This window comes from Sceloporus occidentalis, unplaced genomic scaffold, assembly GCF_023333645.1.
Source record: "Sceloporus occidentalis isolate IW3139 unplaced genomic scaffold, rSceOcc1.0.p SCAF_2, whole genome shotgun sequence".
Taxonomy (NCBI): domain Eukaryota; kingdom Metazoa; phylum Chordata; class Lepidosauria; order Squamata; family Phrynosomatidae; genus Sceloporus; species Sceloporus occidentalis.
Window position 1 is genome coordinate 44,857,068 of NW_028316982.1, and position 288,358 is coordinate 45,145,425.

The 288,358-nt window shown below is 39.9% G+C and overlaps 2 protein-coding genes across 6 annotated transcripts in view; both read left to right on the top strand.

Annotated features, from left to right (window-relative positions):
• The first annotated feature begins 7,489 nt into the window (after positions 1-7,489).
• Positions 7,490-236,266, top strand: SPSB4 (splA/ryanodine receptor domain and SOCS box containing 4). 4 transcript variants are annotated; one of them, XM_089509252.1, is made up of 4 exons: positions 153,293-153,541; positions 174,685-174,764; positions 178,187-179,046; positions 234,230-236,266. In XM_089509252.1, the coding sequence occupies exons 3-4, from the start codon at positions 178,353-178,355 to the stop codon at positions 234,355-234,357; spliced, it is 822 nt and encodes a 273-aa protein (XP_089365378.1). In that variant the 5' UTR covers positions 153,293-153,541; positions 174,685-174,764; positions 178,187-178,352; the 3' UTR covers positions 234,358-236,266. The 4 variants fall into 4 exon arrangements, with proteins under 4 accessions (XP_089365379.1, XP_089365378.1, XP_089365377.1 ...); XM_089509253.1 differs by lacking the exons at positions 153,293-153,541; positions 174,685-174,764 and adding an exon at positions 7,490-7,526; XM_089509251.1 differs by lacking the exon at positions 174,685-174,764.
• Positions 236,267-282,081: 45,815 nt separating this feature from the next.
• Positions 282,082-288,358, top strand: part of LOC149318218 (uncharacterized) — a 6,612-nt gene continuing 335 nt past the window's right edge. The window contains exons 1-4 of one of the 2 annotated variants that reach the window (XM_089507752.1): positions 282,082-282,265; positions 283,302-283,468; positions 283,589-283,777; positions 288,082-288,358. The exon at positions 288,082-288,358 is cut by the window's right edge and continues 335 nt beyond it. In XM_089507752.1, the coding sequence (XP_089363878.1) occupies positions 283,402-283,468; positions 283,589-283,777; positions 288,082-288,358 (533 nt within the window). In that variant the 5' untranslated portion in view covers positions 282,082-282,265; positions 283,302-283,401. Of the gene's footprint in view, positions 282,266-282,745; positions 283,469-283,588; positions 283,778-288,081 lie in introns of those variants that run through there. The other variant, XM_089507751.1, reaches the window with a different exon arrangement.

Here is a 288,358-nt window from a genome sequence, read left to right on the forward strand (position 1 = left end):
TTGCAGCCACTATAAGCATTATAGCTGGAGCCACTACTATAACCTTAACTACAACCCAGTCACACAACCCAGAGGATACCACATGAAATAGTACCGAATGGTGCCTAATGGCCCAGGAAAAGTAAAGGGATTTCATTTCCCCTGTCCAGTTGGCACATGTCATCCACCATGATAACCAAAGCTAGTCCAGACCATTTGTGAACCTGAACTGGAATGGATTCAAATACTGAAATCATTCTACTTCAAAACAAAACAAAACAGATTGTCAGAAAAATACACCTGAAGCATACAAGACAATAGCTTACGATATGTAGAAGAATGATGCCTTAATGACATCTTTTCCTTAAAATGGACATGTTACAAATCAAGTATGGATCACGATATCTGTAACACCCTGAAGTTGCAGTCTGACTCTCTAACCATGGTGCCACATTTTTGTCATATTCTCTAGTCCTTTATTAACTAGATGGGAAATATAGAGTGAGACTTAGCATTTTAAAATAATGCGAGAGGAACCTGCCTTATTTCAAAAGCAATTCATACAGTGGTGTTCATTGTTATAAAAGGCAGAGGGTGCTTTCCATTATTCTATATCTTGATCTTGCATTTTCCAACTGTGCTTTTGTCACTGCTGTTCTCTTTTCATATACTGCAAAATATGCTGTTCACATTTGACTTACACATTTGCCATCTCAGACATGCCATTTGCTGTATAGCCCATCAGAAGCATAGAAACTTTCAAACAGAAGCCATTAAATTATAATTGCAAAAAGGAACAATATACCCTAGTTTTTTCCTTCACAGATGGAGGTTTTCCTCCTCAGGGGTGAGGTTTTGGGCAGGAAATACTTTGATCAATAACATAAAGTCTGATCCATGATGATTCACTAGGACTAGAAATAGCAGGTTGGTGCCTTCGGAAAGGCATGTGTTCTCCTGGTTTCCAAATATGAAGACCTTTTTCTTTTCAGGTGTGACATTGTTGATCGCAGGGTCTCATACTGTAAAAGAATATTACCATTGCCTGAGAACTTTGCCTTAGTAAGTAGTTAACTTGTGCTCTTGGTTGTAAAATTATCCCTGTTCACCACATTATAATGAATTACTATTGCATATGGTCAGTTTGCTTATTTTGTATAAATTTGTACTTTTGTGTGTAAAGACTGGTTTTGGGGTTATTTGAGGTGACTTTTTCTTTTCTTTTCTTTTCCTTTCTTTTTCCTTCCTTTCTTTCTTCCTTCCTTTCTTTTCTTTTCTTTCTTTTTCTTCTTTTTTTTGGCATTTCATTGTTTGATTTCATGTTTATATTTTCCTTCCCTTTACAGGGTGTGTGTGTGTGTCCCTATAAGAAAATACTTCATGAATTTAATGCATTCTTGTTCATAAAAGTTTATGACACAATAAATATGTTGGTGTCAGAAGACGATTGACTGACTGATTGATTGTTGTAGCAAACTAATACAGATATCTGGCTGGAAATACTGTGAACTGTTAAGCCTATAAGCTGATATAGTGCTGATAGTCCTGCAGATGAAAACACATTGGATGTTTGAAGCCCATTTATTAAAAGTGCTATCTCAAGGCTACCAGGATGGGGAGGAGCAAGATTTGTGGCATACTGGACGGGTTTAATGGCCTGCTTTGCATGTGTTCAGCATTACATTTGTTTTTTTTTTAAAAAGCAGTGTATTTTTGATTATGCTGAGAATCTACTGGTGTCTTAGATATGTGTAAAATACCCTCACAGAGGCAATTGGACATTGTTTTGTATGACGTGGAAGTAAATGTGCACGCATAGTGTCACTGGGATTATACTGATGGCCTCTTGTTAGCAAACTGCAACAACCTAAATTCATTGCTCATTCTTTCAGTTATTACAGACTTCAAAAGTCTCTACCATCCACAAAGTGACCAGTCCTGCCCCCCAAATCACCTTTTTCTCTCCTACAGCCCCTGCTCCCTAGCAGTAAATTCCTTCCTGGTGGAGAGCAGGGGGAATGGCAGAGAAGTATACAGTAATTTTCCTATGGCTGGAAGCACAGCAGTGATATCGTCTGCATGTAAATGTCTCAGCACTTATTTGCATCCTTCTCCACCAGCCAAGAAATGGCTATGTTGGAGTGGCTGCAACTAGGAAATGATGAGTTTTGTATGTATGTGATGGTGAGGGGCTTGCATGGGAGATATATTGTAACTGCATTTTCCAGTCCAGGATCTCATTACTGGTATGTATAAACACACAAACAGCTTCATTTATATATCACTTCATATTGAACTACAGTGCGTCCTTGGTATACGTGGGGGATCCGTTCCGGACCCCCCCACGTATACCAAATTCCGCGTATGCTCAAGTCCCGTTGGGGACAAAATCCCCGGATTTGCCATGCGCGTATGCTTAAATCCGCGCATGGCAAATCCGCGTATAAGGAGGACCTACTGTAACTGTGTCTAAGCAGTTTACAACTGTAACCTAATTGCTCCCAACAATCTGGGTACTCATTTTAGCAACCTCGGAAGGATGCAAGCCTGAGTCGAGCTTGAGCCCTTTTGCTGGTATGGTTTTGAGTGAGTGGCTGCAGTACAGGCATTTATCCACTGAGCCACCAGGGCTCCTCCTAGATAGGCTTGCCATTTCCCGCCTGGGGGCGGGACTTTCCCGGTTTGGGGTGGGTCCGCACGGTCCCGCCCCAGTTTGGCCCCACCCCCAGGATTGCCCTCGCCCGCAGGCGAGATATGGCAAGCTAAGGGAGGCTTTCCCTCACAGCTTGGGCCAAGGCCTGCAGGCAAAGCCTCCCTGAAGGGGAGGAGTCCCTCCCTGCTTGGGCTCCGCCCCCGCCGAGGGCGTGGCCCAGGCCGAGAGGGAAAGCCTCCCTGAAGGGGAGGAGTCCCCCCCGCTTGGGCTCCGCCCCCACCGAGGGCAGGGCCCAGGCTGAGAGGGAAAGCCTCCCTGAAGGGGAGGAGTCCCCCCTGTTTGGGCTCCGCCCCCACCGAGTGCGGGGCCCAGGCCGAGAGGGAAAGCCTGCGAGGCTCCTATTCAAATGTAGGACACAAAAAAATGTGTCCTACATTTGAAAAGTTTGTCCTACATTTGTCCCGGTTTGGAGGTCCTGATGAATGGCAACCCTACTCCTAGATATAGATATATAGATATAGTTATTATTATATCATCAACAAATTTATCCAGTCTCCTTTTAAAGATTTCCAAGCTGGCAATGACCTCATCACTATATCTTCTGGAAGTAAATTTCACTCTTTAACTATGTGCGATGTGCTTCCTTTTGTCTTTCCTTTTATCTGTACTGAATCTATAGTTTAGAAATTTAGAGCTACGGGAACAAAACAAATGAATGAAAGTGTGGATATATGGAAGGATAGGGTGGCAAACACTCTGAGTTGAAGCATCCTGTTTGTGTGGGCTATAAATAGTGGGAAACACTATTTTTGAAGTTTGGCATTTTGAACTGAGGTGTAACAAGGCATTTTATTATGAAGGCATCCTAGTAATAAAATGTTGCCATCTGATTAAAGCTCTGCACAAATACAGAGGTGATTGGTGACTCCCATGTCGAGTGTGTGTATGTTAAGTCCACTCCACTGTGCTGTCCAAGGTACAGCAACTATTTGGTGGCAATTTAGGGTTCAGCACCTTTGATAACTCCTTTAAAATTTGGTGAGGATTCACTGCCCCACTGACATGCAAGCCACCAGCTCGCTCCACATATATACTTCAGTGTCAATAGCATAAAACCTCTCGTTAGTTCCAGTAAGAGTCAACCTATTCAGATGCATGGGACTTGATAGTCACATTAGATTTTAAGTATCATTGAATTCAACAGGTCTGGTCTAGTTAGGACTAAGATTAGGAATAGCCTACCCGAGGAGCTCCGTCTCATGACCCCCTTGGAAACATTTAAAAAGAGACTTAAAACGGTACTCTTTTATCAAGCTTTCCTCCCTGAAGAATGAAGACCAATATCCCTGCTGACAATGATATTCTGCCTTGCCCCTGGATGCTGGATGGTTGATGGATTTTTGTACTGTTGTATTGATGAGTGTTGATGTAATATTTTTTATGTTTTTATAAGAGTGTTATATGTATTGATTTTAATAGTCTGTAACCCCGCTTCGATCCACTGGGAGAAGTGGGGAAAAACAAATAATTTTTTTTATTATTATTAGATTAAACTAGTTATGCTTTAGCTTCCATACTACTATTAACTACATTCTGCTGCTGTTTTCAGTGGGATGAAACCATGGCTGATGTAGCCTGGATCCAAAAGCATCTGAAGTGAGGTGTAGGTGCCTCTAGATCTTTCAATATGTGTACAATCAATATGAATGGGTGTGGGTAGGTTCTGTTCATTGTAGTATATGAAAAGGGTTTCTTTGAAGGGAACCTTGGAATGTAGGAAGCATTCACATTATGCAGCTATAGCAGTTTGAATAATAGAATCATAGAGTTGGAAGACACCACTAGAGCCATCCAGTCCAACCCTCCTGCCATGCAGGAACTCACAATCAAAGCACTCCCAAAAGATAGCCATCCAGCCTCCGTTTAAAGATTTCCAAAGAAGGAGACTCCACCACTCTCCAAGGAACTGTGTTCCACCGATGAACAGTTCTTACTGTCAGGAAGTTCCTCCTAATGTTTAGGTGGATCTCTTTTCCTGTAGCTCACATCCATTGCTCCATGTTCTAGTCAGCAGCAGAAAACACTTGCTCCATTCTCAATATGGCATCCCTTCAAATACTTAAGCAGGGCTATCATATCACCTCTTAACCCAGGCTAAACATACTCAGCTCCCTAAGCCACTCCTCATTAGGCATTGTTTGTAGACCCTTCACCATTTTGGTATCTTTCCTCTGGATACGCTCCAGATTCTCAGCATCCTTTTTGAATTGTGGTGCCTAGAACTAGACACAGTATTCCAGGTGGGGCCTGACCAAAGCAGAATAGAGTGGCACTATTACTTCCCTTGATCTAGACACTATACTTCTACTGATGCAGCCTAGAATTGCATTGGCCTTTTTAGCTACTGCATCACACTATTGACACATGTTCAACTTATTGTCTAACAGGATTCCTAGATCCCTTTCACATGTCATCTTGTTAAACCAGGTATCCCTCATCCAATATATATGCATTTCATTCTGCCTAATTGTAGTACTTTACATTTCTCTGCTTTGAAATTCATTTTGTTAGATTTGGCCCAGCTTTCTAATCTATTAAGGTCATTTTGAATTTTGTTCATCTCTCCTGGGGTATTAGTTACTACTCCTAATTTGGTGTCATCTGCAAATTTATTAAGCATGTGCCCTATTCTTTTAGCCAAGTCATTAATAAAGATGTGGAATAGCACTGGGCTCAGGACAGAACCCTGTGGCACATTGCTGGTCACTTCTCTCCAAGATGAAAAGAAACCATTGTTGAGCATCCTTTGGATTTGGCCAGTCAACCAATTACTAATCCACCTAACAGGTGCATTATCTAGCCCACATTTTACTAGCTTGTTTGCATGAATAACATGGGAGCCTTGTCAAAGGCCTTACTGAAATCAAGATATGCTATATCCACAGCATTCCCTTCATCTACCAAGCTGGTAATTTTATCAGAAAAGAGATCTGATTCGTTTGGCATGACTTGTTTCATTAGCCTCCCTTAATACCTTCTTCTTTGACTTTCTTAGTAGTTGTTTCAAGTGTGTTGTGTAGTGATTTGAGTGTTGGATGTGAGACCATGAAGATTTTCACACGGCATCATTATATCCTTCCTTTATTGTCCTAAAGTGTAGTGGAATCATCTTAACAGATAGACGATTCCAAAAGATTTTCACATGAAGCTGTTAGTGTTCTTAAATCATTGCTAAATCATTCTTAAATCGTTGCTGTGTCCAGTGTGTGAATGTAACTGTTTTGAAATCGTTTTGTAATTATTTATTTCTGAATTCTGATACATCAATGATTTAAGAACACTAACAGCCTCATGTGAAAATCTTTTGCAATCGTCTATCTGTTAAGACGATTCCACTACACTTTGGGACGATAAAGAAACGAAATAACAATGCAGCGTGAAAATCTTCTATGGTTCAATTCCTAGCTCAACTGTGAAACCCAGCTGGGCAAGTCACTCTCTCTCAAACTCAGGGGAAATCAAGGGCAAACCTCCTCTGAACCAATCTTGCCAAGAAAACCCTATGCTAGGTTTGCCTTAGGATTGCCAGAAGTTGGAAATGACTTGAAGGAAATGACAAGCAGTGCAAGATCAAGGTTACCAGAGGACCTAACTGCAAAGGGAGGACAAAGCACCTCAATAAGTAGGGCATTCAAGAAAAATGTAGGGCATGACCAAATAAAAACTAAAAACGCTCATATAAATTTCAATCTATGCTTCTTAGCCATGCTCCAAATTGAGGACATTTTGAAATTCCTCCTGGAGCAAAGGAGCATATGTCCTGGAAAAAGGAGGACCTTGAATATAAACCTAAATTAATGCTTCCTAGCTCCAAATGGTCTATTTTGAAATTCCTCTTGGTAAAATGTCCTGGGAAAAGGAGGACCTCTGGTCACCCTGAGCTAAAAACATTCATTTAAACCCAAATTCATGCTTCTGAGTTCCAAATGGAGGACCTTTTGAAATTCCTCCTGGAGAGAAGGTTGAAACAGAGGACATGTCCTCGGAAAAAGGAGGACATCTTGTCAACCTGATCTAAAATCACTAATATAAACCTAAATTAATGCTTCCTAGCTCCAAATGGTCTATTTTGGAATTCCTCTTGGTAAAATGTCCTGGGAAAAGGAGGACCTCTGGTCACCCTGAGCTAAAAACATTCATTTAAACCCAAATTCATGCTTCTGAGTTCCAAATGGAGGACCTTTTGAAATTCCTCCTGGAGAGAAGGTTGAAACAGAGGACATGTCCTCGGAAAAAGGAGGACATCTTGTCAACCTGATCTAAAATCACTAATATAAACCTAAATTCATGCTCTGAGCTCCAAATACAGTCTTTTGAAATTCTCCTGGAGAAAAGGTTGAAAGGGAGGACATGTCCTGGAAAATAGGAGGACCTCTGGTCACCCTGAGCTAAGACCACTCAAATAAACCTAAATTCATGCTTCTGAGCTCCAAATGGAAGACCCTGTGACATTCCTCCTGGAGAGAAGGTGGGCTTGGAAGACAGGTCCTGGACAAAGAGGAAGCCCCGTACAAGATCCCTTTGCTCTGATTCCTCAGACCAAAAGGTAGGGATGCTCCTTGGGGTGGGGATGGGGATGGGGTCTCCCTGTGCCCTTTCCCTTGCCCACTTTAGGACTGGCGCTAGGACCCAGCTGGGAAGGCTCTCTTTTTGAGCCTCGCAGCTCCTTGCTGGCCCTGCCAGTTTTCCTTCCGCGGATGCTTTGGAAGGACCAGGCGCCAAGGAAACCAAAGCAAGCAAGCAGCCAAGAAGCAGCAGCAGGAGGAGGAGAGGTCCACCAAGCAGCGGATGAAGTGCCTCAAAGAGCTGGCGGGGCTCCGGAGCTCCTGGCCCGGTGAGTGTGCCACTCTCCATGGATGCCCCTCTTCCTTGCCTTGCCATTCTCCCTTGGGAAGATCGTGCCCCCTGCCTTCTCTCTTCCATCTCCTTCTTGGACCCCCTTTTCTTTTTTTGCCCTGGCTGCAGTGGGCACGCCTGGCACTGCTGGGACATTCTTCCTCCATCCTCTGCTGTGGTTGAGTCCTCCTTGCCTTTGGAGGGGAGAGGGAAAAGAGGGGGGGGGCATGCTGAGATCCCAAGAAGGATGGGAGCCCAGGTTGGGGAAAGTGGAGGTGGGTTTGTCCTTGAAAAGTTTGGGAGGAGAAAAGGGGTAGGAGGCTCTCTCACCTTCAGTCGAATGCATTTGGGAAGGTTTCTCTTGGCTCCTGTGGCCCAAGGGATGGAGACTTTGCTAGAGCTGAGAGGCTCAGGTTTTGGTCCCCTCTGTCCCCACAAACCCCCCCCCCCATACACACATCATTGGACAAAGTGGTTGGGGCTGCTGGGAGATGAGGTCCAGAACTTCTACAGGACTTTGTGAATCAGAAGGTGGTCAGGATGTGGTGGGGCTTTCCTCTAGGTTCAACTTCTGTGGCTGGAGAGATGCTCTTCTTCATCTCAAGGTTGAAAGTGGCATATTGCTGGGCATGTCTCTACTGTGCCATGTCCCTGAGGCTGCATCCGCGCTGCAGGAATAATTTGGTTTGAGCCCACTTGAACTGCCATGGCACCATGCTATGGAATTCTGGGAGTAGTATTTTATGGTGGCACCAAGGTGGAGTTACCATTCTCAGAATTTTGTAGCATGGAACCATGGCAGTTCAAGTGGGCTCAAACCAGATTATTTCTGTAGTGCGGATGCAGCCTTAGCCTACCTGCTTTTTCAGTGGAATTGGAAGATAGTGTCCCTTGTGGACAGTCACTAGCCCTTATCAGATGAGTCTGGAACTGGGGGTCTTCAGCACTGGGCGGTTCGAATTCACGTTATTTCGCACAATACCATCATACCTGGGAGCCCCTCCGAATTGGCATGATTCAAATTGGCCAATACGCATTCGCGCGAAGTGCATTCAGTGCAGAATGTTTTGTCACACCGGTGCTCAACATGAGGATTGGCCGATTCGTATCGGCCCCCTCGCACATGCTCAGTGGTGCCCTGCATGGGTTGCGACCTTAAACGCTTCCGGGGTGAAAGGGGAGGTCACGTCATGACAGCCCGGTAAACAGCTGGAGAGCCAGCTCATGCACATTAACAATCGCGATACAATGTGCCCTCTCTACATTCCTCTCTGTTTCCTCTCTACATTCCTGCTTGGTTTTAACGTTACCATGACCTTCCCTTGCAACAAATTAGCAATGCCCGGTTGTACGTGTGTGTGTGTGAGTGTGTGAATATGTATTCTGGGGGGGGGGGGGGGGGAAGGACCAGTTCCAGCGGCTGTCAAAGAGGCTGGATGGCCATCTAAGTAAATGGGGATGCTTTTTTCCTCCTCCTTCTCCCGGCTTGGGAGCCAGCATAAGCTGCATCCCAAGAAGGGAAGAGGTGCGGGGCCGCTAGAATCGCGGCGATCGCTGCCGTTCCAGCGGCCCCCGCGCCTCTTCCCTTCTTGGGATGCAGCCTATGCTGGCTTCCAAGCCGGGAGGAGGAGGAGGAGGCTGCCGGAACCACGATTCCAGCGGCCCCCCGCGCCTCTTCCCTTCTTGGGATGCAGCTTATGCTGGCTCCCAAGCCAGGAGGAGGAGGAGGAGGCCGCTGGAACCGCCCCCCCCCCCCCCCCGCTTCCCTGGAACCGGCAAGAGGAAAGACCCACCGGAAGTTAAAATTGGAATCTGGGGGTCTTGCGATGGAATTCAGGATTGGGTAGTCACACCAGAGCCATTCGCACTGAGATCGAACAGAGCCCCAATCCAGGATATTGCCAATCCCCTTATCAGCGCACTGGCCAACACGCTCCAAAAAGAGGAGCCAGTACGCATTCAGTTCGGCATCTCGCGCATTCACGTGAGTTCGGATTGGGCCATTCGAATGCTGGTATGATGGTATTGTGCGAAATAACGTGAATTCGAACCGCCCAGTGCTGAAGACCCCCAGTTCCAGACTCATCTGATAAGGGCTACTGCTCCAGCAGCTGTCCATTCATGGTCTTGGTGAACCTCTGTAGCACTATCCTCCTTGTCAGCCAGGTCCTTCCCTCTGGAAACTTTATCTCCATCCAGAGTAGAATTCCATTTTTAGTGCTCATTTCAGACTGTGGCAGGCATTGGCCTATTAGCAGGAATTATCCAGTGTGAGAACCAGAACTGTCTATGGTTGTGTGTCTACCTTAAAACCGTGGTGTGTGTATGTGTCTTCAAGTTGCCTGTTGATTTATGATGACCTCATGAATTTAATAGGGTTTTCTTAGTCAAATAATACTCAGAGGTGCTTTTGCCAGTTCCTTCCTCTGACACATAGCCTACAGCACCTGGTATTCATTGGGCATCTCCTATCCAAGTAATAACCAGAAATGATCCTGTTTTGCTTACTGTCATAAAGGATCAAGTGCTTTTAGGGTATTTAACCATTGTATTGTGAGCAAAATCCATCATTCTTGCAGGTGGGATCCTCCCACCACACCTCATATATAAGGGAGTCCTCAAGTGTTTGTTATGTGATTTTACATTGACTCCAACTTAAGGTGGAGGGTTTTCTTGGCAACATTTCCTCAGAGGAGGTTTCTCATTGCCTTCCTCTAAGGCTGTGAGAGTATAACTTACCCAAGGTCACCCAGTGGGTTTCAATGCCTGAACCCTGGACTCCTGGAGTCCTAGTCCAACATTTAAACCACTACAACACACTGACTGTCATGTAATGGTATAAGCCCATTTTTCTGAATGTGAGTTTCTTTTTCCTGTTTCACTTGTTTTCACTTTTCTTATTAGTACTTTGAGAAAACAGGAGCAAAGCTGGAGTGCATGCACTATGCATGTAACTCTATCTGTTTGTCTGTTGTTAGGCCTTGTTCCCAGCATTACTCACCACTGGCTGTGCTTGCAGAGGATGATGGCAGCTGCAGTCTGACAACATCCAGAGAGCATCACTTTGCCTACACCTGATCTCCATAAATATAGAACCCTCTAGAACCAAAAGTCCTCTCGCAGTTCTTTTAAGGTCCCATTGTGACAGCTGACATTTGACACGTTTATGTAATAAATGGATGATTGCACCTTGCCAATTAGCAGAAATTTGAGTAAGTGAAATTTAGGATGAATGATTCCTCCTCCTTCTTGCTGTTAGTGGAAATGGAATTACTGGCATGTGCTTTCATTAAGCTTCAGATGTAAGCTGAGATTGCTTCACTGTTAATAATATCAGAAGTGCAGTATTAATACACCATTGGTACTGTATATTTCTTGATGAATATAAAAATAACAAGGATAGTGTTGCATTGATCTCAAGTATAGAATATGTGCTGGGCAGTGGAGTGCAAAAAAATCCATTCCACAGGCAATGTAGAATCACGATATATATATTTTATAGGCTAGGTAACATGTATACAGTATTATACCATATAGTGAGTATTCTCCCAGGTTGTTCTCTTACTTGCCCTGTCAGCTATGCTCGTGGAATTCTTAGTGCTATAATTTGTGAGAGCCAAGGTGCTGCAATGTTTTGAGTGTTGAACAAAGACTTTAGAGGACTAGAGTGATGGGCAAGAACTCTGGCAGACCATGGAAACTCACAGGGTGATGTTGTGCAAGTCACATTCTTTCAGTCTTAGAGAATACAATGGTAAACCTATTGTGAATGAATATTGCCAAAAAGAAAAAAAAAGGAAAAAGAAAAGAAAAGAAAGAAAGAGAAAAAACAAAACAAAACAAACCTTAAGTCAGAGTGGACCTGAAGGCACACAACAACAATTTTGTAGATGTTTTGCAGCATAAATCTATACTTATTTAAAAAGGTGAAGGCTTCCTATTTGACAAAGTTGTCAAGTCATGTCTGACTGTACGAGGCAGTGCTCATTATGTTACTAAGTCAAAAGAGCGAACTCTGTGATCATGTGGCTAGCATGACTGCACAGAATGCTGCACCTTCCCACCCAAGTAGTAACTACGTTATTTATCTACTTGCACTTTTACATGCTTTCAAATTGCTAGCTTGGCAGAAGCTGGAACTAGTGAAGGGAGCTCACTCCACCACATGGCACTTCGGCCTTGAACTGCCAACCTGCTGATCTTGCAATTGTTAGAGTCAGCATCTTAACCACTAGTCATTGAGACTCCTAGGGAAGAAGCAAATCTACCAGGGATCCTGGGGGACACACTTATTCTCTCAAATCCCAGTGCCCTAGAAAGATTTGCTCACATGCTTCTGGGCTTCCTAGTCACTGGTTGGTTGTAAGAACAGAATTCCTTTCCAAAATGGGAAGGCCGTTAGAGTGTATATGGACTTTATCACACGGGGAAAGCGGGGGTTTAAATGGATATTATCCTGTGAAAATCACACAACTGCAATTAAGATTTTCATATGATGTGATGATTAAAGAGGGCTTATCCTGGCAATAACCAGGTAATAACTAGCAACAACTCATTCACAGGATTTCGCAGTGAATGATTTGTTGCTGGTTATTACCTGGTTATTGCCAGGATAAGTCCTCTTTAATCACAATGTATGTGAAAATCTTCACACAAAAGTACTGGAGAAATGCATGAAGGATAGTGATAAAATCTGTGGGTGATTATCTGATGTTTCTGTGCAAAAGATGCTCATAGTTCTTCAGTTGCAACCCTAAAACATTTCAGGAGCTAAGCCCTATGGGGGGATTTACTCCTCTGTAAACAGCCATAACTGCCATACCACAGGAAGACTGAAACTGAAGATGAATAGAAGTCAGAGTGTTTTATTTTGTATTCCTGTAGTATTACAGTGTCACAGACAGAACCATTGGGTTAAGTGAGGCTGCAGTCATTTTCACATTTATCTAAATCCCATTGAGTAAACATGCATCCAGGCAGACCAGAAAGTGGCTTATAACTGCTGTAAACCTTGACATCATACTAATAGTTTTAAATAGCTAATCTTTTCAAATAAACCTTGGTTGTACAGGAGCCGTGCCACTGTTGTATAGGCTGACCTTTTTGTGAAGGGACTGTGTTATAGTGAAATCCTAAATGTGTTTGATTGGACATATATTAAAGTACTTGGGACAGTAGCCTGAGTTCAGTTTAAGGATTTGTTTGTATGGGGGAGAGTTAATTTTTAAAAATTCAGTGTCATTAATTCATTGCAAATTAACTCTATTGGGAAATTTAGGGACTAAACATGCTACATGAAGTTGATCTGGGTCAAATGGCTTATGAGCTGTGGTTTAACATTGAGAGAAACAGAAATATCTTCTAGATGTCTTTCTTTACTCTTATTTGTGGGTGAGGAGAGGAAGATCATGGTTTTGAAAAAAGTACATTCGTATAAAAGCAACTACTTTATTCTAGCCCATGCTAATCCAAACAAACCAGGATCAAATTGCTTTTTCGGATCTTGTTTGTTAATTAACTGTGGTTAGAGGAAGTCACAGTTTTCCATAATTATTTGTAATATAAACTTGTGGTTTATTTTAAGTGCCACCCTTAAGCTTTAAACATTCACTTGTTGCACACTTATGAGGGTGGAGAAGAAAGAGAGAAAGTGCATTGAAACTTGCCACAGTATGTTTTTAAAACAACAGACTAATATCTGTCATTGTGATATCTGAACAGGGCCATTGCGTTTGTGGCTCACTGTGTTGTGGACCAGCTATTTAAAAAAGTTTTGTTAAAAACATCTTATGTACTTGTCATGTATCTATCACACCATTCACCACTGCTGCAAGGTGCCAGTCAATCCATCCATCTAGAACAAATTATCTGTGATAACATTTGGAATGTAACCACATGGATTTAAGTATGTCTGTCAGGATGTTTGGTAGGAATGTGGCTCACATTGTGCAATAGTTGAGTTATAATGGCCATATTCCTTATTTATTACATTTTAAATCCACCTTCACTTCAAAGAGCTCAAAGAAACCTACATGGGTCCTCATTGTCATTTTATTCTGACAACTGTGTGAGACAGGGTGACAAGAGATTTATTGGCCCAAAGTCTTTCAGTACATTTTATGGATATGGATACATTGCCTATTCTATTAAAGAGATTAGATTTCCTTTATTTTTGTATGTCCAGAAAAGAATACAAATGGCATTTGTAAGGCATAACTGTACTGAGTATATGTTCATTGGTAGGGAGTAAACATCTTTGAAACCATAAAAAAGAAAAAAATAACAAGCTAATTCTACCAATAATATATATTTTATTAGTAGCTATTTAGTAGCCAAAGTGTTCATTGAGGAAACATGTTTGAGTTAATTATTGAAGGGTAACACCACTGATTTGATGGAATTATACTGAGTGGAAATATTTTCGGCTACAAAATATTCAAGAAACTTAATATATTGTTGTTTTTCATCTATTTTAATATTGAAATATTAAATATTCATATTTTAGTTTTCTAATTTGTACGTCGTGTGAACTCCTTTTGAATGGTGGTTCTGTACAGTACATTCATTCATTATTTCCATATGTTCCTTGGTTTTTTAATATAGTTTTAAATGAGTTATATTTGACATTTGAAAAACATGCTTCGTAATTTGTGTAAAATTATATTTGGGGGTCTGGGCTTTTTGAAAATATTTCTTTGGAGCACCATAATTTCCTTTCATCTTTCCATTTTTATTTTTTTACCTGTATTATCCTATGTGTTGTAAATAGTTTTGCTACTATGAAATGCATGGTACTAATATTGTGCCACTAATGTTATACAGTGGTGCTAATATTGTCTGAAAATAGTTGTACCAAAGTGATATGCAAGCTATCCTTAATATGCATCTGAAGACAGAAGAAAGTTACTTGTAATGTTACCTTCCCAACCTGGATCTCTCCAGATGTGTTAGATAATACCTTCCATTTTTTGTATCAGCATGGATGGACATGAGTTGTAGTTCAAGACATCATGTGGCGGCCAGGTTGGGAAAGGCTATAATTTCATGCCATAAGAAGTGAGCTACTATACATTTGCAGAGTATCAAAAGCTTTCTCAACTATAGTTTGTATAGTTTTTCCCCACTTAATGATCTGGACAGGAATTTACAATTGTAGTTTTGAATGTGTAACCTAGATTTACAGGGCAGTAGCCACTGCAAGCATCAGAGATCTGTTCTCCTTCTGATCAGGATGCAGCAGACTGACATTTCCATCCCCTTCCTGTGAGCAATCTCTGATGTGAGGATGAATTATGTCAGGAAACCTGCTCCTCACAATTGCACCAAAGATCACATGGTGGAAGGATGTGGAAAATCAGTTGAGTGTTTCCTGATTGACAAATGGGGAAAAAAAAACCCTATCACTTGCAGTGGATGCTGCCTGGTAAAACTGGATTTGTGTTGGGCCTGGGTTGGTCGATGCTACGTGGCTACACAATTAAGGTAATTACATAATCAAGTCTAGAATCACAGCTTACATTTCCAATCATAGTTTGATAGCAATTGTTGATTTACAGTGCTAAAACACTGACTTAATTCAGATGCAGAGGCCCACAAATGCACAATGACAGAAAGAATGCACACAGAAGAAGGGTGTGGAGGTAAAAGAACAGAGTTGCAAATAATGGCTTTCTAATTGTGTCTCATCATTTCCCCTAGAAGTAGTTATTTTCTGGCTTTGTATTTCACAGAAGAATAAATATCAGACCACCTGTTAAATTAGACCTTTTATTTCACATCCAAGAATTTTACTGTCTGTTGAAGACAAGTGGAGATTTACCATACAGTAATATAGCTAAATTTCTCATGCCATAGGAAAGATCTTCATGAAGGAGATAATCCCAATTAAAAGATGGCAGTGTCATCACAACAAGCCAGGGAGTTATGCTAGGGTATCACAACAAGAAAAAGATATGAAGTCATGAAGAAGTCAAAATAACTGGGAAGATGCTGTGATAATGCCTACTGCTTCATGTCCCAATGTTGGAATCTCAATGGTGGAGGAAAGGGGGCAATTAATTGCATTTCCTATTTTCTGTGTATTTCTCCTTTGTCTCTGTGCATGTCAATTGTTTCTTGTGTTAATGGGGCCCAGTTCCATGTCTTTGACTTTCAAATATTCATGACCCCAGGGAAGCACTCACTATGGATTTTATCACTGATTTACTTTCCCCCCCAAACAGTTCACTACAATTTTTGTAGTTTTAGAAGTCCTCACCAAAATAATGCTCTGTGTTCTTTGGCAGGAAACCTTAAATACCAGAGAATCCACCTTACTCCTTGACTGTTTTCTATACCAAGGAAGGGGGCAGGGATTGGCAGGATATCTTCTCATGGTTATGCCTGTTTGTGGTTGTGATTTCCAATGCTAAGACTGTCACCAACATCAACAAAGATGTGTTTCTTCATTCCTTCACCCCATCCCACTGCTGCCATAATCTTTCTGGTGGGTTAGAGATGTTCTGGAGCTGGTATCCCCTTCAGGTGTGACATCTTGGCCCATCACCCCATGAGTCAGCTTTTTGATATCATGTTGAACCTAGGCAATACACCCAAGCCCAACACCCGGGATAAAACTTCCAGGCTCTGAGCCCCAAGCTCTGGCCCCAGCTCTGGCTCCCTCTGGCCAACAGGGCTCCAGCCTCCACTCCCAAAGCCAAGCCTGAGGTAGAAGCCTTGGAAGGGGAAGAAGAAGGAAGGAAGGAAGGAAGGAAGGAAGGAAGGAAGGAAGGAAGGAATGCTTCCGTCCCAATGTCTCTATTGGCAGCACAGCATGGGACTTGAGCATCCATGGATTTGGTATATGCCAGGGTGATGGTCCAGAATTGATCCCCTGTGGATACTGAGAGCTGACTATAAAACATTTCTGGTAATATCACAAGATCGATTTTTCAGATTTTTTGAATTAACATGTACATTTTAGACCAATAGGTTTTTTGCCTTCTCATAAGTCTGCCACATTTGAAATTGGAGTAGGTGTTGATTTTGGTCCATTCTATTTAAACAAATTCACTTTTTCATTATTATTATTATTATTATTATTATTATTATTATTATATTTATGGGTCTTGATTTTGTGTTTTTCTGGTCTGGTAGCCAAACTTTGCTTACTTTAAGGGTTTCTTCTTTCTTACTGAAATTGTCCTGGTTTTATGGATTTCTACGGCTTCCCTGTGCATTCTGACCTGATAGTTGTTGGCAAGATCTGGAATTTCAGTGTTTTCAAACAGCATTTTATGCCCAGGATGGTTTATAATGTGTTCTGCTAAATCTATAAACACCTGAACAACTTCAACAGGAAAGAAGAAACCCTTAAAGTAAACAAAATTTGGCTACCAGTCCTGAAAAACACCAAAATCAAGACCCAGCAAATGCAAATGAAAACCACCCAGGATGAGGGGGGTTTCCAAGCAGACAATGGATCATTAGTTAAATAGACACCTTGAGGCCTTGCCATTCAGTAACGGAACAATACACAGATTAACATGTAAATTGCTTCCTCTCAACCAACAGTATACTGTATATACCCCACTCTCTTCCATGCCAGCATTCTCTGAAGATGATTCACCATAGCTGCTGGTGAAATGTCAGGAATAAACTCTTCTAGAACACAGCCTTATAGCCTGAAAAACCCACAAAAAACTATGGATGCCAGCCGTGAAAGCCTTTGATTTCAGATTACATTTGCTACCAAATGATATCCTTGAGCTGCATTATAAATTCAGTTCATACATTTATTGTCTGGGCTGTATAGAAACAAAATTGATGACATGGAGATTGCAGTGATGTAGTTTTACAGTGCCCCTTTTGAGAGTACAGAATTAAATGTCTGTTTAAGAAGGTTATTTGGATGGTAGAAATTATCCTGTTTCATAATGTATTCTTTCCAGCTCTGATGTGCAATGGGTTGGACTGAGCCTAACTTCATCACATTTTAGTTCCATTGAAATCAGTAGAATTTAAGTGAATCATTGTGAATAACCTGTGTGATTGATTTCAGTAGGAATAAGTATGGCGCATTACAGATGGCCCAGAAGGGGCCGTCTCACGCTGCCGCCGGTTGCAGCATCCGGGAACCGCAGCAGCCAAACAGCGCGGTTCCCAGACACTGCCAAGAAGGAGCGCGAAAATCACACTCCTTCTTGCTCCCTGGAAGAGACGCCGCAAGGCGCTACTCGCGCACTCGCGGCATCATTTCCGGGGTGCGATGTGCGGACACAGAGCGTTCGTTACGTCAAGATGGCGGCAGCCGTGTGGAACGGCCACCGCCATTTGTTACGGACTCAGTCCGTGCTAGGGTTAGGGGCATCTGGAAGTCCGTCCTAGGGTGCCCGTGTGTAACGGGCCTATACGATTAATTTAGTGTGAATAGATTGTGGCTTCCATAATCCTTAGTTTTTCTTTAGAGATGATTGGCAGCTATTCCCATCTTCCAGTTCATATTTAAACCAGCATATATTTAACTGCACCAAGGGGAAATTAATATTGCAACCCATTAGAGTGTGTGTGTGTGTGTGGGGGGGTGTCACCTGCATTCAGTTGTAATGCCAAATCATGTGTTTGGTGCTTTAAAAATTCAATACTTTACCAGTCTTAAAATGTCACTGGTCCTTCTGTCTGTCAGCTCTTTGGCAGATTCAACCCCCTGGATTGTAGGATTATTAAAATTCCTTTGAGTAAATTTCAGACATGATTTTTGGTCCCTGATCCAGCTACTGAAGCAGGAGAGAAACCTCTGTTACTTCTGTCCTCTGGTAATCCAGATGCCAAATATATTCTGTAACACAGATTGGAATTTCACGCTCCTGCTCCATCCAGCCACAGAGGGAAAGTTATCTTCAGCTGCCAAATTTCTGTAGCCACTGTTATAGGCATGTAAATACAAGGCCAATTTCTTTTGTCTGTAACTGGCATACAAAGCTAAGGACTCTGTGACAGTTATCAAACAGCTTATCAGATTCTGACATAAGCTGTTTCTGTGCTAGTTAACTAATTTATTTTGTCTTTTTTGTACTGGGTAAACAAGAGACCACTGAAAAGGAGTTTGCATATAAAGATGCAACAGCTTTGGGCATTTTTGTAGGAACAAATGAACAGTCATTTCATTTTAAATGTGACAGCATACCTGTTCATCTTGAAGTTGCCTTTAAGCACATATCTTTTTTTATGTAAATGGGTGTGAATAGGGAGTCAGAACACTGAAGATCTAGCTTGTAGCTCACTGCAAACTTCACCTCTTCATGTGGTCCTTACATGTTTCTTTGGAGAATTTTGAGAGAGGTTTATGTTGAGCTCAGTGCAGCTGAAACAAAAATAATAGCATAAATAGAATAGAAAAAAATAATGATAATGTTAATAGAAGGGACTCCCCTCTAATTATGCTCCAGAGGGGCACCAAACAGGGATACCCCCTTTCTCCTATTCTTTTTGCCCTGGCAATTGAGTCACTTGCAGAACCAATTAGGCGTGATTATGGTATTGAAGGATTTCAAGTTAATCGAATGGTACATAAAATTAATTTGTACACCGATGAGATTTTATTGTTCTTAAAGAACATCGAGCCCTCTTTTGTAGCACTTGAGCATACTTTGCAGAATTTTGACAGATATACAGGTTTTCATATAAAGCAACAGAAGTCTTCATTGCTTTGTTTGAATTCCCCAAAAGATTTACAAAAGCAGTGTCAGGAGAAAACTAAGGCCCCATACAGACAGGCCAAAATAAAGTTGCTTCGGGTCACTTTGGAGGTATGCTGTTAAAATGATGCATGTGCCATAAGAGTCCAGAAGCCACGCCAACACCATGATCCAGTCCTAACAACTGGAGTGCAACTTTGGCACAGCTTCCAGACTCTTAGGACGCATGCATCATTTAAACAACACACCTCCAAAGTGACCCAAAGCAGCTTTATTTTGGTCTGTCTGTATGGGGCCTATGCTAAGACTGTCCTCTTCTGGTTTTGGATATCTAGGGGTCTTAATAACAAAGGACCTGTGCCAGATGGTGCCCTGCAATTATAAACCCCTTACGAAATGGCTGAAGAAGAAACTACAACAGTGGAAGTCCTTTCATCTTTCCATGTTTGGGCGGGTAGCATTGTTTAAGATGGCTGCATTGCCAAAAATTCTGTTCTTTTTTCAGACCATCCCTCTCCATCCTCTCAAGCAATATTTTGATGCTTGGCACTCAGAAATAAGCCAGTTTATTTTTGAAGGTAATATATCCAGGTTCTCCAGGAGTGTTAGGCATGGCACTTTGCAAAATGGCAGCCTGCGGTTGCCTGAATTGGAATTTTATTTCAATGCCTTCCAGATCAATAATGTCATTCAATTTTTCCACCAAAAAAAAAAAGACCTTCCTGAGCTCCAGGGCACATCACTACACTTTGCACATTACTAAGAACTCCACCTCATGCTGTTGGAGAGGGTGTAGTAATAGAGGTATCTTCCTACACATGTGGTATGATTGTCCATTTGTATTTGCATTTTGGCACTCAGTAGTTAACTTAGTTTCAGAAATCACTGATCAAAAAATGTCCCTTCTCTAGAACTTTTGTTGCTGTCAGTGTTTACTAATGAAAACAAGACATTACACAATAAAGATATTATTGCATTTTTGTTTGCATTGGCCAGGATTGAAATTGCCAGGGCTTGGAAGACTGGAAAGGTCAATATAACTGGTTGGTGGTCTTGATTTTGGAATTTTTGGTTTATAGAAAAGCTCATTGATCAATCTAGAAGATTGTGGGGGTGGAATCTTCCTCTGCTTTTTGAAGAATGATTGTCCCCACTTATCTCAACAAGTGGGTCTTCTTTTGTAATATGATTCCCTTCCGATGATTGAACTGAGAGCCTTTAGGGCTGAAGGGCGGGGTATAAATACAGTAAGTAAGTAAGTAAATGAAGTTATCTCTGTATTCTGAGTCCATCCCTGTTTTTATATAATGTTGCCCTTTTATATCCCATGTGACCTTGAATCTTTGAGGTTGGTTTTTAAGGATTTGTATTTTAGCATGTTTTTGTTTGTATTTGTTATTGTTTTCTGCCTTTTTTTGGTAAGAAATAAAATTTATTTTTTTAAAAATGTTAACCACAATTCTTGTTTATGCATGTACTTACAGTTGACAGGTTATCCTCTATAACTAAGATCCTAAAAACTGTTGGGAAAATCCCCTGTTATTGTGTATCCATTTACCTGTGTCTAAACTCAGGTTTTCCCTTAAATTTTAGAGAATGGAGAAAGAATGTAAATGGTGAGAGTATGGGTTGGTTTCCCTGCTATGGGCTTTCAGGGCACTCATGAAGCATGGAAGACTTTGATATATGCTAGTGAGTGTTGATAAGCAACTAAGTACTCAGGCTACATAGTTTTCTTCATTAGGGTTCTTGAGCACTGATTAGAGGCGTATGTCTTGCTTATATAATTAAGATGTTTGACTAATTTGAAAGCCAGAGATTCCAGTTCTTGACTCCATTATTCCATCCTGATAGAAAATCACTATTGTCATTGATGTATCTACTGGACAAAATGGAATGCTCAAAAGTAAAGGTGCTTGGGCAGGAGATGGAAACCTGTGGCCTTCCAGACACTGAATTACAAATCCCATAAACCTCAACCATGAGGCCCAACTTCAACTGTTATGGCACCAGCCTATGGCAGTAGTTCCCAACCTGTGCTCTGTGGAGCCTCCAGGCCTCCATGAGTCAAAAAGGTTGGTTATCCCTGGCCTATGGAATTTTGGATTTGCAATTTAGGAAGGGATATTTAGAATTCTCAGCCAGAGAGCTCTGGTGCCTCACCAAATTACAAACCTCAGGATTCCACACAATATAGTCATGGCAACTAAAGTGGAATTATATACCCTTAGAACATCCCGATCCTCACCTATTCCACAATCAGCTGAAAATGACTGGTTTTCAGAGGGGAATGGCCCATGGTCTTAGATGTCTCTACACTGATGCATGCTGCATATTTCAATAAGACTTTCCCCATGCTATATAGATAATGGAGCTGGCCAACTTATACTTTTGTTATTATTATTTTTTTATTGCATCTTGTCCTTAAACCATAACTTATTTGACTGGTTACTATACTCAGGCCAAGAACTGAAGGCATTTGTCTGAAGTAATCTAAACACCTGTTCTGGTGTTCTATTCTTGATTCTTTTTCGTATTAATTGTATGTTTCTGGTGTGTATTACAGAGATCTTTAACTGAAAAGAACAATTTCCTGCTGCAAGTCTTTTGTTCTTATTTATAAAGCTGACTTTTAATGTCTACTAAGGCATGTCTGGCTTTAGACTACTAGGGAAAAGTCAGCTTTATTGCCTAGAAATATATACTCCATTAGGATTGGGGTGCCAAAAGAATGTTCTGCATATGTTGAAAGCAGATCTTTATTCAAATGGATTTTCTTAATTGTATCTGCATGTTTTCATGTTTGAGACAAAGGGATTTGAACCATTTTCATTGGCTGGAAGTTTTTGCTTCCATCCAGTGTTTTAAATTGCTGGAATGTCAACTGTCTTGAATAGTGTGATGGTGATAATTTATAGTGTCTTGCTTGTGTGTGTATGCTGAGGGGAGTCTTATATGTGTCCTGATGGACTGACAAAGTCTATCAGAAGTTGAATTGCTTCTACTGTGGAAGGAAAAAAGAATTGAGGAAACATTATACAGACATATTGTCTTTCTTTCTATACTACTGGTTGAATCTAGCTTGATAGTCGATCAAAGGGGGAAGTGGGTAGTAAGCCATTTTGAGTTCCATTGAACTGCAGCTCCTCTTTATAGTTCCATTGTAGGTGAATTGTCTTCAGTCCAGTGAAGGGGCTGAAGGACATATAACATTGGAAATGGGGAGAGCTTGGAATATTAATTTTAAAAAAATAATTAGTTACAAGCCCTGTCCCAGAAATAGTTTACTGCTGTTATGGTTATAGTTGTAAAGAGCCAGTGTGGGTAGTGATTAGAATGTTGGACTATGACTCTGGAGACCAGGGTTCAATTCCCTACTCAGCCATGAAACCCATTGGGTGACCTAGGGCAACTCACATTCTCTCAGCCTGAGAAGAAGGCAAAGCCAAAACTCTGCTGAACAAATCTTGCCAAGAAAACCCCATATAGGTTTGCCTTAGGATCACCATAAATCAGAAATGACTTGAAGGCACACAACATCACCAACAACAAAGTAGATACTTCCCTATTTTTCAGAACTAACAGCCTAAAAATATCTTTTGCAATTAAAATTGGAATATTTATCATTCAGCAACATGATGTTCCTCTTCAGCCATTTAGTGAACCTATATTCTTCTAACTTCAAGAGGAAAACTAATAATTTTATAGTCCCACTGCAAAAGCAGTGAAGATACATGTAATGTAATGGAGTTAAATGTTAGCTATTGAGGAAATGAAGTAAGTGATTTTTAAGCTAGTTATTTTCCAGCTTTAAACAGGGGACTGAAACGGTTGCTTATTTGCCCTAGAGCACTAGTTCCCAACTTTTGGTCCTCCAGATGATTTGCACTTCAGCTCCCATACTTTCTGGCTGTTGGCCAAGTTATCTGGGGCTTCTTGGAGATGAAAATGTTGGTATGCTCTGTGTGTGTGTGTGTGTGTGTGAGAGAGAGAGAGAGAGAGAGAGAGAGAGAAAGTCACTATTTTTAGCCTCTTTGATCTACACCAGAAACAGGTCTTTTGTAAAACGTATAGGTTTTGACTACTGAAGACTATGTCACTCCAAAATAGAATCAGAAAATCATGGAGTTGGATGAGTCCACATCCACAAGAACCGTACAGTTCAAACCCTCTGCCATGCAGGAACACACAATTAAAGCACTCCTGGCAGTCAGCGATCCAGTCTCTGTTTAAAAAACTCCAAAGAATGGGACTCCATCACATTGCAAGGTAGCTTTTTCCATTGTCAAACAGCTCTTACCGTCAGGAAATTTTTCCTAATATTTAGGTGGAATCTCTTTTCCTGCAGTTTTACTCCACTGCTCCATGCCCTGGCCCAGTGATGGTGAACCTGTTAAGGACTGAGTGTCCAAACTAAAAGTCCTTCCGGCACCAGGTGTTACCTGGTGCAGGGGTGGACTTCTGGGGGGGGGGGGGGGCGGGGACAGGACTTCTGAGCTGGGACTTCTGCCCCCTAGGGGCAGGACTTCCACCCTCTGGGGGGGGGAGTTCTGGGATGGGACTTCTTCACACACACTCTTGGGCTTTCAGTTGCCTCTCCTGAGACAGCTGAAGGCTGGGGGGGGGGGCAAGGGGGGGGGGGAAGAAGAAGAATTTCCCAGGCTTTTAGCTGCCTCTCTGGAGGCAACTGAAGGCCCAGGGCAGCCAGGAACAAGAAGGAACAAGTGCATACTTTTTCCTTCACCTTATCCCACACCTTCCTGTGCCTTCAGCTGCTTTCCTGAGGCAGAAGGCCCAGGAAAACCAGGAAGGAGGAGTAACAGGTGTGAGCCTTTTCATCCTCCTCCCCTCGCACCCTCCTGGGGCTTCACCTGCCTCTCTGGAGGCAGCTGAATGCCTGGGATGGATGGGAAGGAGGAGGAGCATGTGTGTGCCTATTTTCCCTCGTCCCCACCCTCTGTATGCTACAAAAAATGGCTTTGCGTGTCATCTCTGGTACGCGTGCCATAAGTTCACCACCACAGCCTTAGTCTCTGGAGCAGCAGAAAACAAGTGTGCTCCTTCTTCCATATGACATCCTTTCAAATATTTAAATATGGCTAACATGTCACCTCTTAAACATCTCTTCTTTGGGATAAACATACTCATCTCTCAGAGGTGCTCCTCATAGGACATGCCTTCCAGTTCTTTTACCATTTTGTTTATCTTCTGCATTCAATAGTTTGGGTTGCAATAGGGACAGCAATACAGTGTTGCTGGGAGAAATCATTTCACCACATCCTGGCAAATTAGTAATTAAATACATCCTCTGGTACTGTGGGAATTATTAAATAAACTCAGAGGAAACAGGAAAGCCCAATGGTAAATTATGTTATCTTCCCTACTAATCTAAAAGACTCTGGTTTGGATTCCTGTGACTCTACTGTACTAATAGCCTAGAGTGGTGTAATTCCTTCCAATGTGCAAAGAAAGCAACTGTGTGTTTCCATATACAGTGTTTTTTCTCTTGATCAGGGAGGGAAGGCATGGCAACTACAAGATTATGGAGAATTACAGTAAGGCAAGAAAGTGACAAAGGGTTTCTGAGGTATAAAGAGTTATCTCTTTGCTTCAGGATGTGTTTTGGGGCTTTCCCTTGTAGGAAATCATTTTTAGAATTTCAAGTAAACATAGCTAAGAAATGGAACTTTGGCTAAATAAATGTTCAGGAAAAATGGTTGTAGAAAAAGTAAAGCACACAAACTTGGAACAAAACCTGGAGATTCCTTTTTGGACTGCAGCTCCTAGAATCCCCTGCCAGCATAGGTTTTAGAGAGCATTTGTCTGTAGAAGTGTAATAATAATAATAATAAAACTGATAACACCCTGCCCCATGCCTCTGGATGGTCTCTCCCAGCGGCTTCATGTAGATGTTGAAAAGCATTGGGGTCAGGATGGCGCCTTGAGGGATGCCACAATTAAGCTTCTTTCTTGCCGAGCAACTGTCCCCGAGCACCACCCTCTGGAATCTGCCTGAGAGGAAGGAACGGAACCACTGAAGCTCAGTGCCTCCTATTCCTAACCTTCTCAGGCGATTCAAGAGGATGTCATGATCTATAGTGTCAAATGCCGCTGAGAGGTCCAGAAGCACCAACAGTGTTTTGCTAGGTCATAGTGATACAGGGAATGTGGAATTGTTAGCAGAACTGTATGCCTTGATAGGTGATTTGAAGGCACACACATGTGCGTGTGTTCCTACACATCTTCTTTGGAGGTCTTTAAATGGAAGCTGGATGGCCATCTGTTGGGGATGCTTTGTTTGTGAGTTCCTGCATGGCAGCAGGAGGTTGGACTGGATGGCCCTTGTCTCTTTCATCTTTTTGATTCTATGATTCTGTGATTCTATCTGACTAAAAAGTTAGTTAATTCTGCATTCCTTAATGCTTACCGTGTTCCTCTAGATTTGTTCTTTTTAGATATACCAAATCTTGCAAAAAAAAAAAAAAATCAAAACAAAACAAAACACAAACAAACAAAAAGCAAAAAAAAAAAATGAGATAAGTTTGCCTTAGGGTGGCTGTAAGTTAGAAATGCAACAACAAATATCATATTTTTTGTTATTGTTGTTAGCTGCCATTAAATTGACTTTGACTTACTGTGACCCTATGAATGAGAGATCTCTAAGAGTTATACAGTGCACCCGCGCCATATGCAGGTGCCTTTTATGCAACTTTCAGCTTATGCTGAAAGCCATACTGATGGAGTTGCAATGGTGTGCGTGCCCATGGTGCATGTGCTGCACCACACGTCATGCATGAGCCCCATTATTTTCAATGGGGTTTGAGCATATGCGTTATTTGCCTTATGCAGAGGGGTCTGGAACAGACCCCCTGCGTAAGGCAACGGCACACTCTATATTTTCATTGTTATGGTCAAAACAATGTTAAGGCAATATAGTTTATCTTTGTCCATTATCAAGCATACCCAGTTAAACTAATTTAGAACCAAGGCATTCATATCTATGTGCTATGACACAAAACCCATCTACACCAGACAGATGGAATATGCACTTTGCATGAGCTTGTTGTTGTTTTTAATTATGTACCCAACACTGAGGTGTGCATGATGTTTCTACAATGTATAACAGTCATTTTCTTGGCTTTGGAAGGCTTACAATTAAAAGTCAGCACAGGGGAAATAACTGAGGAGGAACAAGGAGATGGAAGCAAGTAACTAAAAGTGGTTCAATGCATTGAGTTTTTAGTACATTCACAGCTTGTTCAGATTGGTGATTAAGGCTGGCCTAGGGATGGAGTCAGGCATGGCTCCAACACAATGCACACCCCGCCTCTGCTGCCATGGCGGTGTGATGCTGTATGCCGTACCACATGGCTTGTGGTGCCACAGCACTCCTCTGGGTCTGCATCTAGATGATGCAGCACCAAAGGAGTGCCGTAAAGCTGCGGCATGGCAGCTACGGTGCCCTTTCCAGGGTGCAAAAAGGAGCCACTTTTTCTGGCTCCTTTTGCACTGCAGAAAGGCCAGATCAGGGCTGCGGCGTGTGGTTACCACAGCCCCAATCTGACTCTAAAAGGGGAGGCTGCAGACCACCCCTTAGGAGTGGTCTGCACAGCCCCTGAGTGTAGGACTTCAGGAGATGGCTTTGAATCTTTACTTAGAAAAGAAAACCCATTGGGCAGCTCACACACTTAGCCTTGGAGGAAGATAATGGCAACCCCCTCTGAATAAATCTTACCAAGAAGGTCCTAAGATAGGGTCTTTACAAACTGAGTTGATTTGAAAACACATAACTGCAGCAACAAAGGTATGGGGAATTTCAACAGCCTAAAATCCTGATGGACCTCTTTATTTAAACATCATGATAGTCCTCTTTAAACATGAGTGAACCCTGTAAATTTAAATTTGTATTCTGAAATATATTTTTAAATGCCAAAAAAGTAACAGAACTGAAGCTAAGCTCCCTGTTGTAGTTAGCTTTGGGTTGCAAATTGCAATTCATATTGCTGTTAGGACTTTCAGTCATGCTCTATAGCTCACAAGGCACAAATTATGGAATAGAAGAGATAAGTGGAATGTTTTTATTCAGATTGGCCCCTGGTTTGTATATGAGTCGAGTTAAAGAGGAAAGGAGTCTCAAATCATCAATGTTTGTAGGAAGATTTATGTATTCAGAAAATGGCACATGACATTGAGAATGTTGAATTTTTTTGTGTGTTTGAGCACCCAGCTATTTAGCTAACTTCTATCCTAAGGGGACTGTGTCAAAATTGAAAAAAATGTAAACTTCTCTGATTATTAACATGCGTGTTTCCTTTCTACCTTGATCTTAAAGTGCTTTGAAGTGGATTTTTTTAGTCTTATTCAAAACAGTTTGAACTTCCTTTGCTTTCTATAACACAATTTTCTATTACAAAATGATGATACTTAACTAGTAAGGATACAAAATCATAGAATCATAGAGGCTATCCAGTCCAGCTCACAGGAATTCACAATCAAAGCATCCCTGGCAGACAGCTATCCAGCCTCTGTTTCAAAACCTCCAAAGAAAGTGACCCCGGACTGTACAGAACATTCCAAAGGGGTGGCCTGCGGCTGCCCATTTAGAGTCAGATCAGTGCAACAGCAAGCACATGCCGTGGTCCCAATCTTGCCTTTCCATGGTGCAAAAAGGAGCTGCAAAAAATGACTTTTTTTGCACCACAAAAAGGCCGTCATAGCCAATGGTGCCACAGCTTTTTGGTACTGTGTCATGTAGATGCAGTGTCAGAGGAGTGCTATTGAGGCCATGGGCCATGTGGTGGAGTGCTCAGCGTGATGCCGGCCTGGGGGCAGAGTTGGGGTGTGCGTCGTATGGATGCAATGCCCCGACTCCACCCCCCAGGCCGGCCTTAATGGTCGGTCTGTACAGCCCCTCCACCACACTCAGAGGGAGTGTGTTCCACTGTTGAATACCTCTCACTGTCAGGAAGTTCCTCCTAATGTTTAGATGGAATCTCTTTTCCTGTAGCTTGCATCCATTGTTTCTATTCTTTGCAGCAGCAGAAAACTAGCTTGCTCTAACCTCAGTATGACACCCCTTCAGATACTTAAATCAGGCTATCATATCACCTCTTAACCATCTCTTCTCCAGGCTAAACATACCCAGCTCCCTAAGCCTATCCTCATAGGGTATGGTTTTCAGACCCAATAATAATAATAATAATAATAATAATAATAATAATAATAATAAGTTTTATTTATAGACCGCTATTCCGCGATGATCATAGCGGTTTACAGTAAAATTGTAATACAATACAAAACACAGTTAAAGGAGGGAGAAGTCTCGTCCTTCAGGCAGTCCGCGATGTTGCTGGGTCTGCCTGATGGCTCCCTCTGAGGCCGAGGTGACAGTTGAGGAGGGAGGGGCCTCTTCCTTCAGGCTGTCCCTGATGTTGCTGGGTCTGCCTGATGGCTCCCTCTGAGGCCGAGATGACAGCTGAGGAGGGAGGGGCCTCTTCCTTCAGGCTGTCCCTGATGTTGCTGGGTCTGCCTGATGGCTCCCTCTGAGGCCGAGGTGACAGTTGAGGAGGGAGGGGCCTCTTCCTTCACGCTGTCCCTGATGTTGCTGGGTCTGCCTGATGGCTCCCTCTGAGGCCGAGGTGACAGCTGAGGAGGGAGGGGCCTCTTCCTTCAGGCTGTCCCCGATGTTGCTGGGTCTGCCTGATGGCTCCCTCTGAGGCCGAGGTGACAGTTGAGGAGGGAGGGGACCTTTTTGGTTGCCCTCCTTTGGACATGCTCCAGTTTCCCAACATCAATTTTGAATTGTGGTGCTCAGAACTAGAAACAGTATTCCAGGCGAGGCCTGACCAAAGTAGAATGCTTCTGTTGATGCATCCTAGAATTGCATTGGCCTTTTTAGCTACAGCATCACACTGTTGACTCATATTCAACTTGTGGTCTACTTGGACTCCTAGATCCCTTTCATACGTAATCTCGTTAAGACAGGTGCCCCCCCCCCCCCATCCTATATCTATGCATTTCATTTTTTTTGACCTAAGTGCCATACCTTATATTTCTATGTGTTGAAATTCATTTTGTTTGCTTTGGCCCACATTTTACTATCTTGTTTGCAAGAATATCATGGTGGACCTTGTCAAACGCCTTACTGATATTAAGATATGCTGTGTTTACTGCATTCTCTTCATCTACCAATCTGGTAATTTTATGGGGGAAAAAAGAGATCCGATTACTCTGGTATGACTTGTTTTTAAGAAACCCATGTTGACTTTTAGTGATTATGGCATTCCCATCTAAATGTTCACAGGCTCTCTGTTTAATGAGCTGTTCTACAATCTTTCCTGTATTGATGGCAGACTAACTGGATGATAGTTATTGGGATCCCCCCCCCTTTTTGAAGATGTTTGGCCCCCTCCAGTCAGCTGGAACTTCTCCAGTTCTCCAGTAGTTTTCAAAGATTATTGCCAATGGCTCCGATATTACATTTGTGAGTTCTTTTAATACCCTTGGATGTAGTTCATCAGGTCCTGGAGACTTATATTCATTTAGATTAACCAGGTATTCCTGTACTATCTCTTTACTTATTCTGTGCTGAAATGCCCCTATTCTGTCCTCTGCTCCATTTTCTTCAGGTTGAGCACCCTTTGCCTTTTCTGAGAAAACTGAGGCAAAGAAGGTGTTGAGTAATTCTGTCTTTTCTCTGTCTCCTGTTAGCATTTTGCCATCTTCTCCACACAGTGGCCCTACCATTTCCTTCTTCTTTCTTTCCCTATGGACATACCCCCAAAAGCCCTTTTTTAATTCTTAACCTCTCTAGCAAGCCTGAGTTCATTCTGTGCTTTAGCTTTCCTGACTTTACCCCTACACATGCCAGCCATTTCTTTGAATTCCTCTTTAGTGATTTCCCCCTTTTCCCATTTCTTATACATCTCCCATTTAAAATCTAGTTCAGTTGAAAGTTCCTTAGTCATCCATCCTGGTTTTTTGATATGCCTCCCATTTTTCCTCCTCATTGGAACAGTTTGAGATTGTGTCTTCAGTATCTCCCTTTTGAGAAACTCCCATCCTGAACTCCCTTGTCCTTTAGTATTCCTGACCACGGGATCACCCCCAGTGTTTCCCTAAGTTTATTGGAGTCAGCTAAAGTCTAGAATGTGTGTCTGGCTATGTCTAGCTTCTCCTTTCCACTGTATAACAAACTCCAGGAGATCATGATCACTCCCACCTAAGGATCCCACCACTTGCACCCCATTAACCAGTTTGTCCCCATTGGTTAGGATCAAATCTAAAATAGCTGATCCCCTTGTTGCCTCTTCCACCTTTAGGACAATGAAATTGTCTTCCAGGTAAGTGAGGAATTTATTAGACCTTGAGGTTTTGGCTGAGTTTGACTTCCAGCAAATATCAGGATAGTTGAAGTCACCCATCACTACTACATATCTCCTTTCCAAATGTTTTCTAGAAAGGCAACATCCAGTTCCTCAGTCTGACTTGAGGGTCTGTAGTAGCATCTACAATAACATCCTTGTTGTTTCATTCCCCTTTAATTTTTATCCAGATGCTCTCCATTTGATTTCCAGAATTTAAGTCATGTATTTCTTCACAGGTATAAACATCCCTGATATATAATACTATCCCTCCTCTTTTCTTGTTTGGTCTATTTATCTTTAAAAGGCTATAACCCTCTATTACTACATTCTAATCATGGTTTCCACCAGGTTTCAGTGATGCCTATTATATCGTATTTGATTTGTTGTGCTAGGGGTTCAAGTTCATCTTGTTCATTTCCCTTGCTCTGTGCATTAGTGTAGAGACATCTAAGACCAAGGGCCCTCCTCCCTGACTGTCTGTGTATATTTTTTCCCTCCCATTTTTGGGTCCTTGCACTATTTGACTTGTTCCCTGTATAACACTTTGACTATTATCTCCAGCCCATGATATACTCCTGCTTCCAAGATACTGTCTCCCCCCAGCACATAACTCAGTTTAAAGTCCTCCTGATCAAATTTTTGAGACTACTGGCAAAAATGTTTCTGCCAACTAGTGAAAGGTGCAATTCATCCCTTGTCAGAAGTCCTCCTTCATGGAACCACAGCCCATGATCCAAGAATCCAAATTGTTCTCAGTGACACCATCTGCGAAGCCAGTTGTTCACATCCACTATTTCCGTCTCCTTTCCTGGACCATGCCCCTCAACTGGGAGAAGAGATGAGATGACAACCTGTGCATGCATCTCTTTCACTTTCCTACCCAGAGCCTGATAATCCCTTCTGATATTCTGAAGGCTATGCCTTGCAGTATCATTGGTTCCCACATGGACCAAATGAAAGGGGTAATGATCAGTAGGCTTGACAAGTATTGTCAGCCTCAATTTCACATCACAGATTTTTTGCCCTAGGAAGACAACATACCTCCAGAGACAATCTTGTCAGAAAGAGCCACACTGGATCCCACTGTGCCTATGAGTAGAGGACAATTAGGATAAAACTTCAGTAGTACACTCTTGTTCATGTTCCCTAGCAACTAGTATTTAGAAGCATTCTTCCTCTGATACTGGTGCTGACATATAGCCATGATTACAAGTAGTCAGTATAGTATTATTCTCCATTAATTTGTCCATTTTTTAAGCTACATCTTGTGGCAATGGATTCCACAGCTTAACACCAATGTGTAACGAAGCACTACTTCTTGCATTCTAAATATAGTAAGCCCCCCAGATTTGCATCTTTGACTTCTGTGGGATTTGATTATTCAGGGATTTGATTAATACATTTTCTCTCGGAATTTCTTGGTCCTGCAGTACGACGTTTTGGTCAGCATTCACCAGAAATCGCTCTGGAGGACCTAGAGATTATTAGAGAGAACATTCCTCTACTCATCTGTAGGTCCTCCAGTGCAATTCTATAGTCAACATCCAGCAGAAGTTGATCACAGAGTTGCGCTGGAGGACCTAGAGATTCCTAGAGAGGTGTTCTCTCAGGTAAAACAAAAAAAATTTTTTTTTGTGATTTTTCCCTTTTCACAGGGGACCTGAACCCTAACCACAGTGAATATGGGGGGGGGGGGGCTGCTGTAGTAAACTGGTAGAGCTTGAAAAACTGCCTTTATTTTGTTTTCTTTTGCATTGTTCACTTTCTAGGACTCTAGGATGCTGTTTTTGCTGTTGCAGTGCCTTGATAAAGCTTACTACTATGAGTCCCCAGTCTCAGCATGGTGTTGTCATATATTTTGGATTATGAGACGTTACCAGGAAACAGAGTGGGATGAAGTGCCAAATATCTAGTTCCAATCTTTTAAGCTCAGTTTAAAGAAAATAACTTTAGATGTCCAGGAAGCAGCTTCTTATAGAATTTGATATATGCAATAAATTTATTTATACTAATATTAATCAAGTTTCTGATTACCTCAAATAAAATTCACATAAAATAAAATTTAGCTCTTCTAAAGAGGCAGGTGTCAGATCAGGAGCTTAATGAAAATGAGCTCTTCAGTTTGGGAAGCTATGCCACATGCAGTATTCATGAGGTTTCCCCTGCAGATGACTTGCATAGAGTGGCATAATAGTAGTTTTATTGCTGACTCTGCAGATTCGTTGCTGCTCTTGAATAATATTCAGTTATTTTTATGATGTGGCATGACTAGATAGAGTTTTACTTTAGAGAAAGATATAGGGCTTCTTCCTGCAAGGACCTCCAATAAAATGTATTAGTACTATGGTATATTTTGCAAACACTGGGACATTGCCATTGAAGTGCATCTGCTATTGTAAAGCAAAATGGTCAGGATAAAGGAATACCTTAACTTGACTCACTTTTTTTCTGACAAAGGTTTGCTAAATTTGGAGCATAATGTAAGAAAATTTGATGTTTTAAGGCGGGCTGTTTTCAACAGCCCATAAACACCTTGGCCTCTTCTTTAAATTGCACCAGCACCCTTTTTTTACTTCTAATATCCTAAATTGACTTTCTGTTCATGAAATTTATATTTTAGTACTGTACATGATGTATTGATAATTGAGGTCAATGAAACATGGAATAGAAGGGGTGGGAGAGAAGACTGAAACAAATAACCTGTTAACCAATTTTTATTGACTTTTCTTCTAACCTCCTAATAGGTAATTATCTAATTCTTCATTTTCATATAAAATATATCCTGATAAAATGAAGAAAGAAAAAAACCTTGTGCAGTTCTTATAACACAAGGTTGGGCTACAAAACCATACATCTTCTACCCCCATCTTTCTCTAAACTCTAACATTAGGAAAAGAGAAAGAGAAGCTTGTGGCACCTCCAAGACTAACAATTTTACTCAGAAGATATCAAGTGCATTAAAGTCCCATTGAAATCAGCTTTGTGCTTGTAGTTGATTTCAGTACGTCTTCAGCATGCTGAAATTTCTTAAAGCTACACCTGTAATTTTCATCATGCTGAAGAGCTGATACTTGTGTTATATTAACTGAATTTATTCCCAGTAAAACATGGCTATTGGTATTCAGGAAGAAGCGGTCTGGCACTCATGAAATTACATAGAACCAAAAGCCAAAAGGAAAATCATCAGCCATAGGTGAGAACATGCTACTTGTGCTTTTCCAGTCCTTGGATAGTTTCACACAAGAATGGAAAAAACAGGACAGATAGACTACATGTACTGATATCTAAAGATTGACTTGACCTGGGGTTCTAGAAAGCAGATGCGTTCACAGTTAGGTCCCAGATACACTGTCCAATGAGATCTTGGTGCTAATTCAATCTTTGCATAGGACTTTATCACATGGGAAAAATTGGGCAAAAGATGCGGTTTAAATTGACATTATCCTGTAGAATTTCCATGATCACGGTGAAGATTTTCACATGATGTCACAATTAAAGATATTGCTTATCAGAGCAATAAACAGGTAATAACCAGCAACAAGTCATTCATGGGGAAATCCCATGAATGATTTGTTGCTGGTTATTACCTGTTTATTGCTCCGATAAGCAATATTTTTAATCGCGATAAGTCCTCTTTAATCGCGACGCATGTGAAAATCGTCACCGCGTTTGCATGATTTTCATGCCCACTTCCCCCCCTGTTTTCCCCCATGTGATAAAGTCCATAGTCTCACAGCCTGATTACTTTTCCTGTTTGCTGAAAAATGGATTTCCTTAAAAAGACAGCAATCTGGCCTAGAGCTTTGTACCCCAATCCTTCACCATTCCATAAGGGTTTGCTGCCACACTGCCTTTAGTCATAAACAAGTTTAGGGCTATATGAGACAATGGGGGCACAGCTTTGGGTGGCATGTGGCTTGGGGCAGCCATTGCAGGTTCTGGCTCAGGAATCATGAGTTCAGGAAGGTTCCTTGTAGATGAACTGTAGCTCAAGGTAAGAAAAAACTGTGCTATTGGGTTTCCAGAGAATACCAGCTCCCCTTTCTTGGAGCCTGTAGGTCATGACACTATCTTCATCTCTAACCTCTGCCCAAATTGACTTATGCACTTTCTTGATCCATTTCAAACTGACTTCAGAGTTGAGACTGGTATCATCATTGTAATGGATGATCTTCACCTAAGCACTGATGGGGGAGTGTGTCCATGTTGGTACTTTTAGACCTCTCAGCAGCATTTAATATCAAGGTTTGATATTTGAAATTTATACTTTTTTTGAACATTTTCAAACCATGTATGCTTGAATCCGTGTATAAAAAATCCGTATATAAGAAGGGTCGACTGTATTAGTGCCATATTAACACACTCGCAAATATTACATACTACCAGAAACAGAGCTGTCTATTAAGTGCCATCCCCAGAGTCAAGGTGATATGGAACAATAGCTAGGAAAATCTCCTGTGTTGTGCCATGGACAATTTTTCATTTCATTCTAACCAGGGGCTATTTTTCAGGCCCCATCAATAGCTGTAGTAGTAGTCCAGCATTTTTCTGAAGACATCCAGAGAAGGAGACTCCACTTTCTAGGCAAATGGAGTAGGAGGGGAACACACAGAGCGAGTGAGCAAGCCCTCCTCTGCCTCCTCCTCGTCATCATCACCCCTCCGGCTGAGAGAGTGTGACAGAGAGTGTGACTTGCAGCAGATGGGCTGCCTGCCCTCCAGTGCACCGCTCGCCTCACCATACATGGCAGCAGTGCTCTTGTCTCCCTCTCCTCTTCCCTGCCCCGATCCGTACTCAGCTGCCTCTCCGGGCTCCCAGCCCCACCCTCGGAAGCCTTACCAGGAAGCCTGGTCAGAGCGCTCCCTCCTCTGCCTCCTCCTCGTCCCTCCGGCTGAGACAATATGGCTGATGAGAGAGCGTAACTTGCAGCAGCGGTGGCGGTGCTCTGTCTCAGCTGCTTAAACAGCTGCTTTTAAAATGTGCCAGTTTTATTTGTATTCTCCCACTTTCTGCATTGAATCTCAGCTTACTTTGGTTGCTGCAGACTGAGTTCCAAAATGTTTTCACCCAACTGATTTAAGAATGGGGAGAGGAGAGGTGAGGTAAAATCCTTCCCTTCCCGGTACACTCAGGGCCTGAACAGACAGGGCAAAAGAAAGCTGCTTTGGGTCATTTTGGAGGTATGCTGTTTACATGATGCATGTGTCCAAAGAGGCCGGAAGCCACACCAAAGCCACGCTCTAGTCCTAAAGACTGGAGTGCTGCTTTGGCACAGCTTCTGGCTTCTTAAGATGCATGTGTCATTTAAACAGTATACCTCCAAACTGACCCGAAGCAGCTTTTTAGATGATTCAGTTGAATTCAAGCATCTGCACCTTTCCCCAGTGTGTCAGTTTTTCCTCATTAATAACCTTTCCCATCTTGACTACATTGTTGAAGAGTATGAGAATGATTTTTTCCTCAGTGAGAAGCCTTAAATTCCTATCATATCCCCTCAACTCTATAACATCATTTTTTTTTTTATTCTAGAGATGAAGAAAACCATATTTCAAGGAATTCTTATTGTAATAATTTCCTTCCCAGTGTTCAGGTTTTACGAAACAAATAACATCTTTATCTTTATTTTATTTTATTTATTATGGCATTATGTCCCACTCTTCAGCCCTAAATGCTATCAGAGCAACTAACAATTATTATTTTTAATTAGACAGTTCCCTGCCCTCAGGCTTACAATCTAAAAAGACATGACACAAAAGGAGAAGGGCATGGTGGTGGAGAAGGGGATCAGGTCCAACAGTTCTTCTCTCCCTCTGAGGCCTGGACCAAGGCAGATGGACTGGAGGGAGGGAGGGCTCTGCTTCTTAAGGATAGGCCCAATGGCGCTGGCCCTATCTTTTCACTCCCTCCCAGGCCAGATAGTGTCAGAAGCCAATAATTTATTTATTGTTATGCTAAACATGCATTAACAACCTCCCCCCAGTTTTCTAAATGATCCCTAGCATTTATTATAAATATAATGGAAAAGTGTATATGTGAACAAAAAAGGAAGAAAAGAGAAGGTGATATTGTACTTTGATGTGTAGTTGGAAATATGGTTTTCAGATGAATTCCTTTGTCTCCCATGAATCCAGTTATCCAATTTGTGGCCATTTTAAAAGTTCTTTAATGAAAGGAAAATGACAAAATACTGGCAAAAAAGAGAAAACAAAATGCTAATCTAATGGGCTTTGATGCTTTTTATTCAGCCAGTGTGGTGTAGTGATTGAGCATTGCACTACAACTCTGGAGAACAGGATTCAGATCCCTACATGGCCATGAAAAGCCAACTGGGTGACCTTGGGCAAGTCACACGACAACTCTCACAGTCAAAGGAAGGCAATGACAAACTCTCTTTGAACAAATATTGCCAAGAAAACCCCATGATAGGTTCACCTTAGGATCGCCAGAAGTTAGAAATGACTTCAAAGTGCAGACCAACACCTTTTTAAACTCAAAGTGAGCCTAATCACAAATCACATATATATCCTGGATGGACTGTATTTAAGGCTTCAGTCTTACACACATTCACCTATGAGCAAATTTGATTGAACAGAGTGAAATTTTTGATAAATAAGGACCATGCTGCACATCATAATTTCCCTCCCTTTAAATCTATCAACTAAGGTTATGCACAATGTGAGCAATAATACATGTTGTCCAGAGTAATACACTGGCAGTTTTGAAATGCAGAAAATACACTGGTAGTTTTGAATAAGGAAGTACATAGTTGAGAACAGAATGTAAAATATTAACTTGCCACTTCCCCATGCAGTAGCTGATTATACATTTCTGGAATGAATGTTACTGTGAACATGTTGTTAGTCTCTTTGAGGCATTACTGTATTCCAAGAAGCATATTTTCCCTTCACCAAAACAATTTCAATTCATATCCATCTTCAGTTGTTTTTTACATTTCTCAGTTTGCCATGTTTATATTCTCTTTGTGATACTTGGCTCAGATGCCCCCAAGCCTCTCCAAATGTGCTCCGTGATGCACTAATGCAATAGTTGTATTAAAATTAAACGGCAGGGACCTTATGGGCTGAACTGTTTGTACTGCTTGAAAGAAGTGTTTGCTTGCTCTACGCTGTATACGTGCAGGCATTTCCCCTCAAAGTCTCCTTACAATAAGTAGGAAACATTCCACAGGGGAAAAAGAACACACAGCAGCAAAGAGTGAGGAGGAGAGATGTAGTAAGGGCAAGAATTTGGGAATGCTGTTAGTTGGCAAAGCTGGCAAGTTCTTGTTGCTCATGGCAAAACTAAACAATTCCTGCATGTGTTGAGGTTTATCCAGCTTTCTCTGTTACTCTTTGGCATCTCCGTGGTTGGTTATGCTTATAGGTTTTTGTACCATTGAAATATTTAGTACACTTACTCTTGTGCTCTAATTTGTATTTAAATTTATTATTATTTAATGCTGTTCTTGAGGCCCTTTGGATCACAAAACAATTTGCATATTTCAGTGTGTGTATATGTGTAGTTACAAGAATGTGTCCCATCGCCACCACCCTTCTGCAGCTGATGTTACTGTATCTGTCAGCCAATGGTTAGCTTTGGGAATGTGTTGGGTTTTGCAATGAATTAGGAAGTGTCTTTAATGTGGAATCTCATTTACAGCTGGCTCTCTTTTTGTCTATAGAGGTACATCATGCAAATTGTTTCCCAGCTGAAATTGATAGAATTGTCTTTATATCAGTGCAATATATTTATATATGCAAACTTACATAGTGAGGAAGAACTACATGTAACCATGTTATGTGTTATATAAGTCTGCCTTCATTAACGGCAGCACTGCAAATGTAATTCAGGAGCCAGAAAAGTGCACTTGTAGGCTGCATAATGGCCCAAGGGCTATTTAAAAAACCCTTTCTTCTTCTTCTTCTTCTTCTCCTCCTCCTCCCATAATACCGTCTGGTGCTAGGAGAACACATTGTAGGTATAAGAGAGCATACTATCCACAGTTTGCGTTTGTTGGTTTTGGTTTCTTTTTTTCTTTTTTTCCTCTGAGCCAACAAGAAATGACCTGGAATTTAACTTTTGGGTAATGGAATAAAAAGTCTTCTTCTGGCCCTAAAATGGCTATATAAAGAGACACCTTTATTGTGTCTCTAAAATGTTGCCAGTCATTAATGTTAAAGCTAACATGCTCACATTAATTCAAAAATAATTCTGTGATAGTATACCATTTTTGTGAGTATGGTGAAATTGATATCTTATATTAATACCTGGTAATATGTTAACGATGTACTATATCTTTTGGATTCAAAAATATATCAATTAAAACAACTAAAGCTGGTCAAAATTGGTTTACCTCAATTGCCCCTCCCTCCCCCAGTAACAAATTTAATCTGAAATGGTAACAATAAAATTGTTAATAACATTCATGTTAAGACAATTAAAACAACTGCTTTTAAAATGATTAATGATTACAATCAATTATGAGCAGTGAATTAATTTTTAACAAATCATTTCTAATCTAGCATGCCAGCTGTGCTGTGTTTCAGAGCTCTTCCCCTTAGTTTGCTTGACTTTTGCCTCAGAATTTTGCTGTGTTGATGTCTGGGTTGCAGCTGTTGAAGAAAATAAGTTTATTGGGTAGCACTTAGTACCAGGAAACAATCTCTTGATGTTTTGTTATTTATCTTCCCCCCTGATTTAGATGTGTAGAGGCAACTTGATTATCCAGTCTATTCCACACACTTTCTTCTCTTCAAACCCCTTTCCCCCATAATTAGTTGCCACTCAAATCCAACTGTTCAGCAGAACTTTCCTGGGTATTGCTCTTGCAGTGTGTCACCATGTTGACATAACTTTAATGACTTAAACCTGTTTTTTTTTACTCTTCCATAATCACATGGTAAATATTATTGCCCTCAGGACTGAAATAAGTATGGTGAATGGAAAATAAAGTGTGCCCGCGTTATGTGTGGGCGTGCTTTACGCGGTCTTGAGCGTACGTGCTCAAGCCACGGGGAGCACACAGGGCGCAAGGGGCGGCATGTCCCATTCAAATGAATGGGCATTCATGCCCGTGGCACCCCGCGCGCCGCTGCACACGAGCCCCATTGTTTCTAATGGGGATTGAGCATAGGCGGAATTCGCCTTACGCGAGGGGGTCCGGAATGGATCCCCGCAAAAGGCAAGGGCCGACTGTAGTTTGTATATGTAATTGCTAAAGATAATCACCAATATGCTACATTGTAGTTATGCAGCTGTAAGGACCTCATTGCACAGGCCCCGGGGAACAGACCCGGCGTGGAACAAAAGGGGGCAGGAAGGGAACAGAATGGGGAAAGGACTCATTTTACCACATGCCAGAACGCTGCTGATGCCACCGGAAGTCCCTGTTCCATTCCCCATTTGTCCCACAAAGGGCAATTTTCAGAAACTGTTCAGAACAGTTCCTGAAAATTGCCCTCTGTAGGACAGATAGGGAATGGAACGGGGACTTACAGCAGCATTGGTGGCATTCTGGCATGCAGTAAAACAAGTGATATCCCCGTTCCATTCCGTTCCTGCCCCCTTTCATTCCCTGCCGGCCTGTTCCCCAGGGCCCACGTGATGAGGTCCTAAGTAATGTCTCCTGGCCCAACCCAACACCCACATATCAACTCTCCAGTAAAAGTCAGTAGCCACAATGGATGATTGAGGCCTGCTTAACTGTGGATTGAGATGCAGGAGGATGGCATTTCCAGCTCCTTCCCACCAGTGAGAGAGGCTGCAATGAAAAATTGTGACAGAGATCCTGCTTCTGATTGTTACAGCCTCATATGCTGGTGGGAGGGAGCTGGATACATCCTCCTCCTGCACCCTGATTGGCAGCAAAACAAACCTCCATTGCTTGCTGCAGCTGCTGGTTGTTAAGGTAGGTTTGGGGGCATTTACAGTCATGGAAACATTGCCACAAAGGTGAATATGTATGGTAAGTAGTTTTACTGACTACAGAGCAGTGAGGGATCTGTCACTCAAGGTTACAAGTCTGTTACTGTACTACAGAATGGCAACCAAGGGCCCAAACAGACAGGCCAAAATAAAGCTGCTTCAGGTCACTTTGGAGGTATGCTGTTTAAATGATGCATGGGTTCCAAGAGGCCAGAAGCCACACCAAAGCCACGCTCTATTCCTAAGGACGAACACAGCTTTGGCACAGCTTCTGGCCTGTTAAGATGTGTGTGTCATTTAAACAGCATACCTCCAAAGTGACCTGAAACACCTTTATTTTGGCCTGTCTGTTTGGGCCCCATGATTTTCAGCACTCCTGTAGTGTGCGGCGTAAAAACGCTGCACCGCTGGAGAGTCACAATGCTGCCCCCCATCTGATTGGGCAGGCAGTGTGACACCGGCTTGGGGGCAGTATTGGGGCATGCATTGTCTAAATGCCATGCCCCCATGATGCCCCCAAGCTGGCATATTTTGCTGGTCTGTTATTCAGGTGTGCTTCAAAGTACTAAGAGTTGAGTAGGAATAGAACTGCACCCAATAGCTTTTCTTCCAATATCCCACACACTACACAGGTTCTCCCTGACCTCTGTGCATATAATGCAAACCTCTTGCAGCTGGATGTCTTTGTGGATTCAATTATTTATGAGCACAGAACCTTTATGCATATATAATTACTGTATTTTCTGGCGTATAAGACTACTTTTTAACCCAGGAAAATTTTCTCAAAAATCAGGGGTCGTCTTATACGACGGGTATCATCTTATAGGGCTGAAACTTCCGAACTGGAATGGAGAATCTGCGGTCACCGCATATGGTGGGGGGAGCTCAAAAATTGCCACGGCCGCATACCCTCCATATGTGGTGACCGTATGAAAGCAGCAAGGGCGGTGCTGTACATGTATGGTAGAAGAAAATCTTGGAGACAGAGAGGGCTGGGCAGGCAGTGAGAGCTGACCAATCCAAGCAGGCTTTGTGTACAACAAGTTTTCCTGCTAAGTACCTGCATGTCATAAGCATTTGAATTAAAATTACCATATTGAAATCAAATCTGATTTTTAAATTTTTTATTTGGTGTGTGTTGGAAGAGGAGTAGTCTTATACGGTGAGTATATCCCAAACTCTATATTTTAACTGGAAAAGTTGGGGCTCATCTTATACACCTAGTCGTCTTATACGCCAGAAAATACGGTAATGTAAATTGAGTAGTACATGGTCACTGATCTATCGGATGAAAGTAAGGATGCTAAAAACTGATTTAAAAATACTATCATGAAATAATAAAAAGCTCTGAAATCTTCCATTTATTATATAGCTTTTTATTATTTTATATCATGCCTTGTTTTAATATGCTGTACATTAGACATGCAAGGATAAATTAATCACATAACTAGATAGATAATTGTTTACTTCAGTGTAAACTGGCCTGTGTCAAAAAGCATGTCAGCTACTAACAAATTCACAAGTAAGAACTTCATCTTTATTGCTTCACATAGCAACCTCATTTTAGCAACAGCTGCTGCTAGAAGTCTGTCTGTTGAGAGGGACCAACTCTCTACATGATTTTAAAAAGATCTAGATATGGATTCATCCTTTGTTCAGTATTTTAATATACCCGCTTTGAAATGGGAAGGCAACTGTTTAGTAATAATGAAGTTTGTCTTTTGTGCTTATTCTGTAGTTACCTAAATTTTCTTAATTAAGCTGCTGTTCAGTAACATCTGCTACTTCAGAAACTCTGTGAATAACAAATGATTTGTAAACCAAACCACAGCCTGAAGACAGTTATCAAGGGAAGACTTTCACTCTTCTCCTTTTCTCCAAGAATGGAAATGCCCCACAGAATGATCTAGTGTGTATTGTTTACATTGCCATCTGTGGACAGCCAAAAAAAAAAAATGATGGGCCTCTGGGATTGTCATGGGCAACCAAGTAACAGGGAGAATTGGAGAGCAGTTGAGCATGAAATTTCATCTTGAAGAAGGAAGTGTGAGGAGTGCTCTCTGTGCAGAGAAAAGAAATTGTGAGTCAAACACTCAGATTTATCGAGTGTACATTTTTGCCCACATTGTATACATTGTACAAATTGCATAGCTCAGCTATGATAGCTTTTGTCTTAGTGTATGAACTTTTAAAAATTAGAAGCATGAGCTGCATCTAGTCAGTCATCACTTCTGTACTTGATCTCATTGTGTGAATGCTTTGCTTCACAAAGCAAAAAGACAAGTCATTTTACAAAGAGACATTTTTGCACAAATGACATAAACCTCAACAAAAAGCAAAAAACTCAAGATCTCATTCTTAAGCTGGAGGCAAAAATTCTCAAAAAGGCTTGCAATTTCTTGGCAAGTTGTCTTGAGGTGGTGAGGCAGTCTCTTATTGTAAGAAATTTTGTGAATATTCTTCAAACTCCAACTTGTTGGACTAATATTTGTAGTCAGATTAAATATCATGATCGTAATTGCCAACTCAGTAAAGAAGAAACAAGTGTGAAAGTATCAATTTAAACAGTAGTTTGCTGTGAAAGATAGTGAGTGGCTGATATCTGCCTCTGCACACAAAAATACTGTCTGAAACACATAGGTCTGTCTTTTGGTTTGGATGAAGCACATTGACTTGAGTCAGCTTATAGTGAGACATGGAGCAACAGGGACACTTAAAATGTCATTGATAAAGTATGGGTCACTTCAGCAGTGGAATGGATAGATTTACCACAGAGTAATTACTTCAGGAATGAAATATATGTCTTTACTCCTACAAAGCAAGTCTATAAAGGCCAGCCTGAGATATAAATTGTAACTCAGTCATAGGTTATGATAGCTGACTAAACCAAGAAGCATGTACTATCCATGACTATTTTATGTTGCCGAATCTCTCTCTACCAACCATATTTCAGAAAAGTTCACCCTCCAAAATGGCAAGCCTACAGGTCAGAGGTGAGTTAAGTGTGGCTCTTGAGCTCCATTTCTGGTGCTGTCATCCTTTAAAAATATAGAATGATTTTGGATTGTTTCTGCCCCCAAACTGCACATAGCCATGGCAATTTGCCTTCCTTATCCTTCAGAAGCCCTTCATCCGAAACTGTTTTTTCCCTAGCCAGAATGTGGTCTCAAACAGTACTGCGAATGATGTGACCTCCTTCTAGTGCCCAGCCCGTTGAGGGGCATAATGGTGTTAAAAATAGCCTCTGACTACATGCAGTTGCCCTCTCCTCCTGTGTGAGGGGTAGGTCCATTTTTGCTAGCTTTTTACCCTCTTGAGCTGTTTTAGGCTGGAAGGGGTCATTTTTCAAAACTGATTGTGACGTCTCTTGACTTCTGTTTGGAAAGAGTGCTCCTCGAGAACCAAAAGAAGTCATGGGTTCCCCCTAAAAACAGCAAAAATTGCTACCCATGTCCCCTAAGGGGAACAAAGAATTTTTCTATATGTGTGCTTGTATATGTTTTAAGGAGCTATCAGGGCAATGTGGAGACTGCAGCCCTTTGAAGTAAGACATGTGGGTGATCCTTTAACCTTTTGAAGTTTGCACTCATGGGCTAATCATTGTTAAGGATGTCAGAGTCCTACAAGAAGTGTAATTTATTTCAAATGTTTTTTGTGTGATTAAGAGCAATGGAGTGAAATTTCTTCTTAGATCTGGATTGTTCCAAAGAAACTAAGAAGAACGTAGTAGAATGAGGGAAGGAAGGCATACTAGCTAACTGTGTGCAGGTATGGCATCTTTGAAAATTTTGAATATCAATTGTATTTTAACTAAAATTTCCAAACATTGACATAAAGGGACAAATAGGACAGCCATATTCTCCAATTATCATCTCGTTGTACATGGGGGGAGGGTTCTTGTTAAATTACAAAAAACAGTCCATGTTATCTGTATTCACACAATAATATGTCTAATTATAGTAAAACAAATAGTACTACAATAGCCGCCCTGAGAGCCATTAGGGCTGAAGGGCGGGATATAAATACCTAAATAAATAAAATAAATACTACAAAAATTGTGTCTTCTTCAGAGGAAAAAAGTTTGAAATTTCCCCTAAAGGGTTTCCTCACAACCTGACAAAGTCTGCGTGCCCCTAAAATTTTTTTTCTTTCCCCGCTTAAACTTTTCTCTTCTTTTCTTTTTCAACCAAACCGCATGGGGCACATACAGCTTCTCTGAAAAGCTACAAGCACTGGTATTAGCCTCCCAAAACAACTAATGATGTAATTTTCCCTAGGGATCTTCATAGAAAAAAAGGGGGGGAAAGACAGTTTCAGAGGGTGAAAGAGAAGGTCAGTTTTTGTTTGCAGGATTGGGGTGGAGTGTCTGAAGGCCTTGTAATGTGGGAGAGGAAAGAAATGTTGCTGGGTTTGCTAGCATCAAAGAATAACTAGTTGTGGTAATATGGTAATTGTTACTCCAAGCTCTGTTACTGTTCATGTATTTTTGGGAGCTACAAAGAAAATTGACCTCATGCTAGCTATCTGGAGGACAAAGAAGGATGATTATAAAGATATGTTTTAGGCTGGACATGTTTTACTTGTGCTGTCTGCTTTCTAGAATATTATGTCAAAGCATCTGAGTGACTTTAAAACCTCAGGGAAATCTTACCATTCTTGCCCTGAGTTATAGTACCTTTTCTTTACTTCCTTATTCACTATACAACTTTTAGTCTCAGAAGTCAAAATATTTTCTTAACAATATTGATTTGCTGCCTCTAGGGTTTGCTGGAGGTTCTTAAAAATTGTGGTCATTAAAGCAAAGAGGTGACAGTTGCAAACTGAGTGTAAAACTAGCTTTCCTGCCAGTAAATCTATTCTGCTTGCTGAATTCTGTAGTGATAAAGGGCCAGTTCTCACTTCACTGCCTTCTTTTTTAATCAAGTGAGAAAGGGAGCACTTGTGCAAAACTTAGCATCTGTCCCTTCAAAATACTCATAAGCAATGATCAAGATTAGGAGGAACTTATTGACTGTAAGAGCTGTTTGACAGTGGATCACGCTGCCTTGGGAAGTGGTGCAGTCTCCTTTTGAGGTCTTTAAACAGGTCTTTGGATGGCCATCTGTCAGGGATGCTTTGATTGTGAGTTCCTGCATGGTAGGGGATTGGACTGGATGGCCTTTGTAGTCTCTTCCAACTCTATCATTCTATGATTCTATAATCACCGTTAATGTAGTTGCCATTTTCTTTGCTTTGATTTATCCTCCCCTTTGATATGTGTAAATTTTCTTATTTCCCACCTGTGCTTGGGCACCTCACCCATGCATCGCACAGCCACAATTTGCTGCAGTTCCCTCCTCACCCATCCAGCTTTTATGGTGAGTACAAACAGTTATGCCTACCAGAATGTTGCAGATTCTTTGGCATCATTTTCTGTTGCTTCATCCTTTACATGCTTTGTTACATGCTCCTAAGTTTGACCCTTGATATCCACAGGTCATATCAAAATCCATAATTTTGGCTCACAAACATGCCCTCAATTTATACATGAGGTCAACTTATAGTTGAGTATATAAGGAGTACCATGTACTTATGTACTCCATATATGGAGTGTCATTGTACTGAAGAGTAGTCATTATAGCCATTACCCTATTAGTGACTTTTGTTGTTGTTAACTGCTGTTGACTTAAAGTTATGATGACCCTATGAATGTCAGATCTCTAAGGCGGGTTACAAACCGCCATTAGAGACGTCCTGAGGACGTCCCAGTTTGGAAAAGGGGCGTCTCTTCTAGACGCCCCTTGTCCTTTCACGGACTCAGTCTGTACAAAATGGCGGCGCCCTGTTCATATGGCCGCCACCATTTTGACATAACGGACGCTCTGTGTCCACACGTGGCGCCCCGGAAGTGACGCCGTGAGTGCGCCCTTTGGCACTCGCGGCACCTCTTCCGGGGCCTGAGAAGGAGTGCGATTTCCGCGCTCTTTCTCTGCAGCGTCCGGGAGCCGCACCGTTTAAAGGCTGCGGCTCCCCGATGCTGCAAGCGGCGGCGGAGGGAGAGCGCTGCAACCTGGCGGTTTGTAACCCGCCTCAGTCATCCTATTAATAGTCCTGCTTAGGCCCACCTGTAATGTGGTCTTCCTCTTTTTTTCCCCTTCTACTGTATCCATATCGCTTCAAGATATGTGCAATGTATGCCGGTCTCAGTTTAGTTATCATTTATCATGCACACATGCTAAAATAAAAGCCAGTTAGTCTTATAGGTATTGTCACATTCCTTTTTCCCCTGCGCCTCGCTTTCTCCTTTTTCCACTCTTTAGCTAACACTAAAAAGTAGTGGGAGGCTATTTTCTCAGAACAATAGGGCTTGACTATTTGTAATCTGTCTTTACTTTCTGAAAGGCTACTTTTTTTTAATGAAAGCACATGAGTACCAGGTAGAATGTCTAGAAACCAGGTTCGTTGTTAACTGCCCTTGAGACGATCCTGACCCATGACGACTCTGTGGATGAGACATCTCCTAGACTCCCTGTTTTCCACTGCTCTGCTTAGTTCCTGCAAACTCATACCTGTGACCTCCCTAACAGGGTTCATCCATCTAGCATGTGGCCTTCCCCTCTTTCTGCTTCCCTTCACCTTTTTTGCTTGCATAGGAGATTAGTGCTATGGTCCTATAGTTGCTGCAGTCTTCTGTGTCTCCTTTTTTTGTGACTGGGGATGTATATTGAATGTTTCCAATCTGTTGGCCATTGTTTTGTTTTCCATATCTGTTGACATATCTGTTTCATCTGTTTAACAGATTCCATATCTATTAACAAACTAGGTAAACAAACTAGGCTGCCTATTATTTTCTGAGCAAGGTACAAGGTGTTGGTTTTAACCTTTAAAGCCCTACATGACTTGGATCCTGACTTCTTGCAGGAGCGCCTTATTCCATATAATCCACCCGCACTCTTTGTTCTACTAGGAAGAATCTGCTACAAATTAAGAGGACTAGACATTCAGCAGTGACCCAGAGATCTTTTTCACCAGCCACTCCTAGACTCTGGAATGACTTGCCAGACGAGATCCATCAAATTACCACCTTGGAAACCTTCAAGAAGGCTATTAAGATGGATCTCTTCCGGCAGGCCTTTCCAGACTGGAACACCCTTGCTGACCTGCCTCCCCCCCACTCTTCCTTCATCCTCCATCTTTTATCCTTTACCATACCCGGACTCCACTAATAATAATAATAATAATAATAATAATAAATTATTTATATCCCGCCCCTTTGAGGTCAATTGGGGCGGCTAACAGTAATAAAATACAATACCTTATATATCAAAATCTACTTCCCTCCCCCCCTTAAAAAGTTATTAAATCAATTATAATTAAAACCAACAAATTAAAACAACATCAACACATACACATTATTACAAAACAAAACAAAACAGTAAACTGTGGAAACATTCTACTTAAATTTCCAGGGAGGACCTTAGGGACTCTCATGAGAAGAGGGTTCCTGAGGCCGGGGTTATCTATCCAGGAAAGACCTGCCGGAAGAGATCCATCTTGACAGCCTTTTTAAAGCTGTCTAAAGATGTCAACTGATGGATCTCGTCTGGCAGGTCGTTCCATAATCTGGGGACGACAAAAAGCCCTCTGGGAGGTAGCCAAAAGCCTAGATCTTTGTGGCTGCAGCACATGATTTTTTTTTTATCACATTGTAGTGTATTTGTACATTAATGTTTTTAATTTTTCTTTTTTGGTTTAATCTCTTTTTAGGACTCAATTGTGTTTTTATGCTGGGGGAAGGGATGAGGATTTTTGAATTTGAATGCATTTCTCTTTTAATTGTATGTTATTTTACTGCTGTAATCCACTTGGATTCCCTGAGATTAAGTGGAATATAAATAAATATTATAATTAATTATTATTATTAGATAAAATCCAGCTATATGGGTCTTATGCAGGGTGACCAGACATCCGGCTTTTTCCAGCTCATGTCCCACATTTCAGCCTTTTGTCCAGGGGGGAATTCCAAAATGTCCTCCATGTTGAGTATGATTGAGGCTGCGGAAATAATTCAGTGGTGCCACAACAAACTACAGTTCTCAGAATCCCATAGCATTAAACACACTGCAGGTGAGAAACAGTAGTTCATTATGTGGTAATTGATAGTCCAGTAGCTGGCTTCTTTATCTGATGAAGCTTCTGACTATTATTGCCTGCTCTAAACAATGGTTTCATCATCATACATAGGTTAGGATGAGCAAATGTGGATATATTTATCATGCTATTTTTTTAAAAAAAATAATAGATCCATGCAAGAAGTAAACATGATAATCCTCATCCTGGGCCAACAGCTTTAAAATCACAACAGAGGTGAGACACTTTTGTCATTTTGACTTCATTCATTTTTAAAATTGCAAGATCCATGATTGTGTTGGAAATGCTAGTATCAACAAGATTGACTAAGACCCAGTATAGACGGGCCCTTTGCGGCATGCCCATGATGTGCTAGGGTTGCTCAAGGGCGGGGTGTGCATACGCCTCGCAACCCTAGCACGTCACGGGCATGCCGCAGCTGTGTGGCACCATCCATATGGTGCGCGCTGTGATGACGTGCCAGAAGCGCAGCGGCCAAATAGGGCTGCGCCACTGGCATGTCATCATGCCGTCGCTGGCAAAAGAGCCACTTCTGCGTGCTCCTTTCTTGCTGTGCAGCGGCGGCGCAAGGAGACCTCTGTATGCCAGTATTCTAAACCTATTTTGAAAAGGCTTCCCATCTTTACAGCCTGGGTTTTGTGGGTGTGGATGCACTTTCTAAAACCTTTTCAAAATGAGACATTCTGTTGAAAATGAAGAGAGGATGTTGCCAGATGTTCTGAATGACATGACATGAGGGTAGAGGCAGAGGTTTTCAAAGGTTAAAAAGAAAGAAGAAATAACTCTTTTTGTTCAGGTAATGTATCCCGATTTCAGTTCTTGCAACAATCCTCAGTATCTTCAGGAGAATAGTCTTGCCCAGCCTCAATTCTTTCAAAGCTACTGAAAAAATTAGTTAAGAACTTTAGCTTAGTATTATATAAATTATATTCAAAAGATCATTCTGTATTGAATCAGTAGTTGCACAACCTATAATCTAGTCTTCTACTGGAGAAAGGAAGTTAGTTTTTTGTCTGTTCCCTTTGTAACCTCCAATCTGCTCCAATTTTAGAAGCTCTTCATACTCTTCAACAATAGGAGGATAAAGAGTTACAAGAGGAAAGACTGAAGGAACAATGCATGAAAGTGGCCTCCCTGACCTTTTGTCTATGGTGGGATACAGGCCGCCCAAAAAGGGCAGTCTGCTGCCGCCTGCATTTCCGCCGGCGGGAAGCCTCAGCTGCCAAATGGCAAGGCTTCCCGGCAGCAGAAAAAGAACCCGCAAAAAGCGGGTTCTTTTTGTGTTGCACTTGTGAGGCCCGAGTGCACAAATGGCGCACTTGTGACGTCACCAGCATGACGGGACATGCAGACACTATGTGTCCGTCGTGTCAAAATGGCAGCACCTGTGTGTACAGGGCGCCACCATTTTGACACCTCTGTCACGTGCTAGGGGTGAGGCCGGTATGGACGCTGTGTCCTCGGCCAACCCCTAGCACGTGATGGGGGCACCACAAAGGGCCATTTAAATCGGGCCTATGTGAGTCTTCTGGATTCAACCCACTGTGTTTTACATTTAATCAAAATAACCAACCACTACCACAGTATATCTTAATGTATTTCTAAAGTAATGCATCTGTTTAGTGAGTTATTGCCCTATCTTCTAGATAGACATTTCAAGAGTGATGGCTCAAGGTTATCTAGTGGATACTTGCCATTGATTTGATTTAATAGTATTCCATGTAAATTCTTCAACAGAAATTTTCAATAGCCTCTTGTGTATATAAATTTATTATAATCTTTTGCAACACTGAAGTTTTTTTAAAAAAATATAAACCTGGTAAAACAATGAATATTTGGGATTTTAAATTTTCCACAGCATCCTAACAGCTTACAATAGATGTTAAATTTTGATACTTCAAAAAGACTTGTCAGAAGATTTATGATCCAGCTTTCTGTATAAAGATTGTATTTGAATATATCTTCACAATTTAGTTTTATAAATAGCTATAAAATTGTCCTTAGCTGTAAATACTAGAGGGATGTTTGTAAAACCTCAGTTGTACACATGTTCTGCCACAGATGGATTCTACATTAAAACTGTGCTGTGACTTATCTGCAATCAGGTTTGTCATAACTTTGAATTAGAAAGATTTCCTGAGGAAACAGCTGGTTTCCTTGTTGAAGTAATCTCATCTAATATACTGTTGTAAAATGGTTGCAGTTTTAACAGTTGAAGCAAATGGTAGATTATGTTGGAACCAAACCTTCCAGTACCACACTAAGGTTGCTTAATGTAAACAACTGCATATATATATATATATATATATATATAATCACTAGTGGCAGAGTGCTTAGGAACTGATTTCAAGTTAAGAAACTGCTGATATAAAAGTGTTATGGGGGTTTCAATTTGAAAAAGTCTTGCAGGAGGACAGGAAAGAGTGAAAAGTTGTTAAAGACAGGAACAAAATCTTCTAACCATAGCTTGATCAACAAAGAAATAATTTCTGTCTGCTTTGCTTAGATTTCAGCTCAAACTAGCTCTTGTATTGCTCCAGACCAGCGTGATTCAGCCCACCCCCATAAACTGACATCAGGGGCTCTATTTTGGAATTAAGGTGTGTGAGTTGCAGGTATATATAGTGCCCTATGCCTATTTCTCATGAGTTTCTAGACATATGGCCTCAAGCCAATTTCTAGTTTTAACTAGAGTAGGTGCACTGACGCAACTGAGCTTACATTAGCATTGACATATCCCACAGTTATTTCAATGGGTTTCCTTGGGGGGGGGGGACTCATAATTGGTGTTAGGTTATATTCTCCAGTTCAAATACTACTGTGGTCACCCTCTGGACTCCTCAAAAACCCATCATCTGTAAAAAGTGTGAACAGACATTGCTGGTAAATAGCAGGGGCACATATGTTCAGAAGCTGATCACAGGTCATTATAGCCAGTTGAGCAGTCTAAAAGGAAGACCTAATTTGCAATTTGAAATTAGTTCAGTGAGTACAAGAAAGATAAGGCAAATGTTGAATTAAAAAACCATTATATTAGAAATTTTGTGTTAGCTACCTCATCACAGAAAGCCTTTTTTTAAGAAAAGAAAGGGTTCAAAATTGGAGATGGTTGTGCTATGATGATCTTTTGTATTTTGAACAAGATAGCTGGAAGCTCAAATTTTATGAACTTTTTGAGCAATAAGAAATCTAGCGATGTAATAATCTCTGCCTATGTTTATTAGTAATTTTAGCAGGGCTGACTACACTTTCCTCCCTCTTTTTTCTTTTTGTTACAGTCAGGATTGGGTCATCAGAAGCCTACTATGTTTTTGCTGTATGTGTTCTTTCTCTCACTCCCTCTCTCTTCCTCTCCCTCTTTCCCCTCTTTCTTTCCTTTCTGATTTCTTCTTCATTTTTTTCCTTTCTTCTCCCTCTTATTCTTCCTTCTCTGGTTCCTTTATCTTTTATTGTATATTATATTGTAAATTAGATTGTTTGTGCTAAAACATAATAAATTAATCTAAAAACAAAATAAGTACTAGTCTTAACAATCAACAGTTACATTTTATTATGATGGGTTCCTTCATTAGCTTCCTGTTGCAGAACTAATCCAATAACTAATGAGTTGAACAGATGTTTCAGCCTTTCAGGACAGGTGTAATCTTATGAACCATTTTGCCCTTCCCTTTCCCAGGAGAAAAGTACGACTGGGCAGATGGCCAGAAATCACTATTGTTTCCTTCAGAGACATGCTGTGCCACTTTATAATTTGTTTTCTTCCTTTATCATTACAGTAGAATAAGAGTTCATTTTCAGCAGGAAGTAATTCCAGATTAGTTTATTCAGGATTATGTATAGGGAGTAGAGATTAATATACAGAGTGCGACCTCTCCATAAAGAGTTATGCAACAGCCATGACTTGCAGCTGAATAAACATTTGCAAAAAGGAAGGATTTGTTACATATATGTGATGATGGTGGTGAAGTTCATGTGTTATATTTTTGTTTACTACGTGATGTTAGGTGTAGTCTTCCTTCATGCTACTCATTGCATAATTACCCAACTCTACTGAAAGCAGTAGTTTTAAATTATACATTTTAGTCTTCAGATATTTACAAGATGTAGTGGTGGACAGGTGTGTGTGTGTGTGACTTTTTAAGAAGAAAATGAATAAATTAGTCAGGAAAGCTACTTGTTAGTCATGAGGCATCTCCTTCCATATTGAGATTTGTTATGTCACTGAAAGTCCATTACTGTGTAGCAACACAAGAAGAACAATGAGTTCCAACTCTAGTTATGCGCTTCCTAGAAATATTTTCTCTCTCTCACTACTCTTGGAAGTGTTATATATTTGGTGGGAGTGGAATGGAGGACTTCCTCAGTGGTTGCTCCCAGATTATAGAACTCCCTTCCCCTCCTTTCTGTTCATCTTCCCCCTTTTTCTCTTTTTTTCAGGCATTTGATTAGCTGTTGAGAGAGAGACTTTTTTGCGGTTTGATGCAATATTATGTTTAAAGGTGCTTTGAAACTCTTTGTAGTTCTGTAAACTGTGTAATACTATAACTTATTTATTTGTATTTTAGCATTATAACTTTAATTTATTTAATTAAATTTTCCCCGCTGTTATCTGTACATCCTTCAGTCCTAATGTAAGCATTTTGAGTCCCAGTTTTGGGAGAAGTGCAAACAAACAAGCTATAATTGATATGTCAGGTTTCTTCTTGTGTTTAGCTGCCTGATGCCTTATGGCGAGACACCATGAATTTCATAGGGTTTCCTTAGGCAAGGAATGTCCAGAGATGGTTTCAACAGTACCTTCCTCTGTAATATAGTCTACAGCTCCTGGATGCACCAATGATCTGCCATCCAAGTATTAACCAGAGCTGACTCTGCTTAGCTTTCAAGATCCGACAGGATATCGTGCATTTAGGGTATTTTGGCCACTGGCAGCTTTCTTCTTACATTCTCATTAAAACTGTGTAGACCCTTGTTATACGCTAGGGTTTGGTTCCAAGATCCCATGTGGATAACAAAATCCGTGGATGCTCGTCCCATTAAATATAATGACATAGCAAAGTGGTGTCCCTTATAAAAAATGGAAAATCAAGGTTTGATATTTGAAATTTTTTTTTTTTTAACATTTTCAAACCATGGATGCTTGAATCAGTGTATAAAAAATCTGTGTATAAGAAGGGCTGACTGTACAGGGAAATTCCCTCCATTATAGCAACAACAATGGTAACTGCTATGGCATCTTAAATCCCAACAGGCTTTATCTGGCATAAGCTTTATTGCTGTTGCTCACTTTATCACATGCGTCTCATTCGTGGGCTTGGATCCATGAAAACGTGAGTTAGTCTTTAAAATAACACAAGATTCATTGGTTTTACTGCTGCAGCAGAGTAATATGGCTACTCTCTTCCTTTGACATGTGAAATGATAAAACTCATGTTCAATTAATATTGTTAGTTGGCAGAAGGTGGACAAGAGAAAGTTATATGGAATACATTTTTAAAGATTTTGAAAAGAGTTTAACCTATTGTAATCTGTGCCACAATATCTATTGTGGTGTAGAGTTGAATCTGTTGTGGGCAGCTGAATTGGGAAGGTGCTGAGTTGGACCTTTCTAGGGATGGGAAGAATATTCACAGTTATTAATTTCTCAGTTGTAAATAGGTTTCTGGCATTCAGGAAACCCAGTCATGCAGAAGAACTCAGAAGCAAGAGTTTTGTGCAGTTTTTACCAAGTATTTGCACAACCCAAAGTGTAATAGGTTTTATTATTTCATTTGTGCTTTAAAAATTGAACCCCCCCCCCTTTCCATGTGTTCATATATACTCAGATGGGACAGAAATGGAAATTCCTATTTACTGGAAGAAATAAATATATTCATTTCACTTTCCCTAAAGTTTTCTGGTGGTTTTTTTAAAAAGTCTTGGTGGACTTTATCTTTTAAATAGAATATACAAAAAACATTAGCCTCCTAAATTCTGCATCCTGTAAAGGAATGAGAGTGATGTTTATATCCATTTTTTCATAGCCAGTGTAATATTAGTGCTTTTGGAAGAGTATCTAAACTAAGAGATACAGAAAACAATCATGTCATTCCTCCCCTTCCTTTTGGGATTTGTAAGTTGATATCAAGGTCCAATCTACTTTGCAGAAATAATCCAGTTTGAAACCATTTTAACTGCCCTCGCTCAATACTAGGGAATTCTGGGCACTGTACTTTTGTGAGACATTTAACCTTCTCTGTCAGAAAGCTCAAGCTCTAGTGCCACAATAAATTACAATTCCCAGGATTCTTTAGTACTGGTCCAGAGCAGTTAAAGTGGTGTCAAACTGGATTATTTCTGTAAAGTGGATTGGACCTTATTTCCAGTTATTTTAAGAAATTTGGTGAAAATGCTGTTTGGGGAAAAAAAATTGTTTTGAGAACAGAAGGATACAACAGAGAACCTGTCAGAGAGTCTCTTAGGGTAATTCAGGACAAAGTTTATCATCCACAGTTTAGAGTACAAAGCATTTCATCTATTCAAATCAGATCAAAAACACACACTTTTAAAATATTTTTCTGTGGTCTTTTTGGATATTTATACTTGCCTGATTTGTTCGCTCTCTTTCTCTCTCTCTTTCTTTTATGTCAAGATCAAGGAGGAGAAACAGTATGGATTAACACTATAAATCAAATAAATTATGTACAGGCTGATCCTGTGCTGCCACTCCACATGCAGCTGTATAAACAGTGACAGGAGTTGCTGTGCTTTGGAGAATGCTGGCGTTCAGTAACAGAGCACCTGCTTTGCATGCAGAAAGATTCTGCTTTAGCACCTAGTTTCTCCATGAAGGGCTGTGAAAATGCTGAGCTGCTGCCATAGATGAGTCTTTCCTAACTTGGTACTGCTATATGTTTTGACCTACAGTTTCAATTGTCTCTATCCATTAGCCATTCTTGAACGGCTGTTCAGCATTTGCCATTCAGAGGTTGGTGTAAACAGTACTGTACTAAACAAAACAGTGTACTGATTTGGTATAAGCCACCTTCTTCTGGTTGATGTGCTGCCCTTTGTTTGATCAGTGATGCTGTGCCATTTTTACCATGTTTACTTGGCATTTTCATCCCTTATGCTCCTGGTTTGTTTTGCAAAGAAACTCTCTTAAGAGCAGCTGAATCTGTTGCAGTCCTAACACATGGGCTGGACAACTAGATTAAGTCTAATTTTAGTCCCACTTTAGTCCCATTTTAATTCATGGTACAAGTCAGTCATAATTAATTGAAGCCTCATGAGTTAATATGAGACTATGATAATGGCTAAGAGCAACATGATGTAGTGGTTTGACCATTGGACTATGACTCTGGAGATCACAGTTTGCTTCTTTGCTTGGCCATGGAAACCCACTGGGTAAGCTTTGGTGAGTCACACACACTCAACCCCAGAAAACCTCATGACAGGTCATTGTAAGTCAGAAATGATTTGAAGATCATAACAACAATAATAATAGCAGGCAAGCACCTTCAACCTTATCATTGTACTTCACTGGAAACTTTGGTTCAGTTGGAGACGTGGTTAAGATCATGCAGTGACTGGCCCATGCTTATAAAGTTAATTAACAAAGGGGTTCATTGAGGAATCATTATATTGTAACTTGTCATGTAGCTAGGATTTCATTGTTTGTTCAGAGGGTGAACAGGTAATTGTAAACCAGGAGATGCAAAGCCAATGGTAATAACCAGAAGAATGTTTGTAGTGAATATTAGAGAATATATAGCTAGACATAAGCAAGAGTTAGTCGTTGGTTAGTAACTATAGTGCTGGCATATGACTTTTGCCTACCTTAAACTGAGTGCAGGGAGGTGCCCTTGCGATTACAGTCTTGTTCATGATATAGCAATAGCAATAACAACTTTATTTTATATACCGCTTCATACCACCTAAGCAGTCTCTAAGTGGTTTACCACTGTAAGCTAATTGACCCCAACAAGCTGGGTACTCATTTTACTTTCAAAGACTACAGAAGTAGTCTTTCCTTTACCAGTCATTCACATTGGTTTCTGTAATATTCATGCATTCCAAGATTTCATTCACACCACCCAATTATAGCACTATAATTTTACTTGCCATGGCTGCATCCTGTGGAATTCTGGAACAGTTTGTTTGGTGATCCACTAGAGTTCTCTGTGCTCCCTTGCCTGCAATTACTAGGATTCCATAAGATGGAATCATGACAGTTAAAGAGGAATTGTTACTTTTGAGTGTAAAATGGTCAAGGTCTAGCGAGAGGGCTAGGAAAGAGTTTAATAAGCCATCCACATCCACTCCATGTTGAAGCTAAGGGAATAGTTCTGACAGTGACTAAGGAATGACTAACCTATCCATAATCTTTGTATGGCATGCCTTTCTATCTTAGAGCTTGGAAAATTTACCTTTTTGGACTACAGGTGTCCAGTATCTCCCAGCCAGCACGGTCAGTACCCATGCTGCCTGGGAGATTTTAGCCTAAAACCTATTCAGTCTGTAATCTTTCTAACCTGTCTAATATTTATTCCCTCCAAATGGCTCAGGGAAGTGTTCGTGGTTTTGCCTCTTATTTTCTTATTGTCCTGTTGGTTAGTCTGAGAGACAGCTGGCTCCAGATGAACAGTGAACAACAGTTTAGCTGAATATTGCATTACATTCAGAACAAAGGGCAAATGTCAATGACTTGGAAGGTAAGTTCTGTGTATCTTCCAGGTGACTATGCAAGTTGTCACAAACTGTTTGTGCACACCATCTGTTTACATGATAGTGAATTAGCTTATGATTTCATATCTAGCCAGGAGGTTTCTGGTGTTGTGTATTAAAACATGGTGAAAACTTTCCTTCATGTTAATTGGCAGTTTTTCCGATTTAAATCAGCTCAATTCAGTGTGATCACATTTTTCAATTAGACCTACCCTCAGTTGAAGAATAGTGTTAGACAGTGATCTTTCATGAAGGATTATGTCATCACAATTTGTGTAATGTCTTTCACACCACAGCTGTCATATGGGGAACTGAATCCACTAGCAAGGATGGTATAGAAACATCTTTCAAAGTGCCCATTTAGATTTTTATTGTATAAGTTGTGTATCTCTTATCCAATAAACCAAAATCCGAAATGCTCCAAAATTCTAAGTGGATGGATGAGATAGTGACACTTTTGCTTTTGTTGCTTCAGTGTACACAAATTCAGTTTCATGCTCAAAATTACATAAAATACTGTGTAAAATTACCTTCAGGCTATGTGTGTAAGGTGTAAATAAAACAGAAATCAATTTTGTGTTTAGGCTTGGGTCCCATCTCCAAGATATCTCAGTAAATATATGAAAATATTTCAGAATTCAAAATAAATAAATAAACAAATCCCAAATACTTTTGTTGTCATGCATTTTGGATAAGGGGTACTAAACCTGTGCTAAAAGTCTATGAGTTGTTGGCACGGTACAGAGTACCGAAAATTGGTGCCCTGCAGGTGTCTGTTTTCTCTCCACAGGGAAGCCACAGCCGCCAAACCACATGGCTTCCCTGCGGAGTAAAAACAACGCATGAAAAGTTGTGGCATAACAAGTGCACCACTGGCGTACTCATTACACAAGCGCCACGCAGCGCCATGCAGATGCTGTGCAGCACTTGCATAACAATGGCAGCATCCATGTGTACAGGGCACCACCATTTTGATGCCCTCATCATGTGCTAGGGTTGAGGGGCGTCTGGAAGCGCCACCCTGAGGCAACCCTAGCACGTGACGAGGGCGTACCAGCCTGCTGTTATATTTAAGTTAGGATTTAAGAATTCATGCTCCCAGTAACAATCTTGTTCTGTATTTGTGACATGAGTTTTGATAACATTAACAAAATAAAGCATATTTACTAACTTAATATCTTTACAAAGAATTATGGTATTTTTGTTGTTGTTTGTGCTTTCAAGTTGTTTTTGACTTTTGGCAACTTTATCATGGGGTTTTCTTGGCAAGGTGTGATCAGAGGAGGTTTACCATTGCCTTCCCCTGCAGCTGAGAGTTTGTTACTTGCCTAAGGTCACCCAGTAAATTTTTGGCTGAGCTGGAACTCAAACCAGAGTAGTAGTCCAACACTCAAATCACTATGCCATGCTGGCTTCCACATTATGGTAATTACTAGAAGCAAATTAAACAATACACATGTTCCTTTCAATACAAGGTTATAAAAATGTCTTACAAATATATATTTAAAATGTACCACAGCAATTAAGTTAAATAACATTATTTCAGTCCCAGCAGATAGCTTCCAAAGGAGCTGAAACATTTTGTGGAGGGGAATATGTTCAGGATTATATATTGCTTTCTACAGTGAACAAATGTATGCATGCCTTAGTTATGTAGCAAAGTGGTAAGGAAGAAGTGCATTACAAAGAATCATTTCAGGGTAACTGCAAGAGTATTCTCTTTTTAAAAAAAATTAACTGCAAGAATATTCTGATGTGCATCAGCAGTGCCTAGCTGGTGTCCTGATGAACATTGGCCCCATTGTGAATCAATCCCATTGCAAATCAATTCATATGTACATCGGTCACTTCACTGGCTCCCCTATGTAGTAACATTACAGCAGCCTCTTGCTAAATATGGATGCGAAAAATGCTCAATTCTGTTTACTGCAGATGTAAGCCATTTCATAAAGATGCAAGTCCCATATTGAATTTCAACCTGCATTTTTACTTAGAGCTTAAAGTGTCATATATTGCCCCAGAAAAATGAAAGGAATGAATTCTTCAAATTAAGATTCCACTACTCCATGTGCTCTGTCCTGGGTTTCCACTTAGTTCAGGAGAGGGAAGACTTGGCGTACATGCAGGAGTAGGCAGTACTTAAATACATAAACCAGCCCTCCCAAACTGCTCTTCTCCAATTGTCTTAGATTAAAAATTTCATAATCATGTGTTGAGAGAGTTTCACCAGTGATGGTAAATTTACAGCTACATTGTGCTCTAATGGAAGAGTTAATCCAAAATATCTGGAGGGTGCCAGTTTTTGGAAGAGTATTGAGGCTTTGAAGGATAGAGGCAGCAGTTCCAGTTGTATCTAGAAATAAACTGACTAGCAGGCCAGATGCTCTTAATGACATGTGTTCACCATATTTGACTATCTTAGGCGGTGTACAGACCGCCCCTTTGGGGCAGCCTGCACCCGCCCCTTTCCCCAACGGATCAGGACCTCAGCTGCCACAACGGCAGCCCCGGAGGCCCCAATCTGCCACTTTTCCTGGCCTCAGGGAAGCGGCAAAAGGCCGCTTCCCCGCAGCCTGGAAAGGGAGGAACTGAACTATCAGGAGTAAAGGAAATGTCTATTCCAGGGCCTACAAAACATTACTATAGGTAATAGGCCCAGGTATAGAAGATTAAGTCCGAAGAGCTATAACATTTTGTAGGGCATCACATACTTAATTTTTTAATAATTTCCTCAGTGACTTCTACAATGGAATGGGGCCCCTTTGAGTCTTTGCGGCTGTTTCTTTCTTTGAGTATAAAAATTCTTAGTTAAAACATGGTTTTCTAAAAAAAAAAAAGAACAAAAAATTAAACTGGGGCTATCCTCTTATTTTTCTAAATGAACAGTGTTAACATTTGGGAGCTAAATCCAAACCTAAATCTCAAATCCAGTTGCAAAACCCAAACAAAATATAGACCCATTGAATTAATGTATCTGACGTACTATAGGATCAAAAGACAGTGAGTCTTATTCAGTTAGAACTAAAAATTGAATTTAGCCCATGGTTGGTGTTGGCTCCTGTTTACAGATGTTGTAAATAAAGTAAAATGAATATATAAGTGTGGCGCTTACATGGACAATCTATTTGCTGATGATTCTGTGTAGTAAATGCACCTCCATTAGTTTGACTTGTCTAATTGACCAGATATTCCTCCTTTTCTTTGATTTAAGAACTGGAGTAGTATATTTCTTAGAAATTGGACCCAAAGTATCACTTCTAATATGTACAGCGGGGGGGGGGGGGGGAGTAACTTGCTTTTTTCTGACCTAAATCAAAAATATAAATAAAACATCTTGACATACTCATCTATTTTTCATTCTCGTCTCAAAGGAACTGAAAATGTGACTATGGATGCTTTTATCCTTTTTAAATGTTTATTTCTAGCTGATATATTTTCATTGAAAATGTAAATAATAAGAATTAGGAAGAAATAAAATGACATACTTTGTCTAGATGATTGAAAATGTCTCCCCAAAGATGTATATAATCAGAACTGCCCGAAATTTATCATTTCACCTTCCTTCCATTTTCAGCATGTTTGAAGCAGCTGCTGACTTAGCTGGGAGGATTGAAAAAATCAGTAGGGTCCTTTTAACCTCCATGAATGGCTGTAATGCTGCTTTCAAGAGAAGTAATTCATTCATCTCTTAACTTGAACAATCAAGGACATGAAGCCTTCAAAACCAGAGTTGTAGTGGGTGTCTGTGGGAATATTGTTTAGGAAGAAGAATGTAGATGTCTTTGCATTCATACAGCTTATCACAGCTGGTGGCAGATTGATGGACCAGTGCAAATGGTTTCAGGTCTGGTAATTGCCTCTTAAGCACTGGTGATTAACCAGGCGCTTCCTATGTTGCCCTCACTAGTCCTCTGTTTCTTTCAAAGAGAGAAATTGCTGTTGCAAATAATTTTAGTCAAAGGGCCAATGCTGAAAATCTTTCAAGAGCAGCATGAGGTTTAAAACACACACACACACACACACACACACACACTACCAGAGGAAACCAAACCAATATACATGCACTAAAATATTGAGAAATTGAGGCAGCTTCTTCAAAACTATGAAATTACCTTTCTCAAAGGAAATTGTTTGACAATTTCATTTATCTGTAGAGCTCTAAAGAGTTAAATTGAGGATTCTATTGTGAAACATTGGCAACACTAGCAGATATATATATATATATATATATATATATAGGAGTAGAACCTGACAAGCCAAGAAGCAGTGCCCATAGAAAATTGTCTTCCTCTGAAATAATATCCTACTTTAGCACATTTGCAGTCTGGGCATAGCCTGGAATGGGATTTTTATATCTGTCTGTTCCTGAAGCACCAAGACTCAAAAAAGAAGTTCATTGCAGCTACAGTTAATTTGTTTTTTTTAAAAAAATTAACTCATTACATCCCTGTTTCTCAGAACTGATTGTGATGTTAAAATGTTATAGGTTTCTCTGCCTTCAGTGTGGTAGTATTGGCTAATAGTTCTGGGAAGAAATGTTTAAAGAGAAGGAAGAAATAATCACTGCATTTCAAAGTTCCCTGAGTTGGATTTGCTATTAATATTTTCAGGAGGGAATGTAGGCCTGCTTCACAAAACTCTATTTTTTTCTCTGTATTGCTGCTTGATTAGAAATAGCTCTTGCATGGAAGATCAACAAATAAATAAATAGAATTAAGTAGTGGTGGCTTAGTAGTTAAGATGCCAGTTCTGATGATCAGAAGATCAGAAGGTTGGCAGTTCAAGGCCTGAGTGCTGTATGATGGGGTGAACTCCTGTCACTAATCCCAGCTTCTGCCAACCCAGTAGTCCAAAAGCATGCAAATGCAAGTAGATGATAGGTACCACTTCACAATGAAAAGGTAACAATCTTTGATGCAGTCATGCTGGCCACATGACCACCAGAGCAGTCCTTGGACAAAGCTGGCTCTTAAGCTTAGCAACAGAGATGAGCACCGCCCCCTACAGTCAGTTACAACTAGACGTTCATGTCAAAGGACCACTTTACCCTTTATTAGTAAATAGGTTATGGAACCTGGCATTAATAGACTAACTTACTCAGGAAAGAGAAGGAAGGAATATTCAGTTAGACAACGTTTGTAAAAAGCTTTGCACTCTTTTTGTTTCATATATAAGAGACATAATGCAAAATAAACACATCTCCTCTAACCACCTATGCCAGCCTGTGGAAAGATAGTTTCAGATAAACATTTCATTTTGCTGGTCATTTCAGTTTATGTGATCTGGAAAATTTTCTCAAAAAGTTTATATTTGTTAAGTGTATCATTCCCTTTAAAAATACTGCTCTTTATTCTTGTTGATTGTCTTCTGTTACTTTTATTTATTTATTTTAAAAAGGACCATGCTCATTTTGAGAAACAAGGAGGAAAAAGAAAGTGTCTATGAAAATGTATCTCCCCAAATGTAACATAATTTATCAAGAAGAATGTATCAGTGATGAACCCCCAAAATTGGATTGGAAGCTCCTCCAAATTCAAGCCCACCTTTGTCACCTTGGACTAAACTGGAAAGGAGAAAAAGTGCTGCACCAAGTTCCAGGTTTTGGGATGACACATTCTTTAATATATATATTTTGCTTTGTCCTGGGATCTTGACTGCTAAGCTCCCTGATATGGAATAATGGTTTTCCTAAAAGCTCTTCATATTTTTCTTCTAAACTGCACAAAAAATGTCAGTGTCTGCATATAGCATTTATTGAGTTTCTTCAGGTTCATGGCTTAAATAAGCATTTGGGTTTATTAACTAAATCAGTTTGAAACTTCACCCTTTCATCTCTTCTCAGGCTGACATGGTTCAGTGCTTTTATTTCAGCTTGTTGTCTTTTCAGCCTGCATTTGTCAGTTTTGCAAAGCTGACAGCTTCTGCAATTCAAATGCAGAGTTCTCTGGAAAGAGTGTACTCTGAATGTAAAGAGGTTGCCAATGGTGAACGTTTGCTGTCGACATAACTCAGTCACTAGGTGTGCAAAAGAAATTGTAATTAATCCTCAAGAAGAAAAATCTGGGGAAAAGTATCATTTTAAGAGAAAGCTTCTATTTCGCTATAAACTCCCCCACTCATTGACATTTATGGAGCTCCTGTGTTTAGTCCTCCAGGATTTTTATTTATTTAATTAATTTATAACTCACATTTTTCCTGGTATGGGACCCAATTGAATATTTCCCTACCACTGCTCCAAATTTTTATTACTAGAAAAATACTGCATTAAGGAAGACAGGTTAAACTAGTTTTACGGTTCTTTTTAATTGTTAGCACTAGGAAACACTCTGGATATATACAAGCCAGCATTATTGTGTCACCTGAATAGTTTCATATTCATTGTAAGATGACTCAAGTTCCTCCTTATTTTTTGACTAAGGTACACTAATTGAGACATAGAACTAGGAAACCCCCTCTCCTTCTTATCTTTCTTCAGCCATGCTTCACATGCTTTATTTGATCAGTCTGTAGCTTTCAAATTGCCAAGTATTTCATCTTCATCCTGGTCATCACCAACATCATCATCAACAACAAATAGGCTTCACAATGATTCATCCACATTTTGGGGAAAAACACAGTTAGAAAGGGAAAATTAAATCTTGAATGGATCTTATTTGAGAGAAAGGCAGAATATCATTAATTAAATAAATAAACAGTACAAAGAGTGGAATTGAAAAGGTCTGTACAGAATGAATGATATTGTCTTTGGGGCAAACTTACCAGTATAATGAATGAGCATCTAGTTGAATGCATCAAAGCATTGTAGCTCCACAAGTTTCAAACAAGCACTTTTGTCAACAGTCTTTGTAGGAAAAAGGGACCATTGAGGTCTTTAATTAAATTTGAAGTACTCTGCATAGAATTGAACAATATAAGCAAATGTCAAGTATGAAGACCGTGTAAGATTCTAACAAACTCTTCTTATAGAGATACAAGTATATTTAAAACAGCATAACGTAAGACTAGAACAAGCTTTCATAGATTTTTGACCAATTTTGGGAGAGCATGTTCCATGTACCAGCTCCTTCAGACAGCATTGTTGGGCACTTTTTGTGTAATTGTTTTTCTATGAAAAATGTATATATGAGTGAGTTATCTCTTCTCATGGTGGGAGGAGCTGCTCTGTTGTGCAGGCCTGATGTAAAAAGTAGCTTTTCAACACTTTGTGGTGTGCAGAGGTAGCCCAGGTGGACAGAATAATGGCTTGTTTTCTTATGAAGAAACTATGCCAAACTGTAGATTATGGGGCTTACAACATGGAGAAGCAGTTCCCAGTACTTTGGAGATTATCATAAAAGGGCGGGGGAGTAGGGGATAAATGGTATATTTCCGGCAAAGTTGTGCGATTGCACTGAAGATTTTCAGACACATCGTACTTATCCAGGATTTAACCCATGAAGATCTAGGAATGCTCCAGCAACAAACCATTCACAGGGAAGTCCTGAGAATGGTTTGTTGCTGAAGCATTCCTAGATCTTCATGTGTTAAGTCCTGGATAAGCGCTACATCATCTGAAAATCTTCAGTGCGATCATGCAACTTTGCCAGGAGTATACCTTTTTCTTCCCTGATTTTCCTCTGTCTGATAATCTCCTAAATCTTCTTGCTTCTAGCTCTGATTTTTTCCCCAGACCAGGAGTAGGGAAAGTATGGCTTGTGGTATCACTTACTTTATTAAAAAAAGAAGAAGCTTCTCCTGGTCCTAATTTGGCCAGGGTCCCCCAAGAACATGGCAAAACTGTCCTCCTGTTCCATGCAAGTTGTTGGGGGACTTGTTGGGCCAGGTTTCATTTAAAAAAAAAAACGTGGGGGGCAGGGATGGGGCATTCCTCTACTCTCAGGGAACAAATGTATCCCCACCATCTATTGCCAGTTTTTCACCATGTCTTGGACCAAACTGCTGTCTTGGTAAAATGTGACACTCAAGACCTTCAGGGCCTTTTAGCATTTGCAGATTTGTTCCATGTACCTTGCATATAGGTTGTTCAGCTGTTTTGGGGCAAACTAGGGTTTGTGCTATTATATATGCATGCAACTAGAAGTTGTTAAATCAATGAATCTAATGTTAGGATGCCTCCATCACTGCCATGTCTTCCTCCTCTGTCCCCCAACATTTCTTTATCCAAGAAGAATATGTGTAATCTGGGCTTTATTTCTGTTCTCTAAAATCACACCACCGAGATTAGTGCACTGGCTTTTATTCCCATGCTAGCCATGGGATGTAAATGCACAAGGATGGATTCTATTACACTGCTCTGTCCCCGAGCAGTACTCATCCCGTACCCAATCCAGGCTTCTTCCAGACCTTTTAAAGAGCAGGAAAATCCCATTCTTTAAAGGTCCAGGAGAAGTCCAGATTGGGTACGGGATGAGTACTGCCCAGGGACTGAGCTGTGAAATAGAATCCATCCCTGTGAATTTACATCTCGAGCCTAGCATGGGAATAAAAGATGGTGCACTAATCTCCAAACTTTCTAGACATTCAAGATGCCACAAAGGAAATAGCTCCATGTGTGAGTTTTGCATTCCAGCAATATACTCTGTACATTAATGTTTGATTGTAAGCTCATCACATCCTCCTCATTCACTTTCCAGCTAAAATAAATTAGGGACAAGGAGCTTGGAAATTGATATGAGTGTGCTTCAGGATGTCTACTTATCAATAATTTTGAAGGAGCACTGTATATATAGCAACACAATGAAATCCATGTCTTGCTGAGCCCAGAAGCATCTTACAAATTGTGATTGGGGGGGGGGGAGGAGCATAATTCAAGGGAGTGCCACATGTCTTTGTACAGACCATGGGCCTAGTCATGAACCAAGAGCAAAAATATTTGCTGCTGTTCCTCATGGTTGTGACAGCTAAAGAAAGGAAGGCATACACTTGAGGGAGTCTTAGAGTCTCTTGTCCCACTTCAGCAGTAACAACCAGATGGAAAATTATGTGTATCTCCCCTGTGGTGAAGTACATGGAGTTTCGCATATATTTGAATCTTCTGCCTTTGTGTCATGAGAGAGATAGTCCTTTGAGTATTTTTCAGAACCAGAGAAAGCAGATGTGTAAATCACTTCTGTGTCCACATTTTGCTCATTCTGTGTAATAGGAGAAAGAAGTCTCACTGCTCCAAACAGAATGGAAGAGCATCATCTGACAGTTTGAGTTTTGAAATTTACAAGAAGACAATGACACTACAGCTCATGTCCAGAGCAAAATGTCATCAGCAGACTTGAATAAGGTTTGATTTTGGGGGAAAGCAATAAGGCAGTTTGCATTTGATGTAATGCAAAAAAACAATATCTGCACACCCCCCCCCCCAAAAAAAAGTGATACCCCAGTGGATGACAGCTGAAACTCTTCAATCAGTAAAGGACAGAAGAAACACAAAAGTAAAATATGACAGAAATAGAGTCAACTGTGCAACTATTTAACAACTTGTGTACATGGAGAAAGAAAACTAATATAACAAGCAATGCAAAGAAATGCAAGGTGACACCAAAACAACCTGAAGAGCACCCCTGAAGAATTTAAATATAATGTGGAAATCAGATTGGCATTATTAAATCTAACTGACTGAGAACCAGATTAACTTTGGAAGGAATCCAGGGACATTGAGAGGGAGGAATGCTATAAAACACTATCAGTAGCAAAAAAGAAACCTCAAAGGATGACAGTTAAAACTCTTCAAGCAGTTAAGGACAGATGAGAAGCAAAGAAAAAGGTGACAGAAATAGAGACAGAACCCTGAATGCAAATGTTCAACAACTTGTGCACAGGGACAAGGAGAATTATTATAACCATCTGTTAGAACAATGTTCCTTTAAACTGTGATAAAATATTTTGAGTGGCAAGAATTACTGAGTCAGAGCACTTGACATAATGCAAAAACTTACTACAGGGATTGCATCATGCTGAGTAGCAGCAGGTGATGACTCTAAGCCAACTCTGCATTTAAGTTCACTGAGAGTTAAGGCACCTGTGAGTTGATGTTGGTGGGTTGTTGTTAGTGAGTTGAAGATAGTGGTTTGGAGAGGGTGGCTGGATTGTTTGATAACAAATTGAGTAAGTTGATGGGAATCTTGAGGAGTGTTTGTATGTTTTTGTATATGATGCAACTACTGATAATGAAACTTCAATGACTTGGAAGATATCAACAAGTGTCTGTGAGTTTATTCAAATGTGGTAAGTGCATTAAACTGAACTGGTGCTTCCATACTCTGCTACTGTTAGCTACTCCTGAGAGTGATTACATCAGACAGTGCTATAAAATGGCATTTCTGGTGGGCCAAAGGTTTTTGTATGTTTGTTTCTGTGCATCAAGCAGGGTAGATGAGAATAAACACAATCAAGGCAGAGAAATATGATGACACACACAAAAAAAGGAAGAACAAGAGACTTTTTCTCCAAGATTCAATAAATCAAAGGGAAATTTAAACCAAGAATGAGGATGCTCTACACCCATGAGTGCACCAAAGAATTTCAGAAGAAAATCAGTCTGTGCTTTATAAATTATAGCAATACCTTTGATTATATAGATCAGGAAAAACTATGGATCACTCTCAAAGAAATGGTTGTTCCACAGCATTTGATTGTCCTGATTTGTAACCTGTACTCAGGACAAGAGGTTACTGTCAGGCCAGAATACCGAGAAATGGAAGAGTTTCCAATTGCCAAGGCTTCATTTTATCACCCTAACTGTTCAATGTGTATGCTGAAAGCATCATATGTAAGGCAGGATTAGGAGAAATGAAAACTGGGGGAACACCAATAATTTATGATACGGAGATATCACCATACCTATTAGCATAAAATAGCAAAACCTAGAACAATTACTGAAGATCAAAGACAGGTTTACAATTTAAAATTAAAAAAAAAATTAAGGAAAAAAATGACCACAGATGATTTACATAACTTTAAAGTAGTAGACAACAAAGACATTGAAATATTTCAACATTTCCATCTCTTGGCTCGGTCATTAATCAGAATATAGACTGAGGTCAAGAAATCTAAATACTGGTTTGGAAGGTCAGCTACGAAGGAAGTAGGGAAGGTTTTGAAGAGTAAAGATACACAGTTGCCCCTCCATTTGTGTGGACTTCAGATTCACAACCCTCACTTACTCATGAGGAGCAAACGGAGGGTGTTAGAATGGGGTTTACAACCTAAGCCACTCATGGGTATGCACCCCCATTCAAGCCTACGGGGCTTTAATATCTGTGAGTTTCTGTTTTTGCTGGGGGTCTGGAATGGATCCCATGTGAAAATGGAGGGCTGACTGTATAATTGAATACTAAAGTTAGGATTGTCCATTACAATGTATTTCCATGACAATGCCATTTTATTGTCCATTAATAATCAACCCCTTTGAAATGTTAGTCTGGAATATCAGCATGTAAAGGGATCTTACAGCACCTTTGAGACTGAATGAAAGAAGCTGTAGCCAGAAGCGGCCGAGAGAGGACTCTGGGAGCTGCTGTTGCAGTGTTTTTGGGGAAGGGAGGAGGCTGGTGGCATCAGCCTATAAGAACTCTGGCTTGCCGGCTCCTCACCTGAAACGCCACCGCCCCTCTTCATCGGGCCAGAAGCGGCCGAGAGAGGACTCTGGGAGCTGCTGTTGCAGTGTTTTTGGGGAAGGGAGGAGGCTGGTGGCAGCAGCCTATAAGAACTCTGGCTTGCCGGCTCCTCACCTGAAACGCCGCCGCCCCTCTTCATCGGGCCAGAAGCGGCCGAGAGAGGACTCTGGGAGCTGCTGTTGCAGTGTTTTTGGGGAAGGGAGGAGGCTGGTGGCAATGACAGTTCCCCAAACATCGGGAAAGAGTGCTTTGTACCCTGGGCGCAGGGAGGACTTTGCTGTGCCATTTATCTACGGCATTTGGAAGGGGGAGGAGCCGGTGGGAGCCGGCCCCCAGAGAAACGCTATCGTCAGCACCCATCCACCAGGGAAGGAGCGCTCAGCAAAAAAAGGACTGCAGCAGGGAATGATTGTGACATTTTCTCCCTACCATCATTGCTGCATTATTGGGGGAGGAGGAGGCTTTGGAAGGGGGATGTGTTTTGGCTGGGGAGGCAGAGGTTAAACATCTAGACAGGTGCGGGGCTCCTATTGAGGTAGTGTGGGGCAGGGGGAGGTATGGCGGTAGGAGTGTGGACTTGCGTTACAGGGGAAGGCGGGATCGATGCTTAATATCTATCTCCCCTTCCTGTCCCTCTCCTAACCAAAGGAACCTGAGGGTCTTTCCAACCGTACCACAAACCCTGTCTCTGCTCCTGTGCAATGCCAGGTCCATTAAGAACAAGTCCCATATAATCTACAACCTGCTTGAGGACAACAACTGTGACCTGGCTTGCATTACTGAGATCTGGCTTGGGCCTGAAGGGGAAGCTGTGTGGGCTCAGGCCCTGCCAGCCGGGTACTCAGTGAAGGACCAGACCAGGTTAGGTGGGCGGGGGGGGGGTGTTGCCTTGGTTCATAAGACCACCTTGTCTCTAACCAGGAACCAAGTTCGTCAAACTTCCTATATCGAGTGTATTTACTTGACCTTGAAGGCCAGAGACAGTCTAGGGATTTTGCTGGTGTATCGGCCACCCCGTGCGCTAACAGACTCCCTTAACGAGCTGACACAGTTGGTCTCGGAGCTGCTGCTGGAATCACCCAGGCTATTAGTCCTGGGTGATTTCAACATCCCCTTCGCGGCCAATTATGTTCCACCCGGTGCGGCTCGCGAGTTCATGGATACCATGACTTCCATGGGCCTGTCTCAACTGGTCTCAGGTCTGACGCATTCTGTGGGTAATACACTCGATTTGGTCTTTTGTACGGACTTGGAAAATCCATGGACAGAAATAACTAATATTTCCCCCCTGTCATGGACGGATCATTTCCTGGTGGAGGCAAAGATCAAGGCTTCTACTCAGATCCCTCCCAGGGGTGGCGGACCTATTAGAATGGTCCACCCTCGAAGGCTGATGGAACCCAGTAGGTTCCAAGCAGCCCTAGAGGGGTACATGGTTGGAAATGACGGCAATACCGTTGATGCCCTGACTGGTATCTGGGATACCGGTCTTTCCAGGGCTATACACAGCATCGCTCCCAAGCGCCCTCTCAGGCCTGCTTCCAAACATAAGCCCTGGTATACGGAAGATATCCGGGCGCGGAAGCGGGTCATGCGACGGCTAGAGCATCGCTGGCGGAAACACCTACGCTTAGCCAACAAGACTCTCCTAGACCACCTCTTGGAGGACTATGGAGAGGCGATACGGGCAGCTAAGAATTCGTTCTATGGTGCTCATATCGCGTCCGCGGAGTCGCGTCCAGCAGAGTTGTTCGGGGTAGTCAGGGAGCTAACCCAGCTCCCTCCTGCCCCGAATCAGATCCTTGAACCTACTAAGGCCTGCTGTGATCAATTTAACAACTTCTTCGCGGATAAAATCTCTCGGATAAGCGAAGGTCTTGAAGCCAGCATTAGAGCAGATCCTAGATCAGAGGCCTCCAGAACTTCCGTGGACTCGGTTATACTGGATCAGTTTGAGTCTGTGAGTATTGATGATGTGGACAGGATCCTTAGAAGTGTTCGGAAGACAACCTGCTCTCTCGATCCCTGTCCCTCATGGCTAGCGGCTCAGGGGGGACCGGTAGTAACTTCACTGTTACACCGGATTATTAATACATCTTTGAGGGAAGGACAATTCCCATCCAGCTTAAAATTGGCCGTGGTAAAACCTTTGCTGAAAAAGCCTTCCCTCGACCCCCTGATGCACAATAATTATCGGCCTGTATCGCTATTGCCATTTTTGGGGAAGGTGATCGAGAGGGTGGTTGCAATCCAGCTTCAATCGATCCTGGAGGAAACGGATTATCTTGATCCATTTCAAACCGGCTTTCGGATGGGCTACGGGGTTGAGACTGCCATGGTCGCCTTGGTCGATGATCTCCGTCTGGGCATGGACAGGGGTAGCGTGTCTCTGTTAGTGCTCTTGGACATCTCAGCGGCTTTCGATACCATAGACCATGGTATCCTTCTGGGACGCCTGGCAGAGGTGGGAATCGGGGGCACTGCGCTCCAGTGGTTCCGGTCCTACCTCTCTGGGAGGTCCCAGATGGTGCAGCTGGGAGACATATGCTCCGATGAGAGGCCCCTAACATTGGGGTCCCTCAAGGGGCCATTTTGTCTCCCATGCTCTTTAACATTTACATGAAACCGCTGGGAGAGATCATCCGGAGACATGGGGCGCGGGATTATCAGTACGCTGATGACACCCAAATAGTCTTCTCTATGTCTCCGACTGATGCAGTGACCGGGGATGGCATCTCTCCTCTCGTGGCCTGCCTGGAGTCGGTAATGGGTTGGATGAGGGAAAACAGACTCAGCCTGAATCCAGAGAAAACGGAAGTACTTGTGATAGGTTCACCCGGCCCAGGGATGGTGATGGTTCCACCTGTTCTGAACGGGGTCACGCTCCCTGTGAAGGACTCAGTACGCAGTCTGGGGGTGCTCCTTGACTCGTTGCTCCATCTTACTTCTCAGGTGGATGCGACGGTCAGGAGCGCCTGTTATCAGCTTCGGCGGATACGCCAGCTGCGTCCCTACCTGGACCGGAGGGACCTTGAAACTGTGGTACATGCTCTGGTAACCTCTCGTTTGGACTTCTGCATGGGGCAACCCTTGTACCATACCCGGAAGCTACAATTAGTGCAGAACATGGCAGCACGTCTGGTCACTGGTACGTCCAGGACCAGCCATATAACACCGGTGCTAAAAGATCTCCATTGGCTGCCTATTCGCTTCCGGGCGCAATACAAGGTGTTGGTTATGACCTATAAAGCCCTAAATGGCTTGGGCCCAGGGTATCTAGAGGACCGCCTCTCTCCATACAATCCGCCCCGCACACTCAGAACTTCTGGGCAGCAATTTCTAAGAGTTCCAGAGGCTAGGCTGACATCTACTTCGAGGAGGGCCTTTACCACCTTGGCCCCGAACCTCTGGAACTCGCTGCCCGTCGAGCTCCGCTCTGCTGCCTCCTTAGCCCAGTTCAGGAAGGGGTTAAAAACCTTACTATTCGAACAGGCCTACCCCTGACTTTTAGCCCCTGACCGCTTCCTGACCTCTTCCTCTATGTTAGCATGGCCACTGGCATGAGTGTTTTTAATTCCTTTTCTGTGTAATTGTTGGTTTTAGTGGAATGTTTTTATTGTATTTTGATATATGTTGTTAACCGCCCTGATGTATGAAGGGCGGTATATAAATAAACATTTTATTATTATTTATTTATTTATTATAAACATTTGTAGATTTAGGGAGGACCCAGACTGGTTTGAAACACCGGTGTGGGAGTGTGGTGTTTGGATGACACACACCCTGATGATGCCCACAAGGCAGGTGGCATCATGGCCCTCTTTTAGCGCAGCTTTTATACACCGCCTACCTAAAGGAGTGCCGAAAAGTGTCCTCGCAGCAGCAAAGGCCCCTTTTTGCTGGCTCTAAAAGGAGCTGCATTCTGCTGCCTCTTTTTCAGCTGACAAAAGCTGAGTTGTGGCTGCCACGGCCCCAACTCAGTGCTGAAAGGGGTAGTGGGACACTACTCTATCGGGGCTGTGTGTTTTGCCCCTTAGTCTACTATCTCAGCTGCATAAAGTGAACCGTTGCCCAGGAAGGAGCTTTATAATCAGACTGCATGACTAGCCATAAAAATATAGAACTTGTGGGTATGGTGATGAGGTGAAAAGTTCAGTTTTAATGATGGTCATTGAGGGACAAATGCAACATGAAAGATGTTAACTAAGTCTAGGGTGGTGGATGACCATATGAATGATTAAAGGAATTTTGGAATGTGGTGTGTGGCAGGCTAGTAACTAGAAAGGAGATGTGATATATTGGTCAAGAGTGTCCCCATGAGGCTGAGGTGTTAACCAATGTCATAATACGTATAATGTGCCAGGAAGGCATTGTCTTTGTTCAACTTCCTGTTGACTGACATCAGAGAAGTGTTCTGCAACAGGTTTTTGTTTATTCCCATCCCTAGTATCTGATATATGTCCATTTATCCTCTGGCACAGAAACTGGCCAGTTTGCCCAATGTAGAATGCTGAAGGGCATTGTTGACAGAGAATGACATATATCACATTAGAGAATGAACAGTTGAAAGTGTCTCTAATATTGTGGGTTATGTGCTTAGGTCCTGTGATGATACATCTTCCCAAGTACATGTGTAGGTAGAATTGGCATCTGAGATTGTGGCAAGGTTTTGTACTGGTCTCCCCATCCCACAATATTTCCTGCACACCAGTTCACTCCATGCATCTGAGGAAGTAAATGAAGTCTAGGAAAGCTTATGCTGCAAATTCTTTCTTTGTCTGAAAGGTGCTGCAAGATCACTTTACGTGTATCAGTGTTATATAGTCCATGCCCTCCTTTGCTGTGTGTGTGTGTGTGTGTGTGTGTGTGAGAGAGAGAGAGAGAGAGAGAGAGAGAGAGAGAGAGAGAGAGAGAGAGTGATGAGTAAGTGACATGTATTGAAGATACAGAGGGTTTGGCAATCATGGCATTACTTCGCAGGTGCTGCCTTGGCCTTTTCATCTCTGCTTGCAGATTCTTATATTTATATTTGAATTAATTGGACATTTTTCCGCCCAAAGACCTCAAGGTGCACTGCAAACGTTTAAAATAATTTTAACCAGAGAATACAATCAATTAGTAAAAACAACAATAAAAGCTAAAACACAACAGCAAAACCAAGCCAAGCATAGTTAAAATCAGTGTATCTAAAAATCTGTAGAAAAAAAGAGGGCTCTTTTTTTTACCCAGTGCTAAAAACATCAGCATTTGTACCAAGCAGATCTTCTTGGTGAGATGATTCCAGAACTCTGAGATCAATGCAGAGAAGGCCCTGTTATTAATGAACAGGTGCTTCACTTCCAGTGGAAGGGAGTTCAGAGAAGAGCATCAGAAATTGATCTTAAAATACTGGTGGGTTAATGTGAAAGCATGTCTTTAAGAATGTGGGCCCTATGATTATCTTCTCTGGTATGATTGATAGCTTCTATATGAGAAGAGATGTCAACAATAAATTGCTGTTGTTTGCAACCAGGTGAGTTAATAAATGTACTTACTACAGATAGGAATAGATCTTTATTGATCTTTATTGATCTCTTGCTGTAATTCTTACCAAGTGTGATCAACTTCAATGTTCTTAAATTTACTGACTCTTAAATCCAAATAAAGATGACTATAGGACTTTATTTTGTCAAATTCAGTCATGGATATTTCTTCTTCAGTGTGCAACATATGAATATATAACATAGGCTGTAAAAAGATACAATGAAAGCCTTGTTTTTGAATTTACCTCTGAGTCATGATCAGTCTATTTATCAATAGTGCAGATTTCTTTTAGTTACTTTTAAATGTGTGGCTCTTCCCAGTTTGGATAGTAATGAATATTTCATCGTCCAGAACAGATGGCAGTGGTGCCCTCAATCGTACTTTAATTCAGAAGGCTATAAATGGAAACCTTTTAAAAATTAAAGAGTAGAAGGGAAGTCATACTTGCAGAAGAAGATGAATGTACCACAATTAGTCATGACAACTAGTCAAGTACAAAAAAGAGAATTTGAAAAATATATGAACCTCTGGAAATATCAAAACTCTATTTTTTGCACAAAATGTGGATTACGGGCTATGCTAACAAAATGGAAATAATGAAAAAGTATACAGAGTAATCATTTTTAAAAACAAAAATCAAGTTGTTTTTATTAAGGAAACCCAAATGTGATGTGCATTTTTGAGTTCTTCTGAACTTTTCATCAGGCTAGATGATAGTTAAGTAATGGAAGAAGTAACAGTCCATCCCAAAATCTGGCCAGATGTGGAGGCCATTGAGTATCCAGCCAGATGACAATTGCAGATTTAGTGAAGAAGACAGAAAATTATCAGTTTATGGTCAGTGTTGTCTGTTGAGGTCCATAGTTAATGGCAGCTGCCCTACTCTGCATGAAAAAGGCCAGCAGGCTCTCAGCTGTCCATTACCTTCAAGTAATCACAGAGTGTTTTGTGTCCCTTTGGCAGCATCAAGTGATATGACAATCTCCATGTCAGCAAAAAATGAGATTAAATTTAGTTGGTTTACTAGGTTTTTATTTAAAAAACAGACCACTGAGTGAGTTTGGAAATTAGTTTGTTTCCCCAGAGTTTCCCACTCTTCAAAAAATACTTGCCATTATTAGGACATAATACTATAATATTATTTAAAAACATATTATTTTAAAGAACATAACAACAACAAAAACTTACAGCTTTTCGATATGAAATGATAAAACCTGCATTATTTGTCAGATTCTATAATTGGCAGTATGATATTGTACAGAGCATGAAAAATAGAAAGAAATATTTATGTCAGAGCATGAAAAGAAAGAAATATTTATGTCACTATCTTTGTTGTACATTATAACATATTTTTGACATAAGGTCACATTCCCATTGTGACATAGCCATATCCAGTTTTGCTGAATCCACTGCAGGTTTTTGACCATTGATATGCTTTGCCTGTAACCACTTTGGCCTCAAATTTAAAAAGGTCTCTCATCCCTCATCCACACGGAATGAAACTGATTGGCAGGGTTTTAGATGGAAGTCTTCCTTAGCCCTACCAGAAATGCTCTAGATGGAACCTGAGAACTTTTTATACGTTCTCCATGGAGCTATATCATCTCCATTAGAAAGAGGTGGTGCTAACTGAAGTAGGCTTTTTACTCCACTTTTTATTTGATCAATTTCAGGAACATTTTTGTCAAGAAATTTGCTGCTGCTTTTTATTTTCCAGCTGACAAATGTTGGCAAGTGTGAGTAAGCAGAGAATAGGGACATATAAGGTGTACTATGCCTGAGGTTTCCTCAAGGCAAATAAAAGATTTAGTTACAAATAATAATAATAATAATAATAATAATAATTAAAAGGAACCAGCATAAACTAGCCTTTGGCCACTAATCAGGCTCACAGCCACACAAGCATGAAGAACAAACAGTGCCTCGGGGAGTTCTTTGCATAAAGAAAATACACAGACTAACACACACCATCTTTATTCCTCAACAGGATATTCATAATGAATAAAGATGGCATTTGCCTTACTTTATAAATGTTGGGAATTAATCTCGTGGAGTTTTATGTGTTTTTGTAAACAAATTCTTTTTCATGAAGTCTTGGCTTCTCAAAGCTAGCTACTGATCATTAGGAAGGTTTGTTAGATACTCTAGCTTAGAGTAGATCTGTCAGGGATTTGAAGGGTTAAAACACAGCACACAGGGAAATGCTTGATGTGTGTGTGTTTGGCCATGAGCATTCAGCAGAGTGGCAAGGTTGATCAGCACAGCTGAAGCTCATTGGCTCAAGGACACTTCAGTGCCCAAGTGCACGTAGCCATGGATGATGAAACCATGTGTCTAGATTGCACAGGAGACACATGACATGGTTACACACCTGAACTCACTGGGTTTGGGAGACCACATGGTCTGGAGGCTATTTAAGCCCAGGGGTTGCAAGGGTGTGGTGTGGGTTTGAAGTAGGAGTTGGATTGGAGTGTTTTGGAGTTTTAGAGATCTAGTTTTGTATAATAGCACTGTGAATAAAGAGCACTTTGGGAGACTTAGTTTCTCTGGTGGTTTATCAGAAGAAGCTATAGCATCGGTTTGCTGTGTGTCCCCGGAGGTTCCTGCATTGCTGCAGTTCCTGGAAGACATCCAGTTGCTGTCATCCCAACTTGGACTTTGGAGCCACGCTTCAGGCTTCTGGAAATTTGCCAGCTCTGCTCCAAGGGTCTGATTTAACTCCAGGACTCGTTTGAGTTGCTGACAGTGGTTGTTGGACCCCAGCAGTTGCGCTGACAAGATCCTCCTGTATTGGTGGTAAAATAAATTATTTTTCTAAAGGGTTGGGAACGTCATTTGAATGTGAAAATGTGAAATAATCCAAACTGCATTGTCATCAAAATGAGTAATCTGTTGTAAGTTTCATGGATAGTCATTATGGAAATCTTATCAGTCCATTTGTGATACACAATTTTCATTATTTTTTTTAACCTAGAGACCTAGCTAGTAGAGAAATGTTGAAAAGAAATAGGTACAGTAGGCCTGCCACATTGGTGGTCTAGCTATCCAAGGACTCAAGTGTCTGTGGATCACCCTGCCCTATCATTGTCAATGGTAGTGCATGCACATGGCTGCACTGAAAAGGCCACACTCTCCATTGAATATAATGGAGCTTGAAAATGCATTTTTTTTTCTAATTTGTGGGGGGAGCAGAACCAACTCTCCTCCCTATACTAGATCGGATATGTGAGCAATCATCTGAATATTTCTGCATTTCTACATTGCACACACCCACTTCTTAAAGATAAAATATTGAGCTCACTGCATCTGAAGTGCAAGTCCCAAGTGTTCTGTAACTTGTATAGGTCTGTTCCTGCATGATTAGTATCTAACGTCCTTCCTGCTTCATCTATATGTACATGAGGCCACTTTCACAAATCAAAGTGTGCCGCACCTCACCACTTTTTTTCAAAGCAATCTGAAAATGTATTCTTCATATTGCACTTACAATGTCAGTTAGGTTTCATTCTTCATTTGTGTTGTTGATGACACAATGACCTAATCTGTATAGAACATTATTGATCTTTCCACTTCTAGTCATGCTTTTTAAAGACAACCCTGTGTTGAATGATGCCTTCAGCTTTGAAAGATGAGATAATGGTTTAATATTTGTTTTGGTTATCATATTCTTTCCTTTCTTTGAAATAAGCCCTGTGTGAGGTATGATTTCAGCAAATCAGAAGCATTAATATTTTCCTCAAAAATAAGCTTCAGTAACTGGAATAGGGCATCTATCAACACTTAACATCTCCTTGCTCAAAGCAAAAATGGCATCAGTTACATGAATGTTGATGCCCTTTGATTTATTGAGCACTTCATTCACAACTGTGTTTACCCTCATTGAACTTTTCAATATGATATTTCTATATTAAGAATCCTCATGTGAATTTAGTATGACATTTCTAAAGTGAGAAGAAATGCTCATGTCCAAGTGCTGTAACCTTAAATGTGGCTGCTGAATCTGCATATTTAAACTCTTCAGTTCCTATTACAAATAACAGATACTGGTTAACAATAACCTTTAGCAGAGATATCCTGTTGAATCTTTTAAAAATCTATCACCTGCTATTTGATGTTCTCTTGTTGCCTGTTTTATTGAATCATTTCCTGTTTTGCTATGTATTTTATATGTATTATCCTACTAGAGAGGCCCCTTCCCCACCACCACTCCCTTTGTGTCGTGTCTTTTTAGATTGTAAGCCTGAGGGCAGGGAACCGTCCAATCAAAAAGATTGTATGTACAGCGCTGTGTAAATTTACAGCGCTTTATAAATAAAGGTTAATAATAATAATAATAATAATAATAATAATAATAAATCAAAAATTGGCAAGATATGCTACCATAATTTAGTGGCAACCTCCATGGCAACATGAAAAGTGGCACAGTTTTATAACACAAGGTTTGTGTTCTCTTATGCCTAGTTTATGCGATCAGGGATGAAAATTGTGTAGCCTTCCAAGCATTATGTTCAAACTAGACTAGTATATTTACTTGGATTAATTAGTGTGTAAAAATATCAATACTAAGCTTTCAAGCAGGGGTAGGAATTCTGTGGCTCGGCAGATGTTACAGTGGAGCCTTGTTATACACTGGGGTTTGGTTCAAAGATCCCTGTGAATAACAAAATCCGTGAATGCTCAAGTCCCATTAAATATAATGACATAGCAAAATGGTGTCCCTTATAAAATATATTATAAAATATATTTGAAATTTATTTTTTTTAACATTTTCAAATCATGGATGATTGAATCCGTGTATAAAAAATCAGTGTATAAGAAGGGCTGACTGTATTTAACTTCAAATCACAGTCTATCTCCTATTGGATATGCTGTCTAGGATTGCTGGGATTTGCAGTCCTATGACATCTGGAAGGCTGTATAATTCTCACTACTATAGTATATCTGCACTCCTGGAAGCCAAACTGAAGCAACCTAATCTACTTGTAAGAAAGGTGTGCAAGGAGAAGGGTACATCTGGTTGATGGAAACCCCTGCCCTCCCCTCCAAAGTTAGGTGATCTTCCTTCTTATAAGAAATTTCTGAGTGGTTGACCATGCCAATTTGCTACCATGAGGGCAGGAATTGAGTGTTCATCCAGGTATTGTTAAATTGTAACTCTCTGCATTCTTCACCACTGACTGTGATGGATAGGGCTGGGAGTTGGATTCCAACTACTCCTCTATTACAACAAAAACAACAAAAAGTTGTGTGGAATGTAAGTTTATTATGTCATTGATTTTTGTGCATGTTTTAATATTTAAGGTGTTGGTTATTTGTGGTATTGTCCTTGCTGCTGCTCTTAGCTCTTATAATTCTGTTTTAATTATTTGTTCCATTTTTCTATTTGTATTCTATTCATTTTGAGCAACTCCTTTTTTTGTGTGGGAAAAGGCAGGGTAGAAATTTCTTAAATGAACAATGAGGTATCATCTGTAAAGTCCTGGATATCCCCCAAAAGACAGTATACCAAACTCAGTGGCCCTTATTATTTTGGACTACATTTTTTTCTCCCTGGCCAGCAGGTCTATTTCTGAGAATGGTAGTCCAGAAAGTTTCTTTTCCAGGTTCTGCACAGAACAATTTTTCCAGTTCTCATTCTCTTGATATATTATCCTTGATCATATAAAAAGGTATAGGACCTATCTAACTAGTTATGGAGTGAACATTGAAAGACAACAAATATAAGAAATTGAAACAGGCTTTTTCAGTCACAGAAAAATAGAGATCCTCAAAATAGTGGGTGTAGTCCTTAGTACAATTTATATTTATGTGTATTTTGTGCTGACAAAGGAATCTATATAAATAAAAATGTAAATGTTCATTTGTTCAAAATCTTAAATCTCCGAAATTTCTTCACCGATTGCTTTGAAATTTTGACACAATGTTTCATTCAAATACACACATGTTTTTATATACCTAATATGTTTTTATATAGATGTCACACCTGTGACAGGTAAAAATATGTTTTTTGAAAAACAGTGCCATCTGTTGGACATAACATCAACACACCCCAATGGATATGCCATTTCAATTTGTGAGATTGCAATTACCCAATTCGATTGGCGTTTGCAATCACCATCAACAAAGCTCAGGGCCAATCTTTAGAATTGTACGGTTTAGATCTAGACACGGATTGCTTCTCACATGGACTATTATATGTTGCGTGTTGTAGAGTCAGCAAACCAGACAATCTACACAGACAATGGAACAACAAAAATATTGTATACCCACAAACATTGTGAAATTAAATATTTTAGAAACTTGCACTTTCTTTTTTCTTTCTTTTCCATTTAACCAGACTGAGCCACAGCAACGCGTGGCCAGGCACAGCTAGTAGGAAATAAAGATGTATGCATATAGGTAAATATGCAGAGGAGTTCAGTTTGTGTCTAGTGTCCCATCTAGCAAGGTTAATTAATGATGTACATAATTTGTGTTCCTTCAGATTAGTTAATCAAAGTGTTTAATAGGCAAATGATCTTCTGAGTAATCTTTGTGCAACTTAATACAGTGATAATAAAATTTACCTTGAATAAGAAAAGTATTAAGAGAAGAACTAAACTATTCATTAACCTTATTTTTCATTTTATTGGTCACTGAATAGAAATTATTGTGTCTTTATGATATGGACTTTGTAATCTAACCAATGCTTCCCTAAAGCTAACAAAATAATCTGTTGAAACTGGTAGCCAGAGAATGTATAAGTGTTTCTGTTAATTTAATAGGTAACAGTGTTTAGCCTTTAATATTATTTCTCTCACAGTTGAGTACAAGAATAACCAATCAGCATATGACTTGCTGGGATCAACACTGTGGCACTTTTAATCTTTTAGCCCTCATTACTCTTCTCTTATTACAAAATTACATTGTATGTCTTTGTTACTGCTGGCACTTTAAGGGGACGGCTGTATACTGTTGACAATTTTCACTAAAGCAGACAGTGAACCAGCTGCTTGGCACAGTCTCAATACTTACTGGGTATGAAATTGCTCTACAGTCTAGCAGGAAGCCAGACTAGGTTTGGATAGGAGCTGCTTTCAAAGACTGCACCTGGAGAAAAATTGTGAATTGAGATTGTTTTGGAAACAGCCCAAGCTATTTCCTGATTTTGGGGGAATATCTTTTTCAAACCAGCCCAATATGAACTTGGATAGGAGAGTTCATCCATGCCTGATTCTAACACTGAGCCAGACTAGTCATATTTTTTACTCCAGTACTTGGAAAAGTTACTTTGTACTACCATTTCCAGAATATCCTAGCATGCTGGCCATGCTGGCTGGAGAAATTCTGTGAGGTGGTGCCCACAAATAGCATTTAGCATTTGCATTTCATACCACTTTACACTGAACTGACCAGTCTTTAAGCAGTTTAAACATGTGAGCTAATGGGTGCTCATTACAACTTACAAAGTGATTTTTCCAACTTCTGAGCTACTTTGGCAGAAGTAAACCTCCAAGATGTCATGCTAACTAGCCCTGTTTCTGACTTTTTTTTTAGGCTGAAGGTGCAGTATATTGTATCTGTGATTTCCTCAAAGATGTATTTTGTTGGTTTTAAATTAACAAGAATAGTAACAAACAATAGTAGCATCTCAGTGAAATAGCTTATAAACTCTTGCATAAAATGACAAACTCTCTTTTAAATTTTCTGGTTTATCTGTTAATAGTGTACAGTTTTATATAAAACTATCTTCCCCAACTTGATTTCCCCTCCACTTGTGTCGGACATCTGGGTAGCATCAGGCTAGAGGAAGCAAATATAAAACATGGCCAGAGGAAAAGACACAAACATCTTGTGAATTTGGTCACAAGAAACACCTCAACAGCTTAAGAGAAGGTTAAAATTGGCACTCCCAATTACTTTGTCCTGTCCTTGGGAATCTATGTTGTCTTTGACAAATGGCACATATTAATTCATATAGCTTTGCATTATTCTTTTTAAAAAATGTATGCAGAGTTGCCATAAATAGCTTGCCTGAATTAATTGTTGAACACTTCCTTTATAATGAGTTGTGCATTGGCAATTTTATCAACTGGGAGATCACTTCTAGAATTATGTTAATATTCAGGATTTGATTTTTGTATATAATCTTGTTTGACAGTAGCACAGAAGGCTAAATGTTCTCTCTGTGTGTGTTTATACAGCTAAGAATAGTTCATTTTTCATGAATCAATCCTCTGGGAAAATCCAGAGTTTCTGGGCCCAGACCACTTGTAAGAAGTATTGCATAAAGTCTATTTAAATGAATGGGACCTGGAAAGAACATGGTGGCTTTGTTTTCAATAGTGGTTAATTTCTAAGAGGGAATTAAAATATGAGTAGATTCATTTCAACAGGGTGTGTTCATGAGAAACCTACCCATTGTGACTGTTTTTGTGCCTGACTTAATATAAGTCAATAAATATGATGCAGCTGCTTTTTTTTTAAAGCCAGTGCAGTTCTGAGTTGCTTCAGCAAAACTATCATGTTCAGATCAAGGGGAGTAATATTACCCATATAATTCTGCTTTGGTCAGGCCTCACCTAGAGGACTATGTCTGTTTCTGGGTATCATAGTTACAGAAGAATTTTGACAAAGTATAACATGCCCAGAGGAGTGTGACCAAAATGATAAACAGTCTGGAACCTGTGAGGAATGGGTGGGGTAACTGGATATGTTTACCTTGGAAGAAAGACATTTTTAATAAAGTTCCTTGTGGTGTCTGAGCTCAGAGAAATGATTTGTTCATATTCTGTTTTGTAAGAATAAGCCAAGACCAAGCTGAGGTCTCAGGTTTTGGCTTCTTCAAAAACCATAGCTTAAATGAACTGCATCTCCATAAATTTAGATGTCAAGGGGAAGTGAGGTTATCTTAAAACCAGAACTGTTGCTTTTCATCTATGTCGGTCCATAAAATCATAGAATTGGAAGGTCCCACAAGGACCATCTAATTCAACCCTCCATTAGTGCAAGATTCCAAAGCTAATGTATATCCCCCAATTGGATATGATTGGGGAATGGGCCTTTGCTGGCTTCTGGGGAGGAGAGACCAGCAATTAAAGAAGTGCCGTGTGCCTGTGGTGCATTTGGAGAGATGTGGGGTGGGACCCAGGTTATTTAAAGCTTGTCCGCCCCATGCTCTCCCTCTTTTCCTCCATCGGCCCACCCTCCTGCCTCTACTTCAGTGTGAGATTTTAAGGTTGTTTCGGGGCCAGGTAGGATTTTTCTCTCCTTTCCAAGTGTTTTTTTTTTTTTTTTTTTTTTTGCCTATCCCACACTGTAGTTTGGGGGCATGATAAATTGGCCTGGTGTTGTCATAAATAGTTTCCTGGCATATATTGAGGGATATATAATGCTTAGGTGAACACCCATGGCACTATCATGGGTGAAGGTTAGGTCTCTAGAACTGCCCCTTTAGGTCTTGAGACTCAAGGGGTAGGAAAAAAGACTTGCCTTGGGCTGGCCAAATATAAACCGATTTATAACCCTTTCTCTTTTTCTAGTCTTGCTATTTCCCTAGATGGTCAGCAACACATCTCTATTACGTTCTCATCCAACATCTGCTTCAAAACTCGCCAATGAAGTGCATGAAAGAGGAGAAGAGAGGCAGCATACAAGCCTAAGGTTCAAGAAAGTTGAACTCACAAAGTGATTAACTATAGTTTCCCATTCTGAATAGGAACATTAGCTTGTTGACTCTGAGTATCTTGTTTTGAAATGCTAAAATATCTACTAACTTGGATTCTTACCACACTGCATTGATATAGCACGATGTTCTATATATCTTGTGGAATCCTGGGATTTACCATTTAGAGAGGGGCCTTTAGAATTCTCAGACAGAGAACTCATGGGCCTCACTAAACTACAAACCCCAGAAATCCACAGGATGTTGCCATCGCAGTTAAACTGGAATATAGCACTAATAACAGTGTAGTGAGATAAGGTTCTTGATGCCAGTTTTAATGACTTGAATCCTTAGAGGACCTCTGGGTGTCAGAAATGGAATCCCCCTCTTTATTTTATTTTCTGAAGCTGTTTCCCAAGCTTTTAATGTGAATATGAAACCTAAATAAGTAAACAGAAGAATCTTCTGTTTTAGGATTAAAAAAGCACTGACTACAAATTCATTGGACTGCGTTATGGAGTGCTGTAACTCAGTAAGCTAGAGAAAACCAACTGATGCTATCCGAATTTTTTTAAAGCATACTTCTTCCAAAATTAGAAGCTATCAAATTAGGAAGATTAACTAGATTTATATTTGTTATAGACACAAAAATTTGTACAAACATTATTGCAAAGAGGAATAGCACTGTTGTACTTATGTTAGCCTGCAAGTGATCTGATGTTGCATGGCCACACATGTCCCAGTTTTCATTTGTTCAGTGTTGGCAGGTATGGATTTATGTGCAAGGTCCAGTGCTGGACTGCTGTCATAAGCAGCCCTACCAAAGGCAATTAGAAGGTTTATAGTTCTCAGAATGACTTGAAAAACACTTGGTCATCCTGTTGTAATTTACAGGTATAGTCTTTAAAAATTAACTTTACATTGAGCTAGAGAAAAAGATTATGCTGTTTGCTTAAAAAATGCTTGAAAGGAGGTCTAAACTGCTGGATTTCTGGTCTATTTGGAACCATTGGAGGAAATGTATTAAAACTGAAAATCAGACAAAGGAGTGTGACCTAATTTAAATTATCTGTACTCTATTTTTATTTTGGATCAAGTGATGGAAATGTGAAAACTTTGGCTTTTTATTTTATTGTTAAATCTTTCATATTATGAAAACCTGGACTTTTTCATTAATCCAAACAGAAATGTAGTGTTTGATATTTTTAGGTAAAGTTTGCAAAATTTTATAAATTACTTTCTATTCATAGATTTTATTGAAATATTATTTTTTTAAGTAAAAGATCACAGAAAGAGTTGTGATCTTATATATGCCTTTCAAATGCTTGTCTGAAAGATGGCTTCAATTTGACAACAGTATTTACACTGACAATATAATTAGTCTACAAGATTGCTGTTCATCTATATCTATAAATAGTACAGCACATATTTATGCCTTAATAAATGTTCACAACCAGTAGCAATACATTTATTGTCTTAATTTTACAGCTGTTCCTAATGAAATAGATGAAAATGAGGATCCTGTTTCTAAGTTGCTGTTAGGATTCATTAGGTGGTCTTAGTAAGTGGATGTGTTAAATAAGGGAGGCTTAATGTTTTGTAAAAGGGGAAGTTATAAAACAGACATTTTATCCATAGAGAAAATGCAGTTTTTCCATTGATAATGTTATACAGTCAGCCCTCTATATACACAAATTGTGCAAACACTGATTCAATCAACCACAGATCAAAAAAATTCATATCAAAAAAATTCCAAAAAGCAAATCTTGATTTTGCCATTTTATATATGGGAAGCCATTTTGCTATCCTACTGTATATAGTGAAACTTGAGCTTCTGTGGATTTTGGTATCCATGGGGGAGGGGGGCAGTCCTGGAGCCAAACACCAATGGATACTAAGGGCCATTTTTTCTTAAAATGGAAGGAGCAATTTTTGGAGGGTGGAAAGAGTGGGTGGACTGAAGGTGAAGGGTAGAAATCTGGGCAAAATGTAACTCTGGGACCACATGTTTTTATAGCCCTACAGCCTGCCCAGACCATCTTGTTTCTGTCCCCCAAATCCAAAAAAATAATTATCCATCAGAAGCAATTAAATAGTTTCTAGGTCCTTCCACTAATTAACATCATTTTTTCTAAAGCAAAAGGTTGGCCCCTGTACCTGCTGTGGCTCTAATTGGCTGCTCCTACATAAGTAGAGTCAGTTGGCAGACACAGTTGGATGCAGTGTGGCATCTGCTATAACATCTGCTGGAAGTAGCATCTGCTTCTGTAATAGTGTGTTCTAGATAGTACCTGTAGAAAGTTATATGAAGAGCTCCCTACAAGGCATATATAATATTGCTTAACTATAGTCCCCATGATCAATTTAGGTTATCATAGTAAAATGTTCTTTGCTGTGTTTTGTCCCTTACTGGGAGAAAGGCTAGTTATAAATTAAATAAATACAAATAATAAAAATTAATACTGTAGATTTCCCACTCTACCTTTTATGTATAACTTGGACGGGAGACTGCCAATGAGTGCCAGATGCTGTAGGCTATATCTCAGAGGGAAAGTGGCAAAACCATCTCAAGTATTCCTTGCTATGAAATTCATGGGGATGTCATGGGTCAACAGAATCCTGGGAAAGAATTTTGTTCCAGTTTTGTACTGTAATCAGCAAAGAACTATTACAAAATTTGCCTTGCAGGCAAGTGTCAACTAAAAATGTATGAGTGGAATTTAGATTATGCAATACCTTCTTAATGCCATTTACTGCATCAGACATTCTTGTACACTAAAGCAGCAACTAGATCAACCCATTCTGGTTGACTTCTTGAAGCAGCTAATAATGTAAGAAAATGAATCTGGCTGGAAACATGTAGTGCCAACTGTAGTGTCTGCTTTACCTGTTCAGTTTAAATATGAATTCTCAGTTCATTAAAAATGTTCATGAGCTTCCTGGGAGAGGGGGAAATGGAATAAAGTTCCAGGTGTCCTGATATGTCAGTGCAATCAGAAATTGACATGACATCATAAGTGACTGCAAATGATAGTAGCTACTTTGTCTTTATAATCAGTAGCTCTGTCGTCCAATTTTATGCCCCTCACATCTTTGGGAACAGCTAAAATGCCAAAAAAATCAATTAAAATACTGAAATAGTTAGAAGTCTGCTTCTGATTGTTTTAAAAGTAATATTTGAGTGTGTGGCAAAACAGATGATTAGAATCACATGTAGCTAATGTATTCAAAAATATGTAGATTTCAGAGGATATATTAGGCTGGATAAGTCAAATATTGAGCCAAAAGTGAAAATGAAAACTTGTCAGATAAAGATCTTATAGCACTTACCTTAAGTGCTGCAAGACTAGAAATAACTAAACCATGGAAAAACATTAGAAAATCTCTCAACACAAAAGTGGTTAAATAACATAATGGGCATCTGGCCTAATCACCATTAAACTCCCAAGTCCAAAGAGAAGCCACAAGGTAAATGGTATAAAAGAGATTGAGAAGACTACCAATTGAGACTAAATAATGTCACCCATCCCCTGACCCTTACTCAAAAAAAGGCCATCCATCAGGAACTGTCAAGGGAATTTCTATTTTGAAACAAGAAACAAGGCTGGGATGGATAAAGAAAACATTTTCTCCAAGAATACTTGCAGCAGGTGAATCATGACTATTCTCTTAAGCACCTTAATCAAAAAGGGATAAGGCCAAAGGCAATAAGGACCACTCCATCACACAAAGATGAATCCACTGCTCCTCTGATCTCTCTAGCCCCAAACAGCCCTAGCCCTAAATCTCTCTAGTCCCAAACAGTTAGTTTGAAACCACTGCTGATGAAGCAAAAGGTAAACAGCAGGATTGGGTGGGCCTCCATGTGACAGAATGAACCAATTGCCTCATGCAGCACTGTCTGGATGTTATGTAAGGACAGTGGATTTTTAGTCATTACAACTCAGAGAGGGTGGGAACTGTTTGTGGGATTTTCTGGTTGTGGTGCCAAAATAATAATAATAATATAATAATAAAATTTATTTATATCCCACCTCTCTACAAAAGCAATTGGGGCGGCTTACAAAGTTAAAATATACAGTCCAAACCCTCCCCCCTTAAAATAGAATTAAACAGTGTGGAATTAAAAACATAAAAACATACTTTAAAAAAATACAATAACTCTGGTGAAGTCGGAGGTCAACAGTTTGATTTTCCTTCTGATGTCCAGAGAATTATTCAGGAAAGGCCTGCCAGAAGAGATCCGTCTTTATAGTTTTTTTAAAGCTATTTAGGGTGGTAATATGATGGATCTCGTCAGTTTGCCTTGCATATCATCAGCTGGTACACCTCAAGCCGCAAAATGGCTGGGTCAGCCTTCTTTGGAAAGATTTAGGGGGAAGGGGGAGTGAATGACATTTTCTTACAGAATAGCAGACAAGAGGAAGTTAAACAAGCTTCTCTTGCAGCTGATATGAGAGAGGCACAGGAAAGACAACTGGAGGCCAAAAATGGCAGACAACAGACTCTGTGTTGGCAATGTATAGAGGGACCTTCCCCAACAAGCCATTAATAAGATAGTCTAGCCTCAAGTGTGCATTACCATTTGACAGCCAAAACATTGGCTTCGGGCTTGTAGCTATATGTTACAATAGCTATATGTTGTAGTGACAGGAATTCCATTGACAGGAATTCCAATCCCTGGGGAAGAAAACACATTATTGATGTTCCTAGTAACTACAAAATAATCCCTAGAGCCATAGATAATAGGTATACTTGCGGACAATTGCTTTGGGATGTTTGCTCTAGGTTCTAGTAGTTGCAGAAAGTTGCTTGTCCCATTAGAAATTCCCCATGGTGCTGAAGCTGGAAAGGAAAGGAAAGGATGGGGACTTCCATTTGGAGTGTAGCCTTGCCAGCATATTGTCACAGAAAGGAGAGAGACCAAGTAGCGCAGTGGAAGGAGGAGAGGAAGTAATAAAATGGGCACAGTCAGGAAGAATACAGGTCATCTGGGAAACATGAGGGAGCCCCTAAGTGGAAACTGGCAAGATGGAACAACTTATTTTTTCAGCTACAGTTTTTCAGACAAGCTCAGTGTCTAATACTGAAAGCACAGTTTATTCAAGTGGTAGTTAATCATGCACTGAGGATTAATAACTTTTCAGCTGTAATGGTACTATAACTAAATCAAAAACATTTTTCCAACAGTGAAATATGTGTTTGCATTGCATAAATATGTGAACAGATTGCTTTCCCCTGAATGAATGTTACTCTTGGACAGAGTTTGGGGCATGGAAAAAGTTAGAGGTAAATGGTTTAAGGAATTTATGTGATATTGCATATGCTGCTATTCCTCTAAAATAGGGTTAGGCAACTTACATTTATGGAATGTATTTAGTTGTTTGCAAACTTTTCCTTAGGAAAGCTTCCGTCTCTCCCAAAGCAGCTGGGCTTTAGTGGTGTCATCTCGCATACTATCACCATGAGCTTTTTAGGTTGGATGTGAATAAAATCCATGTATATTTACATAAGTAAACATAGCTGATATTGTATGCATACATTTTGTAAACTCTCATACTCAATTACATAAATAGTTTGATGAAGAAAGTTTTCAATAAATGGATATGTATGGCTTAATATTGAACATAAAAAAAAACAAAAATAATGACCATAGAGGATCTACATATATTCAGCCTAGACAATGAGGAAATTGAAATAGTCAAAGAGTTCCCGTACCTTGGATCAAACATTAATAAGAATGGAGACTTCAGTCAAGAAATCAGAAGACTAGGGATGGGAACTGTGGCTATGAAAAAACTAGACAAGATCCTAAAGAGTAAAGATATACAATTGAATACTAAACTTAGGCGTGGTACAGAGCACCAGAAAGAGGCAGCCGGGAGCCGACTCTCTTTCCCCCATAGTGGCGCCACAGCAACCAAATTGTGTGGTACGACTACACTAAAGAAAAAGGAGCGCTAAAACATGACTCCTTTTTGTGCTGACGCAAATAGGTGGTGGCGGCAGCATGAGCACATCGCTGCTGTGTGGCTCCATCTGGATGCTGTGCAGCAGTGACATCATCGCTACGTGTGCCGTGTATACAGCGCCATGCAGCGATGACATCCTGGTGACATGCTAGGGTTGCGGGGCATCTGGAAACAGTGCCCCGGGGCAACCCTAGCATGTCTCCAGGACGTGCTAAAAGGCCAGTCTGGACCAGGCCTTAGACTCATTCAGATCATTATATTCCCCATCACCTTGTATGTATGTGAGAGTTGGACAGTGAAGAAAGATAAGAAGAAAATTAACTCATTTGAGATGTGGTACTGGAGAAGAGTGCTGAGAATACTGGGGACAGCTAAAAAGACAAACGAGTCTTTGCATAGATCAAGCTTAAATCTCCCTGGAGGCAAGATGATCAAATTGAGGCTCATACTTTGACCACATCATGAGAAGGCATCACTCACTAGAAAAGGCAATACATCTAGGAATGGTAGAGGGCAGCAGAAAGAGAGTAATACCACAAGCCAGATGTATAGACTCAACCAGGTTGTTGGCCTGAATTTACAGAACCTAAGCAGAGCAGGGGAGGACAGGGGTCTTGGAGATGTCTCATCCACAGGGTTGCCATTTGTCGGGTTGACTCGAGGACAGTTAACAACAATAAAATGGGTTCATTTTTCTTTAATAATAATAACAATAATAAATTTTATTTATATACCACCTTTCCAACAGATCAAAGTGGTTTACAAAAAAGCATAAACAATTACAACAAATCTCCGTGAGATTTGAATGTTCCTTGGGAAGTTTTCACAAGAGTGGTTTCCCTATTAATTTCAGCTCTGTGAGCGCTGCCTTCGCCATATCCTCCAACTGCCCTTCTTTGGCAGGGGTGAACCCAATTAATCCTCTACCATTCTACTGTTGACTGTCCCATTTTCTCTCTCCTTTTTCCACTTTTCTCACTTTGTTCATAGCTTATTTCCATTGCTGCAAAGTGAGTTTAGAGTGCAAAGCAAATCTTATTCAGTAAACTCAGCAGGGGGAAGAGAAGAGGAGAGGAAAGGAAAGCGGGGAGCAGAATCTTGCCCTTTCCAGTAGGTTTAGGCAAAAGCACACTGCTGTAGCCTCTCCTAGATTGTCTGTTCTTCCTCATTTGCCATCTTAACCACATTATGATGGTTGTTAGTTACATATTTTCCTGTTTTCATCTGTGAAATGTTGGAGGGTATGCATCACTGGCTTTTGCATTAAAACACATTTCTTGAAGAGACCCACTTTCCGCTTTTCAGGAGGAAATGGAGTAGAAATGCTAAAGTTGACACAAATAATGTATGCAGCTTTGATTAATATTTTGTTCTAGAAAGGAGCAACGGGGACTTATGCCCTCCATTTGCCAATTTTATTTCAGTGTTGTTTGTTGGACATGATGAGGGAAGCCAAAGGTCTTACAAAAGCTAAAAACATCTGATATGGCAGATGGCTTGAGGTCAGTGTAGAAGTATTATGTAAAAAGACAAGCATTTCGGGTTTTTTTTTTCTTGTGTCGTTGTCATGCTTCCAGGAGTATTGGAGATATTTTTCCAGGATGTTTTTATGAATAACACTTAATTTATCTGTTTGAAATGAACAGTGTGTCTGGTGAGATATAAACAGAATGTCAGTGCAGGATCAGACTAAGGGCTACAGTTTTCATATGGTAGGACCCACAAAGGAAACAGGAAAAATCTGTCCTGTTCACACTGGCAGCAACTGCATTGCTTGATGGTTTATTTTTTTCTTACATCTTTTATTTTCTCCTCCTGTCTCAAAAATGTCTCTGTTTCTTTGCAACATAACATTAGAAATCTTAGAATAAAGTTCAGTTTGCTAATCCTGTTTAACTTAGTGCTGTTTGGTTGCTGATTTCCAATTTTTCGCTGTAATACATAACAATTAAGCATGCATTTGTATCTACAGGAAAGTAACTCTGTGGTTTTCAATCAATAATAGGAATTTGTGTCCAAGCCATTAGCTTTTGTATTAGCTCCAAAGAGAGGTCACGAGGACAGTGAGGAGAAGCTGGTGTTCCTAATAAGAAATAATATGTTGTATACTCAGAAGGCTTAAAGACAACAGCTTTTGCTGATGTACTGTCATCTTTAATACTCCAGTACCATCATCTTTAATGCAAGAGCTGGGAAACACTTTAAAAAGGTACAGCCAAGATGAAAAGGCTCAGTCAGGCTAACAGTACCAATTAAATTAGAAGCAACTAATGAATGTAGATAGATTAAAAGTACATTGGGAAGTTGTTCACAAAGTCCAGCAAGTTTTGCTTAGGGAAAAATTAGACAAGAAGAGAATATTAATATTAAGTAACATTTCCAAACTCTGTATTTTCAATACCCATTTTAAAATTTCTTCTTCTATTGATACTGATGAATGAAAATAACTAAATCTGGTCTATTTTCTTGGCTTTTCTGTGATCTTTCAGTGCAAATACAGGAAATGAAAGTCCCCCCCCCTCCCAGTAGCACCAGTCAGGTCTCAGTTTTTGTGTCTCGTTGAACTGCCCCTCCAAAGCTGTCTCGAAAAGTTTAGGACTGCTCTCAACAACAGATATCATTGCAAAGCATAACAAAACAGAGGGAGATACTGTTCAGCATTTTAAAATAGCCAGCAAAATATAAAATGCATTTTAATAGGTTATGTTTTAAAGTTCAGTCCAGTACAGAAGTATCGTTCAACTTTACTGTAATCACAGGCAACATTTTGATAGTGACCTTTGAAATAAAAATGTACTTCTTAAAAGTCTGATGCAAACATATGCCTAAACGGAATTGATAGTCTCAACTAGGATAAAGGATTTAAATCAGTGGAACACACTCCCTTGGAGAGTAATGAAGTCTCCTTCCTTAGACGTCTTTAAACAAAGGCTAGATGGCCATCTGTCAGGGGTGCTTTGGTTGTGTGTTCCTGCATGGCAGGGGTAGAACTGGATGGCCTTTATGGTTTCTTCCAACTCTATGATTCTGTGATTCAATAGATTAATTGGAAGTCAACACTTATTTAAGTGAATCCTTATTTATGTGACTCCTGTTGAGTCAACTGTTATACTGTATGTGCGACAAACAGCTGGATTTAGGCTATAATATTGGTCCTTGAAAATCTTGGTTTGAAAACTGGAAGCAGGCTTGAGAATGTTCCTTAACGACGTAGGGAGCTGGGGATGTTTAGCCTGGAGAAAAGAAGGCTAAGATATGATAGCCCTGTTTAAATATTTGAAGGGATGTCATATTGAGGAGAGAGCAAGGTTGTTTTCTGCTGTTCCAGAGACTAGGACCCGGAGCAATGGATGCAAGTTTCAGGAAAAGAGATTCCACCTCAACATTAGGAGGTACTTCCTGACAGTAAGGGCTGTTCAACAGTGGAACAAACTCCCTCGGAGTGTAATGGAGTCTCCTTCCTTAGAGGTCTTTAAACAGAGGCTGGATGGCCATCTGACAGGGATGCTTTGACTGAGATTTCCTGCATGACAGGAGTTGGACTGGATGGCCCTTGTGGTCTCTTCCAACTCTATGATTCTATTATTCACCTTTCTCCAAAAGTATTTTTGCTTTTTCTCCTTGTCTAGCTTAATCATGGTTAACTACAACTCCACTGATGAATGCAACTGTTGCATTCTCCATGATGAATGCAATTGGTGTTGATAGCTGCCTTCGAATCAGCTTCAAGACGTCTATGTTACCTTATCCTTAGTAGCCCTGCTTTGTTTCTGCGGGCTCATGGCCATATCTCCCTGACTGAGTATATCCATCTAGAGTCATCCTCTTTTCCTACTGCCCTCTACCTTGCCAAGCATTATTGTATTTTCTAGTGAGTTCTTTCTTCCCATTCTGTGACCAAAGTATGATAGCCTCAGTTTAAACATCCTGGCTTTTAGAGTGAGCTCCATCCTATCACCTTTCTTGAACTTTCAGAGCCATACATAGAGATGGGAAATATGATAGCTTGTACCATCTTAATTTTAGTATTCATGATGTATCTTTACCTTTCAGAATCTTATCTATTTTCTTCATAGCTACCCTTCCAAGTCCTCATCATCTTAATAATAAATCATAAATAAAATTTTTATTTCTATCCCGCTTTTTGCCAGGCAATCAAAGCGGCGTACAACAGGTTAAAATACATTCATATGTACATAATGCCCCCCCTTAAAACAAGATTAAACAATGTAAGATTAAAAACTACATATTAAAACCATCTAAGATAAATAAAAATCATCATGGGCAGAATTCACTGGATGGGAAGTCTTATTTGTGGCCGAGCATTTTATTTCGGGAAGGCTTGCCAGAAGAGATCTGTCTTAATGGCCTTTTTAAATCTCTCTAGATTGGTAATTTGACAGATCTCGTCCGGCAGGCCATTCCATAAGTTGGGAGCGGCTGCAGAGAATGTCCTCTGGGAGGTCGCCGTCAACCTGGTCTTTAAGGGCTGTAATAAATTCCTCCCAGAGGACCTGAGTGTACGGGGCGGATTATATGGAAGCAGGCGATCCCTTAGATAGGTTGGGCCCAAGCCATGTAGGGCTTTAAAGGTGATAACCAACACCTTGTACTGTGCCTGGAAACTGATAGGCAGCCAGTGGAGTGACTTCAATATTGGTGTTATATGGTCACTCCTTGCTGTTCCTGTGACCAACCTGGCTGCCATATTCTGTACCAACTGGAGTTTCCGGACTAGGCACAAGGGTAGCCCCATGTAGAGCGCATTGCAAAAATCAAGTCTTGAGGTTGCCAGCACATGTACTACAGTTTCGAGGTCACCCTGTTCCAGGAAAGTGCGCAGCTGGCGTATCAGCTGAAGCTGATAGCAGGCGCTCTTGACCGTCGCATTCATCTGATTCCTCATCTGAAGCGACAGGTCAAGAAGCACCCCTAGACTGTGAACACAGTCCTTTGAGGGGAGCGTGAGCCCCTCTAGGGCTGGAGGTTGCAGCCCAATCCCTGGTTTGGGGGCCCCTACCATAAGTACCTCCGTTTTGTCTGGATTCAACTTGAGCTTGTTTTCCCTCATCCAATCCATTACTGCCTGAAGACACTGTTTGAGGGGAGAGATGCCATCTGTCGTTGTCGCTTATGACTGGGACATGGAGAAATGTATTTGGGTGTCATCAGCATATTGATAACACCCAGCCCCATATCCACGGATGATTTCTCCCAGCAGCTTCATATAGATGTTAAATAGCATCGGGGACAGGATGGCGCCTTGAGGGACACCACAATTAAGCTCTGTTTTTGAAGAGTGACTGTCCCCGAGCATCACCCTTTGGAACCTGCCTGAGAGGAAGGAGTGGAATCACTGCAAAGCAGTGCCTACAATTCCTAACTCTCTCAGGTGTTCCAGAAGGATATCATGATCTACTGTATCAAATGCCGCTGAGAGGTCCAGCAACACCAACAGGGTCACGCTCCCTCTGTCGATGGCTAAACGAAGGTCATCAGTTAAAGCGACCATGGCAGTCTCCACCCCATACCTGGTCCTGAAGCCCATTTGAAATGGATCAAGAAAATTGGCTTCATCCAAGACCGCTTGGAGCTGAAGAGCAACTGCCCTCTCGATCACCTTGCTCAAAAATGGCAGATGAGAAACAGGCCTATCATTTTTCATCTCCAGGGGGTCCAGGGAGGGTTTTTTCAAGAGCGGTCTACCGATTGCTTCTTTCAAAGTGGATGGTATATGACCCTCCCCAAGGGAAGCATTGATTATTTGTCTAAGAAGTGCCATCAATGCGTCACCCCCCTGGACGGCCAGCCATGATGGGCAGGGATCAAGAGGGCATGTTGTCTTTTTTACCTTTCCAAGGATCTTCTGATTTCATGGCTGCAGTCTTGACCTGAATAATAATAATAATAATAATAATAATAATAATAATAATAATAATATCAATAATGATGTTCAACTGTAGACCTGCCTTTGCACTTTCATCCTTAACTTTCTTCAATAATTGTTCCATGTTTCTGATATTATATGTTAGTAGTATGGTGTTATCTATGTATCTTAGATTATTGATGCTCCTTTCCCCAATTTTCATGCCTTGTTCTTCCAAATCTAATCCTGTTTTATGTATATATTCAGCATACAGGTTAAACAAATAGGGTGATAAAATTCAATCTTGTGTGACTCCTTTGTCAATTGGAAACCATGCCGTTTCTCTGTAGTCTGTCCTGACAGTAGCCTCTTGCCATGAACACAGGCTACATATGCATCAGTACAATTAAATAGTGTGGCATCTCCATTTCCTAAAGAGTGATTCATAGCTTTTCATTATCTATGCAATCAAAAGCTTTGTTACAGTCTATAAAGCACAGGTTAATTTTCTTTTGAAATTATTTGGTACATCTCCTTATACAATGTAGGTTTCAAATAAGATCCCTAGTTCCTCTTAGTTTCCTGAACCCATCTTGGACACCTGGAATTTGCCTTTCAGCATGTGCTAAAAGTCTTTGTTGTAGAGCATTGATTTCCTTGCATTGGAAATTAAGGCAATAGTTCTGTAGTTACGACAATCATTTTTGTCACCTTGCTTTGATTAGAATGTATATTGATCATTTCTAGTCTGGGGCCATTGTTTTGTTTTCCATATTTGTTGATAGATTTTAGTAGGATCTAGAGTAGGTTCTGTTTTTGTTAACTGAAACAGCTTTATTGGTATGCCATATGTTCCTGAAAATTTATTTCTCCCAATCTCTCTGAGTGCTGCTTCCACTTCCCTTTCTAAAATTAGAGGTTAGTCTTCATATGGTTCTTCTTCAAATGAATCTGTCATCTGTCAAATAAATCTGTCAGTTACATTCCCTTATAACTAGGGCTTCGAAAGCCTTGTTTTTAACTGTGACAAGTAATGAAACCAAGTTAGCATTAACCACAGTTGGTTTATGATGACTGTATGCCACTCATACATGTTAATATCAACAATTAAAACTGAGCTGGGAGTTTGTAATGAATGAATATTTCCCCAAAAGGCTGGCTTTTGCTTTGGAAATCACTGTTTGTTGGAAGCCATCATTATTTAAATTGAACAAAGGGGAGAAATATCTTAAACGTTGCATGAAATTTATTAAGGCATGCTACTTGCTTTGAACAAGAATCATTGTGTCACAATCAACATGTCACTGTAAGCATCCTAATGTATGTAGTTTATGTATGTCAAAATGTGACATTTACGCCAGATGTAGTGATTAGAAAATTGTAGGTAGATGTCATAAGTTTTGCAGCTAAATTGCCCAATCTTGTTTCTCATGACATTTCAGCAAATGTAGTGCAGTCAACATTTCCCTCCTTGTCATGTGTTTTCAGTGCTAACTTCTCTGCCACTTTCATATTAGAGTAATGACATTTAGCTTGCCTGCTTTGGTTACTATTATTGTGACAAAGACGGGATTTTAGTTAGGTAACGTATCTCAACATTGACATAAAGATAAATGAATTGTTCATTCTGAATACTCTTTTCCAGGCTACCCAAAAATGTGAAATATGTATATATCTAAGGTTGCTTGCAAAGGAATGTAATGCAGTGACATTAGTTGATGCTGCAAAATATTTTTCATTAAAATCATCCTGGATTTTCAGCAGTGAGCATTTGTCATGATTTGAGCTACCTGCTGTTCTTTTCATTCATATTTTGCCACATGTTAACTACTGAAGATCATACTTCATACTTAAGATCAGAACTTTGAATTATAAATCAGACCTGTGTTTTTCTAAATCAGATTTAGAAAAGCACAGGTCTTATAATTTTAAATAGGTATTTTAAAGAGGGGCAGCATGGTATAGTGGTTTGAGTGGTGGACTGGGGACCAGAGTTTGAGTTTCACCTTGGCTATAAAACCCACTGGGTGACCTTGAACAATAGGTTAATGCAAATAAATAAATAAATGGTCCTGGAGTATTCTGGCCTGTGAAGATACCATAGGAGACATCAAAACATCAGGTTCCTTCAGAAGCATGTTGATATTAGTGCATTGTGTTGGAGCAGGGCAGGAAGACAGTTGGGGAGGGATTGCTTCTGCTGAAGACTGAGTACTGGGTTTAGGCTGGGCAAAGTAGAAACTAGACTTGCCTTTGGAAAGGCAAGAGGCCCTATAAGCTCTCTTCACTCCATGTCTCAGGATACAGGAAGAATGCACTGAAAATCAGAAATTGAGGAGAAATAGAAGCTGGAGCCCTTTCACAGGACAATAAAAATTTCCCCTCAAATATTTACTTACTATTTAGAATTATACCCTCCCTTTCTGTACTTTTTCAACATAGAAAAGCTGCTTATGTACTAAATGGCAGTTAATTTATTTAAAAAAAACAGGCTCCCTATAGGACAGTGGTTGGGTTTTGGAAAGATTAGCTTGCAACCCAAAAGTACAGAAAATGACTCCTTATAATGAGTGTAGCAGATACATAATCCAAAACCCCATGTTTTTAGACAGTTGTTCTTTTCTGTGAAGAAAACACATTGGGCTGAGTCAGTTGGGAAAGTTCTCTTGCTTTGATACACCTAATGCTTCTTCTTGACAAGTGGCCATAGTCTTTTCAGTCATACCTTGGAACATAGCATCTCTCATCTGCATGAGAAGAGAGTTGGAACCCTGATTCAAAAACTACTGCTACGTTGGAGTTTATCACATGGGAGGAATTTCTCTTAATTTTGAACGAAAAGAAAGTGGGTCCAGAACACATTCACGTGAATTTGCTAGTTCAGCTAATTTACATGAATTCGAATTGCATTCGAACTGACTTCCCATTGCCTGAAAATAGCTTGCCATTGCCCGAAATTGTGTGTGGTAGTCTATCACACGATAACATTAAACCCCATGGTTGTGTTCAGATTGCCATTGGATTATACTTCCAATTTCCCTTGTCTGATAACGTCCATTACTGGAACTGAAGTCAGATCACATACTGTAGATACGTATAAACAACATTGAGAGCTTTGCTGCATCTTTGTTGCAAGGTTTCCTGGGAAGCATGCTCAGCTGATCCTTGATTGACAACTCTACCACAGACTCACCATGAAAAATTCATGAGTGCCATCCCCAAGTGACTTAGAGCTTTCATGAGATTAGAGGGTTTCCAGTTTAATTTCCTGTGCCACCACTGGCTCTTGAAGAAAAAGTCTGAACACATAAATCCCTTGATATTCATGAATAACTAGCTATACCCATATAGCATGTAACAGTACAGCTTACTGCCAAGGGAAGTACTGAAGAACTAATATTATTTAATCAGTACAGACTTACAAACAGGATTTGTGTAAAAAAACCCACAAAATTTCTTGTTTTTTCATATCAGTCTTCAGTGATAATTAAAATGTTCTTATGCTAAATTTACAGTATAACACTGCACTTGAAGAGAAAGATTGGAAATAAACTAACAAGGAGGTTTTGACTGTCAGTATAAAAACCTGGACAATTATTTTGTACAATGTAAAATAATTATGTAACATAATTCTTGTAAAATAAAATCTACAACAACAACGAACCTGACTTTTTACTTTCTTTAATATAGTATATTTTTAACCAAAGACTGTTGAGAAAACAATATTTGAATGTTACCTATTTCATTACATGCCTCTAGAGTTTCAGGAATGAGTCACTCCTTGCTGTTGGACATAAACTGCATGCTAAGAACAACAGCAATGTAGGCCATCAACCAAAATGGCATCTTCATGTCATTTCCCCCCACTTCATGACACGTAGTTCAGCTAACACGATCTTGACATTATTGTTCTAAACATTTATTTCTTCCTCACTCACAATGCTTCAAGGTGGCATACAACATGATCAAAGACAATTGTCAACAGGCTGACTGAATGAAAAACAAAAACAAAAGATAAAGCACACACTGTTTCTGAGCCCTGTTGTCAGCAATCTTCACTATCTAAAATCTGCTGAAGGCTGCAGACCAGCAGGGGGCTTGTAGCTGATGAGAATTTGTTGTTGTAATGTGATATAGTGGTTTGAGCATTGGCCTAGGACTCTGGAGACCAGGGTTTGAAACAATATTTGAATGCTACCTATTTCAGTACATGCCTTTGGAGTTTTTGGAGTGAGTTATTCCTTGCTGTTGGACATTTCCATGCTCAGCCATGGAAACCCACAGGTGACATTTGGCAAGTCATACTCTGCCTTCTGAACAAATCTTGCCAAAAAACCCCATGGTTCACGCTAGGATAAGAGGGCCCATATCCTATTTTCAGATGGAACCTTTGTTTAAGCAAGTTAGTATTTATCTTGAAGTAGAGCTTGTATGTTAGGATCACTTCTTCCCAATCCTACTATAACTGCTTTGTCAACTTTTGTCGTCTGGTGTAGTCATACAGTCTCATGTAATCTCATGTAGTGTTCATGGGAAAATCTATCTTTCTCATTTCCTTTCAATATCAGCTCAAATAAGACTGCCCAGAATGCCATTTGTTTCAAAGCCAAATGAGCCTGTCATATCAGTGTCTAAGAGACAATAGGAAGAAATTAACTTGAATAACATGGAAATCATTGTAAACACACCAGTCTGTTTTCAGTATAACCAGTACCCACTGAGATTCTGGATGCGTTTAGTGCAGTTTAAATAATTTTTGACTATATCCATTTAGGCATATGTAGCTTGTATAAGTGGTTTGACAGAATGCTATTCTGGCATCCTTTTCTACACAGGAGCACTGGAAGCCGAAGATGACACTCCATTCCCCCTCATTCTCTTCCTTCCTGCATTACTAGGGAAAGTCAGAAGAGGAGGTGCCTCATTGAATGGAATTACAAGTACTCCACACAATCTGGAAGCCCTGCTAAGGCAGGTCTTCCAGTTACATGGAGCACTATAGAAAGTAATTAAAGGGGCAGTACAGATGGGAGGCTCCGTGCTTCCCCTGTAGGCTCCGTGTCTCTGCTGCAGCATCCCCATGCAAAAACAAATAATTTATTATGGCACACAGCCAGCACAATATCCCCATGCTACAGCACAGACGCACCACAAAAAAAGAGCCGCCTAGAGTGGCTTCTTTTTTGCGACATTGAAAGCAGGAAGGGGCATCCCCATGACTTCACTTCCTGACAGTGACGTCTGGTTGCTGTACGGTGGCGGCGGCGGTGGCATCATGGCGGCCCCCATATGGATGGGAGGCCGCCATGATGCCAGCACCCATACGTATTAGGGTTCAGGAGCATGAGGTTGCTGTGTGCTTCTGAACCCTAATATTGCTGCCACTGCCACCATGCCACAAAGTGCCAGTGAGTACCGGGAGAGTTTCTTTTCCAGATCCTTCTCAGAAAAACAGGGTGGGAAAGAGGGAGGGAAGTGCTTGGTGCATGCGTCCAGGGCTCTGGCTACCCTAGCATGGAAAATCATTGCCTGAACAGATGTGATCACATAGTTAGATTGTTCTTTCCTGGAATGCAAAACATGGACCGACAATTTCACTTTCAGAAAAGAAGGGATTAAATTCCATTGAGGTCACCTAGAACAAGGCAGTAACCAAATCTAGGTTTTACTTTTGCAGTAGCTGGACTATCAACAAACATACCTTTAACCACTGTCAGATCCTCCTCCTTAAGGGACAGATCTCCATGTGGCAAAATGTGGTCAAATTCCCAGCAAGAACAATACATGCAAACATAGCCCTACAATAAATGATTCATCAGCAGCCCTGTGTGTGTTAAGGGTTCTTGTAGCACCTTTGAGACTAACTGAAAGAGAGAAGTTAGTAGCATGAGCTTTCATAGATTCAGGCTTACTTCCTCCGAGACATTGGCTCAAATCTACGAGAGCTCTCTCCTTCAGTTAGTCTCAAAGATGCTACAAGATGCCGTTGCATACTTATTTTCCAGGCTAACACGGCTATGTCTTTGAATTCTACCATCATTTTTCTGTTGTGGCAGCTCACCTATTCTGAAAGTGAAACCATTTCTGCTTCATTTTTTAAAAAATGTTTCTGTTATAGGGAACAGATTTTTTTAAAAAGTCTAGTTGGACCAGTAAAATTCTCTCCAAGTAGATATATAAATATATATAAATAACTTAGAAGATTAAATGAGTTCCCATAATAAATGAAACCAGGCACAGATACCAAACCAGATGAGCCGTTTGAAAACAGTAGATATTGCAAGCAACTAATCTGACACGGGTTTGTAACTAGCTTTTTTCTCAGTGAACACAGATTTTACTTTATTACCATGGAAATAGGTAACTGTCTGCTTTTGCACTGGGGAATATCTTTACATAGAGACCACTGATCCTGAAGTGATTTAGCACTATAACACAGAAGTTGGATGCATTAGAGATGATGATGAATAGTTAGCAAAATGGTAAACCTCTCTTTTTAAAAGGGGTGCTGGCTGAATAGATATTCACCTCTCCCATCAGAACATGAAACAATTGCAGAGTACTCTGGTAGGTTTGATAAAAATCCATTGTCTTTGCTTAAACCTTTCATAGCAGCTCTGCTTTCTGAAAAGAAAAGTGCAGTGCTAAGAAGCTTATCAGTCAGCACCATCAGCAGTGTTTAAGATTCATGCAATATGGCAACTCCTTCTTTCATTTACATGTTTTCAAAGGAGGGAATTACTTTGCCTTCCTTTGGACTGAAAATAACTTTGTTGAGATATACTAAAGGACAGGCATCTGATCATCTTCAGTTTAAATAAGGTTTCAGCAAATAAAAGCCATTTCAAATCTTTGTACTAGTTCTCAACAACTAGCAGTGAAATGTAAAGTCGAAGGCATTCATGGCCGGCATCCATAGTTTTTTGTGGTTTTTTCAGGCTATGTGGCCATGTTCCAGCAGTGACTTGGATTATATCACACCAAAGATGCATAATGATGGAATGTTGTCTGCCATGGAAGAATGTTCATACATACAAAAAGCATCTGTGAAGAGGACCACCAGATAATTGCCTGTCGTGCTAGTTTTCTATGTGTGGTGATGTTATTGTGTTAATTCTATGCAAAAGCAGTACATTGTGATATCTCACCAAGAGAAGGACTCCCCTTCACCATGCTGTCACTTGCACAGTTCTGGGCCAGGTAAGACCAGGTACAGATCAGACAGTCGACAGGACCATGGAGAGCATAGTAAGGGTATAACTTAAGGGGATTAACACAAAATTAATTGGCAAGGAGCATGTTTATAATGTGGTTATAAACTGCATTTTGCAATCAGAGCTTACAAAACTATGGAATTTGTTATGTGCTTTATGAGAGAGAGAGAAGCACATTTGTTACTGTTAACCTTGGCCAACCCACCCCAAAATTTAGAAAATTTAGAACCATGGATAACTTGAGAGTATAACTTAGGGGCTGCTGCCATTTTCCTGCCCAGGCATTCAAAAAGGCATTTGGCCACTTTACTCAGAGAAGGGGATTTTTTAAATGTATCTTTTTTTTTGATAAGAGTTAAAGTAAGCTGCAGCTGTTTTAATGTCCCGCTCTTTCAACCATTCTGAAGTACTTCCCAGAACTGTCTATTCAGCGAGTCATTTATTCTTTCAACCACACATCAAATTAATGAGTGCCAGTTACATATAATTTTAAAGGGTTGAAAGAGTGGTTCTGAGGCCAGAGAGAATGTCTGGGACTTGTCTGGGTCTTTGCACAACAACTTGGACTTTGGGGATGGTTGGGGGAGGAGGAAAAAGTAAGGGGGATATAGGAGGAGTGGAGGAGAAGTTATGACTATGAGCATACACTATATCAAATCCTGTAGAGATGATATGACAGGAGAAGGAGAAGCAGGGAGAAAAGTGTTTGGTAAGAAGACGCCCTGCCACTGTGAGATGCCAGAAAGAGCTGCCAAGTGGGAGGAGGATTCACAGGGAAGAACAAACACAAGACAGAAGTGAGAGGGAAGCAAGAACAGCTGACAGCACTGGCTCTTGCAGTTCCAGGGCCTGGGTGTTACAGGGAAATCCGTTTAACCTGAGAGTGTGTAATGAAAATCTCTCTTTCTATGCACTTACCCAAGCAGGGCTGACACAGACACTTGAGACACCAAATTTGGGTTTAGCCACTATACATGTAACATTTATTGAATCACAAAAATAATACAAACATTAACTATCAAGAGCTCTTTCATTCACTCACACATCCATACAATACTCACACTTTCCTTCCGCTGAACAGTGATCAGGTGTTCACGAAGGCTTGGGATGACATCGGTGCCATGGTTGATGCCAACAAAATGAGTCTGGAAGGATCCTTTATACTTTTCTTCTCTCTGGCTTTTTGGCTGTTGCAGTTTCACAATATTGTAGCCCATTATTCTACTTCTCTCTGAAGAAGATATGCTGTTCAAAGTAGTCCATTGTCCTGCCAATTCCTCATTTTGTTCCTCTTCGTTGCAGCTCAGGAGAACAGCACTCCCCTGGCCATCCTTTGTTGTTCATCACATCTGGGCAGCATCTCACTTCAGCTTCCAAATTACACAGCATTCCTCATCTTGGCTGCCAAATTCCTCCTTCACATCAATGCTCTGTGCAGAACCCATCTTATTTGGTTCTTTAGCTTGTTTTAAGGCCATGATCCTTGGTTCTTTGGTTCTTCAGTTCTGTGTCTAAGTCAAAACTCGTTGACTCGTCTCACATACGCAGCAGCAGTGGTACCAACAAACAGCAAGAGCAACTCAAGCAAGGGATCAACCCAAGTAGTCACCACAATGTAGAGGCAAAAATAACTGCAGAGTTTAAAGTTCTGTGAAAGCTTTAAAAAGGGAAGCAGCCCTAGGCAGGTTGTGGGATGCAGAGTGACTTCAAGTGAAAGTTGCTGTTTTATGCTCATAAATACCTGTAGATATTGGTTGATGGCACTAGTGGGGCTAGCCGTTGGATCACTAACCAGGGTGTAAAGGTTTTGAGTTTAATACTCAAGTTAATTGTGATGAAGGATACAGCGTAGTATACAATGGATATGATGAAAATAGTGATACCAAAATATAAATACAACAACAACAACAATAATAATAATGCAATACTTTCTTTTTTTTTTAAATCAAGTTAAAAAACCCACCTCAAAGCAAGTAGACAAAATAGATCAACATTTAACATTCTTGGACAAAATAAAATAATGTTTAATGTGGCATCAAAATGACTTGTGTTGGTTCCAGTTATACCATTATGGAGGAGTTATTCCATGGTCAGGAAACACTACAGAAAAGATTCCTTTGATGCCACACAATGTCTTTCTCCTGGCAAAGAAGGTCACAGAACAACATCAGCAACAGCTTTTAACGCACAGGGAATGCCTTCAGATGTGCTAGAAAGAAACGCTTGAAGTTAATTTTAACATAAATATTAGCATGTAATTTAAAAAAAGAGCATAAGGAGAATTCTGCTGGATAATATCAAGGATCCAAAGAGTGGGGCACCCTGTGTCATGCAGTGACTAGCTAGATGCCCACGGTAAGGCATCAAGCAGGGTGCAAGGCAATGGCTTCTGGTGGCTTCCATATCAATGGGGTGATTTTATTAAGAAATTTTAATGAACTAGCCAAGATGTTGAACTTATTTGGGAAATAGTCCTCAGCATCTCGGATAGCCCTTTAGTGTTCAAACGAAAGCCCAGAGCAGATTAACTGCACCACTGATATGGGAGCCCCCATCTGTCCTTGGTGTGAGAGCAATATCATCCTGCTTCTATTTTCCGAATCATGATGCCACTGGTCCTGAGGGTACTTCATTGCCACCAGTAGTAGCCATTGATAGTCTCTTCTTCCATTTATTCACTTTTAAAGCTGCCTAAACCTGATAGCACTGAATTTCAGTGTCTTTTTTTGGTTGATCCTGAATTTCCTATCATTCAACTTTATTAGATAATCCTACATTCTGGCATTTATGCACCTCTGACATATCATTGACAACATGTTTCAAATTTATTGTGTAGTTTTCATAAGAAAATCAAATACATCTTGCTGGTAAATTGCCTGAGCTATTTAAAGATGACTAGTGCATGAGTAATGGAAGATAACCTGGCATGAGGCTTGTATATGAACACTTAGCTGTCCGCTGGGGAAAGTGTTGTGTATGTCTGTATATGATGAGGTCATATTCACGGAAAAGAAAAGTCAACAGTGAGGAAAATTTGAGGTCCCTTTCATACATTTGTGGGAAAATGTCAGGTAGTAGAGGCAAAAAGTTTGACTGTACTTTACTGATTGATGCTGTGATATATATAATGATGACGTGTATTACCCCACAACACCTTTAAAACCATTATTAATTATTATTATTAAACTTTATTTCTAGAGCGCTGTAATTATACACAGCGCTGTACAAAAACAGACACCTTTTCTTCCTTTGTCTTTAAAATAAAGTGCATTCTCTCTGTGTGTCTTGTTTTTAAACCATAAGTACTTGTTTGTAAGAGCTTGGTGCCATTATGAGTGTATCCACACTACACAGTTATGAGTTTGATCCAATTTTAATTGACATGTCTCCATCCTGTGAAATCCTGGGATTTATAGGTTTGTGAGGTATGTAGAATTCACTGCTAGACCTCTAGTACTTCACCAAACTGCAAATAACAGAATTATGTAGGGTGGAGACATGCCAGTTAAAGTGGGTTCAATCCACTATAATTCTGCAGTGTGTATACATCTATCATTGCTAATGTTGCAGCAGAAAATTTAAAGGTAAATTTTCCCCTAGTTGTTGTGTCTGTTAAGGGTTAAAAGCCAGCTAACACTAAATGTTTAGATGTGTGGTGACCATGAGCATTCAGCACACGGAGGACGAAGCTAATAAGCTACAGCTGTTGCTCATAGGTACAAGGTCATTCTGCTGCCTGAGTGCAGCCAGCCGAAGATGAACACGTGTCTGATTAGACAAGGGGACAATTTTCTGTGTGGACAGGAAGAGGCTGAGTTTGTGGGACCGCATGGTTTGGTGTCTATATAAACTCAGGGACTTCCGGTAATTGTTGTGGGGTTTGAGAGAGGAGTTGATTGTGAGTTCTGTATAGTTGCGTTGGTTGTTTGGTTGCACTGTGTAAATAAAGATAAGCACTTTCGGGAGCTTGGCTTGTCTGGTCGTTAATGAGCAGAAGCCTGGCAGTGAGTGCTGGAGAGTTCCCGTCGGTACCTGCATTCCATCATTTCTGGAAGACAGCCATCTGCTGCTATCTTCGCTGAGGGCTGTGAACACGTTTCTAAAATTGTCAGCTACTCTGCTATACTCTGAGCCATGGTTATTGGGCCCAGCAGTTGTTGATAGTGTCTACTGTAAAATCCAGTGAGTCAGGGTCATATGTTCAGCAGCAAAGGTACAGATCATGTGTTGTCAACCTCTGATCTAACATTGTCCTCAAAGGTTATATGTTTATTCTATGGCTATATCTGATGGGTGTGATCCTGTGATGCACCATTCATGTACAGTAGCTTGCCATTTGATTGTCTCCACCTAACTCTGGCTCTAGCCAAGTTCACTGCCTCCATCCAACCCCTGATTAGCCATCATCTCATACTATCCTGGGATGGGGGAGATAATCTACCCCTGAAGAATCCTGTAGCCTGTAATAGGAAAGAAATATGAGACCTTTTAGACCTGCTGCCTATCAAAGTAGACAATGGGCTGGCCCCTCATTATTTATCAGACCTTATTTCTCCTCACCTTCCCACTTGGGCCCTCCACTCTGGTAGTCAGGGTCGGCTGTCCCAGCCCAGGATTTCCTCTGTCCCATCTAGGATTCGCCCCTTTTCACTTGCTGCCCCTCACTCCTGGAACCTTCTTCTCCCGCGAACAAGGGTCATCACTTCTTTAACCAGCTTCAAAATGGAGCTGAAGACCATCCTGTTCAGAGAAGCATTCCCAGGTATTGTGTGATTATCATTTGCTATTTGATGTTCTTTTGTTGCCTATTTATCGTACCATTTCCTGTATTGCTATGTATTTTATATGTATTATCCTATTATCTCTTAGATTGTACGCCATAGGCAGGTTTACTCTAATATATCTATTGTTTTATGTACAGCGCTGTGCAAATCTACAGCGCTATATTAACAACAACAACAACAACAACAACAATGTGGTTGTTGTTGTTCTGTGCCTTCAAGTCATTTCTGACTTATGTGACCGTAAGGCAAACTTATCACAGGGTTTTCTTGGCACAATTTGTTCAGAGGAGTTTTGCCTTTTACTTCCTCTGAGGCTAAGAGAGTGTGACTTGTTCAAGGTCACCCAGTGAATTTCCATGGCTGAGTGGGATTCAAACCTTGGTCTCCCTGAATCCTAGTCCAACTCTCAAACCACTACACTGCACTGTTTCTGATAAATCTGGTATATGGCAGCTTCCCATGTTCCTCAGTATTCAGTATACCATTCGTTAATCTAAAGAATGGTCATCCAGAAAGTGGTCCTAGTTTTAGCTTTGGTGATCACAAGAATAGTCACAACATTCTGCTTGAGGTAAACTGATTCCCAGACCTGAAAACAAAAATATATGTGTGTATTTCTAATATATTGCTTGATATTTGATGTTTTATTTTGTGAATGTATTTTGAAGGTTCTAAAAATGCAGCTCACACTTTTTCTCAAATCTTCTATTGTGAAAAGTATAATAAATGTACTCCTTTTTCTATAGGTGTACAGGCCTCTTCCCATGATGCTTGGTAACAGAAGAAATAGAATATTTTAGTCTGCCTAAAACAACTCATTATAAATCATACTGACATTGCAAATGTTTTCACACTAGCGAAATCCTGTTCAGAAACAGGATTTAAACTAGAATTAAATTTTCAAAAACCCGCAAATCACACGATGTTCCTGAAAATGGCAGCTTTTTACTTTCAGAACTTCACAGAGTAAACATCTACCATTTTTCTCCATTTTACCTTCAGTTTATTTTCACATTATTTCACATTTGCAGGAATGTCATGTAATAAACTTCCCACATTTGTGGGTTGTTTTTTTTTTTAAAAAAAAATAAGTCTAGTTTAAATCCCGTTTCTCAATGGGATTTCGCTAGTGTGATAAAGATTCATTTGGGGACACACATCTAATTGTGTTGTATGTCACTATGAGTGCTTCCAGCCAAAAAACCCACAAAAAACAACAACAAAAACCCAGAGTTTTGTATAACTGTTTTCACAAATCACTGAGCTCTTTTGAAGCTATCCTTTCCAAAAGACTAATGTTTTGGATGCTGGAACATAGTTCCTAAATAACGGTAAAATGATGAGTCAGCTTTATTTCATCATCCCAGTGATATTAGCTGGACAAGACATAGATCATCACAGAGTTATAATGAAGGGAGTACATTAGAAACTGTATGAGTGTCTATCATTTTGCTCTGTTTGTAAATTGCAACTTAGAATATCTATGAATGGTGACTTTTTTAAATATAAATTTTTTTATTAAAACAAATAATTACACAACAAATATTACAAATAACCATCAACTCCATCATTTAAACATAACACTTCCATCTTAAAAACAAGCACCCTACTTATTATTAAAGGCCGCTCCTTTTTGAGCTGGTATAAAGCTGCCTTTGCTGCCATGGCAGCACTTTTGCTCCATTTCTTTGTATAAACGTTGTGCCTCAGGAGCATACCCACGCCACTCATCATCTGGTTAGGTGTGCAGTGTCACGGTGGCTTGGGGATAGAGTCAGGGCCTGGGGCATGTGGTGTGCAACTACCCTGCCCCCACTGCGCCCTGATACCGGCCCTTTTGGCCAGTCTGTACAGCCCCTAACTTGCACAGAAGCAGAGATGTTGCATGAACTTCTGCTTCATATAATAACATAAAACCTTATTCAAAATTTAAATTTGTCCTTTGATTTCTTCAGAAATGATGGCAGATTGAGAACACGCAAAATGAGGTTCTTTACACAGCATATAGTTAAACTGTGGAATTCACTGCCAAAAGAGGAAGCAATAGCTGCAAACTCCTGATGACTCATAAGACTGGATTGCACTGATAGTCTGTTTCATAGCCATGATAATTTTTACTAGGTCCTGCTATACTGTAAGGACTGTACTTTGTATACAACCATCACCACCATCTGTATTCCGTATATAAAAGTCATTTCTAATGCATGAATTGCAATGGAGAAACATCTTTACATAAATGATTATAATTATTCTTCAGATATAGAGGGTTCATTTAATATTATAAAATGCAAATTAGAAGAACGTTAGCAGAGAACACAGTCTCTTAAAATAACCCCTTCATCACAACCTCAAATAGCCACCACAAATGTTATCCTTTTGTTTTGGAAGGATACATATAATGTTGTATTGATTGATTTGAGGTTTTCTTTTTTTTATAAGCTTCCGTAAATATGAAACATAAATTCCATGATTTTGATATTCATAATAACTACTGTTCTTTGTGTTCTTCCTCATAATAACATTTGCCCTTGACCATGCCCTTGGGTTTCCTGTCCACATCCTCGATCATGCCCTCATGTTCTTTGTCCAAACCCTCTTGATTAAACCTTTATGTTACTTGATCACATTCCCTACAAATTCACTTGTCTGTGTTTTCGTCAGTGAAATGCTGGAATATGGCACAAGTGTGATATGCTTATGATTTCAAGAAGTAATCCTTTTAGTCTAGGAATATTTGAGGCATTACATGACCTTACAGCAATATGTATTGTCACATTGTTGTCAAGTAGCTCTTCAGTGCATATGGAACTCTGCTTGTACACAGTCTATGACACTCTCTTTTGTGAAGTGTAGAGTGCCCTATAGACCAGGTGTGGGCTGTGTCTTCTATACAAAGTACATTCCCTAACAGAACGTGAGACTTATTCCTGCATGTGTGAAGGGCAGTGTTTAGACTGCTGTGACTTCATTGGCAGCTTGGCCGTTCTCCCTGAGAAATATCAGAATAATAGAATCAATGTATTGATTCAAAGTGAGATGGGGAGTAAATCCATATGAAAATGCTTTGTCCTGTTTGAACCTTCCTTCACGTGGAAGAGTATCTGACTAATCTAGTGTTTCATTAAATGATTTTCCACACTATCTTGTTATGTACCTAGGAAAACACTTGAGTGTTATCTATAGCCTGAGGATTTTAAAAAAAATGCTATGCAGTCTGTAATACAGGCATACCTCAGTTAACAAAGCCTCTTTTCAATAAAGGTTTTAAACAGAAATCAGTCCCACCCTCTTCCTCCTTATCTAGCTGTAAGCTTTTCACCAGCATTGGCATTGGTAGGATGGTGAAGGAAGGTTGAATAAATGCGGATTTGGGGGGCTGTTTTGCAGCAGTAGGTCTACAGTTAACCACGTAATAAAGCTTGCATGGGAAAAGAATGGGATCCTACTCTAGCTGATCCTACTGTAGCTGCATGTATTGGTCTGCAACAGCAAGAGAAACAGCAGCTGCCTCCAGAAGTCCTTATTGAGCATGTGTGTTCAGCAAAACAGAGAGAAAAGGAGATAAAAATAATCATGCCTCATCAGCTACTCCAGCATGTTAAAGAAAAAAGAAAAAAAACTGAGTCTGGACACCAAAATAAAAATTATAAGAAAAGTGGAAGCTCATTAAAGAAAAGATAAACTATGGCAGGTTACAGACCGCCAAGAAGCGGCGGTCTGGCTCCGCCTCCGCTTGCAGCATCCGGGAACCGCAGCCTTTAAACAGCGTGGCTCCCGGACGCTGCAGAGAAGGAGCGCGGAAATCGCGCTCCTTCTCAGGCCCGCAAGAGGCGACGTGAGTGCCAAAGGGCACACTCGCGGCGTCACTTCCACCGCGTGACGTGCGGACGCAGAGTGTCCGCTACGTCAAAATGGCGGCGGCTGTGTGGAACGGCTGCCGCCATTTGTTACGGACTCTGTCCGTGATAGGGTAAGGGGCGTCTGGAAGAGATGCCCCTTTTTCAAAATGGGACGTCCTAAGGACGTCCTTTATGGCGGTCTGTAATCCGCCAATGTGTGCATTTTGGGGAAAGCCTTAAAGCTGTGGTTCTCTAAAGGTTGGGTGTAACCCCGCAGAGGGCATGAGAATTGCTCAAAGGGAGGAGTGACAGACTTGGAGGCCCTGATCCCCTCCTCCTTCTCCTTTTCTACTTCCCAAACTTTTTATGTCCTGGAGGGACAGACAAAGACACCCTCAGTGTGTGAATGACAATTACTCATAAAACGTTAAAATATGAATATGCATCAATGTGCAAACAAAATACACACACAAAACAAAATATTTTTACTCATATACTATGTTGAGTGTGTGTGTGTGGGGGGTGACAGCCACATGTAGATATAAATGTGGTCACAAGGATAAAAAGTTTGACAATCACTGCCTTAAATCAGTCTCTAGAAGGTTCAAAGTGTTTTCATTTACTTATGCAAGGCTTTTTTGACATCTTTGTTACAGTTACAGGTGAACATTATTTGGTTTGGATTAAAAAAAAACTGAAACATTTTGTGATGTTGGTACCTATCCCTGTTCTTTCCATGTTGTTTCAGGCTCTGGTATCAAATTTTCTGTTAAAGAAGTAATGTGTTGCAACACAACTACTGTTAACAGAGGTATATTTGCATGCAAGTATCTCTTTTTGCTGTTCTGATTGAAACTTTCATAATCAATAGTCTTTCTGCAGTGTTCCATCACTTTTATGCCAATAGTCTCCTAAGACAGAGCAAGCAGAAATGCCTGTAGCTCTTCCCACATTGTTTCCATTCCTTCATGTACCTTGCTGCCCTAGGGCTCATTCTCACTAGCATTTTGTGCCCGGGAGATTTGATAATGCATTCAAAAATGCAGTACTGAATCTGACCTGAATTGAAATTCCCACTATGTTTACCCCAATCAAATCTCTCTGGCACAATTTAACCCTCTCGAGGTTAACACTGACCAAAGTAATGATTTAAAATGGATTAATTGATTCTAAGCTATAAAATGTCTGTCTGTGTAGATAACATTGTATACTACTGTACGTTCCTTGGATAATATACATATCTATATATGATATGTATATTATCCAAGGAACGTACAGTAGTATACAATGTTATATAACAAACAATGTGATACTAGATATTACTATATGAAAGAAACAAATTATACCAACCCCTTAGTTATTTCTTAGTTATTTCCTTGTAATTTTGGCCCTGTGCAGACCGTCCATAAAGGCCGGCTTAGGGGTGGAATCAGGGCATGGTGTCCACATGACACATGCCCTGATTCCGCCCCAGGGTGGTGTGATGCCTCATCACAGTACTTTGCTGGCGCTGTGTCCACATGACACAGCACCAAAGGAGCACCTTAAACCCACGGCGCCGTGGCTATCACACCCTTTCCAGGGCGCAAAAAGAAGCCACTTTTTGCAGTTCCTTTTTGTGCCCTGGAAAGGCCAGATCAGGACCATGGTGAGCAGTTGCTGCGGCCCCGATCCGGCACAGCTGAAGGCAGCTACAGACCACCCAGTCTTCACAGCCCCTATGTTGGTTAGCTTTTCAGGTAATTGAAAGATTTTGTTGCTGTGTTGTTTTGTGTGCTTCCAAGTTATTTTTGACTTTTGGCGACCCTATGGTGAACCCATCATAGGGTTTTCTTGGCAAACTCTATCATAGGGCTTTCTTGCCATTGCTATTGTCTGAGGCTGAGAGAGTGACTTGCTCAAGGTCACCCATTGAGTTTTTTATGCTCAAGCAGGGAATCAAACCTTGATCTCCAGAGTACTAGTCCAACACTCAAACGACTACTTCTTATTACCTATAAAGCCCTACATGGCTTGGGCCTGAGTTACTTGAGGGACCACATCTCCCCATACAATCCACCCCACACACTAAGAACATCCGGGAAGAATCTGTTGGAAATTCCATCTTCCAAATATGTCTCCACATCCCAGATGGCCTTTTCAGTAGCGGCCCCATGGATGTGGAACAGTCTCCCCGAGGAGCTCCGTCTCATGACCCCCTTCGAAACATTTAAAAAGAGGCTTAAATCCTTTCTTTTTTGCCAAGCCTTCCCCCCCCCCCCCCCGAGGAATGAAGTTGAGTGCTCTTGATGCCATTGATTCTCTGCCTTACCTTGTGAATGATCGTCTTTTATATAATTGTATTACTTGTTTTTATCTATTTTTATGAGATGTTTGCAATAGTTTTATAGTCTGTAAACCGTTTTGATCTATGGAAAAACGGTATACAAATAAAATTATTATTATATTATTATTTTATTTGTCCTATCATTAAATGAAATTCCAAGATTTTGGTATTCATAATAACTGGAATTCTGTGTTAACTGGGGATAATTACAGGGACCATATTACTTCCCTGTTACAGTATCTCCACTGGCTGCCAGTTTGTTCAAAGTGTTGGCTAAGACATGCAAAGCCATTTCAAGTGCTAGCCATGACCTTTAAAGTCCTATGTGGCTCAGGTCCAGGCTTTCTGGCAGACCATATCTTCTCATATGAGTCTGCTTGGGCCCTGAGAGGTCCTTTTCTCAATCTCACCATCATCACAAGTGCTTTATTGTTTTCAACTGAACTGTTTTTATTTTATCCTTTTAATTGCATTTTATTTGTTTAAGTATAGGTTTGTTTTAATACTGTGAATAGTTTAATTCCATCTTAATGTTCATTACTTTTATGTTTTTGGCTCTATTGTTATTTTTAAAATTGTAAGGTGCCTTGACTCCCAATTTTGGGAGAAATGTGGGACACAGATAAATAAGGAGGAGGAGGCTTCTTAAAAACATAAAATTTTAATTGTATGCACAAGTTTTTATTAGGCAGGAATTATCAGAGAGAATAATGGGCTCATTTTTAGACAAGTAATGAAAAATTCCCTCTTCACCCACTCTGTAACTAGCAGAAATCATTCATCCTTGAGAATAACAAATTATCGGGGTATATACTGGAAGACAAAACAGATTTTAAAACTACAAAATTGTTTCTCTTTTTGTTTAAAAAAAATTGAATTTTAATTATAAATACACGTAACAAAACAAACTAAGACATACACATAAAACATATTACAACACAATAAAGGATCATATCAGCTTTCATCCATCCATTAGTCATATCTTAGATCTTACATCAAAGTTTACATCATGTATTTTACACTTCCATAGTGATCTCCACCATTCTTGTTTATCTCGTATAAATTTGTTTCCTCTTCTCTAATTTTCAATTGTTGCACCAGTTCCTCTAATAACAAAGTGTATTTCACCATCAATGTGATATATCAGAAAAGAAAAAAGAAAGTCTGCGCTCTGCAGGTTCCTCCTATTCAGAATAACTATTATACCAAACCTTAAGTCTATTTTACCCTTGTCTTTCTTTATTATTTGTGTTCGCTATTTCTCTAGTCTTTCTGCCATAAGCACATATTTATTATCAGATTATTTTCCCCTTTATATACTTTTTCACGCATAGCCATTCCTTTTCTCTTTCACATATTGTTTCTGTTTGGGTGTTTTTCAAACGAGCTGTTAGAATGTCCATTTCCATTGCTTCTAATAGTTTATGAAACCATTCTTCTTTTGTGGGTATTATAGGTTTTTTCCAATAGCTGACGTATACTATTCTGGCTGACGTTACTGTATACAGAGTTATTCTTCTATATTTCTTCTCTAAACTTTTATCCATTATTGTGGTAGTCATGTTCAGCAAAAAGATGAGGGTATCAAAGGGGATAGGAATTTGGAACATCTCTAATATTGCACAGTGAATTTCTTTCCAGTATTGACCAGCATATTTACATTCCCACCACATGTGGAAAAAATTAGCATTGGGTTTCTGACATTTCCAACATCTTGCGTTACCTGCCTTATATATTAAGTTTAGTTTATTCGGTGATATGTACCAGTGGTAGTACATCTTCAAGAAGTTTTCCTTGTAATTTTGACATAGTGTATACTTGCTATTCTCTCGCCAGGTCTTTTCCCAATTTTCCATCTCTATAGGTTTGCCGATCTCTCTTGCCCATTTTATCATTGTATCTTTAACTGTTTCCTGTTCCAAAAATCTTCTGTTTATAACTTTATAAAACTTGGACATATGTCTTCCTTTCTTATCAAAAAATATTTCGTCCATTTCAGATTGGTTTTTTTATACTCAGATTTATTTTATCTATTTTGAATCTTTCCCATAGTTGCCTATATAGGTACCAATCTTCCAGTAGGCCTTCTGTTTTCATAAGTTGTATGGACTTAAATTCCCCTGTTTTTTCTAGGACTTCTTTATATGTTAACCATCGTGAAGAGCCATATGTTCTAGTTCTTTGGAATAAGGCTTCTTGGCTAGAGACTCATAGAGGTAATTTGGGGAAGAAAAGTTCCTTGATTTTTACCCAAACTTTTAGTAGAGAGTTTCTTATAAAATGATGTGAAAACACTTTGTTCGCTTTGATTTTATTGTACCACATGAATGCGTGGAAACCGAATTGTAACTGTGTGCTTTCCAATAGCAATAAGCTTTTATTTTCCAATTTAACCCAGTCTTCAATCCAACATAGGCTGGACACATAATAGTAGGCTTTAAGATTTGGTAATGCACATCCACCTTTTGATGTTTCTTCCGTTAGTACTTTCCATTTTATTCTTGCCTTCCGGCCATTCCAGATGAATTCCGTTAATTCTTTCTGCCAGTTGTCTATATATTTCATATGGGAGATAACTGGTAGATTTTGAAATAAGAAGTTTAGTCTTGGAAGCAGTGAAATAAGAAGTTTAGTCTTGTTTCTCGAAAAATAAACCCATTCTTCTAAAATTACAACTCTGCTTAATTGGTAGGAGGACAAATCATGTAGATTGAGTGTCAAAATGTTCATGTGTGTGATAAATATCCTGTAACATGCACATTTTTTCTTAGCAAATTGATTTGTGAAGAATCATATCTCTCCTTTGCTTTTTTTAAAGCTCCCTATAGACCTCTAAATAAAATAGAGTAATTATACATTTCATAATTATTACATTTAAAACATTCAGGTTACAATCCTGTGTATACTTCCTAGGAAATGGGAACAGACCTCTGGATGTCACTCAACAGACCCTTTCCTAAGAATAAGCCCCATTGAAATCAGTGCATAGGACTGTGCTGTTGATACACATAGCAAAGCTTTTGGATACAAACTAAGGTAATTTTTTTGAAGTCAGTGGAATTTGGCTTACATTTTGTACATGCTCTTGCATTACTCTAACTAGGGCAGATTATTGTGGCTTGGACCAAGAGATACATAAGTGAAATTCTGGTTTCCAATATTATGTTGAATACATCCTCTGAATTTTAAACAGTAAAATTAGAATTAGTTGGCGCTGGGTGGGTGAAGTGAGGTCCTGGGTTAACTTGATCATTTGAAATTCCTTCTGTAATCTGATAACTCCATTTAACTATGAACTGATTGAAAGAAATTTGGCGTAGGCATTCTGTACCTATTTTTACATTTCAAGCTAGCTCACCTTTGCCACTCATTTTTAAATGTGATGATTTAAAAATACAATGAAATACCTCCCTTGAACACTGAGACATCAGATTGAAAATTGCTATCCATGTTTCTGCATGTCAGGGAAAGGACCCAGCTTAAGCACTTTTCTCATTGTGCCAAAATCATTTCCAATAATTTATATTTAAATGAATGCATGAATATATTCATGACTACATACATTAAACAAACAAACAATTTTTATTCATATACTATGCTGAGTGGTGTGCATGTAGATATAAAGGGAGTCACAAGCATAAATAGTTTAAGAACCACTGCACTACACTACCCTTTAGTTGAATACCAAACATTGTGCAATTCTATTTCTACAAATGTGTTCACTATTTTGACAATCCCAGTTAATCAAGTGGTATATGATGGCACCAATCCGTAGTTACACAAAATTACATTTGTGATATAATGCCATGTCCAAAAATGTAGAACCACTGACGTAAGGGAACTTACACGGGCATAAAAAATCTACAGGATTCCAGCTGCCCTTTTGCACAGAATTCAACCACTGTTTCTTATATGAAAGGAAAAGAAGAGGGACTGTATGCTTGCAATATTTCAAAAACATTTGAACAGTCATGCAAATAGTAATGTTTGGACAGGTCTGTACAGCAGATGCAAGAGAAACATGAAAACAATATAAGAGAAACATGAAAGCTGCCTGAGGCATGGATTTCAACTCAGTAATAATATGCAGATAATTCTTCTGATCAAGACAAAAGACTTTTTTTCCAGTTTGTAAATGTCTGCTGACATAATGATAAGAACAATGTTGTTTGTTATCTCATTTTAAAATCTATAGGTTTCCTCCCAGAGCATCTGGGTCTGATAGTTCCATCTGTCTGGAGTGCTAAAAGAATGCATTTAGAATTAAGATTAGCCTTGCATTATTGTTAAAACATCTCTAGTGGTTTTCACCTTTTAAGAAGTAGCACAGTTATTCAACTGAAGTTTTACTGAAGTAAAGTGGGTGGGCTAAAGTTCAAAAGCACAGAAGCAGAAACATTAAGGTTTGTTTTTTAAAAAATTCTAATTAGTGATTCTTTGAAACTATTCCCAAATCAATTTGAGATAGCTGAGGACTCTTCTGAAACAAAGGAATAATACAGACATCCTTTTAAATAACCTTGTAAAAATATAAATTAGCAAGAATTGCAATGAGACATATGCATACTTCAGTTGGCTGGAAGACTCTTTCCATTACAATTGTAACTACAATATAAGTACTTTTGTATTCAAAATCAAGCCCAAGAATTTGAAAAAAAAAATGTTTCTGTTATGATATGTGAGGAGACCCAGTGCTCTATATCAGACAACATGCTTTAATGTAGAAAGTGGAAGTTTCAGACCTCATCATCACCATCTAAAAAGACTATGGTCACAGAACGTGGAAAAGACAGTGGCTGCCAGCTGCTACCTATATTTGCCAGCATGAGGATTAGATGAGCTAATATGCTGACTCAGTATGCTGCAGCTTCATTTATTCAAGATACAGAAAAATACTTGTGTGGTTCCTGATCCTGCACAGTTTTATTCACATGTAAATTCTACTGAAATTTTGTGTCTTGATTCCATATAAGTATTCATAAGATTGCAGCTTTAGGATTAGTGCATACACAATCAGGGGCCCTTTCACATTAGAAATTAGAGCGCTATGATTCCATTTCAACTGTCATGGATCTATCCTGTGGATCTGATAGTCTATTGAGGTACTAAAGCTTTCTGACTAAGATTTCTAAATAACTGTTGCTAAAATGGGTCCTTGAGTAGGTCAAGTCTAGAATCTCCCTGGAAGCCAAAATGATCAATTGTGGCTGTCATACTTTGGCTACATCATGAGAAGGCAGGACTCATTAGAATGCTAGGAAATAATGCTACAAAAGGTGGGGGGAAGAAGAAAGAGAGGAAGAGTGCAAACTAGATGGATAGATTCAATTAAAAGTTCAAAGGTATGAATTTACAAGACCTAAGCAGAGCAGTGGAGGACAGGGAGTCTTTGTGATGTCTCACCAACAGGGTCTCCATGAGTCAGAGTTGACTTGTGGACAGTTAACAACAACAACAACAACAACAACAAAAGCAAAATGCAAATCCCAGAATTTTATAGGATATAATTATGGGCTTTAAAGTGGAACCACTGTACTATAATTGCTTAGTGTGACAGGTCCCAAAATCCAACCTGAAATGTTGCTACCACAACAAATTGATTGTGCTCACTATTCTTGAAGCTGAACTAGTCCTTCTCTAACTACCCAGGGAAGACATGGTGTTTTTGATTTTAACTGCTATTCATTTTCTACCTCTGGCAATTCATGTTCAAGACAATCTTTTACTCTAATAGTGCAACTTGAACATGCAAGCCAATTTATAATGCTTTTGTTTTAGCAAACAACACCATCAGAAATAAAAGTGGTTCTTATTACAAATTACTTTGATAAACAAACCACCCAATGCTGTGCTGGTGCTGGTGAAGTGCTATCCATCAGTTGCTATTTTACTTTTACTTTATTATTCTGGAATACCAGCTGTGTATGTTTTGAACTATGAGTGCAGACTTATGATAGCCAAAATAATGTTGGCATTTTAACTAGCAATGTTAATTAGCAAACACATTCTATTCTATTTTTCCTTCCTTGTGCCCAGTCATGAGGATAAATTATTCATTTCATGATTTTAATAATAAATAATTAAAATTTGTTTACTGTAAATTATTTATGTATTTGTTAAGTATTGGTGCCTCCATTATGTCATATGTATTTTGTAAATTATAAAATGTGTGAGATGCAAAAACCAGCCTACAGAAAGCTTTTTGACCCATGATTCAAATTTGTATACAGTATTAATGGTGTTTGACAGTCCTTTGTTAGGCCAATGTCAAAAATGGTTTGTTAAGAAGAAATATAATTTGGTATGATCTAACACCAGTTGGTAAAAAAAGCTTAAAGCATGCCAAATTATCAGTGAAATGCTGTTTCCTACAGTAATGCAGGCAATGCAGGGAATGGTTTGTTAGAAATGGAGAAACAAATAGCAAAGACAGTCAATACTGGGTAGCTAAATTGTGTATATCTAGAACTGATCCAATAAATAAATAAATAAAATTTGAAAATTATATTGAGATTTCCAAACTGAAGCTATCATACTTTGGACATATCATGAGATTACATGTCTCATTAGAAAAGACAATCATGTTTGGTAAAGTTGAAGGCAGAAGGAAAAGATGAAGACTCCAAGACAGTTGAGTTCAAGGAAGCCATGGCCCTCAATTTACAGGACCAGAGCAAGACAGTTACTGAGAGGATACCTTGGAGTTCTCTCATTCTCAGGGATGATCAATTGGTCTGAGAGCATGTTTCCAAATGAAGCCACCTGATGTCTGCAGCTTGCTCTGTTTCATTCTTTTTCGACCTTTTAATATGTTCAAGTGCCAGGTTCAACCTACTTATTTCACACATTCTACATCTAGTACTCATCATAGTCTAAGAACTGGTGTGATTATATTTTCTTGAGTAAGGGGTTAGATGAAGATTAGCAAAAACATCAAAGCTGCAGTTACACTGAAGGGAGATGAGTTTGAGCCAAGTCATTAGAAAGGTCTTTGAAGTGATTGCAGATTAAGCACTGTCTCTTTTAAGTGGGATACTTATCTGCCTTTCAGTATTTGAGTAATAAAATGTGACAGGCAGTACTTTTCTGGGGGGATTATCATATGTACGAAGCACAGAAGACTGAAGGCCAAGTGTCTTCCAACCCATTGAATTTGGAATCAAGCACTAAAATATAAATCAAGCTGTGTTATTTGGTGCTTATTATAACTGTGTATGTTATAAAGGTGAAGGTTGTATTCACCCATTTGTCACCTTGCACTAGTAACAAAGGCAGCCTGTGAGCAAACCAGTATAGTAAGAAATTGAAATTAGCTTTAACAGCACTTTTCCTGCAAATAAAATACTAAAAATCTGTATAAAAATTACTTATTTTGTGCTGGTCATTCTGAGAGTGCCCTTTTTCTAGATTTCCTAATGTGATCTGAGTTTATTCAAACAGTTATTTGTGTATTTATTTACTTCTTATATACATGGTATACTTACATACCATTTTGTACTACTTTTCACTTTAGAAAATCTCAAATTCGTTGATATATTGAGAGTGACTCAGAGATATAAGTACTAATGCATGTACAGTTTCAAACTAATTGGCAGCCTATGAGATTCAACAAGCCTTGGCAGAAGGAAAAGCTCTTGACTGCTCTGCAAGCTGTCACTGGTTGTATGCTAATGCAGTTGTCACAGCTCACAGTTGTCACTCACACAAGGAGCCTGTGAGTTGCCGTTTTTTGACAATTGTCAGAATTTGCTACTGAATATTCTCAGTCTGGGCATGAAAGAGCAAACTGTACTGTAAAGAAAATGTTTATATAGTAGTGGTGGCATGCCCTTAAGTCTTTGATATGCTCCTACAGTGTTCATATTTGTGTACACCAGCTGTCTATAGGCAATCTGTGGCAATATTTAGAAATAGAGTGGACTAACGGGTGAAATTCAGAGCCCCAAGTGCTTTAAATGCTTAAATATTTCTTATAGTGTATCTTATATGTATCTATTCAGAAATAAGCCCCATTATGCTCTCTAGGTAAAGGAATAAAAGATTGCATTATGATCTTAAGTATCATCACTGTTGTAAATGGACAGTTGCAAAGATCTGTACAAGTGTTTTCAGTTTAAATCTACTTGGCAATCCATTCATAACTGTTACCTTGTGTATGATGGGAGTGCAGCATTTACTCTTTGTTCCCCTTGTCAATATAGTTCCCCCCACCTCTCATCTTGTGAAGAAGTTGATGTCTCTGGTTCATGGACTGTAATATAAGATCAAGGCATGTAGTCATGTTCTTGACAACTCAGACAAGATTTCAGGAGGTCAGAGCAAGTGATCTGTTCTTGGGTCCTCTCACAATAAACAATTAAAGTGCTATGATTCCACTTGTCATGGCCATATCTTATGGAATCATATCACCCCTTAACCATCTCTTCTCCAAGCTAAACATACCCAGCTCCCTAAGCCGTTCCTCATAAGGCATGGTTTCCAGACCCGTCACCATTTTAGTCACACTTCTTTGGACACACTCCAGTTTCTCAACATCCTTTTTCAGTTGTAGTGCCAAAACTGGGACACAGTATTCTAGGTGATGCCTGACCAAAGCAGAATAGAGTGGCACTATTACTTCCCTTGGTCTAGACACTATACTTCTATTGATGCAGCTGAAAATCGCATTGACCTTTTTAGCTGTCACATCACACTGTTGACTCATGTTCAACATGCCCTAGGGAGATAACACACCTCCCGAGACATCTTGTCAGGCCCATACACCACTGATTCTGTACCTCTGAGCACTATCACTACCTGCCTCTTCCGAGGCTTGGCAGCAACCGTTCCCTGTGTTGATTCCACAGGGATCTCCTGCACTTTTGCTGAGGATTCTCCCTGCTGCTCTCCCTCATCATCCCTGATAAGGGAGAGAGCTTCAAATTGGTTCTGTAGCTGCAAGCTCCGAGAACGATCCCCAGTGTTCCTAGTTCTGTGTGTGACATTCTTCCAACTGTCTACCTCCTGTGCATGAGAAATGCTCTCCTCCCCAGAAACTTCCTCCATGTGTTCCTCAACCAAAACAGTGTGTTCTGTTCTGTATCAGATAACTTCTTGCTCCCTAATATGCAGAAATGTGGATACCTGGGCCTCCAGGGGCTGGACCTTCTCTTTGAATAGGCCTCCCAACTTGCACTTGGTGCAGGTAAAGTTCTCCACATCCCTAGGCAAGAAGACAAACTCCCCACAAGTGTTCCAGGTGAATGCAGCAGCTTCGTGTTGCAGGTGAATGCAGCAGCAGAAGCCTTGGTGGCGAGGTGGTTAAATGCCTGTACTGCAGCTACTCACTCAAAACCATAAGGTTGCAAGTTCAATACTAGCAAAAAAATATAATAATTTATTTCTTACCTGTCTCTCCCCATGGATTGAGGCAGAGAACAGTAACAAATAAATAATGCACAACATCAACTAAAACACTATTAATTAAAACATGGTACCATTTGAAAGGACAAATAAAGCATAGGCTGCATCCATACTGCAGTTTGGTTTTTTTTCTTATCCAGCTCATTGCCTCCTCCAGGCATTCTTTCTAAGGAGACACACTGTCCTTAGCTGAGTCTGTATTTGAGGGTGTCATCAGCATACTGATTGACCTGAATGAGTTTTTGGGGTCTTCCATCTCCTTGACATTCAGTCACCTTATGCACTGGCTGCTTGGAAAGTACTGCAAACAGTTGCAAGAAAGCTTCACTGTGTACCATGTAGTACTTTCTAAGCAGCCAGTGGATATGATGACTGAATGTCAGGGAGATGGAAGACCCCAAAAACTCGTGCAGATGAATCAGTATGCTGATGGCACCCAAATATATTTCTCCATTATTCCTCAGGTAAAGCCTCAGCTAAAGATAGTGTAACACTTTTCCAAGGCAGTTCTCACACAAATAAAGAGGATATAACTAAACCACGAGCCACTGTAGCCTGATCAGTCATCTCCAGGAAATGATCTAGCTGGCATACTGGGTTCTAGGATAAAGGCTGAATCCAGGAGTACCTCCAAACTATGAAGCTGAAGGAACGTACCACAAACTGAATCCTTATTCCCTGAACTGCCTATCAACTGAACTGAAACATCTCTAGCTCTACCACCTTATTTCCCCTTAACCAATCCATTACTGATACTAGACTTGTGTTTAGAACTCAGATGGCTCCCTTGATATTAGAAGGAAATAAGAAATAATATTGGTGTCACTGAAACCAAAACAGTGATACAATATTAAATAGCACATGAGACAATACAGAGTCTTGATGGACTCCACAGGTCAACAGCTAAGGTATCAAACAGGAATCTTCCAGCACTACCCTCTGAACCCATCACTTCAGGAAGGACTATAGTCATTGCAAAACAATACTTCCAAGCCTAATCCCAGGTAATGGCACATAAATTGATAGCTGGTGGTAGAGAGAGCTTTTAACAAGTCCAGGGCACATTTCTCCTATTCATTTTCTGGCACATGCTATCTGCCAATATTATTAAAGCTATCTCTGTTTCATAGTTAAGCAGAAAACCAGATTAAAGGGGATTTAGATAATCCATCTCCACAAACCTCTGTAAGTAAGAGGCATATTCCAGGACCTTCTCTAAGAATGGAATATGAGAAACTGGCTGGTAATTATCTAGTACAGTGGGATTCAGGGAGGGCCTTTTAACAGCCTTACAATTGCTTCTTTTGGGCATGCTAGAAGCCCCCCTTGTTGCAGAGGAGTGTTTAAATAACACTTCCTTTACCCAGGCAGCTAGTTATCTGCCACCCAGCCATTTTGTAAGACAAAAGCAGCAAGGACCCAGTGCAGATGTGGTCACATCCTTGCCTGTACCACTTGAAAAATAGCCATTATAATTGGACTAGAAGGAGACAAAATTTGATCCATAGAAACTGTATCACCTAAAGTGTCCAAGTCATAAAGGGTCTGAATGATTTCATATAGAAAATATCACACTGATTTGGCTATTGAGAGGTCTAAATTCTTCTCCTATGGGCCAGAATATAATGGGCTCTTGATTTTTTGAGAGAGCACCACTGGAAAACTGAGTAGACGAAACATTCTTTCTTTTTCTTTTTCATTTTCTTCTGCTAGCCCTGCTGTAGACTAGACCTTCCTTTAGCTGTAGCCTGTGTTTGATTGGTCTTGTTCTGAGTTTTCAGTTGTCATTCTAAATGCCCTCCCACTCATTACATTGCCACCAACTCCCTATTAAACAAGGGTGCTACTTTGGCTCTGTTCTAGGGAAAGGGATGTTTAGAAGCTATTGTATCCACTGCTCTATTTATTACCTATCCCAGACGTTAATCAGAGCTTTGACAAAAGTGTCTTATGAGAAAGAATAGAAAAATAATATAGGTCAAAAAACATCTGATGCATTCACATGTGCCACTTCTAGTTGCATGAATCTTAAAATCTTCATTTCATAGAGTTTTCATAGGCAAAGGATACTCAGAGATGGTTTACCATAGCCTTCTCATGAAATATACAACTTGATATTCTCTGGTAGTCTCCCATCCAAGTACTATCCAGAGCTGGCCCTACTTCACTTCCAAAATCAGACAGTATCTGGTAACTTCAGGGTACTGAAGATTCTTACCAGCTTTAACAATAGAAAATTTCATTAGGACTGCAATGTGGGAGTAAATAGTTAACACTCTCCACATGTATTTTGTGTGTCCAGTCTTGATCACTTGCTTCCCTTATCTGGTACTTAATATTTCAAAGAGATTCATAAAACTGCAAGTAACACTTCTAGTATCATGTCTGGCCTTGAGGTTTATTACTGGACACTTAGGGGCTGAGTGGTCTGACAGAAAAAAGCAGCTTGATCCTAGCTTTTCTGAAAGTGGGTGGAAACCCCTCTGTTTGCACAGCCTGCTTCCATGATGGCCAAACACCCATTGTACAAACATACTTCCTGTGACTACCAGTTATCTCTCTCCTCCCACCCAGCTGCCATGCCATTGGACCCCTATGTGACTGTCCACACAGTGGCACTTGTGATACACCACAAATACAGTGCATTGGTGCATAGGTGTGCCCAGTGACACATTGGGAAAGCACAATCATGGAGGGTCCACGTACATGATCAGAGTATCAGAGCATCTTTTAGCTCCAGTTTTTAGCCCTGGACTATGGCTTCATGTTAATTTCCACCTCCTTTCACCTCATACATTATCTAAACAGCTTAGATTCAAGTTGGTTTGAAGCTAGTTTATTTGGCCAGTGATAACTAGGGCCTGGTACAGACCACCCAAAATGCGCAGTCTGCCGGCGCCTGGTTTTGCTCCATGGGGACGCCGCAGCCTCCAGACCGTGGGACTTCCCCACAGAGCAAAAAGAACCCCAAAAAGTGGGTTCTTCTTGCGGCGCCATAATGATGCCACCATGAGCCAATGGCGCACTCGTGATGTCATTATGGTGCTGCAACATGCGGAAGCTAGGTGTCCATTGCGTCAAAATGGCGGCACCCATCTGTACAGGGCACTGCCATTTTGACGTACGAAAGATGTGCTAGGGTCACAGGGCGTGTGTAAGAGATGCCCAGAGGCAACCCTAGCACGTTGCCAGGATGTGCTATGGTGCCGGTCTGTACTGGGCCAAAGAATCAGTTTAATCCTATGCCAAAGTGTGCACAGTACATTTAACCATCCAGTTTTGACATGCCAATCTGACATTACCACTTGTCTCCAACGTCTAAGTAAATGTATTTAGGATTGGGGTATACTCTTGTTCAAAGACAAATGCTGTACATTTATACCTCAACTAATGAAGTAGACATATACCTGGGTGTTGCTTCTTTAACAGACAATTTAGTATCAGAAGCAGAAATAACATAGAAAGATTAGAGATAGATCACTACGTCTCTCTCTCTCTCTCTCTCTCTCACACACACACACACACACACACACACACACATTTCAAAACTAACAAAATGTACACATGAAATGAAACAATCAGAGCTGACATTCATGATCCATAACTGATTCATTCTATTCAAAGCAACCTGCTTCAAGGTAAGACGTTTATAGCTCTGGGCTATATGTAGTTTATAAGCATGCCTTATTCCTGTTAAGTGAAATTGAGATTAATATCAAAATAGAGTTGTTCTGGTTTGCTGCCATCACAGGTGGTGAATATACTCTAGTGGCATGGTTTAAATCTGCAAATTAATATAATCAGTTATCTCTACTGAAGCTGATGTTGTGTGGCTGTGGTTAATGCATGGATAGTCATGTTTAAGGTTGTAGGTTAGACTAAATGGTCTTTTGATGACTTATATCTTTGTGATTCCATTATTCTACAGTAATTCTCCTTATTAGTGACCAAATCCTATAAAGTCTCATTCTTGCAGATCAATCTGATAATTGGTTGCACATATAATGAACAGAGCAGGAAGGACTTGATGCCTAGTTCTTATGGTGACCGGTATTTTTTCCTATAATATCAGCTGCATGTTTAGTTATGCAGAAGACACTGACTTTTATTTAATTTAGAGCAGATTAAAAACAATCCTGATGGATTGGTTTGGAAACAACCAATTAATGGGGAAATTCATGAAGGGTGTGTACAAGGGCAAAGGAAATACAACTCACCCATATCAAAAGAGTCCAAAGAAATATTTCGGTGGGTTGAAAGTATTTGTTTAACTCCAGAGAAAGTAATACATTCTTCCAAAAAGGAAGTAGAAGGTCTTCAGTCTTTCTAGTTTATTTTTGTTTACTCTTTTTGATCTGTTTTATACTTGCTTCTAGCACTTTGTTTTTTAGTACTGAAATTCAAGTGTCCCAAAGCAACTTAGGGGCCCTTTGGGCCAAAAAGTATAGACAGTGTTTTAACAAACAAACATAAAACGTGGGGGCTGGGTTGAGGGTTTGGACTGTACATTTTAACTTTGTAAGCCACCCCGATTGCTTTTTGTAGAGAGGTGGGATAATAATAATAATAATAATAATAATAATAATAATAATAGTATGACAGCCTCGATTTGATCACCTTGGCTTTCAGGGAGATTTCAGGCTTGATCTGTTAGTCATTTTGGCCATCCACAGTATCCTCAGCTACTCTTTTCCAACACCACATCTCAAAGGAGGTGATTTTCTTTTTATCCATTTTCTTCACTGTCCAGCTCTCACATCCATACATGGTGATGAGGAATACAGTAGCTTGAGTGATTCTAACTTTAGTCCTCAGTAGCAGCAGCAAAGTCTTCTTGGATCAGTTCCTCATTTAACGATCTGTCTACTTCCCTGCTGGAACTGCCTTCAATTCCTGCTGGTTGCACCTCACCTCCTTTGCCAGCAGATAGCTGTTCTGTTTATATGTCATTCCAAAGGTGCAATATAATCACATATTATATACATATGTTGGTTTTCTAAGAATTATCCTGGACTCCACTATACTTGATACATATAAGATTTTTCCCAGTTATTTTCTGCTGCAAATAAGTGTCAAATAGGAATGCATATACAGAGAAAAGAGATGAAAGAAAAGGAAACAATCTGTTTCAAATTGATGCTCGAAAGTAGCAAACAGTTGCTTAGAAAAAAGCTGCCTCGGATTTTTTTTCCTGAAATTTAAAAATTAAGATGTGGAATATAAAAGATTTGTTCTCCATGCTTTCATGGCCTAAATCCAACTGTTATTCCCAACTAGAGTAGACCCACTGAATCAATAGGATTTCTATAGCATGGTGTAATGGTTTGAGTGTTGGACTATGACACTGGAGATCAGGGTTTGATTCCCTGCTTGAGCATAAAGGCCCACTGGCTGACCATGGGCAAGTCACACTTGTAGTTTCAGAGGATGGCAATGGCAAACTCCATCTGAAGAAACTTACCAAAACTATCCCATGATAGTTTTGGGTCACTATAAGTAAAAAAAAAAAAATGTCTTAGGGGCTCAACAGACCACCCCTCTCCTAGCCGAATCGGGGCCATGGCAACTTAATGCCACGGCCTCGATCTGACCTTTTTAGGGCACAAAAAGGAGTCGCAAAAAAGGCTCCTTTTTGCACTCTCAAAAGTATGCCATAGTGACAGTGTCATGGGTATATGGTGCTCCTTTGGGGCTGTGTTGTATGGTTGCAGCGCCGAAGGAGCATCATGATACCATGCACTGTGTGGAGGGGCGCACGGTGCCATGGCACCCTGGGGTGGAGTCAGGGCATGCATCAACTGGACATGACACCCTGACTTTGCCCCCAGGCCGGCCTTTCAGGGGGGAAGGCACATAACAGGTATTGACTTCCAGTTCAGCCACTGATTCAATATGTATTCTATAGTTAAGACTAGCAATTGGATTTAGGCTTTCATGGCTTGGAAGCTTTCTATTAAAACACAATATCTGGATAATCTTATTCTTTAATTTGTAAAAAATTCCAGTCCAGAGGAGTAACCAGTGTGTAAATAAAAAGGCAGACAGCTCTCATACTGCAAACTTTAAGGTTATAAAGCACAAGTATTTTAATATTTGCACACCCATGTGAGGGTATACTCTTCTTCTTCTTCCTCCTCCTCTTCTTTTCTTATATCCTGCATTTTTCCCAGCATAGGGACTCAAAGTGGCTAACAGCAAATTTAAAAACAATACAATTTAAAACTATTTTAAAAGAACTAGTAGTGCCATATCGCTGAGGCATCAAAAACATTCAGTGCCAAATACCTTATTATGTAGAAAGAAATTTAAATTGGCAAGGGACTGAAAAAAGAATTTGTTATACTGCAGAGAACAGATTCTAGCCATTCAGCAAGTCTCATGTTGTCCACTGAGAACAGACAGGATGCAGGGTGATAGAATGACTTTCCCATATTTTTTGGGATTACTTAAGCATATGAAAAATTCTAAGCATTTTCAAGTACAGCAGTTATGTTTGCTAGTTACTGTAAAATTATTAACCATTTAATCATGCACTTCTTGATTCAGAAGACAATCCTTCTGAATTCAGTGGGATTGACTTTCCAAGTGAGTTCATATTATTTACTTCTGAGTAAACAAGAATACCGAGTCAAATGCTTGGCACACTTAAAACAGGCACAAAGTAAACTCATTCAGAAACAAACAAGCAGAAAAACCTAGGATGGTCAGCATTTCTACAGGGTTCCCCAGGCTGAAATAATAATAATTGGAAATTCATTCACTTGGAGAAGAAGATGTGAAGTAATGTTTTTATGTCAGCTATTTTTGTATTTTTGTATGTGTATGCATAAGTAATGAATAATTTCTATTGTGTTTAATATGTGTCTACTAGTGTGTTTAGTATGTGTGTCTGCATTTGTATCCTTTTGATTTGTTGTTTTGAAATTTAAAAAGATTATTTAATAAAGAATAAGTGTTGTAATTCATGCTAATTGCAGTCAAAAAGCATGATCTTGATTTTGTTGATGTTGAAAAGAAAATTTCCACACATTCAACAAATCAGGGCTCGATTCTAAAATTTATCAAATTATTAATTTAGATTACAAACATATTTCCAGTGCCACATCAGTAGAGGGGAAATCTTTTGGACACTGTAGTGTTTATTTTCATACTTCAGTAAGTGCAGAAATCTTGAGTCATGTAGGAAGACTTGTCCACACATTGACATCATGCCTTGTGAAATGATGCCCTTACATATTAAGTAAATTAAGCTGTAATTTAAATACATTCAGGTGCCTAGATCTGGCAGGTTGCAGTTTATGAGCTCCAGTTATTGCTGTGTAAAAAGTAAAAGATTCTCAGAAGTCTTGCTTTAGATTTTTATGCAATGCAGCAGACCAAATCTCTACCTTAGTAGCTTTATATTTATGTTAATGAATACAAGGTGTCTCAGGATAGTCTTCCAAGATATGCATCAATAGTGGTATCAACTGGGGACAAGCAAGGAGCAGGGACGTAGCCAAGGGGGGGAGGGTTCTTGGGGTCTGTACCCCCCCTTCCATTAGAAAAATGAATGGTGCGTGCTGCTGTGCCGCCGCACCCAAGCCCCATTATAATGGTGGCACTTAGTCTGGACCCCCCCCCCCCCTTCCTAAAATCCTGGCTATGTCCCTGCAAGTAGGGAGAGCAGTCACCCAACAAGCTGGCAACACCCACCTCAAAAACAACAGCCATTAGCCAGGCAAGGAATCACCTATAGCAAGAGAGCAGCTAAGCTGGGGGACACATAGCAGCAGTAGTCCAATCTCCTCCCTTCATAATTATGGTAAGGGTGCATTTCTGAATGCTACGAGAGCTTAGTCTTGCCAAAAATGGAGGAAGGGAGCACACAAAGGCAGCATTTAGACTATTAGGTTTTAAGCTTGGTGTGTATGTGTATGTGGCTGTTGACTTATGACGACCCCATGAATTTTATAGGGTTTTCTTAGGCAAGGAATACTCAGAAGAAGTTTTGCCAGTTCTTTCCTCTGAAATATAGCCTACAGCACCTGGTGTAGGGATGCAGTGGCTTAGTGGTTAAGACGCCAATTCTGCAATCGGATGATTGGAAGGTTGGCAGTTCAAGGCCCAAGTGCTGCATTATGGGGTGAGCTCCCATCACTAGTCCCAGCTTCTGCCAACCTAGCAGTTCGAAAGCATGCAAATGCCTAGTAGATAAATAGGTACCACTTTGGTGCTGTCACCATCCCCTACAGTCGGATGCGACTAGACATACATGTCAAGGGACTATCTTTACCTTTAACTGGTTTTCACTGGTGGTCTCCCATCCAAGTACTAACCAGGGCCAATTTTGATCAGCTTCTAAGATCATAAATGATCTGGTGCCTCCTGGTAGGTGACTGTTAAGAAGGATTCCACAGTTCAGGGGCAGTAGGAAAGGAAGAGAATTGGGAGTTGATGCTGCTGCCTTAACTACCTCTTTCTCTTTCTGTGAGACACAAAGGGGGGTGAGAATGCAGATTCCCCAGTACCTCAGTGTCTGGCCATCAAGACACAATTTACAAGTCTGGGCATATCCTTTGGCCTTTGACAGGGCTTTTATTAAACTAAATGGACCAAGAATTAGCCTCACAGTGGGATACAGTGGGATTTACATTTTTAATCAAAAGAAGCTGAGAATTTGACTTTACATCTGAGGTAATCTCAGTATGGGGCATCAGGGGATGTTTAAGGCCCTTAATCCATACCTATTTCTATTACATTAAAGGCAAGAAGCCTGGGGGGATTTCTGTACATCTGATTGTAACAATAGCTCACTTGCTCTCTTTCATGATCCTTAATTCACCAACCCTGTTGCTCTCCCAAACTATATGAGAGCAGTACACAGTATAAATCAAAGATTGAATCACATCTGTCCGTAATTTCTGTAGGTTTTTTAGATACTGAACTTCATTGGTGCTGATGCACAGAAAATATACTGAAAGGTGCATCTCAACAGATGATAACAATTATGTTGATAATTTCAAGATGTCAACAGATTATCTAGGACAAACATCAGAGTTCTTTCTGTTGATTGTATTCTGTGGAACCTACAGTCATTTGTAATAAATTTTGTAAAACGTTTACTTCCTGACTATTTTTTAAAGTTCTATCCTGGGTAAGATTTTCCTTAAAATGACCTACTTTTTAAATATTAATTCATTCAATTTATAACTCACCTTTCTCCCAGCACTAGCACAGGGTCCAAAGTGGCTTAAAATAATTTAACTAAATTAAAATGAAGTCAGAAACAAGTACAATGATTTCTGTAGAGGATGCATGACTTAACTTTTATGAGGAGGAGAGTACCTTTACAAGGGACTAATGTCACTTTGAAAAAGAGGAAGTTCCAACTCTTACAAGATAATATTGCCAGCATGCATTAAAAGTCTCTTAGAGGCATCACTAAACTACAGCTTTAACTTACAGAGTTTCCAAAGCAGTCTTCCTGTTTACAGGAGCCCTATGGCATATCATCTTTGCCATATTCATACATACACCATTCTTTTGGCTTTCTATGTAAAGCATTTCTCACTGCACTGACTACAAAATATGGACCTGTTATTGCATTATTCTCTCACTGATGTGAGCTCTGCCCTCTTCAGTCTCTTTTGCCCTTATGGGAGCAGCTGTTCCTCCTGTGTAACTTCTTTTCCTGTTTGAAAAGACAGATGGGCTAATCCATAAGCAGCCAATGTATATTCATGCATCAGTTTATTTCTACAGTGGAGGCAAACAATAGACTCTCCCTCACCCAAAGGTTCTATGGCAGAACTCATAATATTTCTCTTTGTGAGTTTTATGCTATTGTGGTTCTTGCCACAGATGTTTTCTCACAAACCTGGGGTGAGGGCAACATTTGGAGTCCATTTGGGTAGAGAATTCAAAATATTTGGACATATACCATAGGTGGGAACAATACTGGTGCTTTTTCTCTCTTCTCTACACTCTTGCTGTCCTCTCCCACCCCTCTGGAAACTGAGCCATATCAATTGTGTGTGTGTGTGTGGGGGGGGGGGGATAGTGTGGTAGTGAATTCTCTCATTACCCTCTGTAATGTTTTTAGTGATCACACACCTTCCAACTGTCCCAGTTTGCCAGGGAGAGTCCTGATTGGTCTTGTCATCCCACTTTTCCATACACTTTTTAAATGTCTCAGTTTCTTTCTCCTCCTCCGTCTACTTTCCTCTATGTCCTCAGCTTCTTTCGTTTGCAACAAACTGAATTCATAGTACAAGAGTAGTTTGCACTCAACTAACTCAGGAGAGAAGAGAGGAGAGGAGGCAGTTGAATCTTCCCAGTAGTCTCAGACAAAAGCAAATTGCTACACCCTCTTCTAGCTTATGTGTTATTTCTCATTAACGTCATTTGACATCTTGACAATACTCTGTTGTTTCTTGTCCATGTGTCCTGGTTTACATCTGTTACATGTTTGAGGATATGTGATCCTTATAGACCATGGTGGGATCTGTGTGTCCCTCTATATATTTTCAAACAGTTCCTAGTGGTTCTCATTAGCATAGTTACCCTTAACGCAGAGGCAGATAAAAAGAGGCAGGCACAGGTCAACCAGGCCTTGCCCCAGAAGCAGATGAAATGCCCTCTCTCCATCTTACCAGCTACCATCCTGGCCTCAGAGGGAGATAAAAGAGGCAGGCACAGCTCTACCATGTCTAGCCCCAGAAGCCTAGCCTTGGAGGGAGAGAAGAACTAGGAGTATCTGCTGTACCTGATCCCCTTCCCCACTACCATTTCTTTCTTCTTTTGTGTCATGTCTTTTTAGATTGTAAGGCTGAGGGCAGGGAACTGTCAAATTAGCAATCTGTAAACTGGTCTGAGAGCCTTTATGGCTGAAGAGTGGGGCATAAATACTCTAAATAAATAAATAAGGTGAGGGATACTGGAAGTTGCAGCTTAACAACATCTGAAATGCCACACATCCCTACCATAGACTTATTCTCCAAAATTCTTGATTCCCACCCAACATTTAGAAATGATGCGCTGTCTTTCTTCTTTAAAAAGGTGTTGGCATCTGTAGTTGTCAGGTGCCTCTTTCATGCACATTGGCATTGCACAGATCCATGAGGACTTACCATGTATTGTTTCTGAATGTTTTAATCAAATCATAGTGCACTCATTTGACTCCTTTCTGCATTTAGTCAATGTGATGCAGTGGGAGATAGAAGAGAGAATGTCAGCTGCAAGCTGAATGAATCACCTTGAGCAAGACACTTCAAGCAGTGATGCTAAATTTGCCTAGAAGCAGATTCTGCTGATGTAAATATGACTGAATGTCCAGTAAATGTGTTTAACATTGGGAGGTGCCTGTCAGTCTGACTCCTATATGTGAAATGGGAATATTAATGACTTACATGAATAGGTGGCTCTTAGAAATGACTGACCAAGGTACTGAAAAACACTTTGGAAAATGTATTACTGCTTCTATATTCTAAATGAAAAAAAATCATTCTACAGTCCATATTTTGCTTGTCAGCTTCCTCTTCCAGAGTCACTTGATATGATCAGATAAGCATGTGCATTTCAGTGAAAAGACAGCAAGAAGAAATGGGTCATAACAGTTCTAGCAAATGTTAATAGGTATGTCTAGGATTTTTTTGCAAATTGGAATTTACTTCAATGATAGCACAATTCTACATTTTTTTAAAAAAAATACTCGACATACTTTTATATAGGTTTTTTTTAAATAGCTAGCTTAGTTTGGTTGCTAATAACAAAAATCAGCAATAAGAAAAGTCAGGCATTGAAAACACACATTTCAATATTTAGTAAAATGGGAGAAATAAAATAGGAAGAGAAAAAACCTTCTTAGGCTCTTCAAAGCTATATTGTACCCATAAAACATATTTTGGATCCAACTACTACAAAGGAAGAAGTTCTTAAGAGTATACATAAATGATGTTTGACTCCTATTAAATAATCTAGACTGGACAAAAATGTTCTGCCAAGATGTTCAAGGGGTTGTAAAGATGTAGGTTCATATAACCATATGTAGCTTGATTGTCCCAAGATAAAGTGTTTTTGGACTGTAATCATCAATCTGATTTCTCCAATAACATAACAAACTATCTACTTACTTTCCGTTTACCTTAATGATAAAAGTCGGTTAAAACACAGCAGTTTCACTGCTTCTTTCCTTGCAGCTGCTCCAGCAGAAATAGCCAGTACTGGATATTGGGTGATCTTAAGCTAGATAATGAGTGCCAGCATAGTGCAGTGGTTTGAGCATTGGAGTGCTATGACTCTGGAGACCAGCTTGGCCATGAAAACCACTGGGTGACCTTGGGCAAGTCACAGGCTCTCATCCTCAGGAGAAGGCAATGGCAAACCTCCTTTGAACAAATCTTGCCAAGAAAACTCCGTAAAAGGCTCGCCTTAGGGTTAAGTCAGAAAATAACTTGAAAGCACACAACAACAACAACAAAGTTAGATAATAGGTGGAAAAGAGTATGGGACACTTGATTATTAGAAAAACTCTCTAATAATATAAAGGCCTGTAATAGATGCAAAAAAAGAAAACACATTCTATGAGGACTGGTCATTTTTTTATTGATCACATCACCACTGAGCTTCTATATTTATGTCCTATGCTTACATTTATTTGTCTTTTATAATGTATTTGTTCTTATTTCTTGTCAACATTTCATTTAATAAACTAATAAAAGGGAGGGGGAGAAATTTTACAATTCTGAAGAGATCAGTCCTCTGCTCAGTGAACATAGTTCTGGTTCTGTAAAAAAGAACTTCCAATATGAAAAGTTGCTCAGAATCATCAGCATGGGGAATTCTGAGAGTTATAGTTCAAAAAGGTAACTTTCACAAATGTCTTACTATTCTACATATAACAAATTGCTATAATGGATGTTACGGGTATGCTGGAAATTATTGGCACTTTCAGTGTGATAATTCTGTATCCTGAAAGCTTCATTTTACTCCCAGAAATATGATGTTGGGACTGTAGAAACACATGTTTAATTCAGGGGTGGAATGCTTTGCTTAGTTGGCCCGTGCATATTGTTTGCTTTTCACCTTTGTTCACCATCTGTCCTTCCTCAGACTGATGGCTGCCATCTGAGGAGGGCCTCCCTGATGTGCAGCTCTTCGATTAGCTGCTTCTCCATTCTTTTTTAGAAGAGAAAAAAAACACATACAACAAAAGACAATGGGGAGCATTTGTGTTGTGCACACGTCCAGCTCCCCAAGGCTCCTTTGTATCTGCACCCGTACTAGAAGCCTTTTGTGTTCTCAGCCCCCAGATGGTTGTCTGAGCCACACAGCATTTAAGTATATTCAGATTTGGTGATAGATAACGCTGTTTTCTGGGCTTTTAAAATTAATGGACACTTCCAGGTTTTAAAAGCAAATGGACAAACTAGCCAAAACATCCATATTAATAAATAAATTAGTAGGTTGTATATGTATATACCTAGATTGTTTGTTTGCTTTGCTGGAAGTACATTTGCAAGAAAATGCATTTGCAAGCAAACTTAACAATTCACATACATGTAATCCCTGATGCTATTTTAAAGCAGCAATCATGAGTCCTCAAAATCTTGTTTACTTGTTGGCTTAAGTCAAGCAAAAACAGTGCCAGCAAATGATTGACTCGCTAATAATAAAACTCCATTCTTTAATTTTCAAACTCCATCTCAGTATAAATATTTTTTGAAAAAATTAAACAATATTAATCAAACTCAGTTATAATAGGACTTTTGTTTGCATGATATTTTGGCAGACACATGATTAAATAAATAAGCAGGCCGAACTTGGAGATTGTGTCCAAATTCTACCGAGGTCAATAGAAGGACTTGTAAGAAGCTGAGTAATCTTGGATCTAGGCCACAGTGAACAGAGTGCTGAAAGGAATTATTTGCAGAATTCTATTTATACAGAGAGAGAATGAAAGAAAGAGATAATAACAGGGGAAGATATTTGAAAAGTATAAGAGAAAGCTCAATAAAATGCTAACTGCTGCTCTTTTTTTATATACTGGAACAGCTGAAACATGATACCTATCTGTTGTAATGTGTCTTGAATGAAAACTTCCATGATACTAAAGTGTCATTTTGTTCAAGGAAGCTCTTGGTGAGGATCTGTTGCTGATTTTTTTCAAGTGGAACAGTTGAAATAAGGTAGCTGATGCCAGCAATATGTCTTGAATGAAAACCACTATGGTAATAAAGCTTCACATTGTTTAAGGAAAAGTCACACAGGAGATTTCTGCTAGGAATTTGGACTTCACATAGAAGTTTCTGATTCTAGAAAACAGTTTCTGATTCTAAAAGAGTTAGGAGTAACAGTGGCCCATCCCATCCCACATTGGTGGGATAAAGCACTCTCCTGTGCATAGACCATGGACTACTGGAATTAAGGTCTGGCATACACATCCTAAATCTTGAGTCTGTAATCTATCTCCTTGAGTTTTTTGTGGTTTTTTGGGCTATGTGGCCATGTTCTAGAAGAGTTTCTTCCTGACGTTTCATCAGCATTCTCTGAAGATGCCAGCCACAGATGCTGGCGAAACATCAGGAAGAAACTCTACTAGAACATGGCCACATAGTCCGAACCCCCCAAAAAAAACTATGGATGCCGGCCATGAAAGCCTTCAACTTCACATATCTCCTTGAGGTTTACATTTTGAAACATAACAGAAATTTATTGGGTTGATTTGGTTAGACAAGAGTTTATGAAACAAGAAAAAATGAATAAACTGTGCATTTAAAGAGTGGATTATTGCATGTATTTATATTTGAAGATTGAGAGTGTGGGTGGAATCCAGGGAACAATAGGATACTGTGAGAACTATATAAAGGAAAAGTGCTAAGGTGTACAAATCAGTGCTGTACCCCAAATTGTTTTGTGCTAACTTTTCCCTGGACTCCACTGAATACAGTGAGCCCTCCACATTCGCTGGGGTTAGGGGCACAGGACCCCTGTAAAAGTGGGGAAACCACAAATAAAATAATAATTTATCTTTAAATCTGAGACAACACTTCAATTGAAATGAGCTAAGTAGCAATGTCTGGAGGATGTGGTAAATTGAAACATGATTGATTTTCCTAAATTATCATGGACCTGGATTAATGGGACAAGTTTTTCAGACTAGTTGGATAAGGTGTCGTATTTGCCATGCTGGGATGTTCTGACTCACTTCTGCTGTAATGGTTGTTCAAAATCAGTTCCATCACTTCTTGACCTCTAGCAAGAAACCAAAATTATTCTTTTGAGTGCTAATGTTAATGGGAACTTGAGAAGATACTATTTCAAGGAATCTGTTGTGTAACATATTACAACTCCCCGATAGTTTTTGTTACTTTACATTTGCTAATTCATTATATTACATGTACTGTTATCAGTTACTTATCCATTTATTGATGAGAGAATAGAAAAAAAAACTTGGAAAATTCTGTTCAAAATACCTCCAAAATGTCCTTGAAGTATATGGGTGGCCCTCCATATCTACAGATTCGGCTTCCATGGATTTGTAAAGGTACCAATCAGGAGAAACAAACAAACTAGGTCCATGATCCAAGATGGCTTTTTATTTTGCATGCAAATGAACACAGGGGAATCATTTCTACCAAACTGTGCCGCCGGACAAAGCGTAGAGCAGCCTTTTATACAAAAGACAGTGCTTAAGTTTCGGGCACCCTCCTTCTGAACTTTCAATTACCCAAGTTAAAAAGGTGTGTTCTTAACATTTAATGAGGATGAAACTCTATGGAGATTACCGCACTGCGTTCTGAGACCGTTCCATATCATCACGTGATGAGAATGTTCCTGGAACAGATATTACTGCATTAGCAACTAGAACGTGATCAGAACGTGATCAGAACGGCATTTTACTGCACAGCAATTCCTTTTTCTTGAAACCGTTCCGAGAACATATTCCACCAAGGCCGAGAGAAATCCATTCTCTCATTCCTCCGTCTCCTGATTGGCTGAAAGAATGACAGGCAGGGAGGCAGGGAGGCAGGCAGGCGAGCGACTGCAGTGAGGGAAGGTGTGTGTGTGAGAGAGAGAGGGGGGAAAGAAGGAGGGAGGGAGGGGAGGGAAGAAGGAGGGATCGGGAGGAAGGCAGGGAGAAAGAGAAATGGGGAGAGATGAGCCTTGCAAGTTACATCCCAAACCTCCTTTGCAAGGCTGGGAAGAAGGAGGAGCTCCATGCAGGTCTCTTCAAGCCGAAGGAAAGCAAGTTGCCAGGGAGGGGACTGGGCCAAGGGCAGAACCTCGGCAGCCATAGCAGCTCTTTAAACCGGTTAGAAGAGTCCTCTGCTGTCATCCCAATTCCCCTTTTTGGCTGCTTGTCACCCTTTTGCCTCCTGTGTGTGTGCGCATGTAATGTGTGCCATCATAGAATCATAGAGTTGGAAGAGACCGCAAGGGCCATCCAGTCCAACCCCATTCTGCCATGCAGGAAATCACAATCAAAGCATCCCCAACAGATGGCCATCCAGCCTCTGCTTCAAGACCTCCAAGGAAGGAGACTCCACTACACTCCGGGGGAGTTTGTTCTTCTGTCGAGCAGCCCTTACTGTCAGGAAGTTCCTCCTAATGTTGAGGTGGAATCTCTTTTCCTGGAGCTTGCATCCATTGCTCTGGGTCCTAGTCTCTGGAGCAGCAGAAAACAAGCTTGCTCCCTCCTCAATATGACATCCCTTCAAATATTTAAACAGGGCTATCATATCACCTCTTAATCTTCTCTTCTCCAGGCTAAACATCCCCAGCTCCCTAAGTCGTTCCTCGTAGGGCATGGTTTCCAGACCTTTCACCATTTTAGTCACCCTCCTTTGGACACGCTCCAGTTTCTCAATGTCCTTTTTGAATTGTGGTGCCCAGAACTGGACACAATATTCCAGGTGGGGCCTGTGAGCTTCCCTCCCCGCTTTTATTCTTGTCTGGCTCTTTGCTATGGAATTCTGGGAGTTGTTTGCTTGCTTTTGTGTGGTGCTCCAAACAGAGGAGCTTTTGTGGGTTCCTTCCTGGAGGGAAGGAGGAGAAGGTCCTGGGCATCCCTGCCATCCCTGTTTCCTGCAGGCTGCCAGCACAGGAGCCCCGCTGGACATGACACCAGAGCCCCCCCCCCCCCCCGCAGAAGCAGCCAGACCCTCTCCCTCTTGCTCTCTGCTCTGGCCCCCCTGTTTCCCTCTCTCTTTCTCTCTCTTTCCCTCCTTTCCTCTTCTCTCACTTGTCCCAACTTTCCTCCCTTCCCTCCTTCCTTCTTTCCCCCCTCACACACACACACACACACACACACACCTTCCCTCACTGCAGTCGCTCGCCTGCCTGCCTCCCTCCCTGCCTGTCATTCTTTCAGCCAATCAGGAGACGGAGGAATGAGAGAACGGATTTGAGAATGGATAAGAATACCGCACACACCTCTGTTGGAATGTTCTCATCACGTTTCAGCACGCTGGGAACACATTCGATCTGTACCCTCCTGGAACACATGTGGAACACATTTAAACATTCTGAGAACCCGATTGGAACACATACGTGCGGTATAGTCAAATGTGTTCCGTTCTCATCACGTGATGAGAACGGTCTCAGAACGCAGTGCGATAATCTCCTATGTCTTATCATTTGGCACCGAAAACTGATTTGTCTCCCTCCTTGCCTGGGTCAGCTTGGCCTTGACTCTGCAGGTGCACTGTTATCGTGCCAAAACTCAGAAAGGGAAAGGTGGGGAGAGAAAGTAAGGAGTAGAAGAGGGGGGCAACCCAGCCAAAGGAAGAGCAGCGAGAGAGAGGGGGGGTTTATCAAACCCTAACAGATTCAACCAACCACAACTAGAAAATATTTTTTAAAAATAATCCCCCGAAGCAAATCTTTGAGTTGTTCACCATTTCATATAAGGCATACCATTTTATTACACCATTGTATATAACAGGACTTGAGCATCTATGGATTTTGGTACTGATGGGAACCAAGCCCCAATGGATACCAAGGCCCACTGTAATTAAAAAGTAACTAAACACTATATGGTAGAATTCAAAGATATAGCCGTGTTAGTCTGCAGATCTCTCTACATAAATGCTACATGTCACATACACACCCATGTAATGTTCCCAATTATTATATTATTCTTGAAATATAATTTCATTCCACCCTTTTGACTAAAAAAGAAAGAAAAGTAACTTGTTACAGGTGGCAGCATTCTTTGTGGATTTTAATTTGCAAGCTCTTTGAATGCAAGTCAGAGTTCAGTCTCCTTTTTTGAGACTTCTCGGTTTGCTCTGATTCAAATGTTATTACAATTCCAGTCTGCTGGGAATGTTATCTTTTCTCCTAAACTGTGCAGATAATGGATGAAATAACAATTTAATGGATGCTTTCCCCTACTATGAAGAAACAGGATGAAGAAATAGTTTTATATTAGCATCCCATATCCACAGAAAAATTTATTTATGTTAGCTGATCCTGACATAACCCTAAGGATGGTGAACTCCGATGACAATGTGACCTGAAATAAATATAGAAGTACTTTACAAAGACATCTTTCTTTTATGTTTTGATGTTTGATGAAAATGGTCCAGAAAAACAAACTTTTCAGTAGTTTATATAATAATCAGTTCTGTCACCAAGCTTCAAAAGAGTTTCTTTTCAAAGTTTGATTTCTTGGACAATAACATCTACTGCTTATAAGGCAAATCATTGTCTCAAATGAACAACTGTACTGTTTTATTTATAAACACAAATAATTTCTCACAATAGTCAGCTTTCCTGCAGCATGATAACTTTCCCTATACTTATGTTTACAGTATAAGAGTTTGGCAAGAAATTAATAATGGATGAAATAACAATTTAATGGATGCTTTCCCCAACTATGAAGAAATAGGATGAAGAAATAGGATGAAGAAATTACTTGTTACTCATTCAGTTGCTTCAAATAATTCAGGGGGAAAATTGAAGCTACCTTCATTTAGTTAGTCATTGCTACACATGGAGGGAACAGGCCTTCCCCATTCACTCAAGTCACTATGCAGAGTGCCCAAGGACAGTTGAGTGTTTCTCTTGACTAGCCTAGCTAGTAGAAATGCAATAATAACTAAGGCCCAATACAGATGGCCTTCTAGAACGTAAGGAATACGTGCTAGATTTGCCTCGGGGTGTCACTTACAGACGCCCCACAACCCTAGTACGTATTCCATATGTCAAAATGGTGGTGCCTTGTACGGATGGGTGCTGCCATTATGACTTCATGGCCGTGCCACATCTTTATGCTGCGTCAGGCCACTTGTGGCAGCCTAACAGCGGCACCGGAAGGAGCTCTGAAATGGAGCTCCTTCTTGGGGAGCTCCTCTTTCCTGCAGCCACCAAATGGCTGCCGGAATGGAGCTGGGGGAAAGGGGCTGAGCGGCCCCTTTCTCTCCTGGCAGTGGCTCCCTGGGATGTCCAGGGGCATGAAGCCCCAAGGACACCCCTTTTCGGGACCAGGGGGAAGCAGCATTTTGCCGCTTCTCCCTGGTCCCAAAGAGTGCTGGATTGGGGCCTTTGGGCTGCCACTGTGGCTGCCCTAGCCCCAATACATGGCGCAAAGGGGTGGCTGCAGGCTGCCCCAAAGGGGCAGTCTGTATCCTGCCAAAGTAAATGGCTAATAATATATTGCTTTTTCCTGACACACCATATTTGTTGCCTAAGAGTAGAGCTGGCTGAGGGAAAATGCTTGTTTCATATACCCACACAGTGAACTGGCTAATCATGATGTGTTTATGTTCAATTCTTTTATAGCACTTAAGCATTGACAATCGGATTTAAGGCAATATTTTACTGTGTTGGTTTTATGGGAACTTTAAACCATAGGGCTCTGTACCTGGTAACAAACCCCACTGAACTAAGAAGGACTGAAATTCTGTGTATATATTGATAAGGCTGAGTTGTTAGTAATATTTTATTCAAGGTTATTTTCTATTCCTGTAATGTCATCACTTTAATCCAATATACAAGGAATCAAAAATGGTCTTTGCCCTCCTGGCAGAAAATGCAAGTTAGATTCCAGTAAGAATAGCTAATTAACCACAGCTATAGACATGAGATGCAAAACCTGACTAAATATTTGCAGAGGTCTGCCTGCAAATTGTGTGCAGTTCTGCTTTAGGATATTAGGACAAGGTGAATGAAAGGTCAAACAGTCATATTAACACGTATTTTTCTCTTCGGTAAGAAAAAAAAAAGAAGCCTCCTGGTATGACTGAAACAAAGGTTAATTGATAAATATGACAAACATTTGCCCCTTAAGAAGAAAGATGGTTGTATGTATGAAACAGAGATCAGATAAAATCTTTAAAATTATCTAAAAAATTTTTTAAAATCAACTTATTCTATCACTACCTGTTTCTATCAGTGTGCATTTAGGAAAACTAAAAATTCAGTATTAATTGGCAGGAAAAAAAAATCTTTTGGAGGAGGAACATATGAAAAGGGTGCTTTTCTAACTGCTTTTGGTCTAATTCATTCCTTGTAGAAATCATAGGAGTAATATATATTACCGTCATAAAGGGGATCTTTTTCTCTCTGTATAAGTAATGTGTGCTTCCTCAGATGTGTCTAGGTTGAATTTTACTGAAAAGCATGAATAAAGAGCAGAATTGGAGTCATGAGAGCAAAGGAAGAGAAATGGAAAGCTGAAAAGTTTTTGATTTGTCACTTATGCATGTGTTACATAAGAGAAAAGCAAGGGGAAATAGGCATCCATTTCTGAGCTTCCATGGACATCTGGCCTGAGATTGTTAGCGAGAGAATTCTTGATTAGATGGGTCCATATATTTTGATTCAATTTATGATTTTTCTACCCTACCTTTGGGGCAACTTTTATCTTTCCAAGGGGCTTACTATACAAATGTTAAAAACAAAACAAATGTAATAAAAATAACACTGAGGGGAAACACATATAGGGTGCCAGCAACAAAATCAATAGAGGACTTGGCAGAATTTTATAAAAATCTTTAGGAACTTCCTTGTTTGATTTATTTGTTCAGTTCATATCCTGCCTTACTCTTGCCAAGGGACCCAAGGCAACTTACAAAATTTTAAATAGAAGTTTGGCTTAAAAGTTTACTATACAAAAGTTAAAAAACAAACCAAGATCAGTTCTGTTAAAAACACCTAGTTAAAAACTGTTTTAAAGTACATTTAGAACATAATTAAAAGCATAGCAAATAATTTTTAAAAAACAACAACAACAGCAACACACTGTTCTAAACAGTATTCTGCAATATGATTGAAATCAGATGCCTGCCTAAACCTCTTTTGGCCTTAACCAAATGGTGAAAATAGAGTGTGGGGTGGGTGGTAACTGGACCTTTTTTTTGGGAGGGAGGAAGACCTCCTGAGAAGGTGGTCTCTCATGACCTTAGCAATTGCACCTATGAAGGTGATGGGACCAAGAGAAAGCCCAGAAGATCTTAGGACTCAGATTGTCTCCTATGGGGGCCACAAGATAGGCGGCCAAGTGGAATTCTTAAGAAGAGGGATGCCACATCCATGGAGGCCACCAGTCAAAAGGGGCCATCACTGGTATCTGCCAACACAATAAACATTAGTCCTAGTCTAAAAACTAGGCCTGGGAGAGCTCAGTCTTAGGACCTAAAGGACATTCTTAGGCAGTCCTAATAACCTGGCTCCTGACTATTCCAGGATTGAAATGTTCTAATACTTTACACTGAAATTGGAAATGAAAGGCTAAGCAAGTCTACTAATGCAAAATTCATATGATACTATCAAATTAATCTAGCCCCCATAAATATTAAAGCAGCTTAATTTTGTACTAGCAAGTTTCTAGGGTTTTGTTAAATGAATCTCCAAACAGAGAACATTGTAAATAAGATGAGGTCTGTTCTCCCCCTGACAGGATTTCAATTAGTGAATCAGTCTATGAAGATAAAAATGTATAGTTAGAATTTTATGAGAGCAAAGGAAATGTTAGTGGTTCTTCTGACCACTTGTCTTAACTGTAAGTTTAAAAAATAAAAAAAGAACTGTTTTCTTCTGGAAAGCATGAATGTCATAAATGTAGACAAATGAGAGAGCAATTTCATTAATCACTTATATTTATACATTTTAATATACAGTAGCATATATAGACTACTATATATATCAGCATATTGCACTAGCCCCAAATTAGAATGGTTCCATGTAACCTAAACTCAGCTATGTATCTCATACATACTAACAAACTACAAGCACACATTTTTCTTCTGCTTCCATTCACATCCACACCCACCCACATCTCTCTTAAAAATCAACGACTTTAGCAGTGTTGCTGTGTATCTGAGAAAGGTCAATCTCTGAATCAGTTGAAAACATGAAATGCTACTAAACGTACCATTGATTATCTTTTAAGGAGAGTTATGCAAGTTAGCAGTGGAAGCTTTGGAATATTATGTATGCTGTCATAACAGCTTTCAACTTTAAGTGAAGCATAGACCATCTTGCATAATGAAATAATGGTTACAGCACAGACAGTAGTTATTTTTAACATGCTGTGGATAAACCTCAATGAATGTTTTTGCTGTTTTGGTTAGATGATATGCTATTTTTGCACGCAGGTGAAAGCTTTCTATTTACTGACTTATGTTTGGGGACTTTAATGGAGATGTTAATGTTTCCAGAGCAGGCTTCTTCCTTCTTTTTAAGAATCATTGCCAATTTTGTAAGCACTTTAATCATTTCTCATTGTGGAAATCGCATCAACATATAGGTAGGATGATTTCTCTTACAGCAATTTGAAAAGACTGAAATGAATCAGTACTTTTCTCTCTCTTTTTAAATCAACAAATATGCATAGTAAAATGCATAAGCTATTTGTTACAATTTCAGCAGGTGATGTGCTAAGCACCAGAAGAAGCCAGTGGCCCCAGTAACCATATACAGACATTAGAGGCTTGCACAGGGTCCAGATCTGGGGTCTGGTATGTATGTTTGTGAGCATATCAGAGGACAGTTTGCGGAGGAACTTTGTGTATTTTTCTAAGTATGCCTGAAAGCCACAGAGTAGCTTAGTGTTTGAAATAGTTATGCCATGGCCTGGCACATCTTTTTCTGGTGCCTAGCTCTTACAAATGTTCATAGGTTGACATGCAAATCATATTCATTTGAAACCTTATTCTTGTCTTTACTGCTAGTGATTTAGGGCTATTTGGTGAAAATATTACACTGAAGACTCTGATACAAGTACTACCAATAACCATAACATAAATGTTATATATTGTACTAAACCAGTGTCTGCTGTCAGTAACGGACTGGATGAGAGTGAACAAATTGAAACTTAATCCAGGCAAGACAGAGGTGCCCCTGGTCAGTCGTAAAGCAGATCAGGGATTAAGGATCTGATCTATGTTGGATGGGGTTACACTCCCCCTGAAATCTCAGGTTCTCAGCTTGGGTGTGCTCCAGGATTCGGATCTGGATACCCAAGTTTCAGCTGTGGCCAGGAGTGCGCTTGCACAATTAAAACCAATGCACCAGTTGTGTCTGTTTCTTGAGAAGTCAAATCTGGCTACAATGACACATGCTTTGATTACATCCTGTTTCGACTACTGCAGTGTGCTTTTTGTGGGGCTGCCCTTGGAAACTGCTTGTAAACTTCAGCAGGTCTAAAATGCTACAGCCAGGCTGTTGACTGGAGCTAGCTACAGGGATCAGGTCACTCTCCTGCTGAAGCAGCTGCACTAGCTACCAGTCCATTTCCAGGCAGAATTCAAGGTGCTGGTTATGATCTTTAAAGCCCTGAACAGCTTGGGTTCAGACTATGTGAAGGATCTTATCTCTTTATACAAGCCAGTCTGAGTGCTAAGATCGGCAGAGTAGGGCTTTCTCTCAGTCCCACCACCTTCTCAGATGAAGTTGGCGAGGACTTGGGAGAGAGCCTTCTCCATGGCTGCTCCCAGACTGGTCCTCCCTACCACAGGAGGTCAGCCCCCCCCCCCCGGACTGCTTTCTTTTTGGTGTAGCTGAAGACATTTTGTTTAGGCAGGCATTTGGTGGATGTATTTTATTTCTGTTGTGCTGTGTGCTGCAAATTCTTTACAGTTTTTACTGGTTTTAATGATGTGCTTTCAATTTATGTTACAATATTAATAAAAATTAATCATTTTTTAACTTTCATAATTACAGGTTTTTACTTCTGTCTTTTTAAATGATTTAACATGCCTTGAATACCATTGTGAAAGAAAGGCGGGATATAAATCTTTGAAATAAATAAATAAATAAATAAATAAATTTTTTATAAGGGGTTAACACCCTGATCCCAATCCAAAATGGACAGCCTCTATAGAAACACAATAGACATTTTAAAGCAAATCAGGTTAAAATAAGTTATATAGACCAGATTTCTCCATAGCAAAGTGATCCAAATGATTTGGGAGCAGAAAGTGAGAGACATCCTATGGCTATCCTGACTAGATATGATAAAAGTTGTATTCCAGTTGTATTCTAGAGGGCCCCGAGTTAAGGGAGTTTAAGTGGATGGAAAAGTTATTTTATGAGAAAAGAATACAGTTTGGAGCTTTGCAGCTTACCAAAAGACTTGTAAAGCATAAATGACAGAGGTGTATACAATTATGACACAGGGATGTTTTTCTCTTTGCCTCTCTCATAACATTAAAACCAAGGATCATTGAGTGAAGCTGACTAATGAAAGATTCAGGAGAGGTGACTGGAATGCTTTATACGACATACCATTAAAATATGGAATTTGCAAGTCCAATACTGTACAACATGTTCACCACCAAGTTTTATTTTTAAAAGGGAAAAGACAAAGTCATGAAGAATGAAGTTGTCAGTGGCTATTCTGTTGTTCCATTCCAATGGACAGTGATCCATAGGGTTTTCTTGCAAGATTTGTTCAGAAGGGGTTTGCATGCCTCAGAGGCAGGGAGAGTGTGATTTGTTCAAGGTCACACAATGTGATTCTGTGGCTGAGCAGGGATTTGAATCCTGACCTCCTCAAGTCCTAGTTCAACATTCAAACCATTATACCACCTTAGCTCTCTTGGTGGCTACTACACTCTACTATGTTACTTCTTGGCCTCTGAATATTCACTGTGAAAGAGAAGCAGGAGCACGCTCTTACATAGCTTCCTTGTAGGATTCCTGTGGGCATATGGCTGCTACTTTGGAAGCAGCATGCTGCACCGGATTGGCCTTTTAGCAGATACTGCATAGATCTTCATATGTAGTAGAAGAATACAGATCCAGCATGACTGTTCTCATGTTGTGGAAGTGTCTTTTAATGAAGAGATTGTTGTTGCACTTCCCTCTTCTTTCTTGTTCTATTTTTAAATGCTTTCACTCTGTTTTCATGTAGTGCTTGCTTTAACCCAGTGTTTGGATAGCTTATTTAATTGTTCTGCAGTTTTGTAACTGATTGGTGTTTCAACTATATTCTGCTTTATTTCCTGGGTTGATCCTAAAGTGAACCAATCATAGAGTATTTTTGGCATGTTTCTTCAGAGGGAGGTTAACACTGCCATCCTCTGAGGCTGAGAGAGTGTGACTTGCTCAGGGTCACTCAATGGGTTTTTATGCTCAAGAGGGAACTGAACCCTGTTAGGAGACCCTGCACTAGGAAAATGGCAGTATATCAGATACATGGCCAAAACAGACAGGCCAAAATAAAGCTGCTTCGGGTCACTTTGGAGGTATGCTGTTTAAATTATGCATGTATCCTAAGAGGCCAGAAGCTGCACCAAAGCCATGCTACAGTCCTAAGTACTGGAGCGCAGCTTTGGCACAGCTTCTGGCCTCTTAAGATGTGTGTGTCATTTAAACAGTATACCTCCAAAGTGACCCGAAGCAGCTTTATTTTTCCCTGTCTGTTCAGGATCTTAGAGATCACCTTTATCATCAGGCAGACTTTTTGAAGGTCTACACTTTTCCAAAAAGAAATTTCTGTAACGGTGTGAACTTTGAGTGGGGAAACTGGAAGCATGTTCACATTGAAACACTGTCTTTAATATGGATGACCTGAAACTCAGAAGTTGCCTTAAATACATTTGGATGCCTTGAAATTCAAAAGTTGCTTACAGAGACTAAATTAAAACAAATTAATTAAATGACTATCCCACTCAGGGCTGGTGCCAGACATTCTGCTTCCTGAGGCGAAAGGCAGGATCCCTGCCACATCCAATTCCACCTACTGGCAGCTGAATCATTTCTCAGACTGGTGTGATGGGACAGCATTTTTCACCTTACTGCAGGGAAGCAGACTAATTAAAAGCAAGAAGGCAATTTGGCAGACTACTGGAGAGTCAGCGTGGTGTAGTGGTAAAAGCATTGGATCCTGGAGATCAGAGTTTGATTCTCTGCTCGAGCATAAAAACCCACTGGGTGACCTTGGGCAAGTTATACTCTCTCAGCCTCAGAGGATGGCAATGGCAAACTGGCTCTGAAGAAACTTGCCAAGAAAACCCTATGATAGGGTCGCCTTAGGGTCACCACGTGTCAATAATATGGCAGCACACAACAACAACAAAAGTTTACTTGGTTCTGTTCTTCCACAAAGAACAGCTGGTGCTACTGTTAGTCTCACTTCTACACCATCCAGCATTTAATAATCTCATTTGTTGAATTTATTATCACAGAAAGAACGAAAACACAGCAAATACAAAGAGCCCACTGTATAATGGACAGACCCTGGTGATATTAGCATAATACACAGTATGCCACACAAATTTTAAAAAACCACACATAACCTCAAGTCTAACAAACTAGGAAAATATGTATACATGTATTTTTCAAGGCAGTGGTCTCACCTTGAGATTCTTTCCTCTCTTCCTGAAGTCTAGACGAAGGGCCAAGTCCTGAGATTTGGGAACACCCCAAGAGTCCCCATGTAGCAATCAGAACATAGTACTTGTTTATGCAGATACAAGTGAGTCTCCCTTATCCGGAATTCCAAAATATTCCAAGATCCAAAATTGTCCACATGGGTGGCTGATATAGTGACATATTTGCTTTCTAGTGGTTTGGTGTACACAAACTTTGTCTTGTGCACAAAATTAAAATATTTAAAATATTGTGTGTAAAATTACCTTCAGGCTATGTGTATTAGGTGTATACGAAAAATACTTAGATTTGGGTCCTATCTCCAAGATACCTGTTGGAGCCCTGGAGCCCTGGTGGTGAAGCTATTAAAGGCTGGTACTGCAGCCACAACGTTGTAAATTCGATCCTAAAGGAGGGCTCCAAGGTCCACTCAGCCTTATATCTTTTCATGGGTAAAGATGGTAAAATGAGTATCCAGCCTGTTGGGGGCAATTGGTTTACACATTGTAAACTGTTTAGGGAGTGCTAGTTCCCTGATAAGCGGTATCGAAATGTATTTGCTATTGCTATCTCATTATTTGTTGTTGCGGTTGTTAGCTGTCCTCAAGTGGATCTCGACTCATGGAGACCCTGTGGATGAGACATCTCCAAGACCCCCTCTCCTCTGCTTCTCAGCGCAGGTCCCATAGGCTCTGATAGAGTCTAACCATCTGGCTTTTGGTCGTCCTCTTTCTACAGCCTTCCACTTTTCCTAGCATCATTGCCTTTCTAATGAGTCTTTCCTTCTCATGCTGTCTCCAAAGTAGGACAACCTCAATTTATAATCCTGGCTTCCAGGGAGGGCATTCAGACTTTACCTGTTCTAGGATCCATTTATTTGTCCTTTTGGCCATGCACGGTATTGTGTATATGCAAATATGCCAGCATGGTGTAATGGTGTGAGTGTTGAATTAGGACTTTGGAGACCAAACTTTGAATCCTGGCTTGGCCATGTAAACCCACTGGGTGACCTTGTGCAAGTCACACTCTGTCAGCCTCAGAAGGTGGCAATGGCAAATCCTCTGCCCAGAAACCCCCATGAAAGGTTTGCCTTAGGGTCACCATAAGTCATAAAGAACTTGAAGACACACATCAACAAAATATTCCCAAATCCAAACAAACAAACAAACCCTCCAAAATCCCAAACATTTCTGATCCCAATAATTTCTGATAAAGGAGACTTGTAATATGTGTGTGTGTGTATCTATCTATCTATCTTGAACGGAGGTGGTGGTATGTTTTACTGCCCACAGAGAGCCAGCGTAGAATAGTGGTTTGAGTATTGGACTACAACTTTGAAGCCAGGGTTCGGTTCCCATGATGGCCATGAAACCTACTGGGTGACCTTGTGCAAGTCACATTCACTCAGCCTCAGGGGAAGGCAATGGCAAACCTCCTCCGAACAAATCTTGGGTTTGGAAATGACTTGAAGGCACACAGCAACAACAACAACAGCACTGTTCAGACTATTTTAGAAGTTCATGCAGGGCAAAATAAAAACTTGCATGGTGCGAAATAAAGCAAGTTATTTCGCTTTGAGTGTTGGACTATAGTTCTGGATTTCCAGCTTGGTCATGAAGCCCATACTCTGGGCAAGTCACTTTCTCTCAGCCTCGGAGGATGGCAATGGCAAACCCTCGCTGAAGAAACTTGCCAAGAGAATGCTGTGCCTTACAGTCACTGTATGTCAAAAATGACTTAGAGGCACACAGCAAATAAGATTTGAGTTGTAGTTACTTTTAATGTCTTGGAAGCCATCTTGAGTCCTGTGATGGGAGAGAGGTGGGATGTAAATGAAATCAATATATAGAGTTACTAGAAGAAGTGTCCATCTCTTGGAGAGAAGCCTGAAATGGAGGAGCCTGTCCTGGAAAAGGAGGACCTTAGGTCACCCTGACCTAAAACCACTCATATCAACAGGCTCAAAATGGAGGACATTTTGGAATTCCTTATGGAGCGAAGCCTGAAATGTAGGACACGTCCTGGAAAAGGAGGACCTCTGGCCAGACTGAGCTCAAAACACAAATACAAATGTGAACCCATGCTCAAAATGGAGGACATTTGGGCTAATTCCTCCTGGGAGAGGCGGCTGAAAATGTAGGAAAAAAGGAGGACGTTTTCTGGCTGTTGCTGGGAGGAAAGGAGGGCCCTGGTGTTAAAATGGTCACTTCAGGAGGAGGAGGAGAGAAAGGAAAGAAAGAAAGAAAGAAAGAAAGAAAAGAGAGGAGGAGGAGGGAAAGGAAAGAAAAGAAAAGAGAGAGAGGAGGAGGAGAGAAAGAAAGAAAAGAAGAAAAGAAAGGAAGAAAGAAAGAAAAGAGGGAGAGGAGGAACGAAAGAAAGAAAAGAAAGAAATAAAGAGGAGGAGGGGGGAAAGAAAGATAAGAAGGAAGGAAGGAAGGAAGGAAGGAAGGAAGGAAGGAAGGAAGAAAGAAAGAAAGAAGAGAGAGAGAGGAGAAGGAGGAGGAGGGGCGTCGCCATCTGCCCCGTCCCCCTCCTTCCTCCCTTGGGTCAGTGTAGTAGTAGCCCCCGGTGATGAGGAGGAGGAGGAGGAGGAGGATCTCAGCAGCAGGCTCAGTTTCCAGGAGGACCGGGCACCGGCGGCGGCCTGCCTTCAGCCGGGGGCCATAAAGGGAGACAGAGGGAGAAGCGGAGGAGGAGGAAGAAGATGAGGCACAAAAGGGCTGGCAGCCTCTGAAGGGAGGAGGGGGGCAGCCCAGAGAGAGAGAGAGAGGCCCCTTGGGGAAAGAGGAGCCCTGGGGAAGCTGCGACGGCGGGGCTCTGGCCCGGAGGCTCCCCTCCTCCCTGCCTGCCTGCCTGCCTGCCTCCCTCCGGGTCAGGGGCGCCCACTGGCCTTTCCCGCCCTCCTCTCAGGCGGCGGAGGCGGAGGCGCCATAACTTCCCCTCAGCCCCGGGAGGGCGACGCAGGGACCGGGCGGCGGAGCTTTTGGCTTCCCTCCCTGCCTCCCCCGCCTGACTGGCCGAGAAACACTCCCCCATTAAGTCCCAGGAAGGTCGCCCGCCTCCCCCGCCTCCTCCTCCTGCTTTCCTTACATGAGGCTCCTTCTCCTTCTTCTCCTTCTTTTTTTTAATCCGGGTTTTCTGTATACTTTTTTGTTTTGTTTTTAAATATAAACAAACTAACCTCCAAGAAGAAAAGGAGCCCAGGGAGAGATGCGGCTTCCTCCTTCCCACGGTAAGTGCTCTTTTAAACGAAGTGCTCAGCAATGGGAAGATATATATATATATATATATATATATATATATAATTCATTTATAGTCCACCTTTTTATAGAGGAATCAAAGAGGATTACAACAGTTTAAGAATAAAACTGTATGTGTGTGTGTGTGTATATACAGTGTGTATATATATATATATATATATATATATATCAACTGGGTGAGTCATATATACATATATACACACACGTGTGTATATATATGTGTGCGTGTCTATAAATTTGTGTATACTCATATATGTGTGTATCTTTATCAACTTAGGTGACATATATACACACACACACTCATATATATATATATATATATACACACACACATTGTATATATATGGGTATGTGTGTGTAGAGATCAACTTGGGTGATCACACATGTGTGTACATATACAGACTCTCTCTCTGTATATTTTATATATATATATATATGTCTGTATATATGATCAGCTTGGGTGATCACCCACTCATATCGCACACACATGTATCTCTTTCTCTCTCTCTCTTTGAATTCAAGTGTGTATACACACACACACTCATATGTACATATGTGTATGTATATATCAACATTGGGGATCACACACATATATGTATGTGTATATATGAACTAATGCATTGTATATGTGTCCATACACACACACACACACACACACGTGTGTGGGTGTGGGTGTGTGTGGGTCTGTATATGTGTGACTGTGGATATGTGTGTGGGTGTATCAGCTTGTGTGATCAAAACTCTCTCTCATTCTATATACTGTCTATACATAGACGCACACATACATTGATGCAGCCGGACAATAAAACCAACTGCAACTAATGTTTATTTCAAGAAGTCATTAAAGTACTTACTAGATTTGATGACAGACTGCAAAACAACAACAACAACAACAACAACAACAAGCAGTGGAGAACTTTCCCTGTCTTTGCTAAAGGCAAGGCAAAAATCAGTCCAGCTCAGCAGCGGGAGACCTGGTTAATTTCATGATAAAATGCAGTTTTGTAGTGTGAGGTGTGTGTGTGTGTGGGTCACATCCTAAATTTAATCTAGCCTGTTTCCTTGTGAGGTTACAAATCAAGCAAGTGGGAGAAAGCAGTCCTTCTTTCTCAAGATCTGTTTTTAATAGACTCAGATGTTGTCCTTAAGGAAAGCGATGTAGGAGTAATTTCCTGGTCATCAGAGTTGAATTTTTGTGCTCTTCTCGTTCTTTTTGGTTCCTGGAGAGGAGCTGGTGGGAGGTTGTGTGTGTTTTTAGAGCCTTGGTGAATACAAATACAACGAAATGCTCTAAAGTAAAGGTATTCTGCGCATGTCCTGTCTGAAGATGTTCTCCAGAACTGCTAAGATCCCTATTTTCCAGCATTTCCCACTTCTGCCTGCTTTTGAAATTTCTCAATTGCTGCATTTCATTCATCGTAGAAAAAGTGAAATTGGGGAAGGAGAGAGGAGATGAAAAACTAGAACGTTCTTGAATACCTGTAGCTTGGGGACTTCTATTAGCAAACAGTTTGGGGGCTGTATCTGACAGAAATGTGCAGCTCAAGAAGTTGTGTCCACAAGAGAGCAACTATTGTTTAGGTCACCCAAGCGGCCATCCCTTGGCGTTAAGCAGCCTTGCCTTCCTTTCTGCTTCCTGCCCTTAGTGGCAGAAGCCATTCATAACAAGATACGATTGCTTTGTGAACAGACTCATCCAGGGAGAAAACAGGGGAGTCCTCAAAGAGGTATTTCTCAGCTTTATATTGGTTTGGACCATATTATCTGGAGTCACATGGTGCAGCGTCTGTAACTAAAACCAGCAGCAGACGAAAGGCAGTTTATTTACTGTGTTTACTTCTGCTAATGAACTTAATGGGACTCTACATTGTGACTTGAAGGAATGAACACATACATATTGTGTGGGGCTGGGATAAAAACCTGCCCCTGGTGAAGTGACTGTGTTGTTGCTGAAAATAGGTTTCTGGAGTCTTAAAAAACCTCAAGCATAGGTCATTCTTCCATGTGTGTCTATCATTAGCTTATTTGACCTAGTGCCCCTTTCTTTCTTTTTTTGCTCAGTATCATCATTTGCACTTAAGTCAAAATAATGCTTCCTCTCTTTGTAAGGGCACCGAGCTTTAATTTATTAATGCATTGTGAGGCACTCTGAGTTTCTCAGACAGTGCTGAGGAAGAAGAACAGAGTGGGACTGAAAAGCAGAATAAAAACCCCTGCATTAACTGTTTATGGGAGGAAATGTGTTAAGAGTGGTAATCTCGAGAACAGTGTGTGCTTTTCTCTGCTATGAACAGTTACAGGGTTAATGTTCTTATAAACAATGATCCGGACAAGAGTGTTTGCACAGAAATGTAGTTCATGGTGGGTGGGAGGGAGGGAGGCTGTCATCTTCAGATAACTATCAGTCTTTAAAGGACTGTCTTGCATATAGGCATATAACATACGCAGAAAAAAGTATACAAAATTCGAACAACTTGAGTCTGGATAGTGGTTTGAATTCATACTGTTATTTACACTTTGTTGTTGTGTGCCTTCAAGTCATTCCATACTTATGGTAACCGTATCACAAGGATTTTTTTGTTGTTGGAGGGGCTGAGAGTGTGTTGCTTGCCCAAGGTCACCCTCTGGGTTTCCATGGCTGAGCAGGGAATTGAACCCTTGTCTCCAGGATCCTAGTCCAGTGCTCAAACCACTACATGGCACAGATTTATCATGACCAGTACAAGACCTATTGATATTGATAGGATTTAAGTGTATCTCAGCCTGTATCTACCCCAACGGGTGTTGCATGGACATAATTATTTGGGTGGAAAGGGGGGGCAGTTTTTGTAAAGATTTCAAAGGAAAGCTTTTAAATGCATATTCGTGACTACTTTAAAAATGAATAGCTTCATAATGCTTGCTGTGAAAACTGTCTCCTGCTGATCCATGGCACTTCTCATTAACTCTCCAGACTTCTTGTGGCAGGGTAAGCTTAGTGTAATGGATTTTCCATGTACCAAGAGGAGGCAACTATTCCTGTCTCCTCTTCCTCCCCAGATACTGCTTGCCCCAGTTCTGTCTGTAGGTCACTGCCTAACTCTCTTTGAAGGGAAACGTTTGTCACAGTCGATCTTTCATGTCCTCTTTGCTGGTTCCCATCTGCTGGATTATGATGCTTAGAGGAACAAGAGTTTATTTTCCTGTTCATACTGAGTCTCTGTTCCCATGCTTTCTCAGAGAATTTTACAGCATGCTTGCTTCACTTACATCTCTGACCTACATGGTTGTCTTTGGCAGCCAAAATGGGTTTGCCACCTGTCCAACCTGACCTAGGACTGTCTTTGATATCCCTAAAATACTCATTTTATTTTTTGCTAGAATAGTGTATAGTGCAAAGATGTACATGCTGCTCCTAAGCAATGAAGAAAAGTTTTTATTTTTATTTTATTTCCCCTTGGGATTGTGGTTCCTCTTTCTTTCTTTCTTTCTTTCTTTCTTTCTTTCTTTCTTTCGAGAGTTCCATCAAGCTATGGATTTCTTATGGCTGATCTTATTTCTTCTAAGGTTAAAGCTTGTTGCACTTTAAAAAATGACCTGCTTTCCTTCCTTTTCTGGTGGCGTTAGCACCAGCTGCTACTGCTGTTCCTCTGACATCCTTTATTTATCAGGGCTTCTTGCATGATAGCAACATCACTTTAGTAAAATTGCTCTTAAGCTGTAAATCCCAGTTTGAATGATGGTAAGATCCCTCAGCTTCCACTCTTAGCTTGCAAGGATAAAATGCTTTTTTACATATTTGAAGAGGAAGGGGAAAATGTTGTTGGGGATTCGTCATCATAAAATGTAAATCTTCAAATACTAGTGGAACGTGCAAATCAAGGCCTTAGCTTAGGCCAACAGAGCATGGCAATAACAGTAGCTATTATTCCATAGGGATACATGGCCTCATTTTGTAATCAGGAAGCAAGCCTTACCTCATTATGATTATTGAACAAGAACAAACCCACAATGAATTTGGTACAAGGGCTGTAAAATAAAATTAGAATATCAGTATATAGCATCTAGATTATCTATTCCAGCCTTGCACAACCTTGCAGATGTTTCAAACAACCACCTTTATAGTCACACAGTTGACTGATCATGTGGAAATTTCTGACTCTGATCATTTGGGATTATGGGAGTTGTAGTCAGAAATATGTGTTGGGAGCCAGGTTGAGGAATGCTGATGTAACCTAAGTTGAAGATGGTCTGGCCTAGTGGCATTTAAAATATTAGACATTTAGGATATTTCCATAGGAAATGCTGAATTTGCATATCCCAGTTCCAATTTCCATACATCTAGATTCACTTATGGAGGTGCCCTTTCAGTGCATATGAACAGTACAATTTTTAAATTGCTTTCTGTCCACTTCCAATATAGGTTACCTCATGTCATTGTCTTCTGTATCTTGTACATTGTCCACTTGTATGGGATGATTTCAAGGCAAGCAAATTTGCTCCCAGGGTGTGTCCCTGCTCCTAGTTTGTTTGTCTTTGTTATAATGTAAATCTATCTATCTATTTATGTACCATATTTGTATCTATGTCACAGTTTTTAGTCCACGGAGAACCACATATTCACATTGTACAGCAAAAGCTAAATAGGGAAAGTTTTTATTTCTTAAGGAAATCGAAAGTGATGGAAGAGAGAGCAGACAAGCGATTAGAATACAGTGGGCCCTCCTTATCTGCGGACTTACTATCCGCGGATTCCAGCATCCACGGATGGCAAGCCCCCAGTTGTTCAAAATAGCTGTGCATACACACACCGGCCATGGGAACTTCCAACATGCCGCCTTTCCGTACCAGGAGAGAGGAAAAAGGGCAGTGGTGATAGTGTTGGGCCGGAGGCCCCACTCCGGGAGGGGGCCACGTGCACTCCAGGCACTGGGAGGGAGGAGGGAGAATGGCTTTATCCTCTGCCTGCCTCACCTGGGCCAGGGAAGGATCCACAGGGTACAGGGTTCCCACCACACGCTCCAGGTTCTGCCTGCCAGCCCTTAGGGTCACCCCCTCCCTCAGGTGCCTCCAGTGGGGGCGCCCCAGGCAATAGGGTTGGGCCTTGGAAGCAGGCTCCGGAGCCCTGAGGAGCTGCCCGCTCCCCCAGATCCTCAGTTGACCTTTCTCAGGAGAAGGGTTGGGGGAAGAAAGGCCCAGCAGCTAAGCTCCATAGCCCTGGGTTATCAGCACATAAATCAAGATGAGTTGGCGGGTAAATCAGGAGGAAGATGCGGATGTACGCACTCACAGAAGGAGGCAGGGCTGGGGTTTCCCCAGGTCTTGAGAACCTGGCTTAAATTGCCATATTCAGACCCCGAGCAAAGGGGGAAGGAGAGAAGTGTTTACAGGAAGAGGGTGTGCGGTGTTGCCTCAACACATGCTCCAGCCACTGACTGCAGATCAGGAAGCCACAGCTGCCGCAACCTCAGAAATCCCTTCATCCCCCGACAGGCTTCCTGGGAAGAAGAGGTTTGGGGTCTCTCTGGAGCATCCTCTGGATCCCTTTCCTGCTTCCTGGCCCAGCACTTCCTTCCTGAGGCCGGGGCCGTGCAGCCAATGCATCCCAGGTGGCAGCAGGGAACCCCCGACTTGAGCATTCACAGATTTTGTTATCCTTCTGAAGATCTGGAATGGATCCCCCACAGATACCGAGGTCCCACTCTATTAGAACACTGACAATTGTAAGCAAGATAAAATAATTGCTATCTTTATTTATTTGTTGACCATCCATAAGATTTCTTTCCAAGTAGCAATACAGATGACAAGTTGTGCTTTGTTCATATGAAATAAGATAAGATGGACATTTAAAGGACCCTGCATAGGTTTGGCCAGTATGTCTTCATCTGGGTGCTGAATTGGCTTTCCTAAATTGCTAATGGACTGCAAATATATCATACATTTTTTTCATAGGCTGACATTATAGATGTTCCAATTCCCACATAGCTGCAGACTAGGGTTAATGTTTTATCAGTGATAAATGGATAACCAAATACACTACATGGTAGACATCTTAAATCTATAGTTTCTGGCTTTATGTCTTTAGTTACTTAATCGGAGAGAAAAAAAACCCCTAAACTTCCTCTCTGATTTTAAAAACCATATAAGACAAAGGGGTTGTCTATACGGGCCAAATGGCCTGGCTTTCCCCTGGCTTTGCATCATCTAGTTTAGATGACACAGGTCAAACCCCCCATTGTGGGATTGGGCCTGATCCCACTATTTCAGAAGCAATCCAATGTGTCCACACTGACCCCGGGGTAAAGAGCCTTTACCCCAGGGTAAAATAGTGGTGGTTTTGCTTGGAATTTCCAAGAAACCCTGCATCAAAACTGGGCTGTTTAGACACCCCACTCCTGCGTTCTTTACCTGTGATATTTAAAACATACATTAACAGAATCATATAGGAACTTACTGAATATTTGCTTAAAGTAGAACAGGTTTATCAAGGTCCAGTAATTGCTACTGAACTAATTAAGCTACAGTTGTATGTAAACAAACAAAGATACCAATAATTATCTCTGACCATATAATTATCCCAAAATTAAATACATAATTAGTCTTCTACTTTGACGGCTCTGTTTGTAGAACTATATTAAAAAGTGGAAGTCTAACTTTTTTTTTTTTAAAAGCAAGGATCTCTGATGTATTTCATGGTTATTGTTGGAACAAATTGGGAAAACTTATAAATTTGAGTAGAGATGTAAATCTTAATTTAGTTCACTCACATAATGCAAATGAAGAATTTCAAAATATGGCATCCCTTCAAGTATTTAAACAGCGCTATCAGACCACCTCTTAACCTTCTCTTCTCCAGGCTAAACATCCCCAGCTCCCTAAGTTGTTCCTCATAGGTCATGGTTTCCAGACCCTTCACCAGTTTAGTCGTCCTCCTTTGGACATGCTCCAGTTTCTCAACATCCTTGTGGTGCCCAGAACTGGACACAATATTCCAGGTGGGGCCTGACCAGAGCAGAATAGAATGGCACTATTTCTTCCCTTGATCTAGACACTATACTTCTATTTATGTAGCCTAAAATCGCATTGGCCTTGTTAGCTGCCGCATCGCACTGTTGACTCATGTTCAATTTGTGGTCTACTTGGACTCCTAGATCCCTTTTACACGTAGTCTCATTCATCCAGGTGTCACCCATCCTATATCTGTGCATTTCATTTTTCCGCTCTGAGTGCAGTACCTTACATTTCTCTGTGTTGAAATTTATTTTATTAGCTTTGGCCCAGCTTTCTAGTCTATTCAGGTCATTTTGAATTTTGATCCTGTCCTCTGGGGTATTAGCTATTCCTCCTAATTTGGTGTCATCTGAAAATTTGATAAGTATGCCCCCAATTCTTTCCTCCAAGTCATTGATAAAGATGTTGAATAGCACTGGGCCCAGGACAGGACCCTGTGGGACCCCACTGGCCACTTCTCTCCAGGATGAAAAGGAGCCATTGTTGAGCACCCTTTGGGTTCTGCCAATCAACCAATTAGAAATCCATGTAACAGTTACCTTGTCTAACCCACATCTCACTAGCTTGTTTGCAAGAATGTCATGGGGAAGCCTGTCAAAGGCCTTACTGAAATCAAGATATATTATATCCACAGCATTCCCTTCTTCTACCAAGCTGGTAATTTTATCAAAAAAGGAGATTAGGTTTGTTTGGCATGACTTCTTTCTCTGAAGGGTCACAAGGGTCACAATCCAAAAACAAAAAATTTAATGTGGCAAAAATCAAACTCTTTTTCTCTCTGAGGACAAGGAAATGTGCAAGCATTCTCTATATCCCTAAAATAGAGATGTTTAAAGTTGCCTTTACTGTAGTTGTTTGATGTCCATCTAATCACTGGTATGCCTGCTAAGGGTCTGTGGCACAAATGTTTTGAAAGCTTTTCTATGCATTTGTGGTCTACCAAGTTTACTTTTTAGGAGTCTTTACTAAGAACAGGGGAAGTAGGACAGATGTGTGTTGGAAGTCAAAGTAAAGGAATGACAAAATATTATGTCACGTTTTGGCCCTAAGTGGTATTCTGAAATCATCTTATTGAGCCACCATTTTTAAAGCAAACATAACTATGACTCAGAAACACCCAAAAGGATCCTCTGCAGGCAGAAAGATGTATAGTCAGTACTTTTCAAATTCAATTCTGTGGGTGGAAATTTTGGCATGGTTTTGGAACTGTGCTGCTGGTCCTGGTGAGCAGTAGTGCCTTTGCACTATAGATTCCTCCTCACCCCACACACCTAGCATCTCTGAACCAAATAGGGGGATATTTTACCACATATAATTGCTATTTCAAGAACTCTTCCCAGCCACCTAAATAATTAAGAATAGGGAGCAATGTGAAGGCTTCTAACACTGGTACTGTAAAAGCCTAATTTGGATGACACATTCTGTAATGAGGATTGTCTGCCAGCTGAACAGACACTAGAATACTGCCTGGCAGGAAACCAAGGAATGACACTGCATTTGCAGCAATTTATAGCCAATTCAAATAGGGATTTTATTCAGAATAAGGCACTGGATTGACCTCTGGTGTATCTGACAATGGAGCAGGGACAATTTTGTGTGCAGTGGCCTACACGGTTATAACTAGCAGAACTTTCATTTCTACTTTGTTCTTTTTCTCTTAATTACATCCTTATCACAGCTTGGTCTATCAGAACCAAAAAGAGATGCATAGTCAGATGGAAGGTGTTAACAATCCTGTGAAACCACAGCCCTGTCCATTCTAGCACGGATCTCTTTTATTGTGGGTGCCCTATGTGCAGTTTAACACTGATTGTTATTAGTTTAAATGTTAGCGTCTCTAACCTCTTTCCCCAAAACTGAACTGAAGCAGAGCATATTCACTAGGGACACATTTACACTGTAGAAATAATGCAGTTTGACATCACTTTAACTCGATATCCTACAGAATTCTGAGAGTTGTAGTTTCACTCTTTGGCAAAGAAGGATAAGAACTTGTAAAACTACAAATCCCAGAGTTCCATAGGATGGAGCTGCATTACTTAAAGTGGTGTTGAACTGCATTATTTCTACAGTGTAGATGTACCCCTAAATCAGAGTTGTATATTTTACTATTGGGCAACTTTGGCAGCTGTGGGAGCCTTTCCCCCCTTTTTTTCTTTGTGCAGGAACTTTTTTTGGAACCTAACAGATTGACAAAAATGCCAGAACATAAACGACCCCCACCCCCAAAAGTCTTAAACTAAAAGTGACCGAAATTCCATTTCTGATTTGCAACCCATTTAAAAGCTGGATTTCTGTTCCTGAAAATTGGCAGGAATGGCTATTTATCCCCCCCCCCCCCGAAAGAATAGCCTGGGGAGCTGGGAGGGCAGTCCCACAAATAGGTTTGGGATAATCATTGTCTGATGGATGCACTTGGTCCACCCCTTTACTAAGCAATACACTGGTTGTATTGCAAAATTTTACAAATTAGTATATCTTAATCACTGCCAGTTATAGTGTTATCCTATACATGTCTCCTCAGAACTGAGTCCTGTTACATTAAATAACACTTACACCCAGGTCAGTGGGTGACCAGGCACATTAGTATATAGTATAATGATGACTGATCAGGAGTACTCTGGAGGTCACTTTAGTTTAAATCTTCTCTTGGTAAATGTCTGTGTTTCTAGCAACACTGCCTGTCATATTTCAGCATTCAGCCAAAAAGGAGCTTTTGCCACATGCTTGAACTGGGCACCTGATTTAGTTTAGTTTTCTATGTTCCTTTTCAAAATATTATTCTAACACCTCCTAAGCTGCTTATTCACTGGATGGCAGCTTAATAGCTTTGCAGCTTTCTAATGTGGCAGTACTTTATGATTGATGCTACTGACCTGTGCAGTACTGTACTGAGATCCTGAGCTATGTGGATTGAAATGTGGAAAATGCAAAATTTAGAAGACTTACCATCTTGGACCACAACCCCCCAAATCCCTGTGCTGGCTGGGGAACTTTTGGAGTTGTAGTGTAAGAAGGAAACTTCCAAACTTTTTGTAAAAAGCAATGCTAGTTAGCATACTGTCCACAGAGTCAGCATCAGGTTCTCACCTTCCCAGGGCCTGTAATCCAAAAAGAGATTATTCACAGACTGAAGGGAAAGATGGAAACTAGGCACATATAGTATAATGATGGCATTGTTCAGGAGTACTTTGGAGGTCATTTTAGGCTAGTTGTAGGACAGCACTGAATGCTAGACTTCTCTCCAGTCTGTGCCCACCTGAATCTCAAGTTCTTGCTTTGGAACTGCTTGAGCAATAGGTTAGGAATTGTTTAAATGGTATTCACCCACAAAGAAATTAGTTCATATTTGAAGTTTTATGCAAGATACATTGATGACATGTTTATTGTTGTCAAAGATCACAGTGAATCAAATGCATTCTGTCCATCAGATTAATACTGTCAATCCTTTCATCGAATTTTCTGATTAGCAGGATTGGTTTTCAATTCCTTTTCTAGCTATTTATGCTAAGAATTGTTACAATAGATTATCAGTTTCCAATTACAGGAAACCCACAGATAGAAGTGTCCTTTTACAGTTTCAGAGTTGTTATTCCTGTTCTTTGAAACTCAATCTTCTATACACTCAGTTACTATGATTAAAATAAATATCTCTTATGATCAGTTTATGACAAATGCCAGTAAACTACTATAATCCTTAGAAAGCAAAGGATATCTGTGTCAAGTTCTACAATAAGCATTAATTTAATCTCAAAGCATTGTTAGAAAACATTAATTCCATAAAAACCAGAAACACAGGATTATTTAAATTCGTCTATTACATTTAATTTTGCAATTTAAACATTTTTTGAAAACACTGGCACATTCTTCCTAGAGCGGAAGTTTGCTCTTCCTAAAATAGGGTTTCAGAAGACCTTTAATCTCAAAGACAAACTGGTACATACAAACATAGTTAGGCCATTACAAACAAGTCCAATATTATCAGGACACCTTGAATTTGGTAGGTATTCTACTGTACATGTCAACAAAGTTTGGATATAAAAGAATTTCTATACACTTTTCTAATAAAACATTCAAATTACATTATTTTTCATGTGTTAATCTACTTGTGTTATTTACATTCTTATTTGTCCTTGCAACAAACTTTAAGTTGGAAAAACCTCTCATTTTCATAGGTAGTATATAACTGAACACAGAAGTAAAATTAAACACGAATGAAGAGATATTCCTTTTTATAAACTTTTTTTTCAATTCAAGCACAAGTATAGTTCCTTAAATTATTTGTTATTGAGATAGTTTGTACTAAATCAAGTACCAGTATGAACTCAATCCATTTGCAAAGGGAATGCTTTTGGACTTTTCCTGACCAGAGCGCCATGGGACCATGGCAACCACATGCCTCAGTCCTGACGCTGGCCCCTGCTGTGGTCCCAAATGGTCCATGGTAAGAAGCAGAAAAGTTCTGCTGCTTTGGGGGGTATGCATAATCTAAACACCACACCCCCAAGCTGTGTGGAAACTGGTGTTTTATATGCGTCTGTTTTGGGCCTTAGCCTTCCTTCCAGACTCCTACATTAAAGTCAGAATTTGTGCCTAAAATTTCTATGGCTGCATACCTGTGCTCTCCTCCTGGAGAATAAATTCCATATTGATTATTGTAGTGCATACATGTGACTGCTGCAATTTAGAGAGGTGTAGGGGCACTGTCAGTTTTTCCAGGAGGAAAAACCAGGTAGAAAACTACCATTCTGTCACAACCTCATGTGAATGTGACAATGGCATCCAACACTCATTCACCAGATTATATTCATGAGTGCAACATAAAGGTCTTGAGAGAAGGCCTGTTATGTCACCAAGATTATGGAATTCTCTCCCTACAGAGATACTGTTGACTTTCTCTTCTTCAGGTGTGCTGCAAAACTGGCTTAAGCCCAGTTGCTAGTCCTGACTAAAATATGCCTGTTAAATCAATGGGATCAAGGGTGAAATAACACTTAGGCCTGTTACAGACTGCCAAAATAAAGCTGCTTCGGGTCTCTTTGGAGGTATGCTATTTAAATGATGCATGGGTCCTAAGAGTCCGGAGGTCGCACCAAAGCCACACTCCATTCCTAAGCACTGGAGTGCAGCTTTGGTGCAGCTTCCGGATTCTTCGGATGCATGCATCATTTAAACAGCATACCTCCAAAGAGACCTGAAGCAGCTTTATTTTGGCAGTCTGTAACAGGCCTTAGATTATTTCCATTGATTCAGTTTGTCCAGTCTAGTTTGGCTACTATTTTAATGTGGTATATAACGTTTTCATTTAGGTTTGATGATTTTATATACCCACTCTTACACTTTTTAAAATCTGATGTTATAATATGATGAATTTATTGTTGTATTTGAGTTTACAATGTATTTTGTTAATTAAAAATAGTAAGCTGTTTTGCATTTATAAAATTGGGGGAAGGGGCAGAAATTGTTAAATTCAGTTCTTAAAATTATTATTGCAATTTTCTGTTTCTGTATGCCCCGTACAAATGGTTCCCTTTTCTCCAAGCTGAAAATGTGGAATGAGGTGTCTTTGATATCATGCCCAATGAAAGAGGAAGATTCTGCTATCCTACTGTGTACTAATTTTCTGAGAGGTGATGTGAGTATTAGATGCACTGTCTTTCTGAGAAGGATATGGTGTAGCCATCATTTCATTTTAGAGGAATGGAGAAGCATATAAGCATAACATGTACATAAAATAGTTTGTTTTGCTTCAGAATTTCCAGCAGTGTTTGTAAAAGCTGCTTTGATTTGTTTGCTAATATAGTAAATGAATTACATATCTATTCAATGTGTTTTGTTTTTGTATGTGCTTATATCTTTACCAGTATAAATAACTATAAACTTTCTAACAGAACTCCCTAGAGGTGACAGGTCTTTAAACTTTCAAAATCAGTGAAAACACATCTGTCTCACACAAATACACCTCTGCAATTAAATAAAGTGCCTCTATGAAGTAGAAAAATTTGATTGTATTATTTCAGATGTTCTGTTTTTAAGTTAGAGTGAATGAGATTTACGCTGTCATTTTTCATAACTTGGATACACAGTTGAAGATGGTTACTAAAGGATTATGCTTATAAACAAATATGTTAAAGTTATATTTTAAATATATTGTCAACCTTCCCAACTTAATTACATAATGGAACATTTAGAATCAAGTTGCCTAAGCTATGAACATATATGTATTTTGATGGAATAAAATACATTAGGATGCCATCCATTATTTGTATTATTGGGATTAGTGTCTTGAGCGATCTGTGATTGCTAATTTTTGCTGTTTGTATGAGCTGGCCATGTGCCGTAAATAAAAGTCATTCACAGTTGGTTTCTCTGGTGTCTGTTTTAAAATATTCACATCTTACTCATTTTATTATTAGCACAGATTCCACTATGACCCAAACTTTTTTCTGTCAGTCTTCCAGAATCCTGTCATGCTTTCTTTTACACACAAAAAGTTTTAGCCAATATATTGCCTATGAGGATCCAGCATGCTATAGGTGATTTAAGTGATTCATTATAATTTTGGATACCAGGTTTTGAATCCTTGCTCTGCCATGGAAACCTTCTGTGTGATCTTGGGGAAGTCAGATTCTCTCAGCCTAAGAGGAGGGCAAAGGCATTCTCTCTCTCTGAACAAATCTTGCCAAGAAAACTCTATGTACACCTCAGGATTACCATAAATCAGAAATGACTTAAAGGCACACAACATCAACAGCATTGCTTCTGAACTATAGTAGATCTTTCTTTTTAATAATTTTTTATCTCACCCTTTCCCCAAGGAAGTTGTGAGAACTTGCTTATTCTTAGTTCTCCTTATTTTCACAATGATCCTAAGATATACAGTGGGCCCTTGGCATTCACTGGGTTTCGTACCAGGACCCCCTGTGGATAACAATATCCATGGATATTCAACTCCCATTATAGACAATAGGATAGTAAAATGGTGTCCCTTATATAAAATTTCAATTTTTTTTTCCTTTTTTGGATTTATTTAAAAATAATATTTTCAAGCTGTGGATGGTTGAATCTGTGGATGCAGAATCCATGGATATGGAGTCCAACTGTATTTTAGGCTGAGAAACAGTGATTGACTCAAGTCAACATTTGTAAATGTGAACCTAGCTGCCTCTCCCCCCCCCCCCCCCCTTTCACAGCTTAACTACCATTGTAGTTTGAAGGGGGGCATACAGTCCAGTGGCAACATGTGTAAATATATTTATGTAGAGAGAGAGTCAGAGGTTTTATACATCTCACATTGCAGTCAGCCCCCATATTCATGGGGCTTAGGGGAACAGCCCCCCTCCCCCGGCAAAATTGGAAAGCGATTGAATATGAGCAAAATTATAAAGAAAAATTGTAATTTCTTTTAACCTGAGAGATCACTTCTCTAGGAATCTTTAGGTCCTCCAGGATGACTCTATGGTAAATTCCAGCAGAAGTTGATAATAAAATTGCACTGGAGGACCTAGAGTAGAGAGAACATATTAATCAAATCTGCAAATCTACAAAAGGAGACCAGAAAATGTGGGTGGCCAACTGTAGTTTTAATTGTCTGGCTTAATACCACCAGAATGGACATCTATTTCTCCATAGAACTAAGGCAGTGAATGTCCATCACAGTTCTAAGAATGCTTATTTGAAAATAGGCCCAACAGACTTCTTGCCCAATACATTAAGATGACATGTAACACATCCACTAATGTTTTAAAAAAAACATCAGATGTTTATAAACTAAGTAATGTTCTTGAACTGGAATGCATACTCAGAAATGGGGCATGACTTGTTTTCTTGTCTCTTTATTCTAAATCCATTATGTACTGACTGGTGGTCAGCTGCTTTCCTGTCAGATCTATCCAGACCCAGTCACCCTCAGCTTTATGCTACTGTTTAGGTTGGTGTTCTTCTTCTTTTATGGTAGAAAGAAGCTTTTTCCTCTGCCTTTCATCCTCCTTCCTCCTCCAAGCTCCCAGTAAAGGTCAGCTAAGTATAGATGTTACTATGCTGTGTTCTGTATTGTAAAATGCCTATTGTTGAACTGTTGGAAATTACATTCTAAGCTTGCTAGTTTAGGCATCTGTTTGTAACTAAGATGATTAGTTTACTAGAGAAACATACAAATGTGTTTTACAAGATAGAACTTGGTTTCTTTTGCTGCTGCAGTTTTCATAAATAGTTGTCTAGCAATATAATGTTAAGATTCTCAGTTCACTTGGTTTTAAAATTTGTTTTAAAATTTAAAATTTGCATGTTGCCTTGGATATAAATAAGTACATGTAAAGCAGCTTAGTTGCTAAACATTCTGCAGGTACTGTCCAGTTAATGTGCTATGTACTTTTATTAGTTTGTTTAATTTCTTTAATAAATGATGGCATAATTCATGATCTACATCCAATTGTTAGTCCCAGCTACAACAAACCCATTGACACAGTAGTTAAGTGCTGGTTTACTGAATTCCCACTCATTACTGGATTTGGCCTTTATGTTTAATCTATAAGAAAGTGCTAATGACTTTAAAAAGTTTCATTTATTAATTGGTGTGGCACTTGATCTTAAGTGAGGGCTTGTTTATTGAGAAGTCAGTCTCACTAAACTCTCTGAGGCTTACTCTTCATGTAGGTTTGCACAGAATTATCTTGATCTTAGATTCTTCTCTTTCTTGAGGTGGCAGACCAGTCTTGGGTAATTATATTGTGCTTCCTCTCATGGTCTTTGTAAAGATTAAGTAGCTTGCATAGCTCAGGCTTAAAAATACAGTTGGTTCTCTTATTAAAAAAATTGTTTGGCAAACAAGATTCTGTAGGTAATACAGTAAAATGGTGCCTCTTAATGTCTGTGCTGTTTGAAACATTTTCCAAAACTGCAGTGTTTTTTGGAAACAATTCAACATCATGAATATTCTGAGAAACATGATACTAAGCTGTAAATCTTCAGTAGCAACTAACCCGTTGAATTCATTCAGGCTCCATTCATGTTCTTATAATTGAAATTCTCCTAACAGTATTGCCACACACTATAAAGTGATCTCTCTTCTGCCAGCTCCCATACCACCAAAGTCTTCCTTAGCCATTATGTTTTTGAATGCTATTGTCCCATAATCAACAGTTGATGGTGGACTTTTGAAAGTAAAGAATGCCTGTTCTCAGTGGGGTGTATTCTTGCCTTTTGTCATTGGCAAACTAATCAACCTCATTTTGAGTGCTTGGGTGAGCGATAATACTTCCTCTAAATTATACCAGTAAGGCTCTCCTCCAGGGAAGGCTGTGTAGTCCCTTAATCTCTAGTACAATTGGCAGCTTTCTTCAGTGTTATAGTAGCTCTCTTAATGAAAGTATATCATTCACAAAGTTCTTCTTTTTTGTTTCATCCCCCGCTTTCCTCCTATGCTCTATCTCCACCATCCCTTTACCAAAAGGCATCATCTGTTAGAATGTGAAGGTGCCAGTGTGTGTAGACTAGAAAAATGAGCAGCAAATTGTTTAGATATTAAACCAGAGGGAACAGGGCTGTCCCTACCATTAGCCCATCTTAGCTGGGGTATGAATGCTACTTTCCTGACTGTTCCTTCTGAATTTTCCGATCTTTGCCGATACTGGAGAACCAAGGTCGGTAAGCTACACATCTGTTGTGCACTCCTCAAAATAGCCCATTGTTCAGGTATGACAGAGGATGCTCTTCCATCAGAAATATTTCAGTAAGATTTAATTGTAAGGGCAGTTGTATAGCCGTACTTTTGAACAGGATTGGGAAAAACAGTTTAAAAAAAACAAGCAATTTTTTTGTTTGCTTGTTTAACTCTTTTTGTTTGTTTTCTCCAGCATTTTTATTGAGGTAAGTTTTTTTTAACTACTCCACCACATACTGTATGTAGCCCCCCCCCCTTATCTTGATATCCCCAACATTGAATTCTTAGACAATTTGATTACTTACTTGGGGTTAGGTGCCATCTGCACACCATCTTATAGTCAGCCTCTGCATTCACAGATACTGCATTCACAAATTCAACAATCTACTGCTTGAAAATATTTTTTTAAAAATCCCCAAAGCAAACCTTGTTTTTGCCATTTTATATAAGCCTCACCACTATACCATGTCACTGTAAATAATGAGACTAAAGCATCCATGCATTTTGGTATTTATGGGAATGGGGGGTCCTGGAGCCAAACCCCAGTGGATACCAAGGACCCACTGTATACACATTTTATTTTAAATTACTACTCAAAGTAAAATTTATTTCTTTGGACCACAGTTTTCCCCACACATCCATCTGAATATTCCCCCCCCCCCCCAAATTTGGAACTACCATACCATGTACTCTTTTACAAGTTCATCTTTTTACACTTTTTATACACTCTTTAAATTATGTGTTCATTGCCTTTACACAGTTCTAAATAAAATTCATTTTCTTCATCCTCTATTGCTACATTTATCTCCCTTTGAAAAATGTCTAGAACTAGCCTGGACAAAATTGATCTGGGTTAAATATCCAAGATGTCTAACCAGATATTGGATTTGAATAAATAACAGAAAGCAGTGGAAATTTAGAAGGAAAAAAAAAGATGTATTTGCTACGACTAGAGATTACTGGACAACTAAACTACCTTAAAGATTTTGCTGAAAAACAGTTCAAAGATATCACAGCATCAGTTCAGAATCTCACAGCTACTACTCGTAAACATGAACAGGAGAGTTCTTACAACTCAAAGGGAACTGCTATCTTATGGCAGGATTTAGAGAAGGCACAATAGGAATTGTGAGGATCAATTTAAAATCAAGGAAAACACATTAGAGTATAAAATTAGAAGGGTTGGCTGGTTAAAAATAGGCAGTCTTAAAAACTATGACAAGTCTTATAAACAGCTCTCCAGAATAGCTTGATGATAAGATCATTGTTCCGGATCTTCCTAGAAGAGCCAGGGACCTCTGTCCTCATGCCAGACAGCTCTTTGAAATGTGTTCCTCTGAGCCACCTGGCCTGTCTGCCTCTGCCACCAGTTACTCTGAGGTTAGAGCAAGTTGCCCACTGGGTGCCTCATTTTGACTTCAGAATAAAGCAGCTTACACATTTGACATGAGGAAGGGGGAGATGAAGAAGATTCCTTTCATCTGGGGAATCCATGTTGACTAACTTGGTGCTGATTAGCTCTACAGCCAGGATCCATTAGAGCAGATCGTGATGTAGGGAGTGGAGAAGGACAGGTAGAGTGGGATACTGACTTCTGGATGCCTGCTGAGATTGTACTCTCTGTGGTTATAACTATCCAAATCCAATCCCAGTAGTCTAGAAGGTGAATTTGTCCAGCTACCCCGGGGGAGAAATTCAGGATGTTATACCCTGAGAAGCTACAATCTCTGCCACGCCTTTAAGCCCAGGCTGGGAATTGCTTTTGTGGTGTTGGGTGCCTCAATCCTGGATGAGGGATCTCTCTCCTATGACCATACCAAATCCCCCCTGTACTTTAGTCACTCCATTGATGGAGCCTTGGAAGCGCTAAGGCTGGGAAATTTCTGGGAAATTAATAATTTCAAAGGAGATTTTTAAAGGAAGACATAGCATGTGATTAGTGGAGAAGTAAAAGGGAAATAATATTGGAAAACCAAAAGAAAGAGTTAATACTTAAGAGAGAATGAGAATTAGAAGGAATTAGAAAGAGAGTATTAGAGAAGGACTGAAGGAGAAAGGAGAAGTAAGAAGAATAGGAGAAGGGAAAGAAGAGAAAAAAGAGAAGGCTAATTAAAATAGAATTAAAAGATTACTAAGGAAAAGGAAAGAATAGGGAGGATGCAATAGGAAGGAAGGAAGGAAAGAAAACAAAGTAGGGGGCAAATAGATATTAAATAGGGAAGTATATTAATTTAGTGTTATTACTGTTTAATCTAACTGCTGAAATTTACATTTTAGATGTACATTTTTGTATTCATGTATATGTTTTTATGTCTGTGTCTTGTGTTTTATGTTTTACTTATTATAAGACCAATAAAAATATTTCCAAAAAAAGAAGAAGCGGTAAGCCTGGTGGAATTAGTGGGCAAGAGCAAGTCCCCCAACATTTCAGGACAGTCTACAGCAAGAAGCCATGACAGCATCATTGGAAAAAAAACGCAAGTGGATTTCTAGTCATTGTGCCTACCTATGATAGGTGACAGGAAGGAAAGAGAAAAAAACAATATAGAAGACCTTTTTTTAGAGAGAGAGAGAGAGCAGAGAACAAGAAGAAAAAGGCTGAGTGAAACGAGATAGTGAACAGCCCAGAGGCAGGGACTAGGCTGATTGCTACCCCTGGTGGTTGGTTTTCCTGCCTACCAGTCCAAAGAAAAGGAGCAACTCACTACGTGATGTTTTCCCCTCCACTACTGGAAAAGTTCTTTTGCATTTTCTGTGTTGAGTTAATGACATTCAGAAGGGAGCAGTAAAATGTTGGGCAACATTAGCAGACTCAGATAGCTTGAGTGACACTTTGCTGCAGAATTAACTGTATTTCATGTCGGTCCCTGCTCTAACCTTTTCTGCTGTCTGTAATTCCTTGCTCTGTTCTGTTCTACCTGTCTGAACTTGCCAAACAACAAACTACTCTCTGCATTTTAAAGACGAGAAACATAAAAGTACTGCAGTCACAAGGTTGTGAGTTCGATCCCATAGGCTCCATTTCAGCCTTCCATCCTTTCATAGGTTGGTAAAATGAGTACCCAGCTATTTGGAGACAGCTTACAGATTGTAAACTGCTTAGACAGTGCTGAGTTCTCTGATAAACGGTATAGAAATGTACATTTGTCCCTCCATATTCGCTAGGGTTAGGGGAACACGACCCCTGTGAATATGGAAAAACCGCAAATAACAAAAAGACTTTTTTTACCTGAGAGGACACCTCTCTAGGAATCTCTAGGTCCTCCAGTGCAACTCTGTAGTCAATGTCCAACATACACTGACCATAGAATGGCACTGGAGTAGCTACAAATGGTCTTTCAGTGCAACTTTTCGTTAAAGTTGACCACAGAGTTGCACTGGAGGACCTAGACCAGGGGTCAGCAACCTACGGCTCATGGGCCGCATGCGGCCCGCCGAGGCCTAGGGACCGGCCCAAGCCTGGCACTGCTGCAGATTGCTGTCGGGCTCTCTGGCCTCTGGCGCAGGCGCACGGGGGCCTCTGGCGCGGGGCAAGCGGCTGGCAAAGGGGGCAAGGGGGAGCAAGGGGGGGCAAGGGGGGGCAAAGGGAGGCAATTGTCTATAGAAGCCTGAGAAACATGCATTTATATTAACATTTTTTAAAAAATCAGCAGGTTTTTTTGTGTCCTCCATTTTTTAAATTAAAAGTGTCCTCCATTTTAAATGTTTGTCCTACATTTGTCCCGGTTTATTTATTTATTTAATTTAAAAAATTATTTAATTATTTTTTTTGGCTTCGGCCCCCCGAGTTGTCTGAGGGACAGCAACTCGGCCCCCGGGTCAAAAAGGTTGCCTATCCCTGACCTAGACAGTCCTAAAGAGAACATATTAATGAAATCCGTGAATAATCAAAGTCGCAAATACCAAAGCCGAGGGATGACTGTATGTGCTATTGCTATTGCTGTAAAAGCTTGGTGCTATATAGCCGTGCATCTCGAGCTATTGGAGTGAGGGAACCAGCCTTTTTTTTCCCAGTTGTGTCAGGGACCAGTACAATATTTGTGCCCTTTGGTTACAATTGTTCGTTTCCAGGACATTTAATAAGGACTGACAGCCAGGTGCTCAGGGGGTAGCATTGTTCCATTGACCATAACTTTGAGTAGCACTACTACAGTGGCTCTTTGGAATCTGCTGGGGTTTGGTTCCAAGACCTCCCATGGATACCAATATTTGTGGATGCTCAAGACTCATCAAATATAATGGCATAGTAAGATGGTGCCCCTTATATAAAATGGCAAAATCTAGAGTTGCTTTTTGAAATTGATATATTTTTGGAATATTTTCAAGCTGTGGATAGTTAAATCCATGGATAAAGAATCCATGGATATGGAGGGCCAACTGTATATAGTATATTTGGGACAATTCACAGAAATTTAAATGCTCATATGAAAGTTATAACTACCCCTTGTGTAATTCTGTTTGCAGCTTACAGAAGATGCATGACCTGGCAGCTGGCATTCAGAAGTATCCTCTTGATAGGTGTTTGGAGGAGAACAGGGGAACTGGTAACGTAGAAATGCCTCTAGCATTGGAGTGGGTCTTGGACCTTTTGTGGAAGGTGGAAACACCTGAGGTGGTGCAAAGAAGTCCTTGGGAGCTGCACATAGACTGTGGGATGCACAATACTACCCATGGCCTATGTAATGTTTGTTGAATGTTTTCCAGTAGTTCTGTGTATAGCACTAAATGTGATGTGCACAGACGTGTATTGGACTGCTCCTCCCATCCCACCCCCCACACAGTGAAATCACATTTCCTGGCTTATATTTTTGTAAGATTCCAGTTTCACAGTTAGTGCTGAGAATAACATTCTTTAATATCTTGGCACTTAAGTGAAAGCACTGGGAAGTGAAACTGATACTCTTTTGCCATCTAACATTCAGCTTGCTCTCTGGTGTGTGTGCAAACAATTCTCTTAACCTGATCATTTTTCAGCTGCATGAAGTACGCTTGTGAAACCCCCAACAGAAAATTGTCTCCTTCCTATAAGATTTAATGAAGGCTTCTCAAAAGACTAGACTGTGGTTTACCCACCCACCCATCCCCAGCAGTTGCCTAACAGCTGAGAGCACTCTTTTCCTACTGTGTGTATTTGTATGTTCCTTCAAGTCATGAATTTTTCCATAGGGTTTTCTTAAACAAGGAATACCCAGAAGTGGGTTTGTCAGTTCTTTCCTCTGAAATATAACCTACAGCACTTGGTGATTTCCCATCCAAGTACTAACTATGCCTGACCCTACTTAGCTTTCAAGATCAGGTGGGATCTAGTGCCTTTAGCATATTCAGGACCATATTTCATTGGGTGGCTAACCTCCCCTATTTTATTTGGAGGGGGGCAGCACAATAAGTGTCCAATAAATAATTCAGTTATGGAAACATTAAAACTTTTAGGAGAGTAGCAGGAAATTGAATGGGCCTTTAATGAATTCCCATGAGTTGTTTTGTTGTTATTAGCATGGGTACTTTTTGTGTGTACACAACATTAAAAAGAACAACTTGGTGTGTAATATAGGAAAATTTTGAAAGCTTACATGCTCAGGCTCAGCTTGAGTTGCATCTTTCAGGTGGATCAGAGGCAAAGATAACTGGTAAAAAGTGTAAAGTTATCCTGAAATGTACATCCCAGAAAGAGATTCCACCTCAATATTCGGAAGAATATTCTGACAGTAACAGCTGTTCAACAGTGGAACACACTCCTTGGCGAGTGGTGGAATCTCCTTCTTTGGAGGTTTTTAAACAAGCTGAATATCTATCTGTCAGGGGTGCTTTAAGTGTGTGTTCCTGGATGGCAGGGAGTTGGACTGAATGGTTCTTGCAGTCTCTTCCATATCTATGATTCCATGATTCTGTGAAATTTTCTGCATTGTTTTGGGAACGATGCACTGGTAACTGTGCTGCTACACAGAAAATCTTGGTCTAGTTATATGTGGTGATATGGTTTACCTCTTAATTGAGAATACCTGGATTATTTCTGGTTTGGCAAACTCACTTCCATTTCCATATCAGCCTATTGGAAAGTTTATTGTGTTCCTATTGGCCCTGTATTTGTCTATAGTTCATATAGGCTAGGTGCTTACTCAAAGGGTTCATGTAGCTCTCTGAAAGCTAGTAATCAATGTTCATTGTTGTTTCATGCTGTCACATCAACTTCAACATAAGTTTTTAATTTTTAAAATTTATTTCTATTTATAAATATTCCTTAACTTGTAGGTATATTGTGGGGCAAAACACATGGGTGGGAAGGAGTGGCCAGAAGCTGCTCCTGGCCTGATTGCCCTGGGGCTGTGGCGAACATGTGCCATGGCCATGAGAGCACGTCCTGCTCCAGTCCTAAATGGACTTCAGCAAGGAGTGGAAAATAGCCGCTCCTTTTTGGGCCATCTTGGGCAGCCACGGTGTGACTTCTAAGTGCTCCGGGGATGTGCTTCATCTAAATGCCACACCCCCAGAGCGGCCAGAAGTGGTCCCTGTCTGCCCATCTGTTTCAGGCCTATAACATTCAGTTCCCTCTCCCCTTTCCTCTCACCCCCAATCTTAGTTAATAACCTAAATATATATCATTGTCTATCACTGTAGATATAACACATCTTCATAGTATTAGCAAATGGATTCATAACATTCAAAATACATTTTCCCAAAAGAAACTTTGATGAGAAGGTAGATTAAATCCAAAGTTCACATGAATAAAATGAGAAATAAGTTTTCCAAACTTCTTCAAATTGTCTTCTTCATTTTCTCCTCTTGCTAAACTCCTCTTGTCTGCCAGCATTATGGTGACCTGATGAATGATGTCCTCTAGGAGCTCTGGTCATAAACAGTCTGCTCAGGGCTTGCTAACTTAAGGCCATTGGTTTTACTGAATCAATGGCCTGTTACAGACAGCCAAAATAAAGCTGCTTCGGGTCTCTTTGGAGGTATGCTGTTTAAATGATGCATGCATCCTAAGAATCCGGAAGCTGCACCAAAGCTGCACTCCAGTGCTTAGGAATGGAGTGTGGCTTTGGTGCGACCTCCGGACTCTTAGGACCCATGCATCATTTAAATAGCATACCTCCAAAGAGACCTGAAGCAGCTTTATTTTGGCAGTCTGTAACAGGCCAATGAATCCATAATGTAGGCTTCCTCTTTTCCTACTTTCAGCTTTTCTCCCAGCATTCTCATCCCTTTCAATGAGTTAATTGAAAAGGACATTGAACAGGAAGCATCATATATTAAAAATGTTGATATGGTATGTTGTACACCACTATCTAAGGCTCCATTTGTATTTTAAAACCAAAGACAGTACAGGATAATCTGGTGAGGAGATGCCTGTCCAATGTTCTTTCTCTCATGCTTCCTCTCTGAATCTCACCATGAAACTATAAAATAAAATTTGAACTATATATTGAAGGATATGGCGTTTGTAAAGGTGAAGTATTGGTTTCACAGCTGTTTGCTATCACTGTGGCATTCTAGGCTGTATTCTCTCAAAAGGAATTGTTACATTAAGGAGGCAGATTTAGTTAGAAAAGGGTTAGAAGTAAGAATAAGAACTTGCCAAAATATTTCTTTGAGGCATTGTAAATAAATAATTGCAAATGGATGGTCTTATTCATACCTGATAATGAGGGAAAAGCTCTTTGTACAATGTGACAGCAATGACTAGGCTATATGGGTGGAAGGGCAAAAGGTGTAGAATGTCTGAATCTATTATGAAGAGAAGGAAATTGCTGTCTGTACTCTGAACACTATGGGCTCAATATATCCAGCTGACAGTCTGGCTAGTGAATACTGTAGTACAAAGGCTGTGAAGCCAAGAGTTATCAGTTTTTCATATTAAAGTAACTTGGCACCATAATAAAAATCCCTTTTTCCCTTTTTTTTAAGGCTACACATGTAGGTTATAAGATGGCTACTTCTTAACTGCCAACTCTCTGTTTTATTTCAGGAATGTGTTTTCACAAAACATTGGCTCTAAAAGGGTCCAGACAGGAGAAGTAAATTCCATCAACACACACCGAGTTGTTGGCTCAGCTTGAAAGTGCTTCCATGAGTTAACACTGGGCCGAGATCAGCCCTTCATTCCCCACAGCCAAGCAATCTGCAGATGAACAATGGGCCAGAAAATCTCAGGGAGCATAAAGTCTGTTGATGTGCGTGAGCCCCCTTACAGGCCAGTCAAACGAGAACTAAGGGGACCAGATTTCTGCAAGCCTGCACGGCTGGATATGCTGCTGGATATGCCACCAGCCCATTTGGAGGTCCAACACAAACATGCTTGGAACAATGAAGATCGATCTTTAAATATATTTGTGAAGGAAGATGACAAACTAACATTTCATAGACATCCAGTTGCCCAAAGCACAGATTGCATTCGGGGTAAAGTTGGCTATACAAGGGGCCTGCACGTTTGGCAGATTCACTGGCCCACCAGGCAACGAGGAACTCATGCTGTGGTTGGAGTGGCAACAGCAGAAGCTCCTTTGCATTCTGTAGGATATACGTCATTGGTTGGTAGCAACAGTGAGTCATGGGGCTGGGACCTTGGCCGTAATAAACTTTATCACAACTGTAAAAACCAGCCTGGGGTGACATATCCTGTATTTTTGGAACCAGATGAGTCTTTTGTACTCCCAGACTCCTTACTGGTGGTTTTGGATATGGATGAAGGGACGCTTAGCTTCATTGTGGATGGACAGTACCTTGGAGTGGCCTTCAGGGGACTAAAAGGGAAAAAACTCTATCCAGTAGTCAGCGCAGTCTGGGGACACTGTGAAATTACAATGAGATACATCAATGGACTTGATCGTAAGTGTTTCATCACAATTTTTATTCTCTTTTTCAGAACACCTAAATATGTCTCTAATTGTTTCCAAATGGATGGTAAGGGTCATGGTGCACTTGCTTGTTCTGATGAAAGATGCTCCTGTTCTAAAATAAATTCTACATCCCAGTATTTTCCCATGCTTTTCCCCCTTACTGTTGTTTTCCAGAATGATTTTTTGGGGATTTAGAGAGAGGTTCATACATTGTTTCTTTTCTTTTCTTGCATGATATATGTTTTTACAGGACAGGATTTCACATTATTGCAAGAATACAAACATGTAGTTCAGCAGCAAAAGATCAAACTTCACAATATTTTATTCTTAAAATTTATAAAACAAATCCTTGTCTAATAGAATGCATTGCAAATTTGTGGGTTTTTTCTTTGTTTCTTTTTTGTTTGGGTTTGCTTTTTTGGAAATCGGGGTAGAAATCATTATTCTGATCTGAATAATAAGGTTCTGAGGCTTGTGTTTGTTTAAAAGAAGTTCTCCTTTTGATATGGGATAAGATTACATCCATGTGTAGCTCTAGATTACAATCTGGTTTCTTGTGTTCAACATTCCCCAGTGTATTTATGCAGTTGATCCTATGGATGAATCTATATTTGTATTTGCATGAGTTTATCCAACACTGTGCTCAAAAATCTAGTTCTTTGTGTATTTGAACACAGGCAATCAGTATGCAGAATGAGTTATACAGGCACAGTGGGAACCAGAGAATTTTTATAGAGGAGGAGAATTCTTTAATCTCCTCTCTTTAGCCTGATCTAAGAGAAATTATGCTTCCTGTCTCTGCAGTTTGCTGAACATGCTTTACTAAAGTATTCCCAAAGAAACAGGTGTTTGCCAGCAATTCAGACAGACTTCTGAATCTTGCCTCACTATACCTTTGCTTTGTTGTTTTAAGGATGTGCACCAATGTATTTCTGCGTGCTGGATTGATAGAAACATAGAAAGCTTGTTTTGTGAAGCTTCTGCTCCCCTTTTGCATTTGAAACATCAGTATCGGTAACAATGCCCAAACTAATAAAAGGAAACACACACCCACACTGACCCAGCTCACAGACTCTTTTTCTGCCAAAATGAAGCCTAAGGCCTGCTGCACAGAACAGGACGACCACATGGCTGGTGGATACTCATGGCACTGCTGCATGGTCAGAACTCTTGGCAGAAGTGTGTATTTTTGTCCATGCATGTATATGTGCATTCATGCAAGCGTGCTGTTTCTCACTCTCTCTCTCACTCCATTGTACTACACAAAAAGCGCCATGACTTAAACATAGCTGTACTGGATAGGAATTGGTTTTACTGCTAGCTGTCTATGAAGAGGCTATTTCCATTCCATTGCCATTGCTCCTGTGAAAGCCGGGTTGGGGCCACAGCAACCTCATGCCACAGCCCCAATCGGCAAATTGCCGCTCCTTTTTGAGCCAGCAAAAAGCTGGTTTTCCTTCACCGCCGTGGATTACAGCGCTACTGCAGTGTGTAAATGTTGCACTGCTGGATGCCTTGAAGCTGGCCTGTGTTTAGGAGAGTTGATGGCATGACATTTGCTGGGTGGCTTCAGAGCAGATGGCGTCAACACGCTCTGAAGCCGTTCAGAAGCTGGCACAAAGGGGTGATCTGTTTCACCCCTAGGTGTTTAATTCAGTTTTGGTTTTATTCTGTGAACCCTAAATGCGGTATCTGGCTCAAACAAAACCACTGAATTAAAAAAAAAGGCAAGGCATGTGTGGTGCCTCTGGCTGCAGCCTTCTTAACTGTATTCCCTTACATTTTAACTTCACATAGGATGTCTTAAACCATTCTCCTTATGAACTTTCCCATTTTATGTGTGAATTGTTATAAAACCACGAAAGCTTGGGCCCTTTAATTTCTTCTACCTTAATAACTGCATTTTAAGATAAAACTCTCCCATCAGGAATTTTTATCAATGGAACATTTGCCAGCACACTGTAGCTGTAATGAAAATTCTGGAACTTAAAAAGAAAGATGAAAGCACCAAATATTTTATAGCATTTGGCTATTAGCTAGAAAGAATACTTGTTTTGACTTGAAGTGCAAAAAAGGTTTGTGTTTCCTTGGGAAGCTGACAAAAGCTAGCTGAATAAAATCTGAGCCGTAAGCAAACGGAAATGACCCTGAGCAATGTCATGTTCTGCTTGGAGAATAAAAAAATATGGGCAACTTTACAGACAAAGGAAGCTTATTTCCCCAAAGAACATGTCCGTCCAAAACTTTCAGTAGTATATTATGTAACAACACACTTACTGTTTTGTTTTTCTGTTATGGTTTACTTGAGTAGGAAAAAAGAGAGGGGGAAAAAACTTTTTAAAAGATTATTTGCCTTAAAATTTTGTAATAGCTTCAGTCTATAAGATACTCAGAATTCATTTTGCTCTCTTTCTACAGTGATTTAGTTCCAGTGCAATATTTTATTCATTTTTCTCCTAATGCAGAAGCCTGATCAAATTACTTGAGCATCTAGTTTGTTTATCTCAGAAAATCTGTTATATATGAATACTAACTCAGGCAAGTAGAGGCAAGGCATGTAGACTCCCTTGCTGCAACAGCTCCACTGATTGTTTCTCTGTTTCTGGACACAATTAAAAGTGCTGACCTTGATCTATTATACGGCTGTATCCTTACAAAACTGCTCATGTTTTGAGATCTGCTGGAGCAGATCTCTATCCCACCACCTTCACATGTACATCTGGTGGGAACACAGGAGACAACCTTCTTAGTGGCTGCCCACAGGAGCTGGAACTCCCTTCCCAGAGAAGTTAAATAGACACCTTCCCTACTTTCATTCTACAGACAGATGAAACCCTTTCTGATTTGACTATAGATCCCAGAATTCTATAGTCATGTAATTTAACATGGTTGTAGTGCACAATATATCTTATAAGCACTGGAATGGAAGTTATCCTTGGCGAGTAAGTGCTTATTGGACCAAAGTACAGGGGCAAAAAGGCAAAATGTTTTTGGAAAGGAATTAGAGTAAGTTGTTAGCCATTGGTAAAATTCAATGATGATATTTCCATTTAGGACAACCAGACCATACCCTGTGGAGGTTGTAGCAGTGGCCTTTTCTTTTCTTTTCCTTTTTGTCTCAAATAACCTCTGAAGTCTGAGAAAGGAAAATAGGCTTGGAACATTTTTTTTCCTGAACTGCTAATGATATTTCAGAAATAATTACAAAAATGTTACATTTTTAGCTCAAGAAAATTAGATTGCACTTATATTATGGAGACTGGCTAAAGAATTGAATACAGAGCAGCAATTGCTTGTTTTAGATCTTTACAGGTTTCTAAAGAAATAAAATGATCAGCATGCTCAGAGAAGCCTTGCTTACGGGTATTGACATTGATTCAAAAAACTAATTAGGAAAGTTAGCAAACTTTCTCTGAGTGTGGGATGGGAAACATTCCTGTCCCTGTCACTTCTAACATATCACTTTCTAACATATCTCTTCCAACTATAACTTGCGGGTGGGGAGGGGGTCCAGAACGGATCACCCTGCATGTATTTATTTTTTACTCTTCAGTTGCAGGATTCCATTTGTAAAGACAGCTTAAAAGTAATTCAAAATAAATAAAATATAGAGTGCTTTATAGTGATACTAAACCAGGTTAGAACTACCTCAAAAATAATATTAAAAAGAGAGACCAGGGTTTGAATGGCTACTCATTCATGGAAGCCTACTGAGTGACCTTGGGCAAGTCATATTCTGAACAAATCTTGCTGATAAAACTCTGTGGTAGGTTCACCTTAGGATCACCATATGTTGAAAATGATTTAAGCACACAACAACACCCTTCTCATAATGGTATCCATATGAATGCTTCAAAAATATATTTTAATGTGTTTTCTGTTGTGGAATGGCCATGTACTAAATCAGAGGTGGGAAACTAGAGCAGGGGAACACTTTTCACTTGCCCAAGTGCTCAAAGATTGTACATTTTTATTTATTTATTTACTGTAAAATGTTAGATAGATTTAGCTTTGTTCATTGAATCTTATTCAGTACGTACGATTAAATTGAAGTTATTAAATGCATTCTGAAGTAAACAAACAATTACATTCAAACAAATTAACAGAAGCAGATGAAAATCAGCTGCAAGTAGGTAAAACTGTATGGTCAATAGGATACTGATAGTCCCAGATTCATAGAGATATGTAGGTAGCTAGTCAGAAAGTGATTACTGATGTTTAGGGAAGATTGTTTGCATTTTAGCTATTTTAAGAAAGGCATAGGTTCCAGCTCTCAAACCTCAAAAAAATTTCTTCCGAAGATAATGGACTAGGCCCAGAAATGCTGAAGAGACTGCTTCCTTAGTGCTGATTAATTAATTGCATAGATTGTTTCCATGGAGTAAAGTGATTACATACCTTTTTAATTGCTGTATATTGCAGTTGGTAATTTAACTCCAAATTTCAGCAGCAGATCATGCCACTAAATTCTGTGATTTTGTTCTTGATTTTTCTTGTATTTGAGGGGGGGCACTATCTAGTCTATGTGTATTTCATGGCCTACATTTTCCCCACCCCCTAGACTAAGTCATCATCATTTATACCTCCCCATTACAGTTGACCCTCCATACCCACAGATTCTTTTACCACGGATTCAACCATCTATGGTGTGTGTATGTGTGTAAGCAAACCTTAATGTTGCCATTTTATGTAAGGGACACTATTGGGAGGTGATGGCTTAGTGGTTAAGATGCCAGTTCTAATGATCGGAAGGTTGGCAGTTTGAGGCCCAAGTGCTGCCTGATGGGGTGAACTTGTGTCACTAGTCCCAGCTTCTGCCAACCTAGCAGTTGAAAGCATGCAAATGCAAGTAGATAAATAGGTACCACTATTAATATGTGGGAAGGTAACAACATTCGGTGCAATCATGACCTCCGGAGTAGTCCTTAGTCAATGCTGGCTCTTCAGCTTAGTAACGGAGATGAGCACCACCCCCCTACAGTCAGTTACGACTAGACATTCATGTCAAAGGACTACCTTTACCTTTACCTTTTACTATTGTACTATGCCATTGTGTTTAATAGGACTTGAGTATCCATGGATTTTGGTATCCATGGGCGGTGGGGGGCTGAATCAAACCCCAGTGGATATCAAGGGCTCACTGTACTATGATTAGAGGGGTTATGTTTGCCAAGACATGAACAATAGTTTGTTATTCTTGTTCCAAATTTCAAAGTGTCCTCTAAAGTTTTATTCTCTTAGATGAGCTAAAGGTTTGGCTCTACAAGTGAAATTGGTCATTGGTGTCTTTTAACTATACACTGAAAGACTGATAAAGACTAGATTTGAAGCAGTTCTTGTTTTGTTTCAGAAAGCTTTGCTTGGTTTGGAAATTATTCTTGGGAACATCTTTGACCTGCTGAAGATGGAAATGATAAAGGAGGACATCAGTAATAGTGAGGTGTGCTGAGAAAGAATCTCAAAAATATGCAAAAGATTTAATAGTCAAGTTTTACTGGAAAATGTTCATGTTTATGGTCACTTGAATGTTAAGCATTGTGCCCTATAATGTGCTGTCTAACAGAATGAACCAGTTTGGTTACAAACTGCTAATCCTAACTACAGTAAACCCAGTTGGGTTGACCTTGAGTGAATCCCACACACTCAACCCCAGAAAACCCCATTATACATTTGCCTTAGGATTGTTGTGAGTCAGACGTCACACTCAGCAGCAACAACAGCAACAACAAAAACAACAACAGCAACATGCTTATGTAAGTCCCATTGATTCAGCAGTGCATCTACTGTAGTTAGGACTAGCAGTTGGATCTAACCCACTGTTTTCTCACATTCTCAGTAGATTGTCACCAGGATATTTTAAACACTGCCTTTGTTCATATGAAGTCATCAGTCCTTGAGGTCAGCTTTGGAGATTTTGTGTCATAGCTCATCTCTACAGTTACACTTAGCAGCACCTACTTAGTGGTGGCGCTATAGACTTGTCTTTGTTTTTAAACATCTCTGAGGCGATTACCCCTCTTTTGCTCACTTTTTGTTAGTTTATCCCAATATATGGAGCTTGCAGCACCTGAGCAGAAGCAATATAGAATAAGTGTGTGTGTGTGGGGGGGGGGGGGGCTTAGAGATGTATCATTCACAGGGTTGCCTTGAATCGAGTTTGACTCAAGGGCCGTTAACAACAACAAGGCAATTAATATATATTTCTACTGTTATTTCTCAACTGGTTTATACCTGCTAGTTGTCTTTATAAGTGGCATTTACTCTCATCTCAGTGTGAGTGGCGCTGTATATAGGCAAAACAACAACAACCCCCAAACAAAAACAAAACCCAGGTTTAATAAAATTGAACCCAAAATCTAATTCATGATGGTGATCTAACTTTCCCATTAATACCTACATTTTCCCCAGTAAAAATAACCAGTAAAAGAAAAAGATATTTCAGTTGTAGTAATAAACTTGAAACTTGCATATTTGGTGATGGTGGTGAGGAAATGAATGTGCCACATATTAAGCACCTTGTAGGAATTTCTTTTGAGTCTGCTTTTTTGTGGCCAGTTGCTGGAAAAATACGAAGAGAAATAGCGATAAATCCATTTGCTGTATGTTTGTCAAATGTTTCAATTAATAAACAGATTGTCTTGTACTCTACTGCCCTTCTGAGTGGCAAGTAATAGATACTGTAATACATTCATATATTTCAACATCTTATCAGGGTATCCTTTACAAAGTCTTTGATGAAGGTCAGCTCCTCTGTGATGCTGCTGCTAATTATTTTTCACCTCTTTAGATTTCAAGACCCCAGTTGGTATGCACTGCTGTGCATAATTGCCTCTGACATATGCCTTTCTTTCTTGTCTACTTCATTCTTTTGCTAAAGAAAGTGGGATCTAAATATAAAAGATGTTTGCAACCTGCGGAATGTTCCTGAGCACATTTGCTCACATCTATTTATAAATTACTATCTTGTAATAACTAACTGCTATAATGGTGGTGTGAAATATAATTGCTCTGCAGCTATTTTTCCTTCTTTGGAGCCATTACGTGGTTGTGTTTCACAATGTATGATAGAAAATAGGGTTTGAGTTTTGCTGTTCTTCTATTAAACCAGTTCAGCATGTAGTACACTTGATGATTTTTTAAAAAATTTTGTTTGCATGAAATTGAATCTCATTTCGGTATGAATCATAAGAGTCATTCAGCAGTCTTTTTGGTGAACTTGTGCAGTTGTGTTTGTTTTTGAGGGTTCCAGAAGTTAAAATAATGCAACAATGGAGGGAATACTAGTGCATTTTTTCCTTTGGCATCATTGGTATAGATATGCCTCCATTAACTAAGAATTTTCTTGAGAATTACTTTAACACTTAAACACTACACCATGCTGGCTCAGTAAAATAAATGGAACTTGTTAGTCAAAACTAGCTCAGATCCTATAGATAGCAGTGTAGAATCAATGTTGAATTTAGCCCATAGACTGAATAATTAGATTAGAACCTGAAAAAAACCCTAATATTATCTGTTTCTCATGGGCCTCCGCACTGCTTCAGAGGTAGGACTAATGTGACCCTGCAGATGTAGTTGAACTCTAACTCTTAGCATCCTTTATCACTGGCTGTGATGGATAGGATTGCTGGCAGTTGCAGGCCAACCACATCTAGAGGACCACTGGATTCCACCCTTGATATACTTAGCTCATGATGCAATGAATACATTAACAGTGATGAACATACATCTCTTTTTTGATGTAGATATCTGGCTGTTTAGGGTCATGTGGTTATCATTCATTCTTTGCTCTTAGAAACACTAGCCTGAGAAGCACTGTTAGATTTAGGGCTTGTCTACACTAGGACAAAACACTATGCTCACCCCAAAGCTAATGCTGGCAGTCTCGGTGACATACACTTCCTTCCTTCAAGGATCCGTGGTTTTTAGCCCTTAACCTGACTTGTCTCCGAAGTAAGCAAAGTCAGGGCAAACTCCAGGGTTTTCAGGAAATCCCCGAGTGCCTCTGGTTCTTTTGGCCATGTGGAAAGCTGGATTGGATTCAATTTAGAGGGTTCAGGTGTCCACACAACAAGAGCCATGCCATTCCCTGTACTGAGCAGCCTAGGGAAATGGGTAGATCTCCTTTGAGCTTCAACTACTAGAGTATCTTGGCTTGGTGTTTCCCGGAGAGATCCAGCACATTTGATCTAGGGGAGAGAGTCAGCCTACCTCCTCCTTGTTGATCACACGGGCACCCTGTTCTAACCTCAGCAGAGGCAACAGTGCATCAGGTAGGCTCTCACAAGGAGCTGCTCAGCTGTGAAGGAGTAATGGCAGCACCAAGGGGTGTCAACCCAGCAGGCTTGGTGCATGCAGTCATCATTTTGGTTGATCCAGGGCCATCCCAGACCATAATGCTGCAGATTGCCCCAGATTAAATAGCCAGTATAGTCACAACCTTCGTAAATTTAAGTACAGTATAAACAGTCGCATGCCTTTGAGGAACAGGTTTATAGTAGTAACAACAACATGTTTGGAATAAGAAAATGGTGCCTTGGCAAGACCTGCAGCATATCAGCATCTAAGGCAGAGGTTGGCAACTTTAGCTTTCTACTTGTTTTGAGATGTCAGGTCCTATAAGCCCTGTTAGCTATGTAGATGGGGCCTAATGGGAATTCTAGGCCTGCAACAGGTGGAAGACAACATTTGCCCTCTCCTCCTTTAGGTTTTGGGTGATTTGAGATTTGATGTTCATCTTTTGGGGTCTGGGGGCATAGCCTTTGTATATTCTTTTCATAAGGATACATAGCACTACTTGTTGTTGTCTGTAAATGTGATCTGAATAAACTAACTGGACAGGAATTTCATATTAAAGTAGAATGCCACTAAAACATTACTGGTGTCAAGACATTTAATCATGTCTTTGAACAATCCTATGTTTGTGTACACTCTTAAAATATGCTGCACAGTGCTTACGCTACTCTTTGCTTCAAATACGCATGTATGTTTTTTAAAAGTCAAAGGTCCTGATGTCTGCTTCTAGCATATTTGTAGAATAGCTATAAATGTCTAATAACACCATCTCTACATATTTTGCTGGTTCAGTTCATTCTAAATTCTTCACATTCTTGGCTAGGCATCCTGGAAAAAGGGAATAAAAGGGAATAAATTGTTCCCTTATTCCACTGCTGTAGATTCAGCAAACTTTGAAAGTAAAGGTGTGTGTAATAATAATAATAATAATAATAATGATTTATTTATAGCCCACCCAATCACAAGGAATCCAGGCGGGTTACAACAATAAAAATAAAGAGAATAAAATAAAATACAAAAAATAAATAAAATACAATAAAATTAAAGAGAGCGAAGTGACTACATTCACAGTTAGGCCTGATGGAAATTGGGCCTCTCTTTTTCATTCCCTCCCAGGTCTGATGATGATGTCATGGAGGGAGGGCTCTTCTTCTTGAGGCAAGGATTTTATTTTAATTAATTTTAATTTAATTCTTCTCATTAAATTTAAGAGAAGAATTGGTGGACAGAGTGACGTAAGTAATGGGGAGTGGAACTAGGTAGGGAAGGCCTGCTGGAAGAGATCTATCTTAAGAGCCTTCTTAAAGGCTGTAAGAGTAGAAATGTTGCGGATCTCCTTCGGCAGGTCATTTCATAGCTTTGGAGCTGCGGTGGAAAAGGCCCTCTGGGTAACTGAAGTTAGCCTAGATTTTATTGGCTGAAGTAGATTCTTCCCCGAGGACCTTAGAGTGCGGGACGGACAGTATGGAAGTAGGCAATCTCTTAAGTATTCTGGACCCAAGCCATGTAGGGCTTTGAAGGTAATCACCAACATTGCAGAAACTATATGCAACTGAATGTTTTGTCCCTAGCTTTTTATAATTATCTGTGTTTTGTTCTGGTGGTTTCCACTGGCATTTTTCAGTAAAATGTCTTGTAGTATATTTATAAACGTGTACCCCAGGAACTATCAAACCCAAGGTATATACAGTACTCTAATATTAATACTGGCAGAGCCTTCATAAACTCAATGGATGTGTTTTAATTACAGATTCTATTAGGTTCTGTTTCAGTGTATCATCCAGAGTCTTCTCTAAATACATAGGCTTTTTCAAAGGGGGCATCCCTGGCTGATTAATATTTGTAGTCCCATATAGCAAGTTATAAGCCACAATTTAAATTTGACAGAGCAGTGGAGTTAATAATAATAATAATAATAATAATAATAATTAGCCCACCTCTCCCTACGGATCGAGGTGGGTTACAGTAGAAATAGTAAAAATACAAATATAGTAAATCATAAATATTCACAGTCCTCAACCCTTCTTCAACATAAAAAATAACACTTAATTAGAAATTCAAGAAAAAAACAATCAAATTAAAAATTCAAGTTAAAATTAATTAAAACAGTTAAAAGATAGGCAGATAGTAAAAATAGCTATGGGCAGACAGGGGTTATCTTTTATCTTGGGAGATCAGTCAGTCAGGGAAGGCCTGCTGGAAGAGATCTGTCTTGACTGCCTTCTTGAAGGCATCAAGGGTGGTAATCTGATGAACCTCCTCCGGAGTTGACCTATCATTTGTCATTTTTAATGCCCTTTTAAATATGACATGTGCTTTTGAAAGGCAAAGCATATTGGTTGACTAAACTGGCACTTCAGTTTGGAGACATTTTCTTGAAGTTATTATTATTATTATTATTATTATTATTATTAACCTTTATTTATAAAGCGCTGTAAATTTACACAGCGCTGTACATACAAACTTTTTCATTGGACAGTTCCCTGCCCTCAGGCTTACAGTCTAAAAAGACACGACACAGAAGGAGAAGGGAGTGGTGGTGTAGTAGTGAAGTGAAATAGTAGATGGTCTCCTACTAGAACTAGTAGAAAAACTCATTTGTCTGACTTTCAGAAGAAGTGGTATGAGCATTTTAGAAAAAAACCCTGTGCATTGCCCAGAGCTTTATTTCTGAATCTATTGTAGCAACTCTCACAGCTGAATTGGCAAGCTATGATTTTTTTTTTTTTAAATGGCTTGGCATTGGTGCTAAGAAATACCGTGAATATCACTTTGGGATCCCAGCACTTACTGTAGCTAATTAACAGAACCATTGTTTTGTAAATCGTGAAATTAATTCAAAAGAAGTACAGAGGTGTCAGCTGTATTAGCGGTTGTGCGCAACCTACAACACAAAATCCAATTAGATAGATAGGTAGATTAGATTAGATATTATATAGCTTTTTTGTGGGTTCTTTGGGCTATGTGGCTGTGTTTTGGAAGAGTTTATTCCTGATGTTTCCCCAGCATCTGTGGCTGGCATTTTCAGAGAACGCTGGCATGAAAGTGAGTGGAGTATATATCCTGTGTGACCCTTCGTTAAGAGGAAGTTATTTACGTGTAAATCCGTGTGTCGGTCTGTTGTTGAATGGCAAGGCCTCAGAGTGTGTCTATTTAATTAGTGATCCATTGTCTGCTGGGAAACCCCCCTGATCCTGAGTGGTTTTCATTTGCACGTGCTGAAAACCACTCAGAGTCGGGGGGGGGGGGTTCCCAGCAGACAATGGATCACTATTTAAATAGACACCCTGATGCCTTGCCATTCAACAACAGACCAGAACACAGATTAATATGTAAATCACTTCCTCACTTCCTCTCAACCAAGAGTCACAGTCACTTCCATGCCAGCATTCTCTGAAGATGCCAGCAAAATGTCAGAAATGAACTCTTCCAGAACACAGTCACATAGCCTGAAAAACTCACAAAAAACTATGGTTGTTGGCCATGAAAACCTTTGACTTCACATCAGATATTATATAGATATGAATATATGCCTCCCTGTCTATACCTGTCTCTGTGTCGGGGCTGCCTCAACATATGAAGAAATATGATGGTGATGGTGATGATGATGGTGGTGATGTTCTGCCTTGGTCAGACCTCACTTGGACAGCTATGTCCATTTCAGAAAGATATTAGCAAGCTCAAACATTGTCCAGATTAGGACAACTAAGATGGTAAATGAATTGCAAGCCAGTTCTCATCAGGAATGTTTGAGGGAGCCAAGGATGTTTAGCCTAGAGAAAAGAAATGAAGAGATGATATGATAGTCACTGGAAGGGCCATTATATGGAAGATGGTTATTTTCTGCTGCTTCAAAGTATAGGATTCAAATAAATTCATGTAAATTACAGGGAAGAAAATTCCAACTACACAGTAGGAAGAATGTTCTGATGATAAATCTGTTTGTTGAATAGGCCTTGAGGGATGCTTCACTCTAGTCTATTTTCTTAGAGATCTTGGCAGATGTTGGGTAGTTACCTCTTAGGGATACTTGAGCTATGAATTAGTGCAGTGACAGAGTTTTGGAGTAGATGGTCCTTGGAATCCATTCCAGGTCTATGATTCTGTATCTATACCTGTGTAGAAAGCTCTATATAATAAGGTAAACAGACCGAAATGTGGAAATCTACAATGCTTAACAGCAAACAGATAATACATTAATATTTTGTACAATTATTAATGGACAGAGGTATGAAAACCTATGATGGAAATCCTGTTTCATCTAGAACCATTTCTGAAATCTGCCCATGGGTAACAGAGTGCTTGGTGTCCAGCAGCATTAATTGCATACCTCTGTCTGATGACACATATGTAATGTGTTAATTTATGCCTGTTTACTGTTTTAAGCACCATGGCCTAAATCCAGTTGCTAATTCCAACTGGAATAGATACACTGGATTAGTGGGAAGTATTGAATTATCCTTCAGTAACTGAGTTTGGGTGACTATAGTCTGGTATAGGTGAGACTAGCAATTGAATTTAGGTCTCTATGGTTTCATGTTTCAGTTTGCTTACTTTGCTATAAATCACTGAATCGTTGTACATTATTTGCCTTTCATGTTTAGCCTGTTTGATATTGGTGCTTGCTGTCTGTGCTTAAATTAGTAATTAAGCCTATATATTTTAAGTTATCTTTTCAGTGGAAGGGGAGAGAGAGAGAGAGAGAGAGAGAGAGAGAGAGAGAGAGAGGTCATGTTCACTAATAGAGTTGAAACCTGTGTCCTTTCTTGAATAATTTTAATGGCAGTGACTACTTTTATTATTTATAATTGTACGTTCTATTATTGTTGTCCTTTTTTTGTCTTTCTGACTGATTATCTGCCCTCTGATTAGGCAGTAGCTTTCATCCCCAAATAACAGATGTCATGCTTTCTCTCTCCTTCCTACTATTTTATGGATGAATAGAAGTTGTGTAGGCTTTCTGAGTCTCAAAAGCATTAAATTACTGTGGATGACTGTTTAATCTGATTCTATTTAGTCCTATGTATATGAAGGGAAAGTAGTGTGTAGATAAATTACATTTTACTTATGAAGATACATGCCAATTCTTTATTTTTTTCTGGACATAATTAAAGAGAAATAATCTTATTGTATTTAACTTAGTTGGTTTATGAATATTTTCATAAGTAGTGGGTTTTTAATGTCCTGAAATGTTATTTCCCAAAACCCGGCACTGGCCCTCCACATTTATGGATTTGATTTTTTTTGGAGCCCTGGTGGCGCAGTGGTTAAATGCCTGTACTGCAGCCATTCACTCAAAACCACAAGGTTGTGAGTTCAAAATCAGCAAAAGGGCCCAAGCTCGACTCATGCTTGCATCCTTCCGAGGTCGCTAAAATGAGTACCCAGACTGTTGGGGGCAAATTAGCTTACTTGCTAATTAGCTTATTTGCTGTTCACCACTATGATCTTTGGAATAGTGGTATATAAATAAAACAAATTATTATTATTATTATTATTATTATTATTATTATTATTTTGGATTTGATTATTCATGGATTAGATTATTTATGGATTTGATTATTTGCGGATTTGATTAATATGTTCTTGCTAGGCATCTCTAGGTCCTCCAGTGTGACCCTGCAGGATGTTGACCGTAGAGTCACACGGGAAAATGGAGATTACTAGAGAAAACACTTCTCTCCGCTTTTGTAGGGTTTCCAGCATGATTCTGTGATCAACTTCTGCCGGATGTTGACCATAGAACTGTGCTGAAAGATCTAGAAGTCCTAGAGTGATGTTCTCTCTGTTAAAAAAAGAAAAAAGTTTTTTTATTTACTTTTTTTCACTTTCATGATTTAACTTTAGCTAATTTGGAGGCCCACTGTATTACTCATTACATATTACTGTAAAACAATAATATGAGTATATTACTTCTGAGCCAGCGTGATGTAGTGGTTTGAGCGTTGGATTATGACTCTTGATTCCCAGTTTGGCCATGAAACCCACTGGGTGTGACCTTGGGCACGTCACATGCTCTCAGACTCTGGGAAAGGCAATGGCAATCTACCTTGGAACAAATCTTGCCAAGAATGCCCCATGACAGGTTCACTTTAGGGTCACCATAAGTTGGAAGTGACTTGAAGGCACACAACAACAATATTATTTATCACTTGCCCCAAAATGTAACAAGTAATATATTACTATATTACATTTTTATTAAATATTCCTTCTGTTTTAAAGCTGCCACATTGTCATTGCTGGCAGGTGTTGCTTGTTCCCTGGTTGCAGGACAGGCAACACCTGTAAAAATTACCTCTTCTGCACAACTGTAAAATGTCTTTACCCTCAGAGATGCTTGGAAGCCTCTCTCCCTTGAAAGCTGGTGCTGGTGGACCCCCCTCTCTCTCAAAGGGAAGTCTGCTTCCAAGCAGCCTGGAAAGTTGAAGGGACTAAAAGAAAAATTAAAATGACAAACACTATTTTTCTTTACTGAGAACACTTCTTTGGGGATCTGTAAGTCCTCTAGCATGGTTCTATAACCTACTTCCAGTAGAAGTGGAGGAATAGTGGCCATTTTAAATAGGATCTTCCCCTATTAAAAATTGCTGCCACAGTCTCTCTGCAGAGAAGTTTATTATGAGATGCCACCATGGTTACCTCTGAAAACAAAATGTTCTCAAATCATTCAATATCTTCAGCTTTCTAACCTTCATTCTGTGTTAATCTGTAGTGCTGCTAGAAGTACTTGGATTTATACTGTTCTTAACAATACTTGAATTTGGATTTTCTCTTCTTGTTCCAGACATTTAAATTGTTGTTTGTACTAGCAATACTATATAACTGGTTTTCAAGTTGGCACTTCCCGATTTTTCTGTCTATGTATCAACAATAATCACATTTTGGACTTGAATGTCTGCCCTTCTGCATCTTTTAGGAAAATAGCTTCATAATTGACAACCTTATGTAGGAACAAACATGTTAATGCTCTTTACAGCTATTCAGTTCAATCGTAAAACAGCTATTTGTAACAGCAGATGTGCCTCCACAGTGAATAGGGCATGGTGCAAACTTATTATCACATTTTTTATTGTTGTTACATTTAGTCCTTTTAATTGTAATAAAGCAATGCCAAATGCATATACCAGTGCCAAATGGATGGACATAGAAATGGAAATGACCAGGGAGGAGATTCAGTGGTTAACAAACCATTTTTCACACCGCACAACAACTCACATTGGCTGTTTAATGCTAAAAACAGCTCTGCTTTCAGAATGCTGAACAGCACAGTGATTGGTTATACAAACAACATGTATTTGTAAACTAAGATAATGGGTTTGTATATAAATGTACATAAAGACCATCACATATGTTTTGCAATTTTGTTTCTGTTTAAAAAAGTGTCCAGGCAGTGGCCTTTGGGTAAGATTCGATGCTTTAACTTTTTCTTTGGAACTAATACTCAGATAAGCAAGCTGAAAATACCACACAAGATGAACAATTAAAGGAATATTTATAACCTCTGGTAGGAACATTACAAAAACAACTTTGTTGGTCTGCAGCTGCCAGTCAGCTACACGTGGTTGGCTAATGGCCAGTGATATTTTGTTTTATCAGTTGGATAAATAGATTGAGCATTTTGATACACAGTTGCTTTTTATATGAACAGTCACAATGAATGGCCATTGCTAAGGTCTTTGCCAGAAAACTTTCCCAGGCTTATTACCTGAGTTCCTTTAACTGGATAGATCAATAACTAGCTTCAGGATTTTCTGTATATAACCACATGTTTCATTGTTAAGTTGCAGACATCTTCTAAAATGTTCTCTTCTGCTTACCCAAAAGAGAATAGTAAGATTCGAAGAGTAGAGGTTAAGGAGAAGATATTGGCTTTCATATTTCCTCCAGCTGCCAGATCTTGCCAAAAGTTATATTAAACTCAGAATCCTTTCCAAATTGTTCAGTATGTTGATTGTCTTCCTTTGGCCTTATATAGACTGATTATTTTAAAATGTCTTTTTAAAATATCTTAGTGCAGAACAGAGCTAGAATATTTTCTCTTTCCTGGAGACTCAACATCAGAAGCTAGTCTTCATGAAAACTTTGCATATACAGTGCGCCCGCATCATACGTGGGCATGATTTATGCGGCTTTCAGCATATGCTGAAAGCCGCGCGGGGAGGAAGGGATGGCAAGCCCACTTTGCAACTGCACTGAAATCCTCCCGTCCTCCCTTTCTTCTTTCCTCTCTCTCTCTCTCCTTCCTTCCTGTTATCCCCCTCCTCCTCCAAGGCTTTCCCCCCGGGCTTCGCTTTGAGGCAGTTCAGAGGCTGGAGCCCCATCAGTTGGAAGGAGGCAGACCTGGGGCTGGGGCTTGGGTCTCAGAACTTTCCCCCAGGCCCAATACCTGGGATGGAACCTCCAGGCTTCGAGTCCCAAGCCCCAGTGCTGGCTCCAGCTCCCTCCGGTTGACAGGGCTCCAGCCTCCACCTCCAAAACGCCCACCAAAGCCAAGCCTGGGGCAGAGATCTTGGTGGGGGAGGGAGGAAGGAGAGAGAAAGAAAGGAGGGAAGGGATTAGAGAACAGAAGAAAGGAAGAGGGAGAGTGGGAGACTTCAGTGCATTTGTCCCTAATGACATCATGGCCATGTGGCCATGCTGCCATTAGGGCCAATGGGATTTTTTGGTACAAAAGATACATTTTGGTATCCGTGGGGAGGGGGGATCCATAATGGATCTCTTGTGATACCGAGGGCCAACTGTAGTTCTGCCTGCCCTAAACCTTTCATTCAGCAATTCGTGATATTGGCAACTAAATAATTTTGGCTTGTCACATATCTCAGGAACTTAAATATAAACAGTCATATTTAGTAATTCGAGATCACAATTATTTATTAGTTGAATTAGGGGACAAACATTATGTTTTATGGTGTGTGTGTGTGTGTGTGTGTGTGTTTGTCTTCAAGTCTCCTATTTTTTTTTTTTTATGGCAACCCAAAGAATATCATAGGCCAGGAATCCTCAGTTGTGGTTTTTCCTCTGAAATACAGCATCTGGTATTCATTGGCAGTCTCCCATGCAAGCACTGACCAGGGCTGACCCTGTTTAGCTTCCAAAATCAGACACTATCTGATGCCTTTAGGGTATTTAGACTGTATGTTTTGTGGTTGTCTGATGAAAAATCATTGTATTCAGTCTAGGTAGGACAACCCTGAAGCTCCTATTCTTCTGGAGTTTATCATTAACTTGGAGACAATGTATAAAATTAGAATTTACTATTAGCTTACTTTTGTAACCAAACCCAAATGCTGGACATACTGACAAATGGTTGACAGTTCTTTTAGGATTTAATGAAAACAATAGCAGAAAAGTCACTGTTCAGATCATCCCTCCCAAAATTCCCTGTGGCCATGCTCTACCCCTAAGTAATGTTTCAAAGCTGTGCCAAAGTATAATGCATTGTAGCTATATATTTGGGGAGGGTTTACCATTTGAGTATTGTGTGATGCATCTCAAAAATGTTCTCTGATCTTGATTTATTTCTTGGCCGGCATTTTTGGTACTTAGCCCATATTGTACCACATTGCACTGTTTGCATTTATCAGCTATTCATTTATTTTGATTTCTTTATTTAATTTATATAGCCACCTTTCTACTAGCATGGAATTCAAGGCAGTATACACCATCTTTTTAAAAAGTTTCAAAAAATTCTGTAATACAAAGGTTAAAACAGTTAAACTTTGATTTTAAAAAGTTAAAAACAAGTTAAAAATAGCATTAATAAGATGTTTAAAACACAACAAATTTAACACTACACCTCCCCAGTTCTATTTGCTTCAGCATCCTAAAAACCAAATGCTTCCGTAAATAACTGCTGGCAGAGAGACAATGGGGAGGGAACCAAGCAGTTCTGCAACTTACAAGCAGCCACCAAGAAGGCTCTGTCTTGTGTCCTCACCATATGTGTCTGGGATTGTGATGGGACCAAGGGAAAGCCTCCCCTCTGCAGATCTTAAGTGCAGTGATTCCTAACCTTCTCTATGCCCCTTAGCCCTGGGAAATGTTTATTAATGTACAAAACTACTATATATACTTGAATATAAGTTGGCCTCATGTATAAATTGAGGGCAAGATTGGGGACTGAAATTATGGATTTTGATATGACTCATGAATAAGTCGAAGGTAAAACTTAGGGGCATATAGCAAAGGATCTGAAGAATGAAGCAAAGCAAAACAATGTCAAAGAACTTACAATATTCCAGCAGATATAGCTCTTTGTGCTCACTCTTAAGGCTGGATGGATGAGAGAGTAGAGGTGCTTCCAGGATGGATTATACTCTTGCCTTTCACAAGGGGATAGTTACTTTGTTTAAATAAGACTTAAGAAACACTACCTCCATTGACCCATGGGTAAGTCGACTCAGGCATTTTGGGTCAAGGTTTGGATCTAAATTTTGACTTATACTATACAGTAATATCACGTTTGAAGATGAGGAAGGGTAATTTCTATTTTATTACATTTGAAGATGAGGAAGTTTAATTTTTAATTTTTAAACAGCAAATTAAATAACATGCAATACTGCAGGTGAACAAATTGAACTTTTTTTAAAAAATGATCTTTTTACTTAGCGTATAATAAAATGCCAATCAAAACTGAGCAATTAGATTTTAATTTATTCAGAAAAAATGTAAACTGTTGTAAATTGTAAAATTCTCTTCTTTTGATTGAATAAACAATGGGACTAATATCTATGCATCACTACGATCTACTGTACTACCTTTTCTCAAGACACTGTGGGAGCTTGGCTAAGTGATGGTATGTGTCTTGTCACTCAAGGACACAAAAACACTCTTTGTCGTATCCCCTGAAATTACATTTCCCACCACCCCAGGTTGGGAACCCCTGTTTTAGAGACTGGACAGGATCATATAGGGAGATATTTCAAATAGTCTGGACCTAAAATAGCTTGCAAAAAGCAAAAGAAGCTTTGCTTTAGAATCATGAAGAGTACTTAAACTGCATTGTCTATATTAGTCTGGGATTGGTTCAAGAAGCAAAATCCATGTTCACTGAAACATTGTATAGAAGAATAGGATTTTTTTTTCCAGGTGTTGCATGCATAATAGCTGCCTTGTGAAGTTCACTTGGGTTTTCTACTCTCCAAGCCCCTTAATGTATGAGTCTATGTGATGTGATGTGATGTCTGTATGTGTGTGTGTGAACACACCCTTTTTTATGGTAACATTTTCCAAACTTGTTTACTTTAGTCTGGCAGATTTGCTCTAAAACTAACTGGCTAAGTATTCTTAAAAATATTCAGCTGGGGGGATGGCAGCATCAGGCTAGTGTTACTTATTTTCTTCTTCTTTTTAAGCCAAAAAGCTTAGATTGGCATGTTGCCAAACTAAACAAAATTGACTTTAGTTTTTACAGTATGTATGCCTCTCTTCTCAGTTGCTGAAAAACGAAATATTTTCCATTTCTTTCCTTACTGTTAAAAAAAACACCTGTGGCCAAATGTAGCCCATGGCATGAATTTTTTTTTAGCATAAACGTCTTTTTGCAATTCTGTACCATTGCTTATGTCAGTGTGGTATAGTGGTTTAAGTGCTGGACTACAACTCTTAATCCTCCACTTAGCCATGGAAACTCACTGGGTGATCTTAGGCAAGTCACACTCTCTCACTGTCAGAGAGCAGCACTTGCAAATCAGCCTCTGAACAAATCTTGCCAGGAAATCCCTGTGATAGGCTTGCCTTAGGGTCACTATGAATTAGAAACAACTTGAAGGCACACAACAACACCATCACTTCTTGTATCTGTAATCCACTTCTTAGCTAAGACTCTCCAAAATGAACTTATAACATTAAAAATCCATTGCAAAGAGCATGTGGTGACTTTGGCCTCTGCCATTAGGCAGATGGGTTTCAGAGTCATTTTTATCATCATTGCCAAGTGTTAACAAAGTGTAGAACAATTATTAGTGACTTCATTACCTACTTAACTTTGTAGTTTGATGCTGGGAAAAGATGTAAAAGCTGAGAATGAACCATGGGAGTGAATTTTCCTTTGTAAAGTCGAAGATTTTCATGGCCATCATCCATAAGTTTTCTGTGGGTTTTCTGGGCTATGTGGCTGCATTCTGGAACAAATTATTCTTGATGTTTCACCTGCATCTGTGGCTGGCATCTTCAGAGGGTAGTGGCATGTAAGTGTGTGAGGTATATATAGGTGTGTGACCCTTAGTTGGGGGGGGGGAGTGATTTACATATCTCATGGCAATTTTCCTTTGTTCCTAACCTGCGTGCACAGTTCTTATAGTGGTAGAAAGCAGGTTGATGTTGGATCACATTTGCATACTTTAATTTTTTTTATTTTTGTCTGTATTATATAACCTTTGGGAATCCATCTTCTATTGATCTTGCTCAGGGAATGCATCTTAGCCCAGGGGCCCTATTTGCTAGCCATGGGCAGCTGGATTGTTGATCAGAGATGGTCTAGGTAGAATTAGTTGCTTCTCTGCAGTATGGTGTTTGTTTTGTACCACTCGTAAAGCTTTTCATATAGCACTAACATATGCAATGTTAAGGGATGTGGTGGCTCAAGTGATTAAGAAACTGACTCTGTTGATTACAAGATTGGCAGGTTGGCAGTTTGAGGCCTGAATACTGCATGATGGAGTGAGCTCCCATCACTGATCCCAGCTTCTACCAACCTAGCAGTTTGAAAGCATGCAAATGCAAGTAGATAAATAGGTACCACTTCAGTGGGAAGGTAAACAGCATTCTGTGCAGTCATGCTGGCTACATGATAACAGAGTAGTCGCTGACAACCCTAGCTCTCCAGCTTAGTAACGGAGATGAGCACCCCTATAGTTGGACACGACTAGACAACCTTTACCTTTACTAACATACGTCAGTGTTTCATACTGAGAAAATCTTGAGGCATCATACAACTACACCCAATTCCAGGAACAGAGAGGTCTGTAGATCCTTATTTGGCCCCAGTTAATAATTACATAATCCTAGATAAAGGGTGAAGAAAGTGGCCACATGTAGGCACCCTCCCCAGGCTGGTTTTATAGCCCTTAATTTAATCACTCTGGTCTTCCTTTGCCTTCTTCCCACCAAAAAGAACAAGGGGAGTCATTGAAATGCCTCTCCTGGAAGTCTCCAGAAATAAGAGTTCACTTTTCAATCAGATTGCACCATCCCCTCCCCTATTCAACATAAAAAATAGAAGTGGACTTTGTTATAGAGTCTTTAATGGCATTTTCATCCTCTCCTCCCCCACCAGTTTCTATAGCCCCTGGAGTATCTAGGGATAGAAAAACTAGCTGTATCTGTTTTAACTTTTTGTTAACACCTCTTGGGTCCCAAGGCTGCCAAATAAGTGAGGTATAAATAAAATAAAACAGACCTCTTGGAAGCATTTGGTGTTCTGCACCTCTACCCTAGATCCATGACCTTGTAGAGGAATTTGTTGCAGGTGGTAAAGATGTCAAGTCACTGATGCAGCCCTTGCACTGTTTTTAAATGCATATAAAATGAGATGTGTATGGTGATTGTATGGTGTTTATAACACATATTATAGTCAAAGGTATGTTCATAGTGACAGATTTGAACAAGACATCATCCAGGTTTCTTGAGAGTACTAGAAGTCATGATGAACTTAAAAAAACCCAATGCTATTGATATCGGCATGCTGAAGGAATGAGCATGTAAAAATATCAGTCTTATTTTATAATGTAATCATTGCCATTGCAGCACACTTATGGTTGAGAGCAATTTGTTCACTTAGGGCCTAAAAATTCCGGAATATGAATGAAAACTATACTTTAGCTAGTATATACATTCAGTTCCTATTCTGTGTTTCTAACAGAGGTGTGTGTGTAATATTTCAGAAGTATAACAGGTTTTTCTAGTGTCAAGTGTGTGTGTGTATTGGAGAGGGAGGGAGGGAGAGAGGGAGGGAGGGGGAGACAGAGAGAGAGATTTATATATGAAGCTGAAGCAGATGACACCAGAGTTGTTGAGATTGTGGTTGCTACTTTCCCATCCCTGGAGGCATTGTTAAGGCAAGCATCTTACCAGAGGAACTGAAGAGACTTCGCTGCTGTGGAGAGAAGCTGAATCTGAGGACACCTGAATTGCTGAGACTGTAGTTGGCTCCCCCCCCTACACACACATTGTGGAGGCAGATAACAGTGCCCTGGTGCTTAAATACCGGTCATGCAACCACAGCATTGTAAGTTTGATCTTGAAGGGCTCCAAGGTCAACTCAGCCTTCCATCCTTCTGTAGGTTGGTAAAATGAGTACCCAGCTTGTTGAGGGCAGTTGGCTTACACATTATAAACCGCTTAGGGAGTGCTAGTTCAAGTGATATAGAAATGTACTTACTATTGCTATTGGTATATCTTGCCAGTGGTGCAAGGCTCTTGGCAAGAGCTGAAGAAAAAGAGCAGAAGGACTCTTGCCCTAGGGCTACAGCCTGGGGCCACAATGGAGTCCCACGTTCACTACTGAATCCAGATGGAATGGACAATGAAGCAAAGAGTGCTACTATATATATTGGCCTTGGGAAGCTTTTGCCAGAGTGACATGTTTGGACTCTAAATAAGAAAAATGAGCACCTATTGAGTAGAATCCCGTGAGGTCAGCTTTGGATAAATGTTAGGAGTTCTTCAGGATAAACTGGTCTGAGTGTGTTTATGATAGTTCTGTATTTCTGATCAGCCAAATAAATGTTCAGAAATTTCAAAAGATGCTGCAATTTCAGTCATAATGGGTATGAGGAGCCAGTGGAAGACAAGGGGGAGGGGAGAGGCATCTTGTGGTTGTTCCTCTTTCTGATTCACCATCCAATCAAAAGATTCATGGCTGCTCTTGCAGAATCCCATAAGACTACAAACTGCTGCTGTTTAGTGCCAGGTCAGTGACTGGGAAGAACTGTATGATCCAGGATTTGATCTTGAACAAGCAAGCTCACTTTGCATGTATAACTGAAACCCTGGATAACTGAAGAGGTTGTGTCAACATGTCCCAGTTATTTCCACCAGGTTTTGAGTTCAGTAGCAGGCAGGGTCTGATGAGAGAAGAGTCACAGTGATCTGTTGGGAGTCCACTCCTCCATAGAGGAATCCTGACTGACAACCTCCACGATTTGAGTGTATATATTGGGCAGTAGCGCAACAAGACAGGATGGGGATCCCAACTGCCAACCTGCCAAAGCTGCTGGAAGTGATCTTGGAAGTAGTGTTAATCTCCCCCAAACATACTGTTTTGTGGATTTTAACGTCACTGCTGAGGCATCCCCATCAGGACCAGCTCAGGATTTTATGGCTTCCGTGACAATGATTGCATGGAACTGTCTCAGTTAATATCTGGCCCTAAGCATGTACATGCCAATGCTCAAAGAGAAGTATTATTCTCTGAAGATGCCAGCCACAGATGCTGGCAAAATGTCAGGAGTAAACTCTTCTAGAACATGGCCACATAGCCTGAAAAACCCACCAAAAACTATGGTTTTTATTTTTATTTTTTTGATAACATACGGAAAGATCATCTGTAAATTTATTTATTTAGTCAACATTAGCCCCTTGACATCATTAAAATGATATCTTTACATAGGCTTGGGGGGTGGTCTTGGTGCAGCACCTGCAGGCCTGAACCTAGGTGGAGGGGTACGTTACATATTTTTATTTTATCCAGATTACTTACAGGAGTGCATCCTTCCCTACAATCCACCCCGCACACTCAGGTCCTCTGGGAAGAATTTACTGCAGCCTAGAAAGACCAGGTTGGCTGCAATTTCCCAGAGGACCTTCTCATCAGCTGCTCTGAAAGTGTGGAATGACCTGCCGGACGAGATCTGTCATATTACCACCTTGGACGCCTTTAAAAGGGCAGTCAAGACGGATCTCTTCCGGCAGGCCTTCCCAGACTGACCTTTCATCAAATGACAACCCATCTGCCCCGGCTGTCCTACTCCATTTGCCCATTTTTAACGGTTTTATAATTATTTAATTATTTTAACTATGCAAGTTGTATTTGATTGTTATTATTTTGTTGTTGGTGGGGGGATTGTCTAATTGTTGATTCTGTTGGGTTATGTATTGATTACTATATTGTGCTATGTATTTTTATTTATTTTATTGTAACCTGCCTCGATCCCTAGGGAGAGGTGAGCTAAACATAAATTATTATTATTATCATTATTATTATTATTTGTTCATCATCTCAGGACCTCTTGTGGACTGAGGGGCAATACAGAAATACTTTAAATAATAAAAATATTTATATTTATGTGCATATACTAGTCTAAGATAATTTAGTATCTGCTTTTCAGTAGTGAGGATGGTGCTGTTGAGTAAATGGAAAGTGAGCAGGTCAGTGGAGACAAGGCAAACGTGAGCTGGCATTTGTTGCTAAGGTTAGGGAATTGAAAATCAGAATTTTAGTCATCAAACACCTCTTGCTAGAAAGAATGTAGTTAGTTTGAGCCCAATCCTGTTCAAACCACTGTGTATCCTTGATTTTCTTAAATTCAATTAGATATTGAGTGAGAGGAGCTTTTTCTAACTCATGTGCATAGTAGCCAGAATGCTGAATGATTTGTGTGGTTGATTAGATAATGCACACAAGAAGAGACAACTGGGGTTTTGGCCCATAAAGCCTGTGAAGTTCCTGAATAATACATGAACATTTGACTGACAGCTGTTTTAATAGGCCATGCGTTAGCCTAAGCCTTGAGCTGCCTAACTAGGTATAATTTTAGGAAAGGGCTTTCAGCCTTTTTTTTTTTTAATTGTCATTAAATATCATGTACTTGCTAACATTTCTTTTAGAGGTCAGCTAATGGGATTATGGATATTGTTTGCCATATACACATCAATAATGCAGTATGAGTGTCTTGAAGAATTGATTTTACTGCACAAAGAAAGCAGCAAAAAGCAGAGCTTAAGCCTCTGGTTGTGAGAGATTTGTGATAATTCAGAGTTAACACCAGTCCTAATTGTAGCTGTTGAGTGATAACTAAATTTTATAATCTTATAGAATACTTCTTTGGAACTTTGTTCTGGAATTGTGGTATATAGAATAAGTAAGATAATAACTAAATAAGTATTTTGGATATCCAGAGTGATGTGTCTAATATACACAGTTTGAGCTGGATTCGTTGATTGGATATAATCATGTAGCATTGCTCCCATCAAATGATGAACTCTCCCTTAAAATGATTGAAAACTGCCAAATGCTATTAAATTATTGGCTTCAGTATTGCCTGCATCAACTGCAGTGAATCTCCAGGTTTTTAGATGGGTCTTTCCCACTCATACTTGTAATTGCCAAGGATTAAACCTGGTATCAGAGAAAGCATATGCTCTTACTTACAGCTCTTCACTAGATATGTGTTGAGTATCTTTCTTCTCAACTGGCTGAAATATGGAACAAATAATGGATTTTTTTGGGGGGGGGCTGCCAAATATGCATACTTTGGATAGCTGGTATAATTTTGAGTTTAGACAGATTACATATTTTGGCTCTCATAAATTATTCACGTATTAAAGTAATTATGCAGGATCTAATAATTTTATGTTGTCAGTGGCATTAAAATAATGATTTGTCTATGATGCACAAACAAACAAAGTGAGCCAAAGAAGCCACGATTATTTTTTCATTTGAGATTGGTGATTCTTTACACGTTTGTTGTTTGAAGGCAAATGTAAAATGCAGAGCTGAGCAAAGTTCCTTTTTAGAACTGCAGCGTCTACCACGCCCAGCCTATATAGCCATGCCCATCCTGCTTGGGGGATTCTGGCAATTGTAATCCCAAAATCACTTTCAAAAATCTAAGAAAATGGTCTGCCTCAAAATGGTGCCGTAAAATGCTTTACAGCTTGTATTTTGCTCTCCAATATCAGCAAACTTTTTTTATATCAAAACAAATTATATCAGAGCCTTTAGATCTATGGATGTGGCAAATTGTGCAGAATGGTATCTATTTTGTGCTGTCACAATGGCTGTGGAGTTCTTCTGATGACTACAGCTAAAAATAACATGAATCATCCATCAGTTTATTGTAAAACAGTATGGATGCTGTTGTAAATATATCCTGTCTGGAGAAATCTGATTCCAGTAATTGGCCTTAAAAAGCTGCTGACATCACTCATGATAACGAAAAGTGCTATCCTGAAAGAGAACGACAAAACTCCAATGACCACTCCAGCTTTTGGTTTATAAATAACACTCTCTTTGTATTTATATACCCCTGAAAGAAACGAATTCTGATTTTAAAAGGGGGAAAGACAGATAGTGTTTAAGACTATAATTTTTCATAAGCCAGGCAGGGAATTGCATGTTCGAATTCTGTCCCTTCCTACACATAGTATTTAATACACAAATATCTACAACAGATTTTAGCCTACCTTTCATATCAATTTTCCTCTTTTCCTTCCTTCCACCTGTTATCTTTCATAGATCTGTTGGGGTTATAGAATTGGAAGGGGGAATGCCTTTAACGTTTACATTACAAGGTTTGCCCAAGAAAAGAACAACTGATGAGCTGCCACAGGTCCAGACAAATTTCTTACTTACCTAGCAGCCCTTTAACCTGATTTCCTGCAAGATAATTTGTAATAACAGTGGATCATTATTTCAATAAGGATAGTTTAACTGGCTTTAAATATTTGTCATGGGGTGAGAACTGTGTGGCTTTCTAGATGTTCTTGGACTGCAACTTCAGGGAGAACCAATGGTGAACAACACTTTGGAGCTGAAGTACAAATCCAAGAATATCTGGAGAGCTGCTCTTTCTGCACTTTGCCATATGAAAATGAGCATGCCTTGGATTAGGAAATAGAAACCTAGATGAAAGGAGGCCCTAGATGTGTCTTGGGGTTGTGGGAACAAGGCTGGCACAGGTGAGAGGCTTCTTGGTTCCTGCTCAACCAGCTGCTCCCAAGGTGACCAGGTACAAAGGGATCAGCAATGTGAAACTGATTCTTTTGAATTTGCAATAGAACACTAGATTTAATCTCAAGAAGTAGGTGTGTGTGTGTGTGTGTGTGTGTGTGTGTGTGTGTGTGTGTGCTATGGTTGTTGCCTGAGAGAAAAGGGAATGGTAGCCCGAAAAAGTTTGGGGACCATTGTCCTAGGCAGAGCGAGTACCAGTTTAAAGCAGAATCACCAACAATTCACACATAAGCAAAATGGGACATCAATCTGGAGCATAATCTGGACATTAATCTGGAGCGTGGTGTACCAGATAATGGGCAGCATCAGCCATTTGATACCTAACATTTATAAAGGGCATGACTGTGCCACTCACATTTGAATTGACCCTCTTGTTACTTAGTTGCAAATTTGTACTCTTATGCACGTCACTCCATTCCATTCACTTTCTCAAGTCATCTGAAGGCAGGACCAAAATTACAGGGAGGAACAGTGCTGATTTCTTCTCTCATACTGTTTTGGCTTTTGATGCACTGATGCTCCTTTAGGCAGTGATAATACAGTCTTCTAGTTCAGACTAGGCCAGCTGCCACTGAGTTCATCTGCTGAGCTATTTTGGCCAGTGTATCTGGTGCCTAATCTTTTATTTTTCTAAAAAAATGATTATTTAACTACAGTTATGTGGTAAAAGTGATAAAGACCTCTCAGTTTTTGTGAAGGAACCATCTGTGAAATGTGTCCAGTCCACTGACACATGTACAGTGATTAAAATCCTAAACAGACAGGAAAAGTAGAATGTGAACCTGCATCACTTGCACTTATGCAATTGAACTGACAGTTGTTGTGTTTGAAGTGCTGTCTCTGTAAAGGGAGTGTCCTTGACCTGTCGGAACAATGAGCCGGTGTTCTCTTGTCAGAAGCAAACATCGAGCTTTCGCTGCAGTTTCTTATTTTGCACTATGTTCTTAGGACTCCAGTTACAGACACAGGGCCAACCAGCTACTTAATGTTAGCCTGACAGCAGAATTGAGCACAGATGGTCCAGGTGAAATGATATTGAATATAAAGGGATTCTTACTTGAGTGTCAGTCAGAGTCTAGTTTTTCTTTTCGTTTTTCTCTTTTTTCTTTCCTTTTTAAAAAAACAAAACAAAAACAAAGCAAGCTAATTTTGGGCTGCATTACTCTTCTTAAGGCAGGGCCATTCCTTTGACTTAACTTACACAACAAAGCTCTTGTTAAGGATATATAAATAATAATTTGTCTAACATATTTGGTAGGCAAAACTAACTTTATGGTGGAATCATTATTTCGTATCCTTTAGTACTGGAAAAGTAACTTAGTAAATTACTTTAAAAGGAAGAAAAAAAGGAACGTTAGCACTTTTAACTCTGGGGGCTTTTTAGCATCAACTTTTGTGGTTATAAACCCATTTCTTCAGATGCAGTATAGAATGATATTAAAGCTTCAGGTTAAAAAGCATATTTGTACAGTTGTGGGAATAGGATAGATTGTAACAGGATCCAGAAAGATGAAAATCATGACCCTTGCCCTAAATTTCCAAAGGGCTATGTGAGGCAATATAGGTTTTTCAGTTTTTTACTGTGGTCATTTAAACGGGGATGTGTGAAAGCAATAAACCTGCTTGTGAAAAGCAGTTGCTTTGGGGCCAAAACCTTCTCTGAGGAGATTCCTTTTGTTATATATGCAGTAGTAAGGACATATATAGTGTGCCATGAAACAGTTATCTTTGTTCATACCTCTTCTGATAGACTGGAATTTATGAATAACATTCAATCCAGCTGTTTCTCTTTCTAGTCTTCCTTTGTAATTTTCTTGGTCAAGGACTGCAACCTGTAAAAACTTTACTGTATGTCCAGAAAAGTTTAAATGTTCTGCAACTTGTTTTTGAGTATTGCCATTTCTAATGCCAAATTTATGTCTGTTTATACTCTTGTGTAGAGGCTGTTCTCTTTGTCCAATGTAGAGTGTAGAGGGGTGTTGCTGGCTTAGGATGGTTTATATCTCATGAAGAACAAGAAAGCACCTCTGATACTGTAGTTCATATTATTGGCTCCTGTAATATTGCTCCTAGAATTGAAATCCTGATGAAACTTCTAAAGTGATTACTTTGCATGTGCCCAAATAATATAGATGTCATCAAGAAATTGGGGCTAGAGGACAGGCTTCTGGGACCAAGTGCTGCGCAAGTGATGTTCCTGTACTTTCTCTGAAGAAGTGGATTTATACCTGCTAGTTTGGAGAGGTTCCAGGGTGCCCGCTGTTTAATTTTCATGGAATCAATCTTAGTGGTTGCAGGTAGATGATGTAGACAAGATTCTTGGCCCAGGCCATCCCGTGACACATAAGTTTGATCCTTACCAATCTTGGTTGACAGGTTCTAGCAGAACTGGAGTAATTGACTGGGTTTAGGGTGTGGTAAATGCCTCTCAAGGGAGGTGCCTGCTGTCTTGAACAAGGCTGTAGTGCACCCTCTCCCAACAAAGTATCTGTCTCAATCCATATATGCTGTCCCCTTCATGAATATTCCAAATTTGGAAAACATGTTTGAGCATGTGGTGGCTGGACAGCTTCCAATGTTCTCAGAGGAAGCAAATTATCAGTCTCATTTGAGAGCAGGGTATGTTATTGAGATAGTCTTGGTTCTTCTTTGTGGTCTCTGTGACTGATTGTCCACTCCAGAGGAAAGATAGGAAAGTGCTACCCTATTGATCTTTGGATTGCTTCACAACTTTTGGTACCATTGATCGTGATACTCTAGTGGAACCGCTCCATCAGATGGGAGCGGGAGGAATTCTGTTACACTTCTGTCTGTGTGGCTGGTTCCATAAAGTGGCATTGGGGAATCCTGCTCTGCCCTATAGCCACTGTGCTATAGAGTACCACAGGATTCCATCTTATCTGTCCTACTGTTCAGTTTCTATATCAAGCTACTGTGGAAGATTATTAGGAGTTTTGGGATTGTCGTTAGAGTCAGCGGGAGCTGTGTAGATGTAGGGGCAGTGCCTGGATGCTGTAATGGGCTGTATGAGATCCAGTAAACTATATGGCTGACATCCTGAAGAACACCCTGTGTTGCGTTATTCTTGATGACTTGGAAGCTGCAGCTAAACTGCTGACTGCAGTTGAGAAACCATATCACACCAGTTTTAAAGAAATTGCTTCAAAAAGGGAAAGGACATTTCTTTTGTACAGAGACATTTCTGTTCAGATCGACACAAAGCAATACATTTGTTGCCTTGCTCTTGTGATGCATGTAGGAAATTTAACAGGGAAGAACAATATTATGTTAAGAATGAGACGTTCTGTCAATATTCTTCACATCTCTTGTTCTGCTTTTAAAGCTTACGTAAGTCCAATACATGAATGCCTCCATGCAAATGGATTGAGAACATGTTCTCCATCTCTAGGCCAGCACCAGCATACTAACTGTTTCTTCCCCATGACCTTTACAGATTCAATAACTATGCTGGCTGCATGGGTGCGACCTATGCTTAGGGAAAGTTCACCTTTCATTTTCTGTGGTGCACTTAAATATGATTTCTTCCTTTAGAAAAATAGTCACAATTTTATTGTTTGTTGTGGTGTGCCTTCAAATTGTTTCCGACTTGTGGGGATGTTAAGGCAATCGTGTCATGGGATTTTCTTGGAAAGATTTGTTCAGACAAGGTTTGCCATTGCCTTTCCCAGAGGCTGAGTGTCTGTGACTTGCCAAAGGTCTCCCAGTGGGTTTGATGGCCAAGCTGGGAATAAAAACCTGGTCTCCAGAGTCATAATTCAACACTGAAGCCATTGTGCAAATAGTCACAATTTTTAGTTTTTTCTGGGTTTGGGGGGCTATGTGGCCATGTTCTAGAAGAGTTTTTTTCTGATGTTTCCCCAGCATCTGTCGCTGGCATCTTCAGAGAATGCTGGCATGGAAGAGAGTGGGGTGTGTATGTGTATATATATACATACTGTGTGACCCTGGGTTGGGAAGAGTGATTTCCATGTTAATCTGTGTATTGTTCTGTTATTGGATGGCAAGACCTCAGGGTGGGAAGATATGCAAAGAGGATTAGTGTCTATTTAATTAGTGATCATTGTCTGCTGAGAAAACAATTCTATAATAAGCAGTAAATGAGCAAAATATAATTCAGATGAAAATAAGTGTTTTCCCTTGGGTCCAATAGCTAGCGTGTGTGTGTGTGAGAGAGAGAGAGAGAGAGATGCCTTAAAAGTTGGAGGAGGTAGATAGTCTTAAATTAAGCAACAGAAATATATTTTAAAGATGAAGAAGGTGAATAAAAGCAGGAGCAGAATAGAATATAAATGCTAATAAAGAAAGTACCGTTAAAACAAGGGCAGTGAGCAGGAACAAGCCAAACAGCATTAGAATTTCTCCAAGTCTCCTCTCCCCCCCCCCCCCACACACACATCCTTAATGCTTTTAAAGAATTATCACACTTTTGAACAGTATGTTTAAAATTAGTTCTCTAATTTTCAGGATTGAGGCTGGCAAACCAAGCATTATTATTTTCTTTTTTGTCATATTAATTCCAAAGTTTAAGTTCCACTCCCAGGATCCTGATGTCTCCATCCTCTTCCTTCCCAATATACCATACAGTTGAGTGTTAAAATGACATTATTCCACAGTCATGGGAAAGAGAATACAGCTTTTGAAAACACGAAGTATTTGGGGTAAAATGAAGCACTTAGATTTTTTTTTTAAATTCCTATGGATTTCTTTCCCTGACACATTGCTTTAAATGAGCAAATTTACTTTCAGTCAAACACTGAACATTCATCCTTTGGCAACTTAAAGGTTTCCCATCTTGTGAAAACAGCTTTAATGGAATCCACTCTAGCGTAAAGGTCACCTTCTTTATAATGACTTGCTTTTTTTACTTTCCTACTCTTGGCAATAGATAGTGATTGTGTAGTATGAGAAGCTGAATGTCTTCAGGTATTGGATTTTTAACATACGTGCTTTCTGAAAGGATGTTTTATATTTTCATTGGATGAGTCAGATAGTGGCAATAAATAACTGGCTACGGGCAGCACAGATGAGGATCTTCTCTTAATGCATTACCATGTAGAATATCTGTATAATCAATGGTGCATTTTTATTTCTTGCAGTGGAATTCTGTTGTAGGGTTCACTCTTATGTCATTTTAGGTCTGAATCAGTAGTAGAACAGGGATGTCTAGATGTCAATCCTAGATGGTTTTGGCCTACAGTTTCCAGAAGGCATTCTCAGTGACTGTCCCTACTAGGCTTTGGAACTCTCTTCCTTGGGAAACTAGAGTAGCCCCCTTCTTGCTGTCCTTCTATTAGCAAGCAAAGACATTACTATGTGAACAACCTTTTTAGAAAAGACGTTTTTTGAAGAAAGGGCTTTTAATAGACTGCTATATTGTTTTAAATATATTGTTTTAAAAATATTTTTATCATAGTGTTTGTGGGTTTTTCAGGCTATGTGGCCATGCTCTAGGAGAAATTATTCCTGATGTTTCACCTGCATCTGTGGCTGGCATCTTCAGAGAATGGTGGCATGGTACCTCCACAAAAACCTACAAAAAAAATATGGATGCCAGCCATTAAATCCTTCGGATTCTCATTTTTATCACTTTTAATTGTATGTTTTAAAATGTGCAATTGTTTTAAATAGCTTAATTATGTTTTATGATCTTATCTATATTTTTAATTTGTATATATTACATTTATTTTAATTTATAATCCACTTTGAGCCCTGATTTGGGGGAAATGGTGGGGTGGTGGTAATGGTAATGATGATTGTGACGTTGATGCAGAATGAAAATGTTCTAAGAGGTTGTAAGTGGAACAGCAGCTATGACACAGGACATATGAAACCAGGAAGTTGTCAGAGAAATTGGAGTTAACAGTTGCCAAACAAGAAAACAGGGAGGATGCTGAAGATTTGTTAGGTTTTGTTAGAGGCTGATATCCAGTGAACAATATGAAATGGAGTTGGGCAACATGAGGGTTAGAACTTGGGGAAATAAGACAGTGAAGATTACAATTTGCCTGTTTGAAAGAAAATTAGCAAAGAGATGTGAAGAGAGTCTTTCCAAAAGTTTCATGGTAGAGGTCTGCTAATACTGGCCAACCTGGTTAGTTATATCAAGAATGGCTGACAACACCGTCCTAGCCACTAAGGCCACCTGAACCTTCAGTAACAAAGCTGGATCAAGGTGTATCCCAAGCTAGGCACCTGATCTTTCAGTGGGAGTGCAACACCACTCACTACCCCATGAATATCCCCCGTGATTAGGTTCAATAGAATGTGGGATGATGACATTTCAAGACAGTCTTTATCATTGTCATAGCAGCTATGATGTCCATTCCTTCCAAGGTGGACTCTGTGTAAATGTTGAAGTCACCTCAACACTATTGTCCTGGGTCACCATGCCAGAAATCAATTCAGCCAGTTCAAGTAGAAAGAATAATGGGCAGCAGGGTAATTGGTACACCACCAGAATCCTTTATCTGTCTCCATGGTTCAACACCATGTAAAAAATCTCAAACTCAAATACCTAAGTAGGCTGATCTCCTAGTGAAAGAGATGGATTCCTTATGGAAAATAGCACTTCTCTGAGCTACACTTTGTACCCAGTCAAAGAACCACAGTCTACCTTGCTTTCCATCTATGTCTTTATAAATCAGTCCACGTTGGCCCTTTAATCCACGGGCAAGTCACACATAGGAGCTGTTTTATTATGGATCAGCCACTGTTTTACCACTTACATGAGCTGGGGAGTGGACATTAAAGACACAATATCTTGCAGAAATATTCACACATACCCTTTGACTCTTCAACATTTTCTTGTGTAGAACTGAAGTAGTTTTAATTGGTATATTTACTACTTGATTTACACAAGGTACTCAATGTGAAGGTCACACACCCTTTCCCCATCACATGACAATACTTGGTAGAACATCTTTGGCAGCATTGAACTGTTGATCTTGGATAATTATCTATCATCTTTGTGTATTTGGATCCTGCAATTTTTGGCCGTTCTTGGCAAAATTGCTCCAGCTCAGCCAAACAATTTTCAAATCTTGCCACAGATTCTCAGTTGGATTGAGGCCTAGGTTTTGACTGAACCATCCTAAGAAATTCAAGTTCTTATTTTTAAACTTTATCTGTGAGTTTAGAATCATTCTATCAGTCTCTGAAGCTTCTTGCAGACTGAAACAGTTTTTTTTCTCTAGAATTGCCCTATACCTGGCTCTATTCATTTTGTCCTTAATCCAGACCAATTGCTCAGTCCCTGCTGAAGAAGCACAGCTTCATAACATAATGTTACCAGTACCATGTTTCACCATGAAGATCGTATGCTCAAGGCAGTAAGTACTTTTGGCTTTGCACCACATGCAGTGTTTTACAGCAAGACCAAAAAGTTATTTTTCTTTATGTCTCAACAGACCAGGCGAACCTTTTCCCACATGCTTGCTGGGTATCCCACATGACTTGTTTCATGGGCTTTGATATGGACTTGTTTTCACAACAGTATTTTCTTTGCATTCTACTATAAAGCCCAGCATTGTAGAGCATCCAAGTAACAGTTGTCTCTTGGATAGTTTCTTCCATCTCAACTGTAGATGTCTCCTGGTCCTTCTGAGTTACCACAATTAGCTTCTTAGTTACTTCACTAACTCATATAGCCCTTACATTCTAACTGAATTTTAGTGGATGGCCTTGTCTAAGCATAGCCATAATTGAGTCATGTTCTTTCTGTTTTGTAATAATGTAATGGAGCTTTGGGGGATGTTGATAGTCTGAAATATTTTTTGACAATCCAGTTCATTGATGCTATTTGTTTACATATGCTTTCCAACAAATCCTGGGCATTTTAGAAACAAGTGTATTTAATCTGAAATCATATGGGACTGGAACTGAACATAGGTGGCCCAATTCAATTACTTTTGTAACTTCTGGAAATAGTGGGTTTCATCTGAGCTTATTTAGGAATGGCAAAATGAATGGAGTGCCTAAGTAGTGTGCCTTAGCTGAGATGATTTGAATAACTTTGAAGTGGATGGTGAAGGCATTGAAATAATTATTTGCTATGCCTTGGCTTAGTTTTTAGTCAAAATAGATACTTTAATCAAGAAATCAGAAGGAGATTAGAACTTGGAGAAGTAGCTGCAGAGGAACTAGATAAAATCATAAACTGTAAAAAATGTATAATTGAAGGATCATCCATGCCATTATGTCTCCTTTTTCTGTGTAAGGTTGTCAAAGCTGAACAGTGAAGCAAGCCAACAGGAAGAAAATCAGCCCTTTTGAAATGTGGTTTTAGAGGAGATTTCTATGGATACCAAGGACTGCCAAAAAGACAAATGAATGGGTTCTAAAGAAAATCAAGTCTGACCTCTCCCTAGAAGCAAAAAATAACTTAACTGAGGCTATCATACTTTGGACATAAGATGAGATGACATGACTGATTAGAAAAGACAATAGTGCTTGGTAATTTTCAGGGAGTTGGAAAGGGAGAGGACCCCATTGCAGGTGGATAGACTCAGTCAAGGAAACCATAGCCCTGCATATGCAGAACATGAGGAGGGCTGTTGGCGAGAAGATTTCTTGGAGTTGTCTTATTCATGATGTCACCATAAGTTGAAGCCAACTTAACAGTGGTTAACGACAATCAGAAGCTTACATAGCTTCTTTACTCCTGGGAGTCAGGAGCTTCCCTGGACTTGTGCTTGTGCCTCTGGGGCAACGTTTCCTGGAGTGGTAAAAAGCAGCCTTTGAGGACTTTTGGCCATGGTATAATTAATGTTTGGCACTTCAACAAACAGCAGATAAACTTAGTGCTGATTTTGTAGGTTTAGCTGATTGAGAGGTTCTCTTTTAAGCATGCAAATTTCAACTTTCAAATAAAAAGTCATGTATATTTGGTTCTCCTCTAATATGTTTTTAAAGTAACCCAAGGTGAAATTCTCTGCCAAAATCTATGAGTAAAAGGCAGAAGATTTATACGACCTGAGAAGAAACCAGAGTATCTATGAGTATTGTATGTGTTATTATACTGAACTTTTCTCTAGTTGCTTCCTTCCTGGTACTTTACATTTTTTTTAGCGGTAACTTTGAAATTTTACCTTAAATATCTAAACATTTTTTGTGAAAAACTATTCACAGTGCTCACATCTATAAATACCTAATGTGGTCTGTTTATATTTATAATGACACCTAAACATATTTAACTTCTACAAGATGCCCGAGTAATAACTGTTCCATTCCATGGAACGTGTAATGGCCTTGGCTGAAGAATTTGCTAAAATGCTGATGAAAGCAAGTTGAGTTCTAACTTAAAAGTAATTGTTTTTGTTCTTTTGACTTTTAAATCCTATTACCAAATTCATGTCTTAAGAAGACAAATAAATCTACCTCAAAGGCTAAGCTGAAATGGTTTCATTGTTGGAAAACCTTTTCAATTTTTCATCATGGATGTCCCCAGCCCATGGCAGAGTTTTTGGTCTCTCCATCTTTTTTTATTATTATTTATCATAACAACAGTTCTTTGAGAGAGATAAAGTTATGACTTGGATCTAAATTCAAGCACAGGTCCACAACCTTTGATCTTCCAGCTGTTTTGGACTTCTGCATCCAGAAGCCTTTGCCAGCATGGCAAATGACAAGGGAATCTGGGAAATGAAGTCAAAAACATCTTGAGGACCAGAGGTGGAGAATCACTGAACTAGAGTAAACCCACTGAATGCTTGGGGGTGGGAAGGCACTTTACATTCTTGCTTGTACAAAACTAATTAATCCCAGTGTACTGCAGTGGTCTCCTAGAATCATAGAGTTGGAAGAGACCACTAAGGCCATCCAGTCCAAACCCCTGCCATACAGGAACTCACAATCAAAGCATCCCTGACAGATGGCCATCAAGTCTCTCTTTAAAGACCTCCAAAGAATGTGACTCCACCACATTCCAAGGGAGTGTGTTCCATCACCGAACAGCTTTCACTGTCAGGAAGTTCCTCCTAATGTTGAGGTGGAATCTCTTTCCCTGTAGCTCGCATCCATTGTTCCGCGTCCTAGTCTCTAGATCAGCAGAAAACGTTTGCTCCCTCCTAAATATGACATCCCTTCAAATAGTTAAACAGGGCTATCATATCACCTCTTAACCTTCTCTTATCCAGGCTAAACATACCCAGCTCCTCGTAGTGCATGGTTTCCAAACCTTTCACCATTTTAGTTGCCGTCTTTTGGACAAGCTGGGCAACTCAAATCCCAGGAGTCAGTTTTACCCCAAAGATTTAATTTTGCTCCAGTGTGGCTTTATGTTTGCATAAAAATTAGCACTTTGTGTATAAACTTGTCACACTTCTTCTTATGATTATATTTTCAGAGGAAGACACTAATAGTCTTTCAGTTACACTGGCCTCTTCCCACTACTTAATGAGAGCCCAATTTGTCATCTAGTCATTTGTTGCTTTCTTTTTCCTCACTTTTCTGTTTCTCTCAGGGCTTTCCCATAACCCAATGAAGGCTGCCTAATTCATGGGTTCCATCCTTTCCTCTATTCACAGGACATGTCACAGGTTTGGTTGCATCTAACAAAACTTTTTTTAAAAAGTTCATGTATTCTTGCATGGCAGGGGATTGGACTGGATGGCCCTTGTGGTCTATTCCAACTGTATGATTATATGATTCTAAGTACTGTATCTTTATAACATTGTGGTATCCAGTGTAGCACAGTAGTTGTGGTATCTGACAATATTTTTGGAATGTGGTGCAAGTCAGTTTTTTTAAAATGTTAAACCCATGATGAAATCAAAGTTGTATCTGTTTTCAACTAGAACTTTAAAATACTTCTACCTGGAACTTTAAATAGCAGATAGATAATTGTTAGAATAAATGAGTGGGTCATTATTTATCTGTCATATTTTTCTTTCTTTTTGCTGAGGTAGAAGCCTCTCCCAAAACAATTAATTGTTGTAACATTATTTCTTCTGCTGTATCAGCAACCTTTGGTAAGTAGCCATGAATCGGAATGTATCTCTTGAGTCCTCCCTTTGTGCCATCTTGATGGTGTGTTTGAAAAATACTTTGTCACACACATTTACAATACAACTGTTAAGACAAAATGAACAGGTTGACCATGTATGTTTGGGGTTGTCTGAATATTTTCTTTATTCTGAGAAAACAATTGCTAAAGGGTTCAGGAGATAAAAGGAAATGCCATAGGAATCATTATATGGTTGTATCCTTTTACTGCCATGGATCAGTTTTATTGTTTTAAGTATCAAAAAGGGAGGGGTTGGGAAACCCAGATTTAATTGATGTTATCAGACGTATGAAGGGCAGAGATTAATAATGCATGATCTTGCTTTGTATGTAGAAAGTACATCAATAAAGTAAGTTGTATGAAATGCTTGACCTTTTTCAGGATCAAGGGGAGAGTCAAATGAATAATTCAAAGTGCATCTCAACCTGTAAGGTATAAACCGGATAGCTCTGCTTTGTGGTAGTGAATAAGCTGTGTACTTCGGCACTTAACTTTTATTTTGAAAAACAGTGTGATAATTCGAACATTACAGAAAAGCAGACAGCATTCAATCAGATACTGAAATTAATTTATGGTGGCTGTTTAAATCAATGTATTTAGCCACCGTTGACCAAAGGGTGGGGAATCTTTGGCCCTCTGGATATTTTGGATTATGACTCTCACTTTACTGTTATTGTTGGCCATGATAGATGGGTTGATCGGAGTTGTAGCCTAAAAATTCTGGAGAACCAAAGATTTTCCCATCCTTGCACTAGTAGTAAATTCCCTGCAAGATACTGAACCTGAATTAATTATACTGGCTTCCACTTTGTTTCAGATTCATTTTGCACCATCCAGAGTCTAGGCTGGGTGAGTTCATGAGACAGTAACTAGATTGTAGTGATCTCCGTCTGTGTATTGACAGGGGAAGTGTGGCGCTGTTGGTGATCTTTGACCTCTTGGCGGCTTTTGATACCATCGGCCATGGTATCCTTCTGGAACACCTGAGGGGGTTAGGAATTGGGGGCACTGCTTTGCAGTGGTTCCGGTCCTATCTCTTGGGTAGGTTCCAGATGGTGTCACTTGGGGATAGTTGTTCGGCCAAGAGGGAGCTCAAATCGGATGTCCCTCAAGGTGCGATACTGTCTCCAATGCTATTTAACATTTACATGAAGCCGCTGGGTGAGATCATCCGGAGACATGGGGCGGGGTGTTATCATATGCTGATGACACCCAAATTCGCTTCTCCATGTCTTCAGTGACCAAGGATGGCATCTCCCCTCTAAATGAATGTCTGAGGTCAGTAATGGATTGGATGAGGGAAAATAGACTTAAACTGAATCCAAATAAAACGGAGGTACTCTCTATAGGCAATTGTAATCCGGGAATGGTGATAAGCTCTCCAGTTCTGGACGGGGTCACACTTCCCCTAAAGGACTGTGTTTGTAGCTTGGGGGTACTCCTGGACTCGTCGCTTCAGCTGTCATCTCAGGTGGACACGACGGCCAGGAGTGCCTGTTATCAGCTTCGGCTGATACGCCAGCTATGCCCTTCCTGGAACGGGAAAACCTAGAAACGGTTGTACATTCACTGGTAACCTCTTGTCTCGATTTCTGCAATGCGCTCTACATGGGGCAACCCTCATGCCTCGTTCGGAAGCTGCAACTGGTCCAAAATATGGCAGCCAGAATGCTGATTGGGAGTTCCAAGTTTGATTCTGTAACACCTATTTTAAAATCCCTACATTGGCTGCCTATTAGCTTCCGGGCCCAGTATAAGGTGTTGGTCATTACCTATAAAGCCCTACATGGCTTGGGTCCAGTGTACCTGAGGGAACGCCTCCTCCTCCCATACAATCTTTTCCGCACTCTCAGGTCCTCTGGGAAGAATCTTTTTCAGTCCAAGAAAACCAGACTGGTATCGACTTCCCAGAGGACGTTTTCTGTTGCTGCTCCAAAAGTCTAGAATGACCTGCCGGAGGAGATCCGCCATATAACATCTTTGGAGGCCTTTAAAAAGGCAGTAAAAACAGATCTCTTCTGGCAGGCCTTCCCAAATTGCTCTCCTCAGAATGTTTGCTCTCCAGTTGGGAATTACTGTTATTAATGATATTTTAAGGTGGGAGGGGGACAGGGAATTGGATTTTATATGCTTTGCTATGTTTTTTACTTGTGATTTGTTATGTTCTATTTTTATTGTTCTTATGTTTGTTGTTACCCGCCTCGACCCAAAACAGGGAGAGGCGGGATACAAATAAATATATTATTATTATTATTATTATTATTATTATTATTATTATTATTATTTTTATAGTGAACGATGAGACTGACTACACTTTTAAAATAAAAGGTGGTGGAGGGGATAAATCAGGAACATCTTTGAGAGAGATTAAATGTAGAAACCAAGGTATTCTGACACAGATACCCCATACATGACTCTAAAATCCACAAGATTTATCACAAAAATAGAATTTTTCAGAGATTACAGTGCTTAGTTGAAGTATGGTAGATATCATTGCTAGTCTTACAGTAGTTAATGAAAGGATACTAGATTTCATGAATTGCCTGATTATTTCTAAATTCTCTATTATATGTTGTCAATTTTTCTGTAAGCACAAGATGCTAAAGTTTATGAAGTTGATAAAGTCTATGAAAGCTCATGTTACCAACTTTATTCTGTCACACTTACAGAATGTAGTTTCGGTTTCTAGCTTGTGAAAATGCTGGTAACGCTGATTGTGCCTTTGAAACTGTAAAGGTGTGTGTGTGTGTGATGCTATAACAAGAAGGAAGAGAGGAGGAACAACTGGCCCTTTGGTCAGTAATGTCCTAGGCATAACTAGGAGATTATGCAATGTTATATTACACACTTTGAAATCCAAGCTGGTCCTGTAAGAACACCTTTACTGTAGATATTGAGATTTCCCAAACCCACAGTCTTAATGTTCTCCAGCATCACCTCTAGACTGCCACAGCCAACTTTGACAAGGAGGCTGCTGGGCAGCAGAGTGAGCGGTACACCAGCAGAATGCCCATTCTGTCTCTTTGGCCCAGCACAAAGAAGAAACCTACAAAACTGGTGTCTAATTGTGAAGAGAGGTAAATCCATATGAATTTCAGCAGATCCCACCGCCAGTTACCCCTTCACTCTATATTGTTGCTGCACCAGCTGCCCACCTGAAACTTTATGTCACGTTGGTTGGTGGACATTGTATAGCTACTGGCACTGTTTTGGTTTTAAGAGGAGGAATGCAGGACTCCCTTGAAAAACCAGGGACTGGGATAGAGAATCTCTTTCTGTCTCTGCTGCACTGAGCAGGCATTGAGCCAGTCAGTCTGCAGACTTGCTTCCCACGGAGAGAAAAATGACTCATCAGGAAAGAGAAGAGTGTTTAATCTGGTAAAGTTAGGAGGAGAACTGAAGAGGCAGGATGGGAAAACAGGGAGGATGAGATTTCAACAAAAATTTGGTGAACATACCAGGGACATCATTGCCAGAACTAAGTCTTTCCAATTAATTAAGAATTTAATATTTCACAAAGATACATAACCTTGCCTCAAAGCAAAAATTTAAAAAAGAGATGATGACATGAGGCGTTCATGCTAGAATTAATTAACAGTGCATGAGATCATTGTAATATTTAACCTGAAAGTAATTCAGGGTGTGATCATGTGTCACTTTGGATGGCAGACGGACAGCTGTGTCAAACATTCTTTCACAGAAAGTAGCAATAATACCTTAACGTAGCAGTTGTTATAATCCCTGTTTAGCTGGTACACTATTTCATATAATCAGAAATAAACAGATGTGAATGTGCAGCATCCATGGGTAATCATAAATCCTGCTTTAGAGCCATAAACTTTTAACAAAAAAGTTACTTTTTTAAAACTCAAGACTGTTATTAGTATTACTTTGTTCAGGCAGATTCACATAGATTGATATATTTTACTCTGAAATAATCACTGAAGGAGTTAACGAAAGTTACACAGCAAAAATATCCCACAGGATCATAAAAACACAGAATTTTAAATACAGCGGTACATATCTTTAATTGTTAATCCTGTTTTGAAGATGTCATGGCCTCAACTGTTGTTTATATAGCATCCTGCCTTTCCCCAAGAACTAGGAGTCAAGACACCTTACAAAAAGATGGAAATAAAAACACATATAGGCCAAAAAACCAAAATGTTGTCGTTAAAATATAATTAAACAATCTATAGAATTAAGAACAATTTGAAGCATATCCATTAAAAAAGCAATAAATAAAAACAGTACTATATACTATTAATGTCTGATGAAGAAGCCAATGAAGCATTGAAAGTTTGCATGATGTATTTTGTGCTTTCTGATTGGCACAATAGAGTATCACCATTTTGTGGATTTTATATTTTGTTGTATTTTGCTGCATAGTCAAAATGGCCACTGCTGAATATGGTACCAAGGAGTGCCTGGATGGCACTTGATGACTTATTTAGGCAGTGTGTTGTGACTCTTATCTTAATAGGTTTGCTGCATTTCCCACACACTGATAATGTCTTGTTTGGATAACTGCAGAATCTATGCAGCTGCATTTGAAACTGGTCCAGAAATGTCATTTGGCTCACAGAGGAACAGCAAGGTTGTTAACCTAAGGCTGGCTAATAAGATAATATCATGCTAGTGGTTTGTCATTTCCATTGACTTTCTTTTCCGCTGCCTTTCAGGCCAATTCAGAGTACCAGTACTTGCCTAAATAGCATGGGGCCAGATTCTCTGAAGGGTCACCTCTTCCTACATACACCTACTGTGCCCTTAAAATAATCTTCTGAAACTCTTCTGTGGGAACAGCTACCAAATGAGGTGTGACAGGAAGCCATATGGAGCTCTCTCCAGAAAGGCTCACTTGACATCTGCTTTGTAGGTTTTTCAGCATCAGGTGAAAATCTTTTTATTTTTGCAGGCTTTTCATTGATAATCTTTTAAGATTCAGTCTTCTTTTATCTATTTTAGAAGTGTTAAGAAATATGGACTTGCTAGTCTTGTTGTGAAATTAATGCCTGAATTTTGTCCTCTATTCATGGTATTATGTGTTTAGAATTTTATGGTTTTATGGTTTGTCCTTTGGTTGTTGTTGTTGTTATGTGCTTTCAAGTCATTTCTGATTTATAGTGACCCTAATCATGGGGTTTTCTTGACACAATGTGTTCAGAAGATGTTTGCCATTGCCTTCCACTGAGGCTGAGAGAGCATGACCTACCAGAGTCATAGTCCAACACTCAAAACCACTACACCACACTAGCTGTCCATATTTTATTACATTTAGTATTTATTGTGGGCCACCCAGAGAACTTTTATTCTTGGCGCAGAATACAAATAAATATCAAAAATAATTATAAACCAGCTCCTTTTATTATCCAGTCAGTAGAAACTACATAGTAGTGAGCAAGGCTGGTTGGTGGTTTCCATCTCATTGGTACTATTAAACTCCTCTGAGTATTGGTCTCCTCAAACAATAAGATAGCCAAAGTCCTGAAACTTTTTTTGGTACATCTTGCATTTCTTCTTTAAAGTTAAAACTAAAACATGGGATATATTCACTGCCCTACAGACATGGAAGCCAGCATCTACCACTGGCACTAAGCTTCTACAATTTGTGGTACATTTATTTTGGCCATAAACCATATTGAGGACCTATGGGAATTACTCTTCAGTAGGTATACATAACTTGTTGTTGTTGTCATGTGCCTTTAAGTCGTTTCTGACCTATGGTGACCCTAAGGCAAACCTATTATTAGGTTTTCTTTGTAAGATTTGTTTAGAGGGGTTTGCCATTGCCTTCCTCTGAGACTAAGAGAGTATGGCTTGTCCAACGTCACCTAGTGGGTTTCCATGGCTGAGCAGAAATTTGAACCCGCTGCCTTCAGTTCCTATATTGGGAGAAAGGTGGGATATAAGAAAATAAAATAATAACAACAACAACAACCTTGGTCTGCACTCTCCTAGTTTAACACTCAGATCACTATATCATAGAACCATAGAGCTGGCCATGCAGGAACTCACAATCAAAGCACCCTCGACAGATGGCCATCCAGCCTCTGTTTGAAGACCTCCAAGGAAGGAGACTCCACTACTCTCCGAGGGAGTGTGTTCCACTGTCGAACAGCCCTTACTATCAGGAAATCCCTCCTAATGTTGAGGTAGAATCTCTTTCCCTGTAGCTTGCATCCATTCTTCCGGGTCCTAGTCTCTGGAGCAGCAGAAAACAAGCTTGCTCTCTCCTCAATATGACATCTCTTCAAATATTTAAACAGGGCTATCATATCACCTCTTAACCTTCTCTTCTCCAGGCTAAACATCCCCAGCTCCCTAAGTCATTTCTCATAGGGCATGGTTTCCAGGCCCTTCACCATTTTAGTCGCCCTCCTTTGGACACGCTCCAGTTTCTCAACATCCTTTTTGAATTGTGATGCCTAGAACTGGATGCAGTATTCCAAGTGAGGCTTGACCAAAGCAAAATAGAGTGGCACTATTACTTTCCTTGATTTAGACACATGTTGACACTCTCTCAAGTAACTTGGCAACGTACAAGTAACTGAATTCCAGTTGATAGAGCCATGACAATTTAAGTGGTGTCAAAATGGCATTGCTCAACTTAATTAATTATGAACTCTGAAAACTGGATTTATCAGCAAAATTATCGCAGAGGTTTGCAGCAGTTTTGCCACACGAACATCACATTTCGCAGTAGTACCCAAAGCAGTGTAGCTGACATATCACTTGGGGTTCCTACTCAACAACCCAAAGTCCAACATTGTAACAGTCTAGTGCAGGCTATCTTTGATCTTATGGCATTTTTTTAAAAAAAATCAGATATCCTCCAAGGGTGATGACTGATTTCTTTTTCTACTGTATGCATTTTAAATTATTCTTTCTGAATGTGTTTTAAATTATTCACCTATTAAACCAATCTAGGTGGGATGTAGTAACATTTCATCTGCCCTAGAAAATGCCTTCTGGAGACACTAAAATGCCTGTTTTATCAGTCTTAGCTGATAACAGGATCTTGCCATCTGTTGCCCATTAGTCTTTTGAAGAAGACAGTTACAATGACTTCCAGCTGTTCAAATGGAGAGAGATTGGAAGGGTATTTGAGAGAGCGCGCAGCAGTAGGAAATCATGTTTCACTGTTCAGGTTACATCATGGTTCTTACTGTTTAAATAAGCTGAATTCAAAGGCTTCTTCGCACATGAAGTAGATATACAATAGATGCATTTATACAGTAGATTATACGTCCATGTATCTATTCTACGTCATCACATTATGTTTTTAGATATGGCTTTATCTGTGTCATTTACCTCATCTCTGCATGGGCTTCCCTCCTTCTTGAGTTATGCAAGTAGTGGCCCACATAGCTATACAGATATGTTTGAAAAGCTTGTGGCAGCTTCATGTTAATCAGGTTGAACATGATTTTTTACACAGTTAGCCGAGTGTGTTTGCATGTTTATGTATGCATGCACGCCTGTGTGTTCTTAGTTTTTAGTGATGGAATTTTTAACTGGAAGGTCTCTGCTTATACAGTGGGCCCTTGTTATCCACTGGGGTTTGGGTCTAGCCCCCCCATGCTGAAATCTGTAGATGCTCAAATCCCATTAAATAAAATACAGTGGAACCTTATTATACGCGGGGGATCCGTTCCGGATCCCTCCGTGTATAAAAAAATCCGCCTATGCTCGAGCCCCATTGTTTCCAATGGGGCTCATGCGCGGCGGCGCGCGAGGCACAACGGGGGGCGCGCCCATTCAATTGAATGGGACGCGCTGCGCCTTCCGCCCCGCGCGCGCCGGCGGCTTTGAGCGCCTATGCTCAAAGCCGCCTATAAAAAGACCGCGTATGCGGAGGCGCCACTGTAGCATAGTAAAATAGTATTACATATATAAAATGGCAACATCAAGGTTTGCTTAGCTGTGGATGCTTGAATCCATGGATAAAGAATCCATGGATATGAAGGGCTGACTGTAATAGCTGATATTTCTCCTGTGAAATAAATCATCTTACTATGCTTATTCTGAAAAAGTGCCTAGTACTGTGCCAGATTTTGTTCTAACATCCATGTTAGCAAGTTCAGTACATTAGAAATGTTTTCCCAAAGTGAACGAGTTAGAGAATCTGGCCTATATTAGGCTTACAAAATGTGTAACGGTGATAACCTAGAGATGCTTACTAGATACTGACCCTAGAGGTTCTTGTGTACCAGATGCACTATTGATAACAAAACACAAAATGTCAGAATCAGTTATTGTTCTGGAGGCAAAACATATGGAACTGTTCCAAGCCTGGTAGCGGGTCTATTTGTTTTTTCACTCCCTGTTGGTTTATTTTGAAAACACAGCAAAAGAAAATACTTTTAAATGATCCCCATATACAGTATTTATCTTTTTTTAATTTGTATAAGTATACAGTTATATAATAATGTGTATAATAGTGTAATAGCGTAAAATTCTGTTCTCAGTACTAAGGGATATTGCAGTCATTCCACATCTAACAGCCAAAAAGCCCCTCCTCCCTCACACACACACTACAAACATGTTAGAGAAAAAAATAGAAATAGGATACTACATTTGTGATCCATTTCAACATGCATCATATGAGAAAGATTTTTCTTTCTACCCAACAACTAGCTGAGAGGGAACTAGGGTTTGTCTATAATGGAGTCTCAAAACCAGGAGAAAAACTAAAAGATGATTATTCATGATTTCAGGTCATGACCAGGAATTAATTTGATATGCCTGAAGACTGAAAGCTGATGAAGGGATTACAAAAGAATGTGGGTGGCAAACTGATCTTGTTTCAGACAGAATCAATGTGGAAGAAAGGCGAAAGCAAATGTAGCTGATGAATATAGTGTGGCAGTTTGTGTTTTTGTTTCAGACTGACAAAACAAAGAATGTAATATAAAATTAGTGAATAGGACAAGGAGTTTGACTTTGGAGCTAGGCAATCTTTTTTTTTTACAAAATAATTTAAAAAATCCCTAGTATATGAATACCACTCCAACAGTTCATCCAATTGCTAATCTTAACTGGAGTAGACCAGTGATTCAGTGAGTCCACTTGAGTTGGGACAAGCAGTTGGATTTAGCCCCTTCTGTTTCAGTGGACCTCAGAGAAGTACCTCAAATTCAGTTTTAAAATGAATAAAAATATTTTATGCTTAGCAGTCAAGTAGTTTGATCCACTATAATACTTTCCCATTTGCACCAATCAGAGTCAGGAGCTTCCCAGCAGATAATGATCACCAATTAGCAGACACTAATCCTCTTTTGCATTTGCCTCCCAGCCTGAGGCCTGCCATCAGCACAGAACAATACACATGCAAATCACTCCTGCATTCCCAGGATCACACAGTATATATAGACCACTTTTTCCAGGCAAGCATTCTCTGAACATGCCAGCCACAGATGCTGGCGAAACATCAGGAAGAAAATCTTCTAGAACATGGCCACATAGCCTGAAAAAAAAAACAAACACAAAAATCCATGGATGCTGGCCATGAAAGCCTTTGACTTCACATCGTATGAATATTGTCAAATTCATGCGGAATATTAGTTAACTCAGAACTCTGGAAAAATGTGTTCTGTGGGATTCTCTACATATGAATTGTTCCACATATTTTGCTTCCAAAGACCCATTCCAGTTCTAATAACTTTCTTAATTCTCCAAAAGTAAGAAACTACAGTAGTTTGAAACCAGTTTAAAGTATTAATCTCTCAAGATAATAGAGTCCACATTGTCAACTATAATGCTCACCGTGCGTATCCAGTAGTATTTTCTCACCCATAATATACCTAGTTCATTTCCCTTTCATCTAATATATTACATTTTGGGAGAGGCTGCATCAGGTGATATTCAAGTAATATTCCAGAAGCATGAAGTATGCTCACTTGTTATTTAGAAAAACCAAATGCTGGAAAAGCCTTCTAGCACACTCTAGGGCAGTGATGGTGAACCTATGGCACGTGTGCCACAGGTGGCACTCTGAGCCCTCTCTGTGGGCACACGCTCAAGTCACTCCAGCACAGAGTTCACAAGTTTGTTACTAGAAAGACAGAGGAATGTGGCACTTTATGATAAATAAGTGGGGTTTGGGTTGCAATTTGGACACTTGGTCTGAAAAAGGTTCGCCATCACTGCTCTAGGGTCATAAGGATCACTCTCATCCTTTGAGCCTCCCTGCCCTGTTTTGTGCCCCGAAGAAAACTTTCTTCTGCTTCTCCTTCTTCTTTTACTTTATTTATATAGCGCTGTAGATTTACACAGTGCTGTACATACAAACTATTAAACCAATAAAAATTAAACCTGCCAATGGCGTACATTCTACAAAATACATATAAAACAATAGATAATAATACAAGATAGAATGAGATAAAATAAGCAGGAAAGAAATTAAAAACATCAAATATCAAATGAAATATGAGATAACAAGAAGTAACTAAAAATCACTTCCACTTCCGGAGTCTTTTTTCACCTGCCTGGAACAGCTAGGGAGGGGGAAGCAAAAACTTAGTGAAATTGTCCCTCCAACCCCCAGATTACAGGAGAGGGAATTTTTTCATATTATTGTTTTTAAAAAATCAGGGGTGGGTTTGCACTGGCTGCAAGTGGCTTACAGGCCCTACTTTGCCCTCCCTTGTATTCTATAAACCTATTTATCTCAAATGTTTGAAGCTGCTTTTGAGGGCAACGTCCTGCTAAAATGTATGTTGGTGCCCTTTTTGAGGGCAATACAACTAGTGTGAAAATGGTAATAATTGCAGATGATCACATCAAAACAGAAGCCTAGAAATTACAAAGTCATTAGCAAAGGCAATCTTTGAGGAGAAAGATCTTCAAGGCCCCTGAAAAGCAGAATTGAAAGGACAAAGCATAAGTCAACTAGATGGAATTTAGAAAATTTATCATCACTGGTAGTATGTTTGCCGTCTATCCAAATTCTGTATGTCCTTCATTAGTATTGTGTGTTGTTGCCAGGTTTCCTTATAATAGAAATAACTCCCATTTTATCTGTTGTTTTTCGTTAATTCCATTCCAAAAGGCTTCCTGTTTTACTACAGTTCTTTGACATTGCTTTCTAGATGCATTGAGTTTATATGCAAGAACAGCACAAAGTCAAGTGACACATATGCATGACAGCAGGGTATAAGGATAGTCTTGCCAAGAAATCTGATGTGCAAACACCAACATTTGGTGACTGGTTTGAGTGGTTCCACTTTTTCTTCTAAGCAACAGAAGAGGAAGAATATTTTAACTCTGTATAAAAATGAACACATTTATTATGTCATTGGCTTTTGTGTACTAGAGGCGACTGGATTTTTGTGGACTAGATTTCACTGAATTTCCACAAGGCTCTTCTTTTTCAATAACAGGCTAACAGAAATACTCTCCTGGAAGGTGATATAAGTGTGTGTGTGTGTGTGTGTGTGTGTGTGTGTGTGTGTGCGCCTTCAGGCAACCCGGTAAATTTCAAAGGTTTTTCTTAGGCAAGGAATACTCAGAGGTGGTTTTTGCCAGTTTCTTCCTCTGAAATATAGCCTACAACACCTGATATTCATTGGCAGTCTCCCATGCAAGTACTAACCAGGGCTGACCCTGCTTAACTTCCAAGATCAGACAGTAACTGGTGCCTTTAGGTTATTTAGGCTGAATGATATGAATACATTTATAAAGATAGCACTATGTTTTTCCACCACCGTTCCAAAACGATGAAAGGTAAACCTTTGAAAAAGCTTGTGTGTGTACCACAATACCTCTGTTGGCGTGCACCTCATGGTTATTTTAGTATTGTTATTATTATTATTATTATTATTAACCTTTATTTATGAAGCGCTGTAAATTTACACAGCACTGTACATGCAATCTTTTTAGTTATATGGTTCCCTGCCCTTGGGCTTACAATCTAAAAAGACATAACACAGAAGGAGAAGGGAGTGGTGGAGGGAAAGGGTAAGAGGTCCAGCAGTTCCTCTCTACCTCCAAGGCCTGGACCAAGGCAGATGGACTGGAGGGAGGGCTTGGCTTCATAATGGATGGTTAATCATTTTCCAGGGAAAATACATACTCTCAAGTAGGATAATGCATATACAGTACATAGCAATACAGGAAATGGCTTGATAAACAGGCACCAAAAGAACATCAAATAGTAAGCGACAATTATGCAATGCCTGGGAAGGCTTCTCTGAACAGGATGGTTTTCAACTCTGTTTTGAAGCTGGTTAAAGAAGTGATGGCTCTTGCTTGTGGGGGAAGAAGGTTCCAGGAGTGAGGAGCAGCGAGTGAAAAGGGGCGAATCTGGGATGGGGCAGAGGAAATCCTGGGCTGAGACTGCAGACCTTGACTACCAGAGGGCCCGAGTGGGAAGGTGAGGAGAAAGAAGGTCTGATAAGTAAGGAGGGGGCAGTCCATGGAGGGCTTTAAATGTCGACAGCAGGAGCTTATACTGAATGCGGAAAGGGAGGGGGAGCCAGTGAAGGGATGCCAACACAGGAGAGATGGGGTCAGCAGAGCGGTGGGTGGAAGTGATAATGCGTGCAGCTGAAAAAACAGCAGCACCAACCAGAGAATTATTCATTTTAATTAGTTTAAATCTGCTTGTAATATCATATCAATTAACTATGTACCACTGAGTCAGTGGACCAAAGATGGTTGATATCAGACTTCTAGGAATTAAGAGGGTTCCTTGGAATTAATAGGACTAGTCAAAGATTAGAGGTCTGCTCAAGAACAGGAACCCTTGAAGTATGAGTCAGAAGTATGCTACTGGTCTGACATTGGACTACGGAGGACCAAACTACTTAGGAATTGTGGCTGGGGCAACACCTAGCTTTCATACACACACACACACACACACACACACTCTTGTGGCTAGTTGTTCTCTCTTTTGATATTTCTATCTTTTCCTTCCTTCCTTTTTTCCTTTTATTTTAGCTACAGTAATAGTGGGAATTGGTAGTGGATTGCTCAGTTTCGCGAGATGTTCAGCCTGTTGTATGATTATTTAAATCTTGGGTTGTAATTGTTATTGAATCACATGGAAAAGTTGTTTTGTATTATGCAACTTTTTTCTGATATTTCTGTAAGCCACTCAATGTTGTTTTGGAAAAAGCAGCTTACAAATATACATGATACAGATGATGAGAACTACTGAACGTAGATACAGTTGGGTAATTATTGGTGCGTGAAACAGAATTCCAAACATTGTGAAACCCCATCTCTTGAAAGTTATACCTGTTGAATAGCTGCATCACCTACAGATACTAAAGGCACAAGAGTGCTGTATAGAGAAAAGTGTTAAAGAAAATAGTTCATTGGGAGTTCACAAAACAGCTTGGACTGTATGCTGTGATCTCCTGTATTATATTGCAAAGAATCTAAGAAAAATTTTAACTTTCTGTCAATAAAACAACTTTGAAAGATGTGCTTTTGGGTGGGAGATTGGTGGTTTGTGAGTGTACTTGCCACACCTTTCAAACCCCACAGTGTGAGCTGCATAATGATTATATAATTGCATAATATGGGAATTTTAACTACATGGATGTGGACAATTAGAATATGGCAACCAAAACAGGAAAAAAAAAATCCCTGCTCCTTGATGAAGGCAGGGAGGAGTGTTACAAGGTGAAGACAATGAATGAATGACAGAGAAAAGAAAAAAATTGATGGGAGGGGCAGAAGAGAAGGGCAACAACAATGGGAGACATTGACAAAGTGATCTGTAAGTAGGCTTGCCATAACCCGGCTGCCCCCGTGAAATTCACGGATTGGAGTGTTTAAACCGTTTCCCGCCCGTTTTGCCCATTCAATCCCGGGTTCCTGCTGACTCCAGGCCAGATTTTGTCAATCTCCAGGCAAGACTTTTGACTGACAAGCTCTGCCTGCCTGGAAGAAGGCAGGATTGGCTCCTTCCCCCATGTGACCCCCTTGGTCACGCCTCCTTCTCCTCCTCCTCCTCTTCAGCCAAGATGGATGCCTCCAGGGAGAAGGAGATGGAGCATGGCAGGGGCTTCCTAGTCTGGCAGCCTCCCTCCTCCGTCACCAAGAGCTCAGCACAAAGGCAGGCACTAGAGACTCCCTTTAACGTTCCTTGCTTTGCCTTTCCTTTGGGGCTCCTCTCTGCTTTGTGGGTGGCTATGGCTTCTGGGGAGAGGAGGGAGAAAAAGCCCCAGGCGTCTGTCTCCTCCATCCAAGGCAGCCTCCTCTTATTCCTCCTCCTCCTCCTCCTTTTCTTCCCCCTTCTTCTTTCCTTTCCTCCTCTTTTCCCTGGAGGACCCAGGGCTTGTTGTGTCTTTGCCTGATCCTGCAGCCCTATCCTTGCTTTTTATAGACTGTCATTTGTTTATACTCTCCAATCTGCCTGTACATGAACCTATCATGTGTTTTAAATTGGGATTTTGTCATTGTGCTGGCCAAAGGGCCCTAATAAAGTTGTTGTTGTTATTATTATTATTATTATTTCCTCCTCTTCTTCCTCCTCCTCTTCTGTTGTAACTGTGTAGAGTTCCCTTGGCATAGTTTCTTCAAAGGAGGAGAGGATTACCTTTACTTTCTCCTAAGAGGCTGAGAGAGTGTGACTTGCCCAAGGTCTCCCACTGGGTTTGCAGGGCCATTCTGGCTCCTCCAATTCTCTAGCCACCAAGCCAGCCCCCTCTTCTTCCCTCCTTCTTCTTTTCTTTCCTCTTCCTCCTCTTCTGTTGTTATTGTTATTGCTATTGTGTGCCTTCAACTCCTTTCTGACTTATGGCAGCCCTGCCAGGATGTGGAAATTGTAGTTTGCAGAATGGCTGTGGCACCAGAGACTTAGAACTGAAAAGCACTTTGAGACCATAATAAGGCAAACCTGTCCTGGGGTTTCTTGGCAAGATTGTATTCTGAAGAGGTTTGCTGCCTGACCTCTCATCTCTCCTTGAGGCTGAGAGAGTGGAGAGTAGGACTTGCCCATACTCTATTTGTTAACTCCAACTTTTTGGACCTTCTAGTATTGTCATTATGATTCTTCACATGGTCTACCTTTCAGGATTACGCTTATCAAGAATGTTCACACACATTAAAATATTCTATGCTAACACATTGGACACACAAGTACAGTAACAGCCAAAACCTACTATGCAGTGATACCTGTATAGTACCAACCAAAATGCACAAAATATATCATGCAAGCTTTCAAAGCTCCACTGACATCTTCATCAGGCAAAAGTGTTAAAAATCCAACACAAGCAAGCAAGAAAGAAAAAATTATAGTGTAAATGTGCTATGTGTGTGTGTGTTTTAGAATTGGGTGTGTATGTGGCCAGAAAGGGAATTACATTCCTGACATCTGTCCAGGAATAATGTCAAAATGTCCTCCATTTTGTTCATGCCTAAGAAACATGCATTTAGATTAACATTAAAAAAAAAAAAAAAATCACCAAATTTTTTGCGTGTCCTCCATTTTAGAAATGTTGTCCTACATTTGAAAATCTTGTCCTACTCTTGTCCTACATTTGTCCCGGTTTGGAGGTCCTGACTTATGGCAACCCTATCTGTAAGCCCTGGGAAATCTGGTACAGGTTGCATTATTACCAGTGGGGAAAGACCAACTCAAAATAAAATTAGGGATTTTGAGAGACGGAAGAGAGAGAGAGAGAGAGAACACTGGGCTGAGGGTAGAGCTAATAGATCTTTACTCTTAGTGAATTTGGGTACTTTTGCTAGAAACATTGTGGGAGGCTTGTGGTGAGTTGGTATATTAGCAATCAATAAAATGTAATAACACAGAAGTAAAGATATGCAGGGGGTGGAACTGACACATATAAAACCTCAAGGAAAGGCATAATAACTCCACTACATAATTTAATGCAATAAACATGATTTGCATAATGAGTATTAACTTTCAGACACCTTATATTTAGGTTGTGTTCAGTTTGTGACATTTTTGTTGTTGTTGTTGTTGTTGTTGTTCTTATTATTATTATTATTATTGCAAAACAATTCTCTGTTGAAAATGTTCTCATTCCAACAAATAAATATACCACAGTATGTTAATAGTTCAGTGTACCCAAATCTGGTAGAACTTTGACCATAGGTACTTCCAAAATAATGGAATGTTATACCCTTGTAAGTATAAGATAATCTTTCTATATCTCCTGAACTCTCAGGGGTACTGAGAAGAAGAATAAATTCTTTAATGCTGTTTTTGTGTCTAGAAATGCAAGAGTCTTATTGGAATGAGAACATACACTGAAGCAAAATTGTCTGCCTCAAACAGTTGTTTGTATTTTCTGATCTCTGCCTTATTGTGACTGTCAAGATTTTTTGTATGCATTCTAAGCTGTTTAATGGAAACTGTTTAATGGAAACTCTCTAGTGAAATGAACAAGACTTGTTTATTACTAGAAAAGAACAGAAGGAAATTGCCTGTTTCTGTTTACTTCAACAACTTTTTAGGGTATATTACCTTGAAATACTTCCTTTGAAAGTTCAATTATTCTTTAGATTATTTCTTAAAGAAAGAAATGTGGCATTTAAAGGTCAGAGATCTATCAGTTCATCTATAAAGAATATAATAAGAGACTTGAGTCCTGGTTTAAAATGTTTATTTGAGCTGTTCATTTGTTTTACCAGTTTGCCATTAATTTAGAATCTTAAGTTCAAATAGGGTGCAATTTTAAGCAGGATGAGTTCCACAAATAGAGAATCTGTATTCAGTGCTGCTATATTGTGCTGATTAAGGCCTTTCTACCACTGAAGGTTATGGTAAATTTAGTATTTTCTGCATGTGTGAATGTCTGAAGTGCATTTTTATTGAAAAGATCACATTTTAATTTTTTCTCACTCAGGGAGAGTTATACACGATTAGAATTAATGAAGAAAGAAGATAAATCTTGATACTATTTTCTTTTTCTTTTTCAGCGGAACCCCTGCCTTTAATGGATCTGTGCCGAAGATCAATTCGCTTCGCTTTGGGCAGAGAACGCCTGCATGACATAGAAACTCTACCTTTGCCTCAGTCTCTGAAAAATTATTTACAATATCAGTAATATGATTCTAGCTCTTTAAATGGTAGAAATTGTTTACATTGGAATATAAATCTTCGTGGTGGATTTTTTGGAGTGTTATTTAATTTTAATTTTAATTTTTACATTTTTTTAAATGAACCATGGCAGAACATTATGGAGACTACTAAGGAATGTGAAAGCCCTTTGAATTGGTTTATTCTATCAGTGAAATAATTATCGCCTACACTGTTAGCAGCCTTGTTGTGCAGAATCCAAAGCTTCTCCTCGCAGGTCAGATCCAAAGTTCAAGTGCATGTTGGCCTTGATCTGACACTGGTTATGCACCAGATGAAGAGAAATCCCCAAAGCAGCCCTTATGGAAGGGGGAGGGGGGAACCTACCCAACATCTTGTAGTACAGGTTCCTGGTTTGGTGAGTAAAAGAAGTAACCTCTTTTGTTGGGGGTTCTCAAACACCAGAATCACAACTCCACAAGGAGATAGAATGATATATATGGGAAGTCATTGCAATTCCTGTACATGTTAGCTATGAACCAAAGTGCTTTACACATTGGGGCTGTTCGTTCTTACTTGTGAAGGAAAATGCTCCAGTGTGCATACAGGATTCTCATGTGCATCATAGAAAGGAAAGAGGCACCCTTGTGCCTATGGAGCATTGGAGCTGCATTGGAACTGCTAGATTGTGGCCTTTACTTTTAGGTGCTCAGGTTTGTTTGTTTTTCAGAAATACAATCTTCATGCTACACCACCTGCCATTTTAAAAATGTGTTATGAAACAGCTGTGTCTTGATTTTAAAAAGTAGTCGATCTTCTTTTCCAAAGTAACTCAGCTCAATCTGCCAACCAGTTAAACTGGGGCACTTTTTAAAACTGGTCCTCCCGCTCCCATATTACTTCAGCAGGAGGACATTTTTCTTAAAATTGTGTTCTCAAGCTTAACTTGTTGCTGATTACACTATGTTTCTGTTCCAGTTCTATGTTCTCAAGCATTTTACCCTCAAATATCATGCTAGAACAAATTCTGTTATATTTCATGAACTCCAAATATTGGATTTTGTGGGACATGATGACTCATGTGAGCACTCCCATGGTCCTTGAGCTTACAGAGGGATTCTTCCAGTCATGCAAGCTATCCTTGCCCACTGCCTAAACTGTATACCACCCCCTCTCTCCTTGGTGAATGTTCAGTAGACTTTTTGATATATTGGATGTTCATATATACTGACACACAGAACTTCTGCACCCAAGAAGGCATTAAGGTTGATGTAACATGATTGTCTATGCTGCATGTGTTTAGTAGCTCTCTGTGCCACTGTGGAGCTCTGCATACATGCACATGTGGCAGTGGTGGCAGGTAGCTTCCATGTCAGTGAAGCAGTGAATCCTTGCTGAGTTTTTCATTTTGGAAATATTGTTTCGGCCTTTGGGTAGATCTTTTAAATTTTGGATTAAAAACTGGAGCAGATTATCTGCCTAACTGACATGGAAGCAACCAGCCACTGGGACACAGAAAACTCATTCTCACGCATGTCTAATGAATTTTCATCAGAAGAGGTGGAGGAAGTATATGGTTCAAGCACTTGGTAAGAGTAACCCATAGAGTCCCCATATGTTCTTTGCTCATGTGGGAGAGGCTCATGTGTGTCCCATACAACCCAAAATCTGTAGAATTTATCATACTTTTAAGTATTTGCTCTCTGGGGAGGATGGCTTTTCTCTGTACTGTTACAGTGGGTATTCATTCATCAAGATCAACTTGTTTTTAAAGACACAGCTTTGTTTTTCCATTTCCTTCTATGTTCTCTGCCTGATCAGTTATCTAGTTTTTAACTGGAAGTTGTTTTAATGGCAAGATGTCAAAAATTTAGACTGAGCTGCCTTCAGCCTATTTTAATGTGAATTTACCGAAGAATGAAGAAGTTTCTAATAAAGTCTACTGTCCAAATTGTTGTTGGTATATATCTCCTTTCATCCACTTCTCTTCTCCAAATTATACGAGATAAAATAAGCTTGTGCAGAGCACAAACAATACAGAAGAGTGCATTTTTAAACTTAGGGGTGAAAAAGACAGACCCAAAGGGATGGTGTGATGCTACCCCTGAGAGAGCAGGATCGGGGCCATGACAACCGCATGTTGTGGCCCCAATCTGGCTATTTGCCGGCTCAAAAAGAGGTGGCAAAATGTCTCTGTTTCCAGTATACATGTTGGTAGCCTCGGGTCACTTCTACCACTTCCATCTTCCTTTGTTGCTTTAGTATTTTAGTTCACCTTGATACATTTGGCACAGGGTTGTTGTTTTTTAAAGCTGATTTCAGCTACGCTAATTCCTCATAAAACACCCACATGTTTTTTAAAAAAGTCTGAATCAATCTTTCTTTGCTCCTTGCTTACACCCTTTATCAGTAAGTGTTTCTCCACAGAAGTAAGTAATGCTTATCTACTCTACAACAGTGATTAATTTATCAATCTGCCTAACAAGACAATAAAATGGTCCATGCACCAATGTCAGTTCCAACTCAGTGACACTTCCACCAAAGCAAATGTCCTACCTGCTGCCTCATTGAATTTGTGCTCTCAAACTTTGTACTTCTCCAGAACTGCAAAGGAGAAAAGAGCTTTCTAAACTGACAGCTTTGAATGTTCACATTGCTGTCAGTAGTAAAGGAGAAAGCAAAAAAAAAAAGGAGGTATTTTAATATGGTTTGGGTGACTTCTTTTGAGAGGGAGCGTTAAATTGTATGCATAATGTCCCTGTCATTTAAATGTTTAACACTTATTAGCCTAATATGTCTAACTTCCCTCCCACATTACCAGTTTTCCAACTTGCATATTTTGTGTCTGACTGTTCACAAAAAGATACCCCTGCTTTGGCATTTTCTCCATGTTTGTGATTTATTTCACGACACTATAAATCACAGACTTCAGTTCCACACTTTATGCAAACACGTCAGTGCAAGATGCAGTTAGAGCATGCATGATGGAGGGCCATCAAGCCCCTGTTGAATACTTACAGGAAAAGAAAATCCAACACTCTTACTATGAAGAGGTTTCCCTTCATGATAGAGCTTTTATTCATTAGGGACAGTAAATCTGACTTAATTGCTAAAACATATTGATCACCAGCAGTATATAGCACAGAAAAATATGATACATTTTAGCACATTTTACCTAGTGAAATTCATTTTATGGATTCATGCTGATTCTGTTTGAATCATCACTTTATATCAAATGTGTTGTTTTGCTAACATCAAATGCAGACTCCCATGGGGCGCTGCCATTGTAATGTCACCGCCAGATGATAGGGTTGTGATACATGCGGTCACTCCACCCCCAGGCAACCCTACTACGTGTCCAGGCCGGCACAAAGCACTGGTCTGGATCAGGCCTCTGTCAGCTAATAAGTACAGTGCACCCTTCCCTTACACGGGGACCTGTTATGGACACACACACCCGTAAGGGGAAAAACGCATATACTTTTCCCACGATGTGCCCCATTACTTCTTCCAGGGCACACCACTGGTTTTTCCAGTGCTTGCATATAACACGGGCGCAATGCTATCTGTAATTGTGTGTTTTTAAAACTGTTTAAGAATCTCCTTTAGAATTCATATCTTTTACCTTTCCATGGCCAGAAATGATTGAACAAAACTTTGGAGATATCCAATGTATGTCCTCTCTAAATATACTGTAGGCATAAAATCTGAATATAGAAAGGTTAATGTTTTCTAATTTGCACCCACTGGTAGCTAAAACAAATAATCTGGAAGAATAAAGTCAGAATAATTAGAATCATAGAGTTGGAAGAGACCACAAGGGCCATCCAGTCCAACCCCCTGCAATGAAGGAAATCTAAATCAAAGCATCCCCGGCAGATGGCCATCCAGCCTCAGTTTGAAGACCTCCAAGGAAGGAAACTCCACCACACTCTGAGGGAGTTTGTTCCACTGTCGAACAGCCCTTACTGTCAGGAAGTTCCTCCTAATGTTGAGGTGAAATCTCTTTTCCTGAAACTTGCATCCATTGCTCCGGGTCCTAGTCTCTGGAGCAGCAGAAAACAAGCTTGCTCCCTCCTCAACATGACATCCTTTCAAATATTTAAACAGGGCTATCATATCACCTCTTAACCTTCTCTAGGCTAAACATCCCCAGCTCCGTAAGTCGTTCCTCATAGGGCATGGTTTCCAGACCCTTCACCATTTTAGTTGCCCTCTTTTGGACACACTCCAGTTTCTCAATGTCCTTTTTGAATTGTGGTGCCCAGAACTGGACACAGTATTCCAGGTGAGTCCTGACCGAAGCAAAATAGAGTGGCAGTATTACTTCCCTTGCTCTAGACACTGTACTTTTATTGATGCAGCCTAAAATCACATTGGCCTTGTTAGTTGCCACATCACACTGTTGATTCATGTTCAACTTGTGGTCTACTTGGACTCCCAGATCCCTTTCCCACGTAGTTTCATTCAGCCAGGTGTCCCCCATCCTATATCTGTGCATTTCATTTTTCCACCCTAAGTGCAGTACCTTACATTTCTCCATGTTGAATTTCATTTTGTTAGCTTTGGCCCAGTTTTCTAGTCTGTTCAGGTCATTTCTAGTTTTCTAGTCTGTTCAGGTCATTTTGAATCTTGCAAAGATGGGCATGGGATATTAGCTACTCCTCCTAATTTGGTGTCATCTGAAAATTTGATGAGTATATCCCAATGTTGTCCTCCAAGTCATTGATAAGGTGTTGAATAGCACTGGGCCCAGTGGGACCCCACTGGTCAGTTTTCTCCAGGATGAAAAGGAGCCATTGTTGATCAACCTTTGGGTTTGGCCGGTCAACCAATTACAAATCCATGTAACTGTTGCCTTGTCTAGCCCACATTTTGCAAGCTTGTTTGCAATAATATCATGGGGAACTTTGTCAAAGGCCTTACTGAAATCAAGATATACTATTTCTGCAGCATTCCCTTCATCTAACAAGCTGGTAATTTTATCAAAGAGAGAGAGAGATTAGATTTGTCTGGCATGACTTCTTTCTCTGAAACCTGTGTTGACTTTTTGTGATTATGGCATTGCTTTCTAGATGTTCACAGACTCTCTGTTTAATGATCTGCTCTAGAATCTTTCCTGGTATGGATGTCAGACTAACTGGACGATAATTGTTGGGATCCTCTTTTTCCCCCTTTTTGAAGATGGGGACAACGTTTGCCCTCCTCCAGTCTGCTGGGACTTTTCCTCTTCTCCAGGAGTTTTCAAAGATTATTGCCAATGGTTCCAATATATTTGCCAGTTCTTTTAATACTCTTGGATGTAGTTCATCTGGTCCAGGAGATTTATATTCATTTAGATTAACCAGATATTCCTGTACTATATCTTTACTTATTCTGTGCTGAAATTCCCCTATTCTGTCCTCTGCTCCATTATCCTCAGGTTGAGCACCCTTTGCCTTTTCTGAGAAGACTGAGGCAAAAAGGTGTTGAGTAATTCTGCCTTTTCTCTGTCCCCTGTTAGCATTTTGCCATCTTCTCCACGCAGTGGCCCTACCATTTCCTTCTTCTTCCTTTTGCTGCAGTCATATCCAAAAAAGCCTTTTTTATTCTTTTTAACCTCCCTAGCAAGCCTGAGTTCATGCTGCACTTTAGCTTTTCTGACTTTACCCCTACATGTGCTCACTATTTGTTTGAATTCCTCTTTGGTGATTTCCCCATTTTTCCATTACTTACACATGTTCCATTTAAAATTTAGCTCAGTTCAAAGTTCCTTAGTCACCCATCCTGGCTTCTTGAGACATCTCCCATTTTTCTTTCTCATTGGAACTGTTTGAAATTGTGCCTTCAGTATTGTTCTTTTAAGAAACTCCCATCTGTCTTGAACTCCCTTCTCTTTTAGTATTGCTGACCATGGGATCACCCCCAGTATTTTTTTTTTAAGTTTACTAAAATCAGCTTTCCTAAAGTCTAGAATGTGAGTCTGACTATGCTTGGCTTCTCCTTTCCACTGTATAAAAAACTCCAGGAGTACATGATCACTTCTACCTAAGGATCCCACCACTTGCACCCCATTAGGTCATCCCTGTTGGTTAGGATCAGATACAAAATAGCTGATTCCCTTGTTGTCTCTTCCACTTTTTGGACAATGAAATTGTCTCCAAGGCAAGTGAGGAATTTGCTAGACTTTGAGGATTTAGCTGAAAAATGCATAGTTTCAATATAACAACTAGTTATCAAATGACTAACTTTTTAACTTATTTCATAATACACTTCTTTTCAGCTAAGGGCACTGAGAAGCAAGTCTTCCTTGGTTTTTGTTAGAGCTTCACATATATTAGCCCAGTTTTTGTGCAGATCTATTTGAACTTTGCTCCAAATACAGTGGGCCCTTCTTTTACACGGGGGATCCATTCCGGACCTCCCTCCACGTAAAATAAAAAGTGTGTAAGCTCAAGCCCCGTTACTTCTTTCGGGGAGTGGAAGCCTTTTTTCCGGTGCAGCTCCCAGCGTATGATGGAAGCCAAGTATGATGCACCTTTGTATGTGTGGGCACACTGTAGAATTTGTTGTCTAACCTATCATAGGAAAGAATAAGAGGCTGAAGGATAGATAAATCTGTTTCTATTATATTAATGTGTTCAAGCATGAATCGGTTTTATTTTGTTTCACTTCTGCTTCAGTTTAAAATTTTTTTTCTAAAGTCTGTACAAAAATTTATATGAATTTTCATGAATTTATACTCACTTTTCTGTGCAGTTTTCCAAATATACACTTTCTTTCAAGCACCTTTCCATAATATAAACCTTTTTGTAATGTGGTTTTCTCTAACATATACGTTTTTTTAAATCGGAGATGTCCAGGCAGCAGCTTTATTTTATTTTATTTAGTACAAGACACAAGGTGGCTTACACATCTGGCAGAATACCACTCCATGGTCAAGAAACAGATATGTCTTTAGCAGAGTCTAGCGGTCCTCATTCTTCAAATGTGGGTCATGTTGTTCAAAAATTAGGGTTTCTTGGAGTTCTGTATTCAGCAGATTTGTCTTTTTATTTTTATGTACATGAGATGATCTGGATAATTTAAAAATTAAAAGCCCAAATCAGCAGATACAAATAATTTTACCTTTGCTGTAATGAGTAGCAATAAGATTTGCTCTCTTAATTTTTGAAGAAAAGTATATCCTCACTTGCTTTTACTTGCTATATTGATCATTCAGTCTTAAGTATTCTGTTCTGAGCTGCTTTCTACGTACATAATCCTCATTTTAATGCACAAGATAATGACCTTTTTGTGGTACAAACTAATGTCCATTATTATTGACAAATGTGAGTGAAATCAATAGTGATGTCTCTTGAAATACTACTCATTACACTAAAACCCACTGTTTAGATCTGACATTTCTCATAGATGACTATTTAGCCTACGTCATAGGTAGGCTGATGCTTTCTTGCTGTTTTGGACTACATCTACAATGAGCACCAGCCAGCATGGCCAATGAGCTGGGTTTGATGAGGATTATGTATAGTCCAAAATATCTAGAGGGCACCAGATTGTCAATCCTCCACCTACACTCATAATGATGCTATGTCAGCAAACACTACATTGATAAGGAAGGAGATGATCATATAAATAAAACACAGCTCCATTAACTCATTCTATAAATTTAAACTAAAACTTTCACAGAAGGGATACATGGATAGATTTAATGAAAAAGACAAGTAGCATATGCATAGTGGAGCAACCTCTTTTCAGTACTTCATTTACATCCTTCCACAGCAACAACCAAAACTGATCCCAAACAGCTTATCAGGTGATACCTTGAAATCTTTGGCTTGAAGTGTCCAGCAGATTTTTCATGGTTGGTCGCAGAGGCCTCTGATGAAGGAGGAAGCAGGTTGAAGATGCAATTCAGGCAAAGAAGTAAGGACATTTTGCCACCATTAATGCCATATGATGGAAGTGATTAACCGCATGTATCTTTTCATTGTAATTGCTATGAGATTCCATCTTTCCATCATTTGGGCAGAATAACCATAACTACAGTTTGTTATAAAACAGGATGCATCCATCATTTGAGCCTTCGATACAGACTGAAGCCCAAACCTAGAATTATTGCCATAAGGAAGCCAAGTATGTGATTCTAAGAAATCTTAACAATCACACTTTCCATACAGACTTCCTTCTTGATCCATTGTTGCATCTTCAGTTGCAAAAATAGCCAAATGCTCTTTGTTTGTTTGTTTCATTATTTTATAGATGAGTGCATTTTCAAAACACTTACACTGAATAATATTTTTAGAGGAACATTAATGAACATTTATATGTTGAAATTGCTTTTCACAAGGTCAGACTTTACCAACGTACTCTACTGCTGGCTTTATCATTTCAAATCCTTTTCCCCAGAGTAAGCAATCTCATAAACACCAGCATTCACATTCTGAAAAATAAAAATCAGAAAGAAGCCATGGATATGTCCTTTAAGCTCACATACAAATGGATATCTCAGTACACATAACTATATTTCTTGTAAAAGTAACAACAACAAGGGTAGAAGTCACTAATTTTAATATCCTGTGAATCATTATGATCAATTTTAGATATGGGGGGGGGGGGAGGCTGGAAACATCCTGCTGTGCCCTGATCACAAGTAGAACAAGCCTCCATTGCTCAAAGGTTGCTGCTGTTAAGGTAGGTTTGGGAAGTTGGGTCAGGGACGATATGTAGTTAAGTCTTCTTCACTATACCTGTGATGTAGGATCTCAGCCAATGATTTTAGAAAGAAATATTTGTTTAATACCTGTATATGTTTTCCATTAATCATTTCACAAAAGTTCATGTAGCTTCAGTTTTCATAGGATTTTTTTTACCCATCACTTTTTCAGATGTGTTCACCTCAATATTCATATTACATTTGTATCACGATTCATCAGTGATGTATTTAAGTCTTTTTACTCCAGGTTTCAAGTAAAATTTCAACGCTGTACATTGAAGTCTCAAGTCCTTGCAAGATACTTTCAAGTCTGAGAGCCAGTTCAGAAATAAGGAGGCAGAGCACATTTCTTGGAGCCTGCTGCACATTGGAGGAGCCTTCTAAAGATTTTTAAAAGTTTTAGAAGGATCCTTTCAGCTTAAGCCCATTGTCTAACACATTTGCTGATCTTCTCCAAGAAACACACCTTGCACTTTGGATGCGGGTCTTACCTGCTGCTTAAAGTGAATGACACTAGAAAGTTGGTCATTAAGAATATGCAAGTACGGAGTTGAATCAGAGCATCATTTATTGCAAAGTTGAGTCCAAGTCGAGTAATTGAAATGACTTGATTTCAACTTGAGTCTAAATCAATTGACATGAATCTATATCACTGTAATCTAGAACACAATAATTGCCTTCCAGCTCAACAGTAGCCAGCAGCCAGCTCAACAGTAGGATTAGAATGTAATCCTATTGACATTCCCATTCTGATGTCATTATGTCTACTACCTCCTATGCCTATTCACAACAGAGTAGAAATGTCAGAGAAACACAGATGGAAAATACCATACCTGTAGCTCTATCTGTAAATAGATCTGTGGTGTGTAATAAAAATACAATAAATAATAAAAATTTAAAATAAATTTAAAATATAATAAAATATAATTATAATGTATGCTGACCCCCTAATCTGGGACCAAGTTGGTAACAGTACTCATGTGTCAAAATGAAGACTGTCTGGGCCAATTTGGGTCAACTGGGCTAAGCCATACAACTGACACATGGCTATGTTGTGGCATATTCAGTAATGCAGGTAGGGAGGATCTGAGGATCACAGTGTAAGGGCCTCCCTTTAAACATAACCTAACTCAGCCCCCCAGCATAAATACTGAATATCTGTGGGCTTTCCTTAGAATCATGAGGCTAATGTGGGACTTTCAGAAAGATGAGCACACAGATTATGTGTGTTAAGTGGTTCAAATCCTGGCATGGCTGCTTCCCCATCTCCATTTTGTCATGCAAGCCCTCTGGGTTAATAACACCACAGGTTGCTCCTATCCAAAATGAGTGAGCATGCTAATAAAGGCTGAAAGGTTGGGCTGTTTAGGCTATTAGAAATATGTATGAGTGATGTCATCAGGTCTGACAGCACAAAGGCAGTTCCTAGAACATGATAGCATCACAAGAAACCTGCTAGGTCATGGCTTGGAGGCAAGACTATTCCCACTGTCCTGCATCTATTTTGAAGCCCTGAACAAAACAGTGCTAAACAGCCTTCAAGTATCTCAGTGAGTTCCCATAACAACAGGCAATGTGTGTAGACCAGAATAAGAATGGATTCAACCTGATCCTCTTCCTGCTATATTGCTGGTGAAAATTTGAGAAATTAGGTCCTAAGGACTGGAGCGCAGCTTTGGCGCAGCTTCTGCCTCTTAAGATACATGCATCATTTAAACAGCATACCTCCAAAGTGACCTGAAGCAGCTTTTCTTTATTTTTCTTTATTTTATATTTATTTTTTTGCCTGTCTGTACGGACCCTTTGCATACTGTGCATTTTTATCTGATGGTTAGGAAATACTATTTCTTACTCTGTCTTGGTCAGTAATATATCTTGGGTGAGCTCTGCCAAGTGAGACATGTTATCCCCAGTGATAACCTATCTTTAGTGACAGGTGGCACATAGATGAGGAACAGTGTGATGTGGCTTGCCAAAGTTGACCTCAAAGTGTTGGTACTTTGCTATGGCTGGAACATGAAGCAGTATCCTCCTCTCCCTTCTCACTGTCATGACAACCATCAGCACATACTTCACTGGCAAAGCTAGAAATGGTGGGTGCATCCAGCAAAGCTCTGAGCTTGTGATGCTTAGGCTCTTGGCACACTCCCACCACCTATTTATCATGGATCAGTTTGCCTTGCCACATGTCCCTTTCAAAGCATACATACACTGATTTGGCTGCTTGTACTTTGCAAGTTTTTTTCTTTGAGAGTTACATTCAAAATTAAATGGACGATGTACAGGAGGAGTAAGAGAAATGTCTACCGGTATTGTGCAAAGTGCTATACTAGATAATCTTCAATGTCTTTTCCAGGTCTGTCATTCTAGATGACCAGTATTGGTTGCCAATCAGTCTGACACCGAAACGTAGTCCTGATCAGGGCCGGCTCTAGATATTTGGCCATTCTAGGCAAGAAATATTCCCCCCATAGCCCCTCAAGGGGAGGGGAGGGGAGGGGGGACCCCAGAGGAGCCGCCTTTGGCAATGCGGTGGGTGGGCAGCCCTGGACCAAGGCAGGAAGGAAGGGGAAATAGGAAAGGAGGAGAGGAGAGGAAGAAGGAAAGGGCTGCCCACCCGCTGCATTGCCACAGGCGCGTCCTCTGGGGTCCTCCTCCCCTCCCCAAGAGACTTACCCTCCTCCTCAGCCATGGAAGGAGCGAGCAAAAGGAAAAAAGGGAAGAAAAAGAGAGAGAGGAGAGAAGTAAACAGAGAGAAAAGGGCTGCTGCTGCTCTCTCTCTCTCTCTCTCTCTCTCTCTGGCCTCCCAGCTCCCTTGCCGCACCAGTGCCCCTACAGTTTGCTGGCCCTAGGCAGCCGCCTAGCTCGCCTATATGGGCGGGCCGGCCCTGGTCCTGATGAACCTTGCCTCAGATTGAAACCTGATGTCAAAATGTGTCCTGCCATTCTGCCTCTTGCCCCTTTCTCTTGAGCATGACTTTAATTGATGACCTGGTCCAGCTCTCTGCTGTCATTCTGGCAAAGCAAACAAATAAACCGGTTCTCCTCACTTCTCTCTGTCTGTGAAATGCGAGCTACATGACTTGTTTTAAATCCCACTTAAACAACAGTGCCTTTGCATCGCATGAACTTCAGATTCCCACAGTCTGGAATTTTGTTTCTTTTGTTGTTGTTTTTTTGTTTGATAGCAAAGATCAGTCTTTCCAGATACTTGTATGAGAGGACTTGAAGATTAGTTTGCAGTACTCAACACACATGCATACAGACACAGATATATATATAGCCATAAAAGTATCTGTTTGGCTTGCTTGTCATAAAGTGTCTGCCTGCCTGCTCCAGGACTCTGAAATCTAGGCACCTCATATTCATTAGTGGTCTCCTGTGAAAGTACTAATGCAGGATGACCCTGCTTAGCTTCCAAGGTCAGACAGGATCAGCTACATAAAAATCTACTCCTGGTAACCCACAGCTTTCTGAATTTCTGTGATATAATTTGATGGTGAGGGGAGATGTATTTTATAAAACTATAGCTAAACAATTGGGGAATTAGAGTTACTGATCTCTTGTAATTCATTCATAGATCTGTCAGCAGATGCTGTTCGGTAAACTCAAGTCCCAGGCATGCTTGAGCATGCAGGAGTCATGGTGCTTTCCTTCCTTCCTTCCTTCCTTCCTTCCTTCCTTCCTTCCTTCCTTCCTTCCTTCCTTTTTGGATTACTGTGTATTTACTTGGAAAAGGATCTCTGTGTGTGTGTGTGTGTGTGTGTGCGTGTGTGTGTAAGAGAGAGAGAGAGAGAGAGAGAGAGAGAGACAGAATTAGCAGGCAGGAATGGAATCTGCCTTTCTAGCCACATTCTTTTTAAAGCAGCATTATGTATTGACCCAACGAAATGATTAATGGGTAAGCACAGTGCCTCTTTCAAAATATTCACTAATGGTGCATCTCTGGTTCTTAACAGCCGCTGAGCTCACTGTTATGTGCTTACCTCAATAAGGCTTTGTACACTTACCTTTGAACTCCATAAATCATCATACATTTATCTGCCTCCCCCCTTATCTGTGGGATCATCCACCATTAACAATGTTTATTCATATTGATTTATTCTGACCTTCAGGAAGCACTGTCCCTTTGTTTTACTGTGCCACACTAGGGGACTTGATAGGCAATTTTCCTTTTCTATATAAGCATGTAAAAATCAAGGTCATAAATATAGCACTTACCTCATAGGAAATACCTTTCTATCTTTTTAACCTCCAAAATAAAAGGGAAAGGTGGATATTCAGCCATTTGTGCATAGCTAATACTTCTGTTTTTGTAGCCACTTGTTCATTAAGCTGGAGGGGCAAGATGAAAAACTCATAGGGATGCATAAACCTAACAATGTGATAGAAAGAGGCATTTGGTTTCTATTCATACACCCATTGCTATATTTTGATATTTCAGTTAACTAGATTAAATTTACTGAGTGTTGTTTTTTTTAGAGTAGCTCATAATTCTTAGTATCCAAATGAAAGTCAAATCTTGGATGGAAATATTCATTCTTGTGGGAAATACAATATCCTAGCAATATACATCATTGGTGTTATATCCAATCAGGCTAAAGATGAGGAGGCAATAAAATATCTGACTGATTGTTGTATGTGTCAAGCATTGGGGCAACATGAGATTGGGAATAAGTAGTACAACATTTTCTTGATTGGGGTGGAATCAGGAGGCCCCATAGAATTCATGATCACAGTTACAAATACGTTACCTAGAGTTATGCATTTGTGACTGGTTCATATTCACAGTGCCTACATATTCAATAGGGTAGGCAACATGTAACACTTGTCAAAGTCACCCAGTCCAAACCTATTGGGAAACAGCTACTGGAAGCAGTGAAAACACTGTTCTCATACTGATTGGGATGCAGTAGAGTGACGTTTCCACCCAATCCCATAGGCAATCTCTGGTGCGACAGTCAGAAACAGGATCCCTGTGATAATTCCTCTTCACACCAGAATGGCCCCAGCAGAGAGGTGACAAAATCAGCTAACTGCATCCTGATTGTCACAGCAGTTGATGCTTGTTAGGGTGGTGGGGAGAGATGCTACTGTGGAACATGAAGTGGCTTCCGGCCTCTTTGGAGGTATGGTGTTTAGATGACATACACCTCCAAAGCAGATGGAAGCCGTACTGAAGCCGTGCTCCGGAATAAACTGGCTGCTGATAGCACCGATCAGCCCCTGCGTTCATGGCCCTCCTGAGGAGTGGGCCATGTTGTCAGCAGGGTTCCAACCTGCTTGCGGCTGGAGTGGATTCAGGCCACTCTTTTGTGGCCATCTTCTCTAGCCCTGTGTTATGTAACTAAAGTAGCTACAAAACTTAGGCCCTGTGCAGACCAACCTTAAAGGCTGGCTTGGGGGTGAAGTCAGGGTGTAGCGTCGACGTGACGCACAGCCCAACTCCATTCCAGGGTGGTGTGACACCACACTCTGCTCCACATGGTGTGCAGCATCACGACACTCCTCTGGCACTGCGTCCGTATGACTCAGTGCCAAAGGAGCACAGTAAAGCCGTGGGGCTACAGCTGTCGCACTCTTTGCAGGGCACAAAAAGGAGCCACTTTTTGCAAAGGCCAGATCAGGTCGCAGTGTGTGGTTGCCACGACCCTAAGCTGACTGTAAAAGAGGCGGCTGAAGGCTGCCCCTTAGGGTTTGTCTGCACAGATCCTAAGTTGCTGATCTAGAACTGCAGCTGTTCTGAGACTCCCAAGTCTCAGAAGCTTTTGCCAGCATAGCCAATGCTGTGGAATTCTGGGAGTTCTGTCCAGCAACAATTGGGGGGGCTATGATTCCCACTCATATTCTGTATCATAAAAATTCTTACTCAACTTTTTAACAGAAAAAGAAGTGACATTAAAACTCTCTTTAGCAAATATGGCTGGCATCCTACTCAGCAGTTTTGATATTGTAAGCTGCATTTATAGTATCCTAACTGGTGGGGACATTTAGTAACAAGGACTGAATGTGACTCCAACAATCATCCTTTGTAGCTTGTTACAACCAAAAGTGTTTCTGAGGTGCTGGAGATTAGAGTGTTGGGAAATGACATCCATGGCACACTCCCAGTCATGGGGTGTCTTCGGCCAAGCAGTTTTGGCAGGACCCCAAGGGGTCTCTCCAACTCTTTGTTCTCAATGCACTCTGCAGCTGGTGGCACACTGTGGACATCATTTTCTAGTGTCTCAGAAATAGACACTTCTAGGTTACAAAGGTAGAATGAGGGGACATCAACAGAAAAGTCTTGTTTGTAAAAAGAAAGTAGAAAGTGTTTTATGCCAGTCTAACCTCTCTGGGAAGGGAGTTCCACAGCAGCCACTGGTATGGTCCTCTCCCTTCTTTCCACCACACTAGTAGCCATTAATAACACAGAATGACACAACTAGAACTGCTAATCACTGAATGTGCTAGTCATCCAATAATAAATTGTTCTCAGGATGACTTGCATAAACACAGATAATCCACAAATAAAAATCCATTTCACATATGTAAGATCAACAGCAAAAGTGGTACAAAAATAAATTTTAATCCACTAGACACTAAAGTTGGAATTAAGCTGGTGTGATGTGGTGGGTTGAGCATTGAACTACAGCTCTAGAGACCAGGGTTTTAATTCCCTTTTAGCCATGGGTGACTCTGGGTAAGCCACACTCTCTCAGCCTTAGAGGAAGGCAATGAAAAAAGCCCTCTGAACAGATCTTTCCAAGAAAACCCCATGACAGGTTTGCCTTAGGTACAACAAACAAAGTTATGTCAGCATTCTTTTTCAGATTTTGTACAAGTATCTAGTACAGTGGGGTCCTTGGTATCCACTGGGGTTTGGTCCAATGACCCCCACCTCCCATGAATACCAAAATCTATGGATGTTCAAATTCCCTTAAACACAATGACATTGTAAGAAGGCGTCCCTTATATAAAATGAAAAAAAAGTGTTCCTTTTTGGAGTGTGTGTGTTGAATATTGAATATTTTAGAACTGTGGATGGTTAAATCTGTGGATAAGAAATCTGTAAATACAGAAGGCTACTTGTACCTTCAGATTGTCCCTCCCTCCAGCCCATCATCCAGCCTCAGAGGGGAAGAGAAGCAGGCCAGCTCCATCAGGGATGTTAATGAAGAGCCCTCCCTCCATCCTATCTGTCATGATCCTTTCTCCACCACCATTCACTTCTTCTTTTGTGTATGTCTTTTTAGATTGTAAGCCTGAGGGCAGGAAACTGTGTAATTGTGTATGTCTTTTTAGATTGTAAGACTGAAGGCAGGAAATTGTGTAATTTTTAAAATTAAAATTGTAAACTGTTCTGGCTGTTTATAGAACATATGAGAACTGGCTGAAGAGCGGGGTATAAATACTCCAAATAAATAAATAAATAAATTGGCAGCTGGATGATGCCTAAGAGCAGCTTTGGTACCTCAACTCAAATGTCTGTTGATTGATTGCAGGGCTGCCCTATGGGAACTTGCTGCACTTCTAAACCTCCAGTGTAAGTACATCAGTGGAACATTTTTGACCTGAGAGCAGAGTATGTATGACCCCATATATGGCAAGAAGTGGTCCTTCTCCAGTCACTTAGATAGTGACTCTAAGCTGTTAAGAGCTTTATGGGGTAAAATGAAGATTTTGAAATGATGTTAGACATGAACCAGTGATGTAATAGGAGTGTAATTTCCAATCAGTATTCTTGCTGTCATAGTTCGTACTAACTGAAGTTGCAGGCCATCTTCAAAAATAGTCCCACACATAACATATTGCAATAACCTCACCAATGGAGGCATGGAACATGAAAGCCAACTTTTATCCTGGCTCACAGGTAACTGGCATACCCGCCAAGGATAGTAAATGACACTTGTAAATGAGGCACCAAAGCCGCTTGTAAGCAACATCCAGCTGACAGCCTGAAGGTACAGTTGGCCCTTCCTATACACAGAGAGGTGGCTCCCTTTAAATATGAATTTGATTCTTTATGGGGCATGAAACTCCTTCCAAAGCATTTCCCCCCCATCCTATCAGGATTGAGGTTCAGTTTATTAATCTTCCTCTTACCATAGCTAGGGGTGCCGAAAACAGACATAATTTCAGGATAGATAGATAGATAGATAGATAGATAGATAGATAGATAGATAGATTTGCATCCCGCCCAATCACAGGGAATCTGGGCAGCTAACAACAATAAAAGAAATACAATAAAATACAAAATACAAAATAATCCTTTTATTTTTGCAATTAGCTCAACATGATTTGGCCAAGTAATATTTAATGTCCTTCATGGTATTGATATTGATAAAATATTATTCTATATGGATTTTTAAGGCTCTAGATGTTTTTCCTATCTTTATTTTGTTGCAGGGAAACCTGATGGCATAAATCACATATAAACCCATATGGAGCACCACAAGTTGAAAATTGTTTTAGGGTGTATGTTTTTATATTATGATTCACAAACTCAGTTATCTTGAATGCAGACATACAATAAGAACAATGTCTACATGGGCGATGGCCTTTCAAACAGAGAAGACAGAGGTTATCCCGAGTCTGTCATTAACAACAGTTTCTACAAGGTTGCACAGATAACACACTTTGATCTTTTTTTTAAAGAAAAAAAGGAAAGAAAAATTAATCTCAGAATTGCAGTTTGAATTATGATGGCAAAACTCAATTTCAGAGTAATATCAGAAAATATTGGCACATTTTGTGGCACTCACATGGGTGTCAATAAAAGCTCTTATTTTTTAAAGAAACCTCTAGAGTCATAAAAATCTGTATAGGGTAGCATTTTCATAGAATCATAGAGTTTGAAGGGACCACAAGGGCCATCCAGTCCAATCCTGTGCCATGCAAGAACTCACAATCAAAGCACCCAATTTTATTAATATTTGGTACAGAAGATCAGGTTCCCCTTTGGTTGACAATTTTCTGAAACATGATCACAGATCTGTGCTTTGGGTGCTTGAGAAACCTTTTTCCCCAGAATGAGAGGACCCTGCTAAAAGAAAGAAAGAAGGAAATAGATTGGTTTTCACATATCCCTTAACTTTCCACTCTGCGGTAGAATTGCTACGATAAGGATGTCCTTGGTACATCTTGGGAAAAAATGGAACAGCAAATATTCTGCCTCTATTTCTCAAACCATCATTTGCCAGGCATAAGCTTTGAAAACATTCTGGGATCCTTGCTGGCAATTTTGTACTCATTTAAGTTTATTTGGATTAAAAGACATTTTTAAAACTGAAACATTTTACATGGATCTTGATGCAAGATATATGTACACAAAATTGATATTGCAAATTGTAGGTTGTCTGCTATTTTGGTGTTTATTTATTGCCCCCTTCCTTTCTTTTATCTTTTAACAGCCCCTGAAAGAGGTCATTAAACATTTTGTTGCTGTTGTGTTCCTTCACGTAGTCTCCAATTTATGACGACCTGAAGATGAGCCTATCACAGGGTCTTTTTGGGGTGAGAGTGTATGACTCACCCAAGGTCATACAGTGGGTTTTCATGGCCCCATGGGGAATTGAATCCTGATCTCCAGCCGTAGTCCAACACCCAAGCCACTATAACATGCTAGCTCTCCATTAAATATTACTTGGCTGAAACAGATTCTGCTAACTGCAAGAATAAAATCGTTTTTAACACCCCAGGACTTTGTCACTTCTCTGCATCCCTTCTATTGGGTGTTGCCAATTGTCTTTGCTTGTCCCCCTCGTTACCATAGCTATACATAAATCAAGCATTTTCACTGTCTCACCTGGATCTGACAAAAAGGGGAGACTGAACTGCATGCCATCATTATCGTAATGGCACTGCACTCTAAATCTCCAGATAACCTAATTCTGCCATTCTATACCGATAACATTAGTGCACCTTAAAGCATTAATATAGTGGGGCCAAGCAGAAATCCCTCCACCATCACCACCTTTCATAAACAGTAATTCAACTGTTTGTAGTACCTGTGGCATTTTGCTTATTTTATCAGAAGAAATGGGGAGAGGGGCCTTTTTTCTTTCTTTCTTTCTTTCTTTCTTTCTTTCTTTCTTTCTTGTTGTAAATCAAGGATGACAATAAATACATTACTCGTGTCTGACTTTTTATGTCTGCAACTTACCTAGTTGTCTAAATTGGTTTGAGGAAAGTATTGTTTACATACCATATGAGAAATGGCATTCAGGTGATATTATAACAATCTGTTTTTCAGATTATTCCACTCCCCCTGGAAACTAGAAGCAAATGATCCAGTGATTTTAATGCCAAATGTACAATGTAAGCCAGTGTAACCACAAATTACTATTTCCTAGAAGAGCAAAATGCTGAAAGAGTACCAGTTGTACTGCTCTGCCAACAAGCTGTAGTTCTGGCATTTTGTACTTTCCCTAAAGGTGTTTACTGTTTAGCTTCAGTGTGTTAATGCCACTGTCTTGAGCTATTTGTCAGTTGCATGAGCCCTATAACTCCTGGTATCCCAGCAGTGATCTACATCAATAGAAAGACACTTCAATTGATTCAAGAAGGACCTTCAGTTTTTATAATTGCAGCTGTACCTGTCACGTCAAATACCATTGTGAAGCATTACATGACCTTTAGGAGTGGTGCTGTGGTGTGAGGGGGAAGTGGAAGGTCTAGTCCCATATGGAAAATGGATTAGTATTCTGGAGGATAGGTGTAGAATAAATAGTATATGGGAAGTTTGAATTTCTAATTGGGGAGAGGCATCAAGACTTCTTTAAATTTTTTTTTTTTTTTACTTTCAGTGTGGTATGGTGGTTTGAGCATTGAATTATGACTCTGGAGACCAGTGTTTGAAACCTGGCTTGGCTGTGTAAACCCACTGGATGACCTTGGATAAGTCACACTCTCTCAGCCTCAGGGGAAGGCAATGGCAAACCTCCTCTAAAGAAACTTGCAAAGAAAACCCCATGATAGGTTCGCCTTAGGGTAGCCATAACACGAAAACAACTTGAAGACACACATCCACATTATCTGTTCTATGGGTTCTTCCTTTGAGTATGAAAAAACACATCCGTTTTATTTTCCTTCCTTTATATTCATAGTCTGTAGTTTCAGAGCCCATTCACACTACACACTTAAAACAGTATTGTCATGATTTCATCCTATGGAAACCTATGATTGGCAGTTGGGAGGGGGGTATTTAGAATTCTCTGCCAGAGAGCTTCAGTGCCTTATTGAACTACCAACCCCAGGATTCCATGGTGGTTAAAGTAGAATATTAGCACTATAATTGTATAGCATGAATGGGACCCCATTGGAGAACTCATCAGCTCTTAGAAATTATGACACTGAAAGAGTATTCCTGGTACCTGTTATAGAAAGGGAGGGGACACTTTATATAAGTTCTTCCTTTCCGCTTCAGTTTCCTGTGCTTTCAAAAACAAATTCCACCAGGGTGCTGAGTATACAGTTGGCCCTCTGTATCCATGGCTTTTGAATCCATAGATTCAACATTCCATAGCTTGAAATATATATTCTTTTAAATCCAAAAAGCAAACCTTGATTTTGCAATTTTATATAAGGGACACAATTTTACTATGCCATTATATATATATAATGGGTCTTGACCATCCATGGAGTTTGGTATCCACAGCGGGTCTTGGAACCAAACCCCAGCTGTTGGCAAGGGCTCACTCTACACAGTTCAGTCTTTGGTTTTTTGGTCAGGTTCAAGTGGGGCAGTGGAAATACTCAGTCAGTGGCTGGCTATGGTAATAGACTGAATGAAAATTAATGAACCCGAGCTCTGTCCAGATAAGATGAAGTGAAGAACATTCTACAACAGCATGTGAGTTGTCTGTACAGTTGACACTAGAGAGGAGGGGAGAATGTGAAGTCACTGGATCAGTGACTTCACATTCACAGGTTGGCTCCTTCCAGCCATGAACAGAAGAGCACCTTTGGATACAACCCAGCTTAATTATTCTTTATTATTTGGCAGATGATACTGTCTGCTATACAAAATTTGAAGCAGAACTTAGTGCAGCCAGCAGAAATTCATCTGTCACACAGTTTTTGACAGTGTGCAGTCTACTTTTGCCATGTGTACCCCAAACCCAATTTTGGTGATTTTTAAAGAAAAATGTTTAATGACATTTATTTTGCACAGTATGAACAGTGCATCCCACACTACCACCTTCTGTCCCTTCAGCCTCTTCTGAACAGCATTGCTTCTAGATAGGCAAAGTCCAGCCTGGAGAAATGCCCAGACACTTGTTTGGACTAAGAGATTTTGTGTCTATTGACCCAATGTGCTTACCCTGTCTCTATTAGAACAACAGGAGAAGGGCAGACAGCCAGCCCCACTGATTTTAGGAGGTCAGAGAGTGTTATTTTGGGTTGCTGATGATCAGGTGATGGTAGGTTTAAAACCCCCACATCCTGCCAAAAGAGAGAAATGCCACAGACATTCAGACTCCATAAATACAAATCCCCAAAGAAACCTCACTGCAATTAAATATTTTTGTCTGGCTGGTATTGTCACTATCTGAATCCAGTCTGGAGAATATAAAAACATTATGTGTAATCAGAGCAAGCTTGTAGTTTTCAAAAAGGCAGACCATCCTATCAGGAAATATGTATGGAATGTAATCCCACATAGTCTTGGAGAGGCCAAATCTTTTGCCGCCCAAATTACCAGCAACTCCTGCTGAAATCCTAGATACCAAAGTGAGATCAATTCCACTTAAATGTATCTCTTGTGTGCATAGGTATGTGTGTGTATGCACATGGATAGTTGGTCTTTAGCATGAACATATCAACTCTAAGCATCCCTCACCATATGCTGGTTGAGGCTAATGAGAGACACAGTGCAAAACATCCAGAGGATACCAATTTGAGAAGAGGTGGGATAACATAGGACTTTTCCATGTGCAGACCTATGTGTGTCCATCCCACAAATGGTTAAAGTGGTGCCATCCCAGAAAAACAAGCCCATTTGCTAATGGTTATCACACATAAAAGCACAACAAGGGGTTAAAGGCACATTACTTAGGGTCAGATTCGAATTTGGTTATCAAAAGGAGACAAATCCCCATTGTCAGCGTAGAAATACCTTTTCTGAGCATGTTCAAAACTGTCATTTCCACAGATGCCCCCCACATGCCCCAGGGAGGGGGAAAACCAGGGAGGGGGATCCCCTTTGCCCCAAAAGCTGTGTCAGAGGGAGGCAGGATGAGACTTACCTTTGCAAAATCGGTAAAACCAACACACACACACACGAGAGAGAGAGAGAGAGAGAGGAGGGGTCTGGTCCATAAACCTGCCTGATTCCACAGATGGCTGATACTCCCAGATGACCTCCTTTTCCAAGACATGTCCTCCACTTCTGCCTCTTGTCCAGGAAGAATGGCAAAATGTCTTCTCCCTCTGCCTTTTCCCAGCAGCTGTTCCCTTAATTAATAAATAATAATAATGAAATTTATTTGTATTTTCCCGCCTCTCCCAGGTGGATCGAGGCGGGATTACAACTCAACAGTAACAATAAAATACAAGAATAAAACATATAATTTCAAACATTAAAACAGTTAAAAACAGTGCAGTCAACATTTATAAGATAAAATGTTCTGATCCTAGACAGAATAGTGAATGATGTCATTACAGAAGATTGGGTGGATAGGCTTACCGGAAGAGATCCGTCTTAACTGCCTTCTTGAAACCCTCCAAGGAGATAATAAGACGGATCTCTTCTGGGAGGTTGTTCCATCGTTTAGGAGCCACTGAGGTAAAAGTTCTTTGGGAAGTTGAGACCAGTCTGGTTGGATGTACTTCCAACAGATTTTTCCCAGAGGTTCTGAGAGTGCCGGACGGATTATACAGGGAGAAGTGTTATTTTAAGTAACTCAGGCCCGGGCCATGTAGGGCTTTATAGGTGATAACCAACACCTTGCATTGTGCCCGGAAGCTAATAGGTAGTCAATTTAGTGTGGTCTATTACTGGGCTCCTGACAAGCGAACACCTTGGCTGTATAGAATATAGAGTTGAGAATATCCTAGTCCATACTTCCTAGGAATTCCAGGTAATGAATACACAGCTAAAGAGGTGGCCACCCAACCTCTGTTTAAAGATCTCCAATGAAGGCAAGTTCACCAAATATGCACATTTGAGAAGCTTGCTTGTGGCTCCATCATGCAAGTCATTTATAAATATTTCAAACAACAGGGGTCTCAGGACAGAACTCGAAGCCCCACAAATGAATGATGGTATTCAAAGTATTTAGTAGGGCTAAATGTGAGCAGCCATAGCTTATGCATAACAATGAAGGTAAAATATGTACTTGGTATACTTTTGTATCTGTGATTCCCCAGTTAGGATCATGAATAAGAAGCATGATACATACGATACAATTAACTCTTGTGCATTTACAATAGAATCCCTGTGTCTGTAGAATGTCTGAAACATCAAGGTTAGAATATGCATTTTGTGAAACCTTAAAGTCTAAGATGTTATTATGAAATAACATTTCAGAGACTAGAATTCACATTATCTGAATATCAATGTTAATTTTTTTTGCAAGCAATGATGAATTTAGACAATTTGATCCCATTGTCTCCCAAAAATAAATGAATTTTTTTTAAAAAGTGAATAAACTCAGAAGCACTTTGATTATTTAAAAATACATATTTTGTGTTCATAAAATATTTATGTTTTAATCCTTGATATCCTATCAAAAATTGACATCTTATCAAAGTATATTTTATAATGTACTCATCTTTCATAAATCTGACAGTGCTGCATAGTGGCTTCTTCAACTGCACTTTGTACATAGGTTTATTGGGTCTGAATAATTCCCTCTGTATCTAAATTGATCCTCTTTAGCTTATGTTAACACAGCCTGAGATAGTCTGGCAAAAGGCCACAACACCATTTAATAGGGGGAGAATGGATGAAATTTGGAGAACTCATCAGCTCTTAGAAATTCTGACACTCCCTATGACATAGTACAACTCATCGTAATAACAGGACTCTTTTCTATTGTAAGTGTGAACTCTTTAATTTGGATTAAAGTTCAACATTCTGCCCTTAATCTTCTGTTAACAACATTGCATTAACAAAGCATGTTAATTTATTCCCTGTTGCCACATTGATTATATACTATATTATGTCACAATTTGTGGGGCTGATGAAATAATGTTTGTGACTATCTTAAACTGCATCATCATTTGTACCAATATTCAATGTGACAGTAGTCCATACATTGAAACAGAACTTGAACATGTCAGTTTTTGCACTGTAACTCCCTTAATCTCCAGGTAACATGCAGATCCTGGGAGTCAGATTCTAAAAAGAGTCTCTTCTCTAAACTCTTGATTTATACCTAGTGGCACTGAAGCATTGTTCACTGTGTTGATTCAATGTGTGAGGAGAGGAGAATGTTAGTCCCCACAACACTCTGTCAACAGTTTGCATGAAAAGTGACAGGTCAAAAGGAAATAGACCCTTTTACCTGCTTCTTTTTTCTCCCATTTCCTTCCTCCAATTACCCATGACGGCTCTTTGCATAACCCAAAAAAGCTTTGCCACAACTTCAAAGAGTGGTTTGGCTGCCCTCATCAGTTCAGTAATGTTCCTTTGAAAGTTAGAACAGAATAACCCATGAGGACAATGATTTCTTGCAATAACTCTTAACAAAGGCTCGAAACAGATGCACAGAGGGGGGCAGTTTCCAGGTTCTCTGAGGGTGTGGTGTTTAGATGTTCCACATCCCCAGAGCACCCGGAAGCTGCCCTGCGGCTGTGCTGGGGCCACTTTAGACAGTCTAGAACCAATCTCAAAAGGTGCAGCTCTTTTATGCTCCTGTTTGGGAGTGTGGCAGAGGGTGCCCTCAGAACCATAATGAGTATTAACTATGGCTGAGGGGCATTCGGGCTTGGAGCAGCTTCTAGCTGTTCCGTCCTGCACATCTGTTCCATCCCTAAGTTACATTACAACTGAACTTATGAGGGTTAACTGCATTCCCTATATAGTTAAACGTACCTTTTCCAAGTTACTTTTACAGTAACCATGACTGAAGAGATAAGGGATATTAAAGGACACAGCCCATTCTGCCTTGTTTCCTACTTTTTCAAGATCAGTCAATGAAGGAATTTCTGAGATGTGCAACCTGCAATGACTTTCAAAATAAAATAAAGTAGACTGTAGAAAGAGCCAGTGTTGCCATCTTGACTGTACTGAGGCTGCTAAAATCCCCTTGGGATTTAAACAACCTAACTGTGTATAGCAGGATAGCAGCTAGTAAGTTTGAGGGAAGGATAATAAAGATGATAAATGTGCTAAATGCAGCAGCCACCACATACACTAAAAATATGGTGAAGGTTATTATAGAAAAATCATTGAAACCATTAGGGCATAAATATAGCCAGTACAGGGGGAAACGCTACAATAAGCTAGAATAGTGAAGTACAAAATATAAGATACAGTGTGGTTGAACTGCTTCCTTCGATATTATAGTTAATAATGCCAATGTTTAACCCCCATGTATAAGGATGAGTACACACACACACAATACCATAGTGCTCCCACTCTGCGCCCATGTTGGCATTTATCACCAGTCTTAGGTCCTACATGCGCTGAGTGAAGTATACTTCATTGAAATTAGGTGCAAGACACACTGCAGAAATTCCAATTTGAGACCACTTTAACTTTCCTGGCTTATCATAGATCTTTGATAACCCAAATTTGAACAAAAAAGATTATACTTATTAGTGCAAATTAGAAAAATGTCACCCAATGACCTTTGTGTGGTAGCAGAAATTTAAAACATTTCACCTTGGAAATATGTCAAGAGTTTTAAATTAAGGTGATATGCATTTGCAGTATGCTGTTTCCACAAACTGTAACAGGAGATTATTGGCTCAATGTTAAGGAATTCTAGGAACTGTAATTTTTTGAGATATTTAGCTTTCTCTGTCAAAGAGCTTTGGTGCCACAATAAACTACAATTCACAGGATTCCCTAGAACTGAGTCAGAAGTGATCTGAAGCTGAATTATTTCTGCAGTGTATTTTGGACCTAAGATATAAATCCAATTACTACTCCCTAATAGAGGACACCCATTGAATCCATGTGTTTATGTAAGTGCTGATTTACCATTCAGTATTTGATGTAATCAGTCCAACTTTGTTGGCACTAGCAAGTGGATGTAAGCCAATGTGTTTATATATATATATATATATATATATATATATATATATATATATATATATATAAAACAATTATATTAGTAAGTAAGAATATTCTAAAGTACATATTGTGTATGACTAATGGTTTTATTTTGGAATAAATCATATTTTCCATAATCCAATTTATTTAATTGAATGGCTTTTATTCTAGAAAAACAGAGGCTGTGCAGACCACCCCTAAGGGGCAGCCTGCAACTGCTTTCAGCTGTGCTGGATCGGGGCTGCCGCAAACTCATGTGGCAGCCCTAATCTGGTTTTTCCAGGGTGCAAAAAAGAGCCACAAAAATCAGCTTTTTGTGCCCTGGAAAGGATGCAATAGCCCCAGGGCTGCGACTTTACCACACTTCTTTGGCACTGCCAGAGGAACACCATGATGCCATGTGCTGTGTGATGCAGTGTGTGGCATCATGCCAACCTGAGCCCAGAGCCAGGGTGTGTGTCATATGGACGCCACTCCCGGACTCTACCCCCAGGCTGGCTTTTTCTCCCGCTATGCACAGCCTCATACAGAACGATTTACTACACTTTAAAAGTACAAAATTCCCAAAGGCTGAAATTTAATGTAATGATATGACAAAACCTGGCATTTGTTTAAAAAAAAAACATGTTGTGTACATGTGATAACAGCAACAAACTTTTAAAACTTGCATATCACAGCTTCCCCTTTTTGTTTTTACAAGGAAGATGACAGCTGGTTTCAGTACATTTGTGATGGGATTTGTACAGGCCATTGAGATAATATATAACAAATGTCTGAAGACTAGGTAAGTTGACAGAGGAATAACTAATGGAAAGGGACAAATAAGGGTTGTTCTGGTCATCATGGTCTTAAGAAATATGGATAGAAAAAAACAATATATAATAAATGTTCTCTCTCGTTTTTGGCTGTTCACCAATCATTCATATAACTTTGTGGAATGTAAACCTTTGAAAGTCTTGGGATCAGAACTCAGGCAAGCCATCTCTGTGTCCCTACTCCAACAAATCTTCCAGGCTTAATGAATGACTAAAACAAATTTGAAAATGATCCAGGGAAACAGGTGCAGAGGATTAACTTGTCTTAAGACAAAAATTGTGATTTCCAAATTTCTTCACATACACCATCCCTTTCAAATTATGATCTTTTTATTAAAAAAAGTAAACTATTGATTTTTTGTTTGAAAAAAATGTGAAAGAAGTAGACAGCTGGTTTGGTAATTCTTTCAAGCCTACGTATTTCTCTGTTAGTAATAGTATATCTCTGTAAGATTTTTTTCCCCCTGCTTTCAACTTAATGCTTCAGTACCAGATAAGAAATAAGTTCCATGGAAATATTTTTACAACAGGGGTGGGCAAAGTGGACAAGCAATCCACTAGCTGTTTTTCCCCCAGGCTTCAACCCTTCCAGATGCCTTGGTCTGCCTTTGTTCTATTCCTCTGGCCTAAAAATGACCTGTCTTTCTTGGGAGGCTTGAGAAATGGCAATTAACCTTTTAAATAGGTTGCAGGAGGCCCCTAACTGTGTCAAACAGTGCAATTTAAAAAAATAAATAGACGTGACTTTTTATTTATTAATTTAATTTATATCCTGCCTTCTGCCAGTATGGGACTTAAGGCAGCTCACAATATGAGTTAAAGCAAAATATAATTAAAACAATGGATAATACACAAGTAATGACATTTGAAGCCCTACATGACTTGAACCCTTGATACTTGAAGGAATGCCTATCAATATATATTCCTGTCTGAGAACCGAGATCTGCTCGAGGGGCCAGCAAAAGGGCCCAAGCTTGACTCAGGCTTGCATCCTTCCGAGGTCGCTAAAATGAGTACCCAGACTGTTGGGGGCAAATTAGCTTACTTGCTAATTAGCTTACTTGCTGTTCACTGCTATGATCTTTGGAATAGTGGTATATAAATAAAACAAATTATTATTATTATTATTATTATTACAGCTTTTATCTTAGAGATCTGAGCCAGTTTCAGAATATTTATTTTCCTTATCACAAGAGTTGATTGTCATTATGTCTGATCAGATTCTAATTGAGGTGGTTTCACAATTCATGTTGTATTTACAGACCCAATAATTTATATTTTGTCTATTAGTTACTGTTCATATCACGAGCCAGAAAGTACCCAAGAAGCAGATGACTGTGTGTGTAAGAGCTGTCGGGTAGTCAGTCTGGTCTAAATCTGTCATGGAGTATCAGACTGGGATGAAGGGAGAAATGTGAGGGTGGTTGTCAGCTGGTCCAAGAGTTCTTAACAAGTCAGAAATCCAGATACTAGAGCCAGCAAGGGATAAGCAAAGTCATTAAAGCACAATCAGTCCAAAGTCAAAGAAGCACAAGGTCAAGAGTTCTATCAGTCACCCAGACAAGATGGTTGACAACAACAAAAAAATGGAGAAGCTGCTACAAGATTTAGGGCCAGCTATCTCAACAATTCTTGCTGGGCCATGAAACCTACTGGATGATCTTGGGCAAGTCACACATTCTCAGCTTCGGGAGAAGGCAATGGCAAGCATCCTCTGAACAAATCTTGCCAAGAAAACCCCATGATAGATTCACCTTAGGGTCACCATAGGTTGGATATAACTTGAAGGCTCAAAAGAACAGCAAACAACAAGCATAGTCAAACACAAGCCAGTGTCAAGGCACTGAAGGCACATACAACACTGAAGGCACACTGAGAGCCGCTGAAGGCACACAACACACACAACACATCTCAAATCACCTAGGGCCTAATTAATTAGTGTCTCAGATTTAACAGTTCATGGTCTGGGTGTTTCTCTCTTCGTTGTTCAGCAAAGGATGGGAGTGAGTCATCTTCAGAGTCTTCAGCATCTGCTATCTCCTGCTGGGGGGAAGAGTCCTCAACTGCCCCATCCCCAGCCTCTGCCTCCATCTCCTCAGGTTCAGAGACAGTGCCACCATCAGAAGCTGCAGCTTCCTGGTAATCTGCTGCATCCTTCTCTTCCATCTAGGTTGTGAGTTATGACATTACAATACTGTTCTGCTTAGGTAAGATACTTTGATCATAGAATCGTAGAGTTGTAAGATACCACAAGGGCCATCCAGTCCAACCCCCCTGCCATGCAGGAACTCTCAATCAAAGCATCCACGACAGATGGCAATCCAGCCTCTGTTTAAAGACCTCTAAGGAAGAAGAGTCCACCACACTCCACGGGAGTATGTTCCACTGTTGAACAGCCCTTACTGTCAGAAAATCCCACCTAATGTTGAGGTGAAATCTCTTTCCCTGTAGCTTGCATCCATTGTTCCAGGTCCTGTTCTCTGGAGCAGCAGAAAAAAAGCTGGCTTCATCATCAATATGACCTCCCTTCCAATATTTAAACAGGACTATCATATCACCTCTTAACCTTCTCTTCTCCAGGCTAAACATCCCCAGTTCCCTAAGTCGTTCCTCATAGGACATGGTTTCCAGACCCTTCACCATTTTAGTCACCCTCCTTTGGACACGCTCCAGTTTCTCAATATCCTTTTTGAATTGTGGTGCCCAGAACTGGACACAATATTCCAGGTGCGGCCTGACCAAAGCAGAATAGAGTGGCACTATTACTTCTCTTGATCTAGACACTATACTTTTATTGATTGTCTTTTGGATTTCCATGGCAGTTCACCATTTGTACAATACCATGTTTCCTATATGTCTAGGCTTGCCATATCCCGCCTGTGGGCGGGACTTTCCCAGTTTTGGGCGGGTCCGCACGGTCCCGCCCCGGGTTGGCCCCGCCCCCGGGATTTCCCCCGCCCCCGGGCTTTGTTGCAAAGTGTGCAACAGCAGTGGCGGGGGAAAGAGAGAGAGGCCTCTGTAGGCCTCTCTCCTTTGGCGGGGGGCTTCCCTCCCCTCTTTGGCTCCGCTGGAGCCGAGGGAGGGAAAGAAGCCTCGCCTGCCGAGGCCAGACTTCTTTCCCCGCCTGAGCTCCGCCGGCAAAAACGGAGCCCAGGTGGGGAAAAGAAAGCCTCCCTGAGGGGAGGATTCCTTCTCTGCCTGGGCTCCGTCCTTGGTGAGAACGGAGCCCAAGCGGAGAAGGAATCCTCCCCTCAGCGAGGCTCTTTTTCAAATGTAGGACCCAAAAAAAAAGGTCCTACATTTGAAAATTTTGTCCTACATTTGTCCCGGTTTGGAGGTCCGGACTAATGGCAACCCTATATATGTCCATTATTATTATTATTATTATTATTATTATTATTACATTTTATTTATAAAGTGCTGTCTAGTACCAGCAGCCATGCTGTATAGGCAAAAAAATAAAATGCTGCCAGAAACCAAGTACACTCTTACCTCGGGTTACGAAATTAATCCGTTCCGCCGCCATTTTCGTAACCCAGAAGTCTTCGTAAGCCGAGAAAGCCATAGGCGCTAATGGAAAGAAGCCGCGATTTGGTGCGAAATAGCGCCGAAAAGCACCAAAAGGTTATTCGTAACCCGGAATAACCTTCGTAACCCGGAAATATTTTTTTTTTCGTAACCCGAAAATTTCGTATCCCGGCGCATTCGTATCCCGAGGTAAGAGTGTACTAGAATAAACAAGGGTGCATACTCCATTATTGTGTCATAAGTGAATGCTACTGTGACTTCTCTTTCAGAAACTAGCTGATGATTTCTTCTGTGAGACAGACAAGAAGAGAAGAAAAGAAGTAAATTGTTCAGATATCTACAGCAAGTCAGAGCTCCAGTGGATCTGTGGCTCAACTGGGAGCTGTTAAATGTTCACTTCAGGAAATGCACAGACTACAAGAAGTAACTTGGAAGTCATGGCAGAATCAGTGGCCAAGGAGCAAGTTCATAATATAACTATGGAATTCCATATGGTATTAGCTTCAGAAATAGATAAATACACCAGACGAGAAACCAAGTTTGATTGATTTATAATGCATTGGCCTGAATCCTATTGTTAGTTCCAGTTTGGCAGACTCATTGGATTAATTCTCAAGACATATAAATTCCATTGATTCAGTGGGTCTGCTGCACTTTGGAATAACAATATGATTCAGGTCATTAACTTGGTATGAATCCCTTTGCATTCACACTACTCTCTCTCTCTCTCTCTCTTTCTCTCTCTCTTTCACACACACACACACACACACACACACACACAGACACGTATATTATTGTCTCAGATCTATCAGTAAAGTTGTTTCTCCAAGTTAAGAAGTTGTTGTAAAAAGCTTCCAACAAGTATAGCTGTGAAAATTAGTAGCCCATACTTGTAATCCTTAATTCCAGCTATTTTACTGTCTCATTTTACCATTTCCACAATTTAATTACTGGAAATGTATTGTCCTTATCCCTTTAAATTTCTGAATTTCATTGTGAACCTCTTGAATAGCCTGGAAAGTTTGTGGAATTAGCATTGTCTTGCTTGAGAATGAGTGCCCGATCTTTATAGAATGCTGTATTCATTTTAAATTAAAATGTAAAATTTTGCTTCTCCCAGGTACACTTATTTTTCAGCAAGAAAACATATGTTGGAGTAGCTGAGGATAATTTTCTTAAGGCATGGTGTACTAGGATGGAGACTCTTACAGATAGGCACTATCTGGCTTTGAAAACTGACCAGCTGAACTCGGATTCTAGCCAGATGTTACCCGGGATGCAGGTCCCTGGTGGTGTCGGTGGTAAAAATGCATTAAAAATATCCGGATGTATCCCAAATTTGAATTGAATTTGGCAGCAGTAAGACAATTTATTTAGCTGGGCAATAAGCCCTTTAGTTTTATGATAACCCAAATTTGAACAAAAAAGATTATACTTAGTGCAAATTAGAGAAATGTCACCCAATGGACTGTGTGTGGTAGCAGAAATTTAAAACATCTCACCTTGGAAATGTGTCAGGATTTCTAAATTAAGGTGATATGCATTTGCAGTGTGCTGTTTCCACAAACTGTAACAGGAGATTATTGATTAGAAAAACTGTAAACGTCATTCTTTTTCATGTTAACGATTTAGATTATTCATAAACAAAGACACTTGAGATAAAATTTATCATGCTTCTCATACACTGAAATACAAGCTAATAATTTGTGCCTACAAGGTATGTGGGTTACATCATAATCTGTGTTGAATGGATCTGCTTAGTGTTTGGCAGATGGTGAAAAGATGAGCTCACAAAAAGGCCTGAACCTGGATCATGACTGATATCTGATAGAGTATGTGTGCTGTAAATCAAAATAAGGAAAGGAGGGGTGGGGGAGCCTTTTCTTCACTGCAAGTCATATGATGAGGCCTAGCTCCGAAAAATGTCTAGGTCAGATATGCTAGTCCCTGGCTTTAGAGAACCTGGTTTTAGGTTGAGAGGTTCTTATAAGCCATGGTCTTCAGTGAATTCATTGAGGAGTAAAGCTGGATAATTTTAAACCATGGATTTTAACCTCGGAAGTGGGGGGGTGGGTTAGAAAACCATGTGTATTGCTTCCATCAGGAAACAAATGACTTACATTTCTTTTATCTCCATTCCCTCCCACCACCATTCTGTACTTTACAATATCCACTGTATCTGGGATATTTAAGAGAGAAAAACAAAGTAAAACTGTGTCAGCCTTATTTTAAAGGGATCAAGGAAGGCAGGCAGGAAGTCTATTTTTTAATGTTTTAAGTTTAGTTAAATTAGAAAAATATAATTATAAAATCCAATCTCTGAACATTGCTCAAAATTGTTACTAAATCATTGAAACAGTGCTATTTACTAGCTAGTCCACAGCAAGTCTCCAGATAAGATCAGATCAATTTATTGAATTAGTTAACTGACCATTTCAAAAAGAGTCTCCAGGAAAGTAAGAAACAGTTGTAGGCAATGGGCACAAATATAATCCTAGCCCCTGGAACATATGGTGAAGACCCTGCCAGTCCATTACATCAGATTGCTCAAGAAGTACTGGTCTAAATTCAACTGTCAGTCACTACTAGAGTATATAAACCAAATTACTGTGGATTTACTAAGCTTCCATTGATTCAATAAGTTTACTTTAGCTCAGATTTATAGAATTTTGTAAGCCCAACTGTTTATTTGTTGCAAACACATTATTTAAGCAAACAAACAACATCACTGGATGGCCAATACAGAATCAAATCAACTATATAATTAGAAACAGAAGATGAATCAGTTTTATTCTTTCTGCAAAAATAAGACCAAGATTGAAATGTGGCACAGACCATGAACTGTTAATATCCATAATTACAGTAAAGCTAAAGAAGACCATTTAATTAATCGTAGTGAAATAACACAATCTAAAGACTATTCCTGCAGAATTTAAAGACCCAATAAAGAACAAATTTGCATTACTATACCTAATCAGCTGTGAACCAGAAGAACTGTTGACCATTTATCAGGGAAATTATCAGGGAATTATTATCAGGGATGAGTGCAAACAATCTCTATATTGTTGCCACCTTAAAAGAAGTATGATGGGGAATTAGCACTATTGGGGGGGGGGGAATAGCACGAATAAGCACCAATATTATTCAAAAGTATAATATTTACAATACAAATTAGAACAAATATGACCATATGTAACCATGCCAAGTGAGCCTCCCTCCAGCTATCACCTGTCTGCCTACCTTTTGTTGTATAACCCACCCTGTAAACTTGGGTCTTCTGTGGGACATTTACTTCAGGTAGCCAGGACTAGGCTGATTCACCAGAGGACTTTTTCTTCAGCTGTCCCAAAAATTGTGGAATGGCCTGCCAGAAGAGATTTGACAGACAAATATGCTTCTGTGAAGACATAGAAGGGAATGTTGCAGAATTATCTTCCTTTAGACGCCTCATAGGCATTGATAGTGGTTTCATTTTAGTTAAAACATCTCTTTTTATTAAAGCAGGATGGGTATAGTGTGGTCTCTAAAGGCACTTTTTACACTCCTCTGCCCTTCCAGACTCCCTGAATTGCCCATTCTCTGGCCCCTAAAATGTAGGGATTTCTCTCCTCGAAGCTTCTGATAACCCACCATTAAATAGGCAGTAGGCTGGTACTGTTTTAAAATAAAATAATACCCATTTTTACAAACCAGATGTGCACTTGGAGCCACTTTTGCTTCTGCCCCCAGAATTTTTGATGTGTCCCCCAGAAAGTCATAGAGGCAGAAAATTAACCCCCAGATTTGCTGCAATTGCCTGGCTCTTTACTGATGCCTTTCATGTCTAATGAAACTACATTGTTTTAAAATGCTTTAACTGTTTGTTTAAACTGTTTAAATAAAATTATCCATTATTGTTTTAAATTTATTAAATTGACATATCCTGTTCAGAGATCATAGGTGGGACTTACAATCTTGTAACTTCTGGGGATTCATGCTAACAGTGATTAACACCCAAACATGGCATATACACCCCACCTTCCACTTCAGCCTAACAGCACATTTGTGAGAGTTTTTGAGGAACTGCATATTAGGGCACTGGGAAATTATGTCTGTAGTTCTCCCACACTTACATGGTACCTGTGACAAGCAGTTGTGGGTGAAACCCAAAGGCTGTCTCCAGCTACCTCTCCTTGACATACTCCATGACTTGGGGGACTCTGCTACAGTAGTTCCCTGTGCTTTAGACAGCTTTTGGTTGTCATTCAGAAACCCTATGGTCGAGGCACTACCAGGTTGAGATGATGGGTTTTGGGAGATTGCTTCATTAGATATAACTATGATGATGGAGCTCCATCATTGTAGTTAGGTCTGATGATACAGGATGAGTACTGTTTTAATTTTTTGACATCCATTTTATTTTTATGCTTTCCAGAGATCTTGTGATATAAAGAGGGATAGAAATAATTTAACACATATATATAATGAATAAAATATGCCAACAGAATTCAGTTCAGACTAAGGATGTGAAAATCTGTCAGTTTCATCTTTAAATGCTGTCAATATTCTTGTTCTCTCCAAATTCCATTTCAGATTATGAGTCTCTTTTTTCTTCTCTCCATTTATTTTAATGTGCATTCTCCTCTAATATATTCATCTTTCTACATGTTTCTTAATATATGCATTTTAGGCACTTTCCCCACTGACTGGGGTGACTAATGTAGACTTCTGTGCATATTTCAAATATACACATTTACAGTCATGTACATTCACTTCTGTACACTTTCATCAATAGGCTTGTAGATCACAAATTTGATAAATGAGATTAATGCTAACTTATTTTCCATCTTTGGAGTTTCATCTCAGACAGTTCATTTTAAAGGTACAATCCACAGACTTGGCTAAAAAAGAAAGAAAAGAAAAAGAATTATATATTCAAAATGCACCAACTTGGTATTAAACAGTTTCTGCACCCAGTGACATTTGCTGTTTTCCTTATTTTCTTTTTGTAGTATAGCTGTTCTCCTATTTGCAATTGCTTACATGCCATTTGTTTTGAAATGTATAGATATGCCACTTATGGTTTAATATCAGGTAAAATATATTTATCAGTTAAATAAAAGACAGGTGCCATTTATTTATCTGTATAAAAATTCTCATTGCATATTTGGTTTGCAATCCATAGCCCATAGTTACTAATAAAATACAAGTTTTCCTTTGGGGGTCATAATGTAAGGATACATCAAATATTCTGTGCTCTGGTAAGAAAGTCAAGTGTTGAAATATTTGCCATGAGTATGGAAATGTTTTCCAGACTGAACTCCAAGATCAGTCAAAACACTGTCAAGCCTGACAGAGTGAGAATTTATGAAGTATTGCATTTCCCACACTATTGTCTATCCAACTGTAACCACAACATAACATACTACATTCAAAGTCTATACTTTAAGAATGTTTCTCCAGCTGTCAGAGAGACAGAAGAAAAAGAATGTATAGATGAGCTGGTTTTAGAAATGGGCCAAATTCTCCTGTATCAGAGATCATGGAGATTTAAACAGGAATACTGAACATAAATTTACTAGAATTCAAATGGAAAATAATACAAAATACAAAGGTATAGTGTCAGTAATGCCTTTTACCTTTAAAATAGTTTGTGGTAATTTGCTTTTTAAAGAAGGAAACCATAATTTGAACACATGTTTGGCATTCACACCTAAGGCACTATTTACACTTTTTGTTCCCTGAAATTTGTCCATGAAGCCTTCATTTTTGGTTTGCCTTATGTATCCTTTTGTGTTGCTAGAATGTTCAAGAAGATATAAGAAGGTATCATGATATAAGAGGGTTTTCCTGGCAACAGCATCTTGTGTTAGGGTGCCAACTGTCTTTTAACAACTGGCCACACAACTAAATATTCAACACAAAGATACTTGTCACATGAACTAATTGATGAAATATGATTGACTGATTTATATAAATAACATCAAATCTTTGTTTGTTTTTTGTGCTTTTTGTTACCACATCATGCAAAAATGAATGGTCACCAAATAGATCATAGTGGGATATGTGAAATTCAGTTTATGGGGCTTTGAGTTTGTGCATATGCCTTCAAGTTACCTGTCAACTTATAGTGACCTCATGAATTTCATAGGATTTTTTAGGCAAGGAAAATTCAAAGGCAGTTTTGTCAGTTGCTTTCTCTGACATATAGCTGACAGCCCCTGGTATTCATTGCAATCTCCAATCCGGATACTAGCCACTGCTGACCCTGCTTTGCTTCCAAGATCAGTCTTTAGAATATTTAGGTGCCTCCCCCAATTATTTTTAGTGGATTTTCACCAGGTCTGAAGGATAAGTTTGGGATATGTATAATTTCATTGACCAAATTATTTTTTCTAACCTATGGAATAGTGTGACATATCATTTGAAAGTGATGAGCTCAAAAAATTACTTCTTTTGATGTTTTTGGCAAGTAAAGAAATAAAATTAAGTATCTACCTGTTTCTCTTCCTTTTTGATAAATTATGTATAAGTGGCCGACAGATTTTCAAAAGAGGAAAAAATGGGGAGAATCAAATGATGTCCATGCCAAAAAAAAAAAAAAAGTTAATAAAGTACCATCTTTTTCAGCATCTTGAGGCATGTTTTCTTTTTCTTGGACAAATTTTCAACAAATTTGAAGGGATCTTTGGGATAGTTTGATTTGACAAAGAGATTAGGTGGCGTACACAGAGGAATAGGGGTTGAAAAAACACCATTTATTTTTATGTTTATGCAGAAGATTGTGTTTGGTGACCTATCAGAAGAGGTATGCTCTCTCAAGGGCAACTGAGATTGATGTGAAACATGAGAAATGTTTGAGTGCCCAAAGAAATAGTCAGTCATCCTATGAAGCACTTGAAATGGGATTAACAACAGCTAATGAGTCTCAAAGCAACTGATACTACAGCTGCTTTTTAAATATAGGCATTATGTCATTCCCTATTTATCTTTGGTTGTATATATTTGGTGAGAGTTTACATTGCTTACAGTGTAGCATGAATAACTCTCAGTGGAGCTGCATTCTGTTTGAACTTCTTATACTGGATACTACTGTAGTACAATGTAAAAACGTGCATGGTAGACAACCCATTGTACAATTACAATGAACAATATGATGCATATTGGTATATAGTCTTCATTGGGCCTCTCCATGCTTTGCACTAGTGCCTCACACCCATGACAGAATAAGCAGAAACCCATGTTGCATACATCCTCCTTGATATGCATCGGTATATGTTCCCCTTCACACTTTTCTTCTGTTCCCATCATCTGGAAATGGCTATTGCACAACGTTCAATAATAAAACTTCACACGTATAAACAATTTACACCTGCATATATCACAAATGGCAATTTTTTCGGTTCAGCCATATAAGCATATTGTATATTTTAAATTTTTTTAGAGACACAAAACATCAAAGAAATAACAACAGCCGGGAGGGGAGGAGGAGGAGGAGGAGACATTCTAAAATGTACCATTATTTACATAAGCACATATCTGTGGGTTACACAGAAACAGTGCGCTATAGTAATCTGACAGCATGAAAACCAAATCTGCTGTCTGACAGGAGACTTGATACCATCCTATCTTCTCTCTCCTTTAACAGCTGCATTTCACTGAGATTATACTATCAGAATTAAGTCTTGTTCTAATGAAAAGTGAAAGTGAAAGTGAGAGGTTCTGTCAAAAACAGGGGCTGAATATGTGTGTGCATGAACCCAGTTGTTATGTTCAGACAGAAATAAAAATTTAAAAACACTGAGAAAAAAAGGCCTTAACTGAATCAGAGATTGCAAGAATATAGTCCAAAGAAAGTAAATATTGGCTTCCAGAACTAATGTCTTCAAGCTTCTGAGAGCTGTCAGTTTTATCCTAGGAGCTACCAGATATAGAATCACAAGTGCCAAAACTTATTTAAGCATCAGTTGATGGCTGTAGAAGTGCAAGCTTCTTATTAATATTTTATATGCTAATATATATTTCTCAGCCATTTTAATAAGTTAAGCGACTCTCTGTAATGCCCCCTTGAATAATTTAGTTCATTGTTCATTGGCGGCTACATACTGGAAAAATAAATAAAAACAAAATATGGGGCAGGTAGAACATACTTTTATATAACCATTTAACAAGACATTAAACTATTTAAATGCTAATAATATGTGAGTTACAGTTTCCATAGTACATCCACTGGATTCATAATAAATAGAAACATACTTGTGCATAGAACAAAAATACTGCTGCAATTTAGACTCCCATATTAGTTTGCTCAACTTTTACAAATGAATTGGTGAAACAATGACTCCTTTATTCATTAGTGAAAGCTTCCATTTACTGGGATACTGAATTATTGATAGAAATGTGTTGGTAATTTAATGTTAACAAGCTATAGAGCTCAATAGGGCACAGCTACTCCACAAAGCTTCTTTCATTAATTTGGCAAGGGGATGTCCAGACTGTCTTGACTAAAGCTGCAATACTGAACACACCTGCTAGGGAAGAAATCTCCTTTGACTCAATACAGTGGGCCATTGGTATCCACTAGGCTTTGGTTCCAGGACCCCCCTTGGATACCAAAATCTGTTGATATTCAAGTCCCATTATATGCAATGGGGTAGTAAAATGGTATCCCTTATATAAAATGGCCAAATCAAGGTTTCCTTTTTGGAATTAAATATATATATATATTTTCAAGCCATGGATAATTGAGTCAGTAGACACAGAATCCATAGGTAAGAAGGGCTGACTGTACTACTATTTCTGATCAAATATGTTTAGCGCAAATATTTTGTCTTCAGACTTGATACTATTTCAATTAGTTTAAACCCACTGAACAAGTGGAGTTGACTCGCCATGTAACCATTGTGCCTATTCTGGTTAGGACTAACCAAAAGGATCCAGACATTTGTGCTCCAAACATTTGTCTATCACTGCATTTTATTTCTGTGGTCAGTCAAAAGACACATCAGAGAATAGGGCCTGTGCTGGATGGGGTTTCACTCCAAGATTCAGGTTTGCAGGTTGGGATGTGCTCCTGGATTTAACCCTGACACTGGAAGCACAGGTTTCATTGGTGCCCAGAAGTGCATTTGCACAGTTAAGTCTTACTCACTAGCTGTGCTTAGAAAAGTCAGATCTGGCTATGGTGACAAATGAGCCTTATCACACGAGGGGTTTTGCGGCTCAGATCCGGAGTCACTGCGGGTCCAGCCTTGCATATTCATGTTATAATGTGATGTATTATCAGACATGATTGCTTTCTATGGGGGGTCATGCCGAGGCGGATCCACAGTCAATTCGGAGTGACTTCTCATTTTGTGAATTCGCTAACAAGCAAATTGACAAAAGTTGTTTCCAAGCTCACTTCGATTTCACTTTGAATTGGTCTGGTGTGGAAGATCACCCCAGTCTCACCCCCAGTGACCCCATGTGACCTGTCCCATAATCCCCTGCCTGTTCCTTCACCCCAATCTCACCCCCAGTGACCCCCTGGGACCTGTCCCATCATCCCATGCCTGCTCCTTCACCCCAATCTCATCCCCTCTGGCACGTTGCCATCTGTCCCATCATCCTCTGCCTCCTCCTTCATCCCGATGAAGGATGACAGCTAAAGAGGGGGCAGGGAAGGATGACAGCATCCAGAGCCCCACTGAGCATGCACAAGGGTGTCAATTCGAATTGTTGAATCTCTCTAGTGTGGTAATACAATGTGCACTCGCTCCTCTTTGCCCAAGTAGAGACCACAATTTCGTTCCTCAGCTATGATAATACATCACGTGAATTACCTTAGATCCAAAGTGACTCTGCTCCTCCCTCGCTTCGAACTGGAGCTCCTGTTCACGTGTGATAAGGCTCATATGACTTATTTATAACCTGTTTGGATTAGTGACTGGAAACTTAATCTGGCCCAAACAGCTGTAGCCAGAGTGTTAACTTGGACTGGCTATAGGGAACACACAACTTCATTGTTGCAACAACTCTACTTGCTGCCTACATTTTGAGAATATGCCTAAATCTTCTGGGGAATTTGGAGATCCTCTGGCCACTCCAGCTGTAACTGGATGCCCTGTTCCTGCAGTCCTGAATAGGACAATGGCAGAAGTGGATTTAATCCACTCCTTTTGCCAGTGGCTTTGGGCTGCTTTAGATGACCTTGGAACAGCTTCTGATCAAGTCGGGGGCATGCATATCTAAATGGCAGAAGCTGCTCTGTTTGGCCCATCTGTTTTTGGGCCTTAGAGAAGGTTGACTGGCACACTCCTTACTATTTTTCAGTAGGCAAAGAAGACTTTTTGTTTGTTTGTTTGTTTTGAGGGTGATTGCTCAGGGAGAAAGATCCTTTCATAATATGCTGTATTGTTTATATTAGTTCTCTTTTTAATGGTCATGTCCTTAACTGTTTTCAGTTCTATTGATAGTTTAATTATAGTAATAATTTTTGTAGAATGCGAGTCTTTCAGCTGTATCTCTTTAAAAAGGAAATGAAGGAAGGAAACACCATTCCTTTCCCATTTTTGCTGTCATAGGATGAGTTTGGTAGGGCTCTGGAGATGTTTAATGCACTGATCTCAGAACATCTTAGTCCTGCAAGTAGTATTGCCTTGATCATAAAATGGAGAAGACATAGAGATATTGTTGGTGTGCAACTTGCATCATCCATCAGCATTATCTATGATAGCCCAAAAGTGCTGGTTTCAGCCTGATCTGGGGGCATGTCATTCATATACATAAATATTATTATTATTAGACACATACCCCCGGATCGAGTCATGGTGTTCAGATGATGCATGCCCCTGGATCACCACAGCTGCCTAAGGTGGTCCAAACCACCTTAGGCTGTCTTCGGGACCATGGTGCCTGGTCACTGCAGTCCTGAACCAAACAGCAAGTGATTGGGGATTTTGCCCCATCTCCTCAAGCTGATGTCTAAGGCTAATGGGAAATACAGCTTAGTAACATGTGGAAGGGAGCATGCTCCCCATCCCTGAATTAAATAATCAATCAATGGATGAAAGGAAGCAAACTTAAAATTCTGTGAGTTGTCCATGGACTTTCAGTAGGATAAGGCATTAAGAAAAGAAGGGGGGGGGATCAGAGAAGGGGGTATGTGTTACCTAAGCTGTCAAGCACAGGAAAGGTTTTGTGTATCTGAACAAGAGGTGACAGACTTATTTTTGTACTGCTTTACTGAGTAAACTCTGAATGAATTTAACATGATGGCCCCTATAATGCCTGCAGTGAGTCTTTTCCCTTATGTCAAGAAATGTTTTAAATCAAGCTAAGTGCAAACCATTGAGAGGCCTTCAGAGTTCTTTATACCGTAAGTAGGTTTGTATAATAACAATCAAGTACAGAAGGGGAATGTTTGAGAATTCCTAACCCCAAGGAATAACTTGTTTGCTTTGCAATCACTATGTAAGTTCAAAAGATAGAAAAACTTGTTGAATCAGCTATAAGAGAAAGGTTTGATGCCACTTTTTAAAAAGCTTTCTTCCTAAAAACTAGTTAATGACTACCTGAACTGTAATTTGGGCTTGTATTGAATGATAGTACAAGACTGTGTGTGTATGCGTTGTGTGCTTTCAAGTTAGTTCCAATTTATGGTGATCCTAATATGACCATAGCATGGGAGTATCTTCGTAAGATTTGTTCAGGGGGGGGGAGCGTTACCCTTGTGTTCCCCTGAGGTTGAGATATGATATATCAAAGGTCACCCAATGGTTTCCTTAGGCGAGCGGGGTTCAAACACTGGTCTCCAGAGACATCATCTAACAAATCACTACACCACATTGGTTGTCCAGTGCAAGATTATCATATTTCAAATGCCAGAGAATGTAAAGTGAACTAGCTCTTCTGTTTGCAATATTCCAACAGGGCTGCCTGTAACACCACAACAAAAACAACAAGACCAATACAAAAATGAATTTTAAACACACACACACACAACCATAGGTGTAGTTCTAATAAATCCATGTAATCAATATAGTGGGGTTTTTTTTAGCCTTTTAAATAATCATAAAGCAAGCATTTTTAAATGGTTTAACATAGAACTCTTCTATGTTGGCACTAATGACAGTTTGGAACAGTGGAAAGGAATCACCAGTGTCCCCCATAATGTATAGAGAGTTCATGTTCTTAAAAGTATATGTGATTGCCTATACATGTTTAGAATGATCCACATGTGTGTGCACAGAAAGGATTCTAGATCACGGCCATTTGCCAAGATTTGGAAAAAGAAAGGCAACTCAGAGAAGAACCCTACCTTCTCACATAGTTGTTAGGCTGGGGAGACCTTGCCAAATGGGAAGATTGATCCATAATTCCATCATCTTCTGAAGTACCTATCATACTGCAAATCAATGGTGAACATTAGGCTGAACTGATTTGATCTGACGCAGCAGTAATCCTTATGTCCTTGTATTTCTCTTGGTGAAAGCATGTTTCTGGCTTCTTTGTGCTCCTAATGTATTGATGGATAAAAGCTACTTTATTCCTTCTGCCAAATTATTTCTTCTTCTAAGCCATTAATCTGTCCCATCCTACTTAAAAATCAAAGCATTAGCTTGGCAATAGAGATGTTTACACTCTTTCTTTTTTCTTTTTCAAAAATCAATCTAATAAAAAGCAGCTTCATAGGCAGATATAATTCTATCAGTAGCAGGCTTTCCTAATAATCTGAGGGGAGTGTTAAAAGAGCTTGATGGCCAGGTTTATGAATGGCAAGGAGTATTAGCTAATGGGTGACCAGCAGAGATGTGTATCAGATTTGGCCAAATCCAGAATTAAATCAGGATGTTTTATTATGGAGATTCTGAAGCTCTGCAAAGATAACACAGGATTCCTTCTGAAAAGACCAGAAGCAAAGGTTATCTGTTACCACTGGGTGTGTTTTGATATTTTGGAGGCTGCAGAAAGGTAGACAGTTGCTTTCAGATAATTGTTATTTGTCTTTCATTTCCTTCCCATATATGGAAAAAGACATGGTGGGAGAGGTGGAAGAGCTGGTGGACTGCCAGGCAATAATAATAACATAGAAGAGATGATGATGATGATGATGATGATGATGATGATGATGATGGTTTACTGGGTATCTACACTCTCTCTCTCTGTGGAGTGGTTTGAGATTTAAGATTATCTTTAGTCCCATGAGTAATGTTAAAATGCAAATTTAATGAAATATTGTGAAATTACATGTTACTTATTAACAAGTGCACAAAAGACTAGCAAGTATAAGTGGGGGTAAATTAACCCATATTCTCTGAATGACTGATTACATTAATTAATGACTGATTACATTGAGAATGAGAGGTAGTTTATATGTTGAAACTGATAAATATGGTCAGAAACAGAACTGCTGAACCTTGGACATTACACTCACTCTATTTAGAGAAATGGAATTCAGTATGCACTGGAATGGAAGAGTTCAAGAAGCAAAATAGTTGTTATATATTCTCTTGGATAAATTATAAAACAGTGTGAGCAAAACTAATTCATGTGTTAAAAATCCCTTCGTTATGAATTTATTCTATTCTGATATTGTAACACAAATCATTTGATAGATGCAAAAATGTAAAATTATTATTATTATTATTATTATTATTTTGCTTTATTTATATAGTGCTGTAGATTTGCATGGGGTTATAATCTTTCTATCTGATACTAATAAAAGTAATAATTATGGTGGTGGTGGTGATGATGATGATTTGTTGGGAGTGCTTTCTGCTTCTTTTGCTATTTCTGTATAAGGTGAGATCAGTAACATGTTGAAAAGTGTTGTGTCAGAGGACCCTTTTCTGACTGGCTTTATTACTTTAGTCCTGTTTATTTTATCTTATTTCTTTCTAGACTCTTCTTTTTCTTTTCGATTCCATCCATCCATATAAATCTTTTTCTAGATGTTTCTTATAGTCTCAATGTTTTGTTTTTTTATTTTCTCTTGGAGCATGTTATACAAGCAATGTCATTTTCTTCCCTTCACTCATTTTCAATTTAGTTCTATAGGTTTTATTTTGAATCAAGTTTTGTGTCTCTTCCCATTCCAAACTCAACTGTGATGAAGCTTAGCAGAAAATACCTCTCATTCTGTAATGTGGAAAGGGTGACCAGATGTCCTCCTTTTCCAGAACATGTCCTACATTTCAACCTTATATCCAATGGCATCACTAGGGCTGGTGTCACCTGGTATAGTAATTCATGGTGTCATCCCCCCCCTCCGATTGATTTCCTCCCATTGACCTCACCATACAGAATCCTTAGTAATGTTACTCATAAATTGTAATTCATATGTAATACTGAATGTAATGGTTTATACCTTTAAATTACAATATCGCATGTACATGTGTTTACACAAACATAGTTCCATGTGGTAAAAATGAATATTTGGTAAAATGTGATGTTTTTAAAGAAACTTTAAAAAGAATAAAAAATTAATTTTAAAATATTTTGAAATTAACATTTTGAAATTAAAAAAAATTCCTGGGGCCTCTCCTTTCTCCTTCTATGATCCTCACCCGACTCACGCCATCTCTTCAGCATTTTAAAGAAATGCCACAGCTCATTTCTGCTAAATCACAGATGTTTGAGGAACAGTGGCCTCACTCCTCCTTAGGGTGTCACCTGGTGTGGACTGCACCCCCCGCAACCCCCTAGTGACACCACTGCTTATGTCCATGAGGAATTTCAAAATGTCCTCCATTTTGAGCATGACTAAGAAGCATGAATTTACATTTAGATTAGTATTTTTAGCTTTTATTTGGAAATGTCTTACATTTTTCTTGAGTGTCCTGAATTTTGCAGTGCCTTGTCCTCCTTTGTGGTTATGACATCTGGTCACCCTGAATGTGGAGGTTAAGAATACAACTCATGTAGGATGTCTAATACTGTGTGTATATACAGCCTCAGAGATTACTAAACTGCCTGCTCATTTTCCCATCGTAATAATCCTGAAAGTTCAATATTTATGCTTAAATGGAGTGCTGGTGCTAAATCTGCTAATTTCTACTGTTATTCACACGTTGGGAGTCCAGTTAACCAGCTGATGATGAGAGGCCTGCCAAACAATAACAGGTTATCTGACAAATGGCAAAGAACCTTCAATCCTTCATTTAAAGAGAGAGTGGTGGGGAACCACACCTGTTTATACTGGTATCCCTTGTCTTGTATGTAGAACAGAAAACAGTTTGCTCACACATCTTTGTGCTATTTCCTTCCTGTGATCTTTTCTTCAGCCACCCAATGGAAGTTTTTGTTTCTCTTCCTGTCTTCAACAAACCATCCTCTGCACACTCTTGGTCGTGAGGGATGACTGTTAAACATTCAGTGGGTACCAAAAATGAAGATCACATCAGAAAAGGAAAAGATAGGATTCCCACTCTTTCCCTCCCTCCATAAAGCCAAATCAAAAGCCCAAACTGAAGAAAGCACTGTTCTCTCACTGGCCAACACATCAGCCTTTGCTTTTTCTGCAATTTGGAGGAATACTGGATTTAGACATTCAATCCTAAAATCCTATAGCAGAGAAAGACAATTTTAGAACCTGACACAGGGACTTTATTCATTGGAAGTACATCTTCTTCAGCTGAATATCTCTTAAATCACTATGCCTTCAGTGAAATTCTATCTTCTGTAAAACAGAGCATATGACTGCTGTGTTTTTAATCAAATTGTGCATCTAATTCATGGTTGGTATGACTGGTGCTGCATCCCATTTAATTTTAAATATAAAGAATTTCAAAGTATGAAATTTGCACAACAATCTTAAACATGCACTTCTGATAGGAAAATACAAATTCTTCACTACTTATTAATTAACCTTTGTGAATGTCATGTAAAGGAGGCACATCTACCTATATTCTTTATTTTATTATGTTTTTATTTTTCAGCTACACAATTAATTCTGATCCTTGAAACATAGTTAATAACTTCAGTTCGTGGTTCATATGGTTCAAAGTCAGGCTGTAGTTCACAAGAATCCCCCCCCCCCCCCCCCCCGTGGACAGACACACATTTTGCATTCACACAAAAGCAGACTGTGTTTGGCCCACAAGTTAATTTTTATTTTGCAGTTCTCTCTATGAACTTCTGAAGAAGTTCTGCCTGGAAAGCAGCATATATTTTTCTTTTTTAAAAAGGAAAGTATGGCTTAAAGCACCATCTAGTGTTCCTCTCAGAAACATGAGAGACCAGTTGGAAAAAATAAGAAATGACTCACTTTGCAAGTAGCAGTTGCTAAACAAGAAACAGCTACAGATTCTGTAGCTTCACTGCCAAAATAATGCCGTTTGACACCACTTTAACTGCCATGGCTCAATGCTATAGAATTCTTGGATTTGTATTTTTATGAGATGTTTAGCCTTCTCTGACAGAGAGCTCTAGTGGCACAACAAACTACAAATCCTAGGATTCTGTAGCACTGAGCCATGACAGTTAAAGTAGTATTAAATTGCATTATTTCTGCAGTGCAGATGCAGCTTTGGTTGCACATTTGGTACAAAGGAATCTGCTAATTACCAAGCCTTTCAAAAAGTCTACATTTTATTTTGCTGCTTTGCTGAAATGACCTAAGCAAATACAAATATAGGCTAGTATTTTATACCAGCTATTTAGCTTAAAAAGAAAAAGCGAAGAGAAATATAAAAAAACAGAGTAACAATAACAATACAAATAATGAAGTACAGAGGTGTGTTTTCACTGCAATTTCATAGTTATTCCACTCAAATAATTAATTATCCATTAACTATTTTTGAAACCTCTAAGTGTTATAGTTGTCCTAGTTACACATTCCTCAACGATGACTCTGGAGACCAGGGTTCGAACCCGCACTCATCCACTGAAATCCACTGGGTGACCTTTGCCAAGTCACACTCTTTCAGCCTCAGAGAAGACAAGGCAAATTGCCTCTGAAAAAAATATTGTCAAAAAAACCTGGTGATAGGTTCACCTTAGGGTCACCATTAGTCAGAAATGACTTGGTCACTCAGCAATGACAACTACAACTCATATGGAGATCTTGTACACATAGAAAAGGCTCCCATCTTCAGAACTTTCCCCACACAATCAAAGTGAATGATGGAGGGGATGATGCTAGCATGTTCCTCTCTTTACATGCTTTTTAAACCCCTTACTGAATGTCTCAATAGGGTTATTGTATTGAATCATTGCTTATTTTCTGGCCTAGACCCAAATGAAATGTACCCATCTGGTTCTACAGCAAGTTTGTAAAGAGCAATCTGACATCACCTGATTGTGACACATCAACCTCTCTACATCCCTTCAGACAGTGAGCTTGTTCCCACTAGGGGATACACCGCGTTCTGAATCGATTTCAATAGGCAGCGTGCCCATTAGGATTCGGTTTAAATCTAGAACAGTTCTAGACCAACCCGGAATCGTTCCCACTAGAAATCGAATCCAGAAGCGGGTTAAAATTCAAATCCGCGTTTTCCTCATTTAACGCGTGTTAAAAAAACACTAGGGTCCTACCTAGTGTTTTTCCCTTGATTCGCTTTAGGAACCGGATTATTTAGATGGGAACGATATCGTTTCAATCGGGCTAGAAGGATGGGAGGAGCTGACTGCGATGGGGGCTGTCCTTGGGGGAGTTGCCCTTTCTGTCCCGTTCCGTCGATACCTCCGCCATCTTTTGTCCCTTCTCTGCTACAGCGTTGCAAAAAAGGTAAGGACATTTTATTAATTTTTTATTTTTTATTTTCTGCCGAAGGCGCTCAATCCCTGATTCGTTCAAGCGCCTGGTTCCCCTGTTTTTTAAGCGCCTGTCGCTTCCGTGATTTTAGCGCTTGTAATTTAAGCGCCTGGCTCCCCTTGTAATTTAAGCGCCTGGCTCCCCTTGTAATTTAAGCGCCTGGCTCCCCTTGTAATTTAAGCGCCTGGCTCCCCTTGTAATTTAAGCGCCTGTTGCGCTTGTTTGCTTATATATCTTGTGCTGAGTTATGTCTTTATTAAACAATGCTATGCTTCCTTGAAAGAATATGCTTTTCTTAATTTTGGTACTGGTTTTAAAGTAATGACTTTCTCCGCTTCACTTTTCCAGTTCTATTCAATAGGAGACGTTTGAGGGGGGGGGGATGCTTTAGCTGTTATTTCCAAGCTAGCCGTTAGGGAGAGCTACACAGCAAATTCGATGTGGAAAGCGGGGGATGGGTATCTGTTTTCATCATCCTTGGTCCATGCCTGCCTGGCATAACAAATGCCTGAAAAGGGGTACTTGTTGTTGCCATGGCGACACAGTACAGCACTGCTTCAAAGGTGAGAATGTAGCACCTTTGCTGCCCTGGACCCTCCCCCATTTCCTCTTACATCTAGAGCGCCATTTTTGAAGCCACCTTTGAGGTGAAGACTACTAGTGCTTGCTCTGGCTCTTGGTCCTTTTTTTTTTTTTTTGGTTTCCAAAAAATAAATTTAGCTATGGAAGACAGCACCAAAATAGGTGGTAGGGGCGCAAGCTGGAAACCAGATGAGACTAGGTGTTTGATTGCTATTTGGGGAGAAGAGACAGTACAAATGCAACTCAGCAAAAACCACAGGAACATCTGTGTGTATGACAAAATTGCGTCTCAACTACGTAAACATGGATTTAATCGTTCCGCGGGAGAGTGTAGGACGAAGGCTAAGGCACTGAAACGCGGTTATAAGAAAGCTGTGCAGTTGTCCAAGACGAGTGGAATGGGAGCTATTGATTTTCCATTTTTCAGTGAACTCCAGGACGTCTTTGCTGGAGACGCGAGCATTGAGGCAAAAAGAGCGGCGGGCGGAAATGCTCTAAGGTTTGAGAAACAGACCGACACTCCGGAGATGCCGCCTGACACGCGCGTTCTTAGCTCAACACCTAATGCTTCTTCTGAGGATCTATTCACTCATGGTAATATTATTGCAACAACCTATGTTGTGCTGTACTTTTTGTTTTTCGCTTTATCATTACATGTTCAACACCTTAACATTTTCCTTACTTTATATTTTTCCCTTCCCTTTCATCCCGCAGAAGCGGTTCAAGAACACTTTGTTTTAAACTTGACTTCAGTACAGGAAGAAGACGAAGACATGACTCAAATTGGGTCTGAGGAAGAAGATGTTGGTCAAACTGGGGAGTCTGTCATGGAACAGCACATTACCTTGGATGGGGAGCAAGATGGTACTGAGTTTCCAAACCTTCAGCCTGTTCAACCGAGCGGTTAGTCCATACCATCTGTTTCCTAACCCCTCTCATGTGCACTCTGGGAAATGCCCTGTGAGGTCTGGCTGAACCAGGGCATGTTTCCTTTTCGGGGGGGGGGGGCAGCCTCATCATGCAACAATAACAACAGCAGCAGAGGCAACATGTAGAGAGATGTTGTTGCCCCTTTGTTGAGACTTACTTCCTCAAGTACTACTATTATTACAATTATTATTGTTACTGGGGTCCAGGCTTTCATTCCCAAGTGGACCATACAAAAAGCCACTGGTTGTTCTTTTGCAAGCCACAAGTGCACTTGAGGAAGTAGACTCTCTCTCTCTCTCTCTCTCTCTCTCTCTCTCTCTCTCTCTCTCTCTCTCTGATTCCCATCAGATGGAAGGAGGAAGCAGGATCAAGGAGCTTTAACAACAGGCGTTGCCTCCACCTCAAGGCCCATCCCCCACACCCAACCAGGGCATGGTCCCTTTTGGGGGCGGATGGGCCAGCCTCATCCTCTGATCTCAGGAGGGCAGCCTGCATGTGGCGTGGGGCAGGTAAGGGAGAGGTATAGAGAGAGTAGGCAAGATACAGCTAAAGAGGGAGAGAGAAAAAAACCACAGGCACACCTAGACTTCTATCTACTTCCTCAGATGCATTTGGATGCAATAATAATAATAATAGCAACATGTAGAGAGAACTTGCAGCACCTTTTTGACTCAGTGAAAGAAATCTATGGAAGGCATTAGCTTTCCAAGCCAGCCTACCTCTTCAGATGCATTTACATGCAACAATAACAACAGCAGCAGAGGCAACATGTAGAGAGATGTTGTTGCCCCTTTGTTGAGACTTACTTCCTCAAGTACTACTATTATTACAATTATTATTGTTACTGGGGTCCAGGCTTTCATTCCCAAGTGGACCATACAAAAAGCCACTGGTTGTTCTTTTGCAAGCCACAAGTGCACTTGAGGAAGTAGACTCTCTCTCTCTCTCTCTCTCTCTCTCTCTCTCTCTCTCTCTCTCTCTCTCTCTCTCTGATTCCCATCAGATGGAAGGAGGAAGCAGGATCAAGGAGCTTTAACAACAGGCGTTGCCTCCACCTCAAGGCCCATCCCCCACACCCAACCAGGGCATGGTCCCTTTTGGGGGCGGATGGGCCAGCCTCATCCTCTGATCTCAGGAGGGCAGCCTGCATGTGGCGTGGGGCAGGTAAGGGAGAGGTATAGAGAGAGTAGGCAAGATACAGCTAAAGAGGGAGAGAGAAAAAAACCACAGGCACACCTAGACTTCTATCTACTTCCTCAGATGCATTTGGATGCAATAATAATAATAATAGCAACATGTAGAGAGAACTTGCAGCACCTTTTTGACTCAGTGAAAGAAATCTATGGAAGGCATTAGCTTTCCAAGCCAGCCTACCTCTTCAGATGCATTTACATGCAACAATAACAACAGCAGCAGAGGCAACATGTAGAGAGATGTTGTTGCCCCTTTGTTGAGACTTACTTCCTCAAGTACTACTATTATTACAATTATTATTGTTACTGGGGTCCAGGCTTTCATTCCCAAGTGGACCATACAAAAAGCCACTGGTTGTTCTTTTGCAAGCCACAAGTGCACTTGAGGAAGTAGACTCTCTCTCTCTCTCTCTCTCTCTCTCTCTCTCTCTCTCTCTCTGATTCCCATCAGATGGAAGGAGGAAGCAGGATCAAGGAGCTTTAACAACAGGCGTTGCCTCCACCTCAAGGCCCATCCCCCACACCCAACCAGGGCATGGTCCCTTTTGGGGGCGGATGGGCCAGCCTCATCCTCTGATCTCAGGAGGGCAGCCTGCATGTGGCGTGGGGCAGGTAAGGGAGAGGTATAGAGAGAGTAGGCAAGATACAGCTAAAGAGGGAGAGAGAAAAAAACCACAGGCACACCTAGACTTCTATCTACTTCCTCAGATGCATTTGGATGCAATAATAATAATAATAGCAACATGTAGAGAGAACTTGCAGCACCTTTTTGACTCACTGAAAGAAAGAAATGGAAGGCATTAGCGTTTCAAGCCAGCCTACCTCTTCAGATGTATTTACATGCAGCAACAACAACAGCAGCAGAGGCAACATGTAGAGAGATGTTGTTGCCCCTTTGTTGAGACTAACTAATTGAATGAAACAAATTGGAAGCATGAGTTTTCCTAGATGTCGGGATTCCTAGCAGTTTCCTCAGATGCATTTACATCCAATAATAATAATATAAATATTAATAACATTAATAAGTGGTGAGATCTTGCAGCACTGAAAGAAAGACATTGGAGCATGACCTTTCCTATACTTAAGTCTGCTTCCTCGAGTACTACTATTATTACAATTATTATTATTATTACTGTTATTATCATTTATCCATCTGTACCAGCAACAAGTATCTGCTGTACTATTCCCTGATCTCCTCATCGTTTCATGATTTATTACATGTCTGTGCCACCTTTCCGCCCTCCAGAAAATGACCCAAGGCAGTATAGTATTTATGGTTGAATCACCTTTAACTTCCATTACAGTTCTAAAGAGTTCTAAAGAGTTCTAAACAGCTGTTGTCACAAAAAAACTCCAAATCCCAGCAATCCACTTCATGGAGACAAGGGCAGTTAAAGTAGCATGTTAATGGATTATTTCTTTAGTGCTGATGTGAACAGGGTACTTCCTCTCATGCTGTTCTCATCACATAGGATCATGTATTTAAAGTAAAGGCAGCCACTCTGTTCATGCTCAGAGACACTGTTTGTAGTCTGAGACGCTCAGAGGGGGGCAACAATGGAGCTTCTTTAGGATTAGGTTATGAAACATGAATGTGTTTTATGTTTTGACTCAAGTTGCTTCCATAGATGCCATTACATATATATATAGAAATATATATTAACATACCACAATCCAACATACATCTAGTCCTCGGCCTTTTGGATAAGGGAGATTCAACCTTTAGTTTTTTTTTTAATTATAAGTCGCCACTTTTTCATTGATATTTCCTTTTAAAGCCTTCCTTCTCCCTTTCCTACCTTTTCCTTCCTTCCTTCCTTCCTTCCTTCCTTCCTTCCTTCCTTCCTTCCTTCTTTCTTTATTTCTTTCTTTTCTCTTCATTCCTTCCTTTAGTTCTCCCTACCCTCCTTTTTCCATCCTTTTTCCTCCTCCTCCTCCTCCTCTCCCTGACAGAGACATTTTTTGTCAAAGTGAATGAAATAGGGGCAATCATGTTTCTGGGTGGGAGAACAGCCCTCTCCCCTCCCCCTTCTCTCTCTCTCTCTCTCTCTCTCTCTCTCTCTGAGTCCGCTCCAAAGGAAGGAGGAAGCAGGAGCAAGGAGCTTGAACAACAGGCATTGCCTCCACCTCAAGGCCCATCCCCCACACCCAACCCAAAATACCCTGTGAGCTCTGGCTGAACCAGGGCATGGTCCCTTTTGGGGAGGGATGGGCCTGCATCATCCTCTGATCTCAGGAGGGCAGCCTGCATGTGGAGGGGGGCAGGTAAGGGAGAGGAATAGAGAGAGTAGGCAAAATACAGCTCCACCTCAAGGCCCATCCCCCCACCAGCTCATGTGCACTCTGGGATCAAAAAGGCTATGTTATCCTATGTACTGGGGGGGAAAGCAATCCTCATCAATCTTCCACTTGTGGTGTGTGCCTAGGACCCTTTGCCCATCCACCCTCCAGGCAAGCAAGGGAAGCTTTCTTTTTTTGTATAAGCTTTCTTTCTTAGTTTGTTCTCATGTGCACTCTGTGACATGTGGGATTTTTTGAATTTCATAAAAAAATTTTTGTAAATATTACAGATCTCTGGATAACATTTCGATTTTCAACCACCTATTATTCAAGTTTGGTAACATTACCCCTGTACTTAAATAAATTGCATTAATATCATTTAATCTAAAATTTTTGATTATACATTAATTTTTTAAATATTACATAACTCTTTACAAAATTTCATTATCTTTCAATGGTATTTAATTATTTCGTTAAGGAATTAAATTTTCTTTACATATTTCGAATTGCTAAAATTGTTAAAAAATTTATGGAAAACTTTATAATATATCTGGTTCAGATATATTATACATATGGAGTTACATTACTTCACTAGGCAAACAATTTGAACTAATGACAAGTACTTATTATTTGCAAAATGTTTCAAAAAATTTGAAATTAAAAAAAAATTCAATTTTTTTAAAAATTTCAAAAAAAATTTAAAATTTTTTAAAAATTTCAAATTTTTTAAAAATTTCCAAAATTTTTTTAAAAATTTTTAAAAATTTTAAAATTTATAGTACTCTTGTTTAAATTTAATTTCAGAAACCTATTCTGCACGGCAGAAAGCATCATTGACCCCTGCTGAGAGGATTGCTCTTATTAAAAGGAAACACGACAAATCGAATTATGAATTGTTGGGCCGTGAGATGATGGAATCATCCAGAAAAAATATGGACAGTCTGCTGAATAACAGTAACGAGCATTTTAGGGAAGAAATGCAATGGAAAAAGCTATATCTGGAGGAAACTAGGTCCAATTTCAAGGAACTAATTGGTGTTTTAAAGGATTTCACCAATACCTATAAAGAGGATTGTGCAAG

What these genes read in the sequence shown, in the direction of transcription:
- SPSB4 (XM_089509253.1), top strand. Translation starts at nt 178,353, where the DNA reads ATGGGCCAGAAAATCTCAGGGAGCATAAAGTCTGTTGATGTGCGTGAG. An exon ending in ATACATCAATGGACTTGATC is followed by an intron (nt 179,047 to 234,229) that starts GTAAGTGTTTCA and finishes TTTCTTTTTCAG; the next exon opens with CGGAACCCCTGCCTTTAATG.